The 288,358-nt window shown below is 47.9% G+C and overlaps 1 long non-coding RNA gene across 1 annotated transcript; it reads right to left on the bottom strand.

Annotated features, from left to right (window-relative positions):
- Nucleotides 1-115,258: 115,258 nt before the first annotated feature.
- LOC138447786 (uncharacterized) lies at nt 115,259-261,877 on the bottom strand. The gene is made up of 3 exons (XR_011259945.1): nt 261,711-261,877; nt 216,946-217,057; nt 115,259-115,763 (listed from the first exon to the last, which is right to left on the bottom strand). It is a non-coding gene; the product is annotated as an uncharacterized lncRNA (long non-coding RNA).
- Nucleotides 261,878-288,358: the final 26,481 nt, after the last annotated feature.

The raw sequence follows: 288,358 nt of genomic DNA, 5'->3' as shown, positions 1-288,358 counted from the left end.
CCCCGCACTGCTGGGGGGTGGGTGTGCAAGGGGACATGAGTGGGGGCCTGCTGGCAGGTGCCCCGCACTGCTGGGGGGTGGGTGTGCAGGGGGACATGAGTGGGGGCCTGTTGGCAGGGGCCCTGCCCTGCTGGGGGGTAGGGGTGCAAGGGGACATGAGTGGGGGCCTGCTGGCAGGTGCCCTGCACTGCTGGGGGGTGGGGGTGCAAGGGGACATGAGTGGGGGCCTGCTGGCAGGTGCCCCGCACTGCTGGGGGGTAGGAGTGCAAGGGGACATGAGTGGGACATGAGTGGGGGCCTGCAGGCAGGTGCCCCGCACTGCTGGGGGGTAGGGGTGCAAGGGGACATGAGTGGGAAATGAGTGGGGGTCTGCTGGCAGGTGCCCCACACTGCTGGGGGGTGGGGATGCAAAGGGACATGAGTGGGGGCCTGCTGGCAGGTGCTCGCACTGTTGGGGGGTGGGGGTGAAGGGGGACATGAGTGGGGGCCTGCTGGCAGGTGCCCTGCACTGCTGGGGGGTGAGGGTGCAAGGGGACATGAGTGGGGTCCTACTGGCAGGTGCCCTGCACTACTGGGGGTTGGGGGTGCAAGGGGACATGAGTGGGGGCCTGCTGGCAGGTGCCCTGCACTGCTGGGGGGTGGGGGTGCAGGGGGACATGAGTGGGGGCCTGCCTGTAGGTGCCCTGCACTGCTGGGGGGTGGGGGTGCAGGGGGACATGAGTGGGGGCCTGCTGGCAGGTGCCCCGCACTGCTGGGGGGTGGGGGTGCAAGGGCACATGAGTGGGGGCCTGTAGGCAGGTGCCCTGCACTGCTGGGGGGTGGGGGTGCAAGGGGACATGAGTCGGACATGAGTGGGGGCCTGCTGGCAGGTGCCATGCACTGCTGGGGGGTGGGGGTGCAAGGGGACATGAGGGGGGGCCTGCTGGCAGGTGCCCTGCACTGCTGGGGGGTGGGGGTGCAAGGGGACATGAGTGGGGGCCTGCTGGCAGGTGCCTCGCACTGCTGGGGGGTGGGTGTGCAAGGGGACATGAGTGGGGGCCTGCTGGCAGGTGCCTCGCACTGCTGGGGGGTGGGTGTGCAAGGGGACATGAGTGGGGGCCTGCTGGCAGGTGCCCTGCAGTGCTGGTGGGTGGGTGTGCAAGGGGACATGAGTGGGGGCCTGCTGGCAGGTGCCCCGCACTGCTGGCGTGTGGGGGTGCAAGGGGACATGAGTGGGACATGAGTGGGGGCCTGCTGACAGGTTCCCCGCACTGCTGGGGAGTGGGTGTGCAAAGAGACATGAGTGGGGGCCTGCTGGCAGTTGCCCTGCACTGCTGGGGGGGGGTGGGGGTGCAAGGGGACATGAGTGGGACATGAGTGGGGGCCTGCTGGCAGGTTCCCCGCACTGCTGGGGGGTGGGTGTGCAAGGGGACATGAGTGGGGGACTGCTGACAGGTGCCCCGCACTGCTGGGGGGTGGGTGTGCAAGGGGACATGAGTGGGGGCCTGCTGGCATTTGCCCCGCACTGCTGGGGGGTGGGTGTGCAAGGGGACATGAGTGGGGGCCTGCTGGCAGGTGCCCCGCACTGCTGGGGGGTGGGTGTGCAAGGGGACATGAGTGGGGGCCTGCTGGCAGGTGCCCCGCACTGCTGGGGGGTGGGTGTGCAAGGGGACATGAGTGGGGGCCTGCTAGCAGGTGCCCTGCACTGCTGGGGGGGTCGGGGTGCAAGGGGATATGAGTGGGACATGAGTGGGGGCCTGCTGGCAGGTGCCCCGCACTGCTGGGGGGTTGGTGTGCAAGGGGACATGAGTGGGGGCCTGCTGCCAGGAGCGCCGCACTGCTGGGGGGTGGGTGTGCAAGGGGACATGAGTGGGGGCCTGCTGGCAGGTTCCCCGCACTGCTGGGGGTGGGTGTGCAAGGGGACATGAGTGGGGGGCTGCTGGCAGGTGCCCCGCACTGCTGGCGTGTGGGGGTGCAAAGGGACATGAGTGGGACATGAGTGGGGGCCTGCTGGCAGGTGCCCCGCACGGCTGGGGGGTGGGTGTGCAAAGGGACATGAGTGGGGGCCTGCTGGCAGTTGCCCTGCACTGCTGGGGGGAGGTGGGGGTGCAAGGGGACATGAGTGGGGGCCTGCTGGCAGGTTCCTCGCACTGCTGGGGGGTGGGTGTGCAAGGGGACATGAGTGGGAGCCTGCTGGCAGGTGCCCCGCACTGCTGGGGGGTGGGTGTGCAAGGGGACATGAGTGGGGGCCTGATGGCAGGTGCCCCGCACTGCTGGGGGGTGGGTGTGCAAGGGGACATGAGTGGGGGCCTGCTGGCAGGTGCCACGCACTGCTGGGGGGTGGGTGTGCAAGGGGACATGAGTGGGGGCCTGCTGTCAGTTGCCCTGCACTGCTGGGGGAGTGTGGGGGTGCAAGGGGACATGAGTGGGGGCCTGCTGGCAGGTGCCCCGCACTGCTGGGGGGTGGGTGTGCAAGGGGACATGAGTGGGGACCTGCTGGCAGGTGCCCCGCACTGCTGGGGGGTGGGGGTGCAAGGGGACATGAGTGGGGGCCTGCTGGCAGGTGCCCCGCACTGCTGGGGGGTGGGTGTGCAAGGGGACATGAGTCAGGTGCCCCGCACTGCTGGGGGGTGGGTGTGCAAGGGGACATGAGTGGGACATGAGTGGGGGGCCTGCTGGCAGGTGCCCTGCACTGCTGGTGGGTGGGGGTGCAAGGGGACATGAGTGGGGGCCTGGTGGCAGGTGCCCTGCACTGCTGGGGGGTAGGGGTGGAGGGGGTCATGCGTTGGTGATCAGTAGTGAAAGCTGACCTGTGGCTTGCCTGGGGGGCATGGCCATGATGGATGGGCTGCCTGTGGGACATGGAGTCCCCTGTGGTGTGGGCTGCCTGCAGGGGCCGTGGAGGGTGTAGAGGGAACACCTGGGAGGACCCACACTGCCAATTCACGTGTAGGACTCCCCTGCACCCCAGATATATACGTACCCCACTCGCGTGTGATAATTCCCGCGCACCCCCGAAATACACGTACCCCGCTCGACCAAGGCCAATCGCGTGTGAAACTTCATGCGCACCCCAGTTTTACATGTACCCAGCCCAATCGCGTGTGAAACTTCACGCGAACCCCAGGAATACACGCACCCCACTCGCATAGGGCCTATCGTGTGTGAGACTTCCCGTGAACCCGAGATTCACACGCACCCAGGCCAATTGCGTGTGCAACTTCACGCGAACCCCAGGAATACACGCACCCCACTCTCACAGGGCCTATCGCGTTTGAAACTTCCCGCAAACCCCTGGAATACCTCTCCCTCAGGCATGATCGCATGTAAAACTTCCCGCGCACACACGATATACACGCACAAGCTAATTTTTCACACAGCGGGTGTCGCTGTTTGTCGCGTACCCCTTTGCACGTCATTTGTCCTAGGGGGCCACAGTATGGAACATTCATCAGAGCTGTATTTTCGTGCTTTTTGTTAGCGCACATTTTTTTCCAGCGCAGGGACGCTACCGCCTGCCTTCGTGTGGCGGACGGGTTTGGGTCAGTGCGCGTCTTTGCCCGTGCGCTGGTTTGCTGTGCGCTGGTTTGCCCTATTTGATTCCATTAATACGTGTTGTAGGCGAGCGTGGGGGCGTTCCGCGCACTTGCCTCCTGTACTTTCCCCGTGACGCCCACTTTTTCACGAGTTGTTCCCCATTCCGAGTGTTACGCCCCGTGTTCCACCTACTTTTGTTATTTGCGCCGCGCTATGTGCGCTTTCGCTGTGGCCTTAGCACACGCCGTTAGATGACCTGTGCGCTGGCGTGCGCCGTGCACTTTTTCAGCGCAATCCCTGATTTTACTCGCACACGGACTTCCATGAATAGATGTGCGCTGGTTTCCCTGCGATATTCGTACTTGCACTGCGATTTTCGCTATTTCACTGCGAATCACACGTTTTCGCACTCTTGCGCCGAAATTTTCGGCGCACATTAATTGCATGAATCGGCCAGCTAATTTTTAGTACCTTGAGAGTACCTTGGCGGGTGCTATGATGGAGAGCCTCTGGTTTGCTGCCAGTTTTTAGCAGGAGGCTTGCGTCTCTAGTCTTTAGCTGACTTTTCTGCTGAAGTGTCAGATGCTATTATGTGGATCTGTGATGATCGATGCAGAGGATGAATCAGTCAGGCCTGGGGAAGTTGGCTGCAAATTCATCACAGTGGCAGGTTTGTTGAATGCCATCAGGATGCCGATACTGCCCTGAATCATCAACTTATCATTCACAGAGAGGTTTTAGGTAAATCATAACAACTAGGCTCACATACCATCACTCCTTTCCTTACCTGAGACTGGATGATGTGACCCCCATTTCCTCTCCTGACTGCTTGTATATCCCTTGTTGCCAAATTGTCCACCATTTCCCACCCCCATTGTCATCTCCTCGCTCCCTTGCATCTCCAGGTTCCCTCACTGTGTCTTTTCCCCTATGGCTTGTAAAGCAATGCATTGCTTCCCGAAGCAAACTCTGTGCTCAATAAATACCCTAATAATAATAATCATAATAGTAGTAATTAAAGTCTACAATCGGTTCTGGGAGAATAAGTACTTAGGACTTATCCACATGGTATCCTAGAAATGCTGGAGCACATATAGGCCCAGACAAAATTAGAAATCTATACTTTGGTACCATTTGTTAGGAAGATCGAGTCTGTCTTTCAAAATTAGTGGCATATGCAGTGGTAATGATCCACAGTGGAGGCCGCTGAGTACTAGGTCATGGTTGACATTTTAATGTTTTTAGTGAACATTTAAAGGACGCAGTGTTTGAGTAAATTATTTGAACTCTGTAATGGCCCATTTGTTGTAAGTAGCTCATGATGGCATAGGATACAAGGCAATGTCAACTTTTCTGAAATGGCAATACAAAGCCCCTTTAAAAGCATTCCGTTTGGGCAGGTGCAACGTGTTCTGGACAGGATTTTATTAATTGCATGTTTTACCAAAATCTGTACCAGGTGTCTAACCTTTGATCTATACATTGGCTTTTGATATTCTTTGTCTGGACAATGCATGACACTTCTGCACTGTACTCAACTGCACTACTTCTATAGTGGTACCTCCTTCACCCCTTCAGCAGATGACCTTTACCCTCAGCCTGCTCCACACAAAGAGTAGGGGACTACCTATTGCTGACATTTGTCCTTCGAGCAGGACTGCCACTCGCAGCCAGATTTGGCCCTGGACCTTCCCTAGTCCTTAGCATCGCTAAGCAACGTTTCCAAAACATGGTCTCACCTGCTACAACTATGCAGTTGACACTCAAATCATCTACAAAATCAACGCCAGAGAAGAACAAAACCCAACACTCACCAACTCCCTTACTGAATTAAACCAGTGGATGAGCACGAATAGCCTTAAACTCAACCAGGACAAAACAGAAAACATGATCGTACACAATGACCCTTTGAACAACAACCACATCCCATGGCCCACTGAACTGAGAAACCCACCAGAACCATCCAAAGTGGTAAAAAATGTCAGAAAACTAATGGACAACGAACTAACACTGGAGCCACAAGTTAACGAAGCAGTTAAGAAATGCTTCTTCCACTTGCACATAATCAAAAGGATACTCCCCTTCTTCACCTTTCCATACAGAACACACACCGTCATCTCTCTTGTCATGCCAAGAAGAGACTACGTCAGCAGCTTCTATCTCAGAATGCCAGATAACCTTATGAGAAAACTACAATGAATAGAACGCAGCAGCAAGACTACTCCTCAGACTCACTAAGAGAAGATATCACACCAGCCCTGGGAACACTACAATGGTTACCAGTCAAAAAAACAATCTTCTTGAAAACATTCTGCACAATTCACGGAGCAATCTATGGCCAAGGAGTGGAATTCATACAGGGAATAATCCCTGTCTACAAACCAATACGAACACTAAGGTCCAGCAATGACATTCGCCTCGAACCGAAACAATACGCAAAACACACATCTGAGGGATCAGCATTCTACTGCATAGTGGTGAGACTCTGGAACTCGTTCCTAGAGGAAATATGTACAATGGAAGATCACCTAAAATGTCAGGAAACTGTATAAAACATGTCTCTTTAAATAAGCAAGTAAAGAGGGAACACCAGCAATAAGAAACTATGAAACTGGAGCACCCAGAAAAATAAAACACCCAACCACAAACACCATAGAATAAGATTAACCCAAAGTATCAACCCAATGCAGAGAAAAAGACTCAGATGACCCACGATTAACCCTACTAAAATGCTCTAATACTCTGCATACCCACTGCCCAACACTGAATAAACAAGACACAAGTCCCAAAAACTGGTTGGCATTCCACTCGTTTTGCAGACGTGTGCCGGACAATGGGACACTGTGCCAAAAAAACAAGCGCAAATTCTGGAATGTCTGCTTAGTGCTCGTGCTACCCATGCCCCTCTGCGTTCCTCTCACCATCGGCCTCTGTCCCTTCCTTTTCTCCTTAACCTTCTCTTACCGTCTGTTTATGCCATCATGCCCATTTCTTCCCACCCCTCTCTGTCCCACCCTCTCCTACACAATACTTAATTGGTGCATAGATCCGTTACTATCCCCCTCCCCATCACACTCAGCCCACTTCTTTCAATCCCTCTCTGAACACCTCCCCATATTCATCTATCCAACACACTTTCCTCCACTGTCCCGCATTGGCCTGACAAGTCAGGCCACTGTAGGTGCACTGAGTGAGACACACTTCCTTAATATCCCTCTCCCCACCCCACACAGACGATTTCTTTCCATCCCTCTTTGAACCCCTCCCCTCATTCATCTATACAACACTCTCATACGCAGTCCTTCAGTGGCATAACAAGTCAGGCCAATTGTGAGGGCCTATCACGCGAGATCTTGCAGAGCCGAGCTCTCGCGAGACTACGCGAGGGAACGCGCAATAGACCGGAATCCCGGCAGAGTTGGAGCGAGGCACCAGGAGGATGGTCGGGACTCAGCGCTCCTCTTATAATAATGAAATTAGCTCCAGAACTGTAGTTTGCATCATAAGCAGATCCCTATGCCTGCACAGCGTAATTCCATGACTGAAAGCAAGCTTCATGTGAGCTCTAGCGGGCACAGGATGTAAATACCATCCGCTGTATTATCCGTGCACTGAAGCCAACTGCACTGCTGTAACAGAACTGAACTGTGAGTACTACTCTATGATCTGAAGCACCCCCTCTCCCTTCTGTTCATGCAAGGTGTCAAAATAAACACCTCTACCCCAATCCAGTGTCCTGTGTTCATCGGGGATCACCACATAATTGGCGACAAGGACCAGAAACGATCCACGCTGCAACCATGCTGGATGCCACGCAACCTCCCCCTTTTCTTTAGTCACCCGCGGGGCCTGATATTCCCTGGCAACAATGGGAGCCACTATTTTCCACATATTTTGAGGCATTCGCAGACGAAGGCAATGATGTCTACAAGAAAGCTATTCGCTGCATAATTGAGAGGTTTTTCAACAAAGAAAATGTGGTCTTCCAGGACTCAGGTTCTACACGAGAATACAAGAAGGTACTGAACCGGTCGATGATTACATCACCAGAATGAGAGAACTAGAGGCCATGTGCGGAGTCGTGGACAATGTGGAGCAAGTCATTTGTGACATGGTGGTGGTTCACACCAATTCCTGCAAAGTCCAGGACAAGTTCATTGAGGAATAAGAGCTGGTCCTAGACAAGGCCATTCAAATAGCGGGAGCCGAGGAGGAAAGCACAAACATACGCAGAGAAGTTGGCGGGCCCTCGCCTGCACCCGAAATGGCGGCTGTGTGATGGAATGGGCGCAGAAGCTACCAAAGAGAAAGGACCCAAGTGGAGAGATTCCCAAAAGTGTTACAGATGTGCCAGCACCAATCATCTGGCCAACGATAGAGACTGTCCCGCAAGGAACGAAGAGTGCTCCAAGTGCAGGCGATTTGGTTGCGTTGCTAAAGCCTGCACATATCGAAGGCTACAGAGGAACGAGTGATGAGAAGGAACCAGATGATAGGCCGACGGTAATCATGGTAAACTCGTCTTGAGCCAGAAGGGAGGAACCTCATTGTATAGTCAAGGTGGACGGAAATGAAACACACATCATGGCTGATTCGGGATCCGACCTGACCATCCTCTCAAGCCAGACATACAAAAACATGGTAGGACGTGACTTGGTTGTGATTAGAAGCACCAAGCAAAAGCCAACAGTTTTTGGGGGAGCCACCGTAGACCTCATGGGCTACACCAAAGCTAAACTCTAATTGAAGGATAGATGAACCACCGAGAAAGTCTACTTCTCGACCGGAGGTCCCGCAATGCTGTGATGGGACAACCAGCACAAACTAAGCATCCGATTAGACCCCAGCACTGCCAAACAGGTACTGCTGGTCTCTTCAGGAGGAGCATGAGATCTGAAAAGTAAATTCCCCTTGCTGTTCTCCAAAACGCCCAGAAAGATAAGAAATTACGTGCACATAATCCGCTTAAAGCCCAATGCCGTGCCAGTCAAACACAAAGTCAGGCCCGCTCGGCTTCCATGGCCCGACGGCGAAGTCGGCCATGGAATTCCAGCTTTGCAAAATGGTCAATAAAGGTACAATTGAAACTGCTGAGTCCTCCGAAAGGCAAAGCTTGGTGGTCCTATAAAGAATAAATCCTCCAACAACTTGAGAGTGTGCATAGACCTACGCAGCCACAACTTGGAGGTGGTCACAGACAGTTTTCCTTTGTCCAGCATCAACAAAATTATACCAATGATGAAGGAAGCAAAAATCTTTTCAAAACTCGATATACGTGATGCCCACCCTCAGTTTTATCTGCACAAGGCTTTACATCCCCTCACATCATTCATCACGCCATTCGTCACATTCCAATACACACGAATGCCATTAAGGTTGTCATGTTCCGGGACGACATCCTGGTGTATGCCAAAGATGCAGAAACCCACGACAGAGTTCTGAGAGAGGTCATCTGCAATCTACAGAGCACAGGAATCCACCTACGCCACACGAAATGTATAATTGAAGCACGTGAAGTAGAGTACCTGGGTTACCAGATCTCAAAAGAAGGAGTGAGTCCAAAGAAAAACCTGCTCCAAGCCATACTTGATGCCCCAGCCCCAACCTCAAAAGACGAGCTCCGGTCGTTCTTGGGTCTCGTAGAGTATTATGCGAAATTCGTTCCCAGATTTTCAGAAATTACGTCCCCCTTGAGAGAGCCCTTGAGGAACGGAACGGAGTGCACGTGGGAATCACAGCAGATTGAGGCCTTAATCGAATTTAAGAAGAGAATCCTATATGCCCCGTGTCTTCAATCCCGAATGGGAAACATACATAACAACAGACGATAGTGCGTACGGCTTGAGCGCCACCCTCACCCAAAAAAGGGGTGATACCGAAAATATAGTTGCCTTTGCATTGAAAACACTGTTTACTTCACAGAAAAACTACTTCACGATTGAGAAGGAGATGCTGGTGTGTGCCTGGGCCGAGGAGTACATCAGGTCCTATGTTTGGGGAGCCAAGTTCCGACCTGGTCACCAACCACAAACCCCTTGTGCACATGTTGAGCCCTGGAGCCACAAAGACAGCAATGCCACGCCTAGCAAGAATTTCAGACAAACTGCAAGAGTAGACGTGCAAGAAAACCCATATTGCCGGCTGGAAGAATGCCCAAGCGGACTGCATGTCCTGGTTACTGGATCAAAGTACCCCGGACACCACATTCCTGGAAGACGAATGGGTGGTGGCTTCCATAGGAGACCTAAGAAACAAGGACTTCATGGAAATGAGCGAGTATCATTGGCAGGAGGAAATGAGACACAATGATGCCCTGGGCCGAGTAGCAGAATGGGTCTGCACAGGTTGGCCAAACGAGAGAGCGATCCCAGAAAGTCTGCCACCGTATTGGAAGGCCAACAACGGGATCGCAGACATGGATGGCCTAGAAATGAGAGGCAACCAAGTAATTCCTCCAAGAGGCATCCGCAAAGTGATACTATGTAGAGCCTACGCGGGTCATCTGGGCAGCAATATGACAGGACGCAGAGTATGTGACGCATACTGGTGGCCCGGAATGGACCAAGAAGTGAGGGCAATGATCGAGAGGTGCAAACCGCGACAAACAGCTAAAAGTAAGGCAAGCACCCATGATACCCACAGAAATTCCAGCTGGTGTGTGGCATAAAATAGGGCTGGACTTCATTGGCCCGTTGGATAGCGTGTCAAACGACAACAAGTATGGGGTAGTCATGGTGGACTACTTTCCCAAGTGGGTGGAAGTTGAATTTGTGCCAGACATCACCATCACCCCAACAGCAAGAGATGGAGGTCAGGGAAGAAGAAACCCAAAGTGAGGGTGTCCATACGAATCCCACTCACCGGGCTGGAGAGCCACACCAAGAAGCGACCTCAGCAGACCAAACTCCAAGCAACACTTCTCACATGATCACCCATTCCCCCAATGCAGCCATTCACCAGAATCGACCCCAACGTGAAAGAAGAAAGCCAACAAAATTCACAGACTTTATTATGGACTAGGACCAAGCTTTTCCAATGAAAGGAGGTGTGTGAGGACCTATCATACGAGATCTCATGGAGCTGAGAACCCCACCAGAGTTGGAGCGAGGCACCTCCTCTTCTAGTAAGGAAATCAGCCCCAGAACTGATGTCTGCATCATAAGCAGATCCTTATGCCTGCAGAGCGTAATTCCATGGCTGAAAGCAAGCTTCATGGGAGTTCTAGCAGGCAGAGGATGTAAATGCCATCCACTGTATTATCAGTGCAGTGAAGCCAACTGCACTGCTGTAACAGAACTGAACTGTGAGTACTACTCTATGATCTGGAGCACCCCCTCTCCCTTCTGTTCATGCAAGGCATCAAAATAAACACCTCTACCCCAATCCGTTGTCATGTGTTCATTGGGGGCCACCACACCAATGTAGATGCAGCGAGTGATAAACACTCCCTTACTTTCCCTATCCCCATCACACTCAGCCCATTTCTTTCCATGCCTTTCTGACCCCTGTACCCATTTGTCTATGCACCACTCTCTACTATAGGAATACTCCATTGGCATGACAAGTCAAGCCAAAGTAGGTGAGCAGCGTGTGACATACTAACTACCATCACTCTCTTTTCATCCCTCCCTGATCCTCCAAGTTTTAATTCCGTTTTTCGTCCATCCCATTCTGGTCCGACTCTCTCACCCTTCTTCCCCATGAGCTCAGCTGGCTATATATAATGTTGCTGTAACCATCATCTTACATTACAGTGGCGCTGCAAGAGAGAGAGCTCACTCTCTAACACTGATGACTAGGACGTCGGACCTGCGAGGTCCTGGTGTCCAGCACGTCGAGAAGCCGATCCGCGGTAGATGACTGCTCCAGCCATCCAGTCCGACCCAGTCTGCAAGGATGGGCAAGCCTGGGGGGTAGCAGTGATCCAGCTCGCAGGCGTGGCCGCATGATAGTTGGCACACGTGTCAGGCCTGGAGCCCAGGCGGCCGTGGTGTAACTGAGCCCAGCATACCGCCACACTCCCCACACCACCACTGGCAAGTGCCAGCTGACCTCTTGTTCAGCCGCAGATTACGGACACGACTGCCGCAAGGGACCCATGAGGGAAACACTATATCAGATGACAGGGAGGTCCGCGCCAGAGAGAAGCACAAAAGGAAGATAGCAGCGGACGAGCGGAGGGGTACTCGAGAAAACAGCTTATAGGAGGGTGACAAAGTAATAGTACGCCAGGCTCAAAGGAGGAAGGACGACTCACCATTTGCTCCTGGTCCCTTCGTGGTTACAAGAGTAAAAGGTACAATGATCACTGCAGCAGATGTCGAAGGGCGAGAGATCACGCGAAATGTATTGCACTTCACAGAAGGTTGTGGTGATGTGACATCTTGGAAAGCTCAGTGGGACGACCCAGAGGTCCCTGACAACAGCTGGGTCAGGGAAGACTCGGTCGATTCATACTGGGGGATGGGGACGTTTCAGGTGACGACGGCATGGTAGTATTAGGCGTGACCCTTCATCGCAGCCCGAGCTGACTATGAAAGGCCAGCCAGTCAGAGCGAACACTAAAACCAGGAGACTCATTGAAGAAATGGGCCATCACCTGACTACGTATTTAAAAAGAGGGAAAGTTGTCATGTTCGTGTTTGATCCACATCGTTATGTGGAAAGTGGGGGTAGGGTGGGACACGAGAATTGAAGGGGAGTGACCGGAAGCCTGAGGAGAAAGGCAGTTAAAATAAAGAAGGAGTTGAGACTGGTTGCTACTGTGTGGGCTTCCCTTCATTGCTGCGCATGCAGCGCAACACAAAGCATTACAGTGGCACCGCAAGAGAGAGAGCTCACTCTGTAACACAACCCAAGCCCCTCTTCAAATTACAGCACCTTTTGCATCTTAACTAACAACCTCACACTACACCTCACCAACACACCTCAAACCGTAGCACTGCAAACCAAAAATCAAAGCACTTCACCAGTGGTGTTCACAGCTACACCTACCCACCTCTCCACCGGACAATGACATCTCCAGTAATCACCTCATCCCTACATCTCACTACTGCACCTCATCAAAGGATCTGAAGACTGTACCTTAACAAACGACGGCACCACTGCACCTCACCCAAGCACTTCATCAAACTACAGCATTGCTACACTTCCCAAAAATGAACAGGAGACCTACAGTGTGAGGAAATGACTACTGCCCTGCAGGAGTACAAGGATGAGTAATGGCTAAGCTGCCTACTCAGTCATCACACTACTACACACTAACAGTGATTCCAACCTTAAAGGTGACAGAGGCACAGAAAAGAGATATGCCTCCTTTGCCTTTTGTGGTAGCGTGACCAGTAGGAAGGATATACTCTTAAGAAGGGTGTGAATGAGATGATAGTAGCAACCCAAACAGCAATAGTAACAAAGACCAAAACAAAGGAATGGCCAATCAAGGTTCTATAAAAATTCATAAGTACTTTAATTGAACACCCCATATGCAGTAACTGTACTATAAAAACAGTAACAAAAAGACACTTCTGTGGAAAGAACACAGAATATGCAGTGTGAAGATGATGCAAGCACGCTGGATAATGTAGCAGGGGTGAAAAGCAATAAATCACCTACAATGTTACCAAAAGGAAGTGTCTGTTGCACGCTGGATTGATTGTCAGCAATGCAAAACACTGCTAGCTATGAAAATCATATGGTCCGAAGCATCCACACTATTCCCATGGTGGCGTCCATCTTGTACAGTACCAGCAAACGAGTCACATATCCATTGCCACACTACCGCCTGATCACAGGATACTTCACCTTCCCTATCTTATTACAGCCGCAATACTTCAATATAGCCTGTAAAACAACCCAGGCAACTACTGCCCGGGTGCCAGCCTACCTCACCACAAATCACATGGACTGAAGTGGAGACCGCACCACCGAAAGAAAGACCATTGCAAGGCACATGGCAATACTAGCGCACAAAGAGAAAACCAGTAAACAAGCATTTTCTTGCTATGCACCAACCTACTAGTACACTATCCCAGTTGCAACTAGGACAGCCCCAGTTAAGACCCTGCTTTTCAGGGAATACCTAGGGTACAGCTCCTCCTCCCAGGAGAAAACCACAACTCTGAGTCAAGACCTCGCAGATCCACAGCCGGAATTTGTCTCCTCTGAGGTTTACTTATATTGTTGCTGTAAGCCTCAACCAACATTGTACTGCGCACCTTTGCTAGGTCGATACTGTAGATTTCACTGAATCCAATTTCACCTAATGAGAAATCTTCACAAAAGAATTCTTAGAATTGGTTAGGTAAGTGCGTAAATTTTAAAACATAGATGGGGTGGCTAGGGTAAGGGGATAGGATAAGGTAAAGGGAAGTGGGGAGGTATGGGGGGATCTCCCCCGGAATAATAAAAATAACATTTGAAGACAAAATAATTCAAAGATTTCACCTTTAGGTGAAGTGGATTCGGTGAAATCATGAGCATCCTTGCTCCCTGGCTAGGAATACATAGAGCTATCCTTTTGTACAGATTATACTCATGAGAAGATGGGAAGACGTCCACCTTAACAGGACCTACGGGCACTGAATATAACACAACACACTTAGCTAAGATCCCTGTTGAACATGTTTTGAGTATTATTTCAATTACTTCATAGTAATGCGCTACAATCATGTTACTCTAACCGCAAGTAATGAAATAAAACAAACGCTATTTATAGTGTAAGGAACTCATGGTGGCAACAGTAAAGACAGACACAAGTGATCACAGTTCAAGGGTGTTTATTAAATTGTATAATGGGTGATAAAAACATCTAATTGAAACCTAAATCTAAGATAGGAGCAAGCTACGACCATCAAATAATAAATAATAAGGCCGTCCTAGTGGTGTCTTGTCAAATAAAAAGGACCTCTACTAAAAGAAAATATTGCCAATTCTTACAACTAAGTTACAAAATGGTGAGGAATAATGTTCAGAAGTAAAGAAAGAAGTGTTCACTAAATGATAAGTCAGGATGGTATGGCTGGGGTCTTCCTTCCACACGTTTTTAGCACGGTACAAGGCGGGTTTCTTAAGCACTGCATACTCCTGGGCATCGCCAGCACGAGGTTACAGTTCCTTTCAATGTTGCCATGACCGTCTGGGGCCAAGTCTCTTTTCTGCAAAGTCTCTTGCCTTAGAAGGCCTACTAGACCATAACAATACACAAACGAAAGTTCCTTTGGTAATCATTCACATTGGGCGATTGCTCTAAGCCCCTTGGATCAACCTCAGCTGGGCTGTGATCCTTCTTGCAATGTTAGCCTCCATCAGTCCGGTTCACTACAGCCTTTTCCTCAAACTGTAACATTCAAAAGTCTCAATGGCCCTCATTACGACCCTTGCGGAAATCAACCGACCGCACCGCCATAGCGTAAATAGCGTTTCCGCCATTGCACGATGGAGCAAAGTGCGGCTCATTCCGACCCATCGGGCACGAGCACCACGCCATGGCGGAAGTGCAAAGTCCGCGATGGCGGAAATGACCCCAAAACGGCCCACACCGCCGCCGTACGGCGCCCTAGGTGCAATACCGCCACCCATCACAGCGGACACCGCAGTGAGCGCCAACCGGAAAGTACGGTGACCGTAAATATACGGAAACGGAAGTAAAAGCATGGTCCCGGAACGGGAAACATCCCGCCGTACACCTATAAAACCACAAAATCCACACAACCATAAAAAATACTACCCTGAGACACATCCCAACCCGTCATCCACCCTAGTGAAACCAAGAAAAATGGGAAAAGTAGCGAAGAAAGCGTGCGACCGCAAGCGGCAGGTCCACTTCTCCCGTGAGGAACTCACGGTGCTCACGGAGACCCTCCAGGAGAATGCTGCCGTCGTCTTCTCCACGCAAATGACCAGGACGGCACTTGCGAACAAGAAGGCCATATGGGCCCTGGTGGCACAGCGTGTAAGTGCGGTGGGGACCGCACCCCGCAACCCACAGCAATGCAGAAAGCGATGGGACGACCTGCGGATACGCGTCCGTAGCATACTTTCTGCCAACCGCAACATTGCCACAGCTACCGGGGGAGGATCGGAATCACCCATCAAGTTGACCCCCTGGGAAGAAATCTGTGCCTCCACCATTGGAATGGAGAGCATAGAGGGAGTCGGAGGGATGGAGAAAGGAGTGCAGACATCCGAAGATTCAGGTAGGTGTCCCAAATAAAACAATGCCAAAACCACAATGTCCAATCATGTGAAGTACCACGTGCCCACATAGTGCAACAGGAACACATGTTCATCCAATTCCCACAGACCCATTAATAACGCTCGCCCTCCTTTACTCCACCACAGGGTCCGATCCAAACGACGAGCTCCAGGACACCCCTACCAGCACACCTGCAAAGAGGGCCAAGACCAACGGCCAAAGACCCTCCACCTCAGCTGCACGCATCAAGACACGGCAGCAGCACAAATCAAGTGACAGCACACAGGAGGGAACTCCAACAGGCACCCCAGCAGCCAGCATGCCCACAACACCACCACCACAGGTCCCCCCAATGGATGCCACAGTAGGCACTGCTTCTGGTGGCAGCAGCACCATAGGTGATACTGCATTAATGGCAGCATGCTCCGACACAGAAAACGGGGATGTCGAAGTTAGATCCATCCATGACCTGTCTCAATCCCCCTGTCTGTCCCATCCCGTACACCATGAGGATACCACGCAGGGGCACCCACAAGACGACTGGCCATCCCCCACAAGCCCTGTGGCAAGGCAACATGAGGTGATCAGCCCCTCTGTGACACCACCGCAAATGGCCATGGCCCAGCAGAGGCAACAGTCCCTCGACCAGTTAATCGTGCAACAGCAGCAACTGGCCACGCTCCTCAAGGACCATGCCGATGAATGTGGGGGCACTAAGGCAGACATAGAAACATCAACTGAGACACTGAGGGCAGAAATGGAGAGAAGTACAGAGACACTAAGGGCACAAATGGAGAGTAGCACCGAGAGCCTGAGAGTACAAATGGAGAGTAGCACCGAGAGCCTGAGAGTACAAATGGAGAGAAGCACCGAGAGCCTGAGGGGGGAACTGCATGCGACGTCCAAAGACGTATGTGCCGAACTTGCCGCAGTGCGCCGTGTGCTCACTGAGCTCTCACAAACCCTTAGGGACATGCATGGACGTGAGCAGGCAGAGACATCATCCGTTGCAAGTTCCGTCCAGGGCAGCCCCCAACGTAGATCTGGGAGGAACCTGCGCTCCACAGGCAGGGGTGCCCCTGATACCCGCAGAGGGGGCTTGCAATAGCGACAGCCCACTGACAATGAGCATCTTTGAACACTGGTGTTCGGGGGGGAGGTAGGAGGGTGGAGGGGGTGTGTTGGGCTCACTTGGGTGGCGGGTCGATAGGGTGTTTAACATGATATCACATATGCCATAAACAATGCACGATCATGCAATGAGATGTGTGGACATTGATCTTTGTGTACGAGGCCATTATAGGCGTACAGTCCATATTGTGCATGTCCCAGACACACACAGTGCCACGAGTCCCGTGTCCATGTATCAGCCACCAGGCGTGAGTGCTAGAAGCATGCATCTATGAGATGCTGACGAATGTCACGGCCCTCCTGTGCCTCGCAGACTCCTTGAGGTGCTGCCACATCCCCACCCTCATCATGACCATCATCAGGTGCTTGCAGTTCTGCGTCAGGGGGCATGGGCACATTTCTACGTACGCACATGTTGTGGAGCATGACACATGCCATGACCATCTTTGCAACCTTCACATGGCGGTACAGGAGTGCCCCGCCAGACCTGCTGAGGCAGCGGAAACGAGTCTTCAGTAGGCCGAATGCCTGTTCTATGACTACACGGGTACGTGAGTGGGCATGGTTGTAGTCCTCCTCATGCTGGTCCCGTGGGTTCCAGACTGGTGTGAGGAGCCATCTCTTCAGTGGATACCCGGCATCACCTGTATGTGGACAAGAAAGGAATATTGAGGAATGCCATTGCTACGTACGCACCCCCCCCCTTCCTGCCAGGTCATTGCCGCATCACATACCCCACATCATCATGCATGAAATGAGACTCACCGAGTAGCCAGGATCTGTTCCCTGCGTGTCGCTCCATGTAGCGTGGTATAGTAGAGTTCCTCAAGACCATAAAATCATGGGTAGATCCAGGGAATCTGGCACAACAATGTGTAATGATCCTGTTGGAGTCACACACCATTTGTACATTCAGGGAATGAAATTGTTTTCGGTTGCGGTACTGGGCCTCCATGGCATGTGGGACGACCAATTCCACATGGGTGCAGTCGATGGCACCAATGCAACCCGGTATGCCGGCAAGTGCATGGAATCCCACTTTTGTGTTCGTAATCTCCTGCTCCGAGCGTGGTAGAGAGATGAAGTCGTCTGCGTGCTTCAGGAGGGCATCGAGCACTTGCAATAGTGTCCGTGAGAACAGTGGCTGTGATATGCCATGCAACTGTCCGACTGTGTGCTGGTAGGTGCCTGTGGCCAGGAAGTGTAGTACAGACACCACCTTCAGTAGGGGTGGGATGGCGGTTGGGCTATCTATCATGCTGACAAGGTCAGCCTGTGTCATGTCCACAATGGCGGTTATGGTGTCCCGGTCCAAACGGTAGAGGGTGTGGATCTGCTCATCAGTGAGGTTGAACGGATGTGCTCGGAGGCGTGGGATTGCGGGCTGCCTGCGTGGTGGTAGTGGCTGTGCTGGCGGCCCTTGCTGGCCCTGCCTTGCCCTCCTCCTCCTCCTGCGTCTCCGCCGTGCGGCCGGTAGTAGTTGGTGTTCGTCTTCTTCTTGAAGTTGGAGTACTTGCAGTGCTATCAGGTCCCCCAGGGCCAACATGGCTAGTCCTGCCGGTAGCATTTCGGAGTGGGTGTGGTTGTGGGAGGAGACTGGGTGTGCAATTTATGTGTTTTCAGGCTGCATGGCCTCCACCTGTGGTGATTCATTCCATCTGTGCAAGCTGCACTCCCCTTTGGGCGAGCACGTCCCGCACACAACGCTGCAATTCGACGAATGGCATCTTGCTATTGCAATCATGTATTTGTACCCGATGGCAGTGTAACATTGGTTGATATGTTCATTCGGCTATGGTCCCATTGTTTCACATACAATCTTTGCAGTCGCGAACAGAAGGGTCAGTGGAACGTAGTATGATATGATATGGTATTTGTAACGCGCCTATACACAAGTGTTTCAAGGCGCGACGAGGCAGGGAGGGGGGGACAAGGGGAGACAGACAACGATCCTACTAGGCCAGGTGTCATTCAGATCGCGCAAGTGCAGGGGTAGGGGAGTGGGAAAAAGTGCAGGGGGAAGGGGAGGGGGAAAAGTGCAGTACAAGGTAAGTGGCGTACGTAATAAATAAAGAAATAGGACCAGCTGGTGGCAAGTGTGAGGTAAGTGCAGAACAAGTGCTGGGGGAGGGGGTGGCTGTAGGGATACAGAGACAGTCCCGCAGTGCAAAGGGGTTCCAGGGCATCAGTGCAAGTGGAGAGTGGCAGGGCCCAGGACCGAGGCCGTTTAGAGTGGTCCAGTTGCAGGATCAGTGCAGTTTCAGTGAAAATTAATTAGCAGTTCAGCAGGGGAGAGGGAGAGGGAAAGCAGAAGCAAAGAGGAAGGTTTTGAGGTGCTTCCGGAACCGGAGATGGTTCTCCTCAAGTTTCAGGGAGGCAGGAAGGCTGTTCCAGAGGGAGGCCCCTGCCGCGGAGAGAGATCTACCCCCAGCTCGTTGCTTCGAGAAGCGGCTAACCCTGAGGGAGTTGGAGGCGGATGAGCGAAGGGCTCGGGAAGGAAGATATTTGGGAAGAGAGAGTTGAAGGTATTTAGGACCCAGGCCCCAGAAGGCCTTGTGGACAATGCAGAGGGTTACTCGAGTAACGGTGGACCCTCATGCAACACTGTACCGAGCTTCACCGGCGGGCGGGGCGTTCCATTTGTGAGTGAAGGCAGTTGCCATTTTCACACACAGCTGCACTAGATGGATTAATTTGTGGTTTCAAGCGGCCACAGATGCCTTTTCTTTTTTTTTTTTAAAACCTTTATTTTTGTTGCACTTGGTCACTACTTTCACTTGGTTACAGAGACATCATAATTATAGACATTACATTTTACAATATGAATCACATTACAGCATCAAGTTGTTCAAGTCCGCTTTTCTCGGCGAGATACTGTTTGTACCTGCCCCAAATGTTTTTCGGGCGCGAGGCTGGGAGCACAGTATCAATATACAGTTCCTCCATGTCGTTCGCCCATGCCATGTCCCTTTCCCAGTCCGCCTTAGTAGGGGAGTGCGCACTCTTCCATCTGAGGAGGATCGCCCTTTTGGCGAGGAGCAGACTTACATTCAGAAGCTTTCGCCAACTCGGGCTCATTTTCTCAATTGACCCCAACAGGCATAATCGTGGGGTCCACTCTAGTGGGTGGTCTGCCATCTCGTCTATCGTCTGACATACAGCTTCCCAGTATCCCCTCAGTGCACTGCACCCCCAAAGCATGTGATAAATGCCAGCATTGTCCGCATGGCATCTCGGGCATTCCCCTGTCATGGTTGGGTATATGCGTTTGAGTTTCTCTGGGGTGTAATGTGTTCTCTGAAGAATTTTATAGTGGATTAGCCTGTATTTGGAATTGCAGGATATCTGTTTCACGAGTGCACAGTATTGAGACCACTCCTCTTCCCCCACCTCTTCTCCAAGGTCCTGTTCCCATTTTGCCCTTGCCGGACGCTGCTCTCGTGGGCGTGTGTGGAGTATGGTCTTGTACAGTGTGGAAGCTGTTATTTTTTGGCGTCCCCCCATAAACATGTATCCCAGTCCCATGTTGACTGGGGGTTCATCAGGGAAGGTTGGCCATATATTTTGTGTAGCTGCCCGCAGACCAGAGTATTGTCGCCTAGCCGTAGGTGTGTTACCCACCTCCTCCCTGATATCCTCCCATCGAATGAACTGCCCGTCCACAAATATCTGCCCCCATTGTGTTATGCCCTTAGCAGACCAGTGGCGGGCCGTCTCTCCCTCTGACGTAAAAGGAGTCTGCGGCATACCCCAGAGCGGCATACTAGGGTGGTATATCCTTTCAGTATTGTACATTTCAACAATCCTGGACCACGCAGTGATCACCACTTTAGAAGGTCTCAGGGAGTTATAATGCTTAACACCTGACCGTGTAATTTGGTGGAGTGCTAGTGTGGCCTCTTTTTCCAGTTGGTTAGGTACTGGGCCCGCTGGGTTGATAAATGTCGTCGCCCATTGGTTCGCATGTTGTGCCTGCGCGCTCAGGTAGTAGAGTTCAAAGTCTGGGGCCATCAAGCCACCGTACATGTAGTCGTTTGTAAGTGTCCCCCAGCCCACTCTCGGATGGCCATCCCATACAAATGAGGAGCACGCGCCCGCAATTTTAGTGAATAAAACACGCCCCGGCCACACCGGCACCGTGCTAAATAGGTAAAATAGCTTAGGAAGGATTATCATTTTCACCAGTGCGATCTTACCCATCATGGATACCGGGAGGGCCCCCCAGCGCTTTAGTTTCAGGCACAACGAGTCCACAAGCAGGTTGTAGTTCAATGCTCGGGATAGCTGAGCAGTCCGAGCAATCCATGCTCCCAGATATAGAACATGCGTCGGGCACCACTGTAGCCCATGCAGGCCCCGTGGCTTCTCTGTGGCCCCTGTGATAGGGAACACTTCTGATTTATTAATGTTAAGTCTGAGTCCCGAGAGTCCACCAAACCTCTCCACCACCGCCAGGACCCTCCCCAGTGTTCTGTCTGGATCTCTCAAATATAGCAGAATGTCGTCTGCGTACAGGTTTATAATGTGCATTGTTGCCCCTATTTTTAGCCCACAGATACCGGCGAGAGCCCTCAGTTCGTCTGCTAATGGTTCAATTATCAGAGCAAACAGCAATGGCGAGAGCGGGCAACCTTGTCTCGTGCCCCCCCGGAGCTCAATCTGCTCTGTTAGGGTGCCGTTAATTCTAATCCTGGCCTGTGGGGACGTGTACAGTACCTTTACCCATCTCAGGAAGTTCGGGCCAAATCCGTAATTTCGCAATACCCCAAACAGGAATGGCCAGGACACCGTGTCGAATGCTTTGCGCATATCCAGCGACACTGCTATCGCCTGCTGATCCGGGGGGGTCGTGGTTAGGACCTCATGGCATTTCCTAATATTAGTAGCTGCCGACCTGCCGGGGATGAATCCGGCCTGATCTTCGTGGACCATGAATGGCATCCACGGTGTCAGTCTTGTGGCCAGTATCTTTGCTAACAATTTGGCATCTGTGTTAATTAGTGATAGAGGTCTATAAGACCCGCAGTCCTCTGGGGGTTTACCAGTCTTAAGCAACAGTGTTATCACCGCTTCCCTCGTGGACGCTGGGAGCTCCCCTCCCTCCAGGGCCTCGGTCCACATAGCCAGTAACCTGGGTGCCAGTAGGAGCTTAAATGCTTTATAAAATTCTGCGCTTAGGCCATCTGTACCCGGGGCCTTCCCGTTCGGGAGAGCTTCGATGGCCCTTATCACTTCCGCCTCAGTTATCGGGCTTTCCAACACCTCTCTCGTGTTTGCAGCCAGCAGGGTCGTCGGGATACGGGATAGATACTGCTCGATCTCACCTTCAGTGGCGTCTGACTGGGGTGAGTATAGCTCCTCGTAGAATTTATGAAACGTGGAGCGTATACTGCCCTGATCTGTAGTAACCGTGCCCTCCGCCGTTGTTATACATGGAATGTCGGTCGGACCCCTCTCCCCCCTTACCGCTCTGGCCAACAGCCTCCCCGGTCGCTCGCTCTCACCATAGCGGCGAGCGGCCGCCGGTCTGTCAAAGTAGCGGATCTCTTGATCCGCCGCCTCATTGAATTCGTCCAGTGCGTTTTTTAGGTCTAAGGCTAACTGAGGCGTCGGTTGAAGCTCATATTGTGACTGTGTAGCAGCTATTTGTGTTTCGAGGCGCTGCATCCTATTCCTTATATCTTTGAGGATGCCACTCTCACTCGATATAGAGGCGCCTCTAATACACACCTTGAATGCTTGCCATAAAGTCGCCTGGCGAGACACAGAATTATCATTAAATGCAAAATACTCCAGTATGTGCTGTTCCAGCGTGTTCCTATAGACCAGGTCACGCAGCGCTGCAGGTTTAAACCTCCAAGGGGGTCTATTCACTGCTTCGCCCGGTATTCGGAGGTCCAGCACTATCGGTGAGTGGTCAGAGAACGTCCTGGGCAGTATCTGTGCTGCGAGTACCCAGGCCAACACTACGTTGTCTAGTAGCCACATGTCTATCCTGGAATGCATGTCGTGCACCGTGGAGTAATAGGTGTATCCCCTCTCGGATGGGTGTAATGTCCTCCATGCATCTTTTAGCCCCAGGTCTGCCATATGAGCCATTATCGCTTGGGCGGCCTTAGTCAAAGTTCTCACCTGTGTTGAGGTGCGATCCATGTCCACATTCAAAATGGTATTGAAGTCCCCCCCGCAAATCAGGTGAGCAGTTGGATAGTGGGCCAGCAACCCGAAGAGTTCGGTGTAAAACACCGGGTCATCCAGGTTGGGACCGTAGATGTTGAGGAGGACCACCTCTCTATCTTGCAAATTGCCATGTACCAAGACATACCTGCCCCCTGGATCACACCTCACCTCCTTGCACGTAAATCGGAGGGTTCTGTGTAACAGTATTGCTACTCCCCTGGCCCTATTCGAGTAGGTTGTAAAGTATTGATGGGTTCCCCACTTCGGCGCCAGTTGTTCCCCGTGTTGCGGGCCAATGTGTGTCTCCTGTAAGAATAGGATTTGTGGGGCATGTCTGTTAATGTAGGCCATGATTTTCCTTTTCTTAACCTTGGAACCCAGGCCCCGAACATTCCAACTCATGATTCTGATATTCTCAGAGCTCCTACCCGCCATCCCGTTCAGTGTGAATGCATTGTGAATCTGTAGAAGAGTGTCTCATATAGTTCCCATTCGTGCAAGTATGTTGTAACCTCGTGCTTTTAACTTTCTCCCCATAACAATAACACATCCCCACTTCCGTCCCGATCCCACCTCCCCCCACCCTCACAGCACCCCGAACTTCTACTGTGCTTGAAGAAACCCCCTCCCCCCCACTAACTTTTAGCATATGCACCTGCAATTGGGGGGCCTGCGGAGATCCCCAGGGCCGATGCTCTTTCAGACTTAGAAAAAAAAAAAAAAAAAAACCAAACACTTAATCGGGTCCGGCATTACTCTCACACATATTAATGGCGGCAAGGACAGTCCCCACGTAGCACAAACCGTAGACACTGATTTCCCACCTTAATGAGTGTCCCCCTCCGGGGAGAACTGTTGAAGTAAGTGGAGCGGGCATGCATTGCCGTACCTCTCCGGGCCCTCCCCAGGGAAGTCATTCTTGATTAGCGTCCTCGGCGCTCCCCACGACCGTAGGGATGTGCGTCTCCACAAAGTTGGCGGCCTCCTCAGGGAAGGTGAAGAAATGGACTTTGTTCTTGTACAGGATCTTCAGTCTCGCCGGGTAGAGCATTGCATATTGGACCTGTCGTTCCCTTAGCAGTTTCTTGACACCCGTGAATTGTTTCCTTTCTTGTTGTACCGCCAGTGTAAAGTCAGGGAAGATCCGTATCACGCTAGCCTTCCATCTCAGCTCCTGCTTCTCTCTTGCCGTACGTAATATCAAGTCCCTGTCCCTGTAGTTAAGCACACGTGCGATTATTGGTCTCGGGTACGCACCGGGTTTCGGCTTTGGAGCCATAGATCTGTGTGCACGCTCTATTAGGAACATGGGGGACCACCCTGGGTCGCCCAGCAGGTCGCGGAGGAGGGCCTCAACTCCTTTCTCCATTGAGCCCTTCGTCGCATCTTCAGGCACCCCTACAATACGGATGTTGTTGCGTCTTGATCTCGCCTCCAAGTCCTCGCATTTAGATTTAACAGTTCCCAGTTCAATCGCCATTGTGGACACCGTGCTTTTCAGGTTTTCGAGCGCCTCCTCCGCGCCTGATATTCTGGTTTCCGCTTCGGCTATGCGCGTCGTAGTTTTATCCAGTTTAGCCTTAATGGATGCCACATTTGCAGTGATCCCGTCGAGTTTGTCGTTCAGGGCGCCGAACCCCTGCTGCATAGCGAGGAACACCGCTTGGGGGTCCATCTGAGCTTGCGGTGTCGTTTGTTGATCTGGGGTGGGCGCCGGGGGCTCCATCTGCGAGGTGGTTTCCTTCTGGATATTTGTGGTGTACTTGTCGATGGCCCCCCTAGTCTTCTTGGATCCCAGGCTCTTGGGCATTATCCGCTGTTATTTGTATGGACTGATCGCCCCAGGCCACCACGACCCTCAGCACACCCGCCGACAGGCGTCCCCGATGCCTCCGGTGCGCAGGGTCGCGTGATCAAGTGTCGTCCCTCCTCGGCAACCCCCAGCGGACCAACTCTGGGCCCCCAGTGTTCAGGTCGTGCGTTGTCAAGCCACGGGAGGGGGGGGGGTCAAGAGACCGTGCCGTAGAGGAGACCTCAAGCCTCTGGAGCGAGGGCAGTTAGGAAGTGTAGCCGTCGGCTCCCGCCAGGCAGGCAAGGTTCCCGTGTTCCGCCGTAGCAGTCGATGGATGGTGGGGCGATGCCGAGGGGCCGAGATGAGGGCCACAGTATCCAGCCGGGTTAAGCAGCGCGGTGGGGAGAGGCCAGTAATGAAGGTTCCTCCGCGAGCAGGCCGCGGATTGCGCTCGCTTTCTCCCGGGCTCCTCCCCTCTTCAAGGCGGCCGCGTAAAGGCCCCAGGCGCGGGCGCTCTCCAGAGCCGCGATAAGTCAGGATAGCAGCAGGCGTTCGGCCCAGAATTTCACCTCCGGGTAGCCAAGTCACCACCGCACCCTCCGTGCGTCGCCCGGGTGTAACCGGACCCGTTGTGCGGATATATTTGGAGCTCGGCCCTGGTTCACTCCGGAGCTCACACAGAAGCGGCCATCTTCCTCTGTGCGCAACAGCGCCCCCCCACAGATGCCTTTTCGACGTGATGTTGCAAATGAGGAATTCGAAGGGCGGCGCTTTCGGTTTTCAGCTAGCGGCGAGGAGATGCCCACAGGTCTGACTGCAAATATAACGTTCTATTGTTCAATGTCCTTGGGACAGGGGCCATGGCGAGGATGCAATGATTGATATGAATAGTATGGGATGCGCAATAGCGACGTGGGCGATGAGGCCGGACGTTCCCAAATACATGTTACTTCACAACACTTGAATAACGGGCTGGGGCACGGTGGATTTTGCAGGCTGCATAACGCACAGACTCAATGGAAATTTCACATGTTATGTGAGTATGGAAACAGGCGTTTTCATTACGGGATGAGGGAATGATGTATGGATGCATGGACAGATGATTTGATACAGCGTTTGCCATGTACAGGGCTTCTTGGAATCTATCCGCCTCCCCTGCGCTATGTGATGCAGGGCTGCCATAGTGGGGCCATCGTCTATCTGGCCTTGTTGAGCCCTCCCTGTCTCGACGCGCCTTCAGACACTTGTGTCTATGCACGTTACCAATCCCATCAGATGGATTCTGTTGTAACAGACGCATGCACAGGTACACTCGTTTGTGATAGTGTTTTCACCTCGATATAGATAGTTATGATTCGCAAGTGGTTTTTGGGTGGTGATGATCCTTTGGAGTGGGCTAGCATGCATATGGCTGTGGATTTGGTGTGATCATTGAAGTGGTTAATTCAAATGTAGTTCTGATGGCCATACTATTCTTTTTCATTTCATTTGGTTGACAGGTATCTCCTCCCCTTTTGCCACTGCCATCTGTATGCCACTCCTGCAGATGGATTTTACTCCCGACACCTGCTGCTTCGTGTTAATCAGTGGAGCAGCATTACGATGTTATGGGACGATCGCCAATGGGCCACATGCCCTTACGCAGTACTAGTGGCTAGGAGCAACATTTCGGCCTTTCAGCTGGACTAGTGCCTCCCTATTGGGACGGCCCTGCGGTTCTAGGCGCTTCCATGTTGCCTTTTCGTACGGGAATGTAGCCCCTGTGTACCATGAAGGAACAGGGCGTCACACAAGAAGTAGCTGGTCATTTATTGCGGATGCAGCCCACGATAATGAAATATATTTTGGAGTTCATGGCCTAATGGCTGTATGGGCTTGGTGAATTTGTTGTGCATTAAATTTCTATTCTGATATGAACCGTGTAGCGTTCTTCTTTGCGAGTGATGTGGCATATTCCTATTTGGGGAGCGATGTATTGTGAGGAGATCTGCATTGGGTTCCAGCTTCGGAGTATAGTTGCGTGGTACTGTGCTGGGCGCGTTTGCCTACGGAGCCCAGTGAGGTCAGGGATAAGGGCTGCCATTATGACTGTTTTGATGATGTCATGCTCAGGGGCGGGGGATTAGCTTTTGTGTAACAGATGCCGGTCAGCCAGTTGGATTGGTGGAATGATGTGATTATCGGAATTTTGCTGGTCACAGGTGCCTGTGTTTGCGTGCGTTTCTTGGTGGGAGACTGAGGTCATGTCCATTTGTATAGCTTCTGTATTCGTGCCATCTGTGCCCTGCAGCTCCCATTGGGCACTCTTGAGATTCATTTGTTCGTTGCCAGGCATGGATGACTAGTACATTTCACTGGTTGCATTGTGTGACTTCATTGCACCTACGGGGGGTTGTACAATGTGGCCAGGGAGCGGTGTACAAGCACTCAGTAGGGCCGTTTACGGTTGGTTCGCGATGCCGTACTTCTCACCATGGCGGAATGGTACTTTCCGCCGTGCTTGATGGCGTTAGGTGCATGTCCGCTAGGGTCGGAATTCGCGTACCGTTGCGCCATGGTGGTAATTACGGTTTGGCATGGCGCGCGTGCTTGGTGCAGTTAGCGTTGACGTTCACTACGGTGTCGCTAATGGCATCGTACTTTGCGGTGACGGGTCATGATCGCACCGAGCGCTATTCGATGGCGGTATTGCATTTCCGCCATCGTTTTTCAATTTCCGCCAGGGTCGTAATGAGGCCCAATGTCTTTTTACACAACTATCCACTGTGTATATCCTTCAGCCGGGTTGTCACACTTGTCACCACAATGTTCACAGGTATATCACCGATTACCCCCAATTCCCAGGTATCCCTCCGTCGGGTTCACATTTGTCAATTTCACAGTTCACTCAGTTTTCTTCAATGTGTCAAAGACTGTCAAGTGTACGAGTGGTTTTGCTCGACCCTCGTAGGACCACTTTGATACTTCAGGCCGGCCTCTCCTAAGGCCTCTTGGTCCTCATAGTTTCAGCAAAACACAACACAACACAACAAGGCTCCAGTCAGAGTCCTTCGAATGAGTGCCCCGCGGCGCTGGACCACTCTGCTTCTGGACCTTTTACTACAGTTTCTTTAAAGTTCAGTTACACAAGTTTTGTTCCACAATGTTGCGCCTGCAAACTTGGGCCCAGTACAGTTCGGTTTACTATCAGTCTTCTCCGACTCACCGGCTGTGCTGAACTGTTGGAGCTTCTTGTCTCAGGAGTCAAGGACGGCATCATGATGGCAAGCGCTTTGCCCCGCTTTGGCTATCAGCGCGGAAGGGCCCTGTGTGTCGTTGACACCAGTCACACCACACGCCAGCTGGACTTCCAGTCTTATGATGTCCCTTTCGGAGGCTTTGTGGGTCTGAGTTGAAAAGGGCAAGGGCAATTCCCTACTCGTTATCCCTGCAGGTCTCGCACCTTTCTCCTCTGTTTGAACTGCCGGTCCAGGATAGCTGTTTCCTCATGCGTTCGGGCTTGCTCAAAGTGTGCTCTTGTGTGCCTTTTATCCCTGTGGGGAAGGGAAAGGGCTGTCAGATGTGCATAGTTATTATCAATTGCCTGACCCTTGTGTTGGGACATGTCAGGTGAACAGCTCTGGTGTTAGTCTGTTGTCTTTACCGGTGTAAGAAATTGTTTGTGTCAGAAAAGGAGGGGGGGGGGGCAGAGTTTCTAAATATCCTATGGGTTAGGATGGGGAAAAGGTGTTGTAAGGAAGGGGGTAACCGCGTCTTGCCCGTCGGTGTCCCACTTCCACTCCCCGAGCACCCCCCATCCAGGTGATCCTCCCCCAATGGTCCACCCCCAGGAACTGGATCCAATAGTGATGGACGTGTCCTGGCCACCTGGATGACAGATCTCCGGGGACTGAGACACCTTTAGGTTTTTCACAATAGTGACATGCAAAGAAAATATGAAATAATAATGATAGATTTTCAGAAAAGTATAGATGAAGTTTTAAAGAAATACAAAATAGATAATATTGATCATACAATTAAGAAATAATTATTTACTGTGACAGGGTCATGGGCTTGACCCTGCTAAGGGTGTCCAAAGCCACTTCGCAACCAGAGGGAAGCAACCACACAGGTCAGCGCCAGAGTCCTCAGAAACCTGAGATAATTGTCCCCGGGAAATAGCACAGTGCAGAAAGAAACAAGTACCACAATGCACCTGGGACAAAAAGACAACACCCAGACTGGAATAGGAGTAACAGACAGGTTATGCAAATAGAAATGGGCTAGGCGTTCCCCTTTCAAAAGCTAAATGGGAGATCAAACACTTGCTATAAACTGCCCACACATTTTACAGGGTAGTGGTGGAGGAGCTTGAACCAGCAGAGAATGACACAACCCTACGGGGAGAACAATGAATCCTCTCCAAAGCCTTTTGGAGATTGACTTACTTGAGACAGGTGAGAACCAGAGAATAAACGACCACAGTGACAACATGGCTGGAAGGAGGCAAATGGAGACTGGAAAGGGGGAGGGGCTAAAGATCCATAGGAAGACTTCCAGGGGCAGCCCAAGCCCAAAAGGGAAAAAAGGTGTGGGGTGTTGGATCAGCTGAGATTGGTCGAGGGAAGCAGCTGGCTCAGGTGCCCAACGGGATCAGAAAGAACCTTCTAGTTATGAAGGGAAGGGTTAGAAAAAGCCAGCAGTGTCCTTCTCTAGTGAGAGGTGTGTGGGTGAGGTTGTAGGAAGACCAATAAACCAGGGAGGATTGTGTAGCAGCTGGAGGAGGACTTGGAGGAGACTTATGTAGTGCTTGGAGTGAGTGAAGTTATGGCGTCGGGATAGACAGATTGGTGTCAATTGGGTATGAGTCAGCAAGCAAGTACTTGAAAGTAGTTTTCAAGAGAGAGCAGGTGTGGTGTGGGGAGTAGGCGATAGTGAATGAGAGTTAGAAAGAGAGAGAGGGAAGTGAAAGGCAGGAGGGTGGAGGAAAGTTGAGGCAGGAGTAAAAGGGAAGTGAGAGGAAAGAGGGTGAAGGAGAATAGAGATGGGTAGTGCAGGGAAGATTGAGCCCTGGAGGAAAGCGGATAAGATCAGGAGAGAGATCGAGGGTGGAAAGATACTGATCAACAAATGTAAATGTAAACAAATATGTTTTAAGAGCCTTTCTGAAACTTAATAAAGATGGAAGTAGGTGAAGATCAACCGGTAATCACTCCAAATGCAAGACGCAGCAAACTAGGAGGCCTGGTCTTGTGTTTGAATGTAGGAATTTCAAACCTTTTTACATCACAGCTTTTAATGATATGTAAACCTCCAGAGATAGCCAACTTGGTAGCTATATAGGAAGATGAACCTAGAACAACTGCCTTATAATTGTCATGCCTGCAACCACACGTGCCCCGCCCAGATCGTTTCCTGCTCCCGCACACGTCCCGCCTAGATCCTCCCCACACCACTGTACCTGCTCCAGGTTTCCCTCCAAACAGCAGCGGGATGCCACGGCGACGCCTCGCTGCATCCGAAAGGCCACGGGAGGATGGCAGCATCCAAGGACCTGGCTGCTTTGGCCACGGTGGCTCTGGGGGGGAGAGGGCACCAGGATTCTCAATTCATGGCCGAAGCAGGCCGTCACCAACACCTACTGTTACTTCCTGGTCACGTGAGTGCACACAGCGTTGCTCACGTGATCCCGTGAGGACGCGCTCACGTGACCTATAAGGAAGTTCTCAGTATAAAAGAATGGCGGCAACACACTGCCACGCTTCTCAGCTGTTTTCTTGGCGGTGAGTGGCGCTTTGGACTATTTGGATCCTGTTCGCCGGTTTATGGACCTTGCTTATGCATTCTGAACCTGATAATGCATACCCTCTTGGATTTGGTGATTTGGAGTTCTTGTTTTCACGGTGTTTGGATTTCTGGCTATCGGATCACGGACTTCTTTTTGGACTACCACTTGGCAAGGTTATTTTGGACACTGCACTGTGCCTCCTGGGAGACTGTCCTCCCTTCCCTATCATCAGGTGCAGGTAACATCCAAGGCACACAGCAGGTACTGGGTGCTACGAATCTCTGTGGCTCCTCGCTTGCATCTTGTTGCTGTTGGGGTCCCTTCTTATCCTTCTTACCGGTCCCAAGGGAGGGGCACTTTGAGATTTGCCTTTCATACTGCATCTTCACAGGCAATACCTTGGTAGGTGTCATTTCATTTCTTTGTTAAAGGGCTTTTTTCTCACATTACTGTTTTGGAATTCACGTGTGATTGCCTGTTCCTTTGCAGCTACCTGGGTACCCGCGTTACCCGCGTTCCTGTTTTCTGCACCTGTGGCCTCAATACCTGGCCAGGGAGTAGCATTTGGTCCCTCCCTGGCCGGTGCTTGGGGACGGAGGTATACATAGTCATCGCGGAGTCTCATCTTGACAATAATCTAGGGAACAGAACTTGAATTGGATTCCGTACTCAATGGTCATATCGCCAGGTACCAACCAACACAGCGGCTGCCGTTTGCGAACAGATTTCGGAGCAGTACGTGTGGTCCCAGGGAGACCTGAAAGCAACTCATTATTGCTTGGTTGTCAGTGGAATTGCAAGGCTTCTTCAGGAGAAAAAAACAAAACACAACAATACTTGGACTTCCCCCCTCTCTCCATATGTACAAGAGATGGAAGGACGAAAAGACACTGGACAGGAAACCCCCTCAGAAATCTAGTTGTGTAATGGCAGAAGACCTGTTGGGAAGACAATATAACTAGCACTTGACTGGTGTTGTCACCCCTCCCTGGTGCTTACCTTTATGAGCTTACCAGAATGTCTTGCACAACAAAGGGCGAGTCAGGCTCGGATAGTGCTTAGTTTGTAAAGAAAACGAAGTGCCATGTCCCAAATATTTTCCAACTGGCCTGACACATATCAGAGTCAGCAGCTCCTGGCCCACTGCTGACACAAACCTTGCATGCTTCCCATAGTCTCAACATATTTGGGGTTAAAGCTGCAATTCCCACTGGCTCATTGAGAATGATGGATACATTGACTATGGCAGATGTGTGGCTTACAGATACTAATCAACATTGCATAAAATAACATAACATGCCAGTTGTGTCTTGAAATAACAGAAATGTCCAATTGCTGCTTTAAACAAATCTGTGGTAGCCTTTTGATCTGATTGTCTAGGTGGCAAGTGACACATGGTGGCCATCTGCCTACAGAAAAAAGAGCAAGCAGGCGTTCCTCCTTTGATAAATTCAGAGATAAATGCATGCAAAATCCTTACTGAGCTGATGAACTTGCTTGTCAAACAGTGCTGCAAGATCCCCTTGTATAGGATGGCACAAAACACATGAACTCAAGGGTCAAGTCAAGGGTACACACGGGTGGACGGAGTCCACCCACTTTTTTCAAAGGGAGTCCCTCCCAGCTAAAATAAGAAACATTGAAAGTCTTCCTTGAATTTATGAACTAAAGCCAACTTCAGGGATCAAAAGCCAACTTCAGGGATCAAACCGTAGTCGTCAGGTTTGCAGGCTGGACACTTCTCCACCTATAACCTGATGAAAAATGACAAACAACTACAGATGAAATATCCCATTTTGGCACTGCAAGTTCCAGGGAAAACATTTGTATTGGTTCTTGGAGTTTAAAACATGCACACCTTTTAACGTTCTCAAAAACACTATTTGAAGAAAATATCCTCTCTTGGGTTTATGTGTGTGTTGATTTTATGGAAGGCAAATGCCATTCGTCCTGTGCAATTTGGGTGGTTATGAAAAGTCAATTTAATGAAATGTGCATATTTCACCTGGATATATGCTCTTTTCTGGTGAAGTCACTCTCATCCCATTGCGTTTGTTGAGTCCCCCCACTTACATTTTTAGGACTTGACCCCTGCATGCACTCCTCTTCAGCAGTGGCCTTTTCCTAGCCTTGTGCCTGTGTCGGTGCTGCTGGCGGATGACTCATGTTGGCGTCAGCCCACCTTGCTGCGACCGTCGTGCTGGTTACTACCAAAGCAGAGCTGCACCAATGCCATGCAGGCCGACAGGAGAACTCAGTGTTATCCACGAAAATAAATAGCTAGAGCTGCCTCCCCTGTGTGCTTGGGCCATCAGGTCCATGGATAACATTGAGCTGTCCCAGTATGTAAGGACTCTGTCCAGTGAAGACTATTGTTGCTTCTTGTATGTGTAGGGCTGACTGTTAAAATAATAAAATTGCCAAAACACCACAGTAAAATCAAACGGAGTCTGAGACAATAAATACATACTGAGGCTCCGAAATAAGCACCACGGCTAAGCATGACATCTTTTTTAAAAAGTGAACACTGGATTCAGGCTGTACTGTGTTCTAACAAGCCCTGTGGTCTTCATAGGTATGCAGACCAGACCAAAAGATAAAGGTGTCCTTTTCTAGTTTGTTATTGGCTCCACATCAAGGATAGCGAGAATTCCTGGGTACTCTGGGAAGCCTTTGCCCCCCAGAGGTCATAGTAGGATGTCCAGAATATATTGTCCTGAAATTAGAACATAAAACAGGATGTGTGGTGGGGTAGAAGGACTTCCCGTGGATACCCACTCCCCGGAGGAAGTTAATCACTAAGGTTAACTGGTATCCCTACATATTATCCCCACCAAAAGTATCGCCGTACATATGGTTGTTTGTCTCACCATAGGCAATATTTTTGGGTGGGATAATTTGTGGGAAGCAGGGTTGCGAGGGTGTCCCCCGCAAATTTAAAAATAATGCAAGGTTTGCGGGGGTGTCCATCGCAAGGTCCATGGCTCACTATCACTGCAAGAATATGGTGATATTTTTGTATCGCAATATTTTTGCGGGGATATTAACACATGGAACCGGTTTACTTGCATGTGAGTCTCAAGGAGCCGCAGGACCCGCTGGGTACCTGTTGCGCTCCGCGGACCATCACAAAAGGCTTTCGTGATCTATGCAGCGGAGACTGTGGGTCACCCTCTACCACAAAGAAAATAATTGCAAAGACAGGGGTGCTTCTCAATTTGCATCTTTCATTTTGGCATTTTAGGGTAGCCTGCAGTTTCTGGGATCGACAGCCGCCGTCTCGGTGGTAGTTACATCCCTCAGCAGGCAGGATACTGGATGATAAGCAGATACAAATGCGCCCCACCCAAGTGGAAGCATCATCATCATCATCATCACAATGACATTCTTTAAACCACTGATGATGGGGTGATCTTGGGGTTACTGCTGGTACAGGCAACCACCCATGGTACAATGGCATCAGCTGGTAGAGCACAAAAGGCCTAATGGATGGTGTTGGCGGGATACAACTAGGTGCGTGCACCATATACAAAACGTTAAAGTTATAAGAGTAGATCTCCAGTAAAATCCAAGTAGTGCTAGAGAGGGTCGGCATCATGAGGCAGAGGCAGGTAGCCCAAGAGCAAAATACAAGAGGTGATGGCTGGAAAGTTTAGAATGAATCTTAACCTCTGGCATTGATCTGGGCAACTCTCCAGACCGTCGTCCTTCGCCTGCCAAGTGATTAGAAAAGGTGAAAGACCATATGCAAATCAGGCTTGGTCCTACCCGAATAGTGGCAGTCCAGCCCAAACTGCTTGGTCACATCCCTTCGGCACGAGACCACAAACATCCCCAGACACGTTTCAGCATTAGGAAGCCCACAAGTGCCCTGACACATGCAGCAGTGGAGGAGCTCCGTGGCAAAAGGCAGTGCAATGGATTGTGTGAACGCATGGGTAAGCAGTACAAGGTCCAGCAGGTGGCAACGGTGATGCAGACCCTCATGCGTCAGCACATGAAACCACCAAACCATATCTGGCATCCTGAAGAGAATGGAGGTGTGCCTCACGCAGCGGCGCCCGAACAGATCCATCACACCTACTGTGTCTAGCACAGGAAACCCATGGCCATCACCAGCCACCACTCAAGGTCCTCATAAACTGCTGACCTTTCTCCAACAACCATGCAGGCAGTGGAGAGTGAACAACTTTGGGCAAATGGGACTGCTGGCCTTGCAGGAAGGTTGGGGGGTGTTGTTGTTCTAAAGAGATAAGGTTATGGATCAGGTAGTGTGTTGAGGATTATGGAGTTAGGAGATGGGTTTCGGGCATTGGGGAGGTGGGAGTAAATATGCTGGTGTTCATGGTTGTATTTTTAGAAGGTGGGGGTAAAGAAGACGAGTGCCTTCTCATCATGTCTGCCTAAGTGTTCTCAAAAGAATGTGTGCAATGATTCAGTGCTGCAAAACACTCATTCCGCGCAACAGGCAGTTGTCCCACCTCATCGTCCTTCTGGTCACAGAGTACCCTGTTGTTTCAGGTTAGGCATGGGCAACCAACGCCTGATGGCTATATTGTTCAAGATGCAGCACAGAGTGAACGTCTTGCCACCATAGTCTGGGTTCTACTACAGTGCATCATTGATATGATGCAAGCATCGGACTGGGATTTTGAAAACCATGATGGCCCTCTTTATGGGGTTAGGGGTTCTGTAGTTCTCCTTTTGGGATGTGGGCTCTCAGGTGGGAATAAGGATCCATGGCAAGAATGGGTATCCAGCTTCTCCTGTGGGGTGCAAAGTGTTAGGTGTATCGACCCACGTTCAAGTTATTATGCTGCAACACTTGGTGCTGTGGGCTTAGACAATCCAAGATGGCCGAAAAGCCCACATTTGCACCAGAATCCAAGAAAACCGCGCCGTTTTTGTGCACACCACAATGGTCGCCTGACCTGCCACCCACCAGTGCGAGCGTGATGGGCCAGAAGCGCCATGAGTGAAACGTGGTGCCAAAGGAAAAACAGCAGTGCCTCTTAGCTCAAAAAGCGTTTTGAAATCACCTTTGTTTCTCTGAAATGCAAGCTCAAAATGCCTATTTCAAACATTGCAAGATATTCAAAAATCTTACTGAACACCAGCAGACGTCTGGTAGAATGAAGTCTTGTGTGCATACCAAATTTGGAAAGATAAAGAGCCTAAAATAATGTTCATAACAAAACTGGCTGGGCGGTGGATGTCAGCAGCTTAAGTGAAATGGGATTTAAAGCCACTAAAATTGAAATGTTTAAAATAAATGAGTGACCTACTTTTGAGTGTCATATAGGTTGCAACTGCTTAAATGTCATGGTTTTGAACTTAGAATCGGCGTTCTAGCTGCATGTGTCAATTTGTAAGTTCGATTTGAATGAAGAAAAATGGGAACAAAAGTGACCTTTGGCTGAAGCCTGGCTTAAAGGGACTGAATTCTGCCCGGCAACTGCCCCCGACAGGAGTTGAAACTTGCCCAGCAACTGCATTCCCAGGCCTGGCCTGCCTCCTGCTGCCTCCACCAAAAGGAGATCACACCTCTCTGATTGAATCAGGGGAGGGGCACCTGGGACTGCAGGAAAACAGAACAATGAACTCCCTTTGCTCCAAGCCATTGCTAAATCAGGGGGTCGTAAATGGCTTCCTCTTGGAAGGAAATGAGAGGGGCACTGCCTCTGTGAGCCAGCTGAGCTTGGAGGAAGTGGACAAACCAGAAATTCCCCCATGTGCTTTGGGAAACCACACTCTCTGGGCCAGAGCATAATTTTAGAAAGATGGATAATTCATAGTGCATAATTGTCAAAATTATATCAATAATATCATTATTCCTGTGATTTTTCTGTGCACATTTTAAGAGGTTTTAGGACTCAGTGGTATGTTCTGGGGGGTAGAAGCAGAAAATAGGGTATTACTCCAAATGTATGTATGTTAAAAATCTGACACTTCATCATCTGATCCCCATATTCCTTGCGCACATTTGTGTAAATTCTGGAAAGGTTTAGAGGTTGTGTTCTGGATGAAAAGGGCAGAATTCTGTCAGAAGTGAACACAACATCTTACAAAGACAGGGATCGGATGGTTTGGCGCTACCGAAAATATGTTAACTGGCCATATAATATTAGAAAAAAACTTGTACATAGATAAATATGCATTTAAGTCAAAAATAGATTTGTGTGCAAAGTGACAAAGGGAGTGTTCTTTCTGTATGCCATAAAAATGATGTCTCATGACACGGGATGACTCACAATTCAGTTCCCCAGTGAGGCAACAGAGAATCCTCTAGCCTATCAGGATCCTCAGAGGGTTGGGCATAGAAAGTCAGCCTTCCCACCCACTTTCAAAAGACATAAAAAGAGCCTCTGAGACCCAGGTAGAGACATTCACTTTCCACTTTCTTGCGAAGCACTTTGACGGACAACATCCAAATTCAGGCACTATCCAGAGACCAGAACTTAGAAAACCAGACTCCAGAACTTTGAAGCAGAAGGCCTACTGCAAGCTAAAAGTATTCTCAGCTGGCCTTACAATCTTGCAAACTGATTTTACCCCAGACTTCCAAGTGGCATATCAGAATAAAACAGACGGGCTGTGCTGTTCGCTTCTGGCTAGAACTTTTGCTGGAACTAGCGACCCAGACCAGACCGTGGTGCCAGTACCAGACACAGAAAGCAGAGCTGTATTCCAACCGCAGACCAGACCCAGACCAGACCGCTGTGCAGTGCCAATAACTTTTGCCAGAACCAGAGATCCAGACCAGCAGAGCAGAGAGAACCGCAGCTAAACCTGTTGACCAGATCTATGACGAGGCCCATTCCTTCCAAAATTAGGAATGAGTATCCAGCCAGAGCTGTGCAAAACCAATCTCTTAGTTTAAAATAATCTAATTCAAACCATTTCCACCTATTTAGAACTGCATAGAAATCGTGTGTCCATTCTGTGATTTCAAACCTGTGAAAGTGTCATTTGTCATTTGAATCTTACGTATCCTTTGAACCATACGTGCTAGGAACGAGATTTAACTTTCATTCCAAAGCTAAGAACCTAAGCTTTCCAACAAGCCCCATACCGCCTTATAGTTTTTCCGTAATCGCGCTCGACGCACTCGGAAAAAGTGCCGCGAATTGCAATTTGACTCAACTTATTCACCTGTCAAAAATAGCTGTCTTTTGCTTCCATTGCTGAAATTCGTTTTCAACTTGATAACCCCCCATGAATCATTGCTAGTGTTGACCTGAACTAATTCAAAGTAGCTGTTACCCACCCTGAATCTTCTATAGGGAATTAAAATCATTTTTAGCATATTTTCACTTCATTGCAAATCACATTAAAAGTATTTCTGCATGTTTTAAAAACATACCGGTTGCTCTAAGCTTGCTAGGGGGGGAACTAGAATTTGTATTGCATTTGATTATATTCCTGAAAATTGTGTGCTCTCCTTCCATCTCTTTATATTGCATAGGGGGGGAGTGAATTGTCAAAAGAAAAAGTGGTGATATTATCTCTTGTTGAAACCATATCAGTTTATTTCTGTGCTGCATTCTTTTCCATCATTGCATTTCTTTGAAACCATAAAAGTATTCTCTGCTACCTTATCCTTTCTATACTAACTCCTCACTGATTGAAAAAAGTGTGCTAGTGTAATATTATCCATTGTTGGTCACTGTCATATTCATAGGTGTGCTATCAAATATTAATTTATTCATAAAAGTGTGATATATATATATATATTGTTTAATTTTTCAATAAATCTTTTAATTTGCAAAACAAACCTACTCCTTGGCTCAGTGAGGTCAGGGGGATTCAACGAAAGGGGCGTTATACAAGGGTTTATCATCCAGATCTATGAACTTGTCAGAAAAAATATATAAATAAGGGCTTCCCTTGGGCATCGCAGACTAGGCATGGACTTAGCTGGCGTGCTGAATTGAAGTCCCTTAACAGAGTGGGGGCTCCAGCCGGGACATCTGGATTAGATCTATCACTTGTGCAGCTTAATACAGTGTGTTAACTGACAGTATACATAAATCATGTTGGATCACCACGCTGTGTTACACTGTAAAAGCATCCCTCAAAAGAAGGACGCTCTAAGGAGACGGTCTGTTTTGCAAAATAAAATACTAACTTCTGTAAGTCAGGAAGGAAATCAATTTCCAGAATGACGACCTTGGTAGATATCAGAATAGCCAGAGAGCACCTCTTACATAAGCTATTTGTGAGAGGCGAATGGACGGAACAGGACCAGACGGTGTGGTTGCAGGCAATCGCACCCCAGATCACTGCAACAGGGTCAGACATATGGAGAGATCAGGGTCCATTACATGTGGCCCTGAGACAACTATATATGGCCCCTAAACCGCCAAAGATGAGCACGACAAGATTGTCAGGATAGCGGCATATTTATATTTATATATGGGAGCCATACAGGACAAATGTGCTGAAGGCCAAGACCTGGCAAATAGGCAACAGATGGCATTAGAGAAGGCTCAATCTGACCTGGTCTCTTCTGAGCAGAGGCTGCACAGGAGCCAGGAGTCAGAAAATGAGAGTAGACAGTATCTCATTAAAATCAAAGAGGATATGGGTATCCTGCAACAGGAAAAGTCTGACTAGTATACCAGATTTCTGGCCTTGCAGAAGTAGTCACCCTGCAAAGCCACCTAGATAGGGAGAAGGCAGAGAGCAACAAACTGATTCTGAAAGACCTGGATGCCCAGACAGAATTTGAGGAAGAGCTGGTGCCCTTAAAAAGCAGAGAGACGACCTGGCGGCACAGATGCAGGCTCTTAGTCAGGAAAGGGACCCCTTAGGCCAGGAAGTCTGCCAATTAAAAGGAAACTGGGACTGGCTGACCTCCAAAAAGAGCATCAGAACTTGTTAGGGCACACCAGGAGGGTGGAAGATGCTCTGGCAAGAAAGGAACAGGCCAGTAGGGATGGGACTCAGGAGGTAACCGTCCTGCAGCAAAGACTGGCCCAGTACTCCAGGACCAACCAGGAGGCACAGAGAGAAAATGAGGCTCTCTGTCAGCACAATGATAGGCTCCAGCAACAGGTAGCCATGCAGGAGAGACTGATAGAGTCTAGTAAGGCCTTAACTGAGGAACTGAAAGCACAGGCTCTTGCATGGCAATAGGGAGCAGGGGCTGATAGAGATGAGGTTCGCTGGGAAAGGGAAACACCTGAGCACATGGGCACAGGGATGGCAGATTACTATTCAACCAAAAGTAGGGGGCTCATAGGCCAGTACCACCTAGGAATATATGGGCGGGCATCCGGGTATGGGCACCTAAGTACAGTGCAATTTAGTGGGGAACCCCAGGAGAGTAGGCCCACTAAGGGCATCCTGAAAATCTCTGCCCAGTTAGGTCAGTGGGGGGGAGGGGGTACTCATCAAATCCTGGCAGCAAGTAGGAATCTGAAGACTCCTCTGAACGTCACAGGACACAGGAGACAAGGTCCCCACATTCTGCCAGCCATTCCCAGGCTCGCAGAATCCGGGAAAACCTGGAAGATCAGACGGGCACCTCTGGGAGCAGTGCTTCTGAGTCGGAGGATGAATGGACCAGGGTTACCCGAACCAAAAAGGCCAATAAGGCAAAAAGGGCCTTGCTTAAGGACCCCTTAAAACAGATTAAGGCAATAAGGAGTGTCATACACTTGGAGCTTTACGAGCAAATGATGGAGACTTTCCATTTGAAGGACAGCAGTAGCTGCATCCAGTATGTAAAATGGACATTCTCCCCAGAATACTCCAGTTTCTTTTCGGGGCTGGAGGACCAAAACCATTCAAGATGGTCCACATATAGGGCAGCCATCTTGAAACATTTTTCTGTTCACCGGAATCCCCAAGAGGCTCGCAAGGCAGCCTACAATTTGCAATGTTAGGAGGATCAGGCCCCACAAGAATTTGTGCAGGAATTGAAGCGTGCCTTTGCGCAGACTACCAAAAGGGTGCGCACGGAGAGTAAAGAGTTTATAAATATGTTTTTCCATGCCTTACCCAAATACATAATGACCCAGCTAGTGAGAGATTTTCATGAGAAAAGGTCACTAGACTGGGTCATTGAACAGGCCACCCGAATCTATGAGGTGCAGAAGCCCATAGAAAATAAAAATAACGCCCAGAAAAGTCACAAACCGACCAGCACCCCTGCTGCTGCCAAGGTGGCAGAGGTAAAGGTTGCCCCCATTTTAGATTTGGAGATGGGGGGCCTAATAATCTGCCTGCACCGAATAATTCTCAGCCCAGAAGGCCCTCGGACCAGTCACAGACAGGGAGTCAAGGAGGTAGTCCCACAAATGGGATCCCTCATTCTCCTGATTATGTAAGTCCCCGTTACAAGGGAAACCGACCCATCCTGGGTTATGTGTGGACTCCTCCGGCCCAAGGGGGGGGGGGGGTCCAGCCAAGCACCTAACCCAGGGAACTCCCCTCCTAACTTCCCACAGGGGTGCAGAAATTCCCCAAATACTGGGCAGAACTTTTTTCCCAGCTATCTACCTAATTTCCAACCCCAAAATCATCCATCCTTCTTTCCCCAATTCCCTGAGCCCAGACCACTTAATCCGGGAGAGGGGAGGCCAAAGGTGGAGGGGTACCCAATTCTTCCCAACCCAGGGTACTACCAGAGAAGGGATAGCTACCCTTCCCGGGATCAGCCCAGGGGAGAGAACCGAACCCTGTATCAGCCTGAGCGGGTTTCACAGTTAGAGCGCCAGGTCCAAAATATGGCACGGGATCTGGGTCACATGCTGAGGGCTCAACAGAACCCTCAGATGAGCAAGCCGGCGCAGAATGCCCCAAACTCTGGGCCTGGTGTTCCAGAACAATGACGCGGGCTGCACCTTGATAACCCACTGGTTCCCAGGGAGGAGGCACAAGGGGAAGGGGGGTGCAAAGCCTGGGAGGAAGCTTCCTTCCCCACTTGTAAACAGCCCCTGGAAACCCAGGAACCGGAAACAAAATCTCCTACCCCTGAAAGTCTGCCACCCAAGGAGCATAGAGGAGGAAGGAGAAACAAAGGACCCAAACAGACCAATTTTATGGAGGAGGTACAGATCTTCCAATTTGAGGGAGAGGGATCCTCAGAGGATCCTGGGAAAAGGATCTTCTCCTTCAGAGATGGGGGAACGCCTCCCAAAGAAAAATGGGTCCCAAGGGATCCAAATCCAGACTGGGTAGATGTGGGGACTGAGCTAGCGCTGCCCATCATCTCATCCTAGAACCAACAGCAACAAAATCCCCTGGTTCAAACCCATCTTGGTGACTGCCTCCAAAAAGGGGGGGCGGCCCAGAACCGGAACCAGGGGAACCCACAACGGCTCTGTTTTCCAGTTGCCAACTTTTTCTTGCAGATTCCCAAGACTCTCCACAGAATTCTGCCCAAATCTCTTCTCTTTGCATGTCCAAAACCAGAAAATTGGCCCACCAGTTGTCCAAAAATGTGCATTATCTGTGCCCCCTTGAGGAGAAGGAGGGAAGATACTATGCCCCGGTACAAGTACAGGGGTAGGGTACAATTTTGGCACTGGTGGACACTGGATCCCAAGCTACCCTTCTGTCCAAAAGAGTCTTTGACAAACTAAATGCAGGAAGGGGGGAGAAGAACAAGTTACTTACCAACTGTAACATTCTTTCGACTGGATGTTCCTCCCACGTATTCCTCATCTTGTGATAATCGTTATCTCCAACTTCGCTGCTTCGGAAAAAAAATAAATTCTCGGCAGAGGGCGCTGTGCTCGAGGTCGTGGCGTTGATTGTCCCCGACGTACTCCGTACTCTGTCGACGTCACCGATGGTATAAGTAGCTCGAGCCGCGCCTGTTGCTTCAGTTCTGTTTTTTCGATGAAATATATATAGGCGGAACACCCAGGCGTGTCCCATGACCGATACATTCTTCGTGAGAGGAAAGTGTAAGAGCACGTAAACTGTACTGTGGGGTTGGATGGGAGGGTCGATGAGGAATACGTGGGAGGAACATCCAGTCGAAAGAACGTTACAGTTGGTAAGTAACTTGTTCTTCGAATGGATTGTGTCCTTCCATGTATTCCTCATCTTGTGATAGGCTCCCATAGCAGTATCAATTTTTGGAGGTGTGAGTACCATTTCAGTTTTCGTGGACAGAATGCAGAACTGGCTTTGCAAATAAACCCTTGTTAGTGGAGGAAGTGTCCAGACAATAATGTTTAACAAAGGTATGTATTGTTTTCCATGTTGCAGCTGCACAAATGTCTGCTGCCGGGACTCCCCTCTTTAGAGCCGCAGAAGTAGCCATTCCCCTTGTAGAATGGGCACGAAGCCCATCTGGTGGTTCTTTTCCTGCTAATCTATAGCATTCAACTATAGCTAATATGATCCAGCGGGAAATGGTCTGTTTTGTTACAGATAAGCCTAATTTTTGATCAGTGTAACCCACAAACAGTTGGTCAGCTTGTCTCAATTTAGCCATCCTAGATATGTAAGAACTAAGAGCCCTCTTGTGATCTAATCTGTGTAATCTCTCCTCTTCTTTGCCCAGATGAGGAGAAGGATAAAACGTAGGAAGTACTATTTTTTGTGACAAATGGAAGTCCGAGACTACTTTTGGCAAAAATGAAGGTTTAACTTTAAAGACTACCTTATCTTTATAAAAAATAGTATATGGTGGTTTGCATGAGAGAGCCTGAAGTTCGCTAACCCTGCGGGCTGATGATAGGGCCACAAGTAGGACAGTTTTTAGAGTCAAAAGCCTCAATGGACATGAGTGCAGAGGCTCAAAAGGTATGCAAGTCAAGAATTTTAATACTAAGTTTAAGTCCCAGGCTGGTACATGAAAAGGGACTGGAGGGTATACATTAGTGAGCCCCTTTAAGAATTGAACTATTAACGGTATTTTGAAATATGAAACTTCTTCCGAGGAGCGCTTGAAAATAGGTAGTGCAGCAAGGTATCCTTTTATTGTTCCTATCTGGAGCCCCAGATTAGCTAGATGTAGCAGAAAAGAAAGCACCATTGGTGTGCCACACTGAAAAGGGTCCACATCCTTTGTCTGTCTTTGCACCAGTTGCTAAACCTATTCCAGCGACATCGATACAAAGACTTTGTTGCTGGTCTTCTGGCCAAAAGCAAGATTTCCATTACGTCATCTGGAAGATCCCAATCCTTGTATCTCAACCTCTCAGAAACCATGCGTGAAGGTTGAGTGTTTTGACCTCTGGATGGAGAACCCGACCTTCCTCTTGCGAGAGAAGATCCTCTCTTTGAGGAAGACGTATTGGAGGGCAGATTGACATTTCTAGAAGGTCCGGGTACCATGTCCTCCTGGCCCAATCCGGGGCAATTAGAATCATGGTTTTCCTGAACTTTCTCAACCTCCTGATTACTTGAGGAATCACGGGGACTGGGGGAAACGCGTACAGCAGTGGAAACTTCCACTCCACTACGAATGCGTCTCCCAGAGCTCCTCTTTGAGGAAATTCCCTTGAGCAGTACTGATCACACTTTCGGTTGATTGCGGTGGCAAACAGATCCACTTGAGGGGTTCCCCAAAGGGCGAAGATCTCCAGAAGGACTTCCTGAGCCAGCTCCCACTCGTGAGAGACCGTGCTCTGCCTGCTCAGAGCGTCTGCCGCCGTGTTCTTCTCTCCGGCTAGGTGAATTGCTGACAGAGAGATTCCTTCTCGTATTGCCCAGAACCAGAGCTGCATTGCCTCTCTGCACAGTAGCAGTGACCCTACTCCTCCTCTCTTGTTGAGGTAGTACATGGCCACTGTGTTGTCCGTCATTATCAGAACATTCTTTCCCTGTACAGAGGGCAGAAAGGCCTTCAGAGCTAGTCTGATTGCCCTCAGCTCTAATAGGTTGATGTGTAGTTTGGACTCTGATGGAGACCAACGACCGCTGATTGTCAGATCGTTGGTGTGTGCTCCCCACCCCGTGAGTGAGGCATCCGTCACTACCGTTATCTCCGGCCATGGTTGCCAAAAAGACTCTCCCTTGAGAATGTTGTCGTTGCAAGCCCACCATAGAAGATCCTGAGCAACTGCGCTTGGGACTTGCAGAAGATCCGACATATTCCCTGAGAACTGGGACCACTGAGTTCTGAGTGCCCATTGAAGGGATTTCATTCTCAACCTAGCCTCTGGTACTAGGAAAATGCAGGATGCCATGAGGCCGAGCAACCTGAGAAAATCAAAGGCCGGTAGATGTTGGGCATTCTGAAACTTCGTTACCATCTGCTGGATGTGGAGAGCTCTCACTTCGGGAGGCGAGGCTTTTCCCGATGAAGTGTCCAAGACTGCTCCGATAAACTGGAGTTTCTCGGATGGTATCATGTGGGACTTCTTGAAATTGAGGGAGAAGCCCAATTTGTGGAGGAAGTGGCAGGTGATCGAAAGATGTCCCTGAGCTTGTTCTGGAGAACTTGCTCTGATCAACCAGTCGTCCAGGTAGGGATATATGTGAATACCACCTCTCCTGAGACTTGCTGCCACAACCGCCAACAGTTTGGTGAAAACCCTCGGGCGGAGGTCAACCCGAATGGCAGAACTCGAAACTGATAATGAGAATTGCCAATCGCGAACCTCAGGTACTTTCTGTGCTTTGGATGGATTGGCACATGAAAGTAAGCATCCTGAAGGTCCAATGATACCAACAAATCTTGGAGTTGGAGAGCCTGAAGGATCTGAGAAAGAGTCACCATCTTGAACTTGTCCTTCCTGAGGAACTTGTTCAAGTTTCTCAAGTCCAAGATGGGTCTCAGTCCTCTGTCCTTTTTTGGGATGAGAAAATATGGGGAGTACCAACCCCTGTTCCTCTCCGCTACAGGTACCAGTTCTATGGCACCTTTCTCTAGTAGGGTTAAAATTTCCTGCAACAGGAGCGGATCCGGAATTTTTACGGAATTGGCTCCCGGTGGATGACAATTACCTTGGAGACAGTAACCTTGGGCTACTGTTTCCAGTGCCCAAGCTCTGAGGTAATGCCCCGCCATTCCTTCAGATGTTGAGAGATCCTGCCTCCCACTGGTGTTTTGTGTAACAAGGTCTCAGAGGGATTTGGAGGCGGCTGCAGGAGTGGCTGAGGGTACAGATGCCGCTCCTGAGGCTGATTTCGCACCTCTTCCCCGTGTTCCACGAGGGAAGTTCCTTTTGCCCCTTTGAGAGGCCTGTCCTCTTCCTCTACCAAAAGAGGAGTAGTATCGAAAAGAACGACCCCTCCAGGAAGATGAGCCGGAATAGGGTTTTAGAGGCTGGCGTAAAGAGGCGCTAAGTGATTTAGCTGCCGCTTTTGAGGTCTGAGCCTTTCTGCCAAAGAGCCTCGAGCCATCAAAGGGCATGTTGAGGAGTCTAGCTTGCACATCCGGTGCAAATCCTGACTTCCTCAACCACGCAAATCTGCGTAGCACAACGCTTGCAGCCATGGATCTGCTGATTCTATCAGCAGTATCCAGTCCAGACTGGAGGCATTCCCCCATTGCCTCCTTCCCGTCTTTGACTATATTCAGGAACCTTCCCTTTCCTCCCCTTCCAGAATATGATCAGCCGCCGCCGAAATACAGTCCCACAGGGTATGGGTATACCTGGCTAGGGTACAGGTGACATTTGCCGACTTAAGTGCCATACTGCCTGACGTGAAAACTTTACGTGCCCAGGCGTCAAATTTTTTATCCTCTCTCTCTGGAGGGATAGTTGGATAAGCAGTTTGTTTTGAAGTGGAGGCTGCTTGAATGACTAAACTCTCTGGAGTTGGATGTTTATTCAAATATTCAGGATCCGATCCAGCTGGTCTGTATTTTCTTGGAAAAGTGCTGTCTGCAGCAGCAATGGTTTCTGGTTTCTCCCAGTTATTCTCCACAGTCCTTTGAAGGGCCCTGTGAAAAGGGAGAACAGGATCCTTCTGAGGTCCCTTGACGATAATATTCGTCATGTCATCTTGTTCAAAAATGGGTGAAGTATTACCCCAACCCATGTATTCAACTACTCTGGTCATAAGACCCCTGTACCCAGCATCTGCATGCTCTGCAGGATCAGGTTTGGCGAACTCTAATTCTGGGGATGTGTGAACTCCACTGCCAGAATTTAGAGTATCACTCAAGTCTCTCATTCTGGATTCCTGGTCAATAAGTTCTTCAGGAACTTGTCTTGTCCCATAAGTAACTCCCAAAGGAGTAACTTTGTCTTCTTCTTCTGAAGCAGACTCTTCATAAATCGCAGACATAGACTTGAAAAAGTCTGATCTGGGCAAAGGAGTGAATCTCCTTTCTTCCTCTTCCATCTGCTTCGAAGGAAATGGCAAATCCCTCAAAGTTTTCGAGGGTGTCTTCGAAGTCTTCGAAGATGACTTTGATAATGGCGTCGATGACGCATGTGGTTTTGGTGTCGAAATTATGGACGTCAAGGGCGTCAACGAAGTCGTCGACGATTTGTGTTTCTTGGCCAGCACCGGGGAGGTGCTCGACTCTCGAGGTTTCTTCAACGGTTTTACGTCGACTCGAGGTTTTTTTGTTCCTCGACGCTACTGGTCTTAGCCATAGTAGCCTTGGACTTCCCTTTGTCGTCCAACGGAGCGACCTTAGGGGTATGGCTTTTTCAAGGTTCTTTCGAGGGGGTCGAGGCTGCATTCTCGAGAACCTCCATCATCTTTTTGCGGAATTCTTCCCACTTACTGGGAGAATCCGATTTAGTCGGATAACGAATTTCTTCGGTCGACTCTGATGAAGAAGATGATGAGGGAGATCTTGTTTCCTCTTCATTTTTTTCGATGACGACGAAGAATGTCTCGATCTACTTCTAGATCGAGATCTCTTTGAGTGCCTATGGCGATCCAATCCCTTAGAATCGGTCGCTTTATGTTTTTTGACGAAACCTTTTTTGAGGCCTCCCTCCCCACTGACAGTTTACCTCTCCTCTCACGAAGAGCTTTTTCGGTCATCGATTGGCAGGAGCCGCAGTCGTCGGTTCGGTGACTGGAACCGAGACACCAGAGACAAATCCGGTGGGGATCGGTAATCGACATCTTAGATCCACAATCTGCACACTTCTTGAACCCAGTCCTGGGTGTCGAAGGTGATGACATTTTCTTCACAGAAAATAAAAGCGCGCCGTTCTCGATAGCGAAGCGATCGGAAAAACGGAACTGAAGCAACGGGCGCGGCCCGAGCTACTTATACCATCGGTGACGTCGACAGAGTACGGAGTACGTCGGGGGACAATCGACGCCACGACCTCGAGCACAGCGCCCTCTGCCGAGAATTTTTTTTTTCAGAAGCAGCGAAGCTGGAGATAACAATTATCACAAGATGAGGAATACATGGGAGGAACATCCAGTCGAAAGAAAGTTACAGTTGGTAAGTAACTTGTTCTTCTGGGGGATTCTCTAGGTGGAAACCGGGTGGCCAGAGGAAAAACGAATTACATTGTTTCATCGTGGACTTCGGGGAGAACTCAAAGATGCCTTGGCTCAAGTTGTGAACCCACCTCAGGATAGCAGAGAATTTATAGACTTAGTGGTCCAGCTAGACCACAGACTTCAGAACCGAAAGACTGATCGAGCTAAATTCGAGAACCGGGTATTGGTTAATCCCAATGTTGCCCCAAAGGAACAGATGCATCTGAACCTATGCAGATCCGAGGGGTTAAAGGACCCTAAAGGAAAGAGAAAGAAGACGACAGATGCAGTTGTGTCTGTACTGTGGAACCTCAGGACATTTTCTACAGGATTGCCTTACAAAAACACCCAAGAAGGTGGTAGGAGTTGCTGATAAAAGCCATATAGAGCCTGATTCGGAAACAACCACGTCCGACAAGAGTAGAGGTCCGCTTGCCGAGCTTAAAGAAGGACACTCAGACCTCGCATCTGATCATCCCAATGGTCCTACTTGATCCCAGGCAGCCATCACGTATGCACGCAGTAAGGGCATACATTGCTAGCGGGGCCGTAGGAAACTAAATGGACCACGAATTGGAGTCAAGGATGAATCTACCTTTTTGCAAAAAGACCACTTCGGATGTCATTACCACAGTTGATGGAACTGAGATTGCCTCGGGGCCTGTAACTCATTCCACTACAGAGATGACACTGTTGAGTCAAAATGGGCATCAAGAGACTATTGTGTTTGATCTAATCAAAGCCCCACAGTTCCAGATAATACTGGGGATGCCATGGTTGGAAACACATAATCCTTGTATAGATTGGCGAGAGAAGAGAAAAACCTTCCTGGATTGTGCACACACCGGTTAACCGGAGAAAACTTTGAACAAAGGCCTGGCTACAGTCGTTAACCCAATCGTGCAGTTACCTCAGGAATACCAAGAATTTTAGGATGTTTTTCAAAAAGAACAGGCCAATACATTACCTCCTCACAGATCATACGATTGTCAGATCGACCTCCTACCCGGTGCACAACCCCCATGCAGTAGAATCTACACCCTCACGGAACCTGAAAATCGTCACCTACGGCAATACTTGGACCAATACCTTGCTAATGGCTATATTCGTCCTTCCAAGTCTCCTGCATCCTCAGCTTTATTCTTTGTGCCAAAAAAGGAAGGTGACCTTAGAACGTGCATAGATTACCGCGCATTAAATCAGATCACGGTAAAAAACCGATACCCATTGCCTCTGATTCCCGAATTACTAGACCAAGTAAAGGATGCTTGTATCTACACTAAGTTAGATCTCCAAGGGGCATATCATCTGGCAAGTGTCAAGAAAGGCGACAAATGGAAGACTGCCTTTCGCACCAAGTACGGATTATTCGAATATCAGGTGATGCCCTTCGGGTTGTGCAATGCACCAGCAGCCTTCCAGTATTTTATGAACGATGTCCTTCGTGAACTCATTGATGTGTGTGTCGTCGTATACATTGATGATATTCTAGTGTACTCCTCCTCAGAATCAGACCATGTTAAGCACGTGCGTGCAGTCCTTGACAAACTACGCCAGCACAAGTAATATGCAAAATTGGAAAAATGTGTTTTTCATGCTACGGAAGTTGCATTTCTTGTATTTATCCTGACTCCAAAAGGAGTCCGAATGGACTCTCGAAAGGTGGACACAATTCTCAAGTGGCCATCACCCAGTTCAGTCAAAGGGGTACAAAGCATGCTCGGATTTGCTAATTTCTACCACAGATTCATTCCGGACTCCTCCCATGTTGTACACCCCATCACAGCACTTTTGCGAAAAAACAAATGCTTCTTGTGGACCGAAGAGGCTGAAAAGGCCTTCCAAGAGCTGAAAGCGAAATTCACATCAGCACCTGTCTTAAAGCATCCACGCCCTGAGCTTCCATACATAGTAGAAACTGATGCATCCAGTTTAGCCATGGGAGCTGTCCTGTCCCAGAAGGATCCTGAAACCGGTCAATTTCACCCACTAGTGTTTTGGTCCAGAAAGTTCTCAGCACCTGAGTTAAACTATGCGGTTACCGATAAAGAGCTATTAGCCATCAAATCCGCCTTTAAGGCTTGACGGCACTATCTTCTTGGTGCCAGGCATACTATTACCGTAATCACCGGAACCTGTAGTATTTAAAAACAGCCAAAGCCCAATCATCGCGACAACTTCGATGGATATTGTTCTTTGCCGAATTCCATTTCGTGATCGCTTATCGACCAGGCTGCGAAAATGGCAAAGCAGATGCCTTATCCCGAATAGGGATGGGAGAAGCATATGCAAACCCGGAACCAGTGCCAATAATTCCCGAACAAAGAATTCTTGGCATAACTACACTAGAGACACTAGAAGATATTCATTCAAAAATCCAACAACTCTTCGATCCAGCAACCCTGCAGGAATGTGTAAAGAAAGGCCCGGACTACTCAGTCGTCAATGACCTCCCTTACTTTCAAGGACGACTATTTCTATCACACAATGAAATACAAGAACTAGTCATCTCCAATTACCATTACACACTGATGGAAGGGCACCCAGGTATCGCAAAAACTGAACCAAAAATTAAGAGACAGTTCTGGTGGCCCACTTGGAGAAAAGATGTAAAGTCATTTGTGATGTCTTGTGGCATTTGCGCCCAAAACAAAAGCCAGAAGAAAAAACCTGCTGCCCTTTTACAACCTTTGGATATTCCACCAACACCATGGCACACCTTGTCTTTAGACTTTATTACAGAATTACCTCCATGTAATGGATTTAACACCATCCTAGTTATTGTGGATCTTTTTTCCAAGATGGCCCACTTTATTCCTTTAAAGGGGTTACCTTCTGCTTCGATTCTGGCCAAGGAGTTCCTCGAAAACATTGTTCGATTACACGGATTCCCTTCCGTATTGGTTTCTGACCGAGGTAGTCAATTTATCTCGCATTTTTGGAAGAAATGTTGTCAACTGGCACAAATCGACGTGAGGCTATCAACAAGTCACCATCTCTAGACCGATGGTCAGACGGAAAGGACCAACCAGACCCTTGAACAGTACCTACGCTGCATGCTACACCAGACCGAAAGCAATTGGAAAGATATTTTATGGATTTCCGAGTACGCATACAATAACTCTGTACATTCAGGAACCGGACAAAGCCCTTTTTATACCATACATGGACATCACCCTCGAACCTCAGAACTCGATTCGCCTCAGCACTTAGAAATGCCCGCAGTTAGTCATTTGCACTCTACTATTACACAAGCCTTTAAGGAAGCCACAGAACATTTGAAACAAGCAAAAGAGAAATACAAGAAAAATGCTGATCAACATAGAAGTGAAACTCCACAATAACAGATTGGGGATCAAGTTTGGCTGGCTACAAAACATATACCTCTGAAGGGAACTCAGACTTTTAATCCTAGATATTTGGGACCTTACACCATTAAGGCCATTATCAACCCGGTGGCCGTAAAATTGGAATTACCCTCTAATATGCAAATTCATCCTGTCTTTCATGTTTCACTTCTAAAACCAGTTCAACCAGGGACAAGGTTAACCAAACCACCTGACCCCATCTTGATAGATGGAGAACCTGAATTCGAGGTAAAAAATATCCTGGACTCCAAGATGATTAAATCAAAACTTTTTTATTTGATCGACTGGATGGGCTACGGACCACAAGAAAGATCATGGGAGCCTAGCGACCACGTTCATGCACCTCGGTTGGTGAAAAGATTCCATCAGAACTTCCCAGACAAACCGAGGACAAGGGGAACAACTTTAGAAGGGCCCTTGGGGGGGGGGAGTGCTGTCATGATGCCTACCCCCGGGCATCAGGACCAAGGCCCTCAGCTCCGGGAGCAGGCATTCAGGCATTTGTTGAAACCTCAGCAGCCCCGGCTAGGGACTGTCTGGGTTCAGTCCTGGCGCCTGAGGCGCCAGGCTCATCATAGAAATCAGTCCTGGCGCCAGGCTCATAGACTTTACTTACCTGATGCAGACCATGCTGCAAAAGAGTCCAAGCCTACATGAGGCCTGGATGGGACTATTTTGTTACAGGGACTATTTTATTACTCGGGTGTGGCTCTAGGGAACTTCTTACCTGGAACTACTTTAGAGGCTATTTAAACCACACCCGAACAGCAGCACATGCTTCGCGTTATTCTGCATCCAGCAGCGTGACACTCACCGTGCCTGCAGCCAGCATCCAGTCTTCTGCCACGCCCGCGTCCCTGCAGCCAGCATCCAGTCTTCTACCACGTCCGCCTCGAATTCGGAGCTCCTAGAATAAAGAAGAAAAGGACAAGGTTAGAAAACGAACTTATTTCAAATTCCTCACCAAATTCCGGAACCATTTCATCTCCGGACCTGGAAAGTACATCAGTCCTGCACGCGTCGCTTCGCCAGCTCCAGCACGGCGCCATACTCACCAGTTCTCACAGCATCTTTCGATCCGGCACTGTCTCCATCATTTCTTCGCCGTAATCCGTCACCTAGGGGACACAAGAAAAAACAAGGTGAGCCAAGGGAATCAACATATACAACCTCTTACCACCATAGACTTACTGTAACGCTCACCTGATTCCCGTAGAGGCGCCGGTCTTGACTGGGCGTATACCGTATCTTCAAAGGTGATGTGTAATACACGGCTGGCTCTTTGGGCTGGACCTCTGTGCATGTATGTCTGCCTCGAAGGGTAAGATGTCTGCAGATAGAAAATATGGGATTAATGAACTGGGTTATTGAATGTCTCTCTCTTCTTCCCTTTCTCTTCTCCTGTAGAACCCCAAAGGTTAACGCTCTCACCTTAGGTAAGTGAACGCCGTGCTCTCCATCTGCCTTGGGGCATGGTGCTGTAACCAGTTTCTTCACTGGATAAGGGGAGCAGGCCTCTTGACTTCAGAGGACTGCTGTCCGTCGTTTACTGCACGAACGGTAAGTTTCGAGTAATTCTAATGTCTTTAAAGTCTTTAGTAATGATGTTTCTTGTTTTGCAGGGTTCCGGCGATGGCGGATGACGGGCTGAAGTGAGTTGAAGATGAAGCCCGTGTGATGAATAGAAGCGCCTGGAAGCACGTAAGTAAGCGCTTGTTGCCTGCTTCACGATGCGCTCTAACTGTCTTTTTATTTTGCAGGTACAAGTTCGGAGCGGCTGCAGGGTGCCGGAATACCCACTGGGTTAGATGTGGAAAGGAGTAATGGCACGTGAGTATTAAAGTTCCCCAATGTCTTTAAACGCACCTTGTTTTGTCTTTCAGATGCGGAATGCAGCGCCGAAGGCCTCCGGAGCGTGCGAAGAGTTGGTAAGCTTTTGTCTTTCAGATGCCGGAATGCAGTGTGAAGACCTCCGGAGCGCACGAAGAGTAGGTAAGCCTTTGTCTTTCAGATGCCGGAATGCAGCGCGAGGCGTTGGTGACAGCCGATGGACCAGGTAAGTGAAGAGCTGTCACTGAAGACCGTAATGCTAACCTGTTCTTTGTTGTCTTTATAGGTGTTGCTGAAGACTGGATTCAGGATGGTAAGCCTTTTTCCTTAGGCCCAGGATCAGATGCAGAAGACACGATGAGCGTTCTGCTGCAGAGGATGCAGAATAACGCAAAGCAAGATTCATCCATCGGGTGTGGTTTAAATAGCCTCCTGTAGTGCTTAGGTGTCTCCTTCCACAGCCACGCCTAGGTAAGAAAAGAGTTCCTGCTTTCCAGAAGAGTTCCAGTGTTCTGAATCTAGGGAGTGGCTCCTGCCCCACCCAACAGGAAAAGTAGTTCCAAACAGAAGAGGATCAGAGGCTCAACTGGCAGGCAAGTAAGCAGCATGGTCTGCTGCAGGTAAGTCCACCCAAGCATTATGAGCCCGGCGCTTCCAGCGCTGGGACTGGGCATATTTATGAGCCTGGTGCCACTGGCGCCAGGACTGGGTCCAAAAGGTCCCAATTGGGACTGGTTGGCACTCGGAACCTGGGTTATGGATCTGCTTCCAAGGGAGTTGGGAAAACCCTGACCTTTTGGAAGCAGAGATCACGACACTTACCTGATTTACCACCGGCGGTATTATTCCATAACTCTCCACATTTTCATATGCCGCATCTGTAAAGAGGGAGAAAAACAAAACGTTAACGCATGCAATAGTTACCGGACAGCGTTGGGTAACACAGACTCTTACCTGAATGCCAGCAGCAGCTACGAGACCTTCTTCTCACAAACTCAGTTGCAATTTAAGGAAGGAAGGGGACAAGAGTGAACATCGGGCACATTGAACTCTTTGAACTTGATACTTACTATCCCACCAGGGACTTCAGAGTCAATACTTACCGGAACTCTCCCAACGCCTTCAAACCAGTGAAGTAACTGGTATCTACGCGCCCCTGCAAGACACGCAAGATGGAGAGCTCATCTTTTACGTACATAAGGAAAATACTTCTTCGGGTCCAGCAGACAAGACTAGGTGGGCCAGTCCAGACAGTCATCTCTGCACTACGCATCACGTTGAAGGTGACCGCAGCTGTCCGGGTCCGGTCGACACCCCTGTGGGGTCCAGGTGAGCGTAACACGGAATCGGAAGAAGATGATGTGGACATCCCAGCACGTGGATCAAAACATCCTTTGCACCCGACTCCCCCTCGACTCGAAATCAAAGCGCAGTCGAGCGGGGGGCTTGTTAGGTGTATCGACCCACGTTCAAGTTATTATGCTGCAACACTTGGTGTTGTGGGCTTAGAAAATCCAAGATGGCCGAAAAGCCCACATTTGCGCCAGAATCCAGGAAAACCACGCAGTTTTTGCGCACACCAAAATGGTCGCCTGACCTGCCACCCACCAGTGCGAGCGTGATGGGCCAGAAGCGCCATGAGTGAAACGTGGTGCCAAAGGAAAAACAGCAGTGCCTGTTAGCTAAAAAAGCCCTTTGAAATCACCTTTGTTTCTCTGAAATGCAAGCTCAAAATGCCTATTTCAAACATTGCAAGATATTCAAAGATCTTACTGAACACCAGCAGACGTCTGGTAGAATGAAGTCTTGTGTACATAACAAATTTGGAAATATGAAGAGCCTAAAATAATGTTCATAACAAAACTGGCTGGGCTGTGGATGTCAGCAGCTTAAGTGAAATGGGATTTAAAGTCATTAAAATCGAAATGTTTAAAATAAATGAGTGACCTACTTTTGAGTGTCACATAGGCTGCAAATGCTTAAATGTCATGGTTTTGAACTTAGAATCAGCGTTCTAGCTGCATGTGTCAAATTTGTAAGTTCGATTTGAATGAAGAAAAATGGGAACAAAAGTGACCTTTGGCTGAAGCCAGGCTTAAAGGGACTGAATTCTGCCCGGCAACTGCCCCCGACAGGAGTTGAAACTTGCCCAGCAACTGCATTCCCAAGCCTGGCTTGCCTTCTGCTGCCTCCACCAAAAGGAGATCACACCTCTCTGATTGAATCAGGGGAGGGGCACCTGGGACTGCAGGAAAACAGAACAATGAACTCCCTTTGCTCCAAGCCATTGCTAAATCAGGGGGTCGTAAATGGCTTCCTCTTGGAAGGAAATGGGAGGGGCACTGCCTCTGTGAGCCAGCTGAGCTTGGAGGAAGTGGACAAACTAGAAATTCCCCCATGTGCTTTGGGAACCCACACCCCTCTGTGCCAGAGCATAATTCTAGAAAGATGGATAATTAATGGTACATAATTGTCAAAATTATATCAATAATATCATTATTCCTGTGATTTTTCTGTGCACATTTTAAGAGGTGTTAGGACTCTGTGGTATGTTCTGGGGGGTAGTAGCGGAAAATAGGGTATTACTCCAAAGGTAAGTATGTTAAAAATCTGACACTTCATCATCTGATGCCCATATTCCTTGCGCACATTTGTGTAAATTCTGGAAAGGTTTAGAGGTTGTGTTCTGGATGAAAAGGGCAGAATTCTGTCAGAAGTGAACACAGCATCTTACAAAGACAGGGATCGGATGGTTTGGCGCTACAGAAAATATGTTAACTGGACATATAATATTAGAAAAATTGTACATAGATAAATATGCATTTAAGTCAAAAATAGATTTGTGTGCAAAGTGACAAGGGGAGTGTTCTTTCTGTATGCCATAAAAATGATATCTCATGACATGGGATGACTCACAATTCAGTTCCCCAGTGAGGCGACAGAGAATCCTCTAGCCTATCAGGATCCTCAAAGGGTTGAGCATAGAAAGTCAGCCTTCCCACCCACTTTCAAAAGACATAAAAAGAGCCACTGAGACCCAGGTAGAGACATTCACTTTCCACTTTCTTGCGAAGCACTTTGACGGAAGACATCCAAATTCAGGCACTATCCAGAGACCAGAACTTAGAAAACCAGACTGCAGACTCCAGAACTTTGAAGCAGAAGGCCTACTGCAAGCTAAAAGTATTCTCAGCTGGCCTTACAATCTTGCAAACTGATTTTACCCCAGACTTCCAAGGGGCACATCAGAATAAAACAGCCGGGCTGTGCTGTTCGCTTCTGGCTAGAACTTTTGCCGGAACCAGAGACCCAGACCAGACCGCGGTGCCAGTACCAGACACAGAAAGCAGAGCTGTATCCCAACCGCAGACCAGACCACTGTGCAGTGCCAAGAACTTTTGCCACAACCAGAGATCCAGACCAGCAGAGCAGAGAGAACCGCAGCTACACCTGTTGACCAGATCTGTGACGAGGCCCATTCCTTCCAAAATTAGGAGTGAGTATCTAGCCAGAGCTGTGCAAAACCAATCTCTTAGTTTAAAATAATCCAATTCAAACCAATTCTACCTATTCAGAACTGCATAGAAATCGTGTGTCCATTCTGTGATTTCAAACCTGTGAAAGTGTCATTTGAATCTTACTTTTATTCTGAGAATCTACCTCCATTAAATCGTCCCTATCTTTTGAACCATACGTGCTAGGAACGAGATTTAACTTTCCTTTAATCGCGCTCAACGAAAAAGTGCAGCGAATTGCAATTTGACTCAACTTCTTCATCTGTCAAAAATAGCTGTCTTTTGCTTCCATTGCTGAAATTCGTTTTCAACCAGATAATCCCTCATGAATCATTGCTAGTGTTGACCTGAACTAATTCAAAGTAGCTGTCACCCACACTGAATCTTCTATAGGGAATTAAAATCATTTTTAGCATATTTTCACTTCATTGCAAATCACATTAAAAGTATTTCTGAATGTTTTAAAAACATACCGGTTGCTCTAATCTTGCTAGGGGGGGGGAACTAGAATTTGTATTGCATTTGATTATATTCCTGAAAATTGTGTGCTCCCCTTCCATCTCTTTATATTGCATAGGGGGGAGTGAATTGTCAAAAGAAAAAGTGATCATATTATCTCTTGTTGAAACCATATCAGTTTATTTCTGTGCTGCATTCTTTTCCATCATTGCATTTCTTTGAAACCATAAAAATATTCTCTGCTATCTTATCCTTTCTACACTAACTCCTCAATGATTGAAAAACATGTGCTAGTGTAATATTATCCATTGTTGATCACTGTCATATTCATAAGTGTGCTATCAAATATTAATTTATTCATAAAAGTGTGATATATATATTGTTTAATTTTTCAATAAATCTTTTAATTTGCAAAACAAACCTACTCCTTGGCTCAGTGAGGTCAGGGGGATTCAAAGAGAGGGGCGTTATACAAGGGTTTATCATCCAGATCTATGAACTTGTCATAAAACATATATAAATAAGGGCTTCCCTTGGGCATCCCAGACTAGGCATTGACTTAGTTGGCGTGCTGAATTGAAGTCACTTAACAAATGGCAGATGATAATGACCACACAATGCCAAGACGTGGGATCAATTTCAGTAGCTGCGTGCTCGCACTGAGGGAGAACACATTCCCTCTGCACCACTTATCCCTGTGCATGGGCTCACATCAAACCATGGGGGGGGCTGGGTTTGGGGGGTGGAGTACTTGGACCAGGAGGATAGCTCAGGGGCAACGTGCTTGCCTTGGAAGCAAGACTACACACAGCAACACAGGTTCGATCCCCGGTCCGCGCTTAGAAACCTCTGGGTATTAAGCGCCTTATAAATAACCTATCATATCATATTACAGAAAGGTATGCGTGAATGCAAAAGGGTGTGGGTATGGTTACCAGAATCACTCATGTCACTGGGAACACCAAGCCCCACTCCTAGACATTCAACCTAGACATTCAATTCTCAATTAGCTGAATTCTAGTTCTTGTAGTCTTGGATCACATTAATGAATTGAAGTACAGGTGGGGCAAATATAAGGCTCGGGAGGGTTATACAGTAGGTAGGGGAGGATGTACAAACACAAATATTAGCACCTGGAACATGTCTTGCAGCCAGGTTGCGTTTTGCCTGAGTGGCTCAATGACCCTGGGCAGAATGCTGTTCCACAGGACCATGGCACCATTGGTTCAGGCATTTGCAGAGGCTTTTTGCCATTTCCGGTGCAGGATCAGTGCATTAAACAACTTACAAGCTAATTTAAAGCATGTGCACAGGCCTCTTTGTCGAAACTTCGGAACTACTTACACACTAAGCTTGAAGCTGTGTTACAAATGGGTTTAACATGGTTCTCACACACACACGTACATATGTGACCAGTTTTGAAAGCACTATTTCGTTTAAAATGCATTCTCGGACACGCAGATCTGGCCCTGCAAAATGCATTTGTCTTAGTTGCCATTTTACAAAGTGACTGAGATTTTGCAATAACTCTTAATAGACATGATGTGTGTTTGGATCCGACCGGGACCTTGCATGGTGCTGAACGCAGCCTGTGAATTCAACCCAAGCCTGCACCTTCCACTTTCCACATTACAGTATATCATACATTAAAATCAATGTTTATATGTTACAAGAGCACATGTCCTTGAATACTGTAAACACAGTCTGCATTCGTTTAGATAATTAACATTACATCATATGCATAAATGCACTAAACATTTTAGCTATTTTGTACAGCCAACTGCAGACTAGACTGGTAAATAATAATTGACTGGAACAATGATTGTTTTCTTCTTCCTGTTCATAATTGAGCATTAAGCACCCTTTTCAAGGGCTGTAACTGGTGCTAACAGCCTGTGGCCCGAGGTAAAAGCCCGAGCGAAGCGGGGCAGAAGCTGCAAGAGCTGCCACGTGCAGCATTCAGTTATGTGGAGATGTGGGGGTAGGGGTGAACAAATTACTGCTGGGTTGGTGGGGACGGGGGGATGGCGGGCACGGTTCTGGCCATCAGGCGGCTTGAAAGGCGGGCTTAGATTAGCAGTTTCAGCCCGTGTTCCCTGCCTCCTGATTGGCTGGCTCCCCTTCTGTGATGTCCATGTGCAAGGTGTCACATGGGCAAGGAAATAAAGGTGCAGGGAAAACCCATGAAGGGCAGTTCACGCTCTGGCCACCTGACAACAGCAAGTCACGCCCGACTCACCCCGCTCCCCAGACACACCAGGGCCCGCAGACCCGTGTCATGCCCGTCCCCCACAGAGTGCCTGGGCAGCGGCCACACGGCGGCATGTCCCGCAACGCAGCCCTCAAAGGAGTGAGCAGTCTCCCAACGCATCCGCGACCCCGGCGGCCCCAGGGCCCACTTATCACAATCGGGTGCCTGGGCGCAAGAGAAAAAAAAAATCTTTTGCAACCGCAGCGGAAAAGAAGACGAGAAGAAAGTGCGCCAACGCCCGCGTGCAATGAAAAAAAAGAAACTTTAACGGCACCTCCTAGACATCATTCTGGCACCATCGACTGGCCCGCAAGCCTAACACAAGCCCTGGCAAGCACATGGAACACACGTGGGCCCTGCCAGCAGCGCCACACATACTGGGGTGAACCCAAAAGACCCAGGTGCAGGAAGATGACCAGACACAGGGATCAATCCACAGGGGAAGTCAAAAGAACCCCAGCAGTCCTACAACAGGCGGACAATGCACGAGTGAAAGCACGCGCCCTAGCCAGCCCCTACACCAGCAAGGGACATCCAATAATACGACAAGCAGTGCCAGGGCCACGCAAAAGAGCCAACCCGAGTTCGTTACAACACAAAAGGGCACCACAAGCCCAATCTTGATCCCTCACAACACGGCAGACAACACCGCAACGACGCCACAGAGACAGCAAGGGCGAAATCCTGACACTAGCACATGCCTGGACACCACGCAAGGGTCATTCATGCAACTCTTTCAGCCCTTTGGGCCCCGCACAGGACTCCGCTGGGAGATCTGGCTCTAGCAGTTTGAGTTGGGCATCCTGACACGCGATATCACCAGCGAGGAGAAGAAAAGAGCATTCCTCTTGCTCAACTTGGACACCATGGCCATTCGATTGTTCAACGCACTCCCAAACCATGGCACAGTGGATGACTACGAGACAATGAAGGACATCTTCACTAAGACGTTCAAGCCCAAAGTCAGCGCTGACTTTGAAAGATTTAAAATGAGCCAGGACAGACAGCGCCCGCAAGATAACGACGGCTTCCACAGCTGATTGCGGGAGATGGCCCTGGGATGTGACTTCGTGAACAAAGAGTTTGTGATGCGGCAACAGGTAATTCATGGACTATCCTCAGACAAGCTCTGGTTGTCCATCCTATCGGAGACAGATTTACCACTGGACACCATCTTATCCATGGGCCGGCTGCGCGAAAAGCACCGACAAGCATGTGTCCAATAATCAGCCGACTGCCGGTGGACACCCGAAACGTCACAACAGCATGTCCACAGTCAACGCCCTGCGGCAGCACAGACCCCAACAAGGGCAGCCAGTCGCCAGACAGAAACACTGCATGTGGTGTGAAGGGCAGCAAAACAGAGGCGAACCATGCCCGGCATGTGCCTCAAATGCGGAAAAATGAACCATTATGTAGCGGTGTGTCAGAGCTCCCGAAAGCCCAGAGAGCACTCGCCCCGGAGATACAGACACAAGGCACCTCAACACACAACCAGGCCACCCGAGACAGCACGACCGGTGGCAGAAGAGACAGCCTGGCAAAGCATGTGAAAGCAGGAAAGGACGGGCCCGAGCAATAGACGACGAAGACCCTGACAGCGTCAGCAGTGATGACAGACAGTCAAGCAGAGAGCAGTCCCCGGCCTACTCAAACAGACACAGAAACCCCTGGCGGGAAAAAGTACACATGATATCGGCAGTCAAGCCCAGGCACGGCAGGCAAACCGACAAAAACAAACCGCGCCACTGCACTGTAAAAGTAGACGATATCCCTATCACCATGATGTTTGCCACAGGGGCAACAGTAAACGTCATGCCGACCACCAGGTTTGACAAACTCGACCTCAAACCCCGGCGGTGGGGAAGATCTATACTGTTATACGCCTACGGCTGCAAAAAGCCCCTTCTGGTATTGGTATACTACAAAACTGTCATCACACATCATGACATGAGCTGCAAGACTCGGATCCACTTCGTAGACGCTGGGATAGCAACCCTACTCAGCTGCCCGATGGCAGAACGACTAGAGCTGATCCAGTTCAACTTCACCATCCAGTCCAAGGACATTGCCCACCTGCTAACAAAGCGCAAAAAACTATTCAAAGGAATCGGATGCCTCAAAGTAAGGTCAATGAAACTCTACATTGACCCCACAATAGAACCATGAGCAGTACGACACTGGTGGGTCCCGTTCCACATGAGGGCAGCGGTAGAATCAGAACTAAACAAGCTGGAAGACCTCTGGATCATTGAGAAGACCATTGGCCCCACACCCTGGGCCTCGCCAATGGTAGTTACGTCGATGCCAAAACAACCACAAGCGGTGTGCCTCTCGAACATGGCAATCGGAAGGGAAAGGCACATAACGCCCATGATAGATCAGCTGATCATGGACCTGACCGGCGCCACGGTCTTTAGCAAGCTGGATCTGCGATTAGGCTACCATCAAATCAAGCCTATCAAAAGAGTCACGATGTTCTCATTGCACCTTGGGCTGAGAAGGTACTGCAGTCTCAACTTCGGCATATCATCAGCAGCCGAAGTCTTTCAGCATAGGGTACGCAAAGTCCTCCAAGACCTCCCAGGTGTAACGAACATCAGCAACGACATCTTAGTGTACGGAAAGACTGAGAAAGAACACAATATCAGGCTGGCAGCAACCCTGCAACAGTTGGAAGACTCAGGACTAACGCTACATGAAGAAAAGTGCGAGTTCGGGAAGTCCACGCTGAGCTTTTTCAGCTATGTCTTCAACGAAAAGGGCGTGTCCCCCGACCCAGGAAAAATGTAAGACATCAAGAATGCACAAGCCCCAACCACAGCAACAGAAGTACGGAGCTTCTTAGGGATGGCGACATACTGTGGGTGATTGATCCCCAATTTAGCAACCATCGCCAGCCCCCTACGGGAACGCACAGAAACAAAAATACCCTGGGAGTAGGGACAAACACAAGAAAGTGCCTTTCGAAAAAAATCAAGGACACCCTCTCCAGCGACACCACCATGACATGCTTCGATACCTTACACAAAACAGAACTGCTAGTGGATGCCATCCCAGTGGGACTGGGTGCAGTGCTCACCCAGACAGACAAAGATGGCACCATCTTCCCCATCGCATTCGCCAGCAGAGCACTCACACAGACTGAGTGACACTATGCCCATATCGAAAAAGAGGCGCTGGTCATCACATAGAGGATGCAAACACTTCCACGTCCACATCCTAGGACACTCAGTGAAGGTGCTGACAGACCACAAGCTGTTGGTCCCCATCTTCAAAGGTTCGGCGCCACATCCCCCATGCAGGATCGAACGCTGGATACTCCAGTTGCAACAATTCGATCTTGAGGTATAATACCGGGCAGGAGCTGACAATCCAGCAGCCTTTCAGTCACGGCACCCCGGACCGGCCACCGCCACGGAACGTGAAGCGGCAAAGGAGACGGAGGAGCACGTGTACGAGGTCATTGCCTGCACCAAGCCTAAAGCCCTGAAAATTGACAAAATCGCTGAAGAAACAGACAGATACCCCTGCCTACAGCTCATCAAGAAGGCGATCTTGACAGGAGAGTGGAAGATTTTCCTCACAGCAGTCTCCCACAAGATGCCACAAGCGCAAGAAACGCTCCAAGCACTGTTTGTATTTCTCAGTATACAGCGGTATCAATCACTGCAACATGACAGTCTCAATCCTCCGTCCTTTTAGGAATAAGAAAATAAGGGGAGTACCATCCCTTGTTCCTTTCCGCTACAGGTACATGTTCTATTGCACCTTTCTCTAGCAGGGTTAAAATCTCCTGCACAAGGAGCGTGTCTGGAATCTTTACAGAGTTGGCTCCCGGTGGATGATCTTGAGGCCTGAAAAGGAAGACAGTAACCATGGGTCACTATTTTTAGTGCCCAGGCATCCGACGCAATGCCCCGCCATTCATCCAGATACTGAGTGATTCTGCCTCCTACAAGGGTCTTGTGAGTTAAGGCCTCAAAGTGGCTTTGCAGCGGCTGCAGCAGTGGCTGAGGAGGTTATTAGCCGCTGCTGTGGCTGATCTAGCACCTCTCCCTTTTCCACCACAAAAGGGTTTTCTTTGTTGTCCCCTCTGATTGGCCTGCCCTCTCCCTTTTCCAAAAGAGGAATAGAAGCGAAAAAAGGGCGACTCTTCCAGGAAGATGACCCTGCGTAAGAGTGCTGCTGAGGTTGCCTTATAGCGGCGCTGAGTGATTTTGCTGTCGCTTTCGAGGTCTGCAGCTTCTCCAAACTCTCGTCCGCCTTGCTGCCAAACAACCTCAAGCCATCAAAGGGTATATTAAGTAATCTGGATTGTACATCAGATGCAAAACCAGGTTTCCTTAGCCATACAAATCTACGCAAGACTGCGCTAGATGCCATGGATCTGCTTATACTCTCTGCAGTATGCAGTCCAGATTTTAGACACTCCTCCATAGCCTCCTTCCCATCCTTTACTATCGGCAGGAAACCATCCCGTTCCTCACCGTCCGGGATGTGATCAGCCGCTGCATCTAAACAGCTCCAGAGGGTGTAAGTGAACCTAGCTAATGTACAAGTCACATTTTTAGATTTAAGGACCATACTACCAGAAGTAAAAGCTTTCCTCGCCCAGGTATCAATCCTTTTGTCATCCTTGTCAGGGGGCATAGAGGGATAAGCTGACTGTCTGTTCGCAGTCGCAGCTTGAATCACCAAGCTTTCAGGGGAAGGGTGCTTAGATAAATATTCTGGATCCGAGGGAGCAGGTCTATACTTTCCTACAAATTCCTTATTTACAGCAGGTAGAGATTCAGGTGTCTCCCAATTTGTCATAACTCTCTTTTGAAGAGTTTTGTGGAAGGGAAGGTCTGGGTCTTTCTGAGGTCCTTCATCAATAATATCTGTTAAGTCGTCCTGGTCATATCTTGGGACACTGACTTCCACCCCATAAAATCTATCACTCTTCCCATGAGGTTCCTATACCCCGGTTCAGCATGGTCAGTGGGGTCAGGCCTTTCAAAATCTACCTCAGGTGAAGTATGTAGGCCACTGGCCAATTGTAGACAGTCATAAAGGTCTGACATTTTTGAATTAGGATCTACCAGTTCCCCAGGGACTTCTCTTGTTCTAAATAGAACACCAGCTGATGTAATTTCCTCATCAGAGGTTTGTTCCTCAAAAGAAGCAGACATACATTTAAAAAATTCCTGCCTGGGCTGAGGGTGGAAATTCTGTTCTGGTAAAGGTTGAACAGACCTAGCCTTAGCCACAGTTGTCGTCTTGGGAACCGGTATGAAAGATTTCCCAGAGAAAGGCATTGACGGTGTCGACGGAATCGACACCGGCTTCGATACACTCGAAGGAATTCCCCGAGGTTATGGAGGAGGGCTTCGATGTCGAGTAAGGCTTTGATGCCGAGGCTGAAGGTATCGACGCCATTTTTGAAGGACGCGTCAATTGGATAGCGGACTTCGACAATGAGGACAGCATTTTATCCTCAGACAACCTAGATTTATGCACCGAAGGTTTCTGTATAGTCTCATAAGGCGCTGGAGAATCATCGTCCGAGGACCCCCTCGACTTTTTGACGGATTTAAAGTGAGACGTTTTGGATTTTCCTCTGTAACCTTTAGAGTGGGCAGGGGCATGCTCTTCACGTAACTTTTTTTAGGGGGTCGGGGCCGTCTTCTCAAAAAATGTTAACATTGGCGACCTAAAGGCCTCCCATTTCTTTGGGGAATCATGTTTCGAAGGGCAACAAATTAACCTTCTGTCGGAGGATGACGAAGATCTATGACGTCGCTTTTTTGATTTTTTTGATGACGAGGAAGAGGATTTCCTCGAGCGATTTTTCGGCCTTGATCGCCTCAACCCATGATGAGATTTAGTTCTTGATTCTCTCGAGTCTTTTAGTCTTTTTGCAGACTTGAAAGACTCTTCCCCCACCGGTAGCTTACCTTGGCGTTCCTTAAGCGCATTGTTTGACATCGCCTGACACGACCCGCACTTGCTGATCAGGACTAAGGCACCAAAGACAGTTGCGGTGAGGATCCATTATGGACATCTTTCTTCCGCATTTGAGACACTTTTTAAAATCCGTCGTGGGTGTTGTCGGGGTTGAGGAAGAAGACATTTCTCGATGAGAAAAACTGATGTGCCGTTTCGATACACAAAGCAGAAGCTCGGAAAAACGGAACTGAACGAAAGAGTGTGGCTCGATCCCTTTATACGACGGATGACGTCGACTCTCGATGGCGGCCTTCGAGGGACCAAGCTACGCGGCCTCAAGCACAGCGCCCTCTGGCAAAAGGAATTCCGAAAGAAGCAGCAAGCTGGCGAATATATCTAAGATGGGGAATACGTGGGAGGACACAATCCATTCGAAACAAAGTCTGGAGGGTGGGTCTGAAATACCTAACCCCTCAGCAAATGTCAAAAATGATGAGGATGATAATGTGTCTATTGTTGATGAGTTGGATGGAACAGGTGTGTCCCACAATGTAGGCATCACAGCTCCTTTACCTGCTCAACAACCTCAACCTTTGTCCACTGGGACCCCTACATGTCCTACACTCAGTCCTGAATTCATTGCTCTAGAAAAGATGAGGCTTGAATTGGAATTTAAATGTTTAAATGCTCAAACTGAACAAAAGCATCAAGAACTTAAGCTCAGAGAAATGGAGATGAACCATGCCTTAGAAATAAAAAAGTTGTCTACTGAAAATGCTTCTCTCCCAGAGTCTTCTAGATCTTCCAGTCCTAAGACCCTGTATGCCTGAAGAAATTGTGGGTATGCATGAGGTTAAGCTTGATATTTTGGATTGGTTGGCAATGATTGAATATAACCATGGGATTCAAAACATTACAGGGAATCAATTGCTTCCTTGGCTCTTCTCTAGGCTACCCACTGTTGCATCTGATGTTGTGATGGAGTTGGGGGAGGTAGATAGGATGGATTATGAGTGTGTGAAGCTAGCTTTAATTGCTAGATTTGGGAAGACCCCTCCCCAGTACCTTAAGAGGTTTAGGACCCTCAGAAAGCATGATGGTATCCCTTGGGCTACCTGGGTGTGCGAATGTTTGAAAAACGTAGATGTTGGGTTAAGGTTTACAGAGTGAACACTTATGAAGGTATGAGAAATACTGTTATGTTGGAGTCAATTTATGATGCCTGCTTTCCTGAGCTCAGACAGCACTTGGCTGATTCTAAGGAGATAGATCCAAAGAAGTTAGCTAAGGCGGCTGACTTGTGGGTTGCCAACATGGCTACTCACACGGATTCTGGGGCAACTCAGACGAAGGATGAGTGAAAGCAGCCAAAGAAAGATAACAGAGAATTCAAATACCTCCCCTCCAGAAGAGGCCCCCAAACATAACCAGGGTAAGCCACATGGGAAACCAACTAGGGCTAGTGAATCCTCTGGTACCCAACCAGAGGGAGGTCAGAACAAACCCCAATTCCAGAGAGCATTCGGTAAATGCTATGTTAGTGGGTCAACTGACCATGTCAAAGGAGATGCCAGATGCAAAGGTAAACCTGCAGGGATCAGCACTGCCTCCTTAGCCTTCGCCCCAGAGGAAGAAGTACAAATGGCTAGTGCCCACTTTGAACTATTTGCTGAAGCACCCTTGGGTCTTCAGGCTACTGTATCCTTAGAGTCCATGGGTCTGGGTAAGAAACAGAATATGGATGTGTACAACTCCATTCCAGAAAACTCTAGAAGGTATTATATGGACAGTGTTCTTGTCAATGGCCAGGATACTCCTGCCAGGAGAGACACTTGGGCCAGCAGAACAGTAGTGGATGAAAGCTTTTTCACACCTGAGGATGTTGCTAAGGCACCCAAAGGTCCCACTAAATTCTCTGGAGGCCCTGTCCAGTTGGTTCCAATTCTGCCAGCTCTCATTCAGTGTAATAATATGACAGTGAGGATTCCTGTCAGTGTCCAGAATGAGGTGTCTGGGAGAGTCCTGTTGGGGAATGATCTAAACGCTCTAGGAGTAGTATCCAGTATCCACAGGCCTCCCAGTGAGAGAAAACAGAACCAAACCAAATTGGCTAGAGAGGCAACCTTAAGAGACCACTCTGAGCCTGTGGGACCCTCTACAGAGAACCCCACTACAAGCCCTGGTGTTAGTAAATTGACCTCTAACCCATTCAACTCTGAGGCTAGGATAGTAGGGAAATGGGAGCCCCAACCATGCTCCATCATTGCCCATCCAATTGTAAAGTCGTTGACTCCCCCTGCTTCTGAGGAAGAGGTGGATAGACAAATTGGACCCCTCTCTAGGCCTGTGAGAACTGGTAATTCTCAAATGGTCTAAGGCTAAAAACCTACAGACTGTTGGATATTCTACTGAAGACTCCAGTGTAAATCCTGATCTTAGGAGAGAAACTTCTAAAATAGGAAAGGTCAGATCTCAGAGGAAGTGGCAGCATGTACCTTGATTGACCACAGCCCCCCCAACCAAGATACCTGAGACCCAACCTGCTCTTGTCAGGGAGGTGGTGAGGAACCATGGAGGCCCCTCTAGATCTAAGGGATCCCTTTCCAAGGCCCCTTTGAAAAAGCCTATCACAGGTTCAGGAGTTGTTACAACTTCTGAGGGACTGATAGATCAGATCCCTTATACATTAAAAAAGAGTGATGTACCTCAACAGGTTTGTAGGTCATATAGTCTGCAAATAAAGACTGTCACCACCAAAATGCTGATGGTCCCTCTAGGATGTTTTTAACCGACTAGAGTGAAGACATTCATCCAGGAGTGGATTAAATCCTCCTGTCCTTTAGTCTGGGGAGGGGGGGCGAGTGTTAAGGAGAATTCTCCAGAACAGAATGGCTAATTTCCCTTACCTACTGAGTCCCTACTGCTGGATTTGTAGGATTTATTTTTTCACCTGGTAAGAGTGTGAGCCTTTTTTCCCACTCTTACATGTGTGTTGCTGTGTGTGTTTAACATTTTCTTGTGTTCATAGACAGTGGAGCCTCACCTCTACCCCACAGGCATCATCTTTTTACTGTGTGTTACACAGCACATTCAGTGCAGTAACACAGGGTTGTCGTTTTCAGGCTTCCCAACTGAAACTCCATTTTCTGGGACTGACTACTGTCTCCCAGAAACAAGTTGTCCTTGACTTTAGTAGTCTCTTTAAAATCACAGACTCAGTAAAAACTTACATAGAGTTCTGGAAAGGGTTAATAGCAATCCCTTTTTGTCTGTTTCTCATGGAACATTGTTTCGTTCCCTTTTCATTAAGATTTGGCTGGTGGCAGTGATAACTACCCTATTTTTCCTACCGCGGTTATTTTAATTAGCATTGGTATTAGTAGCCTTGAACATGACCATATATGTTTGTATACGGTTCCGGCTGGGTTTATTCGCCATTTCTTTTTGTAAAAGTCTTTCTCGTGTTTTGCTCTGCGCCCTCACACCAGGTTTGATTCCTTTGTTCGCCGACCTTTGGCGGGCTTCTACACAGAAGTCCTCCTTAGGCACCTGAATGTCTGAGGGGGACAGGATGTGAGGGAGGGGTTTGAGACTCCCTGCACACTCCTTGGAGACGCATATCGCACTCTGGTATGATTGGCTGTGGTGACTGTCCCGGTGGGACAGCCACCCAGCTGTGTGATTGACAGCCAGGCTGTGTGAATGGGGGAAAACTGCATAAAAAGCAGGTCTCTGGGACTGACAAGGCAGAGTCGCCACTGGATCGAGAGAACCAAAGAGAAGCTGACAGAAAAGGACCTTTACCACGACCGAACCTCCTGGTGAAGCCCTGCTGCGGGTCTGAATAGCCAAACTTCGACAACAGGGAAGATCTGCAAGGAATCTTCTCCCCTTGAGCTGGTGGGACCAACCCGTTCGCCAAACTACAAGCCAGGCCTCCCTCCTCTGGTCCAGCTGCAGTGAACCAAATAGCCAGGAGGAACGGACCCTGCTTGGGTTATAAGGAGAGCACATTTTATCTGTCGCTTTGCTCCACTGCTGGTTTCTTCCCTGGGCAGTGCAGGACGCTCCAGTCTTCCTCCTTCTTCTCAGTCCGACAGTCACTTCAGAAACCGTGAGCCTGCAGGACCTGCCAGGAACATCTGCCTCAGCTACAGCATTCTTCTGCTCTAAAAGTACTGTTCTAACCCGGTTGTTCGTTTCGTCTGACCACGGTTATAGGGTATGAAATCTTTCGCCAATCCAAAGGTTTGTCCTTCTCTATTCTTTAAAGTAACTTTTCATTCGACCAACCTCGTTCTGAGCTCTTGGCAAAGACTTAACCGCAAACTACCCTGAACTGTGTGATCCTCTGCAAAGACTTTGGTCCATTGACTTTGGCCCTGATTTCCTCACTGTAGTTCCTTTTTCTAGATTACCCTGCTTACTTACTTGTTGGTGCTGCTCAACTTCTGTCTAACTTTGTCTTTCCCTCCCTTTTTATTGCTGTAGTGCCATTTCGCTCACACTTCATTTTGAGCCTAACTAGTCCAGAATCTTTTGGGTGTGGTGTAGTGTATTAGTATCGTGATTTTTCAACTGCTTGATAATAGTGAAATGTTTAATAACTGATGTGTAAATAAATGTATATTCTTTTACTCAGAAACCTTGAGTCAGTGTTTGTTTGAATCATAGTAATTGCTATCCTTTGTGTAACTCTTGATACTGCTCACTTTACTCTTAAGATAGGTCTGGCTGCTCAGTCATCGCTACCACTTTACTGTGTAGTACAGGCTTTTACCAAAGGTGAATTTGTACTGTCACTTGTAGTCCTAATTGTTTGTGGTGTTCCCAAGGGTACTGCATATAATTCTGCCTAACACTCCTATAGTGTCGTAACATGCGGCACAACGCCCGCTGGATTGGTATACCTTGTATTGTAATTTTCTGGATGGTCATTTTTATGGACGGCATTAACCTCTCTGCCATGCCGTTAGCCTGGGGCCACAGCAGAGTTATCTTCTGGTTTGCAAACCTCATGTGCTTCGCAAATCGGTGGAACTCCTACCCGTTAAATGGTGGCCCATTGTCTGTCTTTACTGTGGTGGGAATTCCACACTCGCTGAAGACCTCGTCTACCTGGTAAATGATATGGATGATGTCTTCTTGACAACTGGGAACCTAGAGATTTCGCCCATTATCACAAGTAGGTGGTCCCCTGATTCTAGTGGCCCATAAAAGTCCATTGCAACCACTTGCCACACCTTCTTAGGGATCTGTGTTGGCTGTATCGGGAGGAGCGGGTCACTTCTGGCTGCACATTGGCATGGAAAACAGCTCTTAACCACCTTTTCCACCATGGCGTCCATGAGCGGGAACCATGCTGTCTGTCGGAGCAGCTTATTGGTTGCTTCCACCCCTCAGTGCCCTTAATGAGCGACCATCACTAGCTACCTTCGCAAGGTTGATTGAATGCCAATACGACTCCCTGTCAGCAGTGTTCCCTATTCCGACACGGCCATTTCCATGCTTACTTTCGCCAGCCTTTCCAGCTCCTGTCTGTTTGCCCCGTCGTGTCAGTGTAGCAGCCTCTTATAGTCTCTCCTCCTGTTGGAGACCATTAGCTCCTTTGCCCAGATGATAGATGGGTCAGCGTGTGTTGCTCATGCTAGGTCGTCTATGGTGAGGTCCGGCAGCATGGCCTGTTCAGTGACGTAGCAAAGGTATTCTACATTACCTTCCCATGCTGGCTGTGTCTTCAAGGTAGGGTGTCTGAAATGTAGTCTGCAGGATTGCTGTCCGTGCCTGGTCTGTGTGTGATCACGTTGTCATGCTCCTGCAGCTGAATGCCCCACCTCTCGATCTTCAGTGACATCTTGGTCCTCTGGTTTCCGAATAGGGACAGGAGGGCTTGGTGGTCCATCAAAGGGGTGAACCTCTACCCGATGACAAAGTGGTGGAAGTATTCACAAGCCCACACCGCGGCCAAACTCTGCTTCTCTGCTTGTGAGTATGCACTCTCCGCCTGGGATAGAGATCTGCAGGTGTATGCCACAACACAGTTCGCCGGTGCATCTGGCCTCTCACGTTGTGCTAAAATGGTCCCCAGACCCACCAGGCTGGCGTCGAACACAATGTCAGTGTGCCATGCTGGATTGAAATAGGCAACGTGCATTGCGCTCGCAAGTTCCACCTTAATGGTGTCAAACGCTTTCTGGCAGTCTTGTGACCAGCGGAATGGCTCCTTCTTCTGCAATAGTCTCCTCAGTGGTTCGGTGGTGATGGCATATCTCAGTAGGTATCAAGCGCAATATCCTGCCATCCCTAGAAACAACCTGACCTCCCCCGCTTAGGTGGGCTCCTGCAACTCGCTGATGAGGCACGCTTTTTCCGGGTCAGGCTACATTCCTTTGCTAGAAATCATGCATCCATAAAAATGCAGCCTGTCTCTGCTGATGTTGCATTTTTCATCGTTCAGTGTGAGCCATGCATCCCTCAAGATGTTGCATATGTCCATGAGGGCTTTGTCATGTTCTTCCTGGGAGGTGCCATATATTAGGATGAAATTAGATTTGTTCATTGCTGACTTAACTGGAAGTAACAGGTGTCTGAGAGTCTCCTGAAAAATCTCAGCGGCTGAGGAGATTCAAAAGTTTTGGTGTTTGTAGCGAAACAGGCCATCATGGGTGGCAAATGTGGTGATACCTCTGAAATCGGGATGCAGTTCTAGTTGGTGATACCCCTGATTGATGTCCAACTTGGAAAATTTAGTTGCACAGTCCAGCTGTACAATCATGTCTTCTATTTTTGGGCCCGGGTGTCTCTCTCTCTCTCTATGGCAGTGCTGGCCACCCTCATGTTGACGCTCAGTCTAATTTTGTTTCCTTCTTTTGGTACTATGACTAGTGGCAAGATCCATGGCGTGGGACCGGTTACAGCTGTTGCAGTTCTCGAGATACCGCTTCCTGCAGGTGGAAGCCTACCCTTCTTGGGTACTGCAGGACTGGCTTGATGTTCTCATTGATGTGTAACATGATTACGTTGCCTTTTAGCTTCCCCAAACCCCAAAACAGTTCGGGAAATGTGGTTTGATAGTCTCCTTTTCCACTGCCAGGTTTTTCACGTGACAGATGCTCTGGTGTCCCCCTCGTTCCCCGCTGCACTGAACTACATTGTTGTCTTAGAAGTGGACATCTATCAGGCCCAGTTCATTTGCTGTGCGGTAACTAAGCAGGCTTTTGCCACTGACCGGCTCCTGAGTATGTAGATGATGGTGTCAGTCGTCTTTCCTTTGTATGAGAGCGTCCTTTGGAACTGTCCCAGAGATGGTAGCGGCATGCTGGCTCCACATTGGAAGATCCTTGCTCTAGATGGGGTCAGGTCTCCTTTATTTCCTGTAAGCAGGAACTCTGGTTCCCCATGATGTTGACAGTGACCCCAGAGTCTATCAGGAAGCAGTGGGTCACTTCTTCCATCTGACCCATGACTTTTGGGGCTGCCATCTTGCTCACCGTGCATCAAGTTTAGAAACTCATCTGTGTATTCAGGGTCTTGTCTATATAAGTACTCATCGTAGTTGACATACGGGTCACCCGGGTAGTCATAGTGATCGGGTAGTATTCTGCCTGTGGTGGTTGATCGTCACCCGGGGGCTCCCTGCAGTCTTGCCCACATTCCATTGCTCTGAGCATCCTCCTTGGCTGTTGTGAATATAAGTGCCTCTGTTTCCATTGTGGTTGTTGTGGGCTTGGTCTGTGTAGCTGCCCCCAGCTTGTGGGCATCATTTGTGGTTGTCGCCCTGGTGGGTAAGGCCTTCCTTCCTGGCAAACCGCCTGGAAGTGTCCTCTGCTACGTCTCATGCAGCGTTGGCTCAGTGCTGGGCATGATCCTAAGTATAAGTGTGGGAAGATCTGGCCACATCGATAGCAGAGACTCTGCAGACAGGACCTGTCTGTGTCTGTGAGTACCCTTCCCTTGGTGATCATCTCAGCGGAATTGGGGTGTCCTGTATCCCTCTTCCACCATCTGTAGTGCTCATGAATGCCGCTACTGAGTCGTCCTTCTCGGTTCTTTTCTTGGGCATCTCCATGGCAGGGCTTGGATTTCAACTCTCTTGTGCACTCCCGCCATTTCGATGACTTTGCCAATTGTGAGGGGTTTCTTCAAGAGCTGCTTTCGCAGTGCAGACAACACACAACCTTCAATGACACGAAGTCGGATCGCTTCGTCATCCGAGAAAGCTGTAAACTGCAGTGGACTAGCTTCTGGCGAAGTGGTATGCTGAACTCCTCTACGGCCCCATGGGAGTACTGCTGGTATTGGTTAAACACACACCTTTCATAGTCCCTGTGTGGCTGTATCACCAGCGTCTTATTCAGGTCAGCAATGAGTTTGTCATAGGTGGTCCTTTCTTCTATAGTTTTGATAATACTCATTACTTCTTTCTCAACCTGGTTTGTGAAAATGTCCTTTATGACTGGTGACTTCTCTTCTCCTGCGGTCTTGATGAAGTCATCAAACTCTTCGACCCATTCAGTCCATCTTGGCCCATTGTCCTGCTGTGGTTGAAGGTTGAATGGATATGGTTTTGTCAATTCTCGAGAACAACACCTTTCATATTCCTTGCTGCACCCCTGCTTGGTCCCCTGCTTGCTCCACCATGTCGGCTGTCCTTTGGGTACCTTTCCTTCAAGCTGTGGTTCACTGTCTGTTCAACTACGTCTCTCTCTCCTTGTCCCCTCTCTTCCTTACTGGTAAGGACTGCTGCCGTCACACACCCATGTGGTTCCTGGTCAGGGCGACCTAAATATGGCTGTGGATGGGGGACAGCTGCTGTTGCTACTTATTTCTTGTAGGGCACTGGATGGCCATAATCTGTGTACAGCCATTGATAAAGACAACTTCCAAGTCATTCTTCTCTGTGAGTGTCCCTTGCTTATATTAAAAATTTTCTTATTATACATTTCGTTTACCTGTGTTTCGTTCTTCACTTTTTTTCCCGATAGTCCTTTTATTTCCCCGTCATCCGAGATTGCTCTCAGTCTCTCCACACACTGCTCTGCCTAGGCGCGGCAAACTGGCACCCGGACCGATTCATCGGGTGGGTTAGTTGCAACAGTGGGATGCTGCTTAATGACGGTGGGCAGCATCGCTGCCACTAGGACGCGGTCGATGAGGCACGGGCGCAGCTTCCAGAGCAAGGATGCTGGATTCCCAGCCAGTGGATGGCACTGCAGCCCACTGAGGACGACAGCTGCCAGTGAGTGGATCGGATCACAGTAAATTTAATTTTGTTTTCTCCTTCCTTTTATCCTTGTCGCCAGTTGCTACCTATGAGTGCGCATATGCATTAACGAGGAGGACACATGGGATTGTGTAACTCAGAATTCAACTTTATTCTTACTGCCTCTTGCTCCCTGAGGCTCCTCCTCTTCCTCCCCCAGGGTGCCTCTTAAAGGGCACGGTTACATTTCCCTCATAACACTCTCCCAGTGCTATTAGCAAAGGGAGTTACAGCGAGGACGACTCTCACTGTCTTTAACAGTACCAGTCACAGAACTCAAGTTGACGCCTCACAAGTAGCGTACACTAGCGTCGGAGCTCTGCCTGCAGGGTCCCAACAAAGGGGAATATCGCTGCAGCTGATACAACCTTGGTGATGAGCAGATGTGCTTCTCTCGCGGGATCCCACCCCCAGCGATTGTGCTCCTAACCAGAAGATCTGGAGCCAAAATGACAGTCCAGCTCGCAATGATAAGCAAAGCAGACATTTACAAATGGCTGCCAGAGCTACCCTGTAGACATTCGACTGTGTTTCAACAGAGGCCCCCGTGAAGTGGCCACTTGCCGATAGCGCTGAGAGGCACAGTGCGGTTTCCAGCAGCATTGGCGCATCAGCCCTTTCCTGAGATATTGTATGATGACTAAGGCGATAAGCGAAAAGCCCCCTATTTGGATCCCAAAGTGACAACTCACAGGGGCCAGGGACTTTCAAACAGCTTAAGAGACTGAGTATCGCCTGCTTTGCAATGCTAAGCAAAGCGGACATTTACAAATGGCCGCTGGTGCTGCCCTGAAGATAATCAGCTGTGCTGGAACAGAGGCCCCCGTGGAATGGCCCCTTGCCGATAGCGCTGAGAGGCACAGTGCGGTTTCCAGGAGTGTTGGCGCATCAGCCCTTTCCTGAGATATTGTATGACGGCTAAGGCGATAAGCGAAGTGACACCTATTTGGATCCCAAAGTGACCGTTCACCGGGGCCAGGGACTTTGAAACAGCTTAAGAAACTGGGAGTATCGCCTGCTTTACCCTAAAGCTCATCCTCTAATACCCTAGAAAGATAACTACGTAGACATTTTTTTATGTTTTATATTGTATTTTTAAAATTGAAAGGTTGAATAATTAATACTCAACCATACCAATACATTTTTTTTTAAAAAGACAACTACATGAACGGGCTGCCTCCTGGGGCCAACAGAGGGCGGGGGTCCATCAGTGCGCCAACCTCACCGGTCGCGCCTTGTGACTCATCAACCTTATAGGAGGTGACTCCCATTATGATACGATATGATATGGCTTTTATAACCTGCCTGTACACAAGTTTGTTTAGGCGCAACAAGAGAAGAACAAGTTACTTACCAACTGTAACGTTCTTTCGACTGGATGTTCCTCCCACGTATTCCTCATCTTGTGATAATCGTTATCTCCAGCTTCGCTGCTTCGGAAAAAAAATTCTCGGCGGAGGGCGCTGTGCTCGAGGTCGTGGCATCGATTGTCCCCCGACGTACTACGTACTCTGTCGACGTCACCGATGGTATAAGTAGCTCGAGCCGCGCCCGTTGCTTCAGTTCTGTTTTTTCGATGAAATATATATATATAGGAGGAACACCCAGGCGTGTCCCATGACCGATACATTCTTTGTGAGAGGAAAGTGTAAGAACACGTAAACTGTACTGTGGGGTTGGATGGGAGGGTCGATGAGGAATACGTGGGAGGAACATCCAGTCGAAAGAACGTTACAGTTGGTAAGTAACTTGTTCTTCGAATGGATTGTGTCCTCCCACGTATTCCTCATTTTGTGATAGGCTCCCATAGCAGTATCAATTTTTGGAGGTGGGAGTACCATTTCAGTTTTCGTGGACAGAATGCAGAACTGCCAATGCAAATAAACCCTCGTTAGAGGAGGCAGTGTCCAGACAATAATGTTTAACAAAGGTATGTATTGTGTTCCAGGTTGCAGCTGCACAAATGTCTGCTGCCGGGACTCCTCTCTTTAGAGTCGCAGAAGTAGCCATTCCCCTTGTAGAATGGGCACGAAGCCCATCTGGTGGTTCTTTTCCCGCTAATCTATAGCATTCAACTATAGCTAATATGATCCAGCGGGAAATGGTCTGTTTTGTCACAGATAAGCCTAATTTTTGACCAGTGTAAGCCAAAAACAGTTGGTCATCTTGTCTCAATTTAGCTATCCTAGATATGTAAAAACTAAGAGCCCTCTTGGGATCTAATCTGTGTAATCTCTCCTCTTCTTTGCCCAGATGAGGAGGATAAAACGTAGGAAGTACTATATTTTGTGACAAATGGAAGTCCGAGACTACTTTTGGCAAAAATGAAGGTTTAACTTTAAGGACTACCTTATCTTTATAAAAAATAGTATATGGTGGTTTGCATGAGAGAGCCTGAAGTTCGCTAACCCTGCGGGCTGATGATAGGGCCACAAGTAGGACAGTTTTTAGAGTCAACAGCCTCAATGGACATGAGTGCAGAGGCTCAAAAGGTATGCAAGTCAAGAATTTTAATACTAAATTTAAGTCCCACGCTGGTACATGAAAAGGGACTGGAGGGTATACATTAGTGAGCCCCTTTAAGAATTGAACTATTAACAGTATTTTGAAATATGAAACCTCTTCCGAGGAGCGCTTGAAAATGGACAGCGCAGCAAGGTATCCTTTTATTGTTCCTATCTGGAGCCCTAGATTAGCTAGATGTAGCAGAAAAGAAAGCACCATTGGGGTGCCACACTGAAAAGGGTCCACATCCTTGTCTTTGCACCAGTTAATAAACGTATTCCAGCGACATCGGTACAAAGACTTTGTTGCTGGTCTTCTGGCCGAAAGCAAGATTTCCATTACGTCATCCAGAAGATCCCAATCCTTGTATCTCAACCTCTCAGAAACCATGTGTGAAGGTTGAGTGTTTTGACCTCTGGATGGAGAACCCGACCTTCCTCTTGCGAGAGAAGATCCTCTCTTTGCGGAAGACGTATTGGAGGGCAGATGGACATGTCTAGAAGGTCCTGGTACCACGTCCTCCTGGCCCAATCCGGGGCAATTAGGATCATGGTTTTCCTGAACTTTCTCAACCTCCTGATTACTTGAGGAATCACGGGGACTGGGGGAAACGCGTACAGCAGTGGAAACTTCCACTCCACTACGAATGCGTCTCCCAGAGCTCCTCTTTGAGAAAATTCCCTTGAGCAGTACTGATCGCACTTCCGGTTGATTGCGGTGGCAAACAGATCCACTTGAGGGGTTCCCCAAAGGGCGAAGATCTCCAGAAGGACTTCCTGAGCCAGCTCCCACTCGTGAGAGACCATGCTCTGCCTGCTCAGAGCATCTGTAGCCGTGTTCTTCTCTCCGGCTAGGTGAATTGCTGATAGAGAGATTCCTTCTCGTATTGCCCAGAACCAGAGCTGCATTGCTTCTCTGCACAGTGGCAGTGACCCTACTCCTCTTTTTTTGTTGAGGTAGTACATGGCCACCGTGTTGTCCGTCATTATCAGGACATTCTTTCCCTGTACAGAGGGCAGAAAGGCCTTCAGAGCTAGTCTGATTGCCCTCAGCTCCAACAGGTTGATGTGTAGTTTGGACTCCGATGGAGACCAATGACCGCCGATTGTCAGTTCGTTGGTGTGTGCCCCCCACCCCGTGAGTGAGGCGTCCGTCACTACCGTTATCTCCGGCCATGGTTGCCAAAAAGACTCTCCCTTGAGAATGTTGTCGTTGCAAGCCCACCATAGAAGATCCTGAGCAACTGCGCTTGGGACTTGCAGAAGATCCGACATATTCCCCGAGAACTGGGACCACTGAGTTCTGAGTGCCCATTGAAGGGATCACATTCTCAACCTGGCCTCCGGTACTAGGAAAATGCAGGATGCCATGAGGCCGAATAACCTGTGAAAATCGAAGGCCGGTAGATGTTGGGCATTCTGAAACTTCGTTACCATCTGCTGGATGTGGAGAGCTCTCACTTCGGGAGGCGAGGCTTTTCCCGATGAAGTGTCCAAGACTGCTCCGATAAACTGGAGCTTCTGGGATGGTATCATGTGGGACTTCTTGAAATTGAGGGAGAAGCCCAATTTGTGGAGGAAGTGGCAGGTGATCGAAAGATGTCCCTGAGCTTGTTCTGGAGAACTTGCTCTGATCAACCAGTCGTCCAGGTAGGGATATATGTGAATACCTCCTCTCCTGAGACTTGCTGCCACAACCGCCAACAGTTTGGTGAAAACCCTCGTGGTGGAGGTCAACCCGAATGGCAGAACTCGAAACTGATAATGAGAATTGCCAATCGCGAACCTCAGGTACTTTCTGTGCTTTGGATGGATTGGCACATGAAAGTAAGCATCCTGAAGGTCCAATGATACCAACCAATCTTGGAGTTGGAGAGCCTAAAGGATCTGAGAAAGAGTCACCATCTTGAACTTGTCCTTCCTGAGGAACTTGTTCAAGTTTCTCAAGTCCAAGATGGGTCTCAGTCCTCTGTCCTTTTTTGGGATGAGAAAATATGGGGAGTACCAACCCCTGTTCCTCTCCGCTACAGGTACCAGTTCTATGGCACCTTTCTCTAGCAGGGTTAAAATTTCCTGCAACAGGAGCGGATCTGGAATTTTGATGGAATTGGCTCCCGGTGGATGATTCTGAGGCCTTTTTAGAAATTGGAGACAGTAACCTTGGGCTACTGTTTCCAGTGCCCAAGCATCTGAGGTAATGCCCCGCCATTCGTTCAGATGTTGAGAGATCCTGCCTCCCACTGGTGTTTTGTGTAACAAGGTCTCAGAGGGATTTGGAGGCGGCTGCAGGAGTGGCTGAGGGTACAGATGCCGCTCCTGAGGCTGATTTTGCACCTCTTCCCCGTCTTCCACGAGGGAAGTTCCTTTAGCCCCTTTGAGAGGCATGTCCTCTTCCTCTACCAAAAGAGGAGTAGTATCGAAAAGAACGACCCCTCCAGGAAGATGAGCCGGAATAGGTTTTTAGAGGCTGGCGCAAAGAGGCGCTAAGTGATTTAGCTGCCGCTTTCGAGGTCTGAAGTTTTTCAAGGCTTTCATCAGCCTTTCTGCCAAAGAGCCTCGAGCACATCCGGTGCAAATCCAGACTTCCTCAACCATGCAAATCTGCGTAGCACACCGCTTGCAGCCATGGATCTGCTGATACTATCCGCAGTATCCAGTCCAGGCTGGAGGCATTCCCCCATTGCCTCCTTCCCGTCTTTGACTATATTCAGGAAGCCTTCCCTTTCCTCGCCTTCCGGAATATGATCAGCCGCCGCCGAAATGCAGTCCCACAGGGTATGGGTAAACCTGGCTAGGGTACAGGTGACATTTGCCGACTTAAGTGCCATACTGCCTGACGTGAAAACTTTACGTGCCCAGGCGTCAATTTTTTTATCTTCTCTATCTGGAGGGATAGTTGGATAAGCAGTTTGTTTTGAAGTGGATGCTGCTTGAATGACTAAACTCTTTGGAGTCGGATGTTTATTCAAATATTCAGGATCCGATCCAGCTGGTCTGTATTTTCTTGGAAAAGTGCTGTCTGCAGCAGCAATGGTTTCTGGTTTCTCCCAGTTTTTCTCCACAGTCCTTTGAAAGGCCCTGTGAAAAGGGAGAACAGGATCCTTCTGAGGTCCCTTGACGATAATATCCGTCATGTCAACTTGTTCAAAGATGGGTGAAGTATTACCCCAACCCATGTATTCAACTACTCTGGTCATAAGACCCCTGCACCCAGCATCTGCATGCTCTGCAGGATCAGGTTTGGCGAACTCTAATTCTGGGGATGTGTCAACTCCGCTGGCAGAATGTAGAGTATCACTCAGGTCTCTCATTCTGGATTCCTGGTCAATAAGTTGTTCAGGAACTTGTCTTGTCCCATAAGTAACTCCCAAAGGAGTAACTTTGTCTTCTTCTTCTGAAGCAGACTCTTCATAAATCGCAGACATAGACTTGAAAAAGTCTGATCTGGGCAAAGGAGTGAATCTCCTTTCTTCCTCTTCCATCTGCTTTGAAGGAAATGGCAAATCCCTCGAAGTTTTTGAGGGTGTCTTCGAAGTCTTTGAAGTTTTCGAAGATGACTTCGATAATGGCGTCGATGACGCATGTGGTTTTGGTGTCAAAATTATCGACGTCGAGGGCGTCAACGAAGTCGTCGAAGTCTTCGACGATTTGTGTTTCTTTGCCGGCACCGGAGAGGTGCTCGACTCTCGAGGTTTCTTCGACGGTTTTACGTCGACTCAAGGTTTTTTGTATTCATCGACGCTACTGGTCTTAGCCATAGTAGCCTTGGACTTCCATTTGTCGTCCAACGGAGCGACCTTAGGGGTATGGCTTTTTCGAGGTTCTTTCGAGGGGGTCGAGGCCGCATTCTCAAAAACCTCCATCATCTTTTTGCGGAATTCTTCCCACTTACTGGGAGAATCCGATTTAGTCGGACAACGAATTTCTTCGGTCGACTCTGATGAAGAAGATGATGAGGGAGATCTATGTCTCCTCTTCATTTTTTTCGATGACGACGAAGAATGGCTCGATCTACTTCTAGATCGAGATCTCTTCGAGTGCCTATGGCGATCCGATCCCTTAGAATCGGTTGCTTTCTTATGTTTTTTTGACGAAACCTTTTTTTAGGCCTCCCTCCCCACCGACAGTTTACCTCTCCTCTCACGAAGAGCTTTTTCGGTCATCGATTGGCAGGAGCCGCAGTCGTCGGTTCGGTGACTGGAACCGAGACACCAGAGACAAATCCGGTGGGGATCGGTAATCGACATCTTAGATCCACAATCTGCACACTTCTTGAACCCAGTCCTGGGTGTCGAAGGTGTCGAAGATGATGACATTTTCTTCACAGAAAATAGAAGCGCGCCGTTCTCGATATCGAAGCGATCGGAAAAACGGAACTGAAGCAACGGGCGCGGCCCGAGCGACTTATACCATCGGTGACGTCGACGGAGTACGGAGTACGTCGGGGGACAATCGACGCCACGACCTCGAGCACAGCGTCCTCTGCCGAGAAATTTTTTTTCCGAAGCAGCGAAGCTGGAGATAACGATTATCACAAGATGAGGAATACGTGGGAGGACACAATCCATTCGAAGGAGGGGGAAACAGAGGGAGGACAAAACAACGATCTTACTGGGCTCTGTGTCATTTGGATCGCACAAGTGCAGGTAAGTGGAAGGGAAGAAGTGCCGAGGGGCGGGAGAAGTGCAGGTAACTCAAAAGGGCAGCCAGGGGGTGGTTCAGGGCAGGTAAATCAGAAAGTGCAGCCAACGGGTGGCTCATAAGTGCAGAGAGAAGGGACTGTAGGGTTGCAGCTACAGACCACAAGTGCTGGGGGTGCCAAGAGGCAGTGCAAGGTGCAACTGGACATGCAGGATCCTGGGCCCAAGTTCAGAGCGTGGCCAGGTGACCAGTGCATGGAGCAGTCAGGAAATCAGGAGGGGAGAGGAAGAGAGAAAGCGGAAGCAAAGAGGAAGGTCTAGAGTTGTTTCCGGAGCCACAGGTGGCTTTGCTTAAGTTTGAGAGAGACAGGGAGGCTGTTCCAAAGGGGGGCACCAGCTGAAGATAGAGATCTGCCCCCAACTTTCTCTTTGGAAAAGTGACTGACCCTCAGAGAGGTGGATGAGCGGAGAGCTCAAGAAGGGGGATGTTTAGGAAGAGACAGTTGAAGGTAGTGCGGTCCCAGGTGCCAGCAAGCCTTGTGGACGATGCAGAGGGTCTTGAAATTTATCCTTGCCACCACTGGGAGCCAATGGAGAGATTTCAGGCTTGAGAGATATGATCCTTGGGCTTGAGGCCAAAGACAATTATAGCAGTCCTAACCTGCATAAGTTGTAGAGGACGGAGAGTAGAGGCAGGAAGATTTAGAAAGAGGCTTTTGCAGTAGTACAGCCTAGAGAGGACCAGAGGTCTGGAGACAGTGAGCTAGTGGGGGAAAGTGAGGAAGAATACCTCTGAGGAGGTGCAGCTGATAGTTTGACTTCCTATAGATGTCAGAGATGTGAGGCGTGAAGGAGAGGGTGGAGTCGAAGATGACCCCAAGGTTCTTAGCGTCACAGGTAGGAGCAAGAAAGGGTCCAGAGTGGGCGGCCAGAGAGAGAGAGGAAAGGAGGGAGGAGGTGTTCTACAGAGGAGGATTTCAGTCTTACTGGCATTAAGGCGAACAAGTTACTTCTTACCTGGTAACGTTCTTTCGACGGGATGTTCCTCCAACGTATTCCTTATCTTTGATAATACGTTTCCAGCTTGCTGGCCTCGGAATTATTTTCTGTAGAGGGCGCTGTGCGTCGACGTCCGCCGAGTCGATGTCCCTCGACGGCCACCGTATCGGCGCCGACATCACCATGCCCATAAATAGCCACGCGCTGCGTCCGTTGCTCAGTTCCGTTTTGTAGCATAAGAAAAGTCATGCCTGAATTGGTTAGTGACCTTGAAGGAGCGTAAGCTGCATCCACAAGGGAAGTTATCACTGCGAGGATGGTTGGGAGGGGCGATAAGGAATACGTCGGAGGTAAATCCTGTCGAAAGAACGTTACCAGATAAGAAGTAACTTGTTCTTCGAAGGGATTGTGTTCTCCGACGTATTCCTTATCTTTGATAGACTCCCATAGCAGTGGCATGTAATTGGAGGTGGGAGTGATAGTGTTATGTATCCCTTTAGGGATGGAGCAAATGTAATGCGGCCTTGCCAAATCTGGTCTCTTGAGCAGTGGAGGAATCCAGATTGTAAAGTTTTGTGAATGTATGTGCGGACGACCATGTGGCAGCCGCACATATGTCCCGGACCGGTACCCCTCTTTGGAGAGCCGAAGAGGCTGCGATACCCCTGGTTGAATGAGCCCTGAGATTTTGGGGTGGCTCTTTCCCTGCTAGTCTATAACATTCCAGGATGGCCACAATAATCCACCTGGAGATGGTTTGTTTTGTTATGGGTAGTCCCAACTTGTGACCTGAGTATCCTACAAACAGTTGGTCTGCTTGCCTGCTCCTAGCCATTCTGCTGATGTAAAAGCTGAGAACTCGCCTAGGGTCCAGCCTATGTAGCCTTTCCTCCTCTTTCCCCGGAGGGGGAGGAGGGTAGAATGAAGGCAAGGTAATTTTCTGAGTAATATGAAATTCAGAAACCACCTTTGGGAGGAAATTAGGCTTCACCTGTAGGACAACTTTGTCCTTGTAGAAGATTGTATGTGGGGGGTTTACAGGAGAGAGCTCGTAGCTCACTCACCCTTATAGCAGATGTTAGTGCTACCAATAGGACAGTTTTAAGCGTGAGAAATCTCAGCGCGCAAGAGTGAAGTGGTTCGAATGGAGTGCCCATTAAGAAGTTTAAGACTAAATTTAAGTCCTATAAGGGAACCTGGAATGGTTTTGGAGGGTAAACATTAGTTAGTCCCTTAAGAAATTGTACCACTAGAGGAATTTTGAAATACGATGGTTCCTCCGCAGTGCGCTTGAAGATAGAGAGCGCTGCCAGATAGCCTTTTACAGTGCCCACTTGAAGGCCTGAGTTTGCCAAGTAGAGTAGAAACGATAATACCGTTGGTGTTCCACATGAAAAAGGGTCGATATTCTGTTCCCTACAGCAGCTGCAAAATTTGTTCCAACGGCAGCGGTATAAAGACTGTTGCTGGTCTTCTGGCCGAAAGCAACACCTCCATGACGTCATCAGGGAGATCCCAATCCTTGTACCTCAACCTTAAAGAAGCTAAGCGTGAAGGTTGAGGGTTCTGGTGTCTGGATGGAGAACCTGACCTCCCTTCTGCGAGAGAAGATTCTCTTTGAGTGGAAGACGGATTGGAGGACAGATGGACATATCTAGAAGGTCCGGGTACCACGTTCTCCTGACCCAATCTGGGGCAATTAGGATCATGGTTTTCCAGAATCTTCTCAACCTCCTGATCATTTGAGGAATAACAGAGACTGGTGGGAACGCGTAAAGGAGTGGAAACTCCCAGTCCACTACGAACGTATCTCCTAGAGCTCCTCTCGGGGGAAATTCCCTTGAACAGAACAGATCGCACTTCCTGTTGGTGCTTGTGGCGAACAGATCCACCTGAGGGGTTCCCCAAAGGGTAAAGATCTCTTTAAGGACTTCCTGAGCTAGCTCCCACTCGTGGGAGACTGCTCTGCCTGCTCAGAGCGTCCACTGTCAAGTTCTTCTCTCCGGCTAGGTGGACTGCCGATAGAGAGATTCCTTCTTGGATTGCCCAAAACCAGAGCTGCATCGCCTCTCTGCACAGTGGCAGTGATCCTACGCCTCCTCTTTTGTTGAGGTAGTGCATGGCCACCGTGTTGTCCGTCATTATCAGGACATTTCTCCCCTGTACTGATGGCAGGAAAGCTTTCTGCGCTAGTCTGATCGCTCTCAGCTCTAATAGGTTGATGTGTAGTCTGGACTCCGATGGAGACCAATGACCGCTGATGGTCAAGTCGTTGGCATGGGCTCCCCACCCCGTGAGTGAGGCGTCTGTGACTACTGTTATCTCCGGCCATGGTTGCCAAAAAAGTTCTCCTTTTAAGATGTTCTCTGGATAGGCCCACCATTGCAGGTCGCGGGCTACCTTGTCCGGAATCAGTTGAGCCTCTGGCACAAGGAAGATGCAGGATGCCATGAGGCCTAGCAAACTCAAAAAGTCGAAGGCTGGGAGATGTTGGGCATTTTGAAACTTGGTGACCATCTGTAGAATATCTTGAGCCCTCACCTCTGGTGGCGAGGCTTTTCCCAGGGAAGTGTCCAGGACCGCTCCAATGAACTGGAGTCTCTGTGATGGTGTCATCTGTGACTTCTTTAAATTGAGGGAGAAGCCCAGTCTGTGATGGAAGTGGCAGACATAACCTAGCTGGGCCTGTTCAGAGGATACGGCCCTGATCAGCCAATCGTCCAGGTAGGGGTAGACGTGGATCCCTTCCCTCCTTAGACTCGCCGCCACTACCGACATCAGCTTGGTGAAGACCCTTGGGGCGGAGGTCAGCCCAAATGGCAGAACTCGAAGTTGATAATGGGAGTCGCCAATTGCGAAACTCAGGTATTTCCTGTGTTTGAGATGGATTGGCACATGGAAATAAGCATCCTGGAGGTCCAGAGATGCCAGCCAATTCTGGAGCTGGAGGGCCTGAAGGATCTGAGAGAGAGTTACCATCTTGAACCAGTCCTTCCTGAGGAACTTGTTCAATTCTCGTAAGTCCAGGATGGGTCTCAGTCCTCCGTCCTTCTTTGGTATGAGAAAGTAGGGGGAGTACCAGCCTTTGTTCCTGTCCGCTACAGGTACCGGTTCTATGGCACCTTTCTCTAGCAGGTCTATAATTTCCTGCAAGAGGAGCTGATCTGGAACTTTTAGAGAGCTGTTCCCCGGTGGATGACTCTGAGGAATGTGTAGAAAGGGTAGGCAGTAACCTTGGGCAACCGTCTCCAATGCCCAAGCATCTGACGTTATAGCCTGCCATTCCGTCAGATGGTGAGTTAACCTGCCCCCTACAGGTGTATTGTGTGGGAAGGCCTCAGAGTGGTTTGGGGGCAGCTGATGCAGATGCCGAGGGTAAAGAGGCACCTGCTGCGGTCTTAGTACTTTTGAACCGTCCACCTCGGGTGGATCTCCTTTGGCCTCTTTGAGCCGGCTGTCCTCTGCCTTTCCCGAATGCGGAATAATAGCGAAAGGACTTTCCTCTCCCAGAGGGGCGAAAAGGAGTTTGGCGGATAGCAGCTCCTAAAGATTTTGCTGCTGCTTTAGAAGTCTGTAACTTTTCCAGACTGTCATCAGCCTTTTTCCCGAATAATGAAGAGCCGTCAAAGGGCATATTCAAAAGTCTGGCCTGTACATCAGAGGCAAAGCCCGACTTTCGCAACCACGCATGCCTGCGGATTGTTATACTTGCCGCCATGTCCCTGCTGATACTGTCAGCGGAATCGATGCCAGTTTGAAGTGATTCGCACATGGCATCTTTGCCATCTTTAATAATGTTAAGGAAGGCTTCCTTTACCTCTCCTTCGGGTATGCAGTCAGCCGCTGATGAAGCACACTCCCATAGTGTGTGACTGAACCTGGCCAGCATACAGGTGGCGTTGATGGACTTCAACGCCATACTACAGGCAGAGAAGACTTTGTTTGCCATAGAGTCGTACCTCTTGTCATCTCTATCCTGTGGGACAGTAGGGTAAGCGGTCCTACTGCTAGATGAAGTTGCCGCTTGAACCACCAGGCTCTCTGGGGTCGGGTGTTTTGACAGGTATTCAGGGTCAGCAGCCGCTACCCTATACTTGGTTGACAATCTTTTATTGACTGCAGGGATAACTTCGGGAGTTTCCCAATTAGATGCAATTTTTCTTTGTAAGGCTGCATGGAAGGGGACCACCGGGTCCTCCTGTGGGCCTTTGTCCAATATATCTGTTAGGTCATCCTGTTGGAAAACAGGTGAAGGCGCAGACCAACCCATAAACTCAATTATTCTTGCCATAAGGGTTCTATAGGGTGTTTCGGCATGTTCCCCTGGGTCTGAGGAAGTGTCCAGCCCACTTGCCTCATGTAGTGACTCCTGTCGTTCCGTCAGCCTTCTTTCCTCAGCGGTGAAATCCTCTGCAGTAGGCAGTCTGGTCCTCTGTAACCCGAATGTTTCCTGGTCAGAATCTTCCCCTTCTTCATAAACTGAAGAAAGTCCAGGGTACTCTGACCTCTGAAATGGAGTAAAACCCATCTCTAAGGCAGAAGGAGCCAAACTCATTGTTATTGGACGAGAAAACGTCGATGTTGTCGACGCCGATGTAACAGGCTTCGAAGGCGTCGAAAACGGCATCGAAAAAACTGGAAGGGGTCTCGAAGAACTCGAGAGGATAGGGATCCTACTCGAGGGCATCGACGACGGTTTCGGCGTCGTGCCGGAGGCCCTTGGAATCACTGTTGGCTGTGGGGTGGCCTTGGTCCTCTCTTTCATCGACGTCGGCGATGGCGTCGAGTCAATCGACCGATGCATCGAGGAACCCTTCGACAACGGCGTCGATGGCGCCGATCCGTGCATCGAAGGAATCCTCGACGACGGCGTCGAAGACGGTGCCTTCTTACCCGATGGCTCATGGCGCTCTCGAGTGGAATGTTTCGCCGGGTGCTGCGACTCGCGGCATTTTGATTTTTTGGGTTTTTCACCGGGGTATCACCCTCAGCTGTCTTCGAGGTGGTCGAGGCCGCGTTTTCGAAGACGCTTAACATTTTCTTTCTGAACTCCTCCCACTCAGTTTGAGAACTATGTTTGGTGGGACAGGAGACTCTTTGTGGGGACACAGAAGACGACGAGGAATGGGACCTTCGACGTCTCTTTTTTGAGTGTCTTGATCTCGACGAATGGTGGGAGCTGCTTCGAGATCTAGAATGGGAATGTTTTCGATGGCGAGGAGACGAATGCCTCGACTCAGCCGACGAAACTTTCGAGGAGGTTTTGGCTGACTTACCTCTCTCGAGCTTCCCCTTGCGCTCCTTCGAGGCTTTCGCCGTCATGGACATGCAGTCCTCACACTCCGAACAATGGTGCTCGAACCCAAGCACCATAAGCAGATCCTGTGTGGATCCGTTATCGAACTTTTTTTACCGCAGTCTCGACATTTCTTGAAGCCGGATCACGGCGTCGTCGGTTCTGATGAAGAAGCCATCGAGAACTGTAAGGAATATTCGAGTGGAAATAGATAACTATCCTGACTGAACTGAGCAACGACGCTCCGAGGCCCCACGAAGCGCGGAAAAACAGAACTGAGCAACGGACGCAGCGCGTGGCTATTTATGGGCATGGTGACGTCGGCGCCGATACGGTGGCTGTCGAGGGGCATCGACTCGGCGGACGTCGACGCGCAGCGCCCTCTACAGAAAAAATTTCCGAGGCCAGCAAGCTGGAAACGTATTATCAAAGATAAGGAATACGTCGGAGGACACAATCCCTTCGAAAGAGATTTTTGATGCCACACCATTCCTGAATTGCAGCCAGACATTCTGGAATGAAGGAAGGAGAAGAGGCGGCCGTTTGGAGCCTGAAAGAGAGCTGGGTGTCATCCACATAACACTGAATGTTGGAGAAGAAAGCAGCCATGTGGTCGGCAAAGAGGTGCCAGACATTGGTTGAATAGTCAGGGAGAAAGGTTAGACCCCTGGGGAACACCACAAATAGAGAGAGATAGAAGAGAGGAAATACCCCAGTTGGACCTGAGAGGGTCGATCAGTGAGAAATGAGGTAAGCCAGGCCAGGGCCTGATCAGTGATACCCAGGTTATCACGGAGGCGATTGAGCAAGATAGTATGGTTGACCATACTGAAAGCAGAAGAAGGATTGAGGAGAATTAGGACGAAGGAAGGCTAGAATCAAGGTTAGAGAGCAGGTCTTCACGAGTGTTCAGGAGAGCAGTTTCAGTGCTTCTGGCCACTCTGAAGAGCCAGACTGATGGTCGTGGTTTTAACCAACAGATCAGTGTGCAGATTAAGCTGGGAGATAGCCAGCGTTTCCAAGAGTTTGCCCAGGAATGGAGGGATGGAGATCGGTTACAGTTAGCCGAAGAGGAAGAATCGGCAGAGGGCTTCTTTAGGAGGGGGTTCACAAGGGAGTGCTTAAGGGGGGAGGGGAAGGTTCCAGTAGCAAAGGAGTTATTGCAGAAATCTGCCAAGGCTGGAACAAGGGTGTCAATGTGGTTCTGGATGAACAGGGGAGAACCTGTTTTGACGAGACTTTCATAGATCAGACTTGTCTAGAAACATCATCTTGGGTGAACAAGTGAAAGGAAGGGAATAGTTTCTTACCTGTAACTCCATTTCTCCAGCATTGGTATCTTTCATGGATTCACATGCTTAGAATATTCCCCGTCGTCAGGCTGGGAATCCCCGGTACATTATATAGACCCTTTCCCGTAGGAAAACTTTTTCGACGCTTATGCGTCCTATCCACCTCGTTTTGTATCATGCGTGCCCGCGCCGTCAGGACGCCATGATATAAATACAGGACCCGCCCCCGCGCTCCCTCAGATTTCGGCCCCCAAAGTAGTGGGGGAACCGGTTTGCATGTCCAGGGGAGGCAGGAGGGCGCATGTGAATCCATGAAAGATACCAATGCAACGGGATAGGGATGCCCCCTTCTACCCTTTCTATATGCACGGTCTATGGAGCCATTGGCGATAGCAATAAGTGAGAACCCAGAGATTAGGGGAATTCAATGTGAGCAGGTGTCCTTCAAACTATCTTTATTTGCAGACAATATTCTGGCATATTTAGATGAAATCCAACAGTCTCTCCCGGCACTGTTGAAGCAGATCGGGGTTATCGCTCCTTCTCTGGACTAAAGGTAAACGTGGCTAAATCCAGTGCTATGCAAAAGATGTAACTTGACTAAAAATGTCATTGATGGGTTTCATCAATGTACAGTGCCCCAACAACTAGAGTACAGGTCAATGGACTACTGAGGAAGGAATGATTTTAGAGCCCACCGCACTGCTCTCAGTTCCAGCAGGTTGATATGCAGGGAGGATTCTTGTAACGATCACCGGCCTTGTACCTGCAACGTATCCAGATGAGCTCCCCATCCGCTCAACGATGCATCCGTCACCACCGTCTTCTGGAACTCTGGTTCCACCAGAGGCATTCCTTTCGTTAGATGAGAAGACGCTTTTCACCAGCAGAGTGCTTGTACTACTTGCTCGTCGACGACCAGTCTGTCGGACCAGCGACCTTGACTCTGCGCCCAACGGTCCGCTAGAAATTCCTGGCAAGGCCTCATAAACAGACGGCAGTTGTTTATCAACGGAATGCATGATGACATAGTTCCTAGCAGGGACATGTATCTGCGCACCGATACCCTGGTACCGCATTGCCATTCCGACGCCTTGCTTTGTAATTTCTGTACCCTCTCGCTGGATGGTCTCACAAGGTTTGTTTGCGTATGAAATTCCGCTCCTAGAAAAACCAAAGTCCTCGAAGGCTCTAAGGAGGATTTGCTGAAGTTTATCGAGAAGCCCAGTTTCTGTAAGAGGGACAACGTGGCCCCCAGACTGTTCCGTGTTTGTTCCGTGGACGAACCTCTGACCAGCCAGTCGTCTAGATAGGGATAGACGTGGTGACCTTCCTTTCTTAAATGGGCCGCTATAGGGGCCAGACACTTGGTGAACGTCCTGGGGGAGGACTTGAGACCGAACGGGAGGACCTTGAACTGGAAATGCTTTCGTCCGACTACGAACCTTAAATATCTCCTGTGTCGTGGACGTATTGGGATGTGAAAATAAGCGTCTTGAAGGTCCAGCGACGACAGGTAATCCTTGGGTTGCACCGACCTGATAACCTCCTGGAGCTTTAGCATTTTGAATTTTAAGCTCTTTAGCCATTTGTTGAGTACCATCAGGTCGAGAATGGGCCTCCATTTTCCATTTGGCTTCTTGACAACGAAGAACCGGGAATAAACTCTGTTTCCTTCCTGTGCCACAGGAACCTTTTCTACCGCTCCATTTTTTAGCATAAGCTCCACCTCTTGTCGTAGGACCCGAAGGTGGGGCTGGGCCAAAAACACCGGCGGAAGACGTGGAGGTTTGTCTTTGAATTGTAGCGCATGACCCATGCGAATCGTGTCCAGGACCCATCGATCTGTGGTGATGCATTTCCATTGGTCGATATGATGAGAGACTCGGCCGCCCAGGACGTTCCGAAGGCCGTCATTGGTTGCCGGTTTGCTTGTCCTTCGTCGAAGAGGAACCCGAGCCACGTCTTCAGGAGGCTTGATAATCTCTACCTCTTCGTGCCGACTGGGATGCACGTCTGAAACCTTGTGAAGAGTACGAGGACCTGTTAAATCCACGGTCCCTAGAGGCTCCAAAGCGGGAGTTTCCAGAAGCACCCCTGAATGGGCGAAAGGAGCGAAAATTTCTACCTGTCTGGAGGGCTCCCAGAGACCTAGCAGTATCCGTGTCTTCCTTCATCCCCTTCAAGGCTTCATCTACCTTTTCTCCGAACAGATGTTCTCCTTCACATGGCATGTCAAGGACTTTGTATTGGACTTCGGGACGGAAAGTAGTACATTTGAGCCACGCTTGTCGACGAAGCACTACGCCATGATTGATCTGTTTGAAACCAGACTCTGCTAGATCAACTGCAATATTAATTGCATGGTTCGAAGCCTCCTCGCCATCTCGTACAAGTAACATGGCTGCTTTTCGGTGTTCTTCTGGCAGATGTTCCAGGATAGGGGCTAGTTTGTGCCACATTTCTTTATCGTATCTTGATACAATAGCCAAAGAATTGGCTGCCCTTACCGTCGTCGCGCCCACTGAGAGCACCTTTTTTCCGAAGGCGTCCTGCCTTCTGGCCTCGCTTTCTGGTGGGGTCAAACATTTTTGCTGTACTCTGGCCTTCCTAGCCGCTGCCGCCGACACCACGGAGTCTGACAGAGGTTGTGCCGTTAGACATTTTGGAGTGGACTCCGGAGCTTTAAACTTTTTCTCAATACGCCCCCTGATAGCCGGCTCCGAAAACGGATGGCGCATCGTCTTGAGGTCTTCTTGCCACACGTGGTCCAGAATTGGGATGGCAAAAACCGATTTCCTCCTTTGACCCATATGATCAAAGAGAAAACAGTCTTTCTTTTGTTCCTCAGGAATCAAGCCGAACTCGGAACACGCCTTTCCCATCATGGCGTGGAAGGCTCCCACATCATCCGGAGGAGACGGTTGTGCCTGGCTTCTCGTAGACTCTATCTCCACATCCGAATTCCATGTTGGGTCTCTCGACGGTGACAGGGAAATATCTGACCCTGAGTCACCCTGGATAGAATCACACTCCGATAGCTCACCCTCCTCCTGCGCTCGAGGACGGTCCTTTACCACCTGGGAGGCCGATGGGCTTTTGGTCGTCGAGCGGGCTGTTTGAGCTTGTTCGTCGACGGAAGGTACAGGAAATAGCGACGACGAGGTCCCAGGTTGAGGGATCTGCGTATCCAGACGCTGTAGGAGCTTCTGCAGCGTATTCAGTACATCCAGAGACGAGACCGTCTGGGGGGTCAGCAACGTCGAGGATAGAGGGACCATACCCCCACTCGCCGTCGTCGAAGTGGAAGGCCGTAAGCCCAAATCCGACGGCTGTAAAACCATGCCACATTCCCCTTCCGCCGATGGCGCCGACAAGGCCGTGTCCGGCTGCAGTAAGACTTCAGGGGGGACCGGGTCGTAGACCTCTGGTTGCCAAGTAATAGACTGAGTCGCCGTCGACGAAGGAATCCCCACCGCTGCAGCCTGAACAGTAATAGGCATCGTCAACGACACCGGTGTCGACGAGCAAGTAGCCAGATCCGAGACTTTAGACTTGGAAGCCGATTTCGATGCCGATTTCCCGGCTGAAGAATCCCGACTCATGGAAGACCTATGACGGTCCCCTGAGGAGGATTTTGACGTTGCTTGCCTCACCGCCTTAGATAATGAGGAGGAGGAGGAGGAGGAGGACTTTTTGTGGGATGAGGAAGACCCAGCATGCTTCCCCGTATGCTTGTCATCAGGGAGGTTGTCGACCGGCCGTACCTTCTTCGAGGGAGGTTCCGACTTGCTCCTGGAGGCCGTTCAGCCAACTTCTGATGCCGGATAGGCCCCCGCTCCATCGTTAAGCCAGTCGACCAACCTTCTTTTTCTGTCTTTAAGGGTTTTTTGGGAGAAACCCTGGCATTTCTCACATGTATCCGCCGTGTGGTGCGGGTGGAGACAGTAGATACAATCCATGTGGGCATCACCTTCATAGACTTTTTTGAGTCCACATGTCGCACAAGGGCGAAATAACGCTTTTCCGGACATAATTCTTCAGAATATAACGTCGCCGAAGCGAAAGAAAAAACAACCTAATTTCCACTAGTAGTAACCACGAGGATCCCACTACTTTGAAATACGGTTGAAATCTGAGGGGGAGCGGGTCCTGTATTTATATCATGGCGTCCTGACGGCGCGGGCACGCATGATACAAAACGAGGTGGATAGGACGCATAAGCGTCGAAAAAGTTTTCCTACGGGAAAGGGTCTATATAATGTACCGGGGATTCCCAGCCTGACGACGGGGAATATTCTAAGCATGTGAATCCATGAAAGATCCAATGCTGGAGAAGAGAAGGGAGGAGGAGAGACAGCCGCAAGGGGGCCAGGAATGGAGGAGGAGAAAGAGGAGGAGAGGGTGGACAGGATGTCCTGTGTTTTAGATGAAATTAGAAGCCAAGGCCGTACAGAGGTCCTGGGAGGGAACATGAGAGGTAGAGACTGGAGCAGGATTGGCAAGCTCCTTGCAGATTTTGAAGAGTTCGGCCGAGTTGTTAGATGCCGCAGAGGCGCGGGCTTGGATGTGGGCTCTCTTCTTGGCGAGGATAGAGAGTCTGTATTGCCTTTGGAGCAGACAGCAGGCCAGTTTGTCAGAGGGTGCACCTGATGCCCTCCACTTCCTCTCAGCCACCGTGCACTTGCGTTTGAGGGTAACGAGGTCGGAGGCCTACCAAGAGTTGTACTTGGATTTGTGCTTCAAGCGGATCCTCATGACTGGGGCAAGTACATCAAGAGTGTTAGAGATAAAAAGATGAAGGTTAGATAGGGTTGTGTAAGGATGTGAATCAGCCAAAGGTGCAGAAGGAGGAGAGAAAGTAGTGGCGAAAGCCTCAGCTGATACACACCTAGTAAGATCGCTGGTTTTCTGTTTTTTCTCCCGTGTTCCCCCCCTTTTTGCCTGGTCGCGCTCTGAAACACTTGTGTACGAGCACGATATAAATAAAATATCATTTCATTTCATGGGTTGGATGACCGAGAAGGTAGGTGGCAGTGCTGAAGTCGGCTTGGCCTGAGGGGTAGAGAGAAAGAGAGGTGGGAGTAAAGGGGAAAGTGATCACTCCAGGAGAGAGGAGTGGTGAGATCATTGCAGAGGGAGAGGTCTGAGGAGATCAGAGCATCCAGGGTGTGCCCTGCAGAGTGAGCCGGGCCAGAGGGGAGAATAGAGAGAGAGAGAGTCACAGAGGTTGCGAAAGAGTCCTGAAGAAGGGCAGGTAGCATCCAGGTGGATGTTAAGGTCTCAGAGGAGGAGAAGTTGAGAGGTAGAGTAGAGGAGGGAGGAGGAGAGATCCGCCCACTCAGAGAGGAAGGAGGCGACCTGGTCGGGCGGCCTGTAGATAGTGGCCACAGTGGGAGAAGGGTCAGGAGAGATAGAGCCTGCAGACCAGGCTTTCAAAGGAGGAAAAGGTTTTGCATAGGAATGATAGAACCAGGGATCCACTCCAGGAAGATCAAGGCTACACCCTCACCAGGATGTTTTGTTCTGGGTCCGGAGAGTATCTTGTAGCCATTAGGAAAGAGAGTGTCAAAGCTTGTGACAGAGCTGGCCATGAACCACGCCTCAGTTAGACCGAGTACATCCAAATCAAGTTCTTCCAGGAGACGGCAGATGTCAGAAGAGTGTTTGACAGCTGAGCGAGAGTTGATAATAGCAATGTGTAGCAGGTTTCCCCCCTTTGAAGGACTTCTGTTGAGGGGTACAGGTCAGAGGGTGGGCAGACGAGGAAGGAGGAGATGGGAAGGTAGACAGAGAGGAGGTGGGTGCCAGAGGGGTGGTGTAGGAAGGAGGCAACAGGGTGGCTGTAGAAGCAGCAGAGCCAGCCGTAGAGGTGGCAGAGGAGCCAGAGAGTGGAAAGAAGGAACAGCAGGAGAATATAGGAAGTTGATAAGGCAAGGGAAGTGTCATGATAGTTCACGACAGATGCAGCATTTTGAATCATAATCAATAGCATAACGAGGATTCTGGACTGACCCCCAAGCATATGATGAGCTGCTTTCATCGATGGTGACTTTGTGGCCCCGATTGAATCCGAGAGTGAGGATGAAACTGTGCGTACAGCTAATGGACCCACCCAATGCTGAAGGCGAGAACCAAGGAAGCAATCCTTCGCCCTAAGGCCACAGGGCTAACTGGAGAATGGTGGTCTACAGTGCTGTTGGAGCATATGAGATGACCCAGGAATCCACAAACAAGAGGAGGAAATGTCAGTGGCAGAACAGAGTCACCCAGTTTCCAGAAGCAGTAGCCTATCGAAAAAGGATCTCCAGCAATGTCCATCATCCTTTCAAGAATCATTTATGACATCTTTTCAGAATCATTCCAGTCCCCCAAGGCAGATCTTATGCAATCCGTAGTGGAAATTAAGGGAGAAGTGGCACAACTGGTGGAAAGAAATGACAACAACGAGAGAGCCCTGCAGGGCCTGGCGGACGATGTGCATAAAAATAGCAAACTGACACTTGAATAGGATATCCCAAAATCTCGAGATGCAATACGAAGAACTGGAGAGCCGTTCTAGGTGATCAAACCTTTGTATTAGAAACTTACGAGAAGAAGTGGGGAACAAAGATCTAACTTCTGAATCCAGACCCTTTTTGGTAATTTCTTGGTTAACACCCCGCCAGTCTCAATCCTAATCATTAGAATTCACTTCACCGGTCCCACAAGAGCATCCAGCTCAGGCCCGGGAGATGCCCAGCTGCTGTGTCCCCTTGTGCCCAGAAAGGGAACACCTTGGCGGCTGCAAAATTGAAAGGTCCTCACTGAGTCAAGGACATGGAAGTCCTGTTGTTCCAAGATATGGCTTTAAGCACACTCTGGAAGTGCAGAGAGATAGGACCGGTGGTAAGGGAGCTCACCAAAATGGAGATCAGGTACAGACGGACCTTTTGATTCGGCCTTCTATTTACATGGGAAGGATCGCAGCGTGGCATCACTACCTGAAGGGAAGGCAGAAACCTCCTACAACTTGATACTGAGGAGACCGACAACGATCCCAATACTTTCAAAAAGGCCATGTAGACCAAGAGACCTTGGAGATGGACACAGGTGTCACAGGGCCTGAAGGAGCCCTAATGCCCAACAGGACCCGAGATGACATTGGGATCTCCCCTGCAGATATTGAGCGTAACGGACCGGACAGGTGCAGCGATCTTGGGACAATTTTTAGGTATTGGGGACAAGGATGGTATTTCAGTGAAGCAGTTGCAGTATTATGGATGACGTATTTAGCCTATTGCCGCCCAACCGGGTGGGAATGGATGGGACAGAACTTTTCTGAGTCCAAGGTTAGAGGGCCTTAGTGCATCCTCCCAACAGTTGGGTCAATACAGTCAATACTAGAGCTTTAGTACTTTTGGTGTTATGAGCATGGCTCCTGATTTCGAAGTTAATGGTTTTAGTAGTTGCAGTCTCCAGTGTTCTAGGTTACGTTTGGGGATGGAGACTCATTAGAGATCGGGGGTCAGGATACTATGATATTAGGGAAGGGCATTAGGCTGAATAGAGATTTACAGGAGACATCTTGTATAAAGGGCTAAATGCTTAACACAGAACATCAGGGATCTTAACTCCACGGTGCAAAGGAATAAAGCCGATTACTTACCCTGAGATCAAAAAACTGACATTGTAACCCTACAGGAGACCCACCTGTGTAGACTAGATGGGGACAAAGTGGAGTTCAGGCACTACTCCCATATCTTTCATGCAACAACAGCTAACAAAACCTGTGGAGTTCTCTTTGCTGTCAGGGGTGGGCTAGACTTTATTTAGGGAGGAAAATGTCCGGGAGGTGAAGGAAGGTCGCTTTCTGTTTGTTAGCAGACATTATGGGAATCTGCACCTCACCTTGGATACAATATATGCCCTGTGGCGAGTCGGAAGAAGGATTAGGACACGCTGATGACATTCTACGTTATCTTTATTGAAATTATGAAAATAAGGCCTACCTTTCCATATTGCTAGCGGGAATACCGGACCTATTTTTTTTTAAATGTATTTTATTTATTTGTATTGTGCCAAAGCCGGCAGGCATCAGGGCGCAGAAACACAGACACTAGGACAAAAACAGTTGGCAAAACGCAGACAATCATAACCAGGAGAGCAAGCAAGAGTGGGCGAGTAATTCAAACAACCAGGTCTTCAGGTGTTTCTTGAATGCCAGAAGACATTTCTCCAGGTGTAATTTCTGGGGTAGTGCATTCCATGAGAGGGCCGTAATGACGTGAAAAGATTGTCCATTTACTTTCGCTTTTTTTTAATGTGGAACAGCCAGTTGTCCTTAGGTGCATGATCGAAGATCTCTAAGAGGTATGTAAGGTGTTATGCGTTTCCTGAGGTAGGTGGGTGCCTTCCCGTTTATACAGCGGTGGGCAACCGATAGGACTTGAAGCTAAGTCTAGTTGAAATCGACAGCCAGTGCAATTCTTTCCTGGCCTCGGAGATATACTCCCTCCTAGAATTGTCGAGAATGAACCAGACTGCTTCATTTTGTATCATCTGCAGTTTGGTTATCCATTGTTTATTGGCTCCTATGAGAAGAGCATTACAGTAGTCCAGCCGGGGCATGATAATGGCTTGCACCAGGACTTCGAAATTGTTTCGGGACAAGAAGGGTTTAGCGTATCTCAACACCCTCAGATGATCCTATGAATTGCTAACCTTGCCCTTTGGAGCTGAGCGAGGCTTCTATGTAGACCCCCAGTGTCTTGACCTTCTCTCGAGTGCCAATGCTATTTCCATCCAGGTACATTGTTTTGTATTTCGGACTCAGGTTTGCTCTTGCCATCTTGGGGACGAAGATCATAAGCTCAGTTTTAGAGGCATTTAGGCACATCAAGTTACTGGACATCCACTCTTTGATTGAGGCATAGAGGGAGTTTAGCCTAAATGAACAAGTAACTTCTTACCTGGTAACGTTCTTTCGATGGGATGTTCCTCCGAAGCATTCCTTATCTTTGATAATTCTTCTCCAGCTTGCTGGCCTCGGAATTTTTTTCTGTAGAGGGCGCTGCGCGTCGACGTCCGCCGAGTCGATGTCCCTCGACGGCCACCGTATCAGCGCCGACATCACCATGCCCATAAATAGCCACGCGCAGCATCCGTTGCTCAGTTCCGTTTTGTAGCATAAGATAAGTCATGCCTGAATTGGTTATTGACCTTGAAGGAGCGTAAGCTGCAACCACAAGGGAAGTATTACTGCGGGGATGGATGGAAGGGGCGATAAGGAATACGTCGGAGGAACATCCCATCGAAAGAACGTTACAAGGTAAGAAGTAACTTGTTCTTCGAAGGGATTGTGTCCTCCAACGCATTCCTTATCTTTGATAGACTCCCATAGCAGTGGTGTATAATTGGAGGTGGGAGTAAAAACGCCATGTTTCCCTTTAGGAATGAACAGAATGTAAAACTGCTTTGCCAAACCTAGTCTCTTGACTAGAGGAGGAATCCAGGTTGTAAAATCTTGTGAAGGTATGTGTGGATGACCATGTGGCAGCCGCAGATATGTCTCGAACCGGAACCCCTCTTTGGAGGGCCGAAGAGGCTGCGATACCCCTGGTTGAATGAGCCATAAGATTTTGAGGAGGCTCTTTCCCTGCTAGTTTGTAACATTCCAGAATGGCCAAAATAATCCACCTGGAAATTGTCTGTTTTGTTATCGGTAGTCCCAATTTGTGCCCTGAGTAACCTACGAATAGTTGGTCTGCTTGTCTAATCCTAGCAAGTCTGCTGATGTAAAAGCTTAAAGCCTGCCTTGGGTCCAGCCTGTGTAGCCTTTTTTCCTCTTTCCCCGGATGGGGAGGAGGATAGAATGAAGGTAAGGTAATTTTCTCTGAGTAATGTGGAATTCAGAAACCACGTTTGGGAGGAAATTAGGCTTCACCTGTAGGACAATTTTGTCTTTATGAAAAATTGTATGAGGGGGTTTACAAGATAGAGCTTGTAATTTGCTCACCCTTCTAGCAGATGTTAGTGCCACTAATAAGACAGTTTTAAGGGTGAGAAATCTTAGCGAACAAGAGTGGAGTGGTTCGAAAGGAGTACCCATCAGGAAATTTAAGACTAAATTTAAGTCCCATAAGGGAACTTGGAATGGTCTTGGTGGATAGACATATCCTTTTAGAAATTGTATTACTAAGGGTAATTTGAAATACGATGGCTCCTCTGCAGTGCGCTTGAAGATCGATAGCGCTGCGAGATAGCCCTTGATAGTGCCTACTTGAAGGCCTGAATTTGCCAAATAGAGTAGAACGGATAACACCGTTGGTGTACCACATGAAAAGGGGTCGATATTCTCTTCTCTACACCAGCTGCAAAATTTATTCCAACGGCAGCGGTATAAAGACTTTGTTGCTGGTCTTCTGGCCGAAAGCAACACCTCCATGACGTCATCAGGGAGGTCCCAATCCTTGTATCTCAACCTTTCAGAAGCCAAGCGTGAAGGTTGAGGGTTCTGATGTCTGGATGGAGAACCTGACCTCCCTTCTGTGAGAGAAGATTCTCCTTGAGTGCAAGGCGAATTGGAGGGCAGAAGGACATGTCCAGAAGGTCCGGGTACCACATCCTCCTGGCCCAGTCTGGAGAAATTAGGATCATGGTCCTCCGGAATCTTCTCAACCTCCTGATCATTTGAGGAATGACAGGGACTGGTGGAAACGCGTACAGGAGTGGAAACTCCCAGTGCACTACGAACGCGTCCCCTAGAGCTCCTCTCGGGGGAAATTCCCTTGAACAAAACATATTGCACTTCCTGTTGGTACTGGTGGCGAACAGATCCACTTGAGGGGTTCCCCAAAGGGCAAAGATCTCCTGAAGGACTTCCTGAGCTAGTTCCCACTCGTGGGAGACTGTGCCCTGCCTGCTCAGAGCGTCCGCCGTCAAGATCTTCTCTCTGGCTAGGTGAACTGCCGATAGAGAGATTCCTTCTTGGATTGCCCAAAACCAGAGCTGCATCGCCTCTCTGCACAGGGGCAGTGATCCTACGCCTCCTCTTTTGTTGAGGTAGTACATGGCCACTGTGTTGTCCGTCATTATCAGGACATTTTTCCCCTGTACAGATGGCATAAAAGCCTTCAGCCCTAGTCTGATTGCTCTCAGCTCTAACAGGTTGATTTGTAGTCTGGACTCCGATGGAGACCAACGACCGCTGATGGTCAAGTCGTTGGTATGGGCTCCCCATGCCGTGAGTGAGGCGTCTGTGACTACTGTTATCTCCGGCCATGGTTGCCAAAACAGTTATCCTTTCAAGATATTCTCCTGGCAGGCCCACCACTGAAGGTCTCGAGCCACCTTGTCCGGCACCTGAAGGACGTCTGTCATTCTCCCTGAGAATTGCGACCACTGAATTCTCAGTACCCACTGAAGAGATCTCATTCTCAGGGGAGCCTCTGGCACAAGGAAGATGCAGGATGCCATGAGGCTTAGCAACCTCAAAAAGTCGAAGGCTGGGAGACGTTGGGCATTTTGAAACTTGGTGGCCATCTGCAGAATATCTTGAGCCCTCACCTCTGGTGGCGAGGCATTTCCCAGGGAAGTGTCCAGGACCGCTCCAATGAACTGGAGTCTCTGTGATGGTATCATCTGTGACTTCTTTAAATTGAGGGAGAAGCCCAGTTTGTGAAGGAAGTGGCAGACATAATCTAGCTGGATCTGAGCTTGTTCCGAAGATACAGCCCTGATTAGCCAATCGTCGAGGTAGGGGTAGACATGAATCCCTCCCCTCCTTAGACTTTCCGCTACTACCGACATTAACTTGGTGAAGGACCCTCGGGCGGAGGTCAGCCCAAATGGCAGAACTCGAAATTGATAATGAGAGCCACCAATTGCGAACCTCAGGTATTTGCTGTGTTTGAGATGGATTGGCACATTGAAATAAGCATCCTAGAGGTTCATAGATTCCAACCAGTCCTGGAGCTGGAGGGCCTGAAGGATCTGAGAGAGAGTTACCATCTTGAACTTGTCCTTCCTGAGGAACTTGTTCAATTCTCGTAAGTCCAAGATAGGTCTCAGTCCTCCGTCTTTCTTTGGGATGAGAAAGTAGGGGGAGTACCAGCCCTTGTTCCTCTCTGCTACAGGTACCGGTTCTATGGCACCTTTCTCTAGCAGGTCTACAATTTCCTGCAAGAGGAGCGGATCTGGAACTTTCAGAGAGCTGTTCCCCGGTGGATGACTCTGAGGGATGCGTAGAAAAGGCAGGCAGTAACCTTGGGCAACTGTCTCCAATGCCCAAGCATCTGACGTAATAGCCTTCCATTCCGTCAGATGTTGAGTTAACCTGCCCCCTACTGGTGTCTTGTGAGGAGAGTCCTCAGAGCGGTTTGGAGGCAGATGCTGAGGGTAAAGAGGCACCTGCTGCTGCTGCGGCTTTCGTATTTTTAACCCGTCCACCTCGGGTGATTTTTTTCTGACCCCTTTGAACCGGCTGTCCTCTGCCTCTTCCGAATGCGGAATAGAAGCGAAATGACTTACCTCTCCAAGAGGTTCCTGAGGGGCGATGCGGTGTCTGACGGATTGCAGCTCCCAGGGATTTTGCTGCTGCCTTTGATGTTTGAAGCTTTTCTAAACTGTCGTCCGCCTTCTTACCAAACAAAGAAGAGCCGTCAAAGGGCATATTCAAGAGTCTGCTTTGAACATCTGGAGCAAAACCAGACTTTCGCCACCGAGCAAATCTCCGGGTTGTTGTACTTGCCGCCATGGCCCTGCTGATGCTGTCAGCAGAATCGATGCCAGTTTGAAGGGATTCGCACATTGCGTCTTTACCATCCTTAATGATGTTTAGAAACGCTTCCCTTTCTTCTCCCTCCGGGAGGCAGTCAGCCGCTGATGAAGCACACTCCCAAAGTGTGTTGCTGAACCTTGTGAGCGTACAAGTAGCATTGATGGATTTCAACGCCATGCTACATGCAGAAAATACTTTTTTGGCCATAGAGTCATATCTCTTGTCATCCCTGTCCTGTGGAACAGTAGGGTAAGCCGATTTACTACCTGATGAAGTTGCTGCCTGAACAACCAGACTCTCCGGAGTTGGGTGTTTGGATAAATATTCAGGGTCAACAGTAGACACCCTATACTTGGCTGATATTTTTTTGTTAACCGCCGGGATAGCCTCAGGGGTTTCCCAGTTGGCCAATATTTTCCTTTGTAATGCTGCATGAAATGGCACCACAGGATCCTCCTGTGGACCTTTAACCAAAATGTCTGTGAGGTCGTCTTGCTGAAAAGCAGGTGAGGGTGTAGACCACCCCATAAACTCTATTATCCTTGCCATCAAGGTTCTATAAGGGGTTTCAGCATGTTCCCCTGGGTCTGGTTTGGCAAATTCCACTTCTGGGGAAGTGTCCAACCCACTTGCTTCATGTAAGGATTCTTGGAGGTCCTTAAACCTACCTTCCTCAGAGGTAAATTCCTCTGGTACAGGAGTTGCAGATCCCTTCAACTCAAAAGGTCTCTCCTGATCTGAATTCTCCCCTTCTTCATAAATGGATGCTAAGGCTCTGGAATGATCAGGTCTTGGAAATGGTATAAATCCCATTTCCAGAGCAGAAGGGGCCAAATTCGTCATAATTGGCTGAGAAAACGTCGACGTCGTCGATGCGGACGATAAAGGCTTCGAAACCATTGAAAAAGGCATTGAGAAAGTTGGTAGAGGCCTCAAGGAACTAGAGAGTATCGGAATTCTACTCGAGGTTGTCAACGACATTCTCGTGATCGAGGTTCTGGGTATGGCCACTGGCTGTGAGGTGGGCGTGGGTTTGTCCTTTCTCGGTGTCGATGTCGGCATCGAAGATGGCGTCGAATCGACTGACCTGTGCGTTGAAGAACCCTCCAATAATGGTGTCGAAGACGCAGATCTATGCGTCGAAGGGATCTTCGATAACGGCGTCGAAGACGCGACCTTGCCTTTACTCGAGGGTTTGTGACGCTCTCGAGTAGCTTCTTTCGCCGGGTGCTGCGACTCGCGGCGTTTTGATTTTTCGGGTCTTTCACCCAGGGTATCACCCTCAGCAGTCTTCGAGGGGGTTGAGGCCGCTTTCTCGAAGACGCTAAGCATCTTTTTCCTGAATTTCTCCCACTCAGCCTGAGAGCTATGTTTTGTGGGGCAGGAGACCCTTTTCGGGGAAACGGAAGAAGAAGATGACGAGGAAGGGGATCTTCGACGTCTCTTTTTTGAATGATTAGATCTCGAAGAGTGATGGGAACTGCTTCAAGACCTAGAACGAGAATGTCTTGTGATGGCGAGGAGACGAATGTCTCAACTCCGCCGAGGAAACTTTTGAAGAATTTTTAACTGCCTTACCTCTCTCGAGCTTCGCCTTGCGCTCCTTCAAGGCTTTCGCCGTCATGGACATGCAGTCCTCGCACTCCGAACAATGGTGCTTGACTCCCAGGCACCACAAACAGATCCTGTGAGGATCCGTCAACGACATTTTCTTTCCACAGTCTCGACATTTTTTGAAGCCGGACCGTGGAGTCGTCGGTTCGGATGAGGAAGCCATCGAGTACGAGTCGGTATTCATGAGGACTAATGAGGTATATTTGACTGAAGAACTGAGGAATGATATTCCGAGGCACCACGAAGCGCAGAAAAACTGAACTGAGCAACGGACGCTGCGCGTGGCTATTTATGGGCATTGTGACGTCGGTGCCGATACGGTGGCTGTCGAGGGACACCAACTCGACAGAGGTCGATGCGCAGCGCCCTCTGAGAAAAAAAATTCTGAGGCCAGCAAGCTGGAGACAAATTATCAAAGATAAGGAATGCGTCGGAGGACACATCCCTTCGAAGTGTCATTCTGGTAGTCTCCACTCAGCTCAATCACAAGCTGGGTGTCATCAGAGTAATTGACAAAGTAGGTGTCCAAGCTGCTTAGTAGGTCACAGAAAGGTTTCATGTATACATTGAACAAAGCTGGAGATAAGCAGGCTCCCTGAGCGACTCCGCAGAGTATTTTCTCCCCGTCTGATGATGCATCACCCCAACACATTTGTGAAATCCTATTGATCAGAAATGAGTGAATCCAATTTATCGCGCCCCTCGAACACTGCCCGCTGGTGCGCAGGATGTTTAGTGCCTGTGGTCTAACAAATCAAAAGCGGCTGACAAATCTAAAAGTACTAGAAGGCCAGCTTTTCCCTTTTCCAGAAAGTTGAGCATGTGTGACTGTAGGTCCAGTAGGGTGCTTTCCGTACCACGTTGTGCCCTAAACCCAGATTGCATTGGGTGCAGGATGTCTAGTTTTTCCAGATGTTGTTGAGATTCGGAGGATGCTACTTTGTCGATGATCTTAAAGAGAAACAAGGAGTTTGTCATTGGGCGTAGGATATTTGGGTCGCTAGGATAATTGTTCGGCTTTTTTAGCAATGGAGTAACAGTTACCTGTTTGATCATGTTAGGGACAGTGCCATGATAGAAGGTGGAGTTCACAAATCTTGTCCTGAAAGGGGCAAATGTATTGAGGTTACTTAGAATAAGTTTTGAGGGAAGGATTTCCCTTGACAGTGGGTGGGGTGCATGTATCTAAGAAGGATGCACATTTTGGCGTTTGTTATTGGTTGGAAGAGAAATGAACATGCCTGGTCCTCTTTATTGATACCCTGGGGTAAATCACCCAGTTCATTCTTTATTACCTTTGATATTTTTGCCCATGCAAGGGAGATTTTCTGGGTAAATGTCTGCTGACCCTTGATACTGTCTTCTCTAGAAGCGGCATGGGCATTGGGGCGAAGTGAAGGTTTTTCAAGATTTACAATAGTATTTTTGAGTCTTTCCCTAACATCTCTATTTCGTTGTTGTAGAAAGTTTGTTTAGCCTCTAAAATTTTGTTTTTGCAGGTTAATTGTAAGGCTTTCTAGACAATTTTATTTTCATTTGATTGTTTTTCTTCCCATGAGCGTTCTGCTTGCCTTTATTTCCATCTTATTTCTACCAGGACCTGCATAAACCAAGATTGTTTGGAGTTTTTATCCCTCACCCGTTTGGATTTGAGAGGGGCCACTCTATCTAAAAGTTGGTAAAATTGATTGTTGTACACATGTTTGCTCGCAACGGAGCGAAAATTTGTTAAACCTCGCCATTTGCCACTCTGGTGGCTGCGGAGCCCCGCGGTGCCGCACCCGGTAAATTGTGATGCACACTGCCGAGGACGCATCAGGACTGGCCAACACAAATCACATCTCTTGAAAGGCACGGATTGATCTGGAAAGCCCTGACTGCTCAACATGCACGCTGCACCCCTATACAGACCCTACAAACAGGAATTGGCGCAGACAACCGTAGCATAAGGCCAGAGAAGACTTTTGTTGCAATGCCTGAAAAGCAACGCAGGAGCAAGGCCAAAGAAACAACAATGGAATCCTATGCCTGTAAGGGGGTGCATAGCTCACAATCCCTCATGGATGCTAATGCAACACGACAGAAACACCAGGCACAGCGCCAAGATGATGGCCCCATCCTGAAGGCAATTGCAACACGAAATCTGCGCTTGAGCATAAGATGGATGCAGCTATAGTGGATGTGGACCTGCTACGTCAGGACGTAAGAGGGCTGGCGGACAGAATGGGCACTGCAGAACGTCAAGTGCAGGAAAATGCCACCAACATCACTGGTGCCCAAACTCAAATCGCCAACATGCTCAGAGGGATACAGACTTTGGAACATAGGGCAGAGGACGCAGAAGGCAGGGCCTGCAGAAACAACATACGTATTCTCGGCCTGCCGGAAGGGGAGGAGGGGAGAGCCCCACTAACTACATGGAGAACCTATTGATGCAAGAGTTGGGCCCTGGCACGCTGTCACAGGGCTTCAAAGTGGAGAGAGCCCACAGGTCCCTGGCCAGAAAACGCCCTCCGGGTGCTCCACTCAAGCCCATAATTGATCAAATTATAAACTTCAAAGATTGAGAGAAGATCCTTGCATTCTCCAGAGAAGGTGGCAACATCATAAGAAGCTCCTCGAAACTGCCTATTTACCCGGACTATATGGCACAAGTGCAGAAACGCAGAGCAATGTTGGGTCCGACAAAGGAACGCCTCAGAAAAGTGAACCTGTGGCAAATGTTAATATAGTTATGTGGAATGTAAGGGGGCTGAACAATGATGTCAAACGTCTAAGAGTGTACACATGGCTAAACAAAATGAGGGTGGAAGTGGCACTGCTGCATGAAACACATCTCAATAGCGAAAGGCAGGACAAGATTGCTAGAAAATGGGGAGGTAAAATATATGGTCAACTTATTCCACTTATGCTAGAGGGCTGCTGACATGGGTTGCTCCCACAGTCCCCTTCCAGTTATTAGAAGTCAAAAGGGACAGGGTAGGAAGGCCCATGGTAGTAAACGGCCTGCTGGAAAATAGAGATGTTTGCCTGCTTAATACTTCTGCCCCAAACCAGGATTCCACTAGGTTCTTTAGAACAATAGGCCCCCAAGTAACACCATATAGAGGAGCGACGTGCATCTGGGGGGGAGATTTCAATTGCATGCTCAATCCAATACTAGATAGATCGGACACTAAGCACAGGAAGCCAGCCCCACCCGCCAACCCTTTGCAAACCCTTCTAGACCACATTGACCTGGTAGATGCCTGGAGCGAATGGCACAGAGAGGACTGGGGATACTCGCACTTTTCTGCCTCACAGCGTATACATGCGCGTATAGATTATGGGCCTCATTACACGTTGTGCGGTAAAAAACGCAAATTACCAGCATGGCGCTATTAACGTGTCCGCCCTCGCAAGAGGGCGCTAATAGCGCACGAGTACGCGGACACGAGCATAGCGCCATGCCGTTAATGACCCTACCGCCATGCCGGTAAAGTCCCCTAAAAGTCCCTTACCGGCTTCCACGAAAGTGCAGATAGCACCTCTGCCCTCGCGCTACATGCAAATAGCGGTCACCGCTATTAGCGGTGACTGTTAAATTGCGGAACCAGAAATAGCGTCATCGCACAGGAACGGGAAAGAGCACGGCGGCCATCTTTAAAAACACAATCCATTGCCATCCTCTGCCCACAGGACCTGTATTGAGTTGTGAGCAGTGCAAAATCATCTGGGACACCTGCATCATGCCCAAGGCACTAAAAAAAAACTCCGACAGGCAGCGCAAGGAGAAATATACGCCAGAGGAACTGAACATGCTAACACAGACCCTGGCTGAGAATGCCGAGGTAGTGTTTGTTAATGACATGCGCCGGCCAACCTTATTGAAAAAAAAAGCCATCTGGGAGGAGGTAGCTGTCAAAGTCAGTGCTGTGGGCACCAGCACGCGCACTGTGCGCGAATGCAGAAAGAGGTGGGATGACCTCAGACTGCGGGTGAGGGGCATCCTGGCTGAAAACCATTGCATTTCCAGTGCTGGTGGAGATGGTTCACCTATCCGAATGAAGGAATGGGAGGAGACATGTTCCAACCTGATTGCCGTTGAATCCATTGAAGGAGTGGGCAGCATGGAGTTCGGCGTGGGTACCACTTCAGATGGAGGTGAGTGTACACATGACAGGATGTGAATGTACTGTCCCCTCCATATGTGAGCACAGACTCCTCCCATGCATGGACACACATCCACACATGCATCCATCCCTCACCATGTCAGTGTCAGACCCAAACACACACACACACATCAACAGAGACAAATTCCAAACACAACCATGCACGGATGAGGCACTGAACTGGCACATCACCTGCATCCACAACTACTAAGTCCCAATGGCCACAACTGCATCATTTATGTAATCTGCATTAAGTATATTGAAACGCAACCAATGCCATCCCCCTTCTCGTCCCTAACAGGCTCACATACACATGGTGAGGATGCCACTGATGCATCCCAGGCACCAGCTACGTGCAAGAGGCCAAGGGCACAGGAGCCGGAGGACACCCCAACAACATCCAGGGGCAAGGGGGAAGGCCACACCTGACGAGCAGAAAGGAACAAGTTACTTACCTGTAACTGTTGTTCTCCAGCATGGGTCTGGCATGGATTCACATGCTCATGAATATTCCCCGTCGTCAGGCTGGGAATCCTCGGTAAAGTAAAATCAGTATCAGTTTTGTTTCTGATCCGTCTTTCGTAGTAGTAACAAATCACTGATCTCTGCTTCATACTGACCACAGCCAATGACTGCCATCTCCCTAAGCCCTGCCTCTGGCAGCCATCTTCAGATTTGGTAGCACGTGAAGAGGCAGTATGACCAAGTGAAGAGCCGCAGAGGGGAAGGCGGGAGGGTTTGCATGTGAATCCATGCCAGACCCATACTGGAGAACAACAGTTACAGGTAAGTAACTTGTTCCTTCTCCAGCATGGGGTCTGGCATGGATTCACATGCTCATGAATAAAAGAATACATAGCAGTACACACATGCACAACCACGGGAGGTGGCAAAGGCTCAACATTAAGCATTACATCAAACTCAACATTAAGCAATTCTTACCTCCTCACCAGGCTCACATTAGGCGAACAGGTTGCGCAGCACTGCTTGGCCGACCCTGGACTCCTCCCTGGAATCCCGATCGACGCAGTAGAATTTCGTGAAGGTGTGCGTCGACCTCCACGTAGCAGCCCTGCAGATGTCCAGCAACGGCACACCAGATAGGAACGCCGTGGTAGCTGCGATCGCTCTGGTGGAATGGGCTCTCAGACGGCCAGGCAGCGGTCGGTTTGCCAACCGATGGCAGTACATGATACAGCCGGAGAGCCATCTGGAAATGGAAGCCTTCGAGAGAGCCTTCCCCTGATTGACAGGTCCAAAGTTGACAAAAAGTTGTGACATCATCCGAAAACACTTCGTGCGGTCCACGTAGAACTTCAGCGCTCTAGCCACATCCAGCGAGTGCAAAGTCCTTTCAGCCGGCGACGAAGGCGACGGGAAGAAAACAGGCAACACCAAGGGTTTGTTGAGGTGGAAGTCCGACGGCACCTTGGGCATGAAGGAGGGGTGCGTCCTGAGCACTACCCTTGTGTTGTGAAAAGTCAAGTACGGGGGCTTGCAGGAAAGGGCCTGGATCTCTCCCACCCGTCGTGCGGAGGTGATGGTCACAAGAAACGCTGTTTTCCACGACAAGAACTTCAACAGAGCCGAGTGCAGAGCCTCGAACGGAGGTCCCATGAGCTTGGTCAGCACCACGTTGAGCTCCCACGCCGGGGCCGGGGCCTTCACCGGCAGGAACGATCTGAACAGTCCCTTCATGAATTCTTTCACCAGACAATGAGACCACAAAGACGACCGTCCCGTGGTTCTGGTGTATCGGGAGATCGCAGCAAGATGAATCTTGATGGAAGCGTGCGCCAGTCCAGCCTTGGCCAGCATCAGCAGGTACGGCAGTACTTGGGGAGCCGTAATCCGTAGAGGGTTAATCTTCTGTGCGTGGCACCAGACAGAGAACCTCTTCCATTTGTGTCCGCAGCATTTAAGAGTTGAGGACGCCCTGGCCTTTGCAAGAATCTCTCTGCAGTCGGCCGGTATGTCGTAACCTCCAAACTCTTAACGCTGCAGGACCCAGGCCTGCAAGTTCAGCGACTTCGGGTCGTGATGGAGGATGGCGCCTCCTTCCCTGGAGAGAAGAACCGCGTCCACTGGCAGTTTGATTGACGGGGACGCTGACAAGTCCAGAAGGTCCGGGAAGCATATCTGCCTCGGCCACGCAGGTGCGACGAGGATCATCCTGCACCGGGACCTCTTGAGCTGGTTGATGAGCCGGATCAGCAGCGGCAATGGAGGGAACGCATATAGGAACAGGCCCTCCCAGGGGAACGAGAAAGCATTGCCCATGCTCCTCGGCTGGGGAAACCTGCTGGCGAACCTCCGGCACTTGGAGTTCGTCGCCGTCGCGAACAGGTCGATCTGGGGTGTGCCCCACCGTCGGAAGAGGCGGTCCACTAGATCCTGTCGTAGTTCCCACTCGTGGCACGAGCGCAGCTCTCTGCTGAGCGAGTTGGCGATGGTGTTTTTTATTCCTGCCAGATGAAACGGCACCAGAAACATCCCTTGGGCGACGGCCCAATGCCACAGATCCTGTGCCTCCTTGGACAGGGCTGGGGATCTGGTACCGCCCTGCTTCCTGATGTAGAACATGGTGGTGGTGTTGTCGGTGAAGATCCTCACCACCTTACTCTTGAGGGACGGAAGAAAGGACCTGAGGGCCCAAAACACTGCACGGAGTTCCAGGACGTTGATATGGAGGGACCTCTCCGCCGGCAGCCAAAGGCCCCTCGCGTGCAGGTTTTCGGTGTGCGCTCCCCACCCCTCCAGGGAGGCATTCGTGGTCACTGTCTTCTGGTGGCCCGGGGTCTGGAAGTCCATGCCCGCTGTCAGATGCACACGGGTGCCCCACCACCGGATCGCTCATCGGAAACTCTTGTCGAGTGTGATCCTCTCCTCGAAGCTGCCCGTCGTCTGGATCCAGCGTGCGTCCAGGAACTCCTGCAACGGGCGCATTAGAGCCTGCACAGGCGGATGAGATAAATGCAAGAAGACATCATTCCGAGGAGGGACTTGATGGACCTCACCCTGGCCGCGTCCGCAACCAGCATCCGCTGCACCTTGCCCAAGATGGCCCTCGTCCTTTCCTCCGACGGAGAGGCCAGAAGCGACACTGTGTCGAGCTTCGCTCCCAGAAACACTGCGTCTTGCGCGGGCACCAGGTGGAGAATCCCAGGTCCGTGAGTAGTTGGACGGTCCTTGCCGTGTGCTCCACGGCAAGCTCCTTCGTCTTTGCTCGGATGAGCCAGTCGTCCAGGTAGGGGTAGACGTGGATCCCCTCTAGGCGCAGCCGCGCCGCCACCGGTGCGAGGCACTTGGTGAACACCCTGGGTGCCGACCTCAATCCGAAGGGAAGGGCTCTGAACTGGTAGTGACGCCCTTGGACCACGAATCTGAGAAACTTTCGGTGTCCCTTTATGATGGGGATATGGAAGTAGGCATCCTCCAAATCCAACAACGACAGGAAATCGCCCTCCTCCAGTCGACCCAGGACGTGTTGGAGGGTGACCATCCGGAACTTCTGTGCCTTGATGAATTTGTTCAGTCGTCGTAGGTCCAGGATGGGACGCCATCCTCCCGTCTTCTTCTTCACGAGGAAGTATCTTGAGTAAACTCCGGAGCCCCGAAGCCTCTTTGGGACGAGCTCGATGGCGCCCTTCCTGAGCATCGCCCTTACCTCCAAGAGAAGTTGAGGGACGTGATGTTCCTTCCTGGCCCCAGGGGGGACGCGCGGGCACCTCTTTAGAAACTCGAGCGCGTGACCCTGAGCCAGGGCGTCCAGCACCCAACGGTCGGTGGAGATGGACTCCCACACGCTGAGGAAGCTCCCAGCCGGCCTCCCACCGGGGTGCTTCGGTGGGGGCCCGACCCCATGGCCGGTTCAGTCCTGCTTCGATGAGGCTTTGCCGCCTTGTCCTCCTTGGCGACGACGGCAGGATCCGCCCGACTTGCCTCGTCCCCTGTAGGCTTCCTGTGACGACGAATGGGCTGCTTGACGATAGGTGGAAAATCCGCCGCTGGAACCTTTGGAGGAACCCTGTTTGCCTCCGCCGCTCCGAAAGGGCGGCTGTCGTTGCTGGAGAACACCAAGAGCCTGGGCCGTCTACGTGTCCGCCTTGATGGCTTGTAGGGAATCGTCCACTGTTTTCCCAAACAGGTTGCTCCCGTCGAACGGCATGTCCAAGACTCTGGTCTGCACGTCCTGATGGAAGTCACGCCGTTGTCCAACTGGCAAAATCCAGTGTCAGCGATGTCCATCGCTATCGTAATGGCACTTCTCCTTTCTGCAAGAGCTCTAGGGCCTCCGCCCTCTTGTCATCTGGTAGGAAGTCCAGCAGGGGGGCGAGTTTGTACCACAACTCCCTGTCGTAGCGGGCTACGATAGCCAAGGCGTTGGCAGCCTTAATCGTTGTCGCTGCCGATGAGATGACTCTGCGTCCCATCGTGTCCAATTTCTTTCCCTCGCCGTCCGGCGGGGAGGTTGACGTAGAGGACGCGCCCCCCCGCTTTCTTCCTGGCCGCCGCGGAGACGACCAAGTCCTGGGTCGGCTGTGCCCGAAGGCACAAGGGGGCCGCGTCCGGGACCCGGTACTTCTTCTCGTACCGATCCCTTCTAGCCGGCGTTGTGGATGGGTTCTTGAGGAGGGAGAGATCCTCATCCCAGATATCGTCCAGTAGAGGTACAGCGAGGACCGTCTTCCTCTTGGTCTCGCGCCGTTGATAAAGGAAACCTTCCTTCTTCTTCTCTTCCGGGCAGAGCTGGAAAAGCTCGGATACCCTGGCGATCATGGCGTGAAACGATCCAATCTCGTCGGGTAGGGAGCCCGGGTGGGAGGTGACGATGGGAGATCCTCGTCGTAAACCTCCTCATCTGTACCCGTCGCGGCCGTGTCAGTCCCCGTATCATCCCCACGTGTTGTGGACGGGGAGGAGGGCTGAGCAGGGCGCGATGGTTGAAAAGGAGGTGGAGGATGAATCCTTCTTCTCTTAAGAGGAGGGCTCCCAGAAGGGCCTGGCTCCGGGTCCCCCGTCGGGAGCGGTTCCTCCGTTGGTGGTAACGGCAGTCTCGTCCTTATCTCCGAGCATAAGGACTGTATAGCCAACAAAATGGCCGCCGAGTTGTCTTGCGGCACTGGTTGAGGGGGTTCCGACGGGCGATCAGGAGCCCCGTCGGCACCCTCGACGTTCTCGTCGTCTCCCACGTCGGGGTCTCTCCCGACAGGATGGTCTTCTTCCACGCCAGCACCGTGGCCTAAGACTTCGATCAGCTCCTCCTCAGAGGTTGAGGCCGAATCCACGACGACCTCCTGCCCTCCCCTTTTTCTTCTCCGTCGAAGGTTTCACGGGGGTCCTGTCGATGGGCATGAAAGAGGACTCCCTCTGTGGTGGCAGGGAGATTCTGGGCCCCGAGGTCACCACCACTGGTGTAGCCTCCACAGGCTGAGCCAGGGCCGCTGCGACTGTCTCGATAGAGGCCTTGGCCGGATGGATCAAGGCTTTCCCACCTTAGGTGCGCTCACCGCCTTCTCTTTGGGGGGAGGGTCACCACCTCGCTCCCCCTCCGATGGGGCCTTCGAGCACGACCGGGGTCTCTCCAGGAGCTTCGCCGGGTGCTCGGCCTTCCTCTTACCCGAGCCAGAGCGTTGGCTCGTGGTTGATGGCGCCGGGGAGGATGCGCCCTGCCTGGCATCCGTAGAGCCCGACCGTTAGGCGCTCCCGGTGCCAGCGGACTCGCAGTGCTTGGCCTTCTGTTGGACCCCCGTCGCCGGGGTGCGCTCAAAGGTCTTAGAAGACCGCTCGGACTTCTTCTTCTCGCCTGACGGGCTCTTTCCTTCCAGCCAGTTGGCGAGACGCTGATGGCGGTCCTTCATGGTCCGCTCCGACATATTGCCGCAAGAGGCACAGTCCTTCTCCACGTGCGTCTTGTCTTCATGCAGGCAGTAAAGGCAAAGGGAGTGTTCGTCCTCCTTAAAGACATTCTGAAGCTGGCATCCAGGGCAGACCCTGAACAGCTTTCCGGGCGTCGAGCTTCCCTTCTCCTGGGCCATGCTCGAGAAGGGCCTGAGAAACTTCTGGAGTCCTCCAAAAGCATGGCTCGACGAAATCTTCACCCTTGAGGGGCGTAGAAGAATCCGACACGGGTCCCCGTTGATCGGATAAAGAAACGGTGGAGCTTGAGGCTCTTTTGACCGAAAAAGAAAATATTCCTAAGAAAAAGCGCGAAAAAAACACTAACTCTCGAGAGCAATAGCACGAGGATCCTAACACTTGAACGTGCGGTAAAAATCTGAAGATGGCTGCCAGTGGCGGGGCTTAGGGAGATGGCAGTCATTGGCTGTGGTCAGTATGACGCAGAGATCAGTGATTGGTTACTAGTACGAAAGACAGATCAGAAACGAAACTGATACTGATTTTTCTTTACAGAGGATTCCCAGCCTGACGACGGGGAATATTCATGAGCATGTGAATCCATGCCAGACCCCATGCTGGAGAAACATCGCCACAGTGCCACTGCCAGGGCAGTAGTAGCTGCACCAGAAACTGCAGCGCCACCACCGGTGGAGAACCCACTTGCACCAATGCCAGCCACCGAGGGCCCACCATCAGCTGCGGCTAGCTCCGCTGGTGAGGCAGCCGCCACTGCCCCCCTATCCGATCCGGAGGACACCCTAGTGGAGCCTATGGTGATGCACACCCCAAGCCCCCCTAGAGCCAGCCCCAACCCAGACCCCTGGGTCTGATGTGACTGTTGAGGACAACTACCCAGCAATTATGTCTCCCATGTTACCTTCACCTGCTGCAGTGGGTGCATCAGAGGGCACAGCATCCAGTGCACGGTCACCCAGCACTGCCCCCCAACTGACCACCATCCTGGAGCGACAACATGAGCTGATTGTGCTGGTTGGCCAGCATGTCAAGGAGGCTGCCCGACTCAGGGAGAACATTGTGGAGACGGTGAGGCACTCCACTGAGAGAATGGATGCAAACACCAACAGGCTATGCAACGAGATAGCGATGCTCAGGGAGGTCCTTGTTCGCATGGCCGACACCATGGACCGCCACTTTTCACAGCCAGCCCAGTCTGCCCCATCATCATCTTCGGGGTCGAGACAGACAAGCCCCCTCCGGCGTTCTACACGCACCACCAGGTGCACGACTGACCGTCCCCAAGATGCTGCCAAAGACAATGGCAAATAGGGTGCCAATGGAGATTCCTCTGTGTGCATTGGCCAGGGCAAACATGCCAGACACATGAGGGACTGTTGGTGGGGGCTGGGGGATAGGGTGTTATGGGTCTGTTGTGTGGGGTGGGGGGTAGGGTGTTATGGGTCTGTTGTGGGGGGTGGGGGATAGGGTGGTGGGATGTTTTGTTACTTGCACTTCTACACCTTTCTGTTTCTCAATACACTGGTTTATGATCAAAACACAGGCTTGGACATCTTCATTGTGTATGTGTACTTTATTGGTAATAGGGTCCATTGCGTGCTCCCAAACATACACTAGTGCATTGATACCCATATCCATGTGACAGTAGGTAAACATGTTCCTCAGAATATTTGGTTGATCAGATGCTGTCTCACAGCACGTCCCTCCTGCCCATCCCCTCTTGCAAGACCTGCATCCCGTTCACCTCCGTCCTCATAACCATCATCATCCTCATCAGGCGCTTCCATTTCAACCTCAGGGGGCCGTGGCACATTCCGTCTGATACACATATTGTGCAGCATGACACATACCGTGGTGATCTTGCCCACCTTCTCATGTCCATACAGGAGAGCACCGCCAGACCTGCTAATGCACCTAAACCGTGACTTCGAAAGGCCAAAAGTCTGCTCGATCACGATGCGGGTACGGGTATGTGCATGATTGTATTCCTCCTCGTGCCTGTTCTGTTGGTTCCGTACAGGTGTGAGGAGCCAGGTCTTCAGGGGATAGCCCGCATCACCTGTGTGGAGGAAGGAACGGGGTCCTGTTACTGTTCACCTCAAGAGCGGCCTGTTCATATCACACAAATTGATATTGCATTGTGATTCAAGTACACAATTGACAGCATACATGCAGATGGTCTGGGTGACAGCAACGTGCAACTAGACATGCCACATTGATGCCTCAAACAGTAATTGACATGTCCTGGGTGATGCGAGGTCTTCGGTGTCCCTGGGGACAGGCAGATATGTTTCCACACTGCTGGTGCACTGCCATTCCAACATTGATGTTGCCATGCAGAGAGGCATCTCTTCAGTGGTGGAATAGGTGCGTGGGGAATTGCTATGGCTAGTGGTGATCCCTTTGCATGCATTATAGGGCACATTGCATTATTGATGTTGTGCTGGACAAATTCAGGATGCAATCTTGATGGCATGTGTGGAATTTTTGTATTTTGTGGCGTGGAATGTTGTGCAATTTGTATGTGGATGGATGTTTAATGTTACTAGACCTGGAATGTCATCTGTGTTGTGTAGCCTATACTTGCATGTCGGTTCATCTCAAATATGTTGCCGCCTTCCCAGATGGACATTGCCGTACATCTGTATGTGCATTTTGTCCACATACGACAGGCTACACCCAGTTGGAGTACGTGTCTCCCCCCCCTTCACACAGTTGGAGTACGTATCTCTCCCCCCCCTTTCACACCCAGTTGGAGTACGCATCTCTCCCCCCCACTTCACACCCAGTTGGAGTACGTATCTCTCTCCCCCCCCTTCACACCCAGTTGGAGTACGTATCTCCCCCCCCTTCACACCCAGTTGGAGTATGTATCTCACCCCCCCAGTCACATTGCCATGTGCTTGCCCTGCTACTCACCAAGTAGCCACAAACACTGTCCGGTGTGTTGCTCCATGTAGCGTGGGATAGTTAAGTTCCATGGAATCATGGGTTGATCCGGGAAATCATGCACAGCAACGTGTGATTATCTTGTGGGCGTCACATACCATTTGGACATTGATAGAGTAGAATTGCTTCCTGTTTCGGTAGACTACTTCATTGTGATGTGGGACCACCAATTCCACATGGGTACAGTCGATGGCCCCGATGCAACTTGGGATGCCTGCCAGTGAATAGAAGCCAACTTTTGTGTTTGCAATCTCCTGGGCAGTCCGTGGCATGGATATGTGTTCAGCTGCATGCTTCAGGAGGGCATCGAGTACCTGGTTCAGCGTGCGGGAGAATACTGGTTGTGAGATGCCATGCATCTGTCCCACTGTATGCTGGTAGGTGCCTGTGGCCAGGAAGTGCAGCACACTCACCACCTTCATTAGCGGGGGGATGGCAGTTCTGATGTCTATGAGGCTCACAATGTTGTCGTGGATCATGTCCACGATGCTGGTGATGGTAGCCCTGTCCAAACGGTACAGGGTGTGTATCTGCTCAGGGGTTAGGTTAAATGGACTGGCTCTGATCCTGGGGATTGGTGGGTGCCTCTGTGGTATGATTGGGTGACGTGGTAGTGCTTGCTGTGCCTGTCTTTGACCTCCTCCTCCTCCTCCTCCTCCTGCATCTCCTTTGTGCTGCCTGTTGTTGTTGCAGCTGCACTGCAATGCGGTCCTCCAGGCCTTGTAATGCTGCCAATATTGGAACCATCTTGGTGTGGGAAGGGGTGTGGTGTGCTCCTTTTGAGCTGCCACAGTCTCCATTGCCTCCACCTGTGCTGATTGTGTCCACCTGTGGCAGGTGCGAACACTGCTCAGTTCTCTTAACGGGTGGTTCGCGATGGCGGTATTAGCGCCATGGCGGTAAGGGGTTTTAGGCGCTTTACCATGCCGCTATTAGCATGGCCGCTTGACTTGTGATAGTGAGCTATTGGCGGCATGGTGCTATTTACGGGATGGTGGGTCGCGCGCACGCGGACTGGCCGCTATTAGTGGCAGCCTACTTAGCGGTGCCGCTAATAGCGGTGAGCCGGGTCTTGATCCGCATGGGGATTTAACGTTACCGGTATTCCATTACCGGTAACGTTAAATCCCTACTGCCTACCGTGTAATGAGGCCCTATGTGTTCACTGGATCCAAAACACTGGGCGAATTCATGGAAATCGAATTTAAGGCGCTCACCATTTCAGACCACTCCCCTTTAATCGCGACACGGACGCATGTCGCCGCGAGAGTTCCCATTCCAACGTGGTGGATGCGTGCGTAGGCAGTGCTGTAAGGGGAGTTTCAGGGCCATATGACAGAGGTGATGGATGAAAATTTTAGATAGGAAGAGTACAATGTGGGACGCTTTTAAGGTGGTGGTGCAGTGTGCAGCGATTGGGAAAATGGGGGCATCCGAATGGACATGATGAGGGACCTACAGGAAACGGAGGACCGCATAGCAAGCGCAGAGAGGAAGGCTGGACTAACAGGGGTGGAGCTGAAGGAATTGCTAACAATGAGACTAAAATGCACTAATATCTGGGAGAAACTAGGGAGGCTTGATTTTGTGAAATACACGCAGAAGCTGCACACTGAAGGCGACAAGCCTGGCAAGGTACTCACCTGGCTCACTAGGCAAGAGAAGCACAGGGACGCGATCAATGCAATAAAATAATAGGAAGGGGAGATTATCAGGTCCTAAAAGGGCGTTAATGAGGTTTTCTCTAAATGTTATGAGGACCTATGCTCTCTCGCCCCGAGCACAGAAGGGAGACATATGCTAGAGGCACTATCCCAAGTGGTAAGACCCCAGGACCCGATGGACTCCCCGGAAATTGTACAGGAAATATAAAGAGACACCAGCACCTAAACTCTTGGAAGTATACGGGGAAGCATACGAACATGGTGGGCTACCCGACACCATGCGAGAATCGCTAATCATCCCGATCCTAAAACCTAGGAAGCAGCCAGTCGACTGCGGATCATACAGGGCCCTCTCTATGATCAATCAGGATAGTAAGATCCTAACTGTAGTTCTCGCTAAAAGACTAAAACAGGTTATAACGACCATTGTACATACAGACCAAAAAGGATATGCCCCAGGCATGGAATCTACAGAGATTCCATCATGTCATCGATCAGACAAATTCTGCACCAAGGGACAGCGCTGTGGCCTCCCTCGACACAATAAAAGTCTTTGATTCAGTATGATGGGACTTGCTGCTGGAGGTACTAGCACACTTTGGGATAGGCCAAGCGTTCCTGAAGTGGATTGAGTTGATATACGCAGAACCAAAAGCCAGAGTTAAAACAGGGAGGCCATTTTCTGCGGCATGGTAGATCCATAGAAGTACGAAACAGGGTTGTCCATTGTCACCAATGCTCTACATACTGGCCCAGGAACCTCTCGCAGCCTTCCTTAGGAAGGAATACGTCGAAGCAGGCATACGTATCAACAACATCACCCACCTCATTTCTCTATACATAGATGATAAACTTATATACGAGAACCAGCCGGAAGAGAACTTGCAGCATTTGCTAGACATCATAGCAGAATTTGCCATAGTGTCGGGTATACAGGTCAATAAAAAAAGTCCTTCCAGTTCCCCCAAAGAGCACTGAGAAAGGCAAAACTGAAGCAACTAGCAGTCCTAGGATTACAATGGGCGCGGGAGTCCTTACACTACCTGGGAATTAACATTCACCATAACCCAGGGGCTTCACACCGCAGTAACACTCTGGTGGGGCTCGGGTGGGTCAAGACTTTCATGACATTCTGGAAGAAGCTGCCCTTGGGGGTGCCAGGTATGGCAACGCGCCTGAAAATGATAGTACTATCCTGCCTACTATATCATTTTGCCAACATCCTCTACTACATACACCAAACATTCTTTCACCAACTTAATACGGTCATCAGGGAATTCCTGTAGGGAAGGCATAGAAACAGGGTAGCCTTGGGTACATTGCAGACGGACTATGACCAGGGAGGGATCAAACTTCTGCATTTCGAGTTATATTACTTAGCGGGCCAGCTACAGTTCATTGCACAATGGCTAGGAGATGAGCTGTCCCTAGATACCTTACTCTTACAGCCTGCGATTGGTCAATACTACCTGAAAGAAATAATATGGAGGAGTAAGTTGTAGGGACAACAACCCCCTCTACTTATTATACTCGTCTAGCCCTATGGAAAAGAGCTTGCAGGATCTTAAAGATCCCAGATCCTTGCTCGATACACACTCCCCTGGTGGTATTCATTAACAGCCAATCTGGTGCACTGCGCACATTCAGGAGACATTGGGAGGCCAAGGGCATCGCCCATATCAGCGACTTTTGGGAGGTGGGACAGTGGATAGAGTTCCAGAGACTAGCTCAAGACGATAGCATACATAAAGGTCAGTTCATGTTATACAAAGGCATAAGGGACACTTGAATAAAAGAGGGCCAGGGTTGAATGAGGGCAAGAGAATGAGTGAAGTACTCGATATATGGTGTGTAGTAGCGGAGCAAGGCCACACTGTGACCAGGCTATACGAAATTGCTCCTGCGCAATGAAGGATGACCACGCTGCCTGCACAAAGTAGATGGGAGCACGAGTTGAGGAGGCTACTAACAGATATGGAATAGGATTGAGCATTGATGTATGTTAAAAGTGTCTAGAAACGCCAGATTTCAATTAACACAATTATATGGGACGCAGAGGGCGTACTTTATCCCACACAGACTACCCAAAATAGGGAGCAGGTCTGCTCAGGCATGTCCACGGTGCACCTTCGACGATGCAGATATGCTGCATATATTTTGGACATTCCCGGTGATAGGGAAATTCTGGGAAGAGATCACAACAAGAGCAACCACTGGTGGTATTTGACTGTTCAAATGGCCACCTGAGTTCTTCCTGCTGGGCCTATTCCCGAGAGGTAATAGACAATTGACTCACATTGCTAAATTGAAGGACTTTATGTGCATCCTGGAAAAACGCAGAATTACCATACACAAGAAATCTAAAAGGGGCATGTTGGGCAGACCTGAGACGCTGGTCGCTGGTGGAATCAGCGGTGTGGCATAATGCACTTTTATTTTTATTTATTTTATTTGTAATTCGCTAAAGACGAGCCCGAAGGCATGGTAGCGCGAACAAGACACAACAAACACACAACAAAGAGTATCCGTGGGAAGCAGAAGAAGGAGAGCTAGGTCATGCAGACGTGCAGAGTCAGATTATTGAACAGAATGTATTCAAATAAATGGGTTTTCAATCTACTCTTGAAAAGCTGCAGGTTGGTACATAACCTCAATTTTAGCGGAAGCAGGTTCCACAACTGTGGAGTATCATGTGGAAAAGATCTATCCTCCACATAGGAGACATGCGCTCTCATCGTCTCTAGTAAACCAGTATTTTTTTACCTCAATACCCTATGCGCCGATAGGCGTGAAATGCGACTGGCCAGATACTTGGGGGCTTGCCCTGAAATACAATTATGCGTAATATACATCACCCAATAATTGATACGGCTATGAATAAGAAGTGCCAATGTAATGCTCTTCTAGCTGTTGTAACGTGGTCTCTCCTTTGCAGCCCTGCCAAAATGTGCACAGCATTATTCTGGATCACCTGCAAGCGGGTCAGATCCTGTATGGAGATACCAAGAAGTAGACTGGAGCAGTAATCAATCTTGGCTCTGATAATGGCACGAGCAACTGCGGCACAATTTACTGATGACAGAAATGGCTGCAGCTGAGCTAAAAGCTTCAGATGATAACACGGGCTGGAGACAAAATAGTTAACCTGCTTTTTCATGCTTTTTCAGTGTCTTGATTTTATTCCGGGTGTTAATAATGCAATCTGCAATTTTAAAAGATGAATATTTCGCATTAAGCTTCTTGCAGTGCCCAGAATCATACGTTAAGTCTTTGAACTATTAAGGGCCAGCTTATTTACTTGCATACATGACTGGAAAATTACGTAAATGTAGTTTAGCGAGACAAAATCATGTGTGTAATCTCCAGTCATGAGCACAAAACACTGTATCATCTGCATAGTTTGCATACACCACACCAAGTTTATCCAGTTGTTCAAATAAGGGGATCATAAAGATGTTAAAAAGGGTGGGTGCCACACATGAGCCCTGTGGGACCCCGCATTAGACATTGAACTCATCAGCTATTTCATTATCAGAAAAGACCCTGGCTCTGCGATCCGCAAGGAAAGATTTCACCCACTCCATCGCTGGTTCGGAGAAATGCACAGATGTCCAAAATCTCTCTGCCAATATAGCGTGATCCACAAGATCAAACGCGGCATAGAGATCCAACAGCATGAGCATCGTAAATTTGCCCTCTGCCATGGTTTGCATTATGCTGGTCTTGAGCTCTAAAATGGTAGATTCCATACTGTGGGCTTTTCTGAAGCCAGATTTTTTTGGACCCTAAGATGCCATGGGCAGCCAAAAAAGCTTCGATCTGGATATGAGCCACTTTGTCTAAGATCTTCAGCAGGTAAGGTATGTTCGTAATGGGATTATTGTTGCCCACTATACTGGGATCTTTTTTATAAGTGGTGTAATCCACGCTTGTTTTATAATTCTTGGGTCATAGTTTTCCCTAAAGGAGGCACTAATGAATTTGTAATCAAGGGCACCAAATGTGGAGCACAGGCTTTAACAGTAATAGTCGGGCAAGCATCACCCCTACAATTGGTGGGCTTAAGTTTGCCCAAGATCTCAGACAAATACTGCTCTGAGATGGGCTTAAAAGGTACACTCTGGCCAGATTTTGGGAGCTGCTTGTTCTGGGATAATGTTCCCACCCACTGGATAGTCTTTATTTTTGCGACAGATACTTTTTTTTGCGTTTTTTCTAATTTATCCAGGAATGCCTCCTGGACATTATTACACCAAACAGCATTTGTTATCACCTGATTAGGTGCACGACAGGGATTTCCAACTCTTTTAGGATCTTGAAAAGCTCCTCTGAGCTGGATGCTGCTCCAGAAATGCAAGAATCATATTAATTCCTTTTGGCACAAATAATGGACGATTTGTATGTTTTCACAGCCTGTGCATAAATTAATTTATTCTCGTTAGACTTGGATTTGTCCCAGTGTTTAAGTGCCACACAAACGCTATTTCTAAGGACCTGCATTTCCGACTTAAACCCTGTTTTGTCGGATGGTTTCATAACTATACGTGATTTTTCTGGCTCTGGGCTTTCCATGGCTAGTTCCATTGTTTTACAGTAGACATTGGAAAGTTATTCTGCTGAATTAAACTTAGCTAAACCATTAGCCAAAGGTGCAAAAAAAGGGGCCATAGCTACAGGAGTGAGTTTACAGATATTTCTGAAGGTAGCCCTACAACCCTCACAGAGTTTTTTGGACCGGAGAGATAGTCATATTCCAATCCAAAAGATGATCCGACCACGGGTATTGACTATAATGTACATCTTCAATACAGATGTTTTGAGCTAGAACCCAATCCAGGGTTTTGCCTTTATCATGTGTGGATGATGTGGTATGTTGGTCAAACCCAAGGTCGGATAACAGAGTTCAATGGCATAGCTGATGCATCCACAAGGTTAAAATAACAAAAATTAAAATCCCCCAGAATCAGAGTTTTGGTGTTAGGCTTTAGCATAGGAGCTAAGAAGTCGCTAAAATTTGAAACAAATTTCTCAGTGCTATGTGGTGGTCTATAGACAATCACAATATTGATAGTCGAGTTAGGGTTAACTTGGAACTTAACCCAGAGTACTTTGCAATCTGTGGATTATCAATTTTACGTATATTGAAAACTTGATTGCAAATTAAAGCCACCCCACCACCTCTGGTGTTCAAACGATCATGTCTAAGAATATTCTAGCCATTGGGAACTGCCAGGGTAAGTGAGGGTCCAGCTGGATCATGCAGCCATGACTCCGTGATCGAAACAAAAATCTATTTGGTGATCCAAAATATAATCTGCAACCTCAGTTCAATGCCTAACCAAGGACATAGTATCTAATGACATACATTTCACTTTCCCTATAACAATGCATTTTTTGGTTTCACTGCATGTTATGTCCAATCTATCATGCCTAGAGAGCATAGAGATATCAAGCCGAGTCCCAGATGGCAATGTGCCTCCAAACGTGACCCAAACCCAATATCTCCTGTGTAATATGAGTGGGGTGGGTAGGACTGGTGAGCTCATTAATAGCAGTAAGATCAATGTCTGCTTTAATCCTATAAAAGCAAGGGGATTCCCTATGTGTGTACTCAGAGACACTAATGATATTATGCTCTTATCTGGCTATGGTCATACCCACCTCCAACTCACAACCAGCCACCTCTCCCTTCACATGGGCCTTAGAAGCAACCTCATGGGGCGGGATGATGGGGGCAGTAATGGAGGGTAAGGTCGGAGCTATACACTGAGAGTGGATAGGGCTGAGTACTACAATGTGCTTGCAGACAGCCTCAGTGTAAGTGAGGATGCTGGAGGACACCGCCGTCTGAGCATAATTATTAAGGTTGGATGGCTCCAGTATGTTACAGCTACACTGACATAGAACTGGGAGGCTGTTCGCCTCTGCATGCGGAATTTATAGCCTTAAAAACGTCTGCAATGCCCATGTTAGCACAAAGTGGCAGGTTCAAGTGCAAAAAGGCATGTTTTATGAGGCCGATAAGCTGTGGCAGTATGTGTGGTAGATCTTCATTGAATTCCATCATTTTAGTGGGGGGGGGTCGGTAAACAAGAATGCCGTTTTTGGAAAGATTAGCGTTGGGGAGGAATTTCAGATGGATAATGTCGCACCATGGTTAGATAATCATGTTCTTGAAGAAGTGTAGGACTGACGTGGCCAGGAGAGCAACACCTCCCCCAGGGCCATGCTCAACTTTTTCCCAAAAAAGCAAAGCACTTGGAGAATTGCCAGGCTTAAATTTGGGCCATTGGAGTCTCTAAGCCAAGTTTCGGTTATGCACATCATGTCGAGGGACTCGTCCTGCGTGTAGTGATGAACATTAATAGCATATTTGTTAACGGAGCGCGTGTTTAATAGGGACATCTTGATGGGGTGTGTGTCCTGAGTAGTCTGTGTGTGCGGGAGTTCTAGGGTAGGCATATCTTCTTCACAATTAGCACTATTTGTCTGGATCAGTACGTTGGAAAGGCTTGGGAGCTCCGGGGGTTTCTTATTTTTTGACACTTCGTTCGAATCCTGCTGCTCTATAAGGGCTCTTGAGGGCTGCACCTGCAGTTGATTCTGAAGCAGGGGTGGGGTTGACGCATCTTTAGCCTCCGGCTCAGGTGATAGGAAAAGGCCAAAGCACCAGTACCAGTGCCCCTGCCATGGTCGTTTATGCCAGTAGCAGAGGGCAGGGCATCAAGGAGAGCCTTTCGCTCCAGTTCTGTCTTTGAGATGTCATCCAACCCAGCATATAGTTTGGCGGGGACATTGTCGTAGAGGTCCGTAACATATTTAGCAATTTCTCGTCTTATGTTTTGAATGCCTAGTAATGCTATCAATTCTAGATGTAAGCCATTGTTGTGGGAAGGGTAGCTAAAGGAACTAAAGTTGCTTGTCAGTAAGACAAAAGTAAAAATGTCCTCCGCCCAAACTACCTGACCCTACTACTATATATAACTAAATTATATATCATATAGGCCAAAAGAATGTCTTTCCTCCACTGGTCTCTTCTCCTCTTTTTCGGTAGTCTCTTTGTCTGTATTTTTCTCTTTGTTACAGATATTTCTTAATGTAACTTTTCCTGGATCTGTAATCAGCTCTTGTAGTTCAAGAAAACTCTTGGATTGCGTGCTTTCTGTGGTCCTAGGTTTCAAATAGTCCCTCACCCTCTTGTTATAACATATAGACTCTTCCCAGTCTTTTAATTCAGGCTTTCCTGATAGGGATATTTCTTGGTTCTCTTTTAGAATGTTCTTGTCAAGGATTCTATTTCTTAAGCTGTCTTCTTTTTTATCTTCTCTTGACAGCTTTATTTCTGGTCTTTCAATAAGTGCTTCTAGGTTGTGCTTTCTACAGCCTTCAACTACGAAGGTAAAGTGTATCTTACATTCCTCCCAGAGGATTAATTTCCAGTCTCTGTTGGCTCGCCAGCTGGGTTGGTTAAATCTCTCTTTTATATGTTTTTCACCTTTCTTTTTAACTGTTCTCTTTATTGCTATCTCATCCTCAGGATTGGGATGAGTGTCTCTCTTCATAAATATCCAACTTCTACAATTAGATAATCTCTTGTTTTCTTGTGCTTTTGCAACTCTGATTATACAGTTTTATATTCAATTACTCATCCTTAGTACGGGGACGAGTTTCTTCTAGAGTCTAAAATGTTCCGGCAGCCTCCCGCTTTTCCTGGTTCCCCTAGGTACCTCTCTGTATGCAGGGGAAGGTTGCAGGGATCAGCTCTCGCTCGGGTGTCTTTTCTCGCTCCTTCAGCTCATCAGCTCTCCGTTCTCGGTTCCTCGTCGGATTACCGCCCTGCTCGGCACTGGCAATCGGAGGCTATTCATGCTTCCAGGGCCGTTGGTCTTGGCATTGTTGTTCAGGTGTCCTGCCCACCATGCGGCAAGTGTGGTCATGCCACCACCAGGTTTCTCAGTTCTCTCTTCCTCCTTGTAACGCTCTCTTTGCAGTTGCAACAGCAGGCACACTGGCGTCTTGCATTGCCAATCTGCTGCTCGTCGAAAGTCAGGCGCTCTGTGACTGGCCTTGGCTCCCCCTACACAAGGCGTGACGACATCAGGGTCTTCCCTGGCGTACAGCACTCTCCTTCTCCTATGCTCTGACTTGTCCCAGTTAAATATGCACCTCTTGTTAAAGAGATTTCTTCCTTTCTTTTTGCATTGCCTTCATCCAATTGTTAAGATGCCACAGTATTCTATATAGGAGACAATCCTATGTAGGCGGCTATAGTAGATAGTCTAGGGAGTTCCTCACAGGAACAGGAGTCCTTGTCCCCAAAGGGGCGAGTCTCTACCAGTGAGGTGCTACTTGCCTCAACCCCTAAGGAGGGTCTTACACAGCGGGCCAACCTTCTTTGGCTCACAGCGGGAGGCTCCCCCTTGGGGAGAAGAATACCTGTGATTCGTCACAGTACCCAACGCTGGTCAAGATGGTTTTTATTCGGAGTGTCCTGTCTTTGGTGGGGGACTTTGCAAAATGGGAAATAATCTTTATGGGTGATTTCAACTTAGCTTAGTCCCCGACCCTAGATAGGAGTCAGGGCAGATCCCGGGGGAGTATGGCTGCATGTAAACTTCTAAAAAAGGGAATGGAAAGGTTAAAACTCAGGGATTTCTGGAGAGAGATGAGGGAGCAGCAACGAGATTTCACCTTTTTCTCTAGCATCCACAGGACATATTCAGGAATAGACATCTCAGACTCAGCTCTGCTGCTAGGCAGGGAAAAGTAAGCCTCAATAGTCAGTATATCCCACTCGGACCATGCCCCGGTTCAAGTGAGGCTTATCTCCCACCTGGGGTGAGAGGGATGTGGAAATAGAGCTTCCCATCTGAGCTTCTCAAGGACCCGGTTCTGGCCAAGAGCATAGGAGGAAAGATCATCGGCTGCTTTGAGGATGGTCCTACATCCTGCACCTCGGAAACTGTGATGTGGGATGTATTCAAAACCGTGATCAGGTGGGCACTGATATCACCGAAGTCTCAAAGGACGAAGCAGCTAAGAGCCCTAAAGCAGTGCCTTGAGAGGGAATTGCTGGAGCAAAAGAAATTAATGGAGAGAAATCCCACTAGAGCCAACCTCTGGGCCTTTAGGGGGACTGCAGGCCAACTGGAGCTGTTGAGAACCAGACGGGTCGAGGTGGTGTTGTTATAGGCCAGGCAGCAATACTGTGTCTGTGCCAATAAGGCAGATAAGCTATTGGCTAAGGCCCTTCGGCAGCAAAGAAGATCTAGGATGATCAAGTCTTTGGTGAATGAAAGGGGAACACGATCAGATGGACAGAGGAAACAATCAGTGGGTTTGCTAGGTACTAGGAGTTGCTTTATGCCTCTGAGTTTCCCGCTGCTAAGCCCCAAAGCGAATACTTGAATGATTTGCCTATGCCACAGATTTGCCGAGAAGACAGGGAGAAACTGGAAGCATAAATAACTGTCATGATGCCTACCCCTTGGCATCAGGACCAAGGCCCTCAGCTCCGGGAGAAGGCATCCAGACATTTGTTTAAACCTCAGCAGCCCCGGCTAGGGGCTGTCTGGGTTCAGTCCTGGCGCCTTAGGCGCCAGGCTCATCATAGAAATCAGTCCTGGCGTCATAGGCGCCAGGCTCATAGACTTTACTTACCTGATGCAGACCATGCTGCAAAAGAGTCCAAGCCTACATGAGGCCTGGATGGGACTATTTTGTTACAGGGACTATTTTTTACTCGGGTGTGGCTCTAGGGAACTTCTTACCTGGAACTACTTTGGAGGCTATTTAAACCACACCCGAACAGCAGCACATGCTTTGCGTTATTCTGCATCCAGCAGCGTGACGCTCACCGTGCCTGCAGCTAGCATCCAGTCATCTGCCACGCCCGCGTGCCTGCAGCCAGCATCCAGTCTTCTGCCAGGCCCGCCTCGAATCCAGAGCTCCTAGAATAAAGAAGAAGAAAAGGACAAGGTTAGAAAACAAACTTATTTCAAATTCCTCACCTAATTCTGGAACCATTTCATCTCTGGACCTGGAAAGTACGTCAGTCCTACACGTGTCGCTTCGCCAGCTCCAGCACAGCGCCATACTCACCAGTTCTCACAGCATCTTTCGATCTGGCACTGTCTCCATCATTTCTTCGCCGTAATCCGGCACCTAGGGGACACAAGAAAAAACAAGGTGAGCCAAGGGAATCAACAAATACAGCCTCTTACCACCATAGACTTACCACCGGCCGTATTATTCCATAACTCTCCACATTTTCATATGCCGCATCTGTAAAGAGGGAGAAAAACAACACGTTAACGCATGCAATAGTTACCGGACAGCGTTGGATAACACAGACTCTTACTTGAACGCCAGCAGCAGCTACGAGACCTTCTTCTCACGAACTCAGTTGCAATTTAAGGAAGGAAGGGGACAAGAGTGAACATCGGGCACATTGAACTCTTTGAACTTGATACTTACCAATCCCGCCAGGGACTTCAGAGTCAATACTTACTGGGAACTCTACCAACGCCTTCAAACCAGTCAAGTAACTGGTATCTACGAGCCCCTGCAAGACGCGCAGGATGGAGAGCTCATCTTTTACGAACATAAGGTGAGGTTACTAAGGGGATATCGGAGGTGATTAGTGGGGGAGAGCGAGAACAGTTGGGAGGCCATCACTAAAACCCACAGGTGGTTAATCCCTGTCTCCACTTGCAGGAAAATACTTCTTTGGGTCCAGCAGACAACACTAGGCGGGCCAGTCCAGACAGTCATCTCTGCACTAAGCATCACGTTGAAGGAGACCGCAGCTGTCCGGGTCCGATCGACACTCCTGTGGGGTCCAGGTGAGCGTAACAATAACTGAGGAAGAGGTGCGAGCGGTCATTAAAAACCTTCTCACCAGGGATTCCGGAATGTTGGTCAAGGTGACAGCAGCTTAAGCCTGCAGCTCCTGGCCTCCTCCTTGAAGCCATTTCACTACTGATTATGAATTCAAAGAAAAAGATACAAGAACCTGAAATTCCTACTTCAAAAAAACAGAAACAGCTACTGGAGATGGCTGAAGATAATTCTAGCAGTCAAGAAAGCTATAAACTTTTGAGACAAGTGGCCCTGGACATGGTTGAAGTCAAAACCACCTTGGCTGAGCTAAACTCAAAAGTATCCCATCTGGATGTCAGGGTGGAGGAATTGGAGAAGAAATCTATCACTATGAGCTTGGAAATGGCAGGTAGCTACAACATCCTGAAGACAGATATCCAGTGTGAGAAGGACAAACGTGTGGAAATGGATCTGAAATTACGGGAAAGAAATATTAGGCTAATTGGAATTGAAGAGAATCCAGAGCCCAGAAATGAGAGTCTACTACCACTAATTTTGCGCATATTCAAAGACTGCTACGCTGTGGACTCTTTTAAAGAAGATGACTTTGATCATGTTTATCGGATTGGCAAATTACCAGGCTCAAAAGCAAGACATATTTTGGTGTCCTTTGTCCTCACAAGAAAGAGGGAATATTTACTACATGCTGCAGGAAATAAAGGAGCTGTTATTTTCAAAGGCAAACCGATTTACATCTATCCAGATTTTCCCAAGGAATTTATTGCAACCAGGAAGAATTTCAAAGGGGTGAAGGAACTGGCCAAAAGCCTCCAGGTAAAGGCCTTTTTCAAACAGGTTTAACTCATTGACTGCTGTGTTGCCTGAAGGTGAAAATGCCACCTCTGACCCCAAGGAGGCATATTTGTGGCTTGTAAAGCTCAGTGACTCACATGCTACGATTTCTGACAAATTTGCTATGTTTGGCTTTGATATTTGTTTTTAAAAGATGTTTATGTTATATTATTCTTTGGTGTTTCCTTCCAAAATATGGCATCAGTAAATATGGACAGTTAAACGTCTCGTTTCGTTTTATTTACCTTTGAAATTGATCTCTGGCTCAAGCTCCGTGGATGCGGATGCATTCCCTAGAGTAAGGGACCCACGGCTGGTTTGATCAGCTGATCAGATCCGTCATCATACTGCATTGCGCCTGAAGTATACGTCACCTTCTGTGCTCGGAAGCGGTCGTGGTTGGAAGGTAGTGGATGCTGTCTTCCTCATGCTCCGTGCTACTTTGTTGACATTCGCCGGGGGGAATTCTATGAAGTTCGTAGCCTGTTAAAGTAAGTTGAATGGAGATTGTAACGGGCTTGAGATCCTGAGGCCCTGTGACTACATGTGTATTCACTCTTTGATTTAACGGATGGGATCCTATTTCATGGTTATTATCTGGAGGATTTCCGTCGGATGGGTCACGTTTCCATCTATTGCAAACAAGACCACAACAGATGACTGACCTCTTTCACATGTCATGATGCTTAAGGACATAATTGGATAGATGGTGACCGCTGTATTTATGCTATGTTATGTTTCTTTAGTTAACATCTTCAGTATAATAACAGTGACTTTGTGCACTTAGTATTGCAATTTCAAAGGGGCTGAGTGATGAGTGGCGTTTGTTACTATATATTGAAAGTGGATGGGGATACACTTGTTTGATGGCTTGTATTGTGGCGTATGAATTATCTATGGTCTTTTGAGGCACATTTCTATTGTTTTTACTCTCACCTGCCTTTCCATTTGTTCATGTTGCTGTGTTATGGTAAATACTCCTAGATGGTTTGTGCGTATGGTTTCTAAACTTTTTGGATATTTAAATCCTGGTGTATTCCTAATTGTGCCTGTTATTATCAACACCTGAGGTTTGACCAGAGTATTGCGACATAATGGAGGGGTGGAGATTATGGGATGCGCACACTTATTACATATGCTCATGGTTCAAGAGGATCTATTCCACTTCCCCCCAAATAGATGGAGATACAGGGGACAAGGTGTTTCCTAAATGGCTAAATGACAATTGTGCAACTCACAATTTATTTTGTCTAGTGATGATGCTATATCAAATCAAGCCAGCGACTCGGAGTGGGGCATTGGATGTCCCAGTCTCTACTACATCTATGCCAACTTAATTGCCCTGCAGAGTCCCTTCTGGGCTTGAGGTGAGACATTGACCTGTTTTTGTTTCACATGCATTTTCAATTGGCTATGAAGCTCTCACTGATATTGTACCATACATTAATAGGACTAATCTTAACATAGACTATTTTCAAAGAACTACTACTAAATTACTATTTTGAGACCAGATGTTTACCCTGGCATGGCAAAAAAGGGGGAATAGTAACAGCATTGTGTTAGTTGAGTCTGCCTTTCACAATTAACTTTTAATAAAACATTCTTAGGTGGTGCTTTTTGCTCACTATTCTGAGGAAGCACAACATCCGCCAGGGTCAAGCGGACTTCTTTTGTGTGCTTTGGCTCAGCAATACATTAATTACATGGCAACTAATGACATTTTTTATGATAGTGTAACGTATATGAGAAATATGTTAATTACAAGCTAGTTTGGTTTTAATATATCTTGTTAGTATTATTTATTTCAAATTATACATAATACTGTGATCTGTTGTTCTAACATTATTTTGTATACTTCTTTGGACTTGATTTATCCATAATTAATTATTTTATGTTGATAGTGAACAAGACTGTGGAATCTGCTACCACATCTTTACTTAAAGACATATTTATGGCTAGATAGTTATGCGAGAAGTATATGGTACATAATGAGTTACAAACACGACTCTGATAGTTAGTCAAATACAGGGTTACCAGACAGACCTCCAGGATTTTGCGGCATGAAATGGCACATTTTGCGGCACAAACATTTACTTATTGCGGCATTTTTGTGGGACATTTTGTATTAACTGGAGGGTGTAAGATTGCCACATTGCAGGAAATAGGCAGAGTGCACGGCTACAACAGAGCCAGGGTATCATTATTATGTATCTTTTGTATTAATTTAATAGGAAGAGTCCAAGATGTCTCTGGCTTGGCAGAACAGTGTTTCATTTGGCTACATTTCTGGTTTAATGTTCATGCCTATTTAATAGTATTAACTAAATTGATCATTATCATTTGTAATGCTGAAAATATTCCCCTTCTAGGTTCTCCAATCCCCCAAACACCCACACACCTCTCTCACCAACACACATCTCACCAACTCTCATCACACCTTACATTCCTTAACCTCTCACTCTGTCATACAAATACTAACGTGCTATGTCACACTGTCAAGTCACAATTTGCACTGCCCAGCGCCTGCCACACTCCAAATCATACTCCCAACTCACACCTTACACTCTACAATTCCTCCCGCAATATACAGTCCTTCATTATTTTGTGCTGCTTCTGCATCTTGCATCCTTTCTCCCATTCTATCGCACTCTTCCCTCATCCTTTTTCCCAATCTGCAGCTCACTGCCTCTTTCTGGCCAACCGCTTCCCCTCTGCTTTCTGGCTCACTGACCACACGCTCCCTCCACTTTCTGTACCTCTGCTCGCTCTCAGATTTCTGGCCCACCGCATCACTGCTTCCTCCGCTCTCTTGTGCAGCGCTTCCTCCTCTGACCCACTGCTCTCCCTCTGCTTTCTTGCCTATCACTTCACATCTCACCCATCACTCTCCCTCTCTCTCATAGTGTAAACATATTTTTATTTTTTTAAATGTAGATTTTGACCCAGTTCATCAAATAATGGGGCATTTAAAAAAAGAACGGAGGATATGCTATTTTTAGACAACCCATTTTTGGAAATGAGCAGGTCACCTTATTCTCAAAGGTGACCGGCGCATTTTCACAGGCTTGAGCTGTAGCGTAAATTGTGCGCTGGCCAGCTGCCTTGAATGGTGTTCTGGGTTGTTTGACCGAAGTGTAATTATTTGCGGCGGAATTGACTGTAGTCCATTTTGCTGTAAATTGATTTGCACTTCAGCCAAACAACCCAAAATGTACCTTTCACCACCACCCCACCCCCTCCCCTACTTAATTGCTTGGTCGCTGCCGCTTCTCCTGCAACACTGCAGTGCCAGATCCGTCCCTCTAACGCGGGTCGGATCCGACTCCGCAGGGTCTCTTTTTCGTTATTTTCTTTTTTTCTGTCCCGCCTCCAGTTTTGAGGAAAAAGGGGAAAACACTTCTGCAACCACCCTAGAACAAAAATACTGAACATGGGGAGCGGGTGACCCCGCCCGCAACACATGTTCAGTATTTATAAAAATCGATCGAATAGTACTGGACGAAATAGGTCAAATTGTAACTTTCGATAGATTTTTGTCATCAAAATGGGCAGTACTTTGAATAGAATCGCTCTTCCCGACAGTGTTCTGCAAGCTCCCAGCACCTTTCACAGGGACAGGCCCTCCAGGTACCTGCCGCTGTAAAATGCGACCCAAAAAATGCATTTTCATCCTGTTGGAGGAACCGAAATGCAAGCGACACAGCAGCGGTTCAAACCTTAAAAGAAATGCATGACAGGGTCAGGAAAGACCCTGTCATGCAGTGGCAGCCCCACATCCCGTGTGTACAGGGTTGCCTACAATTTCTGCACATTTAAAAGTGCATCTTGCTTGGAAATGAGGGATGCGCTTTTAAATTGACAGAAACGCTGTTTTATTTGATCAAGGAGGTGAAAAAGGCCATCTGAATGGGCACGCATATAAAATGTGCCCATTCATGTGTCCCTTGTGGATTGGTCTGCACTTTTTTGGGGCGCAAGTGATGAGATGTGTTAGCGCATTTCATTTCTTGTGTAAAAAAAAGTTGAGAACCTGGCACCCCGAGTATTATATTTTTTTTAAAACAGTAATTTTTGCAGATTACTTTTAAAAAAAAGTATATAAAAAAATATATGTATATTTTTTTAAAGATAATGGGCCTCATTACAAGTACTCCGGTCCGGAATTAACACTGCCGGTAAAACCATACCGGCACCGTTTGCATGTCCGCGCAATCATGACCCGCGGCCCCGGTAATAGCACCACCCTAAACCGCCACCGCGGAAATAGGGTTCCCCTTAATTCCGCCTGCACGGAAACCCCTCCGTTACCGGCAACACGAAACACCGTGAGCATCACAACTAGCGCGGACACGGAAATACCGGGGAAAAAATGGCGGAAATACCGTGATCACGGTGGCGGAACCGCCGCCACCGCGAACATGGCGTTATACACTGCCGGCTGAACTGAATCAGGGCACAGGTGCACCAAATCAGCCCAGCTGGACCTAGCAGGCCACTGGGAGCCTACAAAAGGGCCACACCCAGCCCAACACAACACAGAACCATGCAGGCAGCAGGGCTAGTAGCACTGGGACTGGGCCTACTCAACCAACAGGCAGTACTGCACATGGTGGCAGCAATGGCGCAGAGGAGGAGGCGTAGGCGGAGGAGGCGCAGGCGGCAACCAGCCAACCCTGCAGCTATGGCAAACCCCATTGCCCAGCCAGCCCGACCCCGCCGCCAGCCACCAATACCACGCATCAGGGCCTCACCCTGGAACCTCACCCCAGGACAGATCCACACCCTATACCGGCTGGACCGTGCAACAATCATGCACATCACCGCCATGATTGAGGACAACATCAGCAGCCTAATTGACACCCCCACCGCCATCCCCCCCCCTCTTGAAGGTTGTCTCAGTTCTGCATTTCCTTGGCACTGGCACCTATCAACACACGGTTGGTGAGCTGCACGGCATATCACAACCGTGTTTCTCAAAAGTCCTGGTACAGGTACTGGATGCCATGTTGCGCCATGTGTCGGAACACATAGCCCTACCCCGCACCCTCCCCGGGGTCATTGCCACCAAGTTGGCCTTCCATGCCATAGCAGGCATGCCAAATTGCATAGGCGCAGTTGACTGCACCCACGTCGAGCTGACAGTACCACATGCAATTGAGGCGGTGTTCCGCAATAGGAAACAGTATCACTCTTTGAATGTCCAGATGGTTTGTGATGCCATGCAACTGATTACACACTGCTGCGCACGTTTCCCAGGCTCATCACATGACTCAATGGTACTGCGGAATTCCACGTTGCCACGGTACATGGAACGCTATGCCGGACAAAGCACGTGGCTATTGGGTGAGTACAGCTGACGATGCTACAACCCTGTCGGAGTGGTGTGTGTGTGTCCAGGCAATGAGCATTGTGAGTGTGCCGCTGTGACCGCACATGCATCACCCCCCTTCCATCTACCAAATACACAGCGGATGCCAAACATCATGAAGGAAGACATGACAGGGCACCACAATGTGCCCGTGCACACGCTGCCACAGCCAATCCCGTCACTGTCCCATGAACCCTGTGCCACTGCAGACACCCACCCTCAATTGAAACACTGCCCCAAAAAGCACGAGAGGCGTGTAAATGATACGACGAGTATTTACTACTTCCGTACAGTGGAGTCACTCTGCCATGTGTGGACAGCACTGCACCATGACATGCACACAATCAAATGTCACCCGCAGGGCACAGCAAACATGCAAGTTAATGTGTAGGCCCATATGCAGTCAGCGACATTCCTCGTGATGGCCAAAACATACCTCCAGACACTGCATGGTTCATATGCATGAATGAATGATGATACAAGAATGCACAGCAGCAGATGAGGACATGATGCCACAAACACTGACATGTTCCCCCATCTACATCCCATGTAGGTGATGCGGGATATGCACTCACGCCATGGTTGATGACACCTGTACGGAGACCAAGGAACAGGCATGAAGAGGCATACAATAGGGCACATATCCGCACACGTGGAATGATTGAGAGGACATTTGGACTGCTGAAGGCCCGTTTCCGCTGTCTGAGCAGATCTGGCGGATCACTGCTGTACAGCCCAGTGAAGACGGGCAAAATCACGCTGGTATGTGCCATGCTGCACAATATATGCCTGCGCAGGAACATCCCAATGCCACCAGACGCAGATGAGGAAGATGGGGATGGGGATGGAGATGGGGATGGGGATGGAGATGGGGATGGAGATGGGGATGGAGATGGAGATGGGGATGGGATGGCACCGCCTCCCCCTGGGGGTGCACATGATGGCCAGAGAGCACGGGATGCCCTGATTCGCATTTACTTTTGAGTCACAGCACATTCACAGTAATGCACAAACATGGTGACGACAATGAATTAATAGTTGCACTGCAAAATAAATGATCAATGTCCACACATGTATGTCTTGATTTGAAATGGTGATGTATTGATGTAATAACAACAGGGAAGAAGGTGCATTGGTTAGGGAAGCTGTACACCCGGGGCCACCCACCACCCAAACGTGCCCACCCCCACCCAGAGCCCATTGTCCAAATCCCCAGAACTACCTACCCCACCACCCAAACGTGACCACCCCTCTCACACCCTTGTAGTCCACATGTGTCCTGCACTGCCCCACACACATGCCATCACTTCCGTGTGCGCTTCTGTGCAACCTTGCCCAAGGGACCCGTTAGCCTACTCGAGCGCCTCCTTGGACTGGCAGTAGTGGAGCTGGATGGGGTGGTAGTGTTTGATTGGCCAGAATCAGGGATTGAGGGCATCCGTGCCAGATTTGCCTGTTGGCCAACCAACATGGCCTCCACAAGCCTGGAGGTGTGGTCATTGCCCTCCCGCACATGGCGTGCAAGGGTCACTATGGTGCTCGCAAAGCGTCCAATGGACCTCGACAGGCGACGCACTGAGGCGCTGTAGCTCTCCCTCTGCAGCCTGGATTCCTCTAGCTGCCTCTCCACCAGCTGGGTGAGGGTAGCCTGCTGGTCCTCCATCCGCTGCATGCGGGCATTCAGTTCGGCCATGGATGGGGTGGGCGACCTCATGGGACTCCCCAGTGAAGTGGGGCTGAACCCCAGCTCATGGAAGGAGCCCAGGTCTTCCAATGTGGGCATCTCCCCCTGTGGCCCCGTTTCCGAGTGCTCTTGCGGGGCACTGTTATCACTGCAGGCCGCCCCCTCTGCAGTGCTGCTGCCTTCGGTGTTTTGTTGGGTGGCCATGATAGGTTCCTGTGGCACCTGTCTGGACTCAGCCAGTGTGGAGATGGTGGGGATGTTGGTGGTGGTGGTGGTGTGCTGCACATCTGTAGTGGCTGGTAATGTGGCCAGAGGTGCAGAACTGCCGGCAGCATCCTCCTGTGTGGTGGCGGTGGCTAGTGTACTTGCCGATGCTGATTGGCTGGCCTGTTGTGCAGTATCACTGTCACTTGAAACGGCTGTGGGGACACAAAGGGCATGCAATTAGTGTTGTTGTGGTGGCAGATGGGTGCATCACATGCGTCATTAAGATTGTACATTGGATAGTGTTAGTCACATGCATCTGATTGCTGGTGTCTGCATTCAGTGATATTGGTTGCCATACGGATCATAATGGGTCCTTTGGCCCACACATGCACTGCCTGGGGGGGGGGGGATTGTTAATGGGTCCTTTGGCCCACACATGCACTGCCTGGTGGGGGGGGGTTGTTAATGGGTCCTTTGGCCCACACATGCACTGCCTGGGGGGGGGGGGTTGTTAATGGGTCCTTTGGCCCACACATGCACTGCCTGGGGGGGGGGGGTTGTTAATGGGTCCTTTGGCCCACACATGCACTGCCTGGGGGGGGGGGGGGTTGTTAATGGGTCCTTTGGCCCAGTACTCACAACTGCATATTTACATGTGGCATTCATGTTTGGGCACTTACCGGCATCTGCAGGTGGGCTCACTCCTGCCTCAGCCTGCCCAATCCCATGGATTCCCTCTAGGTGGAGGACGCTGCTGCAACGCTCCTCCCATGCTTGCAGCCTCAGTGGGGAAGGGGGTCCTCCGCCTGTCCCACTGCTGCGTTGGCGGTGCGTGGAAATGAGGTTGCGTACCCTCAGCCTCAGGTCGTCCCAACGCTTGTGGCAGTCCTTCACGCTCCTCACTGCCACGCCCACAGCGGTGCACTTGCGTGCAGCTTCGGCCCACACCTCCTTCCTCCGCTGCTGTGTGGCACGCCGTTGGTCGGCGCTGAACAGCATCTCAGCATTGTCCACAATGTGCTCCACCAAGACGGTTAGCTCCGCCTCGCTGAAGCGCGGTTTGCGCTGCCTCTGAGCAGGAATCCTGGCAGACATGCTGGTGGTCCCTTTTGGCTTCTCAGAGTCAGGATTGTGCTTGTGCTGGCTCTGGATGGCAATGGATTGTGCTTTTATATGATGGCCGCCTCTCTGTTTCCTGTTTTGGCGATCATGGTATTTCCGGTTCCGTGTCCGTGGCGGCGGAGGCGGAAACGGGTTTTGCGCCACTTGTGGCTTCGTTATTTCCATTTCCGTGGGGTATTCCGTGACGGCGGTAACAACGTTTCCGAGTCCGTGTGGTGCGCGCGACCGACAGCGTGTAATCGTGCGGTTTTTCCGCACCCTTGCGGACACGGAAACGTTTTTACCGCCATCACGGATTTTGCACGGTCCCGGACTGGCAGGTTGTAATGAGGCCCAATGTTTTTGCACAAAACGGCCGTTTTTGCGGCATTTTGCACAAAACGGCCATTTTCGCAGCATTTTGCGGGATCGCAAAATCGCTATAAGGTGGAGGGTCTGACCAGAGATGGTTCCTTTTTATGGATTTAGCCAAAACGAATCCATGAAGATTGTACTTGAGAATGCAGACTCCAGATTTGAGATAATTCACATTTTACATACACCAGTTCAGTGGACTACCAGCGCCTTTTAGATCATTGACTGATTATTATGACCCCGAAAATGCATAAGTATTCACAATGATTTGAGGATTTTATTATTTGTTTTATCAGATTACCTGTAATTTGTTGGGCGGAACAGATCTAGATTCATATTGAACTTTCTTTGCGTTTCCGGATTTCCGAATTTTGCTGGATTCTCATACTGTTCAGTGATTCTGCACGTTTGTTTATTTCATATTAAGGTGATTTTTAACAACTTACTTTCTGACACATGGCTAGATTGGTGTGTACGATTACAGGCTTGATATGTGATGCTTCATCAAGGTATTATGGGCATTTTTGGGGTTCTAGGATGTGTATTTGGAATGATGGTAGGGATTCCTGTATGTGAATTCTAACATGAAATTAAGGGGTGGGGGGTGCTGGGGGTATTGGTTTTTTTTTTAGTTCTTGTTACATTGGATCCAAACTTCTGTTTCAGGGGGAGTGGGTGGGGTTTCTCTATTGCATGCAGATTTATTGAACTAGTACTCTTTTTTCAATTTTTTATACAAGTTTTCACGATGCCCTTAGACAATAGAACTCTTTTGTCTGTTTCATCTTGGAACGTGAATGGTATCAATAACCCGGTTAAACAGCAAAATGTTTTCAATTATTTGAATGATATGCATAGTGACGTTTTTTTCCTGCAGGAAACACACTTGTTGAAAGAGGAGATCATTAAATTGCGGAGAGGTTGGGTGGGTGATTTCTATGCCTCGTGTTTACCACCAAAAGCAGAGGGGTTGCATTTTGGTGAGGAAAAATGTTCCAATTAGGATAGTAAGAATTTGTTCAGATGATGAGGATATGATCATTGCACTTCAGGTGGACATTCAAGGAGTTAAGGCAGTCCTCTGTGGATGATGGCTCCTTTTTTGGTAAAGTCGCTCGAATTTTGCAGGATTTTGATTCCCCTAATATTGTTCTGGGGGGGTGATTTCAATCTGGCTCTTGATCCAATCATGGATCGTACTGGATTGCGAATGAGTCAGAGGAGGGATCCTACTTTTTGTTCGTTACAGTCGCTTGTTGCTGAGTTTGACTTTAAGGATTGTTGGAGATTGAAGTATCCAGATTTGAGAGAATTCACATTTTACTCTGGCTCCCACAATACACACTCCCGTATTGATATGTTCCTTAGTGCTGGCTCGATGACAGCGAATCTGGCAAATTGTAGAATTTGCAGTATTGCAGTTACAGACCATGCACCAGTGTTCTTGAACTTGAAACTAGGATGTGATATTCGCAGGTCATTCTGTTGGAAAATTATTACCTCTATTTTACAGGATGAGGAATTAGTGGAGAAAATGAGATCGAGGCGGATCATTTTGTGACAGAGAACAGAACTGATGGGCTAAGTATTAAGACTATTTGGGAGGCCTTCAAATGTACTATGAGAGGTCTTTTATTGGGATTGTCAAGCAGTAAGAGGAGGAATGTGGAAAAAGAGAGATTGAATGTGGAGGAACGCATCAAAGAGATTACAAGAGATTTGGTAAATGATCCTAATGATGCTGATAAGAGATTGAAACTTAAAAAGTTAAAGAGAGAATTGGATGATGTTTCGGCGGCAAAGGCTGAGAAAGATTTATACAGATCAAAATGCTTGTATTTTGAACGAGGGGAGAAATGTGACCGTTGGCTTGCCCATAGACTTCGGCAACAACAATCAGAGAGGGCAATAACCTCCATTAAAGGGGTGAATGGTCTCATAACGTTCAACCCTAGTGAGATTAATAAGACTTTCAAGGAATACTATGTGAAGTTGTATCAGAATGAGTTTTCGCGCCTTGAAACACTTGTGTATAGGCGCGTTAGAAATGCCATATCATATCACATCAGTCTGTTATAAGTGGTTTAGGAGAAACTTTTCTGGAAGGTATTGAATTTCCAAAAATTACGGAATGTAAAAAATTGCTTCTTGATAAGATGGTGACTATTGATGAAATTAGGTTTGCCATTGCTAAACTGAATTCGGGCAAAACTCTCGAGCCAGACGGTTTGCCGGCTGAATTTTATAAGATTTTACCAGAGTCAGCTGTGGTACTTTTGAGGGATATGTTTACTGATTCTAAAGAAGTGGGTCTCTTGCCAACTTCTACCAATCATGCCACTATATCTGTTTTCTTAAAGAAGGATAAGGACAGTAGTTTGGCATCTAGTTATCGCCCGATAAGCTTGATAAACACAGACAACAAAATATTAGCGAAATTATTGACCATTCATATTGAAAAATTACTTAAGAAGCTGGTGCACACAGACCAATCAGGCGTTGTTCAAGATTGTAGAACTTCTAACAATATTAGAAACCTGTTGATGTTGATGTCGCAGGTCCAGGTTTCAAATGAAGACATTGCAGTGTTCTCTGTAGACGCGGAAAAAGCGTTTGATCGGGTTAATTGGCAGTATCTATTCTCAGTCTTGCGTGCTATGAACTTAGGTGAGGAATATATTTCATGGATTACCCTGTTACATACATGTCCAACAGCCAATGTTAAAACTAATGGACAATTATCAAATTATTTTGAGTTACAGAGAGGTACAAGACAGGGGTGCCCACTATCGCCACTGTTATTTTTTTTAGCCATTGAACCGCTGGCGGTTGCTTTGAGGTGTGATGCTGGGATTAAAGGACTAAACTTTCAGGGTGTTGAGCAAAAGATATAGTTATATGCGGACGATTTGCTGGTGGCATTGAAGGATTTGGCTACGTCATTGCCTATCTTGTTGAATCTATTGGACAAATTTCATGATGTTGCCGGATACCAGATCAATTGGTCTAAGCCCAAGGTTTTACCTATTACACGATGTTGTGATAGACGTTTGGTGTCTGACTGGGGTTTCCAGTGGTGTGACAAAAGGATATGGTATTTGGGTGTTTGGCTAACACCTGTGATAAAAGATATGGTGAGAGAGTACATGGCGGATGTGTGTAAAGATTGAAAAATGAGTCTTCAGAGGTGGTCTTTGTTGCGTTTGTCGCTTTGGAGCAAAGTGAGCGCTCTAAAGATGAATGCGGTTCCGAAAGTTAATTACATATTGGGCATGCTCCCCATGAAGATAAGTCAGTTTTATTGGAAAAAAATGGTTAGCTTGCTGCAATCGTTTCTTTGGGGTGATAAACCGCCAAGGCTTCAGTTATGGAAGCTTCAACTGCCTATGGAGAAAGGGGGACTTGGTCTACCAAATTTTAAAGCTTATCATTTGGCCTTTTCTAGTCACGTTATAGTCCCCTTCTTGAAAGAAACGCCAGATAGGTGGGTTGTGGCCGAGGCGAATCTATTAGGCCCACTTCCCCCTAGGGAAATCCTCACGGCCACAAATAGGCATTGTAGGAAAGTTCCATTGACTGTGTTCTTGAGGGAGACTTGGAAGAGTATACATGAAATGTTGGGCTCGAAGGCTTTGAAGACTTCCCATGCTTCAATTTGGTTGAACTCAGGAATAGCTGACTGAGAAGGGTAAACCTTTATTTTGGCTGGAGTGGTCTCTCAGTGGAATAAATTGGATTAATGATGTTCATAAGGATGGTAAATGGATTGATGAAGAAGAGTTATGTGCTAAATATAACATTGACGGTTATTCCAATGGTGACTTCAGAAAATTGAAAAGATGTATAAGGGAGGTGGATAAACAGGGTGGTACTATTGTGGACCTCTTTCTAAAGGAGAATGAACCAGGTTGTGGATCCATAGCGAGCAGGATATACAATCGAATTGTGTCCAATTATAGAGAGAATACAGAACTGAGAGCAGATTGCGGCAGGAGATTGGACTGTGAGATGTGGATGGGGATGTGTGCTAATGTTAAACTTTGCTCAATAAACGTGGAAGAACGTTCAAGACAAATTAAAAACCTCAACAGAGTGTACTGGAGTCCGGAAAGATTGATGAAGAGAGGTTTGATGGATTCTGATGACTGCTGGAACTGTGGGAATGGAGTGGGTAGTATGGAGCATATGATCTGGAACTGTACACGTGTCCACAGATTTTGGCAAGATGTATGTAGCATTTGCCTGAAGATTTTAAATCAGGATATTGCTCTGGATTTCAAAACGATGTTATTAGGTTGTGATGAGCTGATTGAAGATCTTTCAGTCTCTCAGAAAAAATTCAGTTCAGGGGGGCTTGTATATGCAAAAAGATGATATTAAGGAGCTGGAAATCTCGGATTGCTCCGACGGTGGTGGATTGGATTGAGGAGATGACCTCTCTTGCCAACATGGAGAGAGTAATTTATAGGAAACAAGGGGAGCTTAATTTGTATAGTAAAATTTGGGATGAATTTCTAAAAATGTACTAGTTCTATGTTTGTCAATATGTGTTCTCTTATCTGCATGTAACTATATTGTTTTACTTTTTACTGTTGACTGTTCCTTGCTGTTTTGCAAAATGTACAAATGAATAATTTTTTTAAAAGACCTTCTCACCAACGCGTTAAATATTTAAATAGACCTAATCTTATACAACAATATGGCACTGGTAAGAAACCAGGTGCCTTGTTGGCATGGATGCTTGCCTCAGAGCTCAGAGAAAAAAAAAAAACAAATAGATTTAATTAAAGATCGGTCAGGGGAATCTAACTTTGAAACATCAGATATTGTAGAAGTGAGCTGTACACACCAAGAGAAATTTATTCTGAGGCACTTACACAACAATATCTGGACAATATAGAGCTATACTGGCTAATCTGTGAACTGAGGGAGGCACTTGCTCAGTATCTAATCAATGAGGGGGGGTTATAAAAAATCAGCCAGAGGCTAAGGCTCCCGGTCCAGATGGTATGGCTACAGAATTCTACGACTATGCAATATTTTAGCTCCACACTTTCTTCGGATGGACTTTGAAAACTATGGAGAAGGGAGCCCTCCCAAATGATTAGAGATGCAAGGATAACCCTATTGTATAATAAAGGCAAACCACTTGAGGACTGCGAATCGTACCGACCAATTTCTCTTATTAATGTGGACAACAAAATGTATGGTAAGCTCCTGGGTAATAGACTTCTTCTCCTTATGCCGAGCTTGGTTCTCACCACCCAATCAGGCTTCATTCCTGGGAGAAATACCACTTATGGTTTTTGGGCTTCTCGAAGTACTCGATAAAGAGGTCCCAGAGGTGTCATTAATTTTGAATGCCGAAAAGACATACGACTCTGGCAAATGGTCATACTTGTTCTTGGTACTAAAGAAAATGGGTTTGGGCTCCTGATTTATTGATTGGGTGGCTCTATTGTAGCACTCCCCCACAGCCAGCATCACTATTAATGGTTGGTTATCGGATTCTCTTCACTGGGACGGGGGCCAGGCAAAGGTATCCTCTATCCCTGTTGTTTTTTGCATTGGCTATGGAGCCTTTAGCAGTCTTATTATGTAATCAACATCTGCATAGGAGAATCCAATTATACTCCCATAGAGTCATCATTTTGTTATATGTAGAGGATATTGTGCTGTTTTGAAAGAGCAAAATGGGAATTTAAACCCAGTGATGGCCTTTGTTGACGCCAAATACTTGGGAATATAAATCTCATGTGATCTGGATGTACGTTTCTGAGAAAATTACGGTACAGTGGTGGATGCCCTCAAAGACCAGGTGCAAAGATTGAGTGGTCTTCCACTTTCATGAATGGGCCTTGTTGCAATTATACAAATGGTTGTATTACCAAAATTCCTATATTTGTTTTTGAATGTCCCTCTTAGTCTTCCTGCAATTTATTTTTCATTACTTAGGGGAGTCTTACTGGATCAACTGCGGTCCGGGAAATAGCCCAGGGTGAGGTGGACCACTCTGTCACAGCCATATGTTAAAGGGAACATGGCACTTGCAGATTTTTACAAGTATTCCTGGCCAGCTAAGGACCATTTTATATCCTTCTGGTATACAACACAACCATCTAGGCCACACGTTCAGATTGAAAGGGCACTGCCTGCTCCCGCCCTACTTCAGACAGTGATAATGGAGCGCCCTAAATATAAAGATTGATGCAAAGAGCTTACCCAGGGTATCGAGAAGGGCGATCAGGGGTTAGTTTTTCGGATCGCCTCAATCTCCCTTCTTAAGAATCAGCACCAGAACCGCCTCCCTCCATGTCGAGAGTAACTGCTTTGGCAACATGATCTGATTAAATAGATTGACCACAAAATCCGCCCATGGCTTCCGCATTTCCTTTAAACACAAAATTCGCTATACCATCTGGTCCTGCTGCCCTGGACGAACTTAGCCTTGCAATCATCCCTACAATTTCTTCTTTATCAAAAGCAAATGGCCACCTGTCCCGTGACTCAAAATAGTCCTCCCAGTCACCTCTCCTCCAATGCAAATAATTCAGTGTAATGTTCCACCCATCTTTACTCCGTCACTTGAGCAATTATCAGCACTGATAGAAAACTGCCCCTATTAATGAGTTCCCAGAGAATCCTTGCATTATTTTTGCAGACCGCCCTCAACATATGTTCCCCATCCTACTGCAGCCTTGCTGCTTTGGATGCCCGGAGCCAGTTGCAATAAATTTGCTTCCTTTTTCTTATTTTTATATCAGTAAAATCACCTCTGCATCTTTTAAGTTTCCTTATGTCTGCTCTGAATAATTTCCTGACTTGTATAATATTATTGTTATATGGTTACATGTATTTACCTTGAAAAAATTACAACGAGGGCACGTTTCACCAAAATTCTTTTACTGACCAATGTTTCACCAAATTTACATACATAAACTGAAGAGAGTTTATACACCGAAACGCTTTTACCGAAAAGAGTTTCGGTATATAAACACTTTTCCTTTTTTTTATATAAAATTGGTGAAACATGCATGAAGTTAGAGGGAGCTGTCCAGCACTGAACTCGATTGCAATCTAGTTCAGAACTGGAGAGCTCCCTCCACTTGTGTAGTGTCGGCGAGTCAACTGGAGACTTATTTTATTTTTTATTGGGCAGTCCCCCCTCAAACCGCCAATAAAATAAAAGTCTCCAGTTCTGAAATTACTCGCTAATACTACATAATGCAAAGGGAGCAGTCCAGTGCTGAAATAAATTTCATACAGTTACAATGTAGTTCAGCACTGGACAGCTCCCTCTAACTTGTTTAGTGTCAGCGAGCCATTTCCAGAAGTGGAGTCATTTATTTAATTTTTTTATTGGGGGTGTCCCTCCACCAAACCCCTGTTTCCCACACCCAAACATACATACATCGATTTTCAAGAAAAAAGAAATGTTTTTAATTAAAAAAATCTTTCAATTAACATTTTTCGGTGAAAAGGGTCTCAATGAAAAATCTTTAGGTGAAAAGACTGTATACCTTGTTATATGCGTGAACAGGTTTGAAATTCACCTAACCACCCTGGTCGCCTTCTTCCTTATGAGCCTTGAGAATCCAAGCATATTCCATTTTGCTTGGATTTTCTGATATAAATTGCTCAAATTGTGCAGTCACCCGTGGGATTCCGGCTAATTTAATTCTTAGCCTATTTTTCTCCCACAAAAGTTGACCGGGATCGGTGCAAGCATATTCCTCATCTGTTTTACCACACTTCAGTTTATTGCTAGCAGGTTGTTGTCACTCAAAAGCATCTTTATCACCTCAAATTATTCTACTGCTACGGAGTCATTTGCTGACAAAAACAGTAATCTAGACACGCCCGCTGTGCCCCTCTCTGCCACGTACAAGCTCCCGGGATATCCCCCATTATCTGGCCATTTAAGATTGCTAAGTCTTGCGCTCTTGCCTAATTGAACCATGTCAGAGGTCTTTTTTCCAGCAGTGAATCGCTTAGCACATCTCCCTCAATATTTAGTAGATGCATGTTAAGGTATCCACATATAATAATGTGGAGATTTTCCACTGCGATGAGAGCTTCGTTCAACAGCACTGTTATGGAATGAATAAAATCACATTGCACACACATATTTACTCTCCAATATAGATTCAAAAGGAAGATTGTCATCTTCTACCTAGTGTCCAGACTCTGACGCCCCAGCTTCACCATCTGGACAAAGCGGTTTGGCTGAGCCACTCTTTCCACAACCAGACCTCTGTCAATTTTAATCAGCGTTAGTAACCCTGAAGATGGCCTCCCCAGCAACTCTTTTTCTGCTCGATTTAAGTACATCTCATATCCCTCACATACTGGTTTGGACCTAAGACAGGACTCTTGTAGGCAGATTATATCACATTGCTCTAATGCCAAATTTCCATTGGAGAAGAGATACACAAAGCCCATTGTATTCCAGGAGCCTATACAAATGACCTCCTTCTTCAACCTTATCTGACTCTAAAGCTGGTGGGGTTCTGCCAATGTTGCCGCCAGCCATGACCAGCTATCAGTCCCCCCCTCATCAGCTGGGGCTCATGGTCATTTGCACTATGCTTAGTTAGGATTAAGTTATTGATCATAATGGACAGTAATTTGTAGTTTTTCTCCTCAATAGATATCTATTTCCTCATTGACTCTTCTTCAGGAACTGGCAGCGAGATCCTATGTTTCTCATCGCTGGACTTTTTAGGATTAATTCCAACATCTACAGGATTGTCTGCTTTCTCTCTCTTCTCTGCTTTACCCAACAACCTTCCAGCAAGCTCAGAGTAGTCACTAATTTCATAACCCAAAGGTAGAAGTTGTTCACTCAATTCTAGGCAAGTGGATTTTATCACTGCTGAACCCAGATGGAGGATTACCCAGTCCATACGTTCCTCATTAACAAATTGCACAATCCGGATATCCTCTGATGTTATACATCTCATCTGTGGGATATGTTGAAATAGTCTCAACACATTCCGCCGTTTCAGTCTCAAATTATTCTGTCACTGGGAGCAGTCTTTCTAAACAGACTCTGAAATCTTTACTTTGATCGCTAGACTCTGATTTTACATTCACAGATATCCGAGCCACCTCACTTAAATGTCTTTGTATACTTCTTTTTTTTTTGGTTGGAGCACTTCCCGAGATATCTACTACAATCCTCCGGTCCACCAATCAACCCGCCTCTTGTAGTTCTAAAGGGGGCTCTATTTGATACTTTCTCTACCAGCTTTACCTTGGACTCCAAATTTCACAGGTGTAGGGGGAAGCTCCCGTTGTTATCCGGGATATTTGGCAATCTATTTCCACCAGCTCAGAGCCACTTCGATTGTTCCAATCATCCTCTTCTACCTTTCCATTGTGTCAATAAGGTCACTCAGGCACGACTCTGAAACTAGTTCTGTGTCATTGTTACATAGCTCAGTATCTTTAGAGGCCATTTTTAATGTCTGGGGAGAGTCGATGGCAGACGGGATCCTTACATTTCGCATTAAGGGTTTCGACCCATTAGACTTGCGTTTTTGCCCCAACTTCATATTCTTCCTTTTCTTGTCACTTCTGGAAGGCTGAAAGATTGAAAACATATTCGCCTGTCGAGCTACTAATGGTCCTCCTCTCTCGATTACAATCCTGGATTCATCTTGCAGTTGGATTCTTAGTTTGGGCGATATTATAGTCGATGGATTAGACTTCTCCACTGGCAACTCGCTCTGCACCAATACTCCAAGCTCAACCCTAGTTTTTGGGTCCGGTCTCCCGTCTTTCACAGAGTGTAGCTCTTTTGCAGTCATAACCTACCTTTCACTCTCCACCCTTCTTACTGATCCTAGATCAGAAGACTCCTTTTGCTCCGACCCCAAAAGGTTGTTTGTTTTGTACTGACTTTGCATCCACTTACAATCCTCCAACACTGCTTCCATCAGTAGGGATTTATCCGTTGAATCTCTTCTGGCTAGGCCACAAAGTCTATTTTGCCAGTCTAATGATGATTCTGTTCCTTGTCTGGTCTGTCTTACACTTTACTTGCAAGGCCTTCAAGAGTGTGCCATAGCTATTAGTGCGGCCTGGTCCTTCACAGAGTCATTCAAAGCCTCATATAACTTGGAGAATGTGGCTAATGAGATTGAGAGAGCAGCCATCATTTTATGTTGCAGATGGGTCATCACCTCTGTAGAAATGCCTTTTCTATGGGGCCATTTTCAGAATTCAAGTTCGGGCCTCTCCGCAGCCCCAAACTCTCATTGAAAATAGTTTGACTACGGACGGCACTTCTGTGAAAGGATTTTTGTTGTTGGAGCCAAAATATCTCTAGACAGACGAGCTGCCAACTCCGTATTTTTCATCTCATTTGCATTCAGAGTATTTGATACCTTTTCTTCCCAGTCAATAGCCTGAGATTCATTAGGGAGAGTGCTCACAGTTACCAGATGGGAGGAAGGTGATATATGTGTTTCCAATGCCCAACAGTCATTCTCATTCCAACTGAGCCCACCAAGCACGGGCCCACCCCTTCTTGCATATCAGTAACTAAACTCCGATCTTCGGTGGAAGTGGAAAGCAACCGCACCTCCTTCAATACCCCACTGTGACTGCCACACCTATTTTTTAGCCCCTCTCCCTCAGTGCCATTTGCCGAGCGTAGAGTCTGCTTTAGGGCTTCTAACAAATGATCCTCCACCAGATCCAGGTCGCTCATTGTTTCACCCCCTCTGCTTCTCACTCCTTCACGGGAAGCCCTGCATAGTTGAGACCCTGCATATCCTGGACAGTCAGGTATTTGTAGCAGCTTTATTTTCCTCTATGTATATGCAGCATTGATGCGACATGCCACTGCTTTAAATGTGACTTATGAGCACTAATTAATCAATTTTTCTTTCTGTTTCCGGTTTTCTCTTTGTCCTTATTTTGCATTTGTAACTCAATTACGTGTTGAAAATGTATACTTTTTTTTGCAATCCATTGAATTTACTTGTTATATGATGTTTTTGTAAAATGCCATTCCCTCACCCCTTGACTGTTTGTTCCTATGTTCCATATTCTTTGTATTGTTTGCTTCTTTTATCACTTGTGATTTATCATTCTAAGATGTTGAATAATAGCGCAGCCTTGGAAGAAGAGCAGAGCTCGAAACACGTGTTGGCTTGCTAAAATACAATTTCCCATGTGCTATAATACTGACTAGTCATAACTCTCTCCAATTTATTTACCATATCAAACACATTTTCAGGACATATGTGCAGTGTGTTTGTGTCAGTCAGTTGTTTTCTAATGCTAATACTAGATCCTGCCCGGTTGGGGTTCCAGGCTCAGGGTTCAGACACCTAGCTTCCGCCTCCTTGCCAGATGCACGTCAATACTCTGCTTCGCTACGCGTAAAGTGGGAGGGCCAGCGATAGCCACGGACTAAGTTGAGTTAATTAGCTCACTTTGCAGAGAATATGTAATTGTTGCAGTAGAAAAAAAAACTGAAAATGGAAAATGCTGATCCAGAGCAGAGCAGATGTAAAAGCAGATATAAAGTACGTATCTGTGGCCCCCTCAAGGCCCCCTTTGCCGGGCCACTGCTGGACCATTAACACCACCCTTCCGCTCTGCGTTCCGCAGTAGATTGAGTTCTTGAAAGAGAAGCAGCCAACTCCAGCAAGAAGCCACACCTCCAAACACAGTAGAAGCAGCAAAAAGACTCCACTGCAGGACCACTTATATGCTCTGCATTCCACAGTAGATTGAGTTCTTGAAGGAGAAGCAGCCAACTCCAGCAAGAAGCCACACCTCCAAGCACAGTAGAAGCAGCAAAAAGACTCCACTGCAGAACCACTTATCTGCTCTGCATTCCACAGTAGATTGAGTTATTGAAGGGGAAGCAGCCAGCTCCAGCCAGAAGCCACACGTCCAAACACAGTAGACACAGCAAAACGACTCCACTGCAGGACCACTTAGCACCACTTATCTGCTCCGCATTCCGCAGTAGATAGAGTTCTTGAAAGGGAAGCAGCCAGCTCGATCAAGAAGCCACAGGTCCAAACACAGTAGACGCAGCAAAAAAGACTTATACCAGCATAGGACAATGTTGCTAATCCCCATGCACCCATGTAGGGGGAAGCTACTGTGTCGAAAGTGGCCAAGAGGTCGAGTAGAACCAGGAGACAGGGGTGGCAGTCGTCAAGGATGTTGAGGGCATCATCGACCACCTTTTGGTTGCGGTTTCCATTCTGCATCTGGGTCTGCACCCAGATTGAACGGTTTGGAGGAGATTTTTGGTTTTGATGTGTTGCTGCAGTTGTGCAGCTCCCGGTTTCTCAATGATGTTACCTTGTTGATGGGGCAATAGTAACCTAGGTTGTCGGGATTCAGAGTGGGTTTCTTTAGCAGGGGTAGTATTTGTTCTGTTTTTAGGGTCGATGGGGAGGTCACTTGAGTTAGGGAGCTGTTGATGATCACCAGGTAGAGAAGACAAGCTTCTGCAGGGAGGGTCTTTAGGATGGATGCTGGGAGGATGTCGTCTGTATACGATGTGGCTTTGAGGGCAGCCAAGATTTCTACCAGATCCTCTGTCAAGAGCGTCTTGAATGTTGTCCAGGGTGTGGTGATTTCGCAAAGCGAGACATGAGGTGTGTCTGTGGATGCAGACTTGGTGTCAATGTGCTGGCGAATGTTGATGATTTTGTCGATGAAGTTGATGGCGGTGGGTTTTTCGAAGGAGTGTGGTATGGCAGGGTCGAGTAGCGGGTTTACGCAGTGCTTGACAGCTGTGAAGAGGGTGGTGCTTTGTTGTTGGCTTCTGCTTGGCTGTGTTCATTAGTTGCTGGCAGGTTGCTCAGAGTTCCTTGAGGAGCAACAGTTCAGACGCAGTCCTGGAGCACTAGGTGGTCAGACCAGTCAAGCATGAAAGGAGAGGGAAGACAGCGTGGTGATGATCAGGTCAAGGATGTTGCCTTTCTCGTGTGTTGGGTCTTTTGTGTGCTTTGTGACGCCAAGGGTGTTGAGATGGGCAAGCAGAGCTTTCTTCATCGGTTTGGTGCCCTTGTTGCCTGGGAGGTTGAAGATGCCTAGGAAGATGTTGTTGGCATGTGTGAGGGACATTGTGGTGACCAGGTAGGTGAAGTCTCCGATGAAGGCAGTGTTGGGTTTGGGTGGTCTGTAGATGAGATGAACAAGTTAGTTACTCCTGGTAACATTCTTTTGACTGGATGTTCATCCCATGTATTCCTCAACTTTATGATATCTTCCAACTTCAGCTGCTTTGGAAAAAATATTTTGTCAGAGGGCGCTGTGCATCAATGCAGTCGACTCGATGTCCCTTGAGGGCTTCCATCTCAGAGTCAACATCATCGTCGGGATATATAGCATGCGCAGTGCCTGTTGGTTTCAGTTCTGTTTTTACGCCTTCCTCATGCAGAATTGTCAGCATCAGTTAATCCTGGACACTACTAGACCCTGAAAGAGTGTAAAATGTAATGCCTAGAAATACTACAGCGGGGTAGGTTGGGAGGGGCAATGAGGAATACGTGGGAGGAACATCCTGTCAAAAGAACATTACCAGGGCTAAGTAACTTGTTCTTTGAATGGATTGTGTCCTCCCACGTATTCCTCATCTTATGATAGACTACCAAAGCAGTGTTAGGTTTTGGAGGCGGGAGTAATCATTTTATGTTTTAATGTTTGTCATGGATTGAGTATAAGACTGCTCTCCCAAATGCTTCCTGGCTAAAGGATGAGTCCAGACAGTAATGCTTTGCTAGAGTGTGGATGGTAGACCAAGTGGCTGCTGCACAAATGCCTTTTATAGGCACCGCTCTTTGGAGAGCGGAAGATGTTGCAATGCCCTTGTGGAGTGGGCTCTTAAGCGTTCTGGGTGATATTTCCTGGCCAATCTGTAGCATTTGGAAATGGCAAGAATTATTCATCTGGATAAAGTTTGTTTAGTAACTGAAAGTCCCAGTTTGTGGCTACTATAGCCAATGAAAAGGTGGTCATACTGATGTATTTTCGTCATCCGAGAAATATAAATGCTCAAGACTTTTCTTGGATTGAGCCTATGTAGCCTTTCCTCTTCCTTGTTAGGTTGAGGTGGCGGATAGAAAGTTGGAAGCATAATTTTTAGGGCTAAATGGAAATCCGACACAATCTGTGGTAAAAAAAAGAAGGTTAATCCCTAAGGACAACCTTATCTTTGTAGAAAATGGTAAATCAAGGCTTACTACATAGGGTGTGCAATTCACTCACTCTGCAGGCTAATGTTAACGCAACTAACAGAATGGTTTTGAAGGTAAGCAGTCTTAATAGACAGGAGTGAAGTGGCTCGAAAGGAGCACACATCAGGAATTTTAATACCAGATTAAGATCCCAAATTGGGACTTGAAAAGTTGTAGGTGGGAACACATTAGTGAGCCCCTTAAGAAACTGTATGATCAATGACATTTTAAAATGGGATACCTCCTCCAAGGTGCGCTTGGAGATTGAGAGCGCTGGCAAGTATCCTTTAATAGTCCCAATCGGGAGCCCCAGATTAGCCAAATGTAACAAAAAAGACAACACCTGAGGTGTATTGCATTGGAAAGGGTCCACATCATTTTCCGTACACCAGCTGCAGAATTTGTTCCAATAGCAGCGGTATAAGGATTTTGTTGCTGGCCTTCTGGCCAAAAGCAAAATGTCCATTACGTTGTTGGTGAGGTTCCAATCCTTATATCTTAACCTCTCAAAAACCATGCGTGAAGGCTGAGTGCCTTGACCTCTGGATGTTGACCCCGACCTTCCGCTTGCAAGAGAAGGTCCTCTTTATGGGAGAAGCATTGGAGGGCAGATGGACATGTCCAGGAGGTCCAGGTACCATGTCCTCCTGGACCAATTGGAGCAATCAGGATCATGGATTTGCCGAACTCTCTCAACCTCCTGATCCGGTGAGGAATTACGGGAACTGGAGGAAACGTTTACAGGAGTGGAAACTCCCAGTCCACTACGAGCGTATGTCCTAGAGCTCCTCTTGGAGGAAATTCCCTGGAGCAGAACAGTTTGCACTTCCGGTTGACACTGGTTGCGAACAGCTCCATTTGAGGGATTCCCCAAAGGGTGAAGATCTCTTGAAAAACTTCCTGAGCTAGTTCCCATTCATGGGAGACTGTGCTATGCCTGCTCAGAGTGTCTGTAGCCGTGTTCTCCTCTCCAGCTAGGTGAAGATTCCTTCTTGATGGAAAGATTCCTTCTTGAATTGGCCAGAACCAGAGTAGCATCGCCTAACTGCACAGTGGCAGTGAACCTACTCCTCCTCTTTTGTTGAGGTAGTAAATTTCCACCATGTTGTCCATCATTATCAGTACGTTAATTCCCCGTAGAGAGGGCAGAAATGCATTCAGCGCTAGTCTGATAGCTCTCAGCTCCAAAAGACTGATGTGTAGTTTGGATTCCGATGGAGACCAATGGCCGCTGATTGTCAGATTGTTGGCATGGGCTCCCCACCCAGTGAGTGAGTGAGGCGTCTTCCACTACTGTTATTTTTGGCCATGGTTGCCAAAAGGGTTCTCCCTTCAGAATGTTGTCCTCGCAGGCCCACCACAAGAAGTCCTGTGTGACTCTGCTCGGAACCTGAAGTAGGTCTGACATCTTGCCCGAGAATTTGGACCACTGTGTCCTCAGAGCCCATTGAAGGGATCTCATTTTCAGGCGAGCCTCTGGCACCAGGAAAATTCATGATGCTATGAGACCGAGTAACCTCTAAAAGTTCAAGGCCGGAAGACGCTGGGCACTATAGAATTTTGTGACCATCTGCAGAATGTGTTGAACCCTCACCTCGGGTGGCGAAGATTTTCCCAAGGATGCAAGCAGGATAGCTTCTGTAGAAGAACAAGTAGACGCATACTCCCTAGTCACCAACCCTCACCCCCATCCTATTGTAATGACATACGAGGAGCCAGAAAGACAATACAGCCATTAAGAATATACCCTCAGTTGAAACAGCGTAGGAAAGCTACCGAGAAGGATGTCCCTTGCTGAGTTGCCGAAATGTAGTGATGAATAAAATGGTGCGCGACATGGATGTACTTTAGAACAGTCTAATGACAGCAAAAGAATGTCCGAAAGAAGATATATCAACATATGCTGAAACGATATGAAAATACTTAAGAATGACGATGTAACTGAAACACTAAGAGAAATATGTACCTCATGATGCAGTACATGTGTACACAAAGAAGAATGAAGTGACTCACTGACCAATAACTGTAAGTAAACTGAAACACAAGGTAGAAAGAAAACATAGAAGCTTGGTTATGAGAGGTATATATTCAACGTTTAGGACGACCATTAGAAGAAGATGGACGACGGCTTATGTCAATCAACCCAGTTGCCTCAAAATACGAACCCACGATCTTAACGTGAGAAAGATGATGAAGAATCGGTTTTTGCCTTGCAGAATAAAGGAGTACATTGGCTTGGAATCAAGGATGCTATTTCCAGAGATGAAGGAAAAGCATGAAGGGAGTCTACGAGCTAATCATGCGCAGGGACATATTTCCCAAAGATTAGGAGGAACAAGAACATTTGTGGATGCCAAATATTGGACAATTAAAAGGACATAAAGGTAATATGGGATAGAGTGAGCAAGTCTCTAAAGGCCAAGAGGAGCAATTGCACCCAGCATAATTGAATCAAACGGTGTTAAATGCACAATCGATATGGACAATTTCATGGTCTGGTGACACGTGACAAAGAGCTCGCAAACAAGGGCTATTCATTAAGTCTGAAGCTAAGATAGTGATCTGCCTACTCTCCCTCGAATGACCCAAGACAGTGCAGACTGGCAAGGTCAACCTTCAAACAAAAGACAATGGCACGAGGCCTACCATGAGAGAGGGTAGACTAATTGGGGAAAACAAGGGGAAAGCTGATGTATTTCCAAGCACATGGGTTTCATTTCTATGTACATGCTGATAGCAAGTCAAATGTCCAAGGTTGGATTTGGGTTGCCAAAAAATTAGAATAGCCTGCCATGCACTTTTACATACAATATTGCAAAGTATTACTCCACTGCCACATTCTCTGCTATGACGAGGGCCTTACACCACATGTATAGAAGTAGCTCAGGGTGTGTCTCACATATAAGGGACCACCAATGAGAGATTAACACACGTACTTTCTATAGGTAGACATGCTCCCCTAATCCAATCCCACCCCTCAACAGGTTTGTGCAGTTTGCCACGTAGGATGACATCATAGATGACACATCTAGCATTATATACTCTAAGAATAACCGGAAAGACATTGTGAGTCGATTTGATGAGTGTTTATTCGTCCTGCTTTAATCTTGAGATCAAAGCAGTATTTTACCATCTCCTTTGAGTCTGTCCGGTTATTTGGTCTGAAATATTTTATTGGTAATTCCATCAGCACCCAGATGCTTCAAGGTACTAGAGCACACTCCGATGAACTGAAGTCTTTGAGATGCTATCATGTGGGACTTGTAATTGAGGGAGAAGCCCAGTTTGTGGAGAGAGTGGCAGGTTATGTGAGGAAATAAGGGCTCCGGGCAGCAGTGATGAAAAAACAGTAATTTATTTCATTACAGCGACAGCGGCCTATGAGACCCGAGTGCCAACATGGCTCTCTCCCTGCAGTCTGAACTGTAACCCATCAACATTCTTAGAATAACATTCTTAGAACTTAATGAGCTCATAGCGCAGCTCAATGCTTAACTAATATCTGGTAATACATTTTTATGAACTTGTTTTAACTTACACTTACATTATAACACATCTCATCCCTTATGTGAATACAGCTGTTTACTCCACATAATAATCCTTAAACCAGCTGGGTTTGTTCTTGACTCTATTTGAATGTGTCTCTGCTGCAGACCTTGAATTGTTGTCATCCTTGGAACACTTATCTATGACACCAGAGTCACTGATACTGTTATTAGCAAATTCACCATTGTCATGTTCACCATTGTCATGTTTATCATGTGCATTGTCCTTCATGCATTCTGGACATTTCAAAATTAATTCTGGCCATTGACCAACACTCCCCCCCTTCTACAATTACTACATTGCTTCTTACTGCAGATATTTTCTTGGGACCAATGTATTTGCTTTCTACACATTTGGGAGTGAATCTAGGGTTCTTTATGAGAATACAATCTCCCACTTTCCAGGTATTACTTTTGACACTCTTGTCCTCATCAAATCTTTCTTTGTACACATCCTGTGCTTCTTTGATGAGTCATAATTCTCTCGCGATCAATGTTGGAACTCTTGGCTAAGTCCATCCACCCTGGACATAGTTTTGTTCCAGGTTGTCTCCCTTTCAATGACATGAACGGAGATTCATTTATAACTGAGTGCGGTGTGGTACAGTAGTTCCATATAATTTCTCTTACTACACCAAACCATCTTAGATTAGAAGCCATGGCCAATTGCAAACCACCCTTTATGAACCTATTGGCTCTCTCAACGAGGCCGTTGGCCCTTGGATGATATAAAGCAGTTCTAGTGTGTCTGATGCAAAAAATTTTCAAAAAAGTTAACATCCTTTCAGAACAGATTTGTACTCCGTTATCAGTGATTAATTCTGTCGGGAAACCCTCCCTGTAAAACACTTCCTCGAAGAATAACACCATCTCTGCAGTGGTTGCCTCACGCAATACCTTCCATTCAATCCATTTGGAATGGTAGTCTACTAACACAACAATGTATTTATACCCATTGTCAAGGTTTTGTAATGGTCCTTTCAAATCAACTGCAACTTTTTGCCATGGTTCACTCTGTACTTTGACAGGATTTATTGGTACTTCTCTAACCATCTTGGTCTTGTCACTCTTACCACACTCTCTACAACCCCTAACACACTTCTCTGCATCGCTGTCAATCCCGGGCCACCAGAAATATTGCCGCAAATATCTCTTTGTTCCTCCCATGCCCAGGTGACCTTGATGTGCTATATTTACTAAATGAGATCTGACTCCACTGGGGGGTATTATCCTATTTCCTTTTCTAAGTTTACATCCGTCCTCAGACATACTTAACTCGTCCTTCACACCAAAATATCTGACAAACTCTTTTCCCACAATATTCTTGTGAGGCCATCCTTCTCTGGTCCAAATCATAACTTGATTCAATATTAAATCCTCCTCACCAGCTCTTATCCACATCTCTTTATCAATGGCATCATGCTCAATTTCTGCAATGCTCACATCTTGAAATTCAGGTGCTCCCTCCAATTCACCATCACACACAGGTAATCTGGATAAACAATCTGGTAACACATTCTCCCTCCAGGGAATGTAACACACCTTGAAATTATAACCCAAGAGTTCTACCATCCACCTCGAAACTCTTGGAGACCCTTTGGCCCACTCAGAACCGTTCATCAATTGAACCAAAGGCTTGTGATCTGATCTGACAATAAAAGGTCGACCCCATAGAAAGAACTTGAAGTGCGTGACTGCCCAAAATATTGCTAGTGCCTCTCTTTCAATGACCGAGTAATTTTTTTCTGCTCCTCTAAGTGGCCTGGATGCAAATGCAATTGTGTATTCAGTTTTACCTGAGTCAAACTGAGTCAAAACTGCTCCTAAGCCAAGGGTACTAGCATCAACTGAAAGCAACGTTTTCCTGCCAAACATGAATCCACTTAAGGATGGGGCCTTGACTATACAATCTTTGATTTGCAAGAATGCTTCCTGACACTCTTTGGACCATGTGTACTTCACGTTCTTTTTTTAGTAACTCCCTCAATGGGGATGAGATGGATGCAAAGCCATTCACGAATTTATGGCAATATTCCGCTAGTCCCATGAAAGAACGTAGTTGGTCCTTGTCTTGGGGCTGAGGAGTATTACTAATACTTTCTATGAGTGACTTTTTGGGAGAAATACCTTCTTTCGAAACTTTGTGTCCCAGATACTCCACTTCCTCAACACTTATTTTACATTTGCTTCTTTGGACCGTTAACCCAGCCTCTTTCAGTCTGCATAGTACTGCCCTAAGTACTCTGTCATGCTGCCTTGCAAAAATCAGAATGTCATCTTGAAACACCTTAACATTTTCCAACCCTTTTAACACTTCCTCCATCACCTTTTGGAACACAGATGCGGCCAAGGCCAACCCAAATGGCATGCGATTGTATTTATAAGTGCCTTCAGGTGTGATAAAGGCAGTGAGATGTTGCGATTCTCGGGAAAGGGGAACTTGGTGATAGGCAGCAGAGAGATCAATGACAGAGAACAATTTGGGTTCGCCAAGAGTGGAGAGTGTCTCGGAAATGTTGGGTAGGGGATGTCTCTCCACCAGAATATTGTGATTAAGACTGCGCAAATCTACACAGAGTCTTAATTTACCATTATTTTTGGCCACTAAGACAATGGGGGACAATCACTCTGTGGCCTCAACAGGTTCAATGACTCCCTTATCTACTAAGTTATCGAGTTCACTGCGTAGTTGCGCTCTCATGTTTAATGGCACATGTCTCACTTTATGAACAATAGGCTGAGATTCTTTCTTTAGTCTAATATGATGTTTAAAGTTCTTGAGTCTGCCCAGACCTTCGGTGAAGATCTCTGGGAACTCTCTTGACCACATATCATCAATCTCGGCAATGGTGACAGGCTCAGTGGCACTAGCTTGCACCCTGACTCTCAACTTCCTTTGTTCCTCCCAACCTAAAAGGGAGGCTCCCTTTCTTGCAACCAAAATGTCAGCTATGCATTCTCCACCTCTGTATTGCACACTTGCAGTAAACTGTCCCAGCATCTCAATAGGGGATTCCGCATAGCCGCAGGGCCGAATTCTTGGTGGATCCAGCATTGATTCATCCTTTTTTAGAACATCTTTAAATGTCTCTTTAGAAATGATGGCCCATGGGGAACATGTGTCAACTTTCATGAGTATTTCTTGACCATCAATTACAAAAACATCTGTTGGACCTTTGCTGTCTCCTCCTCCAATGGTCGAAATCTCGAAGACATGTCTGGGGTTGTCTTGCGAGGAGTATACCTCCTGTATGTTGTAAGCTGAGTGAGCACCTTCTTCTTGGTTGTCTCTGGTTTCTAAGAGATTTATTGATGACCTCTTGCATACATTAGCGAAATTTCCTCTGGTCCTACACTTGAAACATTCAGCATTTCTTTGCTGGGCACGAAGGGTAATTCGGACCATGCTTGACACTGCCACATCTGGTACACTTCGCACCCCATGTTCCTTTCCTGCTTGTATTGACATTAAGTCTCTTCCTGTGATCAACTGCGCACACAGCTTGGGTACTCTGTTTGTCAGACTCCAGTTCTTTGACATATTGTGAGGTTTGTTCTATGCTTCTGGCTAGGTCCACTGCTTCATCCAACTTCATGTCTTTTGCCAACAATTTCTCCTGTATCCTAATATTATTTGTGCACCTCACTAACTGATCTCTAATTAACGAGTCAGATAGATGTTCGAATTCACAGGAGTGGCTTAATGTTCTTAATGAGGCTATGTACGATTCCACGGATTCTGAGGACTCCTGCGTACGCTGAAAGAACTTGTGCCTCTCGAATATAACTTTTTTTTAGGCTCAAAATGATCCTTGAGTTGTTTAATCGCAAGGGCATATTCATCTGTGTCCTCCGCTTCACCAGCTTGTGCACTGCTTAACCCATCAAACACTGCACGGCCTTCCACACCAAGATTGTGACGTAATAATGCCTTTTTGCGAGTTGAGCTGAATCTCTCTCCTCCCATTGCCACCAGGTAGTTTTCAAACATGTCTTTCCACCTGTCCCACCTAACTTGGGGGCGTCCAGGTTCATTCAAAAATGACATTGGCGGAGGTATTGAAGCTGCCATGTCTTAAGCGGTAAAAAAAGTGGTAAAGAGTGGGCTTGCTAGATGCAACCAATAGACTCTGGATCAGTTCAAGTATGTCCAGTGGATGCACAGACTGAGCAGTGACAGTGCTGTGCTATGCAGACAAAGGGATCAGTCTTGTATGAGTACAATCCCTTGTGTATGATGTCACAATCCTCCTTACATCAGTCTGAATTGGAACGTGATGGCTGCTCATCCACAGAATGGATACATGTTATAATGGCTGGCTCCTGAAACTTGCCAGAACTGCATGGGCAGGTTGCTCAGCAACGATTGTCAATGCTAGGGAGGCCACGCCCACTTCCTTGCTCAATGACTAGTGCTCGAGCCGGGGATCCTTGAAAGTAAACACTGTTGCTTTGAGACAGAGTCAATACAGTAATGGGGAAGGCAAGATTACACCCCCAAGGGACGCGCCTGCTGACCTGTTGTTCCGCTCCTCTTGACCTTCCTGCAGCGTCCGCTGTCGCACGGGAGTGTGGAATAATGCAGGCCGCGCTATGACGAGACTTCAAAGGAGTAGGGAGACACTGCTGAGACCCATCCTCATCGCCAATGAGGAAATAAGGGCTCCAGGCAGCAGTGATGAAGAAACAGTAATTTATTTCATTACAGCGACAGCGGCCTATGAGACCCGAGTGCCAACATGGCTCTCTCCCTGCAGTCTGAACTGTAACCCATCAACATTCTTAGAATAACATTCTTAGAACTTAATGAGCTCATAGTGCAGCTCAATGCTTAACTAGGATCTGGTAATACATTTTTATGAACTTGTTTTAACTTACACTTACATCATAACATTATGCTGAGGTGTTCCAGGGTCTGTTCGGGAGAACAAGCCCTGATCAGCCAGGTAGGGCTAGACATGAATCACCCTCCTCCAGAGACTCACTTGCACCACCGCCATCAGCTTTGCGAAAACCCTCAGGGAGGAGGTCAGCCCGAATGGCAGAATTCCAAACTGATACTGAGAACTGATACTGAGAACTGCCAACAGTGAACCTCAGGTACTTCCTCTGCTTGCAATGGATTGGCACATCAAAGTAAGCATCCTGAAGGTCCAATGACACCATCAATCCTGGAGCTGGAAGGCCTGAAGGATCTGAGAAAGAGTGACCATCTTGAACTTGTCCTTCCTGACGAACTTGTTCAAGCATCTCAATTCCATGATGGGTCTCAATCCTCCGTACTTCTTGGGGATTAGAAACTAGGGAGAGTACCACCCTTAGTTCCTCTCTGTTACAGGTACTGGTTCTATAGCACCTTTCTCTAGCAGGCTCAACATTTCCTGCACAAGGAACGGATCTGGAACCTTGAAAGAGTGGCTCCCCGTTGCATGATCCTGGAGCCTTTTTTAGAAAGGGGAGGCAGTAACCCTGGACTACTTTTTCCAATCATTGCAGCGAATTACAGGCCAATAACCACTGTGCCTTTCCTATGTAAAATCTTGGATAGAGTTGGATACTTACAAATCCAGAATCATCTGGAAGTAAACAACCTATTAGGCCTCAGACAATCTGGTTTCAGGCCATGGCATGGAACGGAGAGAGCGCTCCTAGATCTGAAAATCCAGATGGATGAGGCAAAGGACATAGGTAAACTAGCGATCCTTCTGCTGCTAGACCTGTCTGCGGCTTTTGATCTAGTCGACCACCAAATCCTCACCGGACATCTCACCACAGCAGCAGCCTTCTCCTCCAATGCCTCTAATTGGATCAAATCCTTTTTATCCAATCGAACCACAAGAGTCTTCTCACCTACTGCCTCTGCCGATCCGATCCCTATACACTGCGGAGTCCCCCAAAGCTCCTGCGGTTCACCAACGCTTTACAATATATTCACAAAGCTCCTCTTTGATCGCCTGGATAACCTACACTAACTACGCAGATGACATCCAGGTCTTCATCCCACTTACTGGCCATTACGATGAGGATTCCAAGTTAATCTACCTAGTAATCCAGGCTTGGATGGCCACCAACAGTCTTTGCCTTAATGATGAAAAGACTGAGCTTCTGATTGTCGGTACAAAGGTGCAACTAAATAAACTTGACCAAAAGAACACATCCTTCAATATAGATGGAAACTGGATCAAAATCGCTAAGGATATAAAAAGCTTGGGAGTCTACTTGGATTCGACTCTATCCCTAAAGAAACAGGTCAGTGCTGAGGCATCCTGCACTGCCTACACAAACAAGTTAATCTACAGCTGCAAACCCTATTTGTTCACTACCAGTTGTATAACGCTGGCCAGAGCCCCAGTGTTGTCTAAAATTGATTATTGTAATAAACTCTTCCTAGGATCATCCGAACAGAACTTAAATAGACTACAAGTCTTACAAAACAATTCTTTGAGAGCAGCACTTAATCTCCCAAGATCCAGCCACAAAACAGCTCAGATGAAAAACCAATTGGCTTGCTGTTCACGATAGAATCACGCTCCGCACTCTGGCAATCACTCACAAATGCCTGTCAAATTCAGCTCCTAAATACCTGGCAGATAAATTCAGCAAATACTAACCATCCCGGCCCACCAGATCTGCCCAATCCAACTGCCTCACAGTTCCTAGGTTCAATCTAAAAACTGCAGGTGGTGCCAGCATCCCAGTCCAAGCTGCAAAATCCTGGAACTCTCTGCCGCTTTCCCACAGACTACCTTCAAAACTGGAGCAAAAAATTGGCTTAGAGACAAGTCCAGCCGATGAGACTTCCCTCTGCCCCCCTTTTGCTCTCACTTTTGAATAATTATCTTCAGACCAAACTGTAACCACTGGTCTTCCTACCCATGTCATCATCTGATTTATGCTTGTGTCCTCAGACCAAACTGTAACCTCTAGTCTTCTTATCTGTTGTCGTTCGATTTATGCTTTTGTCCTCAGACCTAACTGCAACCACTGGTCTTCTTATCTATCGTCAACATTTTATTTTATGCCTGTAACACTCAGGTTTTCCAGTGCACAGTTACCTCAGGGTTCAGTGCACGATACAAATAATAAACAAATACAAATACAATGCCCACGCATCTGAAGTAATGCCACACCATTATTGCAGATGCAGTGCGAGTCTGCCTCCCCTCAGGATCTTATGGGTCAAGGCCTAAGAGAGGTTTTGAGGTGGCTGAAGCAGCGACTGATGGTAAAGTCACTGTTGCTTGGGCAGACTTTGCCCCTCTCCCTCGTTCACCACAAAGGAATATTCTCTGACCCCTTTGACTAGCTAGTCCTCTTGCCCTTCCAACTGAGTAGAAGCAAAAGGAATCCACTGGGGTGACAGTTGTGGCTGTCTGATCGCAGCGCCAAGGGATGTGGCTACTCCCTTTGAGGTCTGCAGCTCCTGCAGGCTTTTATCAGCGTTGCTGCCAAACAGCTGGGTGCTGTCAATAGGCGAGGAGCCTAGACTGCACAGCCGGTGCAAATCCAGACTTTCTCAACCACTAAAACTTGTGTATTACTGTGCTTACTGCCATGGCACTGCTGATGCTGTCAGCTGAGTCCAATCCCGATTGCAGAGACTCGCACATAGCTTCGTTGCCGTCTCTTACAATGTTCAAAAAGCCATCTCTTTCTTCCCCTTTAGGAATATGATCATCCACCATAGCTACACAGTCCCACAGGGTGAATGTGACTTTTGCTAGGGTGCAAGCGGCATTAGCAGATGTGAGCGCCATACTTACTGCAGAAAATACATTTTTTGCCCAGGCGTCAAATCGTTTATCATCCCCATCTGTTGGGATGGTAAGTTATGCCACCTATTTTGTAGATGTTAAGCTTGAACAACTAGACTTTCAGGTGTTGGGTGTGTAGATAAGTAGATAGAGTCGCTATTAGACGGCTTGCATTTTTTGATGAGGTTTTTGTTTCCTGCTAGACTGGACTCAGGAACCTCCCAATTAGCCATGATCATTTTCTGGAGAGCTATATGAAAAGGAAATAGTGGATCCTTTTGTGGACCTTTGTCCAGAATATCTGTCAGGTTGTCTTGTTCAAATGGTGGAGGTGGTCTACCCCATCCCAGAAAATCAAGGACCCTAGTCATGAGGTGCCTATAAGAGGCATCAGCATGGTCTGCTGGGTCTTGCTTGCAAAATTCAATTTCCAGTGAGGTGTTGACCCCACTAGCAGTTTGCAGATTCTCATACAGATCTTTAAATCTGGATTCTTAAGAAATACAACTTTCTGGGACGTTAGCGGTGTCCAGTTGCAATCCAAATGGTCGAGTGTCATTTGTAATCCTCATAGATTGATGAAAGACTTGAAAAAGTCCTTTTTCTGTAAAGGCTTGTATGATTTTTTTAATCTGTTGAGGGTGTGAAGGCAAAGGTGTCGATGGTTTTGACATAGGGGCCAATGGCTTTGACACTAACGGTGGAAAGGCGTCAACGTCATTGACAACGTTTTAGTCTATTTTGCCTTTCGACAAAGCCCTTGAAAGGCTTGACCCTGAACTCGAAAGAGTCTTTGTCGATTTCTCATCGTGTTGAGATCTCGAGGGATCTCTGACTTATATTCCGGGCTTGAAGGCGCACGGCAGGCAGTCTTTGGCCTTTTCCTCCAAGTGGGTTGGGCCTTTCTCTGGAAGATTTTCAACATTTCCTGTCTGACTTTTCCCACTCTGACAGAGTAGACGATTAGTTGGACAGGTTCTACTTCTCTCCAGAGAGAAATCAGACAAACTCAAAGAGGGCGACCTATAATGCTTTTTCTTCTACTTCCTCGAAGATGACGAGGAATGGTGTGGCCTGCTTCTGGAGCCTGATTGTTTCTTTGATCTCTTTCTTTGAGGAGAGCCACCTCCTGACTCATCGGAAGATATTGTTTTTGATGGAGTCATCCAAGAGGATTTAGTAGGGGTCCTACCCGCTGCTAGTTTCCTTTCCGCTCTTTCAGAGCCTTACCGGTCATCGACTGACAGGATTGACAGTCGGCTGTTTTATGTTCTACGTCAAGGAACTACAAACACACCCGATGGGGGTCCGTGAAGGACATCTTGGCGCCACAGTTATAGCACTTCTTGAACCCAGTCTTTGGGGTTGAAGGAGCTGAAGACGAGGCCATTGCTTGAACAAAGTTTTCTCACAAAAAAACAGAAGTGCGCCATAATCCTCAAAGCGAATGCTATCGTGGAAAAACAGAACTAAAGCCAATGGGCGCTGCGCGTGCTATATATACGGACGATGACGTTGACTCTGATATGGAAGCTCTCGAGGGACATAGAGTCAACCACATCAACGCACAGCGCCCTCAGCCCAAAAAAGAATTCTGACGCAGCTAAAGCTAGAAGATATCATATCATAAGATGTGGAATACTTGGGAGGACACAATCCATTCAAAGGTTATTGTGTCCGTCGGGGAGAGCGGGAAGTGGCAGGAGAGGACTTTGAAGGTGCCCATGTTGTTGACGTCAGATTTGGTGCAGGACTATGAGCTCTTGTGGATGACTGCGAAGCCTCCACCTGTCTTGTTCGGCCAGTCTCTGTGTTGGATGCTGTAACCATCAGGGACAAGTATGTCTAGAATGTGGGTGGAGGTGTGTGTTTCTGTGCAGAGGGGACCTGGCCTAGCAGTTCGGGCTGGGCTGCTACCATTGGTGGCAGTACCTGACTGATTTGATTATGGCTTGACCCCTTTTGCAATGGCACAGACGGGCTACAAAAACAGTGTTGTGGAAGGTTCCACAGAGCAATGCCAGTGGTTGAAATTCATTCAAAACCTTCCACCCATCACATTTGTGGTTATGGAGGTGGATGTCAGCCAGGTCTTGGTGAAAAAGGTGGCATCACGGTCGTGTGAAGTGATTAGGTCGGCAATGTCTGCTGCATGGGTGATAGCTGAGTGGATGTTGGCAAGCTACAACTTCCGTGTTGTGGACGGTGAGGGGGTGCTGATGGGCTTGGGGCTGATGTTGGTGAGGTTTCTGCATTGTGAAGTCCATGCTTTAGAGGAGGGGCGATGTCAATGATGTTGATGCTGCCTGGTGATGGTGGGGATGGCCTGTGGTGGCAGAGGGAAAAAACACATGTCAGCGGGTGCATACCAGTTGTCTGAGCAGGGGTTCAGGCCCTGGGTCCTCCCGGTCCGAATAGGTCCAAACAGGAATTAGCCTTTTCTTCATCTGACCTTAACTTCAGACGCCCTTGATCTAAGAGTTAAGAGCAGAAAGGAAGAGGCAGGGCGCAGATGGCGGGTGGGCAATACGCCACCTGACCTAGATCCACTTGCACCTGCTCACCAACTGCAAAGTAAAAGAAACTGGAGGTTTTGCTTAAATAGGGAAAAAGGGCAGCAAAACAGGAAAGCACCAACAGTTTAAAGAGATTGACAGGTGGGCAAGGCTTTGGCCACATGACCTAGATAAACTTGCACCTTCTCTTCAACTGCAAAGAAAAAGAGGCTGGAGGGCTGCTTAAATAGGGAAAAAGAGTGGCAAAACAAGACGGCCCAACAGTTTAAAATGATTGACAGGTGGACGGGGCTTAGGACACGTGACCTAGATCAACTTGCACCAGCTCACCAACTACTTTCACGGTGACCGTGCTCACTCAGTCTGTACTAGTAACAGTCACAGCGGCAGGGCCTTTTCAGTCAGTTGTTTTTTGCATTTGCTGTACTCTATTTTATTTTTATCTCACAATGTAACTAACGCCTAGATACCCAAGGGTTCAGCGTGTTGTAACAAATGCAAAAATAAATAAATAAGAACACGTGAGGCAGGCTCGCTCAGACTAACCCAGCAAGTGCGGCGAGGACGACTATCTCAGTCTACACTAGTACCAGTCACAGTAGCAGGGCCTCCAATCTGTACTAGTGTCAATGTGGCAGGGCTCACCCGGTCTGTACTAGTACTAGTCACTGTGGCAGGGCCTTCTGAGTCAGTACTAGAACATGTGAGCCAGGCTCTATCAGTACTACCACAGAAAGTGCGGCAGAAACGACTCTCTCAGTGTACACTGTTACCAGTCACAGTAGCAGGGCCTCCAGTCTGTACTAGTGCCACTATGGCAGGGTTCACCCAGTCTGTACTAGCACCAGTCACAGTAGCAGGGCCTTCTGAGTTGGTAATAGAACATGTAAGGCAGGCTCTCTCAGTACTACCACAGAAAGTGTGGCAAGCAAGACTCTCTCAGTGTACACTGTTGCCAGTCACAGTAGCAGGGCTTCCAGTCTGTACTAGTGCCACTGTGGCAGGTCTCACCCGTTCTGTACTAGCATCAGCGAGGCGTGCAGGGCTCTCTCAGTCTGTACTAGCATCAGTGAGGCTGGCAGGCCTTCCTCAGTCTGTACTAGCATCAGTGAGGCTGGCAGGGCTCTCTCGGTCTGTACTAGCATCAGTGAGGCTGGCAGGGATCAGTAACAGCGAGGCTGGCAGGGCTCTCTTGCTCTGTACTAGGATTAGTGAGGCTGTCAGGGGCCAATCAGTCTGTACTAGCATTAGTGAGGCTGTCAGGGCTCTCTCAGTCTGTACTAGCATCGGACAGGGCTCTCTCGGTCTGTACTAGCATCAGTGAGGCTGGCAGGGTTCTCTTGGTCTGTAGTAGCATCAGTGAGGCTGGCAGGGCTCACTCAGTCTGTACTAGCATCGGTTAGGCTGGCAGGGCTCCATCAGTGAGGCTGGCAAAGCTCTCTCAGTCTGCACTAGCATCAGTGAGGCTGGCAGAGCTCTCTCAGTCTGTACTAGCATCTGTGAGGCTGGCAGGGCTCTCTCAGTCTGTACTAGCATATGTACTAGCATCTGTGAGGCTGGCAGGACCTTCTCAGTCTGTATTAGCATTAGTGAGGCTGGCAGGGCTCTCTAGGTCTGTACTAGCATCAGTGAGGCTGGCAGGGCTCTCTTGGTCTGTACTACCATCAGTGAGGCTGGCAGGGCTCAGTGAGGCTGGCAGGGCTCTCTCAATCTGTACTAGCAACTGTACTAGCATAAGTGAGGCTGGCAGGGCTCTCTCGGTCTGTACTAACATCAGGCAGGGCTCTCTCGGTCTGTACTATCATCAGTGATGCTGTCAGTGCTCTCTTGGTCTGTACTAGCATCAGTGAGGCTGGCAGGGCTCACTCAGTCTGTACTAGCATCGGTTAGGCTGGCAGGACTCACTCAGTCTGTACTAGCATCAGTTAGGCTAGCAGAGCTCTCTCGGTCTGTACTAGCATCAGTGAGGCTGGCAGAGCTCTCTCAGGTCTGTAGTAGCATCAGTGAGGCTGGAAGGGCTCAGTGACAGAGAGGCTGGCAGGGCTCTCTCAGTCTGTACTAGCATCTGTCTAGCATCAGTGAGGCTGGCAGAGCCCTCTCAGTCTGTACTAGCATTAGTGAGGCTGGCAGGGCTCTCTCGGTCTGTACTAGCATCAGTAAGGCTAGCAGGGCTCTCTCGGTCTGTACTAGCATCAGTGAGGCTGGCAGCACTCAGTGACAGTGAGGCTGGCAGGGCTCTCTCAGTCTGTATTAGCATCTGTACTAGCATCAGTGAGGCTGGCAGGACCCTCTCAGTCTGCACTAGCATTAGTGAGGATGGCAGGGCCCTCCCAGTCTGTACTAGCATCTGTGAGGCTGGCAGGGCTCTCTCAGTCTGTACTAGCATCTGTCTAGCATCAGTGAGGCTGGCAGGGCCCTCTCAGTCTTTACTAGCATTAGTGAGGCTGGCAGGGCTCTCTCAGTCTGTACTAGCATCAGTGAGGCTAGCAGGGCTCTCTCGGTCGGTACTAGCATCACAGTGAGGCTGGCAGCGCTCAGTGACAGTGAGGCTGGCAGGGCTCTCTCAGTCTGTACTAGCACTGTACTAGCATCAGTGAGGCTGGCAGGACCCTCTCAGTCTGCACTAGCATTAGTGAGGATGGCATGGCCCTCCCATTCTGTACTAGCATCCGTGAGGCTGGCAGGGCTCTCTCAGTCTGTACTAGCATCAGTGAGGCTGACAAGGCTCCCTCAGTCTGTACTAGCATCCGTGAGGCTGACAAGGCTCCCTCAGTCTGTACTAGCATCCGTGAGGCTGGCAGGGCTCCCTCGGGCTGTACTAGCATCAATGAGGCTGGCAGGGCTCTCTCAGTCTGTACTAGCATCTGTACTAGCATCAGTGAGGCTGGCATCGCTCTCTCTGACTGTACTAGCATCAGTGAGGCTGGCAGGGCTCTCTCTGTCTGTACTAGCATCGGTTAGGCTGGCAGGGCTCACGCAGTCTGTACTAGCATCAGTGAGGCTGGCAGGGCTCTATCAGTGAGGCTGGAAAAGCTCCCTCAGTCTCCACTAGCATCAGTGAAGCTGGCAGAGCTCTCTCAGTCTGTACTAGCATCTGTGAGGCTGGCAGGGCTCTCTTAGTCTGTAATAGCACCTGTCCTAGCATCAGTGAGGCTTGCAGGACCCTCTCATTCTGCACTAGCATTAGTGAGGATGGCAGGGCCCTCCCAGTCTGTACTAGCATCCGTGAGGCTGGCAGGGCTCTCCCAGTCTGTACTAGCATCTGTGAGGCTGGCAGGGCTCCCCAGGTCTGTACTAGCATCAATGAGGCTGGCAGGGCTCTCTCAGTCTGCACTAGCATTAGTGAGGATGGCAGGGCCCTCTCAGTCTGCACTAGCATTAGTGAGGCTGGCAGGGCTCTCCCAGTCTGTACTAGCATCTGTGAGGCTGGCAGGGCTCCCTCAGTCTGTAATAGCATCAATGAGGCTGGCAGGGCTCTCTCAGCCTGTACTAGCATCTGTACTAGCATTGGTGAGGCTGGCAGGGCCCTCCCAGTCTGTACCAGCATTAGTGGGGCTGGCAGGGCTCTCTCGGTCTGTACTAGCATCAGTGAGGCTGGCAGGGCTCTCTCGGTCTGTACTAGCATCAGTGAGGCTGGCAGGGCTCAGCGTCAGTGAGGCTGGCAGGGCTCTGTCAGTCTGTACTAGCATCTGTACTAGCATCAGTGAGACTGGCAGGACCCTCGCAGTCTGTACTAGCATTAGTGAGGATGGCATGGCTTCTTCAGTCTGTACTAGCATCCGTAAGGCTGGCAGGGCTCCCTCGGGCTGTACTAGCATCAGTGAGGCTGGCAGGGCTCTCTCGGTCTGTACTAGCATCAGTGAGGCTGGCAGGGCTCTCTCGGTCTGTAGTAGCATCAGTGGGCCTGGCAGGGCTCAGTGACAGTGAGGCTGGCAGGGCTCTATCAGTCTGTACTAGCAACTGTACTCGCATCAGTGAGGCTGGCAGGGCCCTCTCAGTCTGTCCTACCATCACTGAGGCTGGCAGGGTTCAGTGACAGTGAGGCTGGCAGGGCTCTCTCAGTCTGTACTAGTATTAGTGAGGCTGGCAGGGTTCTCTCAGTCTGTACTAGCATCAGTGAGGCTGGCAGGGCTCTCTCAGTCTGTACTAGCATCAGTGACGCTGGCAGGGCTCTCTCTGTCTGTACTACCATCAGTGAGGCTGGCAGTGCTCTCTCAGTCTGTACAAGCCTCGGTTAGGCTGGCAGGGCTCACTCAGTCTGTACAAGCATAAGTTAGGCTGGCAGGGCTCTATCAGTGAGGCAGGCAGGTCTTTCTCAGTCTGTAGTAGCATCAATGAGGCTGGCATGGCTCTCTCAGGCTGTAGTAGCATCAGTGAGGCTGGCAGGGCTCTCAGTCTGTACTAACATCTGTCTAGCATCAGTGAGGCTGTCAGGGCCCTCTCAGTCTGTACTAGCATTAGTGAGGCTGGCAGGGCTCTCTCGGTCTGTACTAGCATCAGTGAGGCTGGCAGGGCTCTCTCAGTCTGTACTAGCATCAGTGAGGCTGGCAGCGCTCACTGACAGTGAGGCTTGCAGGGCTCTCTCTGTCTGTACTACCATCAGTGAGGCTGGCAGTGCTCTCTCAGTCTGTACAAGCCTCGGTTAGGCTGGCAGGGCTCACTCAGTCTGTACAAGCATAAGTTAGGCTGGCAGGGCTCTCTCGGTCTGTACTAGCATCAGTTAGGCTGGCAGGGCTCTATCAGTGAGGCTGGCAGGGTTCTCTCAGTCTGTACTAGCATCAGTGAGGCTGGCAGGGCTCTCTCAGTCTGTACTAACATCTGTCTAGCATCAGTGAGGCTGTCAGGGCCCTCTCAGTCTGTACTAGCATTAGTGAGGCTGGCAGGGCTCTCTCGGTCTGTACTAGCATCAGTTAGGCTGGCAGGGCTCTATCAGTGAGGCTGGCAGGGTTCTCTCAGTCTGTACTAGCATCAGTGAGGCTGGCAGGGCTCTCTCAGTCTGTACTAACATCTGTCTAGCATCAGTGAGGCTGTCAGGGCCCTCTCAGTCTGTACTAGCATTAGTGAGGCTGGCAGGGCTCTCTCGGTCTGTACTAAGATCAGTGAGGCTGGCAGGGCTCTCTCAGTCTGCACTAGCATTAGTGAGGATGGCAGGGCCCTCCCAGTCTGTACTAGCATCCGTGAGGCTGGCAGGGCTCTCCCAGTCTGTACTAGCATCCGTGAGGCTGGCAGGGCTCCCTCAGTCTGTACTAGCATCAGTGAGGCTGGCAGCGCTCACTGACAGTGAGGCTGGCAGGGCTCTCTTAGTCTGTACTAGCATCAGTGAGGCTAGCAGGACCCTCTCAGTCTGCACTAGCATTAGTGAGGATGGCAGGGCCCTCCCAGTCTGTACTAGCATCCGTGAGGCTGGCAGGGCTCTCCCAGTCTGTACTAGCATCCGTGAGGTTGGCAGGGCTCCCTCAGTCTGTACTAGCATCAATGAGGCTGGCAGGGCTCTCTCAGTCTGCACTAGCATTAGTGAGGATGGCAGGGCTCTCCCAGTCTGTACTAGCATCCGTGAGGCTGGCAGGGCTCCCTCAGTCTGTACTAGCATCAGTGAGGCTGGCAGCGCTCACTGACAGTGAGGCTGGCAGGGCTCTCTTAGTCTGTACTAGCATCAGTGAGGCTAGCAGGACCCTCTCAGTCTGCACTAGCATTAGTGAGGATGGCAGGGCCCTCCCAGTCTGTACTAGCATCCGTGAGGCTGGCAGGGCTCTCCCAGTCTGTACTAGCATCCGTGAGGCTGGCAGGGCTCTCTCAGTCTGTACTAGCATCTGTACTAGCATCAGTGAGGCTGGCAGGGCTCTTTTGGTCTGTACTAGCATCAGTGAGGCTGGCAGGGCTCAGCGTCAGTGAGGCTGGCAGGGCTCTGTCAGTCTGTACTAGTATCTGTACTAGCATCAGTGAGGCTGGCAGGACCCTCTCAGTCTGTACTAGCATTAGTAAGGATGGCAGGGCTCTCTCGGTCTGTACTAGCATCAGTGAGGCTGGCAGGGTCCTCTGTACTACCATCAGTGAGGCTGGCAGGGCTCAGTGACAGAGAGGCGGCAGGGCTCTCTCAGACTGTACTAGCATCAGTGAGGCTGACAGGGCTCTCTCGGTCTGTACTACCATCCGTGAGGCTGGCAGGGCTCTCTCGGTCTGTACTAGCATCAGCAAGGCTGGCAGGGCTCTCTTGGTCTGTACTACCATCAGTGAGGCTGGCAGGGCTCAGTGACAGAGAGGCGGCAGGGCTCCCTCAGTCTGTACTAGCATCTGTGAGGCTGACAGGGCTCCCTCAGTCTGTACTAGCATCCGTGAGGCTGGCAGGGCTCCCTCAGTATGTCCTAGCTTCAGGCAGGTCCCTCTCAGTCTGTACTAGCATTAGTGAGGATGGCAAAGCTCTCTCAATCTGTACTAGCATCCGCATCCGTGAGGCTGGGAGGGCTCTCTCGGTTTGTACTAACATCAGGCAGGGCCCTCTCCGTCTGTACTAGCATCAGTGAGGCTGACCGGGCTCCCTCAGTCTGTACTAGCATCCTGAGGCTGGCAGGGCAGGGCTCCCTCAGGCTGTACTAGCCTCCTGAGGCTGGCAGGGCTCAGCGTTAGTGAGGCTGGCAGGGGTCTCTCAGTCTGTACTAGCATCAGTGAGGCTGGCAGGACCCTCTCAGTCTGAACTAGCATTTGTGAGGATGGCAGAGCTTCTTCAGTCTGTACTAGCATCCGTGAGGCTGGCAGGGCTCCCTCAGGCTGTACTAGCATCAGTGAGTCTGGCAGCGGGATCTCTCCGTCTGTACTAGCATCAGTGCTGGCAGGGCGAGGCAGGCTTTCCCAATCCAAGCGGTAAGGAGGTCTCCCTCGGTCGTGGTGATCCTTTGATCAGAGCCTCTGCCAGGAAATCTGAAGGCAATTGTGGAGCCCAGTGGAGGGCTGCAGAGCCCTACGCAGAGGTCCTGATGTTCTAGCTGAAGCCACAGGGGGCGGGGACATAGGAGGAAGGAACCGGACAGATAGGTTCTCGGGAATGGGGGCCGCCGCCCATGGCATACACTAATGGCGGTGGAGCACGGCTAGAGCTCGTTCGGCAATTTAGCGCTTCTAAAATATTCATGTGCCTGCTCATTTATTCAGGAGCTCGAGCAGGCCATTTCTGGGGCGCCTCCCTGCCTGGCGATGCCTGTGCGGGCATGCAGGCAGGCAGCAGCAGCAGGTCCTCCTCGAACGAGTGGTGCTCACACATTTCTCATGTCGGGAAGCATGTGACAGGATTTTTTGTTTTGATTGCAAAAGTATTTTATTTTAATTATATAGCATTGCCACAATTTGACGTTGTCAAAGTGGGCTTTCCGAATCATTGCTGATAGGCGCAGTGTAGGATGTGGTCGTACATTCACGGGGTTTCCTGCGCATTGCGTTGGCTTCATGTGCGCGCTCCAACGTGAAAACATGCACAACAGACTGCCTGGCACGTGACTAGCCGACCCTGCCAAACACCATCAAGCAGTCATAACTTAACTGACCTCGCCTCAGCCTGGCCGGCCTTTTCACAGGAAGCGACCAGCTTGTTGGCACCTGTCAAACTCACTGGTTTTCAAACCTTTCATGCTGAGTCCCCTTCAGCATAAATACGGGTATGGCCCTCCTTACCCCCACAACCGTCAAAAACCAGAACTACTTATATTTTCAATAGAACACAGTGTATTCTCGTGTGGAAGACCTTCACGCCACAGGGTATCCGCTAGGTCCCACTAGGTGGGCCAGCCTCACAGATGGAATATCACTGGCTTAGTACCCTACCGGCCATTCTCTATAAATCAATATTGGGGTGGGGGAAAACCAGAGGGCATACATAAAACAAGGGGGGGGAGGGGCGGCTGGATGGTGGCACATGAACTAATGGTCAACAGGCTAAACTGGTTTACGTAAACATATTTTTTTCCAAATTGGTTAAAAACATGTTACATTATGCAGGTTTGAGACAAAGGTTTAACATCAAGTTAATATTTGTTTTTATTATTTATTTTTATATTGGGCATCACAGCGCTGTTACTTGTGTGGAGCTTAGTTACAGAGAAATAACATTTGCATATTAGTCATAAATACATAAACATTTAAAACATCCTTATCTGGCAGAAATAGGTCTCTGGTTAGTTAGCTGTGGCGTGATAAGTGCTTATGAGAAGAGCAGTGTTTTCACCGCTTTGCAGAATGCCAGATGAGTGTTTTCTCCTCGTAGGGGTGGTTGCAAGCCTGTTCCATTGCAGGGTTGCTAGAAAGGAGAAACTGGCACCTCCTGCTCGGGCTTTCTTGATTTATGTACTGTGAGCATGTTTGTGTAGGGTGTTCTGGTCGGTCTTATGGAAGAGGTGAGGTGAATTCTTTCCGAGAGGTAGGGAGGGGCAGTTCGGTGGATACACATATATGTGAGGGCAAGGGCTTTAAAGATAACTCTCTTTGACTGGGAGCCAGTGCGCCTGTTTCCTGGCGGCAGTGATGTGTTCCCTTTTAGGAATGCTGACACCATAAAAAGGTAACTTATGTTCAACAGTTGCAAATAAGCTATAAAAACAATTTCCAAAGGCATTTAGTCTTACAAGTGTTTTACCGTGTGTTTTTCATTGAACACAATTATCTTTTTGTTGTTCTTGCTTTGAAACAATAAATGGAAAATAGCATAACAGGAAAAGGTCACAGTCTGCTATCACCCGTCACTCTTCCCTTTCATCAGGTACCTTCAAAGGCCACCCCGTGGTACCCTGAATGGCACTGCTGCCAAACTTACCTATTACAACGCCAACATGACAGTTCAATGATCTTCCTTAAAGTAGTGGTTTTAAACAAATAACCCGAACCACTGTTCCAGCTAACCTATTCCATTGTTTCAAGTTTAACAATAATATCACATGTGTAACTAGTGTTCATGACTGATACCTCCCTCTTCCAAGTGCACTACTAAGTGTTACAATTACCCAAATTAATGGTACTTTAATATAATTTTAACTGGTCTTATACAGCGCATCTCTGAAATATGTGATGGCCTTGTGGCATGTGGTTTTACTAAAGCAAATGAAGGAGTGTAGAAGGAAGAGCCAGGTACTAAACATTTGGCGTTTATGAGTGTGGGCTGGAGGTACCAGATGGTCTCTATGGAATTTGTGGCATTCGCACTCAGTGACGGGCCATTAGCCAATCAGATCGCTGGAACAACAGACTAGAATATACATTCTACGCTCGCTGTTTCAGCCACACAAGGCCCTTCCCCGGGTGGCGGCATCTTTGCTTTTCCCTCGGCGGGGAGGCAACAAGGAGCATCGCCCTGTTGCTTCCCCACACCTTCCATAACAAACCCAACCCCTTCCCTCCCTCTCTCTCTCTCCACTTATTTGCTGGACCAGACCTTTATGCTCCAGTCCAGGCTCTGCTCCGCTCCCGGCCACCGGCATAGAAATGGGAAAGGGACTTAGTCCACCATTCTCCATGGCGACTGCCATCTTGGTTTTTTTTCTTTCTTCTTCTTTTCCTTGGGAGATTGGTGTAGCTTACGCAGTGCACTGAGTACCACAATTTGGTTGATAGGAAAGTGGAGGAGGTAGTTGAAGGTACTCAATTTATCAACTTTTGAAGGATGAAGGACAAAGTGGATTCTGGCAGATTTTAAATGTGTGACTTTGGGGAGCCACCAGGGGGTGCCGTGATGAACTGAAGCTTCTCGGCTGGTCTCCTCCCCAGGGTTCTGGTATTTGGATTCTGAGCCCTCCCAGCCCTGTGGGAGACGAAGTTTGATCCCACCCCCCAGTTGAGCTAAAGACCTGGACCGGTGACGGCGCGTGGTCCCGGTATTCTTACGGGCCGCAGGACCGGAGATCGGCTATACGCTGTCTGAGAGCGGGAGCCGAGGATTGGCCATCCCGGCTTTGGAGACCGCGCGAGTGCGGGCTGCTTGGCGGTGGGGGAGGGGCTGGAGCCTGGGCCTGGGCGCGTCTCCTGTGTAGGTGTATGCGAGGAGCACCTGAAGCCCGGACTGCGGGACTCGGACGGAGGCGGAAGACATCACCCTCGGCCCCCAGGTGGACCCTGGTAGGGGTGCCCGGGTGACTGGAGAGGCTCGCGAGGGTACGGGGGCCCCGGGCACCGTACTGTTGAGCCCCATACTGCGGTGGAGGACACTGGATTTATCCATACAAGCCCCGTTTACAGGCCTGCAACGACGACAGTAAGCAGAGGGGATTTTGTTTTGTTTCTCCATCATGGAGGCTGTCGACCCCTCCACCCCCCATGGGAATTTGTGAGTTACTCAACACCTTCTGCACTGGGGTCTCCTATGCCCGAAGGGCAGTTGAGGTGTGTGCGCTGTGCAGCAGAAGTGCTTTTGGATCCTTGGACCTATGGGGGGGGGGTTGGCCCTCTGGGCTTGGACATTGTCTGATTTGCACTGTGCATGCCCGGGGCCTGCTCGGCTAGACTGTTGTTCTCTACCCCTCCCTGAGCAGTTTGGAGGGGGAATTGGAACCCGAGAGAGCAGACGCAGGGAAGTGAACCCTTGCACAGGGGGGCTGGAAGCGCCTATCTGTCCTGGGAAGGGCTCCAGCTCAAGGTCCTGTAGGAGGTGGGGCCTGCTTGCGGATTGCTTGTGGCCTTGCGGGAGGGAGTTGATCCTTTGGGGCCCCTCTGAGGGTCCCATGTCTAAGATCTGTCCCGGCCCGGGTTGCTGGACTCCGGTGGTTGACTAAGTCACTAGCCTCCCCCGCTGTGGTGCTGTGGATTGAGGGGTCGGAGACTGGGGTGGTCAGCCTGGAGAGACTTGTCAACAGTTGGGAGGTGCAGTGGAGTTGGCCTGTTTGTGTCCCTGGCTGACGACGCTCTGGGTGATCCGCGCCCCATTTTTCCTTTTCTTCGATGCACTGGGCCCTATCACTGCAGAGGTTCCGGCGTGCCCCCGAGCACTCCCCTGTGGGGGCCAATATGCAGTCGACCAGTCAACCAGATTCTGCGGAGGCCTTGTCAATGAGTCGCAATTTGGCGGCCCTATTGGAGGAGATCCGCGGGTTCACAGAGGACATTGGTAGAAGGCTCGACTCCCTAGACAAGAAGGTGGATGCGGTTGAGGACCGAGTGCAAGCTTTGGAGGCTAATCAGACCTCAGCTGATCTCTTCGAAACCCAGTTTGATCTACGTTTGGCGGAACTGGAAAGGCGAGAGGAGAGGGTTGCTCCTAAGCTAGATGACATGGAGAATAGGGAACGGTGCTCCAACCTGTGCTTTTTGGGCATTCCAGAAGGAAAGGGGAGTCCCCGACAGATATTGTGAGAGTGGTTAAGGCAATCATAAGCAAGCTGTTTGATGGAGGAAACACGAGCAAGCCGACGATCGATAGAGCCCATAGGGCGGGAGGACGCGTAGGTGGGCCGATATCGGTCCTTGTTAAATTTCATTACTACGCTGAAAAGGCTAATATTTTGGAGTTTACACGCAAAAAGGGCCCCATTGATTAGGAGGATGCTAAAATAACTATTTACCAAGATCTTTCGGCGTCACCCTCTCGCGTCAGAGACTATGTGGGCCCCTGACAAAGTGGTTGCAGTCAAAAGGGGTGCGATACAGGTGGGGTCATCCGTTCTCACTCTCGTTTGAGGTGGACGGCTATAAATACTCCCTTGTATCGGAGTCTGAGATCCAGAGGGTGACCAGTGAACTGTTGGGGGACTCAGCCTTGATGCCTGTAAGGGATGATGAACAGGGTGGCAGCGCTGGTCCCTGAAAGGCCTCAAGAGTTTGTAGGGAGGCTTCGCGTCCGAGGACATAGGAAGTATAGGAAGGTCCCCATCCCCGGGCAGCCTGTGCTTAATGGCTTGTTTCTTTTTAGAGTTTTGAGGGGTTACGGGGCTGCCCCGAAGGGCTGGCGACAGCCTTGGTAATGTGGCTTCTGATGAGGCGGGGGGGGGGGGGAGTTTGAGTTGGAGGGGTTGAGTCATTTGTTGTCAATGGGTTTAGTTTTGCTGGTGGGGGGCTCAGAAGGTTACTGTTTCTTTTTCTTGAAGGTACTCGCCCTGGTGGAGGCGATCCCAGGTGGCCTGGTTGTGCGGCGGTTTAATGTCGCAGCTCGGCCAGGCGCTCGGGGAGAGGGAGGTTAGGGGGTGGGAGGGGGTCGCTGGGTTGGGGGGTGTTCGGGTGGGTGGGCGAAAGGGAAAGGGGGTTCTTGTTGTTGGGATGGGGTTCTTCTGGCAGCCAGGGATTTTGGTCAAAAGGAGGTTCATTTGGCGTCTGTGGGTTTTCATCTGCAGACAGAGGCGGGGGTTGTCGGCGGGCATGGATGTCCTTTGAGGGGAGTCCATGGATAGTTTTGGGTCTTCAAATGGGTGACTCTCTACAGTTCTTATCGGTGGGGTCCCTAAATGTGCAGGGGTTGCACTCCCCTACCAAGAGATCATTAGTGGTGAGGGAATTTTCCAAGCTAAAGCTTCACTTTCTCTTTTTACAGGAATCCCATTGGGTCAGGGGAAAGGAGCCAGCCCTACGGTCTAGGGCCATCCAGCATGTGTTTAAGTCCTCTTATTCAGGGAAGAAGCGCGGGGTTGCCCTCTTGGTTTCTCCAAACGCTCACTTTTCCCCTAGAGCTCATTGGTTGGACCAAGAAGGGCGTTTTATCATGGTTAAGGGGGTAGTGAGGGGCAGATTGTTTACGCTGGTGGGAGTGTACGCTCCGAATGAAGCTCAGGATGTCTTCTGGGTGCAGATGGGGGAAAAGATCAGAGATTTTACTGAGGGCTCTCTAATTGTTGGAGGGGATTTTAATATGGTTCTTTGCCCGGAAAGGGATAGGAAGTCCTCCAAGCCCTGTCTTGATCTAAGGGCCAAAATGAAAATGGCGGGGGTGTTCTGCCGAGTTAACAAGGAACTAGGCCTCACTGACACGCATTCTGTTGAGTGCGACCGAGAACCTTTCTTCACCTTTTTTTCCAAGGTGCACTTTGCATTCTCTATGTCTTGGTGGATTCCTCGATTCGGGACTGTATCTCTGGGTCCGGGGTAGAAACTATCCCGTGAACCGACCACGACCTGGTCAGAGTCGACCTGGGGGTGCCCCCTCCAACTTCCGCGAGGGTCCGGTGGATCTGCAATGACTCCCTGTTGCACAATAGGGAGTTGAAGCAGTCTCTTCTTACTGCCATCGCGGAATATTTTGCCCTCAACGATACGGGGGAGGTAGATGTTAGGGGAGTCTGGGACGGATTTAAGGCCACGATTAGGGGCTCCCTGATGGAGATGGGCTCGAAGAGGGAGAGGGGACGGGAAGAGTCAAAACTGAGAGAACAGATAGCAGCTATTCAGCCTGGGGGGAAGCTGAAATCGCAGATGGCCCCGGGCAAGTGGGAGGAACTCCAAGGGCTAAGGGCGAAATTGGCAGCCTTGCTAGTGGGGCAGACGGAGAGAAAGCTAGCCTTTTTAAAACAGCGGTATATGGAGAAGGGGGAGAAGGCGGACAAGATTCTGGCATGGAGACTTAGGGAGCTTCGAAACAGTAGGAGAGTGAGTTTTATTTCCGGCCAGACAGGGGAAAAATTTCTACAAGATGATCAGATAGCAGATCAGTTTAAACAATATTACGAATCCCTTTATGCGTCGGAATACTTGGGAGACAGAACTGATATAGACAGTTTCTTGGCACCGCTTCCTATTCCGTGCCTCTCCGCTGAAAAGTCGGACTCGTTGGAGCTCATGGTCTCGCCGCAGGAAATTGTGGAGGCCATTTCATCATTGAGGAGCGGTACCGCTCCGGGTGATGATGGGTTCACGGTCATCTTTTATAAAACTTTCCGGTCCACATTAGCTCCCTTCCTGTTTAATTCAGCCCTAGAAATAGGCTCCCTCCCCCATTCCATGATGTCGGCACTTATTGTGGTTATCAGAAAGAAGGGAAAGACCCTTCGCGTTGTCAGTCCTATAGGCCCATCTCCCTTCTCAACATAGATGTTAAAATCTTGGCTAAACTCTTGGCTAACAGACTGTCTAAATTCCTTCCTTCGTTGGTTCATGGAGATCAGGTTGGCTTCATTCCAGGTCGCCAGGGATCGGATAACGTGAGGAAGACCATGGACCTTATGCATGAGGTGGCGAGACGAGACATAGAGGCCTATCTTTTATCTTTGGATTCAGAAAAGGCCTTTGACCGGGTCGAATGCCCCTATATGAGAAAAGTGCTCCATAAGATGGGTCTTGGGAGCAGATTCTGTGGGTGGATTTCGGTCTTGTACAATGGCCCCTATGCTAGTGTGCTGGTTAACGGCTGTATGTCTCCAGAGGTACGCGTCAAGGGTTCCCTCTGTCCCCCCTTTTGTACGCCCTGGCAATGGAGCCCTTTGCCGTAGCGGCCAGGGCTGATGGTGAAATCTCAGGGGTGCCATGTGGGGAGTGTGAGTCCAAGCTTTCCCTCTTCGCAGACGATATCTTGGTGTACCTTACTAACCTTCAGGTTTCCCTCCCACGCTTATTGGACTTAATTCGCCACTTTGGCTCCTTTTCGGGGCTAAGTCAATGTCACTAATCTTGCCTGATGCCAATGGTTAAATTGGACCATGAGGTCCGAGTTAGAGCAGCCATGTTAAGCATGCGGGTCGAGCGGGAATCTACCAGATACCTGGGCACCTGCATTCCCAGAGATCTAGAGAAGGTGTTTGAGTTAAACTTCCCCCCCACTTCAGGCGAAGATCCAAAGTGATCTATTGCGCTGGGCCCCTCTTACTCTATCATGGCTGGGCAGAATGGTAACGATTAAAATAAATGTTCTTCCACGGCTGCTGAATCTTTTTTCAACTCTCCCCTGCTTAATTCCTGACTCTTTCTTCGACCGTCTGCAGTCCAGCCTTCTCCGTTTTATATGGAAGGGCTAAAGGGCAAGGGTGAAATACTCTACCTTGACCTTGCCTAAATGTTTTGGGGGTTTCGGTCTCCCAGACTTTAGGTTGTATTACAAAGCATCTCAGATGCGTGTGATGTTGGAACACCTTACGGATGACCTTAGGACTTATTGGTCATACGTGGAAGATGTTCAGGTACATCCGAAGAAGGTCAGGGACTATTTATGGGCCCCCCCGAGGTCTCTTCCTTCGGCGGTTAGGTCGCACCCTGTCCTGGCTGCGCTATGGGCATCCTGGAAGCCCAGTAAGGAAAACATGTCTCTTTCTTCCTGGCCCTCTCCCCTCTCTTCCTTGTGGGGCCCTCCTCTAGATCTGGGTGCTAGAGGGTCCAGAGACACGCAGTCGTGGTCGGACCAGGGGTTGGAGAGGGTGGCCTAACTGTTCCGTCAGGGCGTTTTTTATTGGTATGATCAGTTGCGGGAAGTGCTGAGGGATAAACCTTTCTCCATCTTTGAGTATTTGCGGCTTAGGGGGATTATCACTCAAAGTAAGTGGGTGGCTGATCTGACACAACCACTGTCTTCTATTGAGAGGATCATTGTGGAGGCCAAAACGAGGCAGGGCATTCTTTCTAAGTTCTACAATGTGTTGGTTACTGCTAACTTCGATGGCAGACAGTCGTTCAAGCAGATCTGGGAGGAGACACTGCGCCTGGTCCTGGATGAACATACGTGGGAGTTGGTCTTTAAGTCAATCTTTTCGGGAAGGTTGTATACGGCTGCCATGGAACACAACTTCAAGATTCTCCTTTCCTGGCACCGTCCCCCTGTCGCCCTATCTAAGATGTTCGCTGGGGTGTCGCCGATGTGTCCCAGGCTGTGCTCGGACCGTGGCACCTGGTTCCACATTTGGTGGGAGTGTCCGGTCATCCGGGTCTATTGGACGGAGCTGCTTAGCTGGATTAAGGACTTGATGGGTATGAGCCCTGCCCTTCTCCCCTTGGAAGTTTTGCTGGGCACACCTATGCCTGATAGTGTATCCTTACCTTTTTCCAGGGTGACAGGTGCCATGCTGAGAGCGGGGAGATTGGCCCTGGCCCAAAAGTGGAAGAGTCCCTCTGCCCCCACTAAGGCAGAGTGGCTTAATAAACTGATTGCTATTTTCGCTTATGAGAAACTGGCAGCCATCGCTAATGACACTATGTCTTCTTTTCTGGAGGATTGGACTGTGGTTATACAGACTGTGAAGCTTTGAAGCTCTGATCTATTTGGGGTGGTGTTGTTATCAGGTGATGCATGGTCGTGGCTGTTGTCCTACCAAGATGAGATTACTCGCCATGTCACCTGGGTCCTCACCTTATCTTGGGTCGCTCTGTAAGCTTTGCATCTGTGTCCTGCACTAGCTTCTCGCCTCATGTGATTGTGTTGGAAAACCTGGTATGCCTTGTTGGGAAGGGGGGGGGGGGGGGGAGTGGGGTGGAGTGGGGTAGGGGTTGGGGGGCAATTGGGAATGGTTTTTCTATAAGTTGTTATTGTTTGGAAATGACGGGGCTGTCTGATGTTTTGTTATACAATGAAAAGCTTAATAAAAATAAAGTGTGACTTAAGGTTGCACCCAAAAGTCAGAGGCAAAATATTAATTAGCTTGAAATCATGCAGACAGATTTCCTTGGTTGGAAAAAATCTGGCCCTGCACTGCAATGCTGGCTCCCAAAAACAGTGAAGAGCCAGCTTTCAAACTTCATGCTTGACTAACTCACAAGGAATATTGAGATCCACCTTGGAATGAAAAATTATTCCGGCATCATACAAGCATAAACATTTAGGAGGCTAGGTCTTGGGTGTAGGTTGACTAGCTACATGGGATACAAATGGATACAGATATTGAAGTAACAATAGAATTGAATGAAGGTAGTGAGGTCGGCAGCGGAAGTGAGAGAGAGCAAGAAGGGTCTGGTGTAGGTTTAGGTGTAGCTTGCAATTTCTCCACCTTTTGTGTGTCCTGTGCTACACCAAACCTAATTTTGGCTGCGGCGGGAGAGATTGGGAGGGGTACAAGCAATAATCTTGCCTGTGCAGCAATTAATATTATCTTTTGTTTGCTGGGCCCTTCTACCTTCTAGCCCCAGACTACCCTTGAAGGTTTGTAGTTGTGGGTCAGTGGAGTTGGGGATAATGCAGTCGACTAGAGTGACCACATAACTGCAAGTCACTGAGAGGACTTTTTTTCCAGTCCCGTTTAGTCCTGGATATATCCCAACAGTCTGGAGGAATGGCCATGGTGGTACAGGACTAACCCACGGATACTTCTTTACACAATGTATTTATTTATTTATTGGGTATTTATAATGTGCATATACATCTAAAAGTGTATCAAGTCACATCAAGACAAGGGAGGGAGGGGAAGAGGAGAAAAAAACAAAATAATGTTTCCACTAGGTCTTGAGACATTCATACCGTGCAAGTGCAGTTACAAGAATGCAGGGGGGTGGAGGGGAGGTAAAAGTTGGGGGGCACAGGGAAGAAGACAAACTATGTTCCTACTAGGTTGTGGGACAATTCGGAGCATGCAAGGGCAGTAACAGAAAGAGGGGAAAGGGGTAGGAGGAGAAGTGAAGGTACGGAAGAGGAACCATATCATTTCTACTAGGTTGTGAGCCATTTCGGAGCGCGCAAGTGCAGTAACAGAAATGTAGGAGAAGGAGGAGGAGTGAAGGACAGGGAGGAAGGGGAAGGAAGGGGGAGGAGAAGGGAGCGATAAGTGCAGGTGAACAGGTTCACTTGCACTTTGAGGAGAGGGTGCACAAGGGAGTGCTTGAGGAGCAGCGGGATAGACTGTGATAAGGAATGACTGAAGAATCACCCAGATTCGACTTTCCTAGAGAGAGGGAAAAAAGCCTAAATTTCAAACACACCCTGATGCAAAATCACCCAGATTCGACTATCCTAGAGAGAGGGAAAAAAGCCTAAATTGCAAACACACTCCAAATGCACAACACCCAGATTCAACTATCATAGATAGAGGGAAAAAAGCCTACATTTCAGACACATCCCAAATGCAGAACATCTACATGCCAGATATGGATAACATACAACTGTGAGTGATGTACAGCAGACTGCAGGATTTGCTAATAGGTGTAATAAGAGACCAGAGACAGTTAAATAGGGAACAGTAATGACTGTTCGCCCTACCCGCACCTTTCTTATCTTGTCAGTCGCTGCTGGTTGACGAGTGTGCTGCATGCTCCACTGGCGAACACTGGCAAACACAGTCTGGAGCTGCTACTGTAGGAGCTGCCCTTTGCCTCTGGGTCCTTCACCACCGGGGCTGCACGATCAGTGGTCTTCCCAGGGGGCTGTACTAATGACGAGGTTAGTAGCCAATGGGGGCACGAGATGGGCTATGGGGAGTGAGAAAATACAGCTCAATGAAACCTGATAAGGGCAGAGTGATGTCATAAAACAAATATACAAAGCCATACTGAAACGAGATGGCATTTTTTTAAGTGAGACGATGTAACTGGAGTAACAAGAGAAACATGTTATAACGCTCACCTGGCTCCCACGGAGGCGCTGGTCTGGTCTGGGTTGCTGTGGCCTCTTCAAGCGTGATGCGCAGAATTCGGACCACCGACTGAACAGGACCCCCAAATCTTGCTTGTCTGGCCCGTAGGAATATCCTTCTGCAGATGAGAAAGGGGATTAACTGTCTGCTGAATAGTGTGCTTGCACCCCACTTTCCCCCTTCGTTCTTCTCTAACTTCCTCCAAAACCCCCGGTTTAAGCTAACCTTATGGTTTGGAAGGATGAACTCTCCATCCTGCTTCTGGCGCAGGGGCGCGTGTTCGTCCAGTTACTTCACTGGTTTTCAGAATGGCGCTGGCAAATCCACTTGACTTTTCTGAGTGATGCGCCGTATGAAGATGCAAAAGTTCAAGTGTGAGCCTCCTTTTATGTTGTTTTTTCTGTCCTTTATTTCAGATGCAGAACAAAGGCGATGCGTTGAGGGGTTAAATTGCCGGTGGTAAAATCAGGCGAGTTAGTGATGAGGGCGACCCCTCTAAATGTCTTTATAATTCCCCAGTAATGTCTTTTGTCCTTTCCCCATAGGGGCCGGGGTGCGGTACCTGCCAGAGATGCGGCGCCGACCCGAGATGTGGAATGGTTCACCAAGAAAAGCCGGTAAGTAATATGGCTGAAAATTCGGCTTTCCTCTTGTGTTCCCTTGCTCACCTTTTGTCTCTTCTTCTCTCCCCTAGGTGCAGAGATGTGGCGACCGGTGCTGAGAGCCGCGATGGAGCTGGGCGGCGTCTCGGGAACAGGTGAGTGAAGCGCGGCGCTGCTGCGAGCAACGCGGTGCTTTTAAATGGAAGTCTTCCTTCAGGAATGCTGGCGTGAAGATTCCGGATGCAGGTAAGAAGGTTGAATAAGTTCTTGGTTTTCACCTTTCTCTTCTCTTATTCCCTTACAGGTGTTCCAGGTTCGAGGCTGGCGTGGCTGGAGTCCAGGTGCAGGAGCAGACACGGTGAGCGTTCAGCTGATGGGATGCAGAACAACGCGAAGCACGTGTGGCTGTCCGGGCGTGGCTTAAATAGCCATGGAAGAAGTTCCAGGTGAGTATTCTTACACAGCCCCACCCAAGTAACAAAATAGTTCCTTCAGAAAAATAGTCCCTCCTAAGCCTCATTTGGCTTGGTTCTTCATGCAGCATGGTCTGCATCAGGTGAGTGTGCAGCATGGTCTGCTTCAGGTAAGTGCACCAAACACTTCCCCTTATGAGCCTGGCGCCTATGGCGCCAGGACTGATGTCCAACATGAGCCTGGCGCCAACGGCGCCAGGACAGAGTCCAAAGAGCCCCTATAAAGGGCCGCTGGGCTTTTACCCGGGGGCGTGATGCCTGCTCCCGGGGGTGCTGGGCCTGGCCTGGTGCTCCGGGGGTAGGCATCATGACACATGTACGAAATGATAAAGTAATCATGAATGCAAAAGAAGACAAAGTAACTTGCTGGCCAATAAGTGTAAATATGCAGTAACGCAATATAGAAAAGCCATATAGAAGTTTGCTATAGAGGAATATATAACATGGCTAAGATCGCCATAATTGTAAAATGGACGCCAGCTTGTGTCAAGATTGAATTCAGCTACCTCAGAAACAGATCAGGGTTTAAGAGTCAGGAAACTGTGGAAGAACAGCTTCATGTGCAAATCAGAGATTAGTCTATGTTGGCTTGGGATCAAGGATGCCATTTTTAAGGAATAGCTGCAGAGCACAAAGGGACGCAGACAGATAAACCATGGACAAGACATATTTCTCTTAGATTAAAGTATAAAACATCTGCACAAGCCAAGTATTGGACAATTAAAAGTTTATAAAGTCTATACAAGGTAGGGTTAACAAGTCTCTAAAGGGCAAGAAGAGCAATGGCACTCAGTATAATGAAATCAAATAGCAGTAAATAAGAGGCAAAATTGATACATTTGTATCTCTTCACGTGTGACTCATAAATCGAAAACAAGAGCTATCATTAATGTTCCGATGAAGATAGTGATGTGCTTACACTCCCTTCAATGTGCCAAAACAGAGAGTTGGCTACAAGGACAACTACAGACGGGACACTTTGGCTCATGGCCGGACTGATGAGAGATGATGGACTAATTGTGAAAGTAGTGAGTAATCTGACATGATTCAAGAACCTGGGTTTTGTTTCGCTTATGCCCTTTTAGTCGAGCCGAAAGTCCAAGGTTGGGTGAGAATGCCAGCCAATCAGTGGGTTCATGGGGCAACTTGCTATACATTGTTACATAGACCAATCTGCTGCCGTTTTGTTTGCTATAATCAGTATTATAAGTATTTAGAGGTAGTTCGAGGCGTGCCTCACAGATAAGAGACAGCCAATGGTGTACTAACCCCTATGTATTTTATAAGTAGTTATGTTCCCTTAACCAAACCCTCCAGCTAATAAGTTTTACAGTTTGCCACTTAGGATGACATCATAGATGATGCATATTGGGGTATAGGACCTCTGTGTAATCAAGTTTGTTTGTGAGAGTGCAAGCATCAGTGCGATGTCTGCCAGTTGACCCTGCTTCATTAAATTGCAAATAAAGTAGTACTTTGCCATATTCTTTGAGTTTGTCCAGTAATTTGGTTTGAGATCTGTATTGGTAATTCCATCTAGCACAAGAGATGCTTCAAGGTGCTGGAGCACATGTTGGTAGTAGAGGATCGTTCACGTCTAGTCGACCTAGGCCCAGATTCAGATCTTCAGACTGTTGGCTGCTCCTGCCATTAGCCAGAAGACTGCAGAGCTTCCTTTGGAGAATGGCACACAACAAAACGAGTGTAAAAAGATACGGTTGGCAGGTCCCCCTTTTACAAAATTCCTATTCGGTCCCCACAGATGCCCCTTGGACGGTAGGCAAACTGGTCGGTTGAGGGGGAGACGATGCAGAGGGACTCGAGCTGAGCCACGGACGTAAGAAGAACATTGAAAGTGGCACAAATAGTGGGAAGGACTGTGTTGTAATATATATATACATATAATATATATATATATATATATATACACATACATACATAAATAATAAATATATACATACACACAGTGAAAAAACTTTGTTAAAGGGACGTTGTGGTTAAGTTGCACTAGTAAAAACGTATGAAATTAAGCTAAGCAACCATAACCCACGCTACCACTGTGCACTGCAAGGACTAACACCCATGACATCAAAGATGACATCACAAATGTCATTGGTGACATCACTAATAACATCACAAGTGTATTTAGTTTTCATGCAAAGCCTTCACAAGGGATTGTCATTGTAAAGTTGTCAGAAAACTATCAGAGATCATTGGAACAACTATCATAACATAAACATAAATATTAACATAAATAGTTAATTACCCAATGCATTGCTAGAAACACCATTGCATTACAGAGTTATTTCCAGTACATGAACCAACTCATCAGCAGGCATCATAGAGACGCAACAATCAAAATCTTCCCATGTTGGATAGTAAAATGATGAATGCTTTCGTTTCAGAGTTTTGTGTACTGTGAAACATGTAATAAGTAGCTAAGAATGCCTCACTTACAATATAATTGTACTACTAGACACAAAACAAAGCGACCACAACACATACAAATATACAGCCTATGTATATTTGTATAGCTATGCTATGTATAGCCTATACAGGGAAAGTAAAGCAAGCAAAAAAGTAGGAGTACTATCAGAAAGTGTTCATAACCTAACTGAATATCTTCATGCACAGAAATGATTGCTGCGTTTCAGGCTGGCTTCTTCCTCTATGTATATGTATCATATGATGTGCCTGAACCCTATGGAAAGTAGTTTAAGAACATATGAGAAGGGTAATGTCTGCAAACGTAGTACCTTTTGCATTATTACTTCCTGACTGTCAGTGAAGAAAACCACCTGGCCTGCATATGTCAGTGAACAAAAAAGAGGGAGCCAGACATGTGATGTCAACAGTGATGTCATCAATGACATTTGTGATGTCATCTTTGATGTCATGGGTGTTAGTCCTTGCAGTGCACAGTGGTAGTGTGAGCTGCGGTTGCTTAGCTTACCATAACTAGAGAATTTCTGGGGGTTTTCGGTTTTACCTGTAACCATAACATCCTTGTAACAATGTATTTCCATTGAATTTCATATGTTTTTACTAGTGCAACTCAACCATAACGTCCCTTTAACATCGTTTTTTTCACTGAATTGCAAAGGTTTTTACCAGGATACGCTTAGTTTGTAAAGATGTAATGTACAACATACTGAACCCGCTGCAACCATGTTAATGCGCACAGCAGTCACGAACTATGCATCTGGTTGCGGACTTCGGGTGGCATCCAACCTCCTCAGAAAGACAGGAGCTCTCTTACGTAGTGGTACGATTCAGCAAACACAAGTAACATATACAAAAAGCACCATGTACATGAATTGCAAGGGAAAAAAAAGTAGGTCTGCAAACTGTGTACTTATGAAACAAACAGCACAAAGGCATAGGGAGTACACCATAACCGAATGCAACAAGAAAAGTGACGTCTCATGTCAACAGTCTTACTGCAGTAGTAAGCACACTTAAGTTTGTCTGATAATTGCACAGGTGGTGCAGTATACAATAGTAGAAAAGCATAACGTTTCTTTTTTTACACAGCCATGGCAAGCAACTTAGAGTGGCTGGAAGAAAATTTCCCTCATGACGCAATGACTTACGATAGTAACCCCATTGATACACACCAGAGTCTAAAACGTAAAATATTTAATATCTACTGCTTCATGTACACCTAACAGATTTATTTTTCTGTAAGAGAACATATTGGAAAATAAATCAAGGCAACACAAGCGGCAGCCCTTCCACAACAGCATACTGGCACAGAAAAGGAAAGAAACTCTGTAAATAGCAAAATGGACAGCCTGGAAGGCAAAATGGAAGAACAGGTGAAAAATGATGATGCCTTAAAAGATTACGTACAAGGACATATTATGGACAAAATAAAGTACCACTGCCCCACCTGCACGTGTATCCCTTCCCCATTTCACAGCCTGCCATACCCTCAAAATCTGTGTGATTAGAGACATTACGCTGATACCTCAATCCCTTCCTCCCCTCACTACTTGTGCTAATCCCCAATTCCCCACAATAAGTATGCAACTCTGCTACCCCTTCCTTTTCTTAATGGTATGTATGAATGTGGGGAAGTGAACGTTGATATTTAAATTTCTGCTGAGTCTATATGTGGCTTTCCCTTTGTTGTTAAAATGCCGCTATGACTCAGCGGCGCACAGTACTGGTAGGAATTACCACAATTAAGCAAAAGGGAGGTGTCCTATGGACACCGCACCTGCCCGACATAACCGCAATCGCAATGGAGTCATCCGTACGACACCGGTACGACCCGCATGTGCGCATCTTGTGAACTACCTATAATTAGTTGTGGTAGCGGATGTTTGTCCGTTGCACAAGTACACGCATGCGTATCTCTTCCTCTGTCTCCTGGTGACAACACCCCTGTGCAGCATATGCGAACAAACTTGTGACAAACTTTAATTAGGTGAAACCGCCCACCCACGTCCTACAGGTACCTGCACACAAACATCTCACGTGTCCCAAAATGGTCAACACACATGTGTCGTACTATTAATCAGTCCGGAGATCTGAACGATGTGCATAGGCCACCTATGCACATGCGCACAATGTATTCTGCCCAAAATGAGTCCTGCGGACAGACGTCCCAATCGAGAACATTCACGAGGTCACCATGAGACAGCACCCATGCTGCACGTGGGCCCTTTATCGCAGACACGATCCGGACCTTCGGACATCGGAAATGTGCAGTGCTCTTCAATCGACGGAGTGTTGTTGGGAAAGTACACGCTTATAAACACCCCACAATGTGCCATTGCACATGTATGGATTTGTTCCAATTATGTAGGCCTGTTTTCCGTTTGCAAGGTCTCCACAGCAGCCCTACAAAAGGCCACACCCCAGAGGTGGTCAACAATCTGTTTGTAACTTTTCAGAACAGAGTAGAGGCCACATAGCTTTGAGCTGTAAGTGATGTGGGACCAAATCTGCTCTGCTACATTACCTTTGCAAGTAATGGCAACCATGTTAGCCCGACTCACTATGCACAGTAATGGAGAAAAGTATTAACACCCCTTCCTGTGACCTACACCCTCAGTACCTATAGTCCCCACTGTCCCATTCCCATGGGCAGCATGCTGAAGACGGTAGTATGTGGCATGTGTGGTTTCTCAAGTACGGCGAGGGCCGCACCCCAATAAAGCAGAAACAGTCCTTCTTCCCTTTCCACTATCTTCTTTCCAGCACGTCCTCATTGGGTACTGTTAAATAGTCACACACACATCCACCAATCACATTGAAGAGCTCTCCATGTAACACTATTAGGTCTGTACAATAGTCCTCTGCGTACACACCACACCCAGAAATGTTATTTGTGCAATCCCTTAGCCTCCACAGTCCCATTTCCATGCCTGCCATCTACAAAAGCCCTGGATGTGGCTTTTGTGCTGTGTGCGGGCTTGGGGGAATGCATTGAAACATGGGTAGAGGATTTCATTTGTAGGGGTGGCTCTGAAAAGAGCCTTTTTTTTAGGTGTTTCTAGAGAAACGCCTTTATTTTCAATTTTTATAGGTTTTTCTGTTTTCTTCTCTGCACATTCTTACAGTAAACCTTTCAACGCCTCCTGTAGATGGGCAAACAAAAGAGCATCACCAATGCTGGACAAAGAAATGCCATCTGCATGGAAAAACTCAGCATTTCGAGAATTTATGATGTCATTGTTGCAGAAGAACATCCCACGTGCGGACAAAAGGACCAAAAAATCAAACATGCTTCTGTTGATGAGACCCCTTCTAGCCTCTAGCTGGGAACAACATACATTAGGATAGTCCCATTCTCTTCTTGGTGGTATGGCTGAGAAAACCACATTGGCAGTGGGAAAACGCCTCTTCAATGTATTCAGCAACCTCTTCAGTTGATGGAACAAACGTAAACAAGACATGTAACCCAAATGCATGCCTCCATAATGCACAACGACTACATGGACAGTAGCAAAAGTAGCCACTTGTCTGCAAAGTGCAAACATATCTCCGAAACATGGAAAGCGAACCACAATGCGTCCACTCTTTCTAAACCGAAATCGCCATCAAAGTGTCTTTCCTGCTCAGAGCTGGGCAGATCTACCACAAATGCATCACCCAAAACCAACACAATGTGTTTCTCCATGTCAGCCCTCCTCACTACGCAGAGTAATGAAAAACAGTATTACCGCCCCTTCCTATGAACCACACCCTCAGTACCTGATTGGATAATCCCCACAGTTCCATTTCCATTGGTCCGCATGATGAGAAGCGCAGACTGTGGCATGTGGATTCCCCCAGTAGAGGGCCGCACCCCAGTAAAGCAGGACCATTTTCCTTCTTCCCTTTTCACTATTTTTTGTCTAACGCTACCTCATTGGGTACTGTTAAATAGTCACACACGCATCCACCCATCACATTGAATACATCAGCATGTAATACTGTCAGTTCTGTACAACACTTCATATGTACGTTACACATTCAGAGTGCAAGTGGCATGTGATGCAAAAGCACCTCCAGTAGAAAGTTCTGTAAAACTATCCAAGATTTCTGCATCCACATGGCCAACCATCACCGCAAAGTACAGGTAGAAATATTTTCTGTATACTATTGTTACAACTCTGTTATAAGTGCCTCTGAGCAGGCTGTCTGCCACTGAACGTGCACAACGTACTTACAAGACGCACTGTTCTTTCTCCCATCACCTACCATCTAGTGCCACTGCAATGAAATATGCTTTCAACATTTTCATTTACCCATTTTAGCCATTCTAATATCCAAACAGTTACTGTCTTCTTTCCTTCCAACAATGCTACAAATGTTGTTCTGCACTTAACCATCTCCTACAAAATCTGTAAAAATATTGCACAAAAGCAGCATTCAATGTTTCTTAGCAAAGTACAAGTACATGCATACAAACAGGATGTCTTCCCCTTACCTTGCACACGTCAACCATAGCCTTCTGCAGTTCTCTGTACAAATAGACCTTCTGCCACAGTTTTTGCGTACACACCACAACCAGAAACCTTATTGAGCAATGCATGCCATCCTGAAAAGGGCCAGATGTGGCACGTGTAATGCTGAAACTACCGCAGAATCTGCAGAGTTATCGTGTTAGGAAGGGGGCGGGGGGAAAGAAATTTGATACTGGGTAGGGGATTGGGTCTGTAATGGTGGCTCTGAAAAGATATTTTTTGTTTAGTGTTTTTTTTACATGCTTGCAAACAACTTTTTTTCTCTCTTCATATAAGCTTCTGATTGTTTCTCCTCCTTACATTTTTACCGAATTCTGTTTAACGCTTCTTGCACATTGTAAAAGAAAATGGCATTGCCAATGGCGGTCAAATAAATGCCATTTCTATGGGATCACTGCATATTTTGCGTCCTCATGATCTTATAGTGGGTGGAGAACATCCCAGCAGTGCACATAAATTCACATGCTTCTGTTTATAAGACACCTTCCGAGCTCTGGCTGGGGACAAATTACAACGCCATGATCCCATACTCCTCTTGATGTTATGCATGGAAAAACGAGCTTGGCAGTGGGAAACATCTGAATCACTGCATTCAGCAACTTCTTCAGGTGATTGAGCAAACGTCCACACGACATGGAACCCAAATATAAACTTCCATAATGCACCACCACAACATTAACGGTAGCCACAGACGCCACATATCTGCAAAGGCGAACCATCCCATGGAAACTGCACTCATAGAGATTGCTCCACAAAGCGTCCACTCCTTCCAACACAAAATTATCAGCAACGCCTCTTTGCACGGCAGACCTGCATCCAAGACATCTGCATCAAACACTATAATTTCTGTACAGAACTCCATATTTACAGTTTAACAATCTAGTGTCCGTTGCCTGTGCTTCCAAAGCACCTCCAATAGAAACCTCTGCAAAAGAATCCATGATTTCAGCACCCAAAATCATCCAGAGCGGCACCCATCACATCTTTGGCCATGCACACAAGAGTCTAGGCCTTGCCCACACCCAGCACAACATAATGGAGCCATGCATGCGAACATGTGGCCAGATACCACACTCCACAAACGTTAAATATCCTGTGGCACTTCTACCCAACCCCCGCACCATAACACAGTGATGCATGGAAGCATGTAACAGCAGAATCCACAAACAGTGACCTTCAGAGTTCAGGCATCGCTGGGAGCACATGCTAGCCAAGCTAAGGTGAGTATCTTTTCAGGGATTCTTGTGCGTAGAACAGATGGCTGTGCCAGGGGGCCACCGGTAAGTGATGCAAGCACTCACTGACCCTCGACACAAACTTTGGCAGTATAGGCCAATTCGCTAGTAGGTTTCGCCCCTGCAGTTACAGGTCACTCCAGCTCTCAGCGGCTGTGGGATGGGAAGATCGTCCATGGCGGAACAGTAGCCGTTCCTCAGCTCTCAAAGAAAGAAGGATAGTTCCAGTGCAGCACGTCTCCGGACAGAGTGAGGCAGGTCTGGAGGCACTTACAGCGACAGCACAGCGGGGTGACACAGGGACCGCAAATGCTTGCCGCGTGACACACTCATAAATCGCAACCCAGAGGCGCCTGACAAAGTTTTGATGAGAGAAGGTCTAGGACCACAAGTAAGCGATACCCAAAGTCTCGAGTCTCGTCTCAGGGTGGCGGCGCTCCTGTGCGATACCTCGGGTTTGAGCTGGTCAGTTCTCTGGATGGACCAACATCCACTATCCAAAAGCAGGGGTTCGATATGACAACAGCGGGGCCAGGGTGCCAAACCTTCCAGCATGTCTCTGGTGGTTCCACAAGTCTGCTCTTTCATTCAGGATACTTGGCTCCTTCTGTAGTTCGGTGTGAACTTCAGGTGATTGACCTGGAATGGATGTATAGCTCGTTCTCGTATCCAAGATCTGTTTCATGCTCAAATCTGGTATAGCCAATTGAAGATCTGCTCTCTTGCATGCACGCCAGGCGTGGACCAATCGTGGCCCACAGTGGTTCCAGACATTCAGGCCTACTGGACATACTGGCACCAGAAGTGTGGATTGGTACCAGACAGTCCCAACCCTCTTCCTGGGCACTAGCACATGTGACATGCAGGAGCCTGCGAAAGATGTGGTTTATACGGGAGGCTGCAAGCCCAAATAAGGAATACCTGGGTCTCTCGACCTGGGTGAAGTCAATGGGACAAAATGGCCAAAGGACAGAACAAAAGACTTCGTGGCACAGCCATTTTCGGCATTGTCAACAGTCTTGGGCCATAAAAACAAAGTAAAAAAACTTTTTAAGTAAACTGCTCCCACCAGTTCGTCCCAGGCATACTTGGTAAAACACCAAAAATCCTTATAGGGTGGCTAGGGCCATAATACAAAAGGACCCCTATGCGCGGTACTGTAAGGTACTTGGCACATAGACAAAAAGTTACCAAGAAATAGCAACATAGTCAAATGCTAAGGGAAAATAACACAGTTACTGACAACCTTACTCCTAGTCCATAGTCCCCTTTCTTCCATGCTTGTGGGACATTCCGTCCTTTGGGACGGGGCCGGAGCCCTTTGTTAAAAGAAATCAAAAATAAAAATGTTTGTCCTTCTTCTCTTTTTACATGGGGTACCACACGCGGCCGTAACCCGGCCCTCCTGAGCTCCACCCTGCGCATCACCCTTCAGTCCTTTTCTATCACCAGGTCTGCGACCATTTAAGCAAAAATAGAGGATACTTATTAGAGGGGACGGCGGGCGGGTGTAAGGAGAAAAGAGGACTATTGACTAGAAGTAAGGTAGTCACTATGGTGAGTAACTTTGTTATACTCCTACGTCCCGTCCCCTTTCCTCCATACTTGTGGGAGATTCCCAAGCACTCCTCACAGGTAATACGAGTGGATGGAAACTCCTTACTGAAACAGGTTTTTAAGTCCATTCTGACTGAATTGAGCATCGGCCATGGAGCTTAGGTCCAAGCAGTAATGCTTACAAAAAGCTGATGGGGAAGCCCACAGAGCCGCCTTGGCAATGGTTTCCCAGGGAACATATTTTTGGAAGGCAACAGTAGCCGCTTTGCCACGTACAAGATGGGCATGAATGGTATACGCTTATGAAATACAGGAAGCAATCCATCGGGAGATAGTAGCCTTAGAAGCAGGTTTCCCTTTCGGGTCTCCGAACGTAACAAAGAGTTGGGAGGAGCCTCTGAGTTCAGTTGTTCTGTCCAGATAGAACTTCAGAGCTCATCTGCCATCTAAATTGTGTAGTACATACTCGGCATCTGAGGCCGGGTTCAGAAAAAAGACAGGTAATGATATAGATTGATTCGAATGAAAATCAGTCACTACTTTAGGAAGGAAAGAAGGATGAGTGCGTAGCACAACCTTGTCCTTATGGAAGGTGAGGAACGGATTTTCCACAGACAAAGCTTGAAGCTCGCTTACTCGCCTTGCCGAAGTCACTGCAATCAGAAATACAACCTTCCATGAAAGGTACTTTAGTTCTGCCGTAGCCATGGGTTCAAATGGTTTATGGCATAAGGCGCTGAGGACCACATTTAAATCCCATTTTGGATGAGGACTGCATACAGGTGCAAAAAGATGTAATAGACCTGTAAAATGCCTTTTAATGTCTGGGTTCGTCAAAAAAAGGAACAGTTGTCCGTTGACAGGTAGGTGGCAATAGCCGACAAGTAAGTCCTACAAGACAAGACATGAATGCCCGAAGCTGCCAGAAGAGATATGAACGAAAGGACAGTGTCAATGGTAGCATGTCTGGGGTCCAACTGCTTAGCTAAACACCAGTGGCAAAACCGGAGCCACTTGCTCCTATATTGAGACCTCGTAGAGGGTTTCCTGGCCACTTGGATAATGCGCATATTGTCCTCGGATAAGTTAAACCGCACTAAGGTTTTGAATTCAGACACCAGGCCGCCAAGCTGAATGATTGTGGGAAGGGGTGCCACATCTGCTGATCGCACTGGTAAAGCAGGTTGGGAATCAACAGCAGTCTGATTGGCGGACAAAATCGACAGATGCTGAAGTTCCAAGAACCAGAATCTGGCTGGCCACCAAAGAGCTATGAACAGGAGAGTGCAATTAGATGTATTCCTAAGCTTGTAAAGTGACTGATGAATCATAGGAAGAGACGGGACAGCATAGGCCTTCATGTTGTGCCACAGAATTTCGAAAGCGTCCGCTAGAGAGTAGGCCCCGAGACCGTTCCTGGATGAATAAAGAGGAAGTTTCCTGTTTGTAGAAGTCACAAAGAGGTCCACTTCTGGAGTGCCCCATTGGCGAAAGATGGTGGAGAGGATCTCTGTGTTAAGTTCCCACTCGTAGCTGGCCGCTGTTTGTCGGCTGAGTGAGTCTGCAGTCACAGTTAGTAGGCCCGGAATGTGTACCCCCAGTAGCCAAATGCTGTGCTGAATGGCCCATTCCCAAATCTGAATGTCAAGGTCCACAAGAGGTGGGGATTTGGTGCCACCCTGTTTGTTGATATAAAACATTGACACCGAATTGTCCGTGCGGATGCAGACAACCCGTTTCGTGATGGACGGTTGGAAAGCTTTCAGCGCCGAAATACAGCCAGGCGTTCCAAATAATTTATGTGAAACTGCCTGTCCTGCAGCGTCCATAGATCGAAAACCTGGAGATGATCCAGCGTCACGCGCTACCCCAGAAGGGAGGAGTCTGTGGTAATCATCACTTGTGGCCAGGGCTCCTGAAAGGAGGCCCCCACTGTAACATTGTTGGTCGAAGACCACCATATGCAGGATGGAACTGGGATCATCTTGGAATCCAAGTTCGAAGTCTGACACCAAGAGCTCTGAAGAGCTAGCTGCGTACGCCTCATTTTGAGACACGGAAGAGCAAGTATGCACGAGGCCATGCGACCCAGAAGTCTCTGGAACCACCAAGCCGTCATGTGCTCTGACTGGATGAAGAGCTGACACGTGGCGAAAAGATCCACAATCTAGTCCGCCATCAAATACACCCTGGAGTGGATCGTGTTCCAACGGAAACCCATGAAAATCAGGTCTTGGGAGACTGTCATGGAAGATTTCCGCCAATTCACCGACAGCCCAAAATGGAACAGGATCTGGAGGAGAGTCTGGAGATTGCACAAAGCCATCAGAGGACAAGGGCTGCGTAGGAGCCAGTCGTCCACATACGGATATACATGAACACCCTATAGCCGAAGGAAAACTGCGATGACAAACATCATCTTCATAAAACACGCGGCGCCGAGCTGAGACCATACAGGAGCACACAGAACTGGAAATGCTCCCCTCCCAGGGAGAACCACAGATATTTTCGATGGAGCCTCCATATCAGGATATGCATATACGCGTCCTGAAGATCCACTACACTGAGCCAGTCGCCCTTCCGAAGAGAGGACTTTATTTGGTGGCAGGGTGTGATCATCTTGACTTTCTCTTGGGGAAGAGAAAGGTTGAACTGGGAAAGGTTGTGGATGGTGCGCAGGCCAGCCTGGTTGGGTTCGGGCACCGTGAACAGTCGAGAGTAGAAGCCCTCCCCTTGCTCCCCGAGAGGAACAGGTTCCACTGCCCCGAGGTCTAGAAGCTTCTGAACCTCGGCTTTGAGGGAGGGTGTCCCGATCAGTTGGAAGGGGGGATTGAAGGGTGGGCTAGGGGGGAGGGGCAAGCAAAAGCACACCCGAGCGATGGACAAAACCCACTGGTCTTCGGTGATGGTCTGCCACGCCTCCAGATGAGACGAGATTCGTCCTCTCACCGGAGTCTCGTGCAACCGACAAAAAATATAAATTTGTAAATTTGTCGGCAGGGAGACTACTAGCCCCTGGAGAGGAGGCTGGTGACCGAGGGAAAACCCAACCACGTTGTTGTTTTCGACAGGTGCCGCCAACCGGCGGTTCAGTTTTGCACATCCCGCTGTCCTGAAACACCCTAATGCCAGAGAAGGATTGAGACTGAGACCCTGACCTCTGTGTATAAGGGGCCATAGCTGGGACCTTTGCCAGGACCGACAAGGATTTATCGGTTTGGGTGCTCGCCTTGGTCTTTGTAAGTTCCTCATCTGTAGAAGAATGAAAGAATTCCTTGCCGTCGAAGGGAAGGTCCAGAACTTTATCTTGCACCTCCTTCGAAAACTTCGTCACATGGAGCCATGCCTGGCGGGAGGTGTCAATTCCCACCATAAGGCCTTGAGCTGAAGTATTTACATGGTGAGCCGCAGCCTCCAGCAGATCTTGTGCCAACACCCTGAAATCTGACAACCCGGCTTTGATGTTGTCTAGCCTATCCGCAGGAATACACTCCTGGATATCTGCCAACTCCTTCCACAGTTTCATATTAGCTGCCACCGAGATGAGCTCGGTGTTCGCTTGACGAAGTTGGATGGCTGAGATGGGAAAGACTTTCTTGCCCAAGGAGTTCAGAATCTTATCTTGGACAGAATCTGCACCGCAGCCGTTGAGGACGCAGAGGCCCGCTTGGATTGAAGCGTGGCCGCAGCTACCACAGTCAAGAAAGGGGGTGGACAAGACGCCAAGGCTATCTACTCAGAGGTGTGAAGCCTGTAACGGCCGTCAATTCTCTTATTGATATGCAGGCCAGTGTGGGGCTTATCCCAGACCTTACGGGTCTCAGCCAAAACGTCCTTCTGGAGGAACAGACCGGTATGCTCTTGTGGTGACAAGGTGAACGCTCCCAAAAGCACACCTTCCTACAGAGCGGGGGCCTCAGGTACTGGAATATCGAGGAGGGCCATAATATCCAGAACCCGGTCATGGAATGCTCTAACAGAGCGGGGCTGCTCATCGCTTTCCTGAGCTGCTTGAGGGTCATCCAGCGAATCGGGAGCAGACGGCTGGCCCATCACAGGTTTTAAAGTGCTATCCCGTTCTACCGGTGTCTTCTCTATGGGAGACAGCGGGGCTAGGGTTGGAAACGCTGGAGGTGGACCAATAGTAAGAGGTGGTACCACTGCAGGAGCTGCTGGAGCCGCCGGGGTGGAAAGTGGAACCGGAGCTTCAGGGTAGAGTTCCTCGAAAAGACCCTTGAAATACTCATTCATAGGGTCAGAGTGCATAAGTCTCTGAAATTTCCCAAAAAATCCATCCTCTGATGAAGGTTTAGGCGCTGAGGTAGGCAGAGGTCTCTCATAAGGGGCATACCCCCACAAACGCAATGAGGATGGTTGCCAGGAAGGCCCACCACCAATCAGGTCCCTATAGACCAGTGGAGTAGAAGCAGGTGGAAGTGAGACGGTATAAGGCAGCGGCATCCGAGCATGCCGGTCATAAGAAGGGCAGAACAGATTTTTACCTTCAGCCGGAGGTGGAAACGGCTGCTCAGCCCCAAAATTAAGGTTCCCAGCACCCGCCGTCCAGAACGTAGGCGTAAGGGAAGAATCCAAAATGGCTGCATGAGGGTTGGGCCGCCATTTTGTCCATGCCTGAAGAGAACTGCATCACATGTGCAGATGAGGCAACCATCTCCTCAGGCTGATCAGGGGACTTAAGTAACACCTTAGCCTTGACACAAGGATCCTCAGCAGAGCTGGTACTGGGGGGTCTCGAATGTTTACTGGACATCTTGGTGGTTGCCCCAAAATTAGCCTCCAGAGGAGGAACCTCGGCAGAGCCGGTAACAGAGGAATTACGGTTTATGACCACCTTCTTTGCCCCCTCGACAGAACTGGTATCACTGCGTTCCTGAGCGCAGGAATGCTGAGGAATCACACTCACAGACAAGACCTTCAGAGCAGGTCTCTCGGTTTTGTCGGTACAGACCTTAGCCTCAAATAGAGGAACCTTAGGTTTCTTCCCGGTATGTGAAGCTCCCTCGTGAGGGGCCTCAAGCCGTGGCTTGGTACAGAAAGCTCCAGAAAAGGAGGCCTCAGGGTGTACCCTGGTGTCCGTGTGGAAAGACCCAGAAACTGAGACCTTGCAGCGAATCCCGGTGTCCAACGCCACAGATGAACAGGGCTGAAGTTTAGCACCTGACAGGTGAACCTCGGAACGTGGTCCGGTCTTGGCAGGTCAGTCATGGGAACCCTCAGAGAAAAATCTGGTACGCCTATTAGGCCTGCGAGGCACCTCAGGGGAACCCCTGGTGGTAGAGCTGCTCGAGCCCCTCCCAGACCTAGAAGACCCCGAGAAGGAGTCCCCGTGCCGGGGAGCCCTAAAAAGTAAGGAACGTACTGGGCTTCTCTTCTTTTCGTCGATGAAAAGCTGAAGATGAGGTGGAGGAACACGCTGAAAGACGTCCTCTCACCGAAGAAGGCGTCGCTGGTGTGCCCGGACGGAGAGGGAATCACAGTAGAAACACGAATCCCAGCAGTGGTCTGGACCGAAACACTCCAAGCAGAGAGAATGAGGATCCGCCCTAGCAGAGCGACTGTCGCATGAAGAACAGGATACAAATCCCAGATGCTTACTTATACTTAGTAACGTTCTTTCGACTGGGTGTTCCTCCAACGTAAACCCCATCTTTGATATACGTATCGTCAGCTTTGCTGGTTCGGAATTATTTTTTCCACCATAGGGCACTGTGCTCGATGTTGTGGCATCGATGTCCCTCAATGGTCGCCGTAGTCCATCAACGTCATCAGCAGTATAAGTAGCTCCAGCCGCGCCCGTTGGCTTTAGTTCTGTTTTTTCGTTCCCATCAATCGAAGGATTGAATATGCATACCCCAAAACCGCGAGTTCTCAGAAAACGCAGAGTGTAAAACACGTAAATTGTACAGCGGGGCAGGCTGGGAGGGGCGATGAGGAATACGTGGGAGGAACATCCAGTCGAGGGGTAAGTAACTTGTTCTTCGAACGGACTGTGTCCTCCCACATATTCCTCATCTTTGATAGACACCCAAAGCAGTGAAAATTTGGAGGAGTGAGTACCAATTTAAATTAGTCATGGAATGTATGAAGAACAGCCTTTGCAAACAGACCTCCTTGAGACGAGGTCGAGTCCAAACAGTAATGCTTTACAAATGTATGCATAGTCGACCAGGTGGCCGCTGCACAGATATCATTTACCGGAACATCCCTTTGCAGAGCCGCAGAAGTTGCCATGCCCCTAGTGGAATGAGCTCATAGCCCTGCTGGAGGTTCTTTACCTGCCAGTGTATAACATTCTCCAATTGCTAAAATTATTCATCTGGATATAGTCTGTTTGGTTACTGCCAGGCCCAATTTGTATCCAGTATACCCAATAAAGAGTTGGTCATGTTCTCCAAATTTAGCAAGTCTTGATATATAAAAGCTTAGAACTCTTTTTGGGTCTAGTCTGTGAAGTTTTTGCTCCTCCTTACCTGCGTGAGGGTGAGGATAAAATGTTGGCAGAGTAATCTTTTGAGACAAACGGAAATCAGAGACTACCTTAGGCAGGAATGATGGTTTGACTTTAAGGATTATCCTTATGAAAGATGATATAAGGAGGTTTACAAGAGAGTCTGTAACGCCCTCACCCTGTGGCCTGATGTTAGAGCCATTACTGTTTTTAATGTAAGGAGCCTTAAAGGGCATGAATGTAATGGCTCAAAAGGAATGCATGTGAGAAATTTCAAAACCAAATTTAAATCCCAAACAGGGACATGAAATGTGACTGAGGGTACACGTTAGTGAGATCCTTTAGAAATTGCACAATTAATGGTATCTGGAATTAAGAGACCTCTTAAGAGCAGCGCTTAAAAATGGAAAGCACAGCCAGGTATCCTTTTATCGCTCCAATCTGGAGCCCTAGATTGACCAAATGCAACAGGAAAAAAAACACTATAGGTGTGCTAAATAGGAATGGATCCACATTCTTATCCTTGATCCAATTACTAAATTTATTCCAGCGACACCGGTACAAGGATTTAGTTGCTGGCCTTCTAGCCGAAAGCAAAATCTTCATTACGTCTTCTGGGAGGTGCCAATCCTTATATCTCAGACTCTCATAAACCAATCGTGAAGGCTGAGTGTCTTGACCTCTGGATGGAGAACCCAACCTTCTTCTTGCGAGAGAAGATCCTCTCTTTGTGGAAGATGTATTGATGGGCAGATGGACATGTCCAGAAGGTCCGGGTACCATGTCCTCCTGGGCCAATCCGGAGCAATTATGATCATGGTGGGAGGAAAGTGTTGTATACATGTCTAGCTATTTTATGTTTGCTTAACCTTGCTTATTCTAGAATAGCCATGCGAGGGAATGTTCTATTGGAATGTGGAATGTTTTAGCAGTGTTGTTGTTTCTTACGTAAATTCAGTTAAGGCTGATATCCTGAATGTGTTGGGGGTCTTTATATGCTGTGCTTAACCTTGCACAATAAAAGCACTGAAAAGACATTACTGGCGTGTTGGCTTTTATAAGAATGGCGACGAGGATGGGATGTGTGTTCCTGTGAAGCCTGCCCCGCTTCATCAACAATCATCGATCCCCATCGAGACCCCCAACACCGGCCGACCGAAAAATAAACGCTCGCCATGTCTCATGCAGTGAAGAGGAACTGGCGCCCAGCGTGTAGTAGCGTTGGTTTGCCACCTGTGCCTCGTCTATGCAGAGGTGCGGATTTGTGCTCACCCAGACAGCTGTGCCGATCCGAGTAGTGGAGGGAGCTGTGAGACCCCGGGTGCAGAATCTCACCCGGACCTGGAGGCGCGGCATGTCCTTTCGAAGACCAATGCACTGAAGGAGCTTGTTTTCACGGCGCGGAGATCGCTCTACATTTTGGGTGAGGCGTGACGTAGAACATATGCCCATGCGTGCGCCTATCTCGTGAACTGTCACATGTCCGGATATTGAGCAATCATCGCGGAAGGAACCGCGTGTTTACATTTCCTCGGATCGCGGCTCCGAGCAAGTGAGTCCGCGGCTGAATAAGCGGTCTCACATCGCGGTTCGGAGTGAACCCGCCCAGGTCCCCCTGGGGAAGGCGCTCTGGGAGTACTCTGGTGCACGGAGACGCCCAGGTGAGATCGCACTGGGGAGGTGTGTCCGCAAGGGAGGAAAATACTTTCCCAGCGGGAAAGAGTACTGACTTGCCTGTGTAATTCCCATAATTCCCTTTAGCAAGGGGGAACACTTTGAGGAGGACTGCCTCCAGTTTCGTGACGCCAATTGTAACGAAAGGGGAGGCGCCATCTGTGTTGGTGCTCTGGTGCTGGACAAGAGATCCCAGACGCTCATTTAATATCCAGTGTTGTGGAGTGAAGATATAACATGGCGCTTTCTGGGGTTCCTGGTCCCCAAGTGTTTATGCCCACTCAAGGCCCTCCCAAGATCAAGTGGGCACCCTGGAAAAAGGGTTTTTTACATTATGTTAAAGCTACCTGTGGAAATGGAATGTCTGTGGAGCGGAAGGTGGCAATGCTGATGCACCTTTTGGGATATGAGGGTCAGAGAATATATGACACTCTCCCAGACATTCCTGAGCTGGACTTGGAAGGGGGAACATTTTGAGGCTAAGACGAGTACTGTCTTGGAAAGATACCATTTTGGCATGAGATTTCAGAATGAGGGAGAATCTGTCCAAGACTATATTACGGCTCTGAGACATTTGTCTCTTAATTGTAAATTTGGTAATAGTCTAGATGAACATATAAGGGACCAGTTTATGTTACACTGTGTGAATGATAAAATTCGTGAAGAAATTTGGTTGAAAGACAACCCCAATTTAGAGGAGGTTATTGGCATTGCAAAAAGGATCGAGCACACCTTGCAGTGTGTAGCAAAATTGGCGGTTAAAGAAAATAAGTCAGTGCCAAATGTTGAGGTTTTGAGGGTGGGTGAAAAGAAGGGAGCCTATCCGAAAGAAAAGAAGAAGCAGAAGTTCAAACCTAATAGGCATCATGAGGCCACTCAAAGCAAAGGTGGGGGAAGTGAACACGGAAATATAGGTTTTCGGAAAGATAGCGCCCAGGATAACATAAAAAGGGAAGATAGATTGTGTTTTCGATGTGGCAGCCCTCGACATTTGTCCACGTCTCCCATATGTTCGGGAAGGCGTGTCAATTGCAGTATTTGTAAAAGATGGAGTCATTTTGAGAACTGCTGCAAGAACTATCGGGTTGGTAGTGGAAAAGTAACGCTTCTTATTGAAGAGTATGATGGTGCATCATCTGAGGAAGGTGATATGTCTGAGAATGAAATTGTTACTGTGCACATGGTAGAGAGCACCGGGCCTGATGAATGAACACCCCTCTGCCTGGATAGAAGTGAATGGACGTTTGGTTAAAATGTTAGCAAACTCATGTTCAAAAATCACGTTGATGTCCAGAGTGGTTTTTGAAAATGTGGTTGGTGGTTCTATAGAGCCTTTATTTCCCTCCGATAAAATTCCTGGTGGGTACAATGGAGACAAGATAGAAATTTTGGGATATTGCAATGCTGAGTTCAAGTTTAAGTGCAGAGTGACTTATGGAAAAATGTATGTCACAAAAAGGGGTGAAACGTTGCTGGGCTGGAAGGAACAGAGAGGATTGTGCATTAAGTTGGATCCCAATAGTGAAGAGCAAGTACTTAATGTGGCCAATATACATGGATCAAGTAGGAATAATCCCAGAAGTCATGAGATTTTACTTAAGTACCCAGAAGTATTCAGCAGTAATGTAGGGTGCCTAAAAGGAATGGTCCACAAGATTGTTGTAAAAGAAGGAAGCAAACCAGTTGCATCTAAACTTAGGCATTTACCTTTGTCAATGTGGAAAGCTGTGTGTGAGGAGCTCATAAAATCAGAAAAAGAAGGTATTATTGAACCCGCCAAGGCAGTGGAGTGGATTTCTCCCATGGTAGTAGTAAAGAAAAGTAGTGGGGATTTGAGAGCATGTGTTGACCTGAGAGAACTCAATCGGTGCGTTGTGGCTGATCGTCACCCTCTCCCCAACATGGGTGAGTTGCTGAATAGGATTGGAAGTGCAAAATTCTTTGCAAAACTTGATATGGCAAGTGCTTACCATCAAATTAGTTTAGATGCTGAATCACACAAATTGACTGCGTTCATTACCTATGAGGGAATATATCAATTTCGATGCATGCCTTTTGGATTAATATCGGCATCTTCAGTATTCCAAAAAGTTATGGACAAGTTGTTAAGGAATGTTAGTGGAGTGTGGTGCTTTCAGGACGATGTTCTCATATGTGGTAGAGAAGACGAAGAATTGAAGGGAAGACTTGATGAGGTCCTGACCATTTTTAAGGCAAGGGGTATAACGTTGCAGGGTGATAAATGTGTTTTTATGACTCAGGTTGTTGACTATTTAGGTCATGAGATATCGGAGCAAGGGCTCAGACCCAAAATAAATTTGGTAGATCCCATCCTTAAAACACAAGTGCCAAAGAATAAAGCAGAATTGCGGTTGTTTCTTGGTACTATTGAATTTTATCATCGGTTTGTTGAAAATTATGCTGATTGCATAACCAGTTTAAGGGGTCTATTAAAAAAGTGTGTTGAATTTATTTGGAGCAAGGATTGTGAGAGAGAATTTGAAGTGATGAAAAAAAAGATTGATATGACCAAACCTTTATCGATGTTTGACACTAGGAAGAGGACTATTTTGTCGGTCGATGCCAGTGATACAGGTATAGGTGTGGTAATGTTGCAGCCAGATGTTGATGGCACAAAGAGGGTTGGTCACCTATAGTTAACAGACTAATGTCTAATACATACAGGTCTTGTCTTGACTCTATAAGGACAAGCACCCTGTCGATACATTTGCGTCTGCACTAGAAAATAGTGCCCACTAGACATGCTTATGCTTTACTACAGTCTATCACCATGTTTCACTGTACTAAATTGTTGTAAATGAATTTTATGTTTTTCTGCATTTATTATTCATCAGTCTATAACTAATGTGTTTTCTTGATGAAGTATAAGTACATGCAAATAACCTACACCTCTGTAAACTTTCTGCTGCAGAAGGTCTTCGGAATCCATGTCTCTAAAATGCTACCTGATTGTTCTCGAAAGCCTCAAGTTGCTATACCATGAATATTGTTGGTCGATGAGTTTGTTGTAATAAATTTACATCTTGTATAACTTTTGTGCTCACACGTACGAATTAATGTGCATGGAGCTCTTACCCCCTTGGGGCCCTTTAGACTTTGACACAAGTTTAGATTAGTGGTGACCTTTGCAAACACCACAACCTCCTTTTTGAATAAAAGGCACACAGTACCAAGAGTATGCTCTAACTATTGTCAGGCGGCTACCCCTGTATGTGACATACAGAGAGGGTTGCCATGCATGCATCCCGCATGTTAAGAGGTGCAGAACTCAATTATTCTGTTTTGGAAAAGGAAGCGTTGGCGTGACATTGGGGGATAGAGAAAATGAAGAATTTCGTGTGGGGACAAGATTTTACCTTAAGAACAGACCATAAGCCTCAAGTCGATTTTTGAATGTAAAGACCTTGACAAAATATCTAGGAGAGTTGCGGGTTGGGTGACAAGGCTACAATGCCACAAATTCACAATAGAGGTGGTTGCAGGCAAAAAGAATGTACAAGCAGATCATGCCTCAAGGGTGAAAGTGGAGAATGGTGCCAGTGAGGGAGGCAGCAATGGATATGGTGAAAATGAAATGTTTTTTGTAACCGTGGAAGGTATTATACAGAAGCAAGAATGGATTCATGTTTTAGAATCAGATGAAATGTGGAAACGTGTGATGACTTTTGTAGAAGAAGGATGGCCTGAAAAAAAATTACTTACTGGAGAGGAAAGGTCACTATGGGAAGTAAGAATTGAATTGTCGGTGAAAGGGGGTTTGCTATTTCATTGGGATAAATTGGTGGTTCCTGGAAGTTTGAGGGAAAAGTTGATAAGATCTGCCCATCAAGGACATATAGGCGTTTGTAAGACGAAAGAAGTGATAAAAGATTATTGGTGGCCAGGAATTGACCGTGAAATTGAGAGGGTAGTTGGTGCATGCACTGATTGCGTCAAATCCGGGAAAAATTTGTTAGCAGTTTCCCAGACAATGGGGAAGACAAGCACTCCTGAGGGAGTGTGGCAGGATTTAGCGATGGATGTTTTGGGTCCGGTTGACATGGGGATGGGTAGAGGAAGGTTCATCCTTGCCTTAGTTGATACCTTCTCGAGATGGACTGAATTCAAGATTGTGAGAGAAGTCACTTGTCAACGTGTTATAGAATTTCTGGAGAATGTATTTGAGAGAGAGGGCCTACCTAAGAGTATTCTCACTGATAATGGTCCACAATTCACAGGAAAGTTACTCCGGGACTACCTTGTTAAGTGTGGGATTGGGCACAAAAGAACTCCTCTATATTATCCTCAAGGAAATGGTATGGTTGATTGGGCACAAAAGAACTCCTCTATATTATCCTCAAGGAAATGGTATGGTTGAAAGGGTAAATCGATGTATTATGGAAGCCATTCGAGGAGCAAATGTGTGTGGCCTGGACAGGAGAGTGGCGGTGAAGGAAAGGTTGTATGCGTTGCGGATGGCTCCAGGTGTCGAGACAGGTATGAGTCCTTTTGAACTCATGAGGGGCCGAAAAGCCTACACCATGGTGTCACCAGCCTGGTTGGGCAGAGCGAGAGAGACGGATGTGGTTGTAGATGAGGTAAAAAGGAAAATGGATGTGCGCAAAGGTAAATGGGTGGTGAGAGTTAATGAGAAACATCCAAAAAAGAAAACTGTGGTTGAAGTTGGTGATTGGGTTTGAATAAGAAAAGCTGTGCTCTCGAAGAAAGGCGAGCCCCTGTACACTGACCCTGTTAGGGTTGTGCGAGTTTTCAGGAACGCTGTAGGGTTGGAAAGTGGTCAAGTCTGGAATATGTCCAGAGTTGCAAAGATTAAAATATGATTTAAGGTAGTCAAGTCTGGAATATGTCCAGAGTTGTGAAGATTGAAAGATGATTTCGATTTTATTTGTTTTTCATTTATCTAAGACGAAAATCTGTGTTCTCGTATATAATTTTTGTTTGTACAATAGGGGAGGGGGATGTGTTGTATAAATGTCTAGCTATTTCATATTTGCTTAACCATGCTTATTCTAGAATAGCCATGCGAGGGAATGTTCTATTGGAATGTGGAATGTTTTAGCAGTGTTGTTGTTTCTTAAGTAAATTCAGTTAAGGCTGATATCCTGAATGTGTTGGGGGTCTTTATATGCTGTGCTTAATCTTGCACAACAAAAGCACTGAAAAGACATTACTGGCGTGTTGGCTTTTATAAGAGATAGCTCAGCGGCAACATGCTCGTCTTGGAAGTCAGAGGACACAAAGCAACACAGGTTTGATCCCCGGGTCTGCGCTTCCAAACCTCTGGGTATTAAGCATGTTATAAATACGCAACTAAGAGACATATTCCTGTAACCGCGGCTCGATGCCTGCGGGCTGTGTGAGCGATTAAAAAAATGCAAAAAAAAAATGGTTTTACTGAACTTTCTCAACATCCTGATTACGTGAGAAATAGCAGGGACTGGAGGAAACGCATAGAGGAGTGGAAATTCCCAGTCCACTACAAATGCGTCTCCTAGAGCTCCTCTTGGAGGAAATTCCCTTGAGCAATACTGATCTCACTTCCAAATGATATTGGTCGCAAACAGAACCACTTTAAGGGTTCCCCAAAGGGTGAAGATCTCTTGAAGGACTTCCTGAGCTAGTTCCCACTCGTGGGAGACTGTGCTCTCCTGCTCAGATCGTCCGCAGCCGTGTTCTGCTCTCCGGCTAAGTGAACTGCTGATAGAGAGATTCCTTCTTGTATTGCCCAGAACCAGAGCTGCGTTGCCTCTCTGCAGAGTGGTAGTGACCCTACGCCTCCTCTCTTGTTGAGGTAGTACATAGCCACTGTGTTGTCCGTCACTATCAGGACAACACAGTGGCTATGTACTACCTCCGTACAGAGGGCAGAAAGGTCTTTAGCGCTAGTCTGATTGCCCTCAGCCCCAATAGGTTGATGTGTAGTTTGGACTGCGATGGAGACCAACGACCGCTGATTGTCAGTTTGTCGTGGGCTCCCCACCCCGTGAGTGAGGCGTCCGTTACTACTGTTATCTCCGACCATGGTTGCCAAAATTACTCTGCTCGGAACTTGCAGACGATCCAACATATTCCCTGAAAATTGGGACCACTGAGTCCTGAAAGCCCATTGAAGGGATCTCATTCTCAATTGGGCCTCAGGCACCAGGAAAATGCAGGATGCCACGAGACCGAGCAACCTCAAATAATTGAAGACCGGAAGATGTTGGCCATTCTGGAATCGTGTTACCATCTGCTGAATGTGATGAGCTCTCACCTCGGGAGGCAAGGCTTTCCCTGAGGAAGTATCCAAGACTGCTCCGATGAACTGGAGTCTTTGGAATGGTATCATATGGGACATCTTGTAATTGAGGGAGAAGCCCAGACTGTTTAGGAAGTGGTAGGTGATACCGAGATGTTCCTGGGCTTGCTCGGGTGAACGATCCCTGATCAACCAGTCGTCCAGGTAGTGGTAGATGTGAATCCCCCCTCTCCGGATACTTGCTGCCACTACCGCCATTAGCTTGGTGACCTAATTAGCATTAGGTCAGCCTGAATGGCAGAACTTGAAACTGATAGTGAGAACTGCCAACCGGGAACCTCAGGTACTTCTGTGCTTGAGATGGATTAGCACATGAAAGTAAGCATCCTGAAGGTCCAATGATACCAACCAGTCTTGGAGTTGGAGAGCCTGAAGTATCCGAGAAAGGGTTACCATCTTGAACTTGTCCTTCCTGAGGAATTTGTTCAATTTTTTTAAGTCCAAGATGGGCCTCACTCCTCACTCCTTCTTTGGGATGAGAAACTAGGGTCAATACCAACCCTTGTTCCACTCCGCTACAGGTACATGTGTTATTGCACCTTTCTCTAGCAGGGTCAAGATTTCCTGCACAAGGAGCGGGTCTGGACTTTTGGTAGAGTTGTATCCCGGTGGATGATCCTGAGGACTTTTCTGATAGGAAAGGCAGTAACCTTTGGTTACTGTTTCCAGTGCCCAAGCATCTGAAGTAATGCCCCGCCATTTGTTCTGATGCTGAGAGATTCTGTCTAACACCGGGGTCTTGAGGGTCAAGACCTCAGAGTGGCTTAGAGGCAGCTGCAGCAACGGCTGAGGGTACAGTTGCCGCTGCTGGGGCTGATCTAGCACTCCTTCCTCGTCCACAACGAGGGAATCTTTTTTGTCCCCTTTGTCCAGCCTGTCCTCTTCCCCTTCCAAATGAGGAAAAGAAATGAAAAGGACAACCCCTTCAAGAAGATGAGTCTGAATAGGGTTGTTGTTGAGGTTGACGTATGGAGGCGGTAAGTGATTTAGCCACCGCCTTGGAGGTCTGCAGCTTCTCCAGACTCTCATCTGCCTTGCTGCCGAACAACCTCAAGCCGTCAAAGGGCATATTGAGTAGTCTACCGAGCACATCTGGTGCAAAGCCTGACTTCCTCAACCACTCAAACCTGCGTAGGAAAGTGCTAGAAGCCATTGACCTGCTGATACTGTCAGCAATGTCCAGTCCTGACTGGTGACACTCCCCTAATTGCCTCCTTTACATCTTTCACTAAAGCCAGGAAGCCGTCTCTTTCCTCGCCTTCTGGAATGTGTTTAGCCGCCATGCTAACACAGTCCCACATGGTGTAAGTAAACCTCGAAAGGGTACAGGTAACAATGGCTGACTAAGTCCATACTGCCCGAAGAGAAAATCCTTCGAGCCCAGGCATCAACCCTTTTGTCGTCCCTATCCAGGGAATAGAAGGGTAAGCAGACTGCCTGCTCGATGTAGCTGCCTGAACTACTAAGCTTTCAGGTGTAGGGTGCTTAGTTAAATAGTCCGGATCAATGCTAGTGTTAGGCAAAGTTTGTATGCAGTACCCTTTGGGACCACTACACACAACTAGGACTACAGGTGTAAGCAAACCAATCTTTGGTATAAGTCTGTACTACACAGTTTTGGTAGCGGAGTTGAGCAGCCAGGTTTATCTCAAGAGGGGAATGTGAGCAGTAATGATGTTACACAGAGGTCTACAATCACAAGTGTTCAAATAAACTCTTACACTGAAAGGTTTCTTTGATAAATACTTATTAATGTATTTATTTTTCAGTTAAAAAGCATTAATTAGAAGGAGGCAATATAATCACAGACAAATATACTTCAATACTATTTCAGAATACTTTTCAAGAGTAGCAAAAGGCAAAGATTATTAGAACATGAAAGGTTACAATTATTCTTAGACAGTGCAAATACTGAGTTCACCAGAAGAGTCAATTCCATTCAATAGGCTAGGCCAAAATCAATGGGCTAAAGTCTTGGATAGGATAAAACGGTTCTGGTAAGTAAACAGTAAAGTCTTTGCACTAGTTCTCAGAAGTAGTTTGTAAAAAGAAGAATCATATGTTGGGTCACAAGCTGATAAGGCCTGCGAGTTGCAAATGTTTCAAGCACTTTCACCGCGAGAGGTAAGTACTCTCAGTCTTATTTTACAGTAACTTACAATGAAGAAAAAAATGCAGCTGATTACTTCTGTTCCTGACAGTTCCTACAGATCTCGCTGTTCCTGTGCCTCAGTCGTGGGGACAAGAGGGACGTTGGGGGACTCCTTCACTGCACTGGGACTGGTCAAAAAGCTAGCACTTGGCAAGCTTCAATTTCGGTGGCTGTGAGTAAAGCACACAAACTGGTGTCCCTCTCCCTGGTTCTAAGGTTTCCTACAGCAACTCTGAGGAAATTCAACCAGCTCCGAGATAGGTGTCCAGGTGGCTTACTTGTGAGTTGATTGGTCCCACCAACTCAAAAGGGAGAAGTCGTCCTTGCAGGGGCTTCTCTGTCGATGTGAACTTGGCGATGCGGATCTGCAGCAGGGCTTCACCGGGCATACCAACGGTCCAGGAGTTGCAGCGGCCGTCCTCTTCAAGCTCCTCTTTGGTTCCTTCGTTCCAGTGGTCGGCTTTGCCTTCCCAGCCAAGAGACTTGCCTTTTATTCAGTTCTCTCCTATACATTCCAGCTTAGCTGTCATTCACCCAGCAGGGTGGCTGTCCTTGCTGGACAGTCAGCCAGCCAATCACCACAGAGTGCATTTGGGTCTCCTACGAGACTAATCACAGGGAGTTTTCGGGCACCTCCCTCAATTCTTGCCTACCCCAGACATTCGGGCGCCAGAGGCAGTCTTCACTCCTGAAGCCTGCCAAAGGCGAATGAACAAAGAGACCAAACTTGGTTTGGCACGCAAAGCAAAACTCTAGAAGGACCTTTCCACAAAGAAATGGCGAAGAAAGAAGACCGGGACATGTTTAAACAAAGGAGGCTCAGATGCCATCTTGAAAAACATGGCTCCCGCGATTTACCGTTACCGGAGCTACGAATAGTTCGCGGTCGGGAAAAATCATGGTAGTTTTTTGTAAAACTGCTGCCACCAGCCATTCTGAGAGGGAAGGGTAGCATTTGACTGCTACATGAGTATCTAAACACAGAGATAGGGTGTGCTGGGTCTAGGAATTTAAAAGACTAGTAAAGTCAATTTCACTTTACTTACTCTGGGAAACAGTAGTTTATCCCAGAGAAGGTATTTACACCTTGGGAAAGCCTGAAAAGGTTTCCCTGTGCCACTGTACTGCTGTGTGACACAAATGAAAAGATGATGCCTATGGAGTTGGTGAGACTCCATAACCAAAGGAAACACAAGAGTAAAACACATTTCAAAATACATGAGAGAGTGGGAAAAAGGGTCACACTCTCTCCAGGTAAAAAATCAAGTCCTCAAAATCCAGAAAAGTTGCTGGGGGTCTCTAAGGTGAAGGGAATTAGCACATGTATGAGAATCCCTAACACTCGTCCCCCCCAGACTAAGGGACAGGAGGATTGAATCCACCCCTGGATGAATCTCCTTACTCCAGTCGGTCAGACATTCTGGAGAGACCATCAGCATTTTGGTGATTACACCCTGACCTGTGTTCAATGGTAAAATCAAACCCCTGTAGGCTGATTGACCATCTTAACTATTTAAGATGTTCCCCCTTCATCTGCATTAACCATCTCAAGGGTTGGTGGTCTGTCTGAATCACAAAAGTCAATCCATACAAGTATGGTCTAAACTTCTTCAAAGACCACACAATGGCAAAACACTCACATTCTATGGTTGCCCACCTTGTCTCAGGTTCCTTCAGCTTCCTGCTGATGAAGCAGATTGGGTGTTCCCTACCTTTCTCATCCAGCTGACTCTGAACTGCACCTATACCTGTATTGGAAGCATCTGTCTGCACAATGAAGGTTTGGCTATAGTCAGGAACTCTGAAGACTGGAGCTTTACAAAGGGCTTTCTTAAGTCCTTCAAATGCCTTAGTGCACTCCTCATTCCACCGGACCTTTTTGGAGAATTTGGGGGAGATCACATGTAAGGGAGAAGCTATGGTCCCATAGTTCTCTATGAAGTTCCTATAATAACCAGTGGGACCTAAAAAGGCTCTCACTTGGGTTTGAGTAGTAGGCGTGGCCCATTCATGTACAGCTTGTACTTTGCTAGGCAATGGCCTTATTTCACCTCCTCCTACCTCATGTCCAAGATAGACCACTTTGCTCTGACCAATTTGCCATTTACTTTTCTTTATGGTCAGATGAGCCTGCTCAAGAGTCTGCAATACATATCCTAGGTGGTCAACATGTTCTTTCCAAGTAGGACTGAACACTACAATGCCATCCAAGTATGCCATGCAGAAGACCTTCATCCCATTCAGAACTTGATTCACCATCCTTTGGAACGTAGCAGGTGCATTTGTTAATCCAAAAGGCACAACCGTAAACTGGTAGAGGCCTGCTGGGATCGAAAATGGAGTTTTCTCCTTGGCATTGTCTGTCAGGGCTATTTGCCAATAGCCTGATATTAGGTCAATGTACTGAGGTACTTGGCTGAACCAAGTTTGTCCACCAGTTCATCTGTCCTAGGTAAAGAATGGACATCGGTCTTTGTGACTGCATTAAGGGCTGTATAGTCCAAACAGAAGCTCAACTCCTTGAATACTACCTTTGGTACTATACTAGCACAACTGAACTAGACCATGGACCTGTAGATGTCTCTATCACCCCGAGATCAAGCATCTTGTTGATCTCTTCCTTTATGTGTGTTCATACATGGTCTGACATCATGTAACCTCTGCTTTTAACAGGTAAACAGTCACCAGTGTGAATATCATGCTGGCCCCAAGGGGTCAAGCCTGGTGATAGTGAAAACAGAGGGGCAAACTGATTTAACAGAGATTTGCACTCCTACTGTTGTTCCAGTGTCAGATTAGAAGAGAGGTTAACTCCTATCTTCCCATCTAAAGGTTGTCCCCTGAGGAGGTCAGTTAGAGGTTCACTCTCCTCCTCCTCCTCCTCCTGAGCAGAAGCTAGAAGAAAAGCTCCCACTTCTGGTCTGGGGACATAGGCCTTTAGACGGTTGGTGTGAAAGACCCTGGGGGCCTCCTTAGGATTGCCTAAGTACCACAAATAATTGACCTCTCCAAGTTTTCCTACAACAATGAAGGGTCCAATCCATTTGTCCTGTAAAGGCCCTCTGCCTTGTAGGTACCATAACTAGAACTAGCTGGTCTTAAGTAAACTCAACCATGTTGGCCTTCTGGTCATGCCAATGCTTCACCAGAGCCTGACCTGCTTTCATGTTATCAGATGCTTCTGTCATAATGTGTGTCATTCTCCTTCAGAGACCTAACACAGTCAGTGACTTTCCTTGGCTTGGGCGATGGAGCACTCTCCAACCCCTCCTTAATTAGGGTCAAGCGGCCTATAACTGGATGACCATAGAGGAGCTCAAAGGGACTAACTCCAACTCCCTCCTGAGGGACTTCTCTATAAGCTAAGAGAAGGAATGGCAGTGGAAGGTCCCACTTTCTTCTAAGGGGTTCTTCTAAAGCACCTATCATGCTCTTCATAGTTCAGTTAAACCTCTCTACCAACCCATTGGTCTGTGGATGGTAGGCAGTTGAGAACCTGTAAGTCACTCCAGTCTTTCCACATGGCCTGAATGTAGTGGTATCCACAAATATAGAATTGGGTTAAGGGATCTAATACTCACATTTTCCCTTCATGATCATCATAGCACAACTTGATTCAAGTAACTTTTATTCACATATCGCTTTTCTTCAGAATTCAATCCTAATTTTAATATTCCTGTTGTTCTTTTCCTCAAATCTTGAAATACACTAAGGATTCTTTAGTGTTGTTTTCCAAGTGAACATCGATTTTATTTTGGTTTCATGGAATGCAACTAGTTTTTTTGAAAGAGATAAAATATTTAATCGACTGGAACAAATAGGTTGAGAAATAAACAGTTGGTTCACGTATATCTATTATGCACGGAACGATTGGAGTACTGGACCAAGGTTGATCAAAAACAACTCCTATTCTTTGGGGTTCGGAGATCTGTCTCTTGTTGTAGCGCCGTTCCTCAGACTTAGTACACAATCCCTCCTAATGATTATAGGAATGGGATCAAATTGTGACCTAGCTTGTGGATCTCATTTATCTATCTTCACAAGGTAAGGTCACAAAAAACAGCCGACCGGTTTCAGTGGAAAGGAGATATTAATACCACTTTCATCAGGGCTAAACTGGATCAACACTGGTTAGTGTATGATCTGATTCCTTTTAGAGGTTAAAGTAAATTTGGATTTTCAATAGGAAGCCGCCCTGTATATGGGAAAGAGCGGGGCATGGGGTACCAGGGGAAGACAAAGAAAAACTCTATTAGGAAATAACACTTACAGGTCCCATATCCCATTGAGAACCATATATACATCTATGTCTTACCTATCAAGGGATGGATTCTCCCATACTTGAAGGTCCGGGGTTGACACACGCATGGATGGTAAAGGGTTTCTTCTCCACTTGTCGTGTGATTTATAGGGCATTCCTTGATATCCTACAGGGAAGAAGGGGGGATATCTATGAATTCCCAGGAAAAATATCTCAGGAAAGAGGTTACTGTGCCTGGCGGGCACGTAGCGTCAGTTTATTATTTTTTTAAAGAATTTAAATTAAGCTTGCTAGGTACTGAAAACAAAAAGAGATCAACTTGGTGAGGAGTTTGACCTCACGGTCCACATCAAGACACCAGGGGAATATCAAACGTTACAATACTTCAAATAGTACTTGTTATCTACAATTTTTAGTTATCCAAAAAAGGATCTAGGAGTAAATGACCTCAAGAGGAGGCACAGTCGGAGAGACCCACTCAAATTGTTAGGAGGGCTCAGGGATTTTAAATAACATCTACATCTCACCGATCACGGTCCCCAGTGTTCAAAAAAGATGTAAAAAAAAGTAATAATAATATCAAGTTCTCCATCAACATACAAACTCTATGCTTAGCGCTCACCTCTGTATTTCTTTGAAGCCCATGCCACTTCTTATCTCACTCGCGTGGTAGTCTCTGCATGGAGTGTAAATATTGCTCGGGACGAGTCTCCATTTAATCACGGTCACGTGGGAAGTCATATGTAAACCGCAGTGTGAGACATGGAGAAGGGAGCAAGGCAAGCAAAACTGATGGAAAAACGGGCAGCCATGTTGGTGTGACTATAATCAAACGCCAGAGTGAGAGTAAATGTGTATAACTACTGGTATTGTCTATATGTCCAGTAGTTTGACGGTTGGCAATCAGATCTAAGTGTGTTTCTGATAAGATGCTGTAATGCTGAAGGGTATCATAGCGCTGTTACCACAGAGAGATGGAAACAGACTAGGGGCACATTATAGGTGCAGAAGTCCAAGAATGCCTGTGCGTACTGAACACAACTCCGTTGGGAGGGTGGGGCCGCCAAAAACTCCAAAACTGGAGTGCAAAAGATGCCTGGTTAAAAAGCGGGTCCACTGGGTCGTTATCACATGTAATATCAAGTGGACGACACCTGTCACGCGTAGTGCATGGAATAATTCAAAGTTAAGAAGGGCAACTCATGGCCAAAATAGGATTGTGGGGTTGTGAAAACTAAGGGCATGGATGTGGGCTAGGACGGTGTGTAGTTCTTAAGGCCACATGTGTCATTAACAACTTCTGAGAAGTTTAAACTGAAAAAACGAAGAAACCAAGTGCACTGGAGGGGCATGGTATATAAAGGGCATTCTCAAAAGACTTCTTTGGCCTTTGGAAGCCCTATTGAGAAGGTAAAAAACTGATAGCATAATGTAGTGTTGAAAAGAGTCAGTGTGGAGATATTAAGTTTCAAAGACAAACATTGCTTGAATTTTGCCGGAGTCTGAGAGGGGGACACTTTCCCACAGTTGCTACAGTAAGTACCCTAGTGATAGTTTCTGGCAAGAAAGACTGGCCAAATCCGGAAATTTGTAGGGAAGGCAAGTTTCAGGCTACATGAATGGAGACATATGGTGAAAAACCAGATAAAGGAAATACATTCCAGCAAATACATATATGGTTTTTACATTTACAGAGTAGCAAGCGTTTGCCAACACATAGATTCATTCAGGCCTTTGACATCTGTTCTCAGTCTGTATATCCACATCTGCTCTCGTCTAAGCAATAAATTCATGATATTCCCTCCTCTCGCTGGAATCTTCACCTTCTCTAGAATGGTCCACTTGAATTCAGTCGGGTTATGTCTTTTTTCTAAAAAATGTTCAACCATTGGTGCCATGATTTTTTTTAGTCCGTATGCATGAACGATGTTCCGCTAGCCTTAATCTGATGGGGCGGGTCGTCATTCCCATGCATCTTAAGGCACATAGACATGTGATTAGGTAAATGACATTCCTAGTATTGCAGTTTGTCATATCTTGTTGTATCCATGGGTAGTGCCAGCCAATATCTATGGTCTTTGTTCTTGTTGTTCCAGGGCAAGCACTGCATGACCCACACGGAGCATGCCCAGTTGGTTTGGCATGGTGCCACAGTGTCTTAGATGGAGGATCTTTTGGCCCCTTGTAGGTGTGTACGAGAGAGTCCCTCAGGTTTTTGCCCCTCTTCATCGCGAATCTAGGGTTAGCCATATTAGTTTCCCCTACATTCAAAATTGGCCAGAGATTTAAAACGTCTTTCTTTATTTTGTTAGTGAGAGGAGAGCAGGTGAAGACGGCTGTTATTTTATCTTCTGATTTGTCTTGTTTTGCATGCTACTCCAGTGTGTTCTCGCGTGGAATATTGCGTGCTCTCTTTTTGGCCTGCTTCATAATTTTTCTCGGGTACCCTCTCTTTTTGAGTTTGTCAGCAAGTTGTTCTGACTGTTTTTCATAATCCACTGTGTTTGAGCAGTTTCTTCTGTACCTCAGGAATTGGCCAAAGGGTAGGTTGTTCTTTAGACTTGCTGGATGGAAGCTTGAAAAAGTTAACAACAAATTTCTGTCTGTTGGTTTATTGAAAACACGTGTTGTTATCATGTTATCTCTTACTTCAAGTTGGAGATCTAGGAAATGTATCTGAGATGTGCTGTGGGTTTCTGTGAAGGTAAGGTACCCATTTTGTTTGTTAAGCCAAACCATGAATGTTGTTAGTTCTGATTCCGTACCTTTGAAAATCAACAAGACATCATCGATATATCGTGTCCAGAGTTCTATTTGGAGTTTCCAGGGATTGGTCTCGAGGTAGATGGTATCTTCTTCGAAAGCAGCTACATATAAGTTGGCTAGGCTCGGCACAAAAGTCGCGCCCATGGCGGTACCTGATGTTTGTTCAAAGTATGTTTGTTCATGCAGGAAATAGTTGTTTGTCAGAGCTATTTACGCCAGCTACATAATTAAGTTGACCGAAGTGTCCAATGGTGGATCCAGGTTTCTCAGAGATCTTTCAACTACTTGTAAGGTGGCCATCTGAGGAATTCGTTTATATAGCGATTCTATATCCAGGGTTACTAGTATATGATTTTCTGGATTGAAATGCCGGTCCATCAGGAGTAGGAGTGCCGCAGCTGAATGTAGTGGGACATAAAATTAGATCCCCTGTCAGAGATAACCTCCTTAGGAAAGGAACCTCTGTAGGAAAACCTACTCTGGTAAAAATACTAAGTAGGGCCTTAGCAACTGCCTGAGCAGTAACAGTCCTCATAGGTATAGAGCGTCAGGATACCTAGTAGCATGGTCTACTACAACCAATATAAATCGGTTGCCTGAAGATGTAGGAGGGTCTAGGGGACCAACAATGTCGATTCCTACCCTCTCAAAAGGAACTCCCACCACTGTGAGAGGCACCAAAGGTGCCACATTTTTGCCTCCAGTCTTGCCAGATGTCTGACAAGTGTGACAGCTTCTACAGAATGTATCTACATCAGACCCCAATTTAGGCCAGAAGAAATAAAGAGAAAGCCTTTCCTTGGTCTTCTTAAAGCTTAAGGGACCGGCTAAAGGAATCACATGGGCTAACTGTAGAAACTGATGTCTTATCACCTGAGGCACTACAAGTCTTCTGTAGTCCCCTGGAATAAACTCAGAAGGTACACCGTAGAAGAGGCCACCCTCCCAGTACAACCTGTGCTTCCCTGGCTCCTGCCCGTCCAGCTGGGAAGCTGCCTGTTGGCAAAGTCCTTCAAGAGTAGGACACACTCTTTGACCTCTGCTGAAGTCTTCCCTACAGGGGGCACCTTCTGCCAGTAAAGACTGCAGCTCAGGATGATCTTTAGGATCCAGATCTCCAACAGGGGGAAGGTCTTCTTCCAGCTCTGATTCCTCAGCAGCTGATTCAACCACACAAGGTTGTTCCACACACTCAGCCTCAGCTGGTAGAGGGATCACAGGTGTGATCTTGGACAGTCCTCTCGGGGATGTCCTTGTTGGTAGCACAGGAGTGCTGGCTGTTTTTTTCTGGAGGTTTTGGGTTGCCCTTTTTCCTCTTTCTTCTTAGAAATTGCAGGCAGTATGTCCTGTGGACTAGGAGTTATAGTTTCCTCTATAATCTCCTCTGGAGAGCCCCATAAGGTACTCTCTATGGCCTTCCTAGTCTGCTCCTGTTCCCTTTTGCTGGGAGGCCTGGGGGTGCTTGATACAACTCCACGAGTTTTTAAGTCATTCCCCAACAGGACTCTCCCAGGTACTTCACTCTGCACTCTTACAGGTATTTTGACAGTCATAGCATTGCACTGCATGAGAGCTGGTAACTGTGGAAGCATTTGGACAGGGCCTCCAGCAAGCTTAGTTAAGATTATGGGAGCCTTAGCAACATCCTCCACCTTGAATAAAGATTCATCAACTACAGTTATGCTGGTCCCAGTGTCTCTGATGGCAGGGGTCTCCTGACCATTCACAAGAACACTGTCTTTATAATACTCTTTCGTGTTATCTGGGATAGAGTTATACACATCTAAATTCTGTTGTTCCCACAGACCCAGGGATACTAAAGAAACACCGGCTGAGACTTTCATGGGTTCCTCAGCCAGTAAGTGAATGTTTCCACTAGACATAGGCACTTCATCCACAGGGGAGAAGGCTAAGGAGACAGTGTGGACCCCTGAAGGTTTACCCTTACATCTGGGATCCCCTTTCACATGGTCAGTTGACCCACAAGCATAACATTTACCAAATATTTCTATGAACAGGGGTTTGTTCTGACCCCCTTCTGGTTTGTCCCCAGAAGCTACACTAGCCTGATTTGGTTTTCCCTGTGGCTTACCCTTGTTATGTTTGTGGCCCTCTTTTGGATTGGAGGTATTTGAATTCTCTTTGGTATTTTTCTTGTGCTGCTTCCCCTCATCCTTCTTCTGAGTTACCCCAGAATCCTTGTGAGTAGCCCTGTTGGCAACCCACAAGTCAGCAGCCCTTGCTAACGTCTTGAGATCAATTTCCTTAGAGTCAGCCAAGTGCTGTCTGAGCTCAGGAGAGCAGGCATCATAAATAGATTCCAGTATAAACAAATTCCTCATACCTTCATAAGTGTTCGCTCTGTAACCCCTAACCCATCCATCTATGTTTTTCAAACATTCAGTCACCCAGGTAGCCCAAGGGGTACCATCATGCTTTGTGGGGGTTCTAAACCTCTTCAGATATTGAGAAGGGGTCTTCCCAAATCTAGCTATCAGAGCTAGCATCACAGTTTCATACTGCTTTCTGTCTATATCCCCCAAAATCATTACCACATCAGTTGCAACAGGGGGTAGCCTAGAAAAAAGTCAAGGAATCAACTGATTCCCTGTAATGTCTTGAATCCCATGGTTATATTAAAAAACAGTCAACCAATCCAAAATATCAAGCTTAACCTCATACATACTAACTGCATCTTTGGGCATGCAAGGCCTCTTGGCACTAGAAGACCTAGAGGACTCTGGGAGAGAACCAGTTTCAAGAGACAACTTGTTTGAGCTTGGATTCTTTTAAATTCTAAGTCCAGTTTCATCTTTTGAAGTGAGACAAATTCAGGACATAGGTTTGGACCTGATGGGGTCCAAGTGGTCAAAGGCTGAGGCCTATGAGCAGGTAGAGGTAAGGCATGGCCTACATTTTGAGATTCTTCTGTCTCATCTAACTCATCCACAATATTAGAGCTGGGCTCTGACATATCATCATCCTCATCAACATTTTCCACATTGGCTGCATGTGTGGGGGATTCAGACCCACTCCTCAGACTTTGGTATTCTAACAACTTTCCTATCAATTCAACCTTTTTGCCTTTGACAGTGAGACTCCTAGCTTTACACATATCTCTCCATTGGTCAACAGTTAAAGTCACTAGGGTCTCCTGTCTGTAGCTTTCCAAATCAGTCATGATAAAACAATTGCTTTACCAGTGTTGCTTAGCCTTGTGAAGATTATTTGAACAAAAGTAAAAGTAGCACTCTAAATGTAACAAGTATACTTTATCCTCACCGCTGTACACCAGTGTTAGGCAGAATCGCCTGCAGTACCCCTTGGGAACACTACAGGCAATTAGGACTACAAGTGTAAGCACAATTTCACCTTTGGTACAAGCCTGTACTACACAGTAAAGTGGTAGTGATGGCTGAGCAGCCAGACTTATCTCAAGAGTTTAAGTGAGCAGTAGAACAAGTTACACAAAGGACCAACCAATACAGTGATTCAAGTAAACACTTACTCAAGGTTTCTGTGTAAAAGAATATACATTTATTTACTCAGTCAGTTAGAAAGCATTACACTTGCATAAGCAGCTTAGTATCACACACTAATACACCACAAAAATCAAACCGGTATGTAACTGAAGAAGTTTAGCTCCAAAATGAAGTGGGAGCAAAATGGCACTTCGGATACTTAGAAAAGGAGGGAAAAGACAAGGTTGTTAGACAGCCCAAATACATTCATAGGCAGGGCAAAGGGTTTTAGTTAAATACAACCAGCTATTCTTCTCAACAGGCCTGGGCCAAAGTCAATGGTTCAGAGTCTTTTGTATAGGATAGCACAGTTCTGGTATATAATGGTTAAGTCTTTGCCACAGATTTTTAAAGGATTTGGCTAGGCAAAAAGTTTGATGAATGTTTAGGGAAGGACAAGCCTTTGTAGTTGAGGAAAGTTTCACGCACTTTCTCGATGGCCGAAAAGATTTCTGGACAGCGTTTGCATGGTACCTTGTCAATGAAGAAAGCTGTAGCTGAGGCAGTTGTTCCTGGCAGTTCGAGCAGATCTCGCTGTTCCTGAGCTTCAATCATGGGGATAAGAAGGAGGATGTCGGGAGGTTCCTGCACTGCCAAGGGATGAGGCCAAAAGCTGTAGCAAGACGTTGGTTTAAGGTGTGAGTTCCTTAAAGTCCACAAGCTGGTTTCCTTCCCTCTGGCTATGCGTTTTTCAACAGCACTCTGATGAAAATTCGACCAGAATAGGACGGTGTCCAGGTGGCTTGCGAGTTGGTAGTTCGCACCAAACTCAAGGGAAGAAGTTAACATTGAAGGGCTTCTCTGTCGTCAGAGTTTCAGGCAATTCGGACCTGCAGCAGGGCTTCACCAGTTGTCCAGGAGTTGCAGCAGTCCTCTTCCTTCCTCTCCTCTTCGGTTCTTTCGTTCCAGTGGTCGACTCTGCTTTCCAAGTCCCAGAGACCTGCTTTTAAACAGTTTTCCCCCATTCATTCCAGCCTGGCTGTCACTCACACAGCAGGGTGGCTGTCCTTGCCAGACAGCCAGCCAGCCAATCGCGCTAGAGTGCATTCAGGTCTCCTAGGAGACTAAGCACAGGGAGTTTCGGGCACCTCCCTCACATCCTGTCCACCCCAGACACCCTGATGCCAGAGGAGGGCTTCAGCAATGAAGCCAGCCAAAGGCCAACGAACAAAGGGACCAAACCTGGTTTGGCGCGCAGAGACAAACGCAAGAAGGACTTTCACTAAATGAAATGGCGAAAAAAGATGACCAGAGTCTGTTTTTACAGATAGGTCTTGGCCCCATATTGAAAAACATGGCTGACCCGATTTTTAGCTACAGTTGTTAGCGGTCGCGAAAAATCACGGTAGTTTATCTAAACCACTGCCACCAGCCATTTAAAATAGGAAAAGGTAACATTTTACTGTTACATGAGTGTTTTGACTCAGGGGGAGCTAGGCAACCCGCCAGCACTCTATTGGAAGATAGTGTGTGCTGGGAGACTAGTAAAGCCAATTTAACTTGACATGCTCTGGGAGACGGTAGTCAGTCCCAGAGAAGGTATTTAAACCTTGGGGATTCTGAAAGACACCCCTGTGCCACTGCACTGAAGGCTCTGTGTGACACACAGAAAAAGATGATGACACTGGAGTTGTTTTAAAACTCCATAACCAAAGAACACAAAAGTAAAACACACACAAAATACATGGAAGAGTGGGGAAAAAAGGCTCACACTCTTCCCAGGTAAAAAAAATAAATCCCAGAAATCCAGCAAAGTTTGCTGGGTGTCTCAAAAGGTAAGGGAAATTAGCACATATTGAGAATTCTCTCTAACAGGGAGCTCCCTTCCTTCCTTGGCTACGGCCAGTGGTGAACAAACAGTGTGACCATAAAGAAGCTCAAAGGGGCTGAAACCAACACTCTTGAGATACCTCTCTGTAGGAAAAGAGTAAGCATGGCAACAGGAGATCCCACTTTCTCCTTTGAGGTTCTTCCAGAGCCCCAATCATGCTTTTGAGAGTTCTATTGAACCTCTCAACTAAGCCATTAGTTTGAGGATGATAAGCTGATGAAAACGTATAAGTGACCCCACACTCTTTCCACTCGGCCTGCATGTACTGCTGCCTCTGTCTGAAAAAAATTCTTTAGCCAAGCAAACCCTAGTAAATATGCCAAATAATACTTTTTCAACTGCCTTGTCAGTCACAGTCTTCAATGGGATGGCGTCAGGATATCTGGTGGCATGGTCAACCATCACCAAGATAAACCTATTGCCAGAGAATGCCTGAGGGTTAAGGGGACCAACAATGTCAATCCCTACCCTTTCAAATGACACTTCCACCACAGGGAGTGCCACCAATGGAGCCTGGATTGTTGAGCCACTCTTACCAGATATCTGAAAAGTTTCACAACTCCTACAGTGGCCTACCTGGACCCCCATCTTGGGCCAGTAGAAAAGCATGGATAGCCTCTAGTTGGTTCTCCTGTACCCAAGGTGACAATCTATAAGAACTTCATGTGCCAGTTGTAGGAAGAAGGTTCTTAATTGAAGGGGGACCACCAACCTCCTATGGTCATCTTCATTAGAGTCTGTGGTCTCACTGAACAGGAGCCCACCTTCCCAATAAATCAGATGTTTCCCAGGAGGTTCAAATCTGAAGTTTCCCAGGAGGTTCACCCTCAAGCTGGTTTCAGGCCTGTCTCCTTAGGCCTTCTAAAGATGGGCACTCAGGTTGGCCCTCACTAACCTCTTCCCTATCAGGACCACCTTCAACCATTAAACTTTGGAGTTCAGGATGGTCATGGGGGTTGTGTCACAATGCCTGCCCCCAGACATCAGGAGCAGACCAGTCTGCCCAGAGTACTGGCACCCATGTGGACCTGTAAGGCTCCAAAGGATTGCCTAAATGCTTCATGGACTCAGTCCTGGCGCCGTTGGCGCCAGGCTCATATTTCCTTGTCAGGCAAATCAAGCCATCAAGTGGTGAAACCATGCACAGGCCACCTGTTTGGAAAGATTACTTTATTTAAGGGACTATTTCATTGTGTGGTACAGGGACTACTTTACCTGGGAACTACTTCTGAGAGGCTATTTAAACCACGCCCGGAGAACAGCACACGCTTTGCATCATTCTGCACTCCTGCAGCGTAACACTCACCGTGTCTGCAGCTCCATTCCAGTCTTCAGCCACGCCCGTCCTGTTCTTCTCGATCCGAACCTGCAGAGGAAGGAAAGGAAAAACTGATTAGAACAAGAGCCTTACCATTCTCCATCGCAATCATCCGGGAGTCGCCGCTCCTGCAAGAAAAGGAACACCAGTTACCCGCGCTATACAAGATAGCATAAGCGCCGCGTGATACTCACCGATGCTCCGTCCGTCTATACGATCCAGCGAGGCACTCTAATGTGATCGCCGCCCGGAGCAGCCGCATCTGCAAATGACAAGAAAAGATAACAGGTGAGCTGCGCCTCGCTTAAAGACATTCAATCTCACGCTGCAAGATACCTACCCGAGGCAATATTCACTCGTGGTCTCACGAATCACCATCAAATGTACTTCGCTCCAGGGAAGTGCCGCACCTGCACAATAAAGAGAGGACAATTGATTAATCAAGCGAATGAACAATATTGCATGCTAAGACCTTTTTCTTCGCTTGGTGCAAATACTGAATCTTAACTTGGCATTTACTTCGTTTCTCTCGAAGAAGAGACATCTATCTTCAGCAATTCTGCAAGGAAACAAACTATAAAGAAATGGTACAAGAGTGGACTATAGGACAAACAGAATTCTAAAGCATTGCATACTACTTCGGATTGGCATAAGACTTACCTCTGAGTCATTGTTGTCTGGAACTCTGCCATAAGATTACGGGATCAGTGAAGTTAACTGGATACCCAAGTCTCAATGCACCCCTGCATTCAGACGCAGGATGGAGAGCCCATCCTTCTTAACAATAAGATGAGACACAGTAAAGAGAACACAAGGTGGTTACGGAAGCAGAAGTTAAACCTTCTCCTCTCAGTCAGCTAACTTGCCATTTTCGCCACTCTAGGAAAACTTTCCTATGGGCCAGACAGACTAAACTAAGTGGGCAGGTGCAGTTGCTCATCACTTCACTACGAGGCACGCTGGTGGAGACCGTTGCAGTCCAGATTGGTTCGGCGCCCCTGTGGAATCCAGGTGAGCGTCTTTCGGGCAGCAACACTTCCTCATCAGGTTCAGGTGCTTGACCAACTACCTACACCTCAGTGTGAGGTGAGTTACGGGGAATATTCTCTTTCCCTCTTCTGAGTTTCTTGACACCCTTAGCCTTGGGTTTCCCCTTTGGCTTTGGCTCAACTTGGCAAGGGCAGCCTATGTTTGTGACCTTGTGAATGGTATTTCTGTTGTGTCCCCTACGAGACTTAGGTCTCCGAGGTCCTTTCCCAGCAAAACCTTTCTAGGGACTTTCCTCTGAATACTCACGGGCGTCCTTACTACTGTACAATTAATGGTTAGATTTACAGGTATTACTGGGAACTTGAGAGGGGGGCATCAGCTAACTCGGTGAGCATCAAGGGAGCTCTGGCAAGCTCCTCTTGGTTTACCAAAATGGAATCCACCAGAGTTCTGCTGGCCCTACTATCCCCAACAGCATGAGTGGCAACTCCATTGATTAGCACACAGTCTTTCAAGTAGTGCTTGGTATTATCCTGAACACTAGCATAGGCATCTGAAACTCTAGGCTCCCAGGAAGCCAGGGACACTAAGACTACTTCAGATGCTATCTCACTGTGGAAGGAGTCTGAAGAGAAGGATGCCCCTGTGAAAATGTCTTCCTCCTCATAAGAGGGCAAGGCCAGACTCAGAGGAGTGGACCCCCAAGGTTTTGACCTTACATCTGAGGTCCCCCTTCACGTGGTCACTTGCTCCACAAGCCACACAAGATCCACTGGGTCTTGGGATATAGGGAGGTTTACTGTAACGGGAGCTATGCTTGGAGGGATGATTCCAACTATTCTGAACATTCTCATGTGATTTACCCTTACCATGCTTTTTAAGGCCCTTATGGGAGGAAGGTTTATTAGATCCCCCACCATCCTTATCTTTGTGCTTTTTCGCCTCCTCCAGCTTACCAGCAGCAGACCGGTCCTTATTGGACACTCTGTGTGACACCCATAAATCTACTGCAATGGCCAACTTCTTAGGATCTATCTCCTTAGAATCAGTCAAGTGGTGCTTAAGCTCAGGGGAACAAGAAGAAAAAATATGTTCAAGCATGACTAAACAAATCACACCCTTAAAGGTGGTGACCTTATAACCTTCCACCGAGCCAGTCAAGTTTTTCAAGGTATCAGTAATATATGAGACCCATGTATGACCATACTTTTTGTAATCTCTGAATCATTTTAAGTATTGGGCAGGAGTCTTCCCAAACTTCAATTTCGCAAAGTCTTTTCTGTCAGCCTTTGACATGTCCATAATGGCACTGCAGCCAGAATGGGGTAGTCAACTGAGCAACTATTCAGTCTTAGTAGCATCCTTGGCAGCTCGTAATTTGGCAAGCTCCAATTGGTGATCCCTGTCCTTCTGTGTCTCTGCTTTCTCCAGTTCTAGCTTAGCCATGTGGAATACAAGCTCCTTCTGCTTCACCAGCAGCTCTTGTCTTTTGAATTCCAGCATGGCCTCGGTCTCAGAGCCAGCAAAAGAAACATAGGACTCTACACTCTCTCTATTAGCAACTGTCTCCTCAATAAATGGCAGTAACAGCCCTTTCAGCACTGTTACTGGGAGCAGCCCCAGCACCTTCTGCACTGTCGTCTGAGGGACAAGCTGAGATCTGGTTTTCCTGCCATTCATGATCTTTTGGATCATCTCAGCTTTTGTGCCAGAGGCTGAAAAGCCTCTTTCTGCACAGATCTTCTTTAGCCTTCCTGATTGAAAGCACTCAAAGTTATGTTTGCAATTGCTTCCATGCTATAAGTGAGGCCGGTGGCTTACAGTTAAATTTAAACTAAGGACAGTGTTTTCCGTGTAAGTGTAACCTGAGTATTTCACCAGTGCATAACACTGGGTACATCTGATCGTATCACACTGCTGTACAACAATTTATTAAGCTGGATTTGTAAACTCTGACCTGGCGGGCAGAAGTTTAGAAGGCTACCCTAGTTTAGTGGAACAGGGGAACCTTCTGGACAAAACAGACCAATCTACAGTAGCTTGGCAGGCGATCAAGACTACGGCCTCATTATGACCCTGGCGGTGACGGTATGAACGGTGCCGGTAAGGCACCAGCACCGTTCATACCGTCCTACCGCATTACGAGTTCTGCTCGTGAGTTCCTAACAGCTCGCCAGTTCTTACCAATGGGGCAGAATGGGGATCGGGAGCCCGGCAATACCGCCACCCGCGAATGGGCAATTACCGGCCCATTCATCTCGTAATGGGCCGGTTATTGCCCAATCGCGGGAGGCGGTGCTGTATACCGAGCATGGCAGTAGCCGTGCCTGCAAAACAGGCACAGCTACTGCCACGCTCGTAATAAGGCCCTATGTCTCAGGTGGGGTAAGCGTGATCAGAAACCACAATGAGCACACACAGTAAAACTCCACAGATTACTCTTAGACAGATGTATATCAAAAATACCTTATTAAAAGCCTTTACAACAGAATACGAATAAACCACAGTAATAATAAAACAGTTACCCCACACGCTTTTCACTATGTAACATATATATAAAATGCGTTTAGCCTAATGCTGATGAAAGGGGAGAAAATAACCACAACCTGCAACAGAAGAGGTAAGTTCAACATAGATATCGCATTAGACAGTTCTTTGAAGTCAATCCCTATCTGATGCAGTACAGCCCTAAGAAGTGAGGAGCCTTATGCTCAATTGTACAGCAGTGCGATAACAAAGCGGGTTCTCTTCAGGGAGCTGTAGCTGTTCATGAAGGGGTTTGAGGCTGTGAAGAATAAAGCCCTACTCCTTGAGGAGGGTCTACCCTTGCGGATAGAGTGACCTTCAGAGTTCGGGAATAGCTGGGAAGCGCAAGCTAGCCCAGGTAAGGTATGTATCTTTTCAAGGATTCTCGTGCGTAAAACAGATGGATGTGCCAGGGGGCCACCGGTAAGTGATGCAAGTACTCACCGACCCTCGACACAGTCCAGGCCAAACTTTGCCAGTCTAAGCCAATTCGCTAGTAGGTTTCACCCCTGCAGGTACAGGTCACTCTGGCTCTCAGCAGCTGTGCGATGAGACAGTAGCCTTTTCTCAGATCTCGAAGAAAGAAGGTTAGCTCCGGTGCAGCACGTCTCAGGACCCGGTGGGGCAGGTCTACAAGCACTTATGACAGTCACCACAGTGGGGCGACACAGGGACCACAAATGCTTGCGGGATGGCGCACTCTCATAAATCGTGACCTTGAGGAGCCAGGATAACCTGTTTTGGCAATAGAGGGCCAAGGACCACAAGTAAGCGATGCCCAAAGTCTCCAGTCTGAACTTGGGATTTCTGTACCATAACCCAGGTTCGAGCTGGTCAGCTCACTGGATGGCATAGGAACACTTCTGAAGCTCTTTGCAAGGGTAAGCAGGAGGTGCCTAGAGTAGTTGGTCCCACTACTCCAAAGTGTCAAAGCGCCCTTGCAGGCCTTCCTGGTATGATACAAAAGAAGGGTCCGACGGGACAACAGTGGGGTCAGGGTGCCAAACCTTCCAGCACGTCTCCGGTGGTTCCACAAGTATGCTCTTGCATACAGAATACTTGGCTACTGTAGGTCGGTGTGAACTTCAGGTGATTGACCTGGAATGGATGCAGAGCCCCTTCTTTTATCCAAGATTAATTTCACGCTCAAATCTGGGATAGCCAATTGGAGATCTGCTCTCTTTTATGCACGCCAGGTGTGGGCCAATCGTAGCCCACGGTGGTTCCCAGCATTCAGGCCTATCAGACATAGTGGGACCAGTAGTGTGGATTGGGATCAGACAGTCCCAACCCTCTTCCTGGGCACTAGCACATGTGACATGCAGGAGCCCATGAAAGATGCCTTTCTCGCGGGAGGCTACATGCCCAAATAAGGAATACCCGGGTCTCTCGACCTGGGTGAAGGCAAAGGGACAAAATGGCCAAAGGACAGAACAAGACTTTGTGGCACGGCCATTTTCGGCACTGGCCACAGTCTTGGGCCAAACGCTGCATGGTCCATAAAAACAAAGTAAAAATACTTTAAAAGTAAACTGGTGCCACCAGTTTATCCTAGGCACACTTGGTCAAACACCAAAAAGTCCTTAGAGGGTAGGTAGCGGGGTATAAAACAAAAGGACCCCTGTGCGCCGTACTGTAAGGTACTTGGCACATAGATAAAAACTTAGCAAGAAATGGCAACATGGACAAAGGCTAAGGGAAACAGTTTCCCAGTACTGACAGCCAGAGGTTTCCCCATAGCAAATTAGCAAAAGCCCAGGAGTGCAGCTGAAGGCTGTGCTCCACTGGAAAAAGTCAGTTTAGGTAAGACAAACAAAGTAACAGTCGAGGCGTCTCAGAGTGCTTTAGCGAATGCGGCATAACAGTCAGCAATACAGTCAGTTGTAGCTCGAGGGGCTCGACTAGCTCTAAAATGTTCTTTAGGGTGGAAATCTGTAGATGCTTGTCGATGCGCTCCTCCTAGCTTCTTCACTAGGTGTAACGCTCACCTGGTATCCAAGGGGACGTCACTCAGCCTGTTCTGACCTCTTACGACCTCAAACCCTTCCCTGGAGGCTATTCGACTGGAGAATGGATTGGTAGAGTTTAACTCCCTATTGTCTCTGTGTGCTTGAACCCCTTCTTCCCCGGGGTCCAACCCTTCCCTTTGATCCACAGCTCACCTTGTTTTCTTGGATAGTGTGCTCTCCGTCCTGCCTTCAGAGCAAGGGCGCGTTGATTGATGGGGGCTCGTTGCTGCTTAGTTACTTCACTGGCAAGAGTCCGACAGGTAAGTATAATGAGTCTTTTGAACAGTTCTCTAACTTCGTTCCTTTCCTTCCTTAGACGATGGCCGGCGTCCGGGGATGGCAGCGTGCTGCTGAGATGAGTAGTGCTGAAGGTGAGTGAGAGCGCGATGCACCCCTTTCGTATTTGCATTGAACTGAGTTATTTTTCTGTCCCTTTTAGGTGCCGCGATGTTTTCAGCGTGGATGCCGGTTATGAAGAACAAATGTGGTGGGTAAGCGCGGTATGCGGCGCCTCTAGATGTTTCCACGCTAACCTGGAGTGTCTTTTCCCTCTTGCAGATGGATGAGAAGTTCCGGAGACAGCGTTCCCGCAGAGTGGCTGGGATTCAGGTAAGTGTTTGAAGCTGGTACAGTATTTAAAAATAAGCGAAGATTTGCAGAATGCTTACTAATGCCTTTTTTCTGTTCATTTCCCTTTTCCTTAGGAAGCGGCGTGCTGGGATGGGAATGACACCGCTGAAAATGCCCACAGAACAGAAGGAGCGATGACTGATGGGCAGAAGCGCCGCAAGGTAAGGCTGTTCCTAACGGTGTTCTTGTTCTTGCAGGAGCTGAGCGCAGAAGGAAGATGCAGGCCTACTGGAGACCGATCCAAACATGGTGAGTGTCACGCTGCAGGTGCAGAAAACGCAAAGCATGTTTCTCAGCCTGGGTGTGGCTTAAATAGTCTCTGGGTATCCCAGGTGCCTCTGGGCTGAACCACACCCAAAAGACTAGACCGCACATGCAGTTCTGGGAACCGAAATATGTGGGGGCATCCATCTTGTCCCCATCAATGCACTCCAAGTCCAATCCCCAATGTTATCCTATGGGAGTGAGTGAGTCTGGTGCCACAAGTGCCAAGTCTGACTCCAAGTGGGTCTTTGGAGGGATGGAGAGGCCCTTGAGGGCCATGTAGGTGATCGTGGCCTGGCTCCAGCGTGACATCTTGGAGGGCTGGGCACATGAGGGGCAGGAATCATGACAGCACTTCCCCTCCCCCCAAGGCCCCTCTCAAGGTGGCTCTTCTGTCTGGTCCTGGTTTGGTTGGATGGTTTTGATGAAATCGTCTAAGCAAGCGAGGTGCATGGATGTACTCACAAGGCTCCAAAGTCCTGTCTTGTGGACCATACCCCTTCCAGTCTACTAAGTAGTATAATTTGGATCTGACGTACTTTGAATCTAGGATGTCCTTGACTTTGAATTCTGGCTCCACGGCGACTACTACTGGCTGCGGTGGCGTTGCTACCAGGGTCCCAGGTTCAACAGGTTTAAGGAGAGACACGTGGAACACAGGATGAATTTGCATGTTTGACGGCAAAGCTAGTCTGACCGCCACAGGATTTATCACGGAGGTGACAGTGAATGGGCCCAGGTATATTGGATGTAAAGTTCGGGCTCCTTTAATGGACACGTGTTTAGACGCCAGCCAGACTTTGTCTCCCACTTGGTAGTTGGGGGCCTTTGCTCGGTGTTGATCAGCAAACTTCTTTTGGCGATTCTTAGCTTGAAGTAGGTGTTCAGCTGCCCTTTTAAAGGTTTGAGAAATGGTTGTGTGCAAGGTTTTGACTGCTGGCATTTCCAGGGTTGTAGGAACGTCCAACTCAGAAGTACGTGGGTGCCTGCCATACATGGTATAAAAGGGTGTCTGCCCAGTGCTGGTGTGTAGGGAATTATTATAAGCATATTCAGCTATCCATAATAGGTCGAACCAGCTTCCTTCAGCTTGGTGTAACATGCAACGCAGATACTGCTCGAGCGTCTGATTTGTCCTCTCAGTTTGACCATCTGTTTGGGGATGGTGACTGGTGGATAGCCGGATGTCGATCTGGGCCATAGAACAGCATTTTCTCCAGAAGTTAGATACAAATTGAGTACCTCGGTCTGAGACCAAAACTGAAGGAAACCCATGGAGCCGTATGATGCCTTCAAGAAATACCTTTGCCAGAGTGGAATTTGGGAGCCCCTTAAGAGGAATGAAATGTGCCATTTTTGAAAATAGGTCCAAGACCACAAGAATATTGTTAAACCCTTGACTGGGTGGTATGTCAGTAATAAAATCAAGGGACAACGTGTGCCAGGGTGCTGGTGGGATTTCCAATGGTTGTAATAGCCCAGCCGGTTCCTGCTTGTATGACTTGTTTTGAGCACACACTCCACAAGATAGGATAAATTGGATAATGTCTTTACGCCACGTGGGCCACCAATAATTTCGTTTTACCTTGGCTAGGGTTTTAGCGATTCCGGGGTGGCTTCGATCAAGGAATCATGATAACCGGACATGACTTGTTCTCGTAGTTCTTGGTTTGGTAAGAATAAACGATTCCTGAAGTAGGGCAACTGATCTTTTATCATGTAATGTTCTCCTCGTGCACTCAACGCTTGTAATTGCTCCGGACTCATCAGGTTTTGGATTTCTTCATGTAATTCTTTCTGAGTTATGGTTGCTGTGATTCCTAGGAGCTGGTCACTCGGGATGATTGCTATTGGGTCAGGGGTCTGATACCCTTGCTCTTCCACCCCCATACGGGCAAGGGCATCGGCCTTCCCATTTTTCACCCCTGGTCGAAATGTAATCACGTAGTCATATTCAGCAAATAAAAAAGAGCCCAACGTAGTTGTTGTGAGGATTGGGCCTTTGCCGTTTTTAGGTACTGGAGGTTCCGGTGGTCAGTTATTACGGTGATTGTGTGTCTGGCGCCCAAGAGGTAGTGCCGCCATGCCTTAACACCTTAAGTGCCAAGGACAAGATATCTTGTCATTGGAATTGCATACGCATTGCCAAGGACGAGATAGCTTGTCCTTTTTGGCACCTTGTTTTGTGTGATCCCTGCAAAGCAGGGATCATACAAAACGGTAATCCAACCCCCGGGCTATGTGAGGGGGAGGTCCCCCCTCACTGCCAGGGGGCTGGATTACGTTCAGTTTCACGTCGGCGTGTGTAAAGCACGTCGGCGTGACACTGAAAGTAAAATCACTGCAGCAGCCATTTTCGGCTGCTGCAGTGAAGAAAGAAGGTGAGTGCCCTTCTTTCTCTGCGTCGATCTCCGGCTGTATTTCAAGCCGGAGATCGAGGCGGGTATCGTTGGAAAGGGGAGATTCTCCCCTTTTCAACTATACCCATTGTATGGCATTGCTGCACGCGGATTTGGCGCTGGGCGTGCGATCCGTGGGCAGCAATGTCACCAGATCAATAGATATCAGTTTGTGACGCGGAGGGAGGGGGGGCTGCTTACTAGGTAAGCGGCCCCCTTCCCCCCGTGGCCCCAAAGCATGGGGCCACAGCGCTGGAGAACCCTGGGGGCAGATGATCACTGCGCCCAGGGGTGTAAATAAAAATAAAAATGTAAAAGAATCGAGGGATGGGGGGGGGGTTGGAGGGATTTGGAGCCCTGGGGCCCACTAGGCCACCAGGGATATAGGAAAAAGTGGTGTCCTTGGAAAGGGGAGATTCTCCCCTTTCCAAGTACACCACGTATATGATGCATTGCTGGTCACGGATCAGCGCAGAGCGCTCAATCCGTGACCAGCAACCCACTCGACCACCATGGATTTGTTTGTGACGTGGGGGAGGCGGGCTGCTTCAAGTAAGCAGCCCTCTCCCCCCCTGGCCCCCAAAGCATGGGGGCACATATGTCCACAACCCTGGGGGCAGATGGCTGATCATCTGCCCCCAGGGAAGGGGGGCAAAAATAAAAAAATGAAAATAACGAAAGGGAATGTTGGGTGGGATTGGGGGGCCACTAGCCATCAGGGATATATTTTACATAAAAGGGGGGCGGCCCTCTCCCCCTCACCCCAAGAGGAAAAGGGGCACCTCTTGTAGCCCTCCCTGAGGGCAGATATCTGCTCCTAGGAAGGGGCATCTGCCCCCAGGGAGGGCTGAATGAGATGCCCCCCTGCATTTGGTGTGGGGGGTAGAGGGTCACCCCCCATTACATTAGAAATTACCTGGCGGTTTAGGGTGTCCCTCAGCCCGCCCTAAAGTGTAGTTTACCTTTTTCATTTTTTTCTCTGTTTACAAAACTTGCCTTGGCACAGAGGGGCACATTGGTGTGCCAATCTGGCGCCAGGGTGCCCAAACCTTACTGCCCCACCCACTGGGGGGCATGTCCCACCATTTTTGGGGGCCTTCTCCCCTCCCACCCGAAATGGAGGGGGGTTTACCTCACACAGCCGTTTGTAGGAGGCCCAGTGAGGCCTGCATGAGGTGCCCCGCCACCCATTTGGGGTGAGAGGGCCCCCAAAACTGGTGGGACAGGCCCCCCAGTGGGTGGGGCAGTAAAGTTTGGGCATCCCGGGGTCAGATTGGCACACCAATGTGCCTCTCTGCGCCAAGGCAAGTTTCGTAAATAAAGAAAAAAATGGAAAATGGTGGAACGCATTTTAGGGGGGCTGTGGGGCACCCCAAAGGGACAGGGAATTTTCTAATGGGACGGGGTAGTGATCCCGTCTCCCCCACCCGCAATGGTGTGGGTGCCATGTCATGCAGTCCTCCCTGGGACCAGATATCTGCTCCTAGGAAGGGACGCTTGAGCCCAGGGAGAAGTGCAGGACAGCCCCCCAATTTATCTGCCCTTGGGGAGGTGTACATGAGATGCGCCGCATCTCCAATTGGGGTGGGGGTGAAGAGGTGCACCCCCCTTCACATTAGAAAATTCTACAGCGGTATAGGGGGCCCCTCAGCTCCCGCTAAAGGGCAGCCTGCCATTTTGAATTATTTTCTTTGTTTACTATACCTGCCTTAGCGCAGAGGGGCACATTGGTGTGCCAATCTGGTGCCGGGGTGCCCAAACCTTACTGTCCCACCCACTGGGGGGCCTGTCCCACCATTTTTGGGGGCCTCTTCCCCCCACCCCAAATGAAGGGGGTGTACCTCGCGCAGCTGTTTGTAGGAGGCCCAGGGAGGCCAGCATGAGGTGCCCCTGCCACCCATTTGGGGTGAGGGGGGAAGAGGGCCCCCAAAAAGGTGGGACAGGCCCCCCAGTGGGTGGGGCAGTAAGGTTTGGGCACCCCGGGGCCAGATTGGCACATCAATGTGCCTCTCTGTACCAAGGGGAGTTGGGTTACCAAAGAAAAAAAGTTAAAATGGTGGAACGCTTTTTAGGGGGGGCTGTGGGGCACCCCAAAGGGTCTGGGAATTTTCTAATGGGATGGGGCGTTGACTCCCCCCCCCCCCCCAGCCGCAATGGAGTGGGTGCCATGTCATGCAGCCCTCCCTGGGACCAAATATCTGCTCCTAGGAATGGACGCCTGAGCCCAGGGAGGAGTGCAGGACAGCCCCCCCCTTTATCTGCCCCTGGGAGGGCTACATGAGATGGGCCGCCCCTCCAATTTGGCCATGTGTGGATTCCCACGGGTGTCCCCTTTTGGGAACTGCATGGGGTTCCCTGTTTTCCTTGCTGGCCTAGACACCCTAGGCCCAAATCTGTAGGTTGCCTACATGAACAAAATGGGCAGTGACGTTACCCGTTTCCTTTTGCGCCCCGATCGGTGCACCCACACATATGAGGTACTGTTTTCATCGGGACACCTGTGGGAACACGGGACAGTAGGCCATGTGTTGTTGGCAGCGTGTTTCGATGGGTGCGGCGAGTGAAATGTGCGGAACATGCGTTTTTTTTTCCCCACATTTCGGAATTTGGGGGGGTGTCTGGGTAATACATTCTGGGCCGATATGCGCAAATCGTACCTCTGCGGATTCCCACGGGTGTCCTCTTTTCGGAAATGCATGGGGTTCCCTGTTTTCCTTGGTGGCTTGGACACCCGAGGCCCATATCTGTATGTTGCGCTTGTCTGGAGACAGTGTCAAATTCAGGTGTCGAAACAGACTTGGGGTTACTTGCGTATTACACTTTCCCCTTGGCGCCCAGGTAGGTGCACCCACACATGTGAGGTACCATTTTCATCGGAACACTTGTGGGAACGCAGGAAGGTATTATATTTGTTGTGTTTGTGTGGTTTTCATAACGTTTTGACCCATTTGCTGGTGCCCTTTGTAACACAACCTTTTCATTTCCCAAATGTGACCTACATTTAGTCGCTGCTTTAGGCACCATACACGTTTGTATGTGCACAAGTCACCTACCCTTGAAAAGGTCTGCCAGTGCTCTTTCAAAAAATGGATGCTTGCCATTCCTCACCACATTGGTTTTTCCGATTTACACATGCTAAGTGCGTCTGTTCAGGCCGTGAGCATAAACCTCCTGTGTACCATGGCTCAGTGTTTGGCTTGTGGTATTGCTTGTTTTGTAAAACACTACAAGAAAATGTGTGCTTTCCTAACTGCAAGAGTCGGGGGAATGTAGCAGAGCATTGTTTTTCTCAAAATTCATAGAAGCCATTGCCGTACCAAGCCAACCATGTCCAACACATACCTTTTTTCAGTCAATTTCCCGCTTTTCCCCCAATCTATGGCATTTTCCCCTACCTAGTTGTTGCCTGACCTACGCAAATCACCCCTTCCTAAACTTGCAATTTTGTCTACTTTTCAGAAATATATGCCTTTCTGTCCTCCAATTCGGCTTTCCTACCCTTTTCTTCTATTCCGTCCATGCATGTCCAATTGGCAAAAATGGCCAAAATCGCCTACCTCTCACAAAATAGTTGATAACCACATCAAAATATATTTTTTTTCGTTTCCACTCAACCTGTTCTTGAAAGCCAGGCAATTGGGGAATTCAGCACAGCAAACCATTTGTTCCTAGCTCTTACAAGGAAAAAATCACAGGCTTCTTTGTACATCATTTTATTGGCATTTTTTGAAAGAAAACCAAATTTTCACACTTTTTTCTTATTTTCTCTCATCCCCCTATAGCAACCTCGGATTCCTGGGTGGCGTTACGACCGCTTACATGTGGGGAAAAAAGGAGCCACATTTGGCCGAGATATCTCATTTAATAATAAAGTAACAAGGCTTTGAATGGCCACATACCGAAATCACCAAAAAAGGCCCTGGCACTAGGGGGGAAATACCCATGGCACTTAAAGGGTTAAAGGCTGACTTAATGACCAGGCATTCTTTGTCTGTGATAGCGTAATTGAGTTCAGGGGGTGTGAATTTACGCAACCAGAAGGCAACAGGGTGTAACTGGCCCGTTTCAGGGTCCTTTTGTGAGAGGACGGCTCCCATAGCCATGCTTGAGGTGTCCGTTTCCACCAGGTATGGGAGATCAGGGCGAGGGTGGCGTAAGATTGGGGCAGATGTGAATCTTCCTTTGAGTTCCTGGAAAACCTCCTCGGCTTCTGTTGTCCACTGGAACTTTTTGTTGCTTTTCCTTAGTAATGACGTGATGGGATGCACGATTTGCGAAAATCTTGGTATTCACTTGGTAGGGTGCAGATTGCCACAGTGGCAAGTGTGGAGGATTGTGAGCTACCAACCATGGCATTCCCAAACTCAACCGGAACTGTGGTACCTTAAATGAGGTCGCAAACGATAGATTCTTGGTGTCCATCCTGGCACAGAACGGTTAAAGCTGCAGTGCATTGGGATACTGGACCAGAAGCTATTTCCGTGCCGTCGACTTTGGTAACAGTGTCGGTGGTTGATTTAAGGCATAACGGCAGCCCCATCTTTGCCGCAAGATCCTGGTCGATGTCATTCCCAACGGCTCCACTGTCTATGCTCTTACTGCGTGCATCTGAGATGGTTGGTGTACACTTGCCGGGCTGGGGAGTTTTCCGATTCCTTGTTGGTATCTTCCTTGTCCGTGGCCCCTAACGTCCTCCTCGGTGGCTTCACAGGGCACTCTTTAAGGAAATGACCTGACCTTCCACAGTACAGACAACTGCTGCTGTCTCCTTTTATCCCTTTCCGCTTTAGTCAAGGGGGATCTGACCCCCCCCAATTTGCATTGGTTCTCCTGAACCTTCTGTTGTTCGGGATGTATTGTCCTTTGAACGCACATACATAGGGCGAGGGTCCGGTCTGGTTCGATCTGCTCTTCGGTCCTGCAACCTATGATCCAGCTGAACAACAAGGTCAATGAATTCTGAGCAGTCTTTCGGGGGGTTCACTACTTGTGCGAGAACATCCTTGAGCTCCCCCCCGCAACCACCGATGAAATAACGTTGTTCTCTTCTCTACTGGCCATTCTGCTTCAACTACGAGTCTATTGAACGTGGCTATGTATGTTAATAGGTCTTGATTCACTTGGCGTAGGGACAGAAGTTCGTTGTCTAATGCCTGCCCATGATTACGACGGGCGAACAGCTTTTCCATCTCCTGCTGAAAGCCCCTGAAGTCATGCAGCAAAGGATCGTCTTGGGCCACAAAGGGTACAGACCAGTCTGCGGCGCTACCACTCAGGTAGGATAGCACAAAAGGGACCCGTCATTAGTCATTCGGAAAGGCCCCTGGCCTACAAAGGAAGTGCAGGCGGCACTGATTCATGAATGTTGCAAACCTCTTGAGATCCCCCGTAAATCGTTCGGGTGGGGCCAAGGGAACTGCCCCAGGAAGGGTTATCTGAACGGGATTGGTTGATGGGGCTGGCATCGATGGCACGCTTCCCGCCAATGGTGCATGTCCTGCTTGTGACTGGAGAAGTTGCCGGCTTAAATCATCAGTGCGTTCCTTAGCTACTATCAGCTCTCTCCTCAGGGTGTTGGTCTGCTGCCTGGCTGCATGTACTTCGGAACGTAGCTGCCCCAACATGTGGGCTAACTGGTCGGTTTCTGACGTTTCCATGACGCCCAGGTGGATTTTAATGTGAGGCTTTGTGTTCTGTAACGCTCACCTGGTATCCACGGGGACGTAACTCAGCCTGTTCTGACCTCTTACGACCTCGAACCCTTCTCTGGAGGCTATTCGACTGGACTGGAGACTGGGCCTGAAACACAGGATTGGTAGAGTTTAACTCCCTATTGTCTCTGTGTGCTTGAACCCCTTCTTCCCCGGGGTCCAACCCTTCCCTTTGATCCACAGCTCAGCTTGTTTTCTTGGATAGTGTGCTCTCCGTCCTGCCTTCAGCGCAGGGGCGCATTGATTGATGCGGGCTCGTTGCTGCCTAGTTACTTCACTGGCAAGAGTCCGACAGGTAAGTATGAGTCTTTTGAACAGTTCTTTAACTTCGTTCCTTTCCTTCCTTAGACAATGGCCGGCGTCCGGGGATGGCGGCGTGCTGCTGAGGTGAGTAGCGCTGAAGGTGAGAGAGCGCGATGCGCCCCTTTCGTATTTGCATTGAACGGAGTTCTTTTTCTGTGTCTTTTAAGTGCCGCAACATTTTCATCATGGATGCCGGTTATGAAGAACAAATGCGGTGGGTAAGCACGGTATGCGGAGCCGCTAGATGTTTCCACGCTAACCTGGAGTGTCTTTTCCTTCTTACAGATGGTTGAGAAGTTCCGGAGACAGAGATCCCCCAGAGCGGCTGGGATTCAGGTAAGCGTTTGAAGCTCGTACAGTATTTAATAATAAGCGAAGATTTGCAGAATGCTTACTAATGCCTTTTTTCTGTTCTTTTCCCTTGTCCTTAGGAAGCAGCGTGCCGGGATGGGAACGACGCCGCTGAAGATGCCCGCAGAACAAAAGGCACGATGACTGATGGGCAGAAGTGCCGCAAGGTAAGGCTGTTCCTAACAGTGTTCTTGTTCTTGCAGGAGCTGAGAGCAGAAGAAAGATGCAGGCCTACTGGAGACCGATCCGAACACGGTGAGTGTCACGCTGCAGGTGCAGAAAACGCAAAGCATGTTTCTCAGTCTGGGTGTGGCTTAATTAGTCTCTGGGTATCCCAGGTGCCTCTGGGCTGTACCACACCCAAAAGACTAGATCGCACATGCAGTTCTGGGAACCGAAATATGTGGGGGCATCCATCTTGTCCCCATCAATGCACTACAAGTCCAATCCCCAATGTTATCCTATGGGAGTGAGTGAGTCTGGTGTCACAAACGCCAAGCCTGACTCCAAGTGGGTCTTTGGAGGGATGGAGAGGCCCTTGAGGGCCATGCAGGTGATCATGGCCTGACTCCAGCCTGACATCTTGGAGGGCTGGGGACATGAGGGGCAGGAATCATGACAGCAGGCTCATGTCATCCTTTATTGCAGAAGGCCCAAAGCTCAGGAGTGTTGCAGGTAGTTGCCTTGTCCTTTATTTGGTTCAGAGACTCTGTGGCACTTCCCATCTGAGAAGCTTGCTGGCAGAACCTAGCAGGGCACGCTGTGAGCAGGCTGGGTACTGGTTATGGAGCTGCTGGAGGGTCTTCTGGATTCAGTATCTCCCTCTGCTCCATCAGAGATTTTTAGGGGAGGGATCTTGCTTCCCCCTTGGAAATCCTGTTCTTCCTTCACTGGCGGTAGATGTAAGGCAGACTGTACCTTCAGCCAGGGTCCAATATTGAGTTCTTCTTGCTACTCCTTTCAAAGTCTTCAGATCTGCCCAAAAGAGGGGCTTGAACCTCTTTTAAAGCCAAATGGGCCAGTGATTGGTGTAGGCTAAGCCCACCTAAATGAACCAATCCTGGGTTCCCACCAAAAATGTCCTGTATGCATGGTCATAACCAGAGTACTTTGCAACAGAAAAGATAAAGGGGCGAAAACATGTAATACTAAGTCCCACCCATCTTCCTGTCTGTTGTGGATCAAAAGGTCTCTCTAGTTAATTGAGCTCCTGTGGTTTCTGTTTAAAGTGTCAGTCACCCTGGAAGATGTGGCGACACCAGATTTTCTGGCTTCTGTAAAACACATTCTCATACCTTCTGAATGGGGTCCCCTTGTGGGGATGACTGCTGTAAACAGCTGTCCCAGACACAGCAGTTCACTGCCTTTGATAATGAGAGGTGGGAGCTGGCTTCTGGTTGATACAAATGCATATTAAAGGTTGTTGGGGTTTTCTTTCTCCTTTGTTAGCCTCTGCAGCCAGGGCTAATGTGGGCCTGTTGGAATGAATCTCTAATTAGTATGCAAAGCTGCTACCAAACGGACTGGGAGGATCAATGAGCCTTAGATAGTTAATTGGGCTGGACATGCCAGAGGGAAGGTTTTGCCCTCCCCCTTCTGAGATGACATGGTATAATCCTGGTTGTTATATCCAAACTAAATATGACAGGGGGACTGGGCCTGTAGGCTGTGTCCACCCAGTGTACAGGGTCTAGGTGTATGTGGAGCAGTGAGCATACAAAACTGTGTGCGGATTAGCCCCACACATATTCCAGAGATTGATCTGCCATCATTCAATTTCATATACAATTTTTAAAAAGCCCAGGTGAGCGCACACCCACCGTGTGGATGGTCGATTTCCTCACACTCACCCCACCCCGAAATGCAGAACTTGTGTAAACTCACAGCATCTACCGATTTACAGCAAACGCTTTACGCACATGGGCGTAATTTTAGGGGGGACAGGGGTGTTTGTCCCCCCCAACTTTCATGGCACACAATTGTGTCCCCATTCATTTGACTGGGGCACCTTTTCTTCAGATGTCATGTCCCCCCCAACATTTTCAGCAAAGTTACTCCACTGCACCTGCAAGACCAACTACTACAAATCCATGGATGCAATTGCACATTTTCCACATGTCCAGGGCAATCACAACCTTGCGCCAACTGCGGGATCATTTTAAATGTACCTCATCTACAAGAGAAGTCAAACCAGTGGTCGAATTGGGCGGGAATGGTTAGGAGCGGTGCTCCTCTACTTTTAAAATTAATTTTTACTGTTCCTATTCTTTCGTTTTTAAAAAGGAAACATTCTGAAATGGTTTTGTTTTAAAATAAAAGTGTGGGAAGAAGTTAAAAGTTGCACTTCAGTACAATGCACTGAACATTCCCTTTAACAGCAGGCGCGTGTGTTAAGTGGTCTGTATTGGGTGGGATGGGGCGTGGCTATGAGGTTTGTGGGGAACGCAGCGAAGCCAGCAGGGAACATAGTTCCACTGCTTCTATACGAATCCCAATGCCTGCAACCCCCAGGAAAACGGTCCCTCGCGTGCGCCCTCCCCCTGGCCGTGTTAGCCCCGCCGCTTCTGCAGCCTCGCTCCTCCGCTTATCCCGTTCCACGAGACCACATGAACGTGTGTCCTGGGAAGTCGGCAGCAAGACCAAGGATTGGGGGCGGTACAGGAAAATGTAATTTAATAAGTAGCATGCATTCATAAATGATGGATGTAATTACAGGCCTTCATGTATAATCCATGTCTGGCTGTGATTACCGCGCGCGCTGTGATTGAATCCTGCTCCGTGCAGAGGGGTAATTACACCCACAGAAGGCGCAGCCCTAAAGACACCGACGCCCGCGGAGAAGGCACAATGTTTAAAAAACACACACATCCACGCACATTCTGGCACTGCGCTGCACAGCACTCGCGGCCACAGATAGACCTATTCGCGCGAGATAGACCACCCTATTATAGCAGATATTGACCCTGCGTTACCGTCATCGCATTCACTAACCCGGCCTTTTCTTCTCAGTTCTAACTTTACCACACACCCTGCAGTTGCAAAGGAAGAATTTCGGAATTACCACACGTGGTATTACTGAAAATCCATATGTCATATTCTTTTCTGCAAAAACATTTCCTTCCCACCCCTTTTAGGGGATGAAAATGGATTATGTACAGAAGCGGATCGTGCTGCTACTGTACCATGTGAGGTCACTGATCACCTGAAAAGGGAGGTGAGAAGATGGGCATAAGAGATGCCCACTTTTTTGCCCATTTGAAGTCCCACTTATTGTTTTTTTTTTACTGAAGTTAAAATGAGACTCTAACACAAGACTGCAACCTTTGCTGTGGAGATGACTTCAGACCACAACTCCCATCATTCCTTGCCATCATTGTTAATGATAAGGGATCATGACAATTGTAGTACAAAACATCTGGAGAGCAAAAGGTTGGACACCTGCGACTAAGGTTTTTAGAAAATTCCGCCAAAATGACAATACGCGCTCGGGAGGTTCATTAAAACTACAATTCCAAGCATTTTTCCTGTCATGCTTAATGTTCGTTTTGACAATGCGGAAACGTTATTTCTAGACGTTCTTGCAGTACAACCGTCTACTATGATGCCGATTTGACACACAATACAGACGATACTGCAGGCCTCATTAAAGGGTTGCCAAAAAACCCACCAGTGGGTTACCGGCAACCCCGTAACAGTTTCTGCCACCTGACTTCCCAGTGCCAGTGGGCTATTATAGCAGGCGGGAGAAACAGTAAATAATTGGACTCCACGGGAATGGGGTCACTGAAGCACCAGCACCACCGTTCCTAACAGTGCTGTGCTTCAGTGAAAACACTGCTGGTAGAGGGCGGCAAAATCTTAGTTTGGCGGCCCGTATGTTGCTGCCAACACCCTTATTTCAGGACCACCAAACTCGTAATGAGGCTTGTGGTGCCGATTTTTGTTGACTGCTTGGATGAGCGCGGGAACTTTTAATACTTCATAGGTTTTGTTGCCAATTCTGGAATGCAGGATTATTTATTTGGTTCAAGGCACGTTGGGACACTTGATTGGTAAATGTAGTATGGCGCTTGCACTGCATACCACAATGCAAGCCTATGGGAAGGACCAGAGTGGTGGAATCCTAGGTTCCCTCAGGGTTCTGGGAATGTCACTTAGACATTCCATATGGGAGTCACAGCCAGAAGGATGTCTTTACCTGCCTAATCTCTCTCCCTCCTCCAAACTACAAACACTGTAACTATAATAAAGCTTTTCACCTTTTATACTTACCGGCTCCAGAGTATTCACTGTGCGATGCTGGAAATTCATTGGAGGGACAGGGCCTCCATGTCCTTGTCCTATGCCCCCTTATCATGTGTGTTATGTGTTGTTGTCTGCACAGGAGTCTATGTGCGACTCCTGGCAGAGCAGCTCTTCCTCTTTTTGGTTGTGGTGAACAGACCCTTGGGATACTCTTATGGCACCCATGGGTGGGGGGTACAACCCTATACCCCTGGTGTATGTTTTTGGGCACCTGTGTGTGGCCCACAGAGCAGGTATGGGCTGGTGGCAGCCCCATGCTGAATGTGACAGGTGCTCTGAGTATCCTCCATTTTTGGATACCTAAGCTCTGCCATAGGAATCAGTGTATTCCTAGTAGGAGAATAGATGGCCCCTGTGGCCTCTTGGTTTCTAGAACCTGTACCTTGTTTTCCCAAAGTCATGGGAAGCCCTGACTCTGTCCCTTCCCCTGACTGGCTGTTGGGTGGAAGTTCCATATATTGTTTTTTTTAAAATGGTTTATTAGTGTACATAGCTTATTAAAACCTTTTCACTATTCTTTATTTTCTAAAAACAAGAAAACAGAACATATCCAACACACAAAAAAAAGTGAAAAAAGCAAGCAAGAAAGAAAGAAAATACCTTCATGTACATTAAAACGAGATAACTGAACTAGGTAAGATTGAATAAGATAAAGCAACATAGTAAAATCAGTCCCCATGAGGTTAAATAAGAAGAAAGCTGGATTGCTAAAATTAATAATAAAGTCGGCATTCTTAATTGCTTTAACCAGTTTCTCTATTATTCTCCATATTCATCAAATTTCTTGCGACTTTGAACTCATCTTTCCAACTTTCTAAATGTAAACTCCAGAAATGTTGTTGCGTAGTTTATTTTCATGTTTCAACATTCCTATATCAGTTTCCACCATTCCTTGGCATCTAGGCCGCACAAGTCTATAATGCAGTGGTGCAGGTAAGTGATTTTTAGTTCCTTTAATTCTGGGCAGAATAGGATCAGATGTCTTAACATTTCACTTTCCAATTTACACAATCAGCATTTTGTACAACTCTGTTCTTTCCCATATCTGGCCATGGCGGTCTTATTGTGTAATAGGATTAATTGAAATCATAGCAGCATGTCTCTTTGTGTACAATTCGGGAACTTCCTCAGGTATTCCGAGATTACGCTCATCACTCCCCAATTTGTTTTCAGCAAGGTGTGTCAAAGATTTTGTTCTTAATTCTTCAGTTTTCTGCCAGTCATCAAACCACTTGACACAAAAGGACCAAATGGAGAGGGGGGGTCTCATACCTGAGTCTACCCTTATATGTTCACACATTAGAGAACTCAGATTAACCAATTCTGTAAAGGTGTTCAAAAAATATATTATTATTCTTTTTTAGATTCAATTCGCCCTCTTGTGAGGTACGAAACTGCTTGAAAGATGAAAAAATATATTTTATTAAGTTTCTCTATCCACAGGGTGTTAAAAAGAAATACATGTAACCGTATTCCTATTGGATACCTATATTCATTTATCTCCTGTTTGTATGTTTTCAAGTTTTTTCTTCAAGAGTTCAAATCTCCCATATTTTACTTCTGTTCTGGTCTTTATTATAATTTTTAAGAATCCAGTTCAGAAATCTTGATGATTCCCATGTTTTTTTAGGGGAGTCATGGATCAGGAAGTCCGGCGATTCTTGACTGTATTCGTCTGGGACTAATCCTGCTATGGATGCCACAAAAAAGCCTACCGGTTTCAGTGGCAAGAGCGCCAGACAATTTATGCTGTCGAAGGCCTGTTTTAAATCACTGTTGGCCATGTATGATCTCTGTTTTTTGTCAATTGCTATTTTTTTCAGCAATGCCATTAGCAATAGGTTTAAACTGCAGCCCACTTGTTCAACACAGCCCGACTGTCGTATATTGTACGCTTTGGTCTCCTTAATCCATGTTTTAACCGAATCAGTAGCAGGGTGGCAAAGATCTTACCTGCACAATCTAGCAGAGCAATTGGGCGGTAATTTGATGGATACCATTCGATCACTCTTTTTAAAAATGGGGACGATAATCAGCGATTTCCATGACTCTGGAATTCGTCCTACTTTGCCTATTCTTCTGAATAGGATCACACGGTACTCTGACCATTGATGTGGGTTTATTTTTAGTACTGCGTTCAGCAATCCATCCGGACCTAGTGCGCGCGATGCGCTTGCTTTGTTAATCACGGCCTCAATGTCTTCTCTATCAAACTCTATTGTTGTTTTTTCTTTTGTATTTTCTCTTTTTTTTTTGCTGTTGTTTAGACGATTTTATCAGCCATAAGTCTTTCCTCATTTGTTTCTTCTGTTCTGATACTTCATATTTTCGATACCGGTTTGGCTTAAATTGTGGTTTCATCGACCTTACAAGGTTTTCTTTAAAGCTCAGTAGCGTTTGATTGTATTCTACTGAATTTTGTTCCTTGCTTTGCCAAATCTTTAGATCCTTTATTAGAATTGGAATATCTTTGTATTATTCGGAGTCGTTTTCGTCCCGATTCAAGTTCCACATTCACATTCCATACAGATTTTATCACGTTCTTGTCTCTGAATATTGGGGCAATAACAAGATCATGATCACTATGCGAAACAGGTATCACATCCAACCTCGAGATTCTTTGGAGTCATTTTTTTTAGGTGAATATGTAGTTTAATGTTGCTTTTGTTTTGCCATTAGTCCAGGTAGTGGTCAGCGGTATGTCCCCTCCGATATTACCATTTAGTCTGTGGATTTCTCTCACCTCTATTTCCTCCATCCAACTTTTTCCACTGACACATTTTCTTCCTTTGTGGCTTGTTTTTGACTTTGTGTTGGTTGTCCCATTCATTTTCAAAACAGTCAGCATTAAGATCTCCACAAATGATTATGTTGATATTACAATGTTTCTCTCTTATTTGATTGATCTGATCTGTTATCAGATCTATAAAGTTGTTTCCTTCTCCATTAGTTGGATTCCAGTAGACATTCAGCACTGATAACTCGTCACCTGTTTCTGCAGCTTAGGAGTCTGTTCGTAGTAAAGTTGACTGTTTGTATGGATTTAGATTTGTGGACTCGATTACGGACATGCCGATCCCATTTTTGATCAATGTCAACAGTCCAGCCGACGGTCTTCCACCCACACCTCCTTTTGCAGGATTAAATAATACGATATACCCGTCTACTAGAGGGGGCTCTTTTAACCATGACTCCTGATTGCATATGATTTCCACATTTCTTATACGCTGTATGTCTTCATTGAAGAGATGCCAATATCCCCTGGTATTCCAACTTCTGATCTTCCATTTTGCTTCACTCTTATTCCTCTTTTGCTTCTGAATATTTTTCATTGCGAGAATTCCAGCTACCCAACTCCAGTGGTCTGTGTCTCCCACTGATCCTAGATTGAAGCCGGATTGATTCTCAGTAGGAGATCTACCTTTAATGGTAATATGAATTTTATTTAAATGACCTTTTTCCTTGAACAAGTTTTGATACTTGGTTTATCTGTCTCCGAAGTTGTAAAATTTGAAGTACTTGGTTCCTCTTTGTTCGGCGCTGGTGTTTTCTTTGCCTTATCCTCTTGTTGAATACGTTCAGTCGATCTATCCTTCATGTTTGAGAATTGTTGGTCATCACATGCAACAAATCTTAGGATCTTAAAACCAAGGGATTGAAAAATTCTCTGATGCTTCATTCATTATATAAGCTAAGACCACAGAGTTGAGCGTTAGTTCTGCCATGTCATTTCTGGTTTCGTTAAGGAAAACTCAGTCAATATTTCTTCTGATCGAATAATCCTCAATTGTGGTATGTATTGCAGGAGTTTCATTATTGTTGATCTATTAAGAATGAGACCATCTGTGGCTCTCGTAATTTTTTCCAAGGGTATCATAGTTTTTGAATCCTGATTAATCACCTTTTTTTTCGATAAATCGTGTTTTTGCATTTTATTTGGGATTCGATCAAGTGGACTGTTCATTGGTTTAGTCTTATCATTATTGTTATTATTATTTATGCTTGTTGCTGTATTGTCCATCGTTGGTTTAGGGATGGGCGACTTCACTCCAATGCTTTGAAGGAGGGATCTATCTGCAATGGTCCGCTTGAGATTACATCTGTCTCTTTTTTCGCTCATTTTCAGAAGTCTTAGTTACTTACCTGTAACTGTATTTCTCCAGCATTGGTATCTTTCATAGATTCACATGCTTGAATATTCCCCATCGTCAGCATAGTGATGGGATGTTCCATGACGTTATTCATTGAGCACACATTATTGGCTATTTTAGAGAAACCAAAGGGCACATTGACATCTCAAAGGGCTTCTGCCTATTAGGTAGTCATATCAAATCCAGCGATTAAATTAGTCTGATGTAAAATAGTGAATTCTGCCATGTTTGTAGCAGAGCCAATGACAGAAGGAGAGCCTGTACACGATTGCGCAAACTATGAAGAGTTCTATGATGAAATCCCTAGAATAAAAGAGAATGCATTAGCAGGGGGAGAGATTGTTTTCATTGACGGTTCGTCAAGGATCAATCAAAATAATGGACAGAGATATACAGGTGCCGCTGTGATAAAGCACAGGGCAAATGGGGAATTTTGGGTGCTTAAAAGTACTCGATAGCCATCTCATTATTCAGCACAGGCTGCAGAATTATTGGCGTTGATACTCGCGCTCGAGGATCACGCAGACCAGGAAGTAACAGTGTACAGTGACTCCGCCTATGTGACGTCGACGGTGCACGCAGGGTTAGCATGTTGAAAAGGAGGGGCTTCCTCAGAGCGGACGGCACGCCATTACAGCATGCCACCTTGTTGGACAGGCTTATTAAAGCACTACAATTCCTAGTAAGCATCGCAGTCCTCAAGTGCGCAGCTCACACTAAAAGGGCAGATTGTATCTCAAGTGGAAATCAAGCAGCAGACGTTGAGTCCAAACGCGTTTCAAATGCAGATAAAGAAATGATGAATGTTGAAACTCGTAATGTAAATGAAAAAATTGTTGTTATAATAACCTGTCAAAAATGCAGTTGGTAGAGGTCCAAGGGGAAGCACCTCAAGAGGAAAAGAATTTGTGGACACAAAGAGGGTGTTCTTTAAACCCCTCTGAAGTATTGTGGCAACAAGACAGCACTGGTAAACCGATGATGCCTGTTACCTTATTAATGGTGGCACTAGAACAGCTACACCACCCCGCGCACACAACGAGGGAGAATCTCGCTATAACTATTGCTGAGGATTAGTTTGAACCAAATCTATTAGAACATGTTGCATTTTATGTAGTGAATTATTTTGTGTGCCAAACATTCATGGGTGGGCATCCACTGCGCACAGTTATTCCGAGACCCAATGGCCCTTTTCAGCATTTGCATATTGACTATGTCGACATGATACAAGTATGTAATGGATATAGATACCTGATCGTAGTAGTGTGTCCCTTTTCAAGGTGGATTGAATCAGATCCCTGTATGCACCCAGATTCCACCTGTGCAGCAAAATTCTTAGTGCAGGAAGTATTTCCTAGATGGGGAGTATGTAAGCTAGAATCAAATATTTGAACAGATCAGCTTATTGCTTGGTATAAAGCACACGTTTACTTCGGCTTATTACCCGCAAGGAAATCGGATCTGTGAGTGGCTCATCAGCCTGTTCAAGGAAAGAATAGCTAAATTGAAGCTTACCTTGAAGAAAGGGTGGTTGCCTTGCCTACCACTGGCATTATATGCTTTAAGGAACCAATTGGGTTCTGACCACGATCTCACGCCCCACGAGATTGAGACAAATGAGAACAACCCTAATGCCTCCGTTCAGAATTAGAAGTGATGCTCAGCTAACTGCAGTTTGCTTGGAATGGAATTGCGTGATTATTTGAACTGTATGACTTCAAGTATCTCTGTCATTTCAGGACAGCTGCAGCGACAATGGTGTAGGGCAGTACAGAACAAAGAAAGAGATGCTTCAACAAGTGAACCTAGAGAATTACGTGTTCCCCAACTTTTCCCCCGAGATGCGGTCCTAATCCACAATCATACAAGGAAGAAGTGGGACAAACCTCGTTTTAACGGTCCGTTCATGGTGGAAGATGTCACGCCGTCTGATGTCAAAGTGCAGGGTAGGCGTACTTGGACTTTCTTAGGCGATGTAAAGGTTTTTGCTGGAGAAACCCCTCTGCCCACACCCCTACAGGAAGCAAGTACAAGTATCGGGGAAGAACCCCAGCACGTGCAGACAAGATCTATGACGAGGAAGAATGATGCAGAAGCTGTTACCTAAGGAAAAAGAGTTTGTTGGACTGTGGCTTGTTTCAAATACTCTGTGCAGTCATTACAGGGTTGAGGAGAATTTTGTTTTGTTCTTAAAGCCACTAAGAAGCTTGCTAAAAAACTTTGGACTGAGGCATGCTTAATCCTTGATAAAAAGAGGATTATGTCAGATTCGTGGTTACTGCAATTTGAAGAGGGTGCAGTACCCTGATTCATTTCACACTGAGTTCCTGTTTGGATTTAGTGATGATGTTGCCCAGTGATGACCTTTCTCTGCTGGTTCTTACCTATTTCGAGTTGGTGTTGCGCTCTTTCCCTTCGCTGGTGGGGATAACTAATTGCATACCTGCTTTCTTACAAGATCCTAAAAATGGCCCAGTTATAAGAAGATTGCTTATAGTTATCACTGAACAAATTTTGCAATTGCCCGAGTACAGTGAGCAGACCACAAATGCCCCTATCAACTGATGCAGCTCATAGACTAGTCAGTGTTCTTTCGTTTGATTGAGGAGTGTCCACATCTTGTTGGAAAGCACACTGATGTACACACCTATCTAAGAGATCAAAGAAACACTACACACTTGAATGTGATCTTGGAAGGCATTATAATCCAAGTGAGCATATATTCCGAACGAACTCACAGATCGGTGTGAAACTTTCCTTCGAGGGACAGATCGAGAGGTTGCTGATAAAAAAAGACTATTGTTTCATGCTGATAGAAATTCGACATGTTTTCTGGGCTGAAGCAGATTTGAGGCATAGACGGAAGCTGATATATGTCATTGAGCTCATTTAGACTTACTGAGGTCGTTTTTTCATGCTGGAGAGGCATCTACATTTTGGCTGGTGAAAGGCTGGTTCCAGAAATACAGTAAAAGAATTTGTTCTTATCATCCAGTAAGCGGATAGCTGATTGAGGTCGAATTGCTGATTCAAGACAGTCGCTTTCAGAGGCAGTTCACAATGTTGATGTATTAAAGTTTGAGTTTTTCCTTCCTTAGGCAATAATGATGGGCAGCATTAATAGTAGCATAATCATGCCTAACACAGAGAGACGTCCACGGTGTCCACGAAGTAGATTCTGTAAAGTAATTTACCGCTGTGTTATTTACACTTGCATTGTGTTCATAATCGAACTGCTTTCACTGACTGTATGCACAGCATTCTACATTGGTGCAAATGGAGCTAAGACTCCTGTGCATGCTCCTGAGCAGAAGGAAAATGTAAATGTGGCAACTACTAGGCAGCCCAGACCCTATGTAATCATTCCTGTTCCAAAGAAAGATGACAAATTGCCTAAGCCTGAGATAAGTGCCATTACTAATCATTCACATACAAAAGGTGTCTTCGAAACTCTTTTTGGGCGCCAGAGACAGGCTTGGCAAGACAAAGGGTTGTTAGAGAGTGGGCCTACACCAGCAATGCATGCAAATACACCTGGACCTGTATTAAATGACCCAAAGATAATCCCCAAAAGACAGTCACACATGGAGATTTTGCAAGACATTTTTATGCCTAAAGGGAATGTTGAGAGGATGAAACTGGTTGAAACATCTCCTATACAGGGAACACTGATGGATGTTCCTGTAATAAGGCCAGCTGGAAGAGGCTATGCTGGTACACTTCATGATATGATTATAGAAGCTCACATGAAAAGAATGAGGGCTAAAGGAAGCACCCAGGAAGATAATTATGAATTAAATGATTACCTGGAAAGCACGGCACAATTGGGAAATAAAAATGGTATCAACATATGAAGGAAGTTGGGAGAGAAGTTGGGAGAAGAACTTCAAAGGAGGAATGCTTTGCACGTGCACTCCTGCCATACAGCATGGAGAAGTCTAAAATCTTCATAGCTATTGAAATCGATGTCCTAACTGCACACTGCACAATGCATTTAGCATTCTGTAGTACAAGAGGCCAGTTCATGGGTCAAACAGCCTCTCTCAAATGGGCAGCTGAATGGACAGATGCAGATGAAGATGACTATAATCAAGATATAAAGACAAGTAACAAAGCCCAGAATAGGAATCATGTGATCAGATATGAGAAACCTGGAGTAAAAGGAACTGGAATCAGACGAGAAGAGAATAAAAGACTGAAAGTTCCAGGAATATCTGCAGAAGACATTTGTAGATGGAAGAACAGAGGCCAGATGCAGATTTGGGCAACTGTCCCATCACCAGATGGCTGGGGAGAAGGTGTGGTGATCTGCAGAGACTGGGTAATAATACGTCACTACCAGCCAAAGATTGAAAATGCACAAATGTTGTGTAAACCTTTGTGGCCGAAATTTGCAAGGCTACTGACATGGGTCGAAGACAAAGGTGGACCCTTGCAGATAGTGCCTTTAGAGAATGCAAAGCTGTGTTTCAGAAATAATGGAACAAGAAAAATGGGAGATAACCAGAAATGTGGTCGAATATTTAAAGCACCAGGAATGAACATTGGGACAGCAGTAATTATGGATCATTATTGGGCTAGTGGATCCAAGGCATACATGAAGTTACCTAAAGACTGTGGAGGAATATGCACACTGGTGAATATCCATGTTCCAGCATTAGTGATTCCAAAGAGTGATCTGAATCTTGACAGTTTTCCAACAGCAGATGCTCCCCTGAGGAAGATGAGATCTGTGGAACTGATAAAGAGGATGAAAAGAGAGAACTATTTCTCAGCCAAATCAATAGAAACTTTTGACTCTATCCCGTATGAGCACAGACTGTTTAGCCAGACTTCTTCAGTGTTCACGTTGATCTTCATGCCGAGAATCCAGGTTGGAGCAAACACCAAGTGGTAACAGATAACCAGGTGGGAATTACTGCAGACAATTAACAGTACAGTAAAGGGATTCAATGCAATCAGAGAAGAGATGAGAGCCATAAGAATGATGACTCTCCAGAATAGATATGTCTTGGACATGATCACAGCTATGGAGGGAGGTGTTTGTGAAAAAATTGGAGAATCATGTTGCACATTTATACTTCCTCATGATGACGAGAATGGAACCTTGACAGAGGCCATAGACATGTTGATGAAACTCCATGGCCAGTTGATAGACGAAGTGGAAGACATTGCTGATGATAGCTGGTATGGATCCCTATTTTCTTGGGTTCTAAAATGGATGGCAGACATGTAAAGTTTCTTGGAGCCCTGATAGTGTTGGTGTTGCTTGGATTCTGTGTGATCAAGATAATAATCTCACAGTGCAAGAAGACAGGAAAGAAAGCCATAGGGATGAAGATCATGATCGATGTTGAGCCAGGATGGAAAGCCAGAGACCTGACAGATGAAGAAATCAGAGACTTTATGAAGGCCAGTATTCATGCACCTGAGGGAATGAAGTTCATCTATCCAAAAAACCATAAGAAGTATGTGGGAAGATGGATCTAGTGGAGTCCAACTGGACAATGCATGCTCATGACATGGAATAAAGATGAGCATGTTAAATCAGCTGGATGCCTGAAAGGAGTCATAAAGATATGGGTCCCTAAAAATCTCTTTTTCAGAAGAGGGTGCCTGGATGTAAAGGTTGATGAGAAAGTGGTTGATGTATTGCCCAGAGGGGGGAGTGTAGAGGAGGAGCCAAGTACCCCTATTCCAACCGCCCCACCCATATTACCTGTTTGTTGGAAAGCAGTATGAGACATACACTGAGCGGTTGAACAGACAAATAGCAGAGTATGGACTCTGTGCAGTACCAGTGAAGGTACCAATACCTAAGAAGATCTGGGAGGCAAGGTACCCATTGAGAAAACTGTACCTACATACAGAAAAATATGATGACCATTTGAATGAGATTCCTGAAGAAGCAGAGCAGATAAATGGCAAAGATGAAGTGTGACGTCACACAGAATCGGGATGACGTCTGTAGAAGAGATGCAGAGACCAGAAAATGCAGATATTCTATAAGGCATCAAGAAAGAATTAAGGATTAGTGACATCTTTGGATCAAGGTGAAAAAAGCTTTTCCATAGAACCAGATGAAGATATTAAGCTCATTTATCCGTGTACAGATGCAACAGAAACACAAGTAGATGAAGTAATCTTGAGGCTAGCTTTATAGTAAATAGATTACAGCAAGCGCCAATATATATATATATATATATATGCATATGGATGAGTAAAGGATGGATGTTTCCACTACGCATTATAAGCAGTGCTGGAAGGCGGCCTCATTTCAGTGTGTCTCAGTTAAAAAGCAAATTAAATTACAAAATTAAGCAGAAGGAGTTGGACGAGCCAAGAAGCCAAGGTCTTATCAAATTGGAGTGAACTGACATTGGATACAATTCGTGTGAAAGAACAGAAACTCCTGTTCAGGAGGCTTGATCAAAACAAAAAGACGTCAGAGGACTATTATAAAATAATATTTTGATACACTAAAAGGCTCGATTCCATGGTCTCCAGTCACGTGGAAGAGTGAAGTTGGAAGAACGAGGTGGTCACACCTATGCACGAGGGCAGAGTGTGCCCACACGCCTTAACATTTCGCAGAGCACAGTACAAACTCAAGGCCAGGCTTCAAAGCCCTAAATGACACCGGACCATTGAAGTGATGATGGATTGATTAGCTGATTTTATTTATTTATTTATTTTATTTGTTTTTAGCCAGTTTAGGCTTTTACAAAGACAGCAACATGCAGACGAAAGTCTTGATCCAAAAAAAGAGCAAGACAAGGTGGAAAGAAGCAGTTTGCATTTCTATATGTTTACTTTAGTGTTACGTTAGTGGATAAGGTCCTTGTTGATCAAATTCACCTTACTCCAGGCGCACTCCAGGATCTAGCTCGCAGCTATAGCCCATCTATTTTTTTCACCGGAGAGGAGACGGGACCACCATGGTTCTTGTTCTCGAAGATCAGTATTCGAGAAGAGTGGAAGCAGGTAAAGCTTACGGGCCTCTCGAGTGGCAGGGCAGGACATCATCAGTTGTTTTATGGATTCGACTTGGTTGCTACCCGGGCAGAGCCTACATTCATTTGAGTTTGATTGTGAGCGTATATTCAGTATTTCTCTGGTCTGAATAAGAATTAGCCTGGCTCTCATAAAGGTTCCTCTTGGTGCTTTGTTGGGGAAAATCTTGATGTAGGTCATGGTTTCTTTTCTTTTTAGTGGGCCCAGTGAGAGGTGAGGTGAATCAGCAGTTTGTTCTTGGCTACTTGCTCTAAGGTAATTATCCAGTCCAATTCCTCCATTTTAGTTTTTACTTTTTTAGGGTTCATGATCAAGTCCTCTTCAGTACCGACAATGATAATAAGCAAGGTTTTTTTCCTTTCCATCCAGGAGTTGAGCGAGCTGCAGGTGCCTTCAGCGGCCTCTTCATGATCATTTGGTACACTCATGGGATTTCAGGCACGAGGATCGTTGTATAAAGTTGCATGCCGCTGTGCTCGACCATCGCTGACAGTGAGAGTAACCCAAGTTCTCGCCGGATTGCTGCGGTTTGTGTAGATTTAGGGAGGTTCAGAACTGACTGCCAAAAAAAGCCTTACAGTTTTGGCCAGATCGTCCAGGGTGTGCCAAAACAGGCCTCCATCCTGTAGACAATTGAGGGGATTACCTTGGATTTGTAAAAATTAATGACCGGCATCAATGAGAACCTTCCGTACTGCCCGTCGATCGCTCTGGTTTGGGCGGCAAGGATTCTGATTTTCGACCAAAGAACTTGCTCCATCCGTGCATCGAGTTTAGAGGAATCAATCGTTATGCCCAAGTATTTGAAATGGGTGACTGTCTCAAGCTTTGTTTTTCCCAGAAACCAGCTTGGCTTTATTGTTTTCCTTTGCGCTTTTTCGAGGATTCAGATTTTGGTCTTACTTACATTGATTTCTAGGTTATTGTGAATAGTGTACGCCGTCAAATTGTCTAGCTGCCTTTGGAGCCCGATAGGCGTGTGATCTAAAAAAAAAAGTCACGTCATCGTCATACAGTAGACAAGACATTGGTGTTTTCCCAATTTTTGGTGGAAAGAAGCAAGCTTTCTCTGCAAACTCCTTGTAGTCGCCGATGAAAGCTATAAACAAGGCCGGAGCCAAAGGACAGCCTTGTTTAAGGCCCCTGAATGTTGGAATTTCAGCCGAGAGTAAGCCTTGACGGCTCAGGCGAACTCGCATTTGTATGTTCGTATGAAGTGCCATTATTGGAGCCAAGATGGATTCGGGGCACTCCCAAAGTGCAAGTTTCTCCCAGAGCATGTCTCGGTCGACCCGGTCGAAAGCTTGAGTGAGATCCACAAAGGCTACATATACTCTGGAGGAACCAGTTCGAACTTTGCTCTTGATTATGTTAAGGAGCATGATGTTTACCGTAGTGTTTGCTTTTTTTAAAAACCTGTGCGGAAAGGGTCTGCACATCTGGAGGTCTTGGCCCTTTTCTGAAATTTTTTTAGAAGTAGTGAGGTGAAGACTTTGGCTACCGTATCCAGTAGGGCGATAGGGCGGTAGTTGCAAGGTTCTTCTCTCCGTCCTTTTTTGAAAATGGGAACAACTACCGCTGATGTCCATGAAGATGGTATTGAATTAGAGGCTTTGCACCGGCCAAAGATTTGAGCGCTCAAAGTCGTCCATTCTTTGAGATGTAGTTTGAGGTCAAGGTTGGACAGACCATCAGGGCCTGGTGCTCTTGAAAGTTTCAAGTTCTTTATCACTCTGCATATGTCTTCTTTATCAGAAAGATCTTCCCATGATGCTGTAGCCAGCTGTTTATCTAAGTTGGTCTTGTCTTGTGTTTTAGCAAAAAGTTTTTCAAAATGGGTAATCCATTTTAATTCACTAACCGCGTTGGTTAGCGCTTCATTTGTTTCAGTTCCACTGGGGTTTACGAGTGCCCAGAATTCTTTGTTTTTTTTAGAAGCCACGATCTGGAGCATTTTTTCCGTGTCTTATTGGTAGAGCATCATACGATGAGATTTTAACCAAGTGCGATATTTCTTTACTGCCTCTAGAATGATTTCACAGGCATTTGGCGAGTTTTGTTTCAGGGTGTGCCTTTTTACTTTTCTTAACACTTTCTTACGGTCCGTCAGGACCTGGTTGTATGTATGTTTATGTTTTGCTGGTCTATCCAAATGGTTGACTCTGTATTTCATGAGCGAAGGTTGGTAATTCACTGAAGCCTTTGTTCCTACCGGGTCGTTGACCAGGGGTTGCTTGCTATAGTTGTTGGTTAAATAGGCAACGTTTGATGCCGTAAAACGAAGTCGAGCTTGCTGCGTATTCAGGTGAACAGTCTGGTTACACCTGGGATTAGGCGTTCAAAAGATGTTCCATGACATTGCTAGAAGGGTGTGGTCGCTGTTGCTCGTTCTTTCTACCTCAAAGGAGCTGATTATAGATAGCATTGAGGTTGAGACGAAAATATAATCTGAAGTTGCTGAAGAGGCGTCTCTTTCCCACGTCGGGATTCGAGATTCAGCTTGGGAAATGGATGCCACGTTGTCAAAGTTTCGGGATGACATCAGAGCGGACCATGCCACGCCTCTCTCGTCTACGGACGATCTCAGAGTCTTCGCGATGGCAGCTTCGCTGGTCCGAGGGCAGTTTGCGTCAAAATCCCCACATACTATGATGTTGGTAACTGAGTAATCGACTGTTAGTTCGTCAATTGCAGTTGCGATGGACTTGCAAAATCTTTCAGTTGTAGTCCTCTGGGGATTCCAATAGACTGTAATTATGCCCAACTGGGTTTTTTATTGGTTTATCAGTAGTGTGGTTTTTGTTTTCCCAGGTTAGGAGGGCCACAAGAGGGCCATAGGATTCCGATGTTTTATTTGTAAGGTCTAATCCAGAGCCCGTGCGTACTGCAAGAAGGAGGCCCGATGAGGGTCAGCCAAGAAGGCCTCTTGTCGCCGGTGTTACTAGGACTGTGTATCCATCAAGTGTAGGTTTGTCGATCAGCCAGGTCTCTTGGAGACATTTGATGTCGAAGGCGCCTAACTTGACGTCTCCTGGCTGGGTTAGATGTTGTTGACCTCAGGTATTCCATGAACCCAGTTTCATGAGTAGAGCAGTTGGTAGGTCAGTTGTTGTTGACTCTCTCTCGGTGCATGACGACGGGTGGGGTGATGGCCATCTCCTAATTTTGGCTTCTAAGGCTTTTGTCAACCATCCCCATAGTCCTTTCGTGGAATTTTCCGAAATGTCTTCTTTGTTGGAGCGTAGGGCGTCAGGTTTATAGTCACGGTCCTTTTTTCTGGCTTGTCTCACTGGGGACCGCGAGACTCTTTGCCGCAAAGCGGTGTTGTGAGCTTTTTCCCCCGAGGTCCTTGTGCACTGTTCGTGGGTCGGGCGCCGCTGAGGCCCGGTGTGGTTGGTCCTGTTCGTGAACCAACACGGGTTCTTGGAAGCGGTCTCTCAAGTTCACGGTAAGAGGGTCTGCGTGTTTTTTCCGGCGAGTGGCGCGAATAACACCCCCATCTTGAGTTTCTGTAGAGTTCTTCTGTTTTGGAAGTGAATCGATGTCTTGTCCTATTCTCGTTTTCGTTTGATCCCGGAGGCTGAGTTCTTTTTTTAATTTCCAGTTCAGTGAGTCGAAAGCCTCTCTTTTCCAGTTCGCTGTACGTCTTCAGGTGAATTGGTTAGCTAATTGGTGGGAAGCTAGTGTTAAGACGAGCTCACCAGCACCTGGATGTTCAGTCTGCAAGCTGCTGGACGTAGGTGGAAAAGTACTGACGGGGGTTAGAAGCCAACCATTGTAGAGGACCGCGTAATTAAGGGTCCTACAGTTTGTGTAGTCAATGGGACGTTGTGCATTTAGTGACGATCATAGTGACAATTTTAAGGGGAGGGCTTAGTTGCCCCACCTGATGTTAAGTACCCCATCACTTTCCTTCACTGTTCTATATTGATATGGAACTTATACTTAGATGTTCACTTAGAACCTATCACTTCCTTCAATAGGTTTTTGTAGTTTGCCACAGAGGATGACATTGGCAATGACGCAGGTTAACACGCCACTCATGATGATTTTGCTTAATATGACCTCCGTTTTTTGTAAGATTCGTTGAGTAAGAGGATCGAGCGAGTGCTGATGATGATCGTTGTACTCCCTGTTATTGATAGTTAACATTGAAACAGACTTGCTTTTGCCAAGCTACTTGAGTCATTTTGATTATTGATGTATGAATAAAATCTGCATCCCCATCTATCTCAAGGGTAATTGCTACTCATCAAAGGCGCTGGTATATCCAGTTCACCAGCGATTTGAGCAACCTGATTGGTTACTTCCCCTGCACTGGGTGCTAATTGACATTATTGGGCCACTTAAATACATGCCTCCAGAGCATCATTTCATACTTGTGCTGACCGATTACATATCCAAATGAATAGAGGGCAGTTGTCTCCAAACATTTTTCACTGCAAGCGCGATTATGACCCCAACCAGAGTCTTCCACAGGGAAGGATGCCACACCACAAATGTTTCAACAACAGAGTTCAAGTCAGATTTTCAAAACATATTTTATAGAAAGTCATAATTCTATTAAAGAAATAGAGGCAAAGGATTATGCTTCTCTTAAATTTACTTCTTCGAGCAGCATAACAATAACAAAAAAACAAATGGACATTAAAGCCAACAAAAACTACAAATCCCTGTAGTTCGAGTCTTTAGTAGTCCATCTTGTTATTGGTCCATAAATAAACACGTACCCTTAAACTACCAATAGTCTATAGCCATCTCCATAAACCTTGACTGACATCTTAGAACCTCCTCTTTCTTTAGCTGGTCTTGACTGTTGCGTCCCAACCGGTAAACACTTGACTTCTCTCAAACTCCACACTGTAAATTACGTTCACGCCCATTTGGACTCCGCCATGAACCCTGAAACAATAAATAACAATCCATGTATCTGGTCTTTCTTGGGTGGGTAATCGTATTGCTTCAGACATTTGCATAACAATCAATTGCATTATATATCACATCATCACATTTCATCATTATTCACGATTAGCACAGTGGGATAATCCTACGCCTCTGTGTCTTTAATCGAATTATGACATTCTATAATCTATATGTTGAAAATTTGAATTCTATGTCAAGACCCGGAAGCTCAGATTATGCTTGTTTAAAGTGTACTTTTTTGACTGGTTTGAAATAAAATGTCTTGAATACTGTGGCGCTGTGGAGCAGCCCAAGATGCCTGCTTAGCTCTTGAGCTCTGTGTGGTCCGGACCGTAATCCGATAACATCTGCGGTCTCCTAAGTTACCAGCACACAACTACTACGAATATGCAGAGAGCAACTATCTGACTGCATCTACGAAGATTCGTGCCAATCCGGACATCGAAGACTGAATAACGCCAGCCTCGGCGGGGGCCCGGTCCTCCCCCAACCCCCCCACTACGGGCCTTCTGCGGCCGTGATAGATACGGCAGCCACCTGACGATCGGCCGGAGCCCCCACCTTCCGGGTCCCCCGATGGAGGGATTGGAGTCCGGCGGGACCCAGCTGTCGTCCTGCTGTCCTCTGAGGGGCCACGAAGCGCTGCTGCGTGGGGCGGGGCCGCCTCCGGCAGAGGAGTGCCTGGGCCCCTCCGATCCTGGGGCTGGGCCCATCGGCGGCTGGCGGACGGCATAGAGCTGCGGGGCCGGAGCCCATCTACAGTCTCGGCGCTGCATCCGGAGGGCCTGCGCGGACGCTCCCGAGTGTCAGGTGAGGAGCGGGGAAAACACCGAGAAGCCAGGGATTGTTTCTGAAAAAATCTGCGACCCCTCGCTGAACGCCCTGGAGTGTGCACCGCACTGTAGGGGCATGCCTTAGATGTCCCTACTCCTCATCACTGCATCCATTCAGGACTGGGCCATATAGGTCCCCGCACCCTCGACCTCATTCTGAATACATATGCCCATTCTGGCAGCAATAGACACTCTGGAACCTGGCACTATCGAGTCCCACTCGGTCCTGTGGCCTCTTTTTTTGGACACTGCCCCGGGACCCCTCTAGCCCCTCGGTGTGACGGGTGGTGGGCTACTGACCCTTGCCTGCGCAGGCGGGGGCGGCTGGGAGAGAGCCCATCTCACTACAAATTGTGCAGCACCTACTGCTTCTGCATGGGAGAGAGGCAACATACTACAGCTCGGCTACAGTAATACTAGCTCTGGTCAGCCGCCACTTGCCCCCTCTTGACCTCTGGACGGTCCCCTGCCCCGCTGCTCACCGCAGCCATGCTGCTTCAACCCGCTGCTATTACCCCCCACCCACCCTGGTTGTACTGGGGACAGTGTCCGGAGACCACCTGTCTGCCCGGTGCCTTTGTAATCTATCTCCCCTTTAGCTCCACTGGTGGAACACTGCTGCATCCGATCTCATACCTGCCATGTCTAATCGATCCGGAGGAGCTGGCAAGAGGGGAGGCATGGATAAGTTTACTAAACCTGTCCAAGAGCTGAGGCGAGTCATACATCATCCCCCCAGGAGGAACCTGAGCCTGATCCTCACTCTAGTGCACAGGTACCAGATCTCACCACAATTCTGGAATCTATGGCCAAGAACTTTGCCTCCTTCCATGAAAATTTGGACGACATTAACGCCAATGTCGCCTCACTTAAGACCCGAGTTGCCAGGCAGGGACTAAGATTACTGCTGCAGAAAACAGGATCTCGGTGAATGAGGATGAAATGCACACACTCTAGAACACGGCGGCCTCCCTGACTCGAGATATGAAGAGTGTAAGGGCAAAATGCGATGACTTGGAGTCTCGCACCTGCAGGAATAACCTGCGAATTGTCAGGGTCCCGGAGAACGCCCTGAATTGGCATATCGAAGATGCTGTCGAGAACCTACTTAAAAAAACTTCTGGGTAACCCGGCCTTATCACCATACTTCACCGTTGATGGAGCCCACCGGGCCCCGTCGCCACGCCCCAAACCGGGCGATTACCCTAGGCTCATCATCGCCAGAATTCTCAATTACCGGGACAGAGACCTCATCCTTCGCTTATCGCGTGAAAAGGGGGACCTGCGCTTGGAGGCCCACACCATAAGGATCTTCCCTGACTTTTCAGTAGGAGTGCAGCAGGAAAGGTGCCAGTTCCTTGGCATTAAAAAGCTACTCACAGAGCGTAACGTCCCCTATGCTATGCTGTTCCCGGCACGGCTCCAAATCACCTATAACGGAAAGCTATATTTTTTCACTGTCCCAGACGAAGCAGTGAAGTTTATAGAGTCGCAAATACCTCTCAGTCATCCGGGAGGGGGCCATGCTGATGCGGACTAATTACATCTGGAGGAAGCTGTGAAGTTTATAGAATCTCAGATACCACTTCACAACCCAATTGGAGACCCTGCGGCCAATGCTCGAACTCCAGCAACCTAGGGTTTCTGTAACCTGGCTACTACTGCTCGTTTTATAATGTGCTAATGGTAACAACAACTTACTGGCTCAACTATGCACATGCATTTGTTACTCATGACAGTCTCACCCGGGAGACCCCCCCACCAGAGCCCATTAAATGCTCCTCACCACTCGCTACTTATTTTTTTGTCACTGGCTCATACTTGCTTACGAGGCTTAACCAATTGCTTTCATATCCCAGGGTGTTGACCTCTTTTGGCTGGGGCCTTCTACCCCCTGACCAAGCCTATCTCACCACGCCCTTGGTGGTGTGGGAAAATGTGATTATTATGCATTCCATTGCCTAATGTACCGTTTGATACTCTGTGTCTCTTGTATCTGCTTAAGTGTCCACCACACGGCAACAGCGCACTGTCATGATCTCTGCTTCCAAAAGATCAGGACTTGCCCGACTCCCTTGGAAGCAGACCCATAACCCCGGTTCCGAGTGCCAGCCAGTCCCAATTGGGACCTTTTGGACCCTGTCCTGGCGCCAGTGGCACCAGGCTCATAAAGATGCCCAGTCCCAGCGCTGGAAGCGCCGGGCTCATAATGCTTGGGTGGACTTACCTGCAGCAGACCATGCTGCTTACTTACCTGCCAGTTGAACCCCTGATCCTCTTCTGTTTGGGACTACTTTTCCTGTTGGGTGGGGCAGGATCCACTCCCTAGGTTCAGAACACTGGAACTCTTCTGGAAAGCAGGAACTCTTTTCTTACCTAGACGTGGCTGTGGAAGGAGACACACTAAGCACTACAGGAGGCTATTTAAACCACACCCGATGGATGAATCTTGCTTTGCGTTATTCTGCATTCTCTGCAGCAGAACGCTCATCGTGTCTTCTGCTTCTGATCCTGGGCCTAAGGAAACAAAGGCTTACCATCCTGGAATCCAGTCTTCAGCAGAACCTGTAAAGACAACGAAAGAACAGGTTAGCACTACGGTCTTCAGTGGCAGCGCATATCTTACCTGGTCCATCGGCTGTCACCAACGCCTCGCACTGCATTCCGGCATCTGAAAGACAAAGGCTTACCTACTCTTCGCATGCTCCGGAGGTCTTCGCACTGCATTCCGGCATCTGAAAGACAAAAGCTTACCAGCTCTTCGCACACTCCGGAGGCCTTCGGCGCTGCATCCCGCATCTGAAAGACAAAAGAAGGTGCGTTTAAAGACATTGGGCAACTTTATTACTCACGTGCCATTACTCCTTCCCACGCCGAATCCAGTGGGTATTCCAGCACCCTTCAGCTTCTCTAAAGCTCCGAACTTGTACCTGCAAGATAAAAGGGACAGTTAGTGCGCATCGTGAAGCAGGCTACAAGCGCTTACTTACGTGCTTCCAGGCGCTTCTATTCCTCACGCGGGTTCTATCCTCAACTCTCATCAGCCCGCCATCCGCCATCGCCGGAACCCTGCAAAACAAGAGATATCATTACAAAAGACTTTTAAGACATTTGAAGTGCCCAGAAATTACCGTTCGTGCAGTTAACGACGGACAGCAGTCCTCTGAGGTCAAGAGGCCTGCACCCTTATCCAGTGAAGAAACTGGTTACGGCACCCTGCCCTGAGGCAGATGGAGAGCTCGGCGTTCACTTACCTAAGGTGAGGGCGCTAACCTTTGGGGTTCTACAGGAGAAGAGAAAGGGAAGAGGAGAGAGGCACCCAATAACCCCAGTTCATTAATCCCATATTTTCTATCTGCAGACATCTTACTCTTCGAGTCAGACATGCAGTGCACAGAGGTCCAGCCCAAAGAGCCAACCGTGTGTTACACATCACCTTTGAAGATACGGCATTCACCCAGTCAAGACCGGCGCCTCTGCGGGAATCAGGTGAGCGTTACACGCACCCAACTGTGATTGCAATGTTCACTATTGTTAGATTACTGTTGGGGGTTGGCACCAGTTGGGCCTTTAGCGAGGTGGGTCCATGTTGAGTCTCACCCACTAACCCCTGGTTCATGGGGAGTTCTGGTTTTATAGGGAGGGGGGGAGTTTGGGTACACTACCTACCAAGAAGAGGTGGTGTAGGAGGGGGGCGGGAACGGGATGAGAAGTGTTATTGGAAAAGGCAGAGGCAGATTGGCAGATCGCATGGCATCTGGGTGCCCGCAAAGTGGCAGTCCCTGTGGTAAACACATTCTACGACACCAGAGTTGGGATGTACCCTAGACACTTAGAATGCCTACTAAGGTGATGTCCTGGAACATCTGGGGCTTGAGTAATTATACTAAGGCCCGTAAAGTCATGGCCTACGCTAATAGACATGGATGTAAAATATTACTCCTGCAGGAAACACACTCTATGGGCCCTCTGACAAAATGCATGGCGACATCTTGGGGGCCCAACAGGTATTCTACCACATATTACTCTCGGGCCAGAGGGGTGTTGACAATGATTCATAAATCAGTCAAATTTGTACTGCACAAGAGCTACATTGACTCGGAGGGCATAGAGGGCAGATATATTATACTACACTGCGCAATTGCTAATAGAGAATATCTCTTGGTGAACACTTATGGTGCTGATGTAGACTCCCCCGATTTTGTGGACCTGGTGACATCTATCTTGCTTGGCTATGTGGGGGTGCAGATCATTTGGGGAGGGGATATGAATTTCATATTGGACACGGCGTTGGACAGAACAGGTACAGCTCCCAGACTACTGTTTGGCGCAGCGCGTAGACTGTTGGCACACAGCGCAATGCTTGACATACGAGATGTGTGGAGGACACTACATCCGCAAACACGAGAATATACGCACTACTCCTCAGTGCATGATAGCTCCTCCAGAATTGACATGTTCCTGCTCTCAAGCTGGATGCTAGGCAGGGTGGTTGAAACACAAATACTTGCTCGCACTTTGTCGGACCATGCCCCAATCATGCTATCCCTGGAACTGGGAGTACCTGCCCCTACCATTAACACGTGGCTATTCAAGTCTGCCGCCCTGCAGGATATTGTATTTAAGGCCGACATCCTTGCTGACATCCAGTCCTACTTTGAACATAACACCCCCCAGTCAACTACCAAGGGAATCCGATGGGACGCCTTCAAAGCCTTTATCAGGGGAATGTCCATATCTAGGGAAGCGGGAGTGCTCAAGACAATAAGAGCAGCTCTCGGCTGCTCCGAAGCCAGACTACACGAACTAGAGCGGGCACACCCAACATCAATTGATCCTGCTACTCTCTCCCTAATTAGCAAAGAACTTCAATCATTTAATGAACATGCCACCAGGGAACGCCAATACTTTAGCCGACCACAAGCTGCGCGGAAGTATGGAGAGGCTGATAGACCCGGTAAAACACTGGCTGCTCTGACCAGGGGAGAGTGGGGCCAGACCCAGATCACTTGTGTCAAAGATGGCCGGGGTGCAGTGCAGTGGTCCTACCAGCAGATCCTGGAAGTCTTTACAGACTTCTACACAGAACTATACTGCCAACCCCCCGAACATAGTGAACCCCATACGAGGGACCTACTCGAGCAGATACCCACGACTTGTATCTTCCCCGCAACCAGAGACCAACTAGATTCCCTTATCCTACTAGACGAAATAGTCGAGGCCATATCCAGTCTCCCTAAGGGCAAGGCGCCGGGCCCCGACGGACTCATGGCAGAATTCTACCAGGAACACGTAGCCATACTGGCCCCTAAACTACTTGAGGTATGGGACGAGTCACTCCGGCTAGCGACCCTTCCCCCTACACTTCGCGAGGCCGTCATAACGGTACTGCTCAAACCCGGAAAACCCAGTGATGAGTGTGGATCCTACAGGCCCCTCTCTCTAATGAATCTGGACATTTAGATCTTCGCCAAAATAACAGCTAATCGCTTCCTCCCAGTTATGACATACATGGTCCATGACGACCAATCAGGATTCGTACCCAGGAAATCCACTTCCCACAACATCAGAAGGCTGCTCAACGTCATGGTGCGGATTGATCAGGGCGTGAATGCAGTTGCGGTCACACTTGACGCCCAGAAGGAATTCGACATGGTGTCCTGGAAGTACATGTGGCTGGTACTGGAGAATATGGGCGTTGGGCCTAACATGATCAGATATATTAAGTTACTATATACTTCTCCAGTGGCTAGAGTTCGTGTTAACTCCCAGACATCGGGCCTGATCCCACTTTCCAGAGGCACCTGACAGGGTTGCCCGTTCTCCCCAATCCTCTTTGCCCTGGCGATAGAGCCAATGGCGGACCACATCAGGGCGCGCCACTCACACAGGGGGATATGCTTGAAAGACACTACTGAGATTATTCCGCTCTATGCGGATGATGTGTTATTGTTCATCAGAGACCCCGCTATCCACCTGGATCCAATTTTGTGCAACATCACTCGCATGGGCACACACTCTGAATTTACCATCAACTACACCAAATCTGAACTCTTTCCCCTCACCAGTTCCACCCAGCAGCCTGCCACCGAGTATCCACTCCGCTGGTCGCCCGATGGGATCGAGTACCTGGGTGTCCAGGTGTCCCTGACCAAAGACACAATGCTAGCGGACAACTACCTGGCTACGACACACCAGGTTGAGGCCAAAATGACACGATGGCGCTCCCTTCAACTGTCACTTGCCGGGAGACTCTCACTTATCAAAATGGTACTGCTCCCCAACCTGTTATACATATTCAGTAATGTGCCCGCCTGGGCATGGAAGAAATACTTTACAAGTCTGCACAAACTGTGCGCACAGTTCTTATGGCACTCTGGCTTGCGGCACAAGCCCAATTTGCTTCCTATTGGTATCCTGGGCCCCCTCCTTGCCCCCATGTTAAGCTGGAAATCCTGGCGGAAGCTGGCACTAATGTAATGTCACTAATAATATACCGGCAGTACATACCGGACTCGCCCATTGACCCACTCGGTACCACTGTGCATGCTTGGGGTCGAATATTTAAGGCTGGTGCTGAACAGCAGCCATACTACAAGTGGCTCCCTGCATGGAGATTTCCCGGGTTGGAACCCACACATATGACAGCCCTAGCGCGACATTGGGAGGCCCTGGGGTCCCTCGCTCTAACGGACTTCTTTCCGGATGGGCAGTTCATAACTCCATAGACATGGAGACCGGGCCATTCAGGTTCAGCATTGGAATTTCTACAATTCTATAGACTCTGTGCCGCCTTCCGAACTGCTTGGCCTGGTTTCCCTAACGAACCCCCGGACTCACTAGGGATTGCCTACATTGCTAACTCGGGTGGCCTCTTCCCTATACAAGCTTTTGCTGATGGGTGCCCCGACCCGACCCTCCAGGGCCTGTGATGAATGGGCGACTGAGCTGGACATCAAGCTCACTGACCACTTATGGGGGGAAATGTGCTCACACAATAACAGTCTCCCTCAACTTCTGCTACCGAACCATACAATACAAATTGTTAAACAGACTGTATTATAACCCGCACAGGATCTCCAGGTTTGCTCTATCCACCCTACAACCCTGCCCCCACTGTGGTACGGAGGACGCCTATCATTCACATATGTTCTGGGAGTGCCCGAGGTTGGCGGAATTCTGGGGCAAGATCCTGGAGACACTATCTGAAATCAGTGACACTGTTATTGACCCAGACCCGATGGGCGTCTTGTTTGGGATTTAGCAGACTGAGGGGGCTAAACAAATGGCCAAATTTCTAAATGTGGGCTGCATGGTGGCCAAGAAGTGTGTTCTACAGAACTGGAAGAGCTCTTCTCCCCCCTCATTCCAGAAGTGGTTAAACCTACTCACCTGGTCTTGTAATTGTGAAGAGGAGTACCTTAGTATGATCCCAACTCGCTCTCGCCCTAAAAACATTTGGACCTCCTCCGCAGGTGGTTCCTCCCAGGCCTCCCATTAATACGCTGGCGCATTATGATACACCGGGATGTCTTATTCCTCACCTGTTGCTAAATCACTGTTTTTTCTTCTACCACTGTACTCATTCATGCATGTATAAAACTCACTGGTTGCTCTGATGTATGTGTATGCTATATGCCTCTGCCAACAAAAATAAAAGTTTAAAAAAAAATGTCTTGAATATTGATTCATTCGACTAATTTGCTATGTCCTCCAGACAAGCGCCTACATTAAAGGCCTTAGACGCCATTGACCCCTTGCTGAATAGGCGCCATAACAAGTAACGTCAATTCCTGCCTGACTATACCCATCTCATCCATCTCGCTAGAGTGGCCGAAGCCACTTCCCCAAATGATTTCCTCAGTGAAATGAGTAATTGTCATGTTCGTATATGCCTGTAAACACCTCACCGGGCATAGTGTGGGATGACCCGGGAATGAAACCTTCTCTATTGTTCTCAGATTCGTCCTTGTTCTCCTTGATATGTAAAATGTTACCCCTATGGGTGTAAAAGATTCTCTACCAATCTCCAACGCGCTCACATCTGAAACTCGTTTGCATGCTAACAAACATAATAGCATTGTCAATTTTTCTGGTAACTCCTTCCTAGTCAACTCATTGTTATCAGACCATGATGTAAAAGGTTTTAACACTATGGACATCCCAAAGTTCGTCAAATTTCATAACAGGTGGTCTGATCATTCTGACTCCTTTCAGTAGTCTGCATATCAGTGGGTGTTCACCTACTGTCAAACCTTTTACTCATATGTGTGCCACTGATATCGTCCATCAGACTGTATTAATGGTCCTGTAGGCATTGCCTTGTGCTGCAACTGCACCAAAAGTTTGCTACATTGTCTACATCTGTTCTAGTTGGATGTACACCCCTCTCCATACAACTGCTATGCCAATTCGCACCTGCGGATCTGTTGCCATCCTTGTCCCCCAAAGCCAGGCTTCCTCAATGATGTGTTCAGCCTCACTCGATAATTTTTTTTATTTATTTTTATTTATTTTACATTTATAAAGCGCTCACACAGCCCGCAGGCATGGAGGCGCTGAAATCCCGGCCTAGTTCAGGATCCCCTGAGATCGCCCACGCAATGAGGTTGAAGTTGCTTGACATCACCAGAGGATGATTGTCCCCCACAGGTTCCAGAATTATTGTTTTGATCATCGGTAGAACAATTGGGTTGTCGTATGCCATCTCCAGCAGATTTGGGAACCATGCTTGGCCCCTCCATGCCAGCGTTATCAAGATTATCCATACCTGTTGCCTCCTCCCCTGAGCTAGGGTTCTCGCTATCGTTGAGAATGGCGGGAATGCATAGCCCAGAAGGGGCTCCCAATTCTGCAGGAATGCATCTGTCGCTTCTGCTTCAGGGTCTGGTCTCCAACTGAAAAATCGAGGCATGTGCCAGTTCAGCCTCATTACAAATAGGTCCCTCTGAAATGGTCCCCATCTCGACCTCAGTCTTTGGAACACTCCCTTGTCCAGCTTCCAATCGTTGGCATCTCTTAGGAACCTGGAGTTCCAATCGGCTATTTCATTCAAACTGCCTGGCAGATATTCCGCTGTCACAGATATTCTTCTCTAGAGACATGAATGCCGGAATTCCTTCGCCGGTTCTGCCAACATTCTGGATCTTGTGTTGCCTAACCTGTTTATGTATCTTACTGCGGACATGTTGTCCATCTTGTAGAGAATGCAGCATTGAGCTCTCCCCAGTGTCCAACATTTCATTGCAAACAAGCCCACCAGAAGCTCTAAACAGTTTATATGTAGATCCAACTCTTTCTCTGACCATCTCCCTCCAATTAACAGATTTCTGCACCGGGCCTCCTAGCCCAATCTGCTGGCATCGGATCTCTTTTTTGATGTCGTTCACCTTGTGGAATGGTAGACTCAGTGTATCACGAGAGGCGTCCACTAAGAATCCCAGGAACTCCATGGACTGCTCTGGTTGCAGTAGTGACTTCTCCCAGTTCACCAGGAAGCCCAGCTGCTGTAGCAGGCCCAGTGTTTGTCTGTTTCTTGTCTGTCGCCCTGTCTTGACACATTATGCAAATATCATCTGAGTAGATAATCAGTCGTATCCCTTGTTCTCTTAGATACGTCACTGCTGGTTTCATCAATTTCATGAAACACCATGGGGCCGACGCTAGCCCGAAGGGTAAACATGTGAATTCCCATATCTGCTCCTTCTATCAGAGCCTTAGGATTCTCCTCTGATACGCAGCAATAGGAACCATCAGGTATGGGTCCCTGAGGTCTATCCCAACTAGCCAATCGTCCTGCTACAGTATGTCCCTCAGGAGGTGAATACCCTCCATCTTGAAGGGCCTGTATAACACAAAGCTGTTCAGTCCTCTCGGATTTATAACTGGTCTCAGATTGTGCTTCCCTTTTACCAGAAACATATTGCTTATGAAGCTCCATGTTTGGTCTGACACCTGTTTTATGGCTGCCTACTGCATCAAAGCTGCTATTTCTGTGTCCAATAACTTTGTCTGTTGCGTTCTGTACCAACTTGTTTGGCCACCTTTCTTGAATTCGGTTGGAGTGAACATCTATTTGAAAACCTTGTGCTGTATATATAACCTAAGTCAGGCCAGAGTCCTATGCATTGCGCCAGTCTCCCGCCTACTGCGGGCACTCTCACTTTCACACACTGTTTGTGGTTCTCTGTTCTCACCTGTGCTAGGTTGCTATGGCGCTTTGTCTGCCTCCAGCCCCTGTCTCTCCCCTGGCCAATTGATGGGAGGAAAGAGTTGGGCTTTCACTCATCCTGTCTCCACTGACTTCTGTCGTTGAAAGACCTGTTGTGGTATTAGCATAATTGGCCTAAGAACATTTGTCCTAATACATTTCATCGAATTTTTTTGACCTTTTTCTGATCAAATTTAACTAAATATATATATGGCAGTGGGTAAGGGTAGAGATTAGGTTGAGGGGAAGTGGGAGGGGAGCTGCGGGTTTCTCCCCCGCATTTTAGACCGAAAAAAAAAGGTCAAATAAATTAGATCAAATGTGATTAGGTCAAATGTTTTAGGTCAAATAGACCCAAATCCATGTTGTATGCATAGCGGCTGTCTGAGCGGCCCCTTCCTCTGCCAGCCAGCCCACAAATGTGCTTTCTAAACACCATTTTTAGGGATGATTCTGCCTTGTCAATGGCTCTGTATGAGTTTGTGATTTTTGTAAGCTCCTTTATAAAGGAGTCGCCAAAAAGCGTTCCTTTTACAGCTGCCACTGCTTCGTATATGGCTACCTCACTGAGCTTGGGGTCTATTTTAACAAGGACTGATTTGTACTTTCTGTCAAGAGCACACTGTTTGCATTACCTAAAAGGCAAATCGCCCGCTGTGCCAATCCTGTTAGTAACGTGGGGTCTATGACCTTGTTTTTTCTTTGGCTTCTGCCGCCATTTGCTAAATCTTGGTGAGGGGCTCCACGACGTCTAGTATCTTGTCCTGGCAGGATCTCCAGGACCTATCTAGCCCCTTTTTGGTGTGCTTTGCATACTTGCTGCTAAATGTTACAATTTTTTTCATATATCTCCAGGGTTTCTGCTATACCCTCTGGAAGATGGGACCTTGGGCTTTCCGCCCTAAGTTTGGTCCTGGCCTCTTTTGTTAATGCCGTTCTCAGCCATTTCTTTAAATATGAGGCTAATTTTGCCAGTGGCTCCCACTCCGCAGAACCCGGGTCTATTAGTGCATCCGGGTCGAAATCATCCCCTGCATCTTCCTCAAGACTTTTTCTTTTTCTTAAGAGCTCTCTCTTCACTAGATGACGAAATCTCTTCTACCTCCTCCTCCGAGGTTCGCTCTTGCCACTTGTCATCCTCCTCTGAGCTCTGCCAGGATGTGCCTTGCCACCTGTTCACTCTCCTCTTGGACTTCACTGCTTTTTTCTTACTGTCTTTTTTCTGAGGCATGCCCAGTGGGATCTTGGCATCTGTCGCCTTACGGGCGCACTTGCGCTCTACCTTCTTCGCTGGAGCTGGGCAGTCTATTAATCTCTCCTATGGAATCTGCCACAAAAAGCTCACAAACAGGGTTCCTGGTCTTGAAACCGTCCCCAAATGATCACACTATACCTGTGTGTAGTGGTCCCTTATGGTTTATAAAGCCCAGCAGGTTTGACTTGGGACTGCACCCGTCAGATAATTGCTTTTTTGCAAGTTATGTGAAGTTACCTGCAGGTGGCGCTTTAATGCTCTGTCAAGCGAATTTCTTTCCTGAAGCTCGTAACTTTGTTTCAAGACGCCGCTGTGCTTTTTGTTTATACTCTCCAGCAGTGGGCGCTGCTGAGTCAACCAAAAAGCTTTCTCTCTGGGCTGAATCTCTGGAAGGATTATGCTGTTGCCGCAGGGATTGATGTTGCAGGCACAGACCCCCCGATATGTGTGGCATGTCAGAAATGCGTATTCCTGATGCTCCTCACGGGTTCTGTGTCTGCTCTGCCCCCTAATGTCGGTCTTGCTTCATGCTGTCGCGAGACATGCGCAACCATTAAAGATGAAAATCCCTTTCATTAACGTTTGCGGATATCCCCCGCCTCCTCTAAATTTATCGCACTGTGCTCGTGCTGCAACTCTCGAAACGTTTGCACTGCTGACAAATATAATCTCTGTTACCAGCACTTTCTAAAAATACAAGCAAAGAATTGTACTTAACAGGCTGCCCCAGCAGCAAAGAAAGAGGAGGTTCTAAGATGGTGGTCAAGGTTTATGGACATAAATTATGGACTATTGGTAGTTTAAGGGCACGTGTTTATTTATGGACGAATAACAAGATGCACTACTAGAGACTCGAACTACAGGGATTTGTAGTTTTTCTTCGCTTTATTGTCCATTTGCTTTTTGTTACTGTTATGCTGCTTGAAGAAGTAAAGTAAATAGAAGCATAATACGAGCCTCTGGGTCTTGACATAGAATTAATCTCTTTAAGTAGTGTACTTGCACAAAAATATTATACACAAAAGCCGCTATACGGCCAATAAATGTGCAGGAACATGTATAAATCCTTACTATGACAATATTTGCAGTAAAAGTAATCTCGTCTACTAGAGGGAAGCTGGTGAAGACCCACATTTAGTGTCCGTATTGTGGCATTTGTGTATAATAATTAAGTGTATTTATGCAAACTCTTCTTTACATTGGTTGCATCTTGTCCATGGCAAATTTGCGCCTTGATTTTCAGCCATTCGTGTATATAATACATGACTGTAAGGATTGGTTCTGGTATTTGTGAACAGCTCTCTTTGCATATGTCCAATTTTTGACTAGGTATTTATATGTGAGACTATTTTGTGCCTTTTATAACATGGCCATTTTTAAAAGATTTGATGATTAATAAAATTATGTGAGCATTTCCCCTGCTGTGGTTAGTCAGTGGTTACTGTTTGAGCTCCAATACAGGATTCAGTCATTAAGTGAACATACTAAAATAATTGTTATGGTCTCTCATGAGACACCACTTTGTGTTTGTACAGTTAAAGTGAACAACACAAAGCACCCCTTTAAAGATCTATTTATATCCATGATGTCTACTATCTTGGCATGCAAAAATATAAAGTTGCTTTATGTCACTAATAAAATGCTTTCAACATCATGAATAACAACGAGTGGGAAGTGTGTGACAAAGAATTTGCATGTCTATCTGATCTAAATCACTGAAAGTACAGTGGGGTTAACTAGATTTTTCAGTTCTGCATTATTTTGCATTCTGGGACTTATAGTTTACCATTCAGGAGGTGAAAGTTAAAGCCACAATGTGCTTAACATGTTGCTATAAGGATTTACATGTGGCCACGTGGCTTTATTATGCAATTTGTGTTTTTTGCAAGTAAACTCTATAAGACATTATTGCTGTGGACCTTGAAATTCAACAATTTGAGCACCAAACGGTGTGATCCTGGTCGCTGCTCCTCTCCCTTCTCCCCTCTCTCCCTCTGTCCAATCATCCCACTCCCTCCTTTTTGGATGCAGCCAGAGTACCATTAGTTGCTTTTTCCACTTCCACCACTAGATGTATCCTGCATTTCCCATTCTACCCAGAACTAAAATGGAGATGGCGCTGTCGGGATACCTTCATTTCGCAAATCGTTACACACAAGGATGCCTGCCTTCCTATGGCCCTCTTTCCGCTAGAGGGCAGCAGAGCTCCACCGTAGTATTGAACCAACCATGACAACGCTGCTGGGTGCATTCAGTGACCGAACAGAAAAAGCGGAATAAAACCTGACGTTATGTGAACTAATCAGACCCCCACAGGAACCGAGGTATTCGTAAGGGTCTGACATTGCCCGAACCATAGACTTTAGATACACTACCGGCCCTACACAAGCATCTTTCCTTTGGTGCTTCATGACAGTAGTAAGGGCATTCGGTGTACGGCTCGTTTGCAGGGCTGGAATTGGGAAGGACGTCCTAGGATTCCGAGCCTAGTCTCTCTGACCTCTGTATCCGTCGAAATGAAACGCCAGCGCGCAACTGCTCACAGAGCCTCGTAGGCAACATTCTGAGCTTGAAAGAGCTCGGCTCTGGTTCGTCTTTGGCTTACATTTTGTCCCATTAAAGGCCATTAAAGGGGCGGGGGGTAATGTGTGAGCTTATCCCCATGCCCCTTAAACATTTGCCTCTCAGCCCTTAAGAAGATTCAATATGACGCCCTAGAAAATAGCCGTTTCTTATAATCAGCATGTATAAAATGTGCACAACTTTCAAACCTTAAGAGATGCACTACAATATTTCCTGTGGAGTGCAATATTAACAAGGGATTTCACACGTCTCCTACTCAGATCTTCACGTGGTCTTGTGGGGAAGATTCTCACCCCTGATACTAGTGACCTGGTTCAAATCCCGGTCTAACAGCCAGTGCACAGCAGAGCAGCTTAAAGCATTCTGAATGTTATAAAAAATAAAGTGTACTTTGCAAATGGAATTCTTGGGATTGGGGTCAGAATCCAATGGCAGCACTGATAACAGAGACTATGAACTGGATCGCTTACAGGGACTCCAGATAAGACACATTAAGATGAATTGCTTTGCCCAGGATCACACACTCGGTTTTTCGCGCCTTGAAACACTTGTGTATAGGCGTGTTATAAATGCCATATCATATATATCATATCATACCATTGTTTAGGGGGTAAAAACAGGATGTGGGAAATGTAAGCAGTTGAACACGTATCTTTTCGGGTTTAGTTGACATACATATTTATTAAAGCTTTGTCTAAAAAAAATGCCTTGAAAATAATGCACCCACACTAAACCAGCATGTCATAATAAACTAAACGTACACTACATAAATTGTCATAAAACAGCTTGAGCAAAGAGAGCATGCCTTTGGCTTTCTTTTCCCCATCCTGCATAGCACCAGACAAACTAAAGCGACACAAAACAATCTCATTTGGGTTTTACAGCCAGTCCTATATCACCCAGCATGCAGCATTACGACCCTTCCCATTTCTCATCACCCCCATTCACATTTCTTTAGGGACAACAGTCCCTACTAATAGTCGACCCTCCCTCCCATCACAGTGCCTAATTTATGCCATTGCAATACGGTTTACACGGAGCCAAGGCATAAGGTGCTGCACAGACGCCGGTTCCCTCGGAAGAGTGAGCTCAGAGCTGTAAACGCTTTGTTCAGGCCGGGCGAGGCAAATTCAGGGCTTTTGGCATCTAGCAGAGGATGTATGTCCAGCGCGAGACAAAACCAATCAATACGGGTAAGTCCCGCAAACCACGGGACGGTTGGCCAGCCTATGGGCCACAGTTCTGTGTTCCTCCACTCGAATGTACAACTCATCAACCACAAGGCATCAGGGTAAGCTTTAGTGACATTGAGGCGATGTCTATAGACAAAATCAAGAAAAGATAACGGTATTTCCAGGATGGGCTATGTACGCTGTAATACCGTGATGTTTTTCAAAGGCTCCTTTCAGCCTTGCCTGAGGAAGTGGAGACAGTCCACAAAAGCTTGCAAATAAGCAGAATAAATGACTTTGTTAGCCTAATTAAGGTATCAACTCGTTTTCTTGCTTACCTCTAACTCCTGTTCTCCAGCATTGGTATCTTCCGTGGATTCACATGCTTTCAATATTCTCAGTCGGCAGGCTGGTAATCCTCTGTAACCTCAGTTTTACAGTATACATTAAAGAATAAATGGCTCACTATTGCAACCCATCTCTGTCCTTTTGGGTATATTCAGCCCCAGCCATTGTGACATCGAGTATGAAGCCCCACGCTGGAGGCCATCTTCAGATTCTAACCCCGGAGAGCTACTTTTGCTTCAGCCTTTATTTTCCTGGTGGCTGCATGTAAATCTATGAAAGATACCAATGCTCGAGAACAGGAGTTAAACGTAAGCAACGTACTCTTTCTCCAGCATTGGATCTTTCATGGATTCACATGCTTTGAATAGAAGACACAGCAATAATATACAGTTACATTACATACAGTGGTGGAAGTAGAGAACAAAGGCGTACCTTATATACCCCACTCTTGCCTCAGCCTCGTTCTGTCCTTCCATGAGGTAGTGTTTCATGAAAGTGTGCTGCACCCCCTAGGTAGCAGCTTTGCAGATATCGGCTAGTGGGATGCCTGCCCACAACGCTGCCGATGACCGCATTGCTCTTGTGGAGTGGGCCCTCGCCGGCTTCTGCAAGGGCTTCTTTGCTTCTGTATGACATTTTCAAATAGTTAATGTCATCCAACAGGCTACGCCTTGCTTAGCGATGGAGTGACCCTTATTTGGAGGACCAAAGGTGACGAATAATTGGGAAGTGCGCCTAAACGTCTTTGTCTTGTCCAGATAACATTTCAGTGCCCTCCGAAGGTCTAACGAGAGTAGCACCCTTTCAGCGGGCGTGGATGGATTAGAAAAGAATAAGTACTATTTCTGACTGTACAGGGAAGTACGTAAGGACCTTGGGGACGAACCCAGGGTTAGTCCGTAAAATCACTTTGTTTGCCATGAAGCAAATATATGGTTCCCTTATTGATAGAGCTTGAATTTCTGACATTCTCCTGAATGATGTTATCGCCAGTAGGAAAGCGACCTTCCACAAAAAATGTTTATGTGTGCCATGGCCATCAGCTCAAAAGGTGCTTTCATGAGCACAGTAAGGAACGTATTTAAACTCCATTTTGGTAGTAGTCCGGCCTTCGGTGGATAGAGGCAGAATAGCCCTCTCATAAAGTGCTTAGTGATTCTTGCACTATAGAGGGGAATTTTACCATCTTTTCTGGTACATCTGTAGATTGCCGTCAGATGAACTTTAATAAATGAGTGCAGGAGGCCTTCCTTCGATAATTGTAACAAGTATGGTAATAGGTGATGTGGTGCAGTGTCTATTGGAACCTGTTGTTGCTGCGCACACCACTTGCAGAAACGGGCACACTTTCAGCTATATGATTTCTTAGTTGACTTTGCTCTAGCTGCCTTTAGAATTTCTCTGCAGTCATTTGGTATTGGGATGTGACCAAATTCTACGAAATCAGGAGCCATGCATGGAGGTTCAGGGATCCTGGACTGTGTTGGAGGACTTGCTGGTTCTGTAGAGAGAGGAGGTCTGGGGCTTTCCCCAAGGAAATGGGTCTGTTGTGAGCTAGACTCAACAGGTCCGAATACCAGACTTGTCTCGGTCATGCTGGGGCTACAAGTATTTTCAGTTGTACATTGTCATCAGGACCCTGGATATTACTGGAACGCATAGGCAAACATTCCTTCCCACAACAGCATGAAAGCGTCTCCCAGGGATCCCTCCTGAGGGTACCTGCTTACAAATTTTGGACACTTCTTGTTGTTGTTGGTCGCAAAGAAGTCTATTGGGGGAGAACCCCACTGTTTGAACACCTTGCTCAGTTGCACGTCTGCTAGTTCCCATTCGTGGCTCTGATTCTTCTGCTGAGATGATTTGCGGTCTCGTTTTGCTTGCCTGGCAGGTGAAATGCTTGTAACGTGAATTTTTTGTGGTTTGCCTAGTGCCATAACGTTTGTGTCTCCATAGACAACGTTCTGGAGGGAGTGCCACCTTGTTATGTATAATACATGGCGGATGGTGTTGTCTGTCAACACTCTCACCAATTTCCCTCTAAGCACTGGTTGGAATGACCGAAGGGCTTGGAATACTCCTCTCAGTTCTAGGACACTGATATGCATGCGTGATTCGTCCACACTCCACTGGTCTTTGATGGACATTTATTCCACATGCGTGCCCCATCCTGTCAGGATGTGTCTGTTACTACCATTTGTTGAAAAGGAACATCTTGCAGTGGCATCCCTTGTGTTATGTGAAATGGCTCCACCCATCATTGAAGCAGATGTGTGAGATGTGCAGTCGCAACCACTCTGTCTGCCCATGTCCCAGTAGTTCGGGACCATCTTTCTGAGAAAGATTCTTGCAACAGCTCCATTTGGTTCCATGTGTTAATATCCCCGCAAAAATATCGCCATACAAAGAAATCGCCATATTTCTGCGGCAATATTAAGGCATGGAACCTGCGGGGGGCACCCCCGGAACTCCTGCATTATTTGTAAAGGAGCGGGGGCCACCCTCGCAACCCCAGCTCCCAAAAACCCCAAAAATGATCCCCCCCAAAAATATCGCCTATGACCGTTCCAAACGACCATATATACAGCAATATTTTTGGTGGAGATAATATGTAGTGATACCCTCCATTTGTAGTCCATGTGGGAATAGCTGAATGCAGCACGACATGGTCCCTAGTAGTTGCATACATGTTCTGACTGTTATGCTGTTGCCTGGTTTGAATGCTGCAAATAGGCGTGGAATCAAATCTTTCCGTTTGTGTGACGTATGGACCCAGCCCCTATTGGTGTTGAAGTGCGCCCCCAAGAAGAGTAAATGTTTGGATGGCCGTATACACGATTTCTCATAATTGATGGTGAATACTAGCCACGCCAGGGCATCACCTGCTGAATTGCACCTCCTGCCATGTGCTATCTCTTACTAACCGATCGTCCAGGTAGGGGTAAACGTGAAAACCCTGATTATAAGAAACTGGGCTATTTTCTAGGGCTTCATAATTAATCTTCTTAAGGGCTGAGGGGCAAATGTTTAAGGGGGATGGGGATAAGCTCAAACGTACTCCCTGCCCCCTACCCGCCAATGTTCACTCCCTGCCCCCAACCCGCTGCCAGTACCTGGTGGGATCCCCCAGTAAAAAAGATCAATTTCGGGCACTGGATTGGTGATTGGGAACGATGGGACCACCACTCTTCTTAATGCGATTCATTATTGTCCTGTGTGTGGACGCAGTCTGTTAGGGACAGTGCCCACTGCCCCTGGTTAGTACTTGGAAGTCGGTGTCAGACCCGTCACTCTCGTGCCAGATGCTACAAATTGTGAGGAGTGACCTTCTCTCTGACCAGGTTCGAGAGTTTGTACATTTTGAGTTTATTCAGGGTATGTATTCATAGGATTTAGCCGACACGTGTTTCGACCTTAGATGTCATTTTCAAGGCAGGATGGATGTGCTGAGACTCGTGATCGTGTCTTGCTCTCTACAAGGGAGGCCCCAATCACTATTTCTGGTGGAAGAAGTGCTATTCCTTAAGTGCGCAGCCACTGGAGCCAGGCACTCGGCGAATGTCCTTGAAGCTGACTGTAGGCCAAATGGCAGGACTTTAAACCGATAATGTTGGCCTCTCACAGTGAACCTGAGGAACTACCCCTGGACTTTGTGGATTGGCCCGTGGAAGTATGCATCTTTTAAATCTAGCGACGCTAGGTGGTCATTCTTTTGTATGGCTTTGATGACGTCCAAAACGGTCACCATCTTGAATTTTTGTGTTTTTATGAATTGGTTGAGATCTAAAATCGGCTGCCATGTTTTGTCTGATTTTCTTACAACAAAGTAACGTAAGTTCCCTTGCTTCGTTCTGTTCTTGGAACATTTTGAATGGCCTGCTTGATTAGCATTTTCTTTACTTCATCTTGTAAGATGCGCAGATGTGGCTGGTGTTGTATGATCGGGGGCACTGGAGGCAGAATTTTGTAGAATTCTAGGAGGTGTCCTTTTTGAATGATGTCTAATACCCATTTGTCGCTTGTTATGGTCTCCCACTCATTGAGATGGTATTGAATGTTTTCTCTGTGATGCTGGAAATGCCTTAGAGGGACAGGGCCTCCATATCCTTGTCCTGTACTCCCTTATCATTTTTGGACCGTGTTGTTTTCTGCACTAGAATCCATGTGGGACTCGTGGCAGTGCAGCTCTTCCTCCTTTTGGTTGTGGTGAACAGAGACCCTTGGTATACCCTTATGGCACCCATGGGTAGTGGTACAACCGTTTACACCAAGTCTCCTTTTTTGGGCCCCTGTGTGTGGCCCACAGAGCAGGGTCTGGACTGATGGCCCCTCCATGCTGAGAGAGGTGCTCTGAGTATCCTCCATTTTGGGATACCCAGGCCCTGCCATAGGAATCAGTGGAATCCGGATATGAGACTAGATGGTCCCTGTGGCCTCTTGGTTTCTATTACCTGTTACCTTGTTTTCCCCAAGTCCTGGGAAGGCCTGACTCTGTCCCTTCCCCTGACTGGCTGTTGGGTGGAAGAACCATATATGTTATTGTGGGGAAGTCCAGGCCAGACTAGCTGGAGCCTCCCAGTGACTGTAGGTTGTGGGTGAATGGAGTGTGTGACCAATATGCATTCCATGTTATGGGAGTCTGGTATCTGTGTGTGTGATAGCCCTGCCCGAAACTGATATGAATGCATTGTAGTGTGATGAATGGCTGGGTGCTTGCTCCAATCCACATTCCTTGCTATGGGTGTCTGGGTGGAAGTGAATGGCCTGAATGCACTGTGTGCCTGATTGGCTGCCTGAGTGTGGCTCAGCAGTGTGAATGAGGTACAGATCTGTGTACCTGGGGACCTCTCACCTGAATTGTTCAGAAGCTGAGGTTAAAACTTGAAGCTGCTTATCCTTGAAGCCCAGCTGGAGAAGAAGGTTTGCTGCTGCTCACCGTCGACGGAATCCGAAAGTTGCCATGTCTGTCAAGAACTGATCCAAGAGAGGCACCCTGGAAGTCGGTCCCAAAACAGCTGTCGACCTGAGACGGGTTCCGCCGAGAAACATTGAAGTAAAGCACCAGGAGATCTAGGCCGTCGACATCCATCACAGAGGTTCCCCGTGACCTGTCGACCGGACCCGCAACGCTCCACCATTGCCTAAGAACATTTAAACCAAGGACTCCCTTGTCACCACCGTTGACTGCTTTTTTGTACCAGAGAAAGTCAAGGTCGCCAACGACCGAGGAGAATCTGCCAGTGGGTTTCCCGCTGCCTGAAGTCCACAAAAACACTGAGTGAAGCTCCAGCCGTGGTCGAGTCCTGACCGTCGACATCAATGGCGACACCCGATGCCCACTGCCAGGCCTAGGCTTGTCACGATTCCTCTTTGCGGCACAGAACTCTGTCATCGAGGTACACTTCACGCCTCGTCTACGCAGGACGTCCATGACCGATCGTTGACGAGCACTGCATAATTCTAAAGCTGTTGCGCCGACGATGGTGTTAACATTTTCTTCACGCCATCTCAACGACAGTGGTTCCTGCTTTAAAGGGAGTCCACTCATGAGGAATCCGTTGACGAAACTATGCTAAACTCAGGTACATTGGGGTAGTGGAACAATTTTGACCAGGAAACAAGACTATTTTAACATTAATGGACTGGGCTTGTTAATACACTTTATTACAGTTTGCCCAGGTGGGGGATCCTCACACAGAACTGTATATTAGTAGCAAGAGAACCATTCTGCCATTCTTTAACCCCACTTGTCTTCCATCCTATGTCCTATGCTGATACACATTACGGTTTGATTTGTATGCCATTAAAAACTGTCAGCAGTTGATGTACTTTAAAGGAGTCAATAGTTATGAGTTGTACCCCATAGACATTGTATATATTTGTCATATTAGTTTTGCCAAAGTACAAAGTGTGTTATTGTGTATATATATTGAACCTTATTTTTATATAAAGAACTGTGTTAGCACATAACATAGTGTGTGGACATTCCTTTGTGGGGTGGTTGGGGACAACACTGTGCTTAAGAACCATCCTGCATCACCTCCTGAGAGCTTAAGTCTTGGTTGCTCGTCTACAGCTACCATATAGAGAACCTTGGCTGGGGTGCTCTGTGCTTCTACTCTGCCATATAGCGGGCAGGAGTACAGATACCCCCTCTAGCCTTTACAGCCCCCTATCCGCCTTTGGCAGTTTTTTGGGGTGTGTGTGAGTCAGGCTTGTTTATGTTGCTTCCCTCTTTGGGAGCTGTTGCTGGTTGTCGCCTTTGTGGTGATTTGTAGTCTTTCGCCTTGTAAGGGTAAGTCTTCATGTTTCCCTGCAAGCAATATGACCCTCTTTGGTATGATTTGCCATCGGTGGATGTGCCAGTTGATCTTCCTCAGGCTTCCCAAAAAGGGTCGAAAGGAGTGTTTTGATTCAAGAGACGTGAGAGACTTTCCTCCATCTATGTCTGTTTTTATTGACTTTAGGGCCTCATTAATCTTTCTCCCTCAAAAGGCATGCTGAGCACTTTTGCCGGGACATCCGGCCAGAAGACAGAACATTTGAGCCACACCGGTCTGCACAAGACCACGCCATCCGCAATTTGCTTGAATCCAGTCTCTGCTATATATACTGCCATATTCATTGCGCGATTAGACGCGTCTTCGCCTTTGTGCAATAAGGCCATAGCTTCCTTGCGCTTGTCCTCTGGGGCCATCGTATTCCACATCTCACGATCGTATCTAGTCATAATCACTACTGAATTTGCTGCCTTGACTGTAGTTGCTCCAGTAGCAAGTATCTTCTTTCAAAAAGCATCCGCTTTTCTGCCCTAATTTTTCAGATGAACGCAGCACTTGGAGCAGTGGTGTTTGTTTCACGACCTGCCGCAGCTGATACCACTGACTGCGGAGTGGACTGTGAGGTTGAATATTTGGGTGGCATATACAGAGCTCTGTACTTTTTCTCAAGCCCCCCCTTTAAGCGCAGGCTCTGAGAAAGGTTTCTTCATGATGAGAACCCTTTATTCCCAAATATGATCCTGTATCAGTATTGACATAACAGATTTTCTCTTCTTGTGCATCAGATCGAAGAGGAAGCAGTCTGTCATGATCGCATCCAGGGTTCCTAGCCTAGATTCAAGCCAGGCAGGATCCTTTGTATAGATCAGTAGGCTTTAGGTGGGTGTTAGCTTGGCACACATGGCACTCTGACAATTCACAGCATTAAATAACCATAGACTTCAAGAGGGATTCGTAGCATTCCAATACCCCTAACATGGTCGACTTTTGGGTCATGGGCAAGTTTCAGCAGAGAACTAGACATTGGACATTGAGGGCTACTTAAGCCCCACCTCCACAGTAATGCACACTTCGCGTTTGGTCCGCTGACAGTGGTGTAACGATACCGGTGCTCCGGTTCACAGAACTTGCGAAACTAAAAAAAATAATAATTCGACAAGCTCACAAAATATCTTTCGACCACAGACAAGAATTACCTGACCAAAGTTTCCACCGCCGCAGTCTTCCAGTATAAGAATTTTCTTCCGTCACAGTTTCTCTTCAGTCATCAGCCTCATTCGCAGCCGCAGCTACGTTCCGAGGTATTTCTCTGTATTCTGAAGACCTGCAATACAAAGGTACCTTAGTTATAGAACGAACATTACAGAATTAAGAGTGATGATAAACTCCTACGCGCATACTTACCTAAAGCTCCATAGTCATTCCTCACAGTTGACTGCGCTTCACAGTAGGAGGTTGTAGTTTTTCCTGACAAAACCAATTTACGCTGTGCAGTTTTTTTTTCCTTCATGATAACGCGCGCATACTTACCTCAGTCAAAACGCCTTGTCAGGTTACGGAAGACCCCTCGATTTTTTGTGCGCTTCATCAATAGGAAGTGTGCCAACTTACCTCAAGAAAAGGTTTTCATATTCTTTTCCTTGAAACTCTGAAATCTTCTGTTAAGGCTTTTTCCTCTGAGAATCTGTAAAAGGAAAGAAGAATAAATTAGTTAGTAAGAGAGATCTCTCCAATTTAGAAAAATCTTTTATTCTTCAGAGACATCCATTTTTTTCTCCTTGGTTCTGTCAAGAGATTCATTGGGCCTCAGTACGAGTATGGAGGTAGCCATGCCCCTAAAAGCTAAAAGCGGCATGGCTACCTCCATACCGGGTTCCAGGCCCGGGTCCCGCAAAAGAGGACTTACTGGGCTATTCCGACCTTGGAGTGCCCGGTAAATCCCTTTCACGGGACCCGGACCCGGTACAGACCCATTCCCATTGAGCCCGCAAAGAGCTCAATGGGAATGGGGAGGATGCTAACAACGGGCCCGTTAATGACAGGCCCGTTGTTAGCATCCTGGACTGCTAGCGGGACCCGTTAAAGACGCCTGGTCTGACCAGGCGTTCCTTAGCTGGTCCCGCAGCAGTCCTCGTAATAGAGCAGCCCGTGATGATCGGTGCCGGTCCCGTACCTGCACCGTTCATTACGTGGGCACCTGCCTCCTAATGAGGCCCATTGACATTTTAAGACACTCGCCTTCAGAGGCTTCCAGAGTGCAACAGCATCTTAGTCTTCAGAATCTCAACATCAACGCGCCCCTGTGAGATAGCATTATGGAGAGCTTCCTAAACACAAAACACAGGTGAGGAGGGTGTGGGTCTTAGAAATTAAGGAGAGTTATTTCTGGCTGGAAGACAGACATAATGTCCTAGTAGTTTTCACCATTCTTATCAATTACAGCACTTCCTTTCTTGTTGTTTCTCACTCACGATAGGGAAAAACCCTTAAAGCTTATGTTTAGCAGAACAGCAGGGCTTGGGATCATTACGCTCCTGTGGAGTCCAGGTAAACGTTACACAGTCTTCCTTTTGTTCGGACGGTGTTAGTCTGAATTCTTTGCTCACCTTTGACATCAGCTTCTGAAATGCTCCTACTTCATCAAGAGGGGAGTGCTTTGGAGTTTTGTCCGGCATGGGGTCTACACCTGCATCCCTCTTATCCCATTTGTTTCTAGGTGGAGAGTGGGTTAGAGTGCACGCTGTATCTGCTGCATCTCCCTCTGTATCTGTTGTGTTCATCTTCCCTTCCTCCTGCTCTTGTAGAAGAGACTCTGCAGGCCTAATTGGAGGAGGGGAGGAATGTGGACACTCTGGAGAACCTTTAGCTCTTCTTCTGGATGGCAGCAGCGACCTTATGCCGGATTTGTGGGTGGCTTTTAGGGCAGGCGGTACTCTTCTATATGCCTTCTCCTGCTCAGGCATGTCAGTTGGCCCTTGTTGTCTTTGTGGCCTGGGTAACCTATTGTCTAGTTGCTCTACCAGCATCTGTATGGAGGATAAAACGTGTAAAGACAGCAGAAGCTGTGGATCCACTGCATTTAGGAATGGGGCTGTCAGCGCTGTGCTTTGGACTAGTGGTGTTGGTGCCTGTGGTGGGGTCCATTGCCTTGGGGTCGCCCGTCTTGGAGGCGGAGGAGAATCCGAATAATCCTAGTCGGAAAAGCTCTGTGACTATCCATGCCCAAACTCAGAATCAATGTGATGTTCTAGGATTTGCTCTGGCAAAATTGACGATACTGAAGAGAGCGAAGGAGATCTGATCTTCTCTGAATTAGCCTTTTCTTTCGTAGGCTTTAGTTTTGTTGACCAGATCTTTATGAATGCTAGGGTACTATCCTTGGGTATTGTCTGCTCAGCAGCTTGTTGCCCCCTTTTGATTTCTATATCATGTCCTTGGGATGTGATTTTTGTAATTTTTCTATGCACGGTCATCAAGGTTTTTGACATTGAAGAAGTATCCTGCTTTTCAGTGGTTGACGATGTCACTGACTGGACCACCCTGCTTTTCTATCGTCGACGATGACGTTGTCCGGATCCTTGTTTTCCGGTTGTCGACAACTTTGCATTTGTCGCTGTGGTCATTGATATGGTACTTGGCGGTACTGTTGATGGGGGCTTTGCTTTCTATTCGTCGACATCAAGAATGGTGAACTTTGCCTTACTGTCGTCAACAGGTTCATAGACGACAAGCGTGTCATTGTCATCAACGCGTGTACGGTCAACAGTGACTTT

The sequence above is a fragment of the Ambystoma mexicanum genome, chromosome 3q, assembly GCF_040938575.1.
Source record: "Ambystoma mexicanum isolate Mex_15411 chromosome 3q, UKY_AmexF1_1, whole genome shotgun sequence".
Classification (NCBI taxonomy): domain Eukaryota; kingdom Metazoa; phylum Chordata; class Amphibia; order Caudata; family Ambystomatidae; genus Ambystoma; species Ambystoma mexicanum.
Note: the sequence above shows the minus strand (reverse complement) of the source record. Positions and strands in the feature narration are given on the sequence as shown.